Genomic DNA, 288358 nt, shown 5'->3' on the forward strand with positions numbered 1-288358 from the left:
ATTTAGTATTAGATGCGGTTAATTCTTTCGTAAAGAGAAAGCATTCAATTCTGAATAATTCATAAAGCACAGGGGCCTATTAAAGGCTACAAGTTACAACCTCGTGATCTCACATAAATGAAAACCAAGGAATTTATGGTCAGTCTTTTATGTTTTCAGCATCTGCTGCTCCTAGGGTAGGGTTCCCAGGACTCGCCCTCCTGCAAGTTCTTGAGTCTTCTAAAAGGTCTCCCACATTAATCTTCCTTTTAATGTATTTCATTGAGATAAGAAGTGAAAACCCCCGAGGAGGAGGGAAATGGGAGATGCAGCGATACAGAATTTTCCAGAGGGCTGGTGGCCAGACTAATGGAGCTCTAGGTTTGCTGTAGACCCCCGGTCAGCTCAGTGATAGAAATGAGCACAGCAAGATAACAACTTTTACTGCAGTTGTGGTTGTTTATGTGGTATGTAATGGGTGTTTCTTCAACTATGGCCACTTTGGCTTTTTGCCTTCTCGTAGACACACTTTCACACTCTCACAAGTTTAAAGCAATAGTTCCCCCTTACATGAAAATTTTGGAAATTTATTCTCCCTCAGGCCATACAAAATGAGAACTAGTCTATTTCTTCATCGGAACGGATTTGGAGAAATTTAGCATTTCATCGTTTGCTCACCAATGGGTCCTCTGCCGTGAATGGGTGCCGTCAGAATGAGAGTCATAACAGCTATTAAAATGTCCAATAATCAAAATGACAACACTCCATATGACTTTAAATCATCAAATTATGTTTTTTTGTCTTACGGCTACGTGTTTGTAAGAAACTTAAACCATTGCTTTTGGCCAACATAGGAGTCCACAATCCACAACAATGCTCCCTCCAGTGAAAAAAATCCATTCTGTGTTGTCCTCTCACATCCATATCCTCCAACTTTTTATTTGTTGAACTATTTTGAACTTGGAAGCAATGCTTGATTGGTGAATATCTCTCTCCTGATTTAAACAAGGTGACTCTCACTTTTTCATCAAGCTCTATTATGGATAAAGGACTCATATTTTAGCCTGAATCAATGGTTTGATGTAAAAAAACACAAAAAACAACAACAACATCTTAATAATGGGTTTGTTTCTTATGCAGCTTTTCGCTTCACAAGATGATAATTGATGGATTCGAATCATGATGATTACTTGTTTTAGCTGTTTGAACTCTGACGGCACCCATTGCATTGCAGAGGATCCACTGAGTGGTGTAATTTTCTTCAAATCTGAAGAAACAAACTCATCTGCACATAATTTAAATAACATCTTGGATGGCCTGAGGGTGATTACATTTTCAGCAAATTCTGATTTTTGGGTGAACTATTCTGTCCACTAACAATGTCTAACAGTGCATTGCATCAGCATAAATCTCTTATTATCATTATTATTTTATTATTTTCTAAAAGTCATTACCATTTCCAACAACTCAACTTGTGTAATATGTATAATAGCATTCTGTGATGGAAATGGCATTTTAAAAAACTGTAATAAAACGGCCAACTCTTAGTTTGCTTAAGGCTAATTTTATAACTATTATTCCATATCTCCTAAAAAAATTATTTTTGCATAAATCGGCTAAATTATAGCTTGATGCACAGTAAAAAAATCTCAATATACAAATGTAATTAACTTGATTTTTATTTTTTATGTCTCTTGACCTCAGGGTGCACTTTGTTTCTTTGGTAAACAAGTACACAGGGAATTTTTGAAAGAACAAAAACACAGAGCAGAACAGTTCCTTGTGGTAGAAAAATGGTGTAAAATCAACCCTTGGGATATAAAAGTGCTCTAAGTTGAAGAAACACCCACATACATTTATGTAAACACGTGTACTTTAGATACTGCTACACATGCATTTGTCACAGGTGCACCCACAAACATGATCTGTGCAAATGCTGCGAGAACAAATCTCACAGAAATCTAAACATCAAATTTATACAAAGACAAACACCCATGCACACACACACAAAAATAGAAGATGATATTTGCAGCATTAGTGCCAGCCGGTTTGTGCCAATGGACAGTGCTTTAGAAGATCACTGGTGCCCTCTGCTGCTGGTTGTGCATTCAGAGACAGTCAAATGGAGGGGACCCAGAGAGTAGAGAGGCATTTTAAACTGTGCCCAAACTCATGCAATACTGAAAGGTCATTCTTTCACACACACATAATAACTGGGGTAGAAATAACTAGGTCACTTTGATCTCTGACCAATCGAAGGCCAAATTTACTAAACCACTTTTGCTTGCATTATTTCAATGCAAAAATCGAATTCACTAACCACGCAACAATATTTAAATGCAAAATCCAATTCACTAGCCAACCTACATCCTAGTTTGAACAGGTGCTAAATGTTCTGAAATGAAATTAAATGTGATTCTTTTTAGAAAGCACAGATCTTGTGTTTACGTCATTAGCTGACTTTCATGTACCATATTTTCTAAAAAATGTCACATTTTATTATTAAATTCAGAAATAATGTAAACTACTGGCAAATCAGCAAGAATTTTGCAAACATAAATGAAACTAGAAAAATGTATTTTAGTTCCCCTCAGTTCACAACAAAACCTGTAAATTTAACAGTATGCAGAGCAGAAAATGAAAATGTAAGTATAAAGCAAACAAATAATCCATGAATTAATGTCTTGTGAAAAGAACCGTGCTTGTAAGAAACAAATTCCTCACTGGGACTTTTTAACTTAAACCACAGATTTAGTCCACAATAATACTTCCAGTGTTGTCCTCCAGTCTTTGGGAGTAGTTACATGTAACACAATTATGGAACTTTATTACAAAATAAATGTAACAGAATTTTTATTTTTTATTTTAATTAAATTAGTTACTTATGAAATTGTTAGATTTAGTTTGATTTAATTAATTAAATTGCATCGACTACTCCAAAATAAGAGACACCAATGTAGGAGTTTAGTACACAGAATAGGACATATACTTATTTGATAATTGTTTTATTTCCTGTTTGGGTTTGAAAATATGATTTTTTTTTTTTAACTAATTTTTTTTTTTTTTTTTTTTTCAAAGCATTGTTAGATGCCAGGGTTTCTTGTTTCATATGCAAAGATTGGATTCCAAAAACAGTATCATAACTATTAAACTACATCTTATTATTTATAAAAATGCATTTAACCTTAGAATGATCTAAAATTAAAAAGAGGTGCCAAAGTCTGATTTTGTGGTTTCTGTGCTTAGAGTAGAATACTATTGTAAGGTTAACTCTGCCTGCTTTAAATGTTTCAAAATAATTAACATTTGAAAACATCAAAATCCTCCAACATATTTGTTTAAAAGTTTGTTTTTTTTTTTTTTTTTTTGCTTGTAAACGGTTTTTGATCTAAACATATTTTTCTCCTGATTCAGATGAGATGACAGTTTGAAGTATGGATTTGCTTATTAGAAACACATCTTTTCACTTCACTGAGCTTGTGTGGATTATTTGTGGATTATTGAAATGATTTTATTAGCTATTTGAACTCTCCTTCTGACGGCACCCATTTAATGCAGAGGATCAGTTAGTGAGCTTGTGATGTAATGCTAAATCTCTTCTACAGAATTTTTTTTAGCATATTTTGTGTCTGTACAGTTCATGGTAATATTCAAATTCACATTATTACCCTGTTGATAGATGCAAGAATCGCACCTAAAGGCATTTTTCTCTGTTGACAGCTATCTACACCTCGCTCCCTTTTAAAAAAAGGCTCCTACTTTTGAAGCTAACCTCAGAAAAAGAGGAGCTGAAAGTCACTTGAGGTCTCCACATCAGAACAGTGTCCTCGCAGTGAGTTACATCTCCTATTCTACAACATTTGAGTAATGATCAAAGCGGCTCTGTGATTACCTGCACTTTATGTTATCTCAGCGTCTGACTCACTTATGTTTTCCACCCTCTTTTCTGCCTGGAGGCAGGGAAGTTTTGATACATGATCACACCTTTAACGGAAAGTCCTGAAGATATATCAGGAAAGAGTGTTGTTTAAGGATAGCATCCAATGTAGCAGCCAATCTTACTGAGATTGGCTGAGGTACAGAGAAACATTTGGACTATGCCACCTGCAACATATGCCTTTTTTGGCATCAACCAAGTGCACAGAAAATTGTTTGCTTAAATGGAGAAAATAAAGCAAGAAAGTAAATACTGTATATCATCAACAGGAAGATCATTTTGTGACCTGGGTAGCAGCACATCTTGAGAAATCTTGTTGTGATTGCTGTATTTATTTATTTTTCTTTTGAAACATAATGGTTGCTTTTCCGAAAAGAAAACAGTCGCCACCTACTGGTGTATTTATGTAACTTGGTAAAAGAGCTTGCTTCCATCCTTTAATTAGTGTAGGGAACAAGTTGAAATTGTTTTCTGTTGTAATCATGCTGTCATTTCAGCTTTGCTTGTATTAAATCTGGAAACATTTGTTCAGGAAAGGCTTTAAAGATGGTTTTACCATCAGAAACTTCAGTCTGAAGCACTACATGACAACTTCACAAGACTGATTCGTCTTTGTCACAGTCAAAACAGGCAGACAGAGAGCCAGCTTTTGATCTCTCATTTAACTGCACCTCATATCCTCACCCCTTGTCCCGCTACTCCACCTTGCCTCCTTTTGCCCTCATTTGACACTTCAACGTCTCCTCCTCTTCTTTGTTCTTCAGGCAGTCTCTGAATGTGACAGAGTCATGGACCGTCCTGCTACTGTTCAACTTTGTAGAGTGCTCTTTCTGTTTGCAAAGTTTCTCTCCAGGCATATGGACAAGAAAGTAAGTCATATAGATCTGGAACAACATGATGTGGAGTAAATTATTTTTATTTGGGGGTATGCTTATCCTGTAAAAAAAAAAAAAAAGAAAAAGAAAAGAAAGAAAGAAAACCTATATCAGCCTGTTTCACTTGATCTGAACTTTGTGTTTAACAGCAAGCACAGATCAGATAGGTTTGGAAGTGTGAAAATCGTTGTTGTTGTTTGAGATGTGCAAATACATTTTATTGCTTTGAACTAGTGGAATTTTCTACAAAACTGAGTAATAAAGGCCTGCAATTGGTTGTTAGAGCTGTGGCCTACATGTTGACATGTATTGTATTTGTGCAATCAATATGTTTTGCTTGAATTGTAAATAAAATAAATATATTTAAATAATAACATAATTAAAGTCTCTATAAAATGTGGGTTTGTCAAGATTGTTTAATGTTGTTGAAAGAATTCTCTTATGCTTACTGCTAGTTAGATAAAAAATAATTAGATAAAAAAAACAGTGATATTGTGAAATAGTATTAAAATTATAATAACTTTTCTGTTTTTAATATGTTATAAAATGCATTTATTCATGTGATTTTATGTGCTGAGGAAAAATGTCTTATTATCAGTTGAAAAAAGTTGTGGTGCTTTTTTTGGTAGTAGTATGTAGCTATACAATCTATAAATGTGTATATTTTAAATAAATATAATTATATTGAAATAAAGTCGCAAAAAGGCACAAACATAGTCCTTTACTTTGCCTTCTACTTGGTATTCCTCCCCTGTAGGTTTAGTGCTAATAGATTTAGTTTTAAGACAAATTATTGCCGGATGGACATCACATAGTGGCATTAAACCAAAAGGGAAATGTCATCAGGCCATATGAAGACATCAATGCAGAACTCATTATAAGATAATCACGGAAAATCTAAAAACCTATCCAAGTCTGATGGCAGTTAGCAAAATTAACGATAGCATTGTTCAAAATATAATATAGTCTAATTAAAGTGGCATCATAAATCCGCATTTAATTAAATCCAAGCTTATTGGATTGGAACTTATAAATTAGATTCAGTTTTGTGACTCTGCAACAGGCAAATTTTGCAGTTTCAGCTGCCAAATCTCTATTGTTGGTGTTATCACATTTGTCAAATGATTGTTTCCCGCTTCGTCCAGAGTTACATGAGTGGCCCATGTTGAGTTATTCAGGATCTCCAGGATTTCCATCCCATTTAAGATTAGCAGAGGCGTTCTGTTTGGGATTAGGTGCTCCTTCACTCACAGGCCTCCTGACGCCTGCAGATAAGTTCCCCGCTGGAAAGCATGTGTCACATAAATAAAACAAATTGGGAAATTGCTTTTTTTGTTGATGTTGTTGGTGGATTTTCAAGTTTGAAGTTCTCTTTGTACCTACCTCAACTGTTCAGAGGATAGCTTTGATGGAGTGAATGTAAGAAGATGAGGAGAGACGAGGATAGAGTTACGTGCACGTTGTTCTGTGGATGATACCAGAATACATGTTTGTGGTTAAATCCAGAGAAAAAAATATTTGTTGTGCTGGGTGAGAGAAATATATATACCAGTCAGTTATTTTCTATTCTTTTCAAATGTTGTTTATTAAAGGAATAGGTCATCCAAAAATGAAAGTTTGCTCATAATTTACTCTCTGCCCATTCAAGATGTAGATGAGTTTGTTTCTTCATCAGAACAGATTTTGATAAATAATTCACTTGCTCACCAATGGATACTCTGCAGTGAATGGGTGCCATCAGAATGAGAGTCCAAAGAACTGATTTAAAAAAATCACAATAATCCACAAGTGAAAAGTGAAAAGCTGTGTGTTTGTAAGAAACAAATCCATCCATCATTCTAAGTTCTTCTGGTGTAAATAGAGAAAAGAATCCATAAAAATGCAAAAAAATAAAATAAAATGCTTCCTCCAGTTAAACTGACATTTAGTTAGAACTGTTTTGGACTATTTTCATTTGTAAACAAGGCTTATCTGTGCATATTTCTCTCCTGATTCAGACGAGAGACTTTTTTTTTCCACTGGAGAAAGCAATATAATTGTATTTTACCCTGGAGCTGTGATTTAAAGTTAAAAATATATTTTATTTGTTTATTACAAACAGTTCCCTTTCAGTCGGTCACTCTCGACGCCACGTCGGATGACCGACGAATATGGGATATCGCTTCGATAGACCAATCTACTTCGAGTGTAAACTAAACGAGCCAATGCACATTGGCATGCAATTATTGCATCCAGCTGCCGCTGATCACTGCGTGAGTATAAGAGGGCAGCAGGTGCAATGCATACCAGCTTTTCGCTTCGGAGCCGAGCGTTAGTATCGCTCTGCTCAACTGTGTCTGCTGTGAACTACGGGTTCAGCACGCTCTCGGAAGCTTCGTGTGTTGGCGAGACGGCGCGCTTCAGCGGCGGTCGTTCCTGTGTCGAGTGGATTTGCACACTTCAGGTTGCACTACCCCTGTCGTGTTGCAAGCGGCCATCCCCCCTGTGCGCCTCAGCACTGAAAGAGCATTTCCTAAAAGAGCAAATTCTCTCTAAAAGAGCTTCACGGGTGCGTCTTTGTAAAGACGACGGATCGTCCTTATAAGGATGCCGTTTCACCCGTGCGTTTCTGGGTGCGGTCGTTACCTGGCACCGGGTGATGGTCACGATCGCTGCCTCACGTGTCTGGGCGTCGAGCACGCTGAGGTGGCTTTCGTGGATGAGTCATGTTCTCACTGCGGGAATATGACCATCTCGGAGCTGCAAACCAGGCTCCGCTACCTTCAGGGGGGCGGAGTCCCGTTGCCGCGGCCGCGATCTGGGGCTCGTTCTGGCGGCCGACAGACGAGAACCACTTCCGGCAGTAGCGCGAGTGGTTTGAGGATCACAGTGGTGGCAAACCCCGCAGGGAACCAACCCTCTGGGGACCATCACTCCTCTAGCACCTCCGATCCAGTGGAGCAACCCACGGAACGCGCTGGGCCCTCTTCAAGGAGCGTACCAGCGGTATCCAGTGGGACTCCCCCCGACCAGATGTCGATCTCAGCATCGGAGGGAGAGCTGTCGGATCACGGTTCGGTTGCGCTACCGTCCTCTGGGATGGTGACAAAGCCTGATTCGGATCCCGAAGTGGCAGCTATGCTTTCCCGGGCCGCCGAGAGGGTAGGGCTCGAGTGGAATCCCCCACCGCGTCCCGAGCCCTCACGGCTGGATGATTGGTTTCTCGGGGTGGTGCGCGCTGGTTCTCAGCGCCCCACCCCAGTGCCTTTCTTTCCGGAAGTGCATGACGAGCTCACCAAGTCGTGGATGGCACCTTTTACTGCCAGAAACCAGCCGGTGGGCTCCTCCTCCCTCACCACCCTCGAGGGCGGTGCAGCGAAGGGGTATTCAGGAATCCCGTCGGTGGAGCGGGCGGTAGCGATGCAATTGTGTCCTAAGTCCGCCGCCTCCTGGCGTGGAGACCCGGTGCTCCCTTCCCGGGCCTGTAGGCACTCGTCTGGTCTGACCGGCAGTGCCTATGTGGCTTGTGGGGAAGCTGCTTCCGCCTTACACGCTATGGCGTTACTGCAGGTGCACAAGGCTAAGGCACTGAAAGACCTGCACGAGGGTGGTCACGATCCAGCGCTTCTGGAAGAGCTCCGAACCGCCACTGACCTTGCGCTTCGAGCGACGAAGGTCACCGCGAGTTCGCTGGGTCGTGCGATGTCCACATTAGTGGTCCAGGAGCGCCATCTGTGGCTGGGTCTGGCAGACATGAGGGACACCGACAAGGTCCGGTTTCTCAATGCCCCTGTGTCCCAGACCGGCCTCTTCGGCGACGCAGTCGAGATTTTGGCCCAGCAATTCTCGGCTGCCCAGAAGCAGACTGAGGCGATCCGACACATCCTGCCCCGGCGGGCAGCTGCTGCTATCTCCACCCACCCGCCGGCTGCAGTGCCCCAGCCTGCTCGTCGCCGAGGGCAGCCCCCTGCATCCGCCCCTGCTCACGCGTCGCATCTGCAGCAGCCTCCAAGTGGTGCCGTTGAGCTGGGCACAGGCAGGCTGCCCCTCCCGTCCTGGCCCCCGTCAAACCTGACGGTAAGCAGAAGAGCAAGAGGCCCTGGGACGGGTGACCCAGAGAGAGGTAGCTGCTTTCTGGGGGATGGTGTAGGCACCTCTCCCTCCCCTGGAGGAGGGCCAGGCGGAGAATTTGGAAATCTCGACAGGAGAGTAGTTTCCTCCCTCTCTGGGTCCCAGGAGGGCACGGAGAGTTGCGGACGGCCAAGCACCGGACCTCACTCATCCTCCTCCTTCGCCAGATGGCAGCTGCGGGCGGTTCGAGAGCGTCAACAAAGGCCCTACTCACGCACCCTCTGCCAACCCGTGGAACCAGGTGAGCCCTGCACCCCACACTCGCACCACACTCCGGCCTGCTCACAAGCCGCCCGAGTTGGGCCCCTGTGTTCCACCTCGCTGCCCCACTGCGGGTACGGCTGTGGTTCTGCTGGTCCCGCTTGTACGGTTCTTAGGCGCCTGGTCAGCGCTACCCAGCCCGTCTCGCTGGCTTCTGCGAACCATCAGCCTCGGCTATGCGATTCAGATCGCCCGGCTTCCCCCCAAGCTCTGCGGTGTCCGCTTCACTACAGTGGAAGTGTCCGATGCCCCTGTCTTGCGGAAAGAGATCGCAGTCCTACTGGCGAAGGCCGCGATAGAGCCGGTCCCTCCAGCCGATATGAGGAAGGGGCTTTACAGCCCGTACCTCATTGTACCCAAGAAAAGCGGTGGGTTACGACCGGTCTTGGATCTGCGAGTTTTGAATCGGGCCCTCTATCGGCTACAGTTCAAAATGTTGACACAGAAACGCATTTCCAGGTGCGTCCGTCCCCAAGATTGGTTTGCAGCGATCGACCTGAAGGACGTGTACTTTCATGTGTCCATACTTCTGCGCCGCAGACCTTTTCTGCGGCTTGCGTTCGAAGGACTAGCATATCAGTACAAGGTCCTGCCCTTCCGGCTGTCCCAGTCTCCCTGTGTCTTCACGGAAGTCACGGAGGCAGCTCTCGTTCCTCTCAGAGAGCAGAGTGTTCGCATTCTCAATTGGCTGATACTAGCACAGTCTCGAGATCAGTTGTGCGAGCACAGGGATGTGGTGCTCCGGCACCTGAGCCTGTTGGGCCTTCAGGTCAGCTGGGAAAAGAGCAAACTCTCACCATTGCAGAGGATCTCTTTTCTCGGTATGGAGTTGGATTCGGTCGAACAGACAGCACGCCTCACAGAGGAACGTGCGCGGTCGGTGCTAGCCTGCTTGAATACGTCCAAGAGCAGGACGGCGGTCCCACTGAAACTCTTTCAGAGGCTCCTGGGGCATATGGTGGCCACAGCGGCACTTACACCGCTCGGCCTATCACATATGAGACCGCTCCGGCACTGGCTTTATGGCCGAGTCCCGAGGTGGGTGTGGAAGCGCGGCACTCACCGGGTCCAAGTTACACCGGCCTGTCGCCAAACCCTCACTCCGTGGTCAGATCTGGCATTCCTATGGGCAGGGGTTCCCCTAGAGCAGATCTCCAGGCATGCTGTGGTTTACACGCATGCCTCCACCACCGCCGGGGGGGCCACGTACAACGGGCATGCAGTCTCAGGGGTTTGGACGGGCCCGCAGCTGCAGTGGCACATCAATTGCCTAGAGTTGTTAGCAACGCACCTTGCCTTGAACCGTCTCAAAGGTCTCTTACGAGGCAAGCCTGTGCTGGTCCGATTGGACAACACTGCGACTGTTGCGTACATCAACCAACAAGGTGGTCTGCGCTCTCGTCGCATCTTGCAACTCGCCCGCCACCTCCTCCTTTGGAGTCAGAAGGTTCTGAGGTCACTTCGTGCTGTTCACATTCCAGGCCTGCTCAGTCGTACAGCCGACGAGGTGTCTTGAGCAATGCTCCCGGGAGAATGGCGACTCCATCCCCTGACGGTCCAGCTGATTTGGAGGCGGTTCAGAGCCGCTCAGGTAGACCTGTTTGCTGCTCCAGAGACCTCTCACTGCCAGGCTTTCTACTCCCTGACCGAGGGAACTCTCGGCACGGACGCACTGGCACACAGCTGGCCGCGGGACCTACGCAAGTATGCGTTTCCCCCAGTGAGCCTTCTCGCACAGACGTTGTCTTACTAGTAGCGCCATATTGGCCTACTCGGACCTGGTTCCCCGAACTAGTGCTCCTCTCGACAGCCCCTCCTTGGCTGGTTCCTCTGAGGAGGGATTTACTGACTCAGAGACGGGGCACCATTTGGCACCCGCGTCCAGACCTTTGGAAACTCCATGTTTGGTCCCTGGACGGGACGCGGAGGTTCTAGGTGACCTACCCCAAGAGGTAGTTAACACCATCACTTCGGCAAGAGCACCGTCTACGAGACACGCCTATGCCTTGAAGTGGAACCTGTTCGTTGAGTGGTGTTCTTCTCGCCGAGAAGACCCCCGAAGATGCCCGATTGCGGCCGTGCTATCCTTTTTGCAGCAAGGGTTGGAGCGAAGGCTGTCTCCCTCCACCCTCAAAGTCCAGGTTGCCGCTATTGCTGCGTACCATGACCCTGTGAATGGGAAGTCTTTGGGTAAGCATGACCTCATCATCAGGTTCCTTAGAGGGGCCAGGAGGTTAAATCCATCCCGGCCCCCCTGTATACCCTCTTGGGACCTGTCTCTAGTGCTTAAATCACTACAGCAGGGCCCATTCGAGCCTTTGCATTCAGTTGAGCTAAAGTTTCTTTCATTGAAAACTGTGCTCCTGCTTGCACTGGCCTCCATCAAGAGGGTAGGGGACCTGCATGCATTTTCGGTCAACGATTCGTGCCTAGAGTTCGGGCCGGCTGACTCCCAGGTAATCCTGAGGCCCCGGCCTGGCTACGTGCCCAAGGTTCCCACTACACCCTTCAAAGACCAAGTGGTGAACCTGCAAGCGCTGCCCCTGGAGGAGGCAGACCCAGCCCTGGCTTTGCTTTGTCCTGTTCGAGCATTAAGGTGCTACGTGGACCGGACGCAAAGCTTCAGGACCTCAGACCAGCTCTTTGTCTGTTACGGAGGCCGGCAGAAGGGGAATGCCGTCTCTAAGCAGAGGATGGCCCACTGGATTGTGGATGCCATAACCCTGGCTTATCAGGCTCAGGATGTGCCCTGCCCGTTCAGGCTTCGAGCTCACTCAACTAGAAGTGTTGCATCCTCCTGGGCGCTGGCTCGTGGCGCCTCGCTGACAGATATTTGTAGAGCTGCGGGCTGGGCGACCCCTAACACGTTCGCTAGGTTCTATAGCCTTCGTGTAGAGCCGGTATCCTCCTGTGTTCTCACCTCAAACGGGTAGTGGCACTGAGAGGCCCCGGTTAGTGTCGGCTTGCTAAAACTGCTCCAGAGTGTCCGAACTGTAGACCCTGTTGAGTTCCTCCATCACCCTAGGCAGCTGGACGCGGCGGAACGTCCGGCGCCAGGCCTTCATGATGAATCCGTGAGAACCATGGAAGGCTGGGCTCCATATTGAGACCTAAGCGGTACTCGTATGTGTATAGTCCCCGGTATAGCCTTAGAGCCCGTGTTTCCCCGGCAGACTTCTGCCTTCCCAAGAGGGTTTTAATCACCTCAAATTTCTCCGTATACTCCTAAACGGATGCTATATGTGTATTTGCCTCCGAGACCTCCTTCGGGAAGGATGGGGCTTCCGCAGCGTCCCGGCTCCAAGCGGACCGGGTACGTTTTCCCAGTGTTATCCAATCTCACCCAGTGAGGTAGTGCTTTGACAATGGTGAGTGGAGCTACTTGTTCTGAGCCCCGGCCTACACCTAATAGGGGCGCAGGCGGCTCGCACAGGGCACTGGAAGGGGCAGCACCCATGGCGCTTTGATAGGGATCCCATATTCGTCGGTCATCCGACGTGGCGTCGAGAGTGACCGACTGAAAGGGAACGTCTCGGTTACGTATGGTAACCCTCGTTCCCTGAAGGAGGGAACGGAGACGCCACGTCCCGTCGCCATGGTTGCTGTACCGCCGCTGAGCTGCCGGGTTCCCGGCTCGGCTCCTCAGCGAAAAACTGGTATGCATTGCACCTGCTGCCCTCTTATACTCACGCAGTGATCAGCGGCAGCTGGATGCAATAATTGCATGCCAATGTGCATTGGCTCGTTTAGTTTACACTCGAAGTAGATTGGTCTATCGAAGCGATATCCCATATTCGTCGGTCATCCGACGTGGCATCTCCGTTCCCTCCTTCAGGGAACGAGGGTTACCATACGTAACCGAGACGTTTTTTTCATGGTAACACTTTATTTTAAGTGAGTGAAAGTGACATTCAGCCAAGTATGGTGACCCATACTCAGAATTTGTGCTCTGTATTTAACCCATCCGAAATGCACACACACAGAGCAGTGAACACACACACACACACTGTGAGCACACACCCGTAGCAGTGGGCAGCCATTTATGCTGCGGCGCCCGGGGAGCAGTTGGGGGTTCGATGCCTTGCTCAAGGGCACCTAGGTCGTGGTATTGAAGGTGGAGAGAGAGCTGCTCATGCACTACCCCCACCCACAATTCCATCCGGTCCGAGACTAGAACTCACAACCCTTCAATTGGGAGTCCGACTCTCTAACCATTAGGCCACGACTTTTAAGGTGTCCTTGGTACATGTACTTACTATTAAATAGATTAAAAATATATATTTATTAGTAATTTATTTATTTATTTATTTATTTATTTATTTATTAAATCACTGCCCCACAGATCTTGAAAGAAGCCATACCTTTCTCACCCAGACTTCTCATAGCTGCCAGCAAAAGTCTGAACAAGAGGAATGGAGGATGGAGAAAAATCTGTGCATGAGCTCAAAGACTTATGAACCAACACTATGCCCAGAAAACAAGAAATCCACAGCTTAAAGGAACATTTTCTAATAGGATGCTGTTATAGAATTATCTTTCTTTTTGTCTTTTTTTTTTTAATCCCAATGAAAACTCAGTTCACACGTATATATACATGTTAGCATAGATCAAGTGCAGATTATGCAGTTGCTTCATTTTTTATTTATTAAAAAAAATAAAGAAATACATTTATTCAACAAGGACACATAAAATTGAGTGACAAAAATTACGTTTAAAAAGTTCTGTTGCAAATTAATGCTGTTCTTTTGAAATATCTGTTGACCAAAAAATTAAAAAATTTATCATAGTTTCAAGCTGCTTGTTTTCATCATTGATCATAATACAAGATATATTTTCTGTTTTCTGAAGGCTCACTTGACACTGAAGAATGGATCAATGACTACTGAATATTCAGCTTTGCTTTCAGAGGAATAAATGACATTTTAAAATATATCAAAATAAAAAGGATTTATTTTTATATTGTAGTAATATTTCAGACACTTTTTTCACATCTTTGGTGAACAAAACAGAGGGAGAGGTTTTTTTTATTTATTCTTATTATTTATTTATTTTACTTTTGCAATGGAGAACTGTTTGTGGGTTGATCTGTGGCTTGTGTTGAAAATCATAGGAATAAATTGTGTCACACAAAACTTTGAATGTGGATTAATGAGTGTGTAGTGGGCTAAATGTTTAAAGTGGGTTGTATATAAGAGACTCTGTGATAGAGTGTGAGGCTCTGTAGCTGTGGTCTAATTGGCACCATCCATATTAGGGATGACAGTCAGACACTGGTCTGGTCCTGAGCAGAATTCCAATGCGACATGTACGTGCCTCAAAAGCAGCTCCCCTGAGATATAAAGAAATAATGTTCAGCCCTCAGACAGACAATGGGCCAATTTAGCAAAGGACTCAGAATGACATATCATTTGCCTTTAAACAAACATTATAATAGAGGTTAAAACCTACTGAGAAAGTATTTCAACATTTATTAATGAATTATAATTAGCTTCATGTAATAAAAATTAAGTTTTTAAAGGGGTCATATGACGTTGCTAAAAATAAGATTATTTTGCGTATTTGGTGTATTTTGGTCTTTATTTTCCATATAATGTACTGTACATTATTGTTTCTCCCCTATGCCCCGACTTTCTGAATTTTTCACAAAGCTCATCGTTCTAAAAAAGCGAGGTGTGCTCTGATTGGCCAGTTATCCAGTGTGTTGTGTATGGCCGAATTCCTCAAGCGTGTGACAGAAATGTTACACCCTTTGACAAACTGTGATGCCGAGTCCCAGCAGTACGGGACTCAGTCCAGCTGCTCTGCTCGTGCACATCCCATCATCGGTTCCCTTTTAGCAGTACAGTCGATGTACTGTTAGGAGTAACTGAATAACTCTGGACATTGGTTTATTTCGCATCAGGGGGAGTGTCAGGCTCGTTTATATGAATAACTTCAGTAATTTGTGGATTAGTGCATACTCTGGAGAATAAAAGTTACATCTTCTTTGTTTTGGATTGCATTATGCAAATCTTCCCACATCGTGACGTAGACATGTGGGGGCGTGTTAGAATGAGCCGTTTTAGGGCTTTAGGGGTTGACTCTTAACTTTTATAAAGAATATTTCTTTGGATATGAGACAGATCTTCTTTATGCACCAAGAGCTTGTAACACTCCAAAGAGAGCGGGACACTTGAAATTGCATCATATGATCCCTTTAAGGAACAGTATGTGCACTGGCAAGGCAAAATGGAGACAAGCCACATCTAAATCCATCCCTCTGAAACCACAAAAGAAAATAGCTAAATTGCTTTGTTTTGAAGCTTTATAACCAAACATTTTTGATGCAAAATCATTTTTTCATATCATGATATCACTTTCCTCTCAATTATATTTCAAGCATGTTTTCTTTCTTCTAACAAATCACTGAAAAACTTTTGCCATTATCTGGCTCTGAAAGCAAATGGGCCTCGCTAGCAATTTCCATGTAATTGTGTCCTTTGACTTAAAAGAAATCACACAACACACACACACACACAGTCGAACACCTGTTTCATTATTATCAGAAGAACAAGGACATAATGGAGTCTTTTTTGGGGGAGGACTAGAGAAGACACTGTAATTACTGAATGCTTTGATTACCTTTCGCTCAGCCAATTTGGAATCCTAGTTCAATATCTATTACTCTGAACATTTTATAATGGCCCCTAGTTGCTATCACAGTAAAGGGAAGAGGTTAAAGAGGACAATAGCTGCAGATCTCACCAATCCATTCATACTTTTTTTTTTTTACTCTCACGCCTACCGATTTCAGTGGTGGTAAGCAGATTGACTACCTCGGGAAGCCACAAGTGCAGATGGGGAACAAGCAGTTCAACGTGAATGAAGGAGAATGAATGTTAACGATTATATTGGTGTAATGCAATATATTTATGCATTTTTTAAGGTAAAAAAAAAAACACATTATGGGAGTCGTGGTCTAGTGGTTAGAGAGTTTGACTCCTAACCCTAGGGTTGTTGGTTTGAATCTCGGGCCGGCAATACCATGACTTAGATGCCCTTGAGCAAAGCATCGAACCCCCAACTGCTCCCTGGGCGCTGCAGCATAAATGGCTGCCCACTGCTCCGGGTGTGTGTTCACAGTGTGTGTGTGTGTTCACTGCTGTGTGTGTGCACTTTGGATGGGTTAAATGCAGAGCACGAATTCTGAGTATGGGTCACCATACTTGGCTGAATGTCATGTCACTTTCATAAGCTCCCCTGTCTAAATATTAGCTTCACTTGCTGTTTTTACAGCTAAAGGCCCCAGAGGATTTGATTTGATTTTCTTCCCAAAAACGAAATAACAACAAACCGCATCAGAGTATAGCATGAAATTTTCCTGATCCCTGAGGTTGTTGTGCGAAGTGACAGGAGATTGAATTTGGGGTTGTTTAATCTAACGTTTAATGTATTTTATAACCCTGGAGATTTATATAGGTGAAAAGAATATATGAATCTATCACATTTTTTTTTTTTTTTTTGGAGTAAAAGGTCCCTTTGAAACTTCGTTAGGTGGTTATGAAATACTCAAAATCAATTTAATAAACATTTTTTTTTTTTTTAATTTAAGTAAGTCCCTAAATTGACTTGCTATATATATATATATATATATATATATATATATATATATATATATATATATATATATATATATATATATATATATATATATATATATATATATATATATATATATTCCATATTACAAATTGTAGTTAGTAATGGAATCCATTACATTACACATTTTAGGTAAAATAATCAGTCTACATTTTGATTATTTTTAGATCTAACTTGTCTATTTTGATTACTTTAGACCTAACTTGTCTATCACAGTGATTTACATAGGATAATCTTGTACAATATTACAGTTGTTGTTTTTTTTTAAATGCAAAATGCCTAACATCTCTTGCAAAATTAAGCTGCATAAATGAGGAATGAATTATTACTATTGATTATTGAATAATATGTAATCAATAAAAAATAACTGTAGTTTGATTCCAAGTATATTAAAATGTAATTTAGTCTAATAACAAGTATTTAACTTTTTGGAATGTGATTACTTAATCCAGATTACATGTTATCAGTTACTACCCAGCTGTGTGTGTGTGTGTGTGTGTGTGTGTGTGTGTATGTATGTATATATATATATATATATATATATATATATATATATATATATATATATATATATATATATATATATATATATATATATATATATATATATATATATATATATATATATATATATTAGTGTTGTCAAACGATTGATCACGATTAGTCATGTCCAAAATAAAAGTTTTTGTTTACATAATGTGTGTGTATTTATTATGCATATATAAATACACGTACATGCATGTTTTTAAGAAAAATATGTGTTGTGTATATATTTAATATGTTTATATATCATATAAATTATATGAATATAAACATATACATGTAAATATGTTAAAAAATATATATATTTTCAGTTTTTTCCAGATGTATTTGATTGCGTTCAATCCTAGGCTCTGGCTGGGCCACTCAAGGACATTCACAGTTGTCAATAAGCCACTCTTGCTGTGTGCTTAGGGTCATTGTCCAGTTAGAGGGTAAACCTTCTGCTCAGTATGAGGTCCTGAATGCTCTGTACTAGGTTTCCATTAAGGCTATCTCTGTATTTTGGTGCATTTAGCTTTTCTTCAACTCTGACAAGTCCCTCAGTCCATGCCACTGGAAAACAGTCCCAAAGCATGAGGCTGCTACTAACACACTTTACTTTTGGGATGGTACTCTGCAGGTGATGAGCAGTGCTTCTTTTCCTTCAAACATAATGCTTAGAATTGAGGTTCATCAGACCAGAGAATCTTGCTTCTCAGAGTCAGAGGGTCCTTTAGGTGCTTTTTTGCTAACGCCAAGTGTGTTTTAATTTGTCTTGCCACATTGCCATAAAGCCCAGATTGGTGGAGTGTTGTAGTAATGTTTGTCTTTCTATAGGTTTCTCCTATCTCCACATATAATCATGGAGCAAAACTAGAGTGACCATCAGGTTCCTGGTCACCACACTAAATAAAGCCCTTCTCCATCAGTTGCTCAGTTTTCCAGGAGGCCAGCTCTAGTAAAGAGTCCTGGTTGTTTCAGGCTTCTTCCATTAAGGGTAACGGAGACTACATGCTTCTGTGACCCTTCAATGAAGCAGATTTTGTTTTCTGAACTGCTCCCCAGGTGTTTAGCTTGACACAGACCTGTTTCCGAGCTCTACAGGTAGTTCTTTTGACCTCAAGACTTGGTTTTTGCTGTGATGTGCATTATCAGCTGTTAGACCTTTTATTAAGATGTGTAGTAAAATCTATAAGCAATATAAATGTTCCTGAGCAAAATTTCTACTTTCCCACATAAAATGAATACTTATGCAATGCCATCACTGAGGTTTTTTTTTTTTCACATTATGGTGTATGGAGTGCAGATTGATGTGGGGAAAACACTTTATATTTTAAGATTTCATATTTAAATTGACATATACATTTTGTGCAGCTACAACATTTTCTACTTTGTGCAACTTTTTTTACTTTTTTTTGACATTGCATCGCTTATATCCGTGCTTCTCAAAGTAGCTCTGCATGCACACCAAAAACACACACAAAAAGAGCGAAGGAACAAATGGTAAGCGGGAGAAAAAAAAACCCTCTTCGTTTAGACATCAGCTTTCCTCCTACTTCAGTGTGTTGGTCTTTGATAAAGACCTGTTACCGGGGCAACACAGACCTAATTCGCAGACTTGGAACTGTCATGCACTAACCTCTGGTGCAGATGGGGGTGCAAGAATGGTGGAGAAGAAAGGGGTGGGGGAGGGGGGCAGGAGAGACAGTTAATTACAGAATGCAAATTACGTTGTCAGAAGAGCCATTCAAAAAAGCGTCTGCTCCTGCCTTTCAGCTCCTCCCCTTTGGTGCAGGTTTAATAAGCGACTCTTTCAAACGTTCCTGCCTGTGGCTTTCAGAGACAACTGGAAATAATCTCAGAATGATGAACAGAATCGGATTGCCTCTTCCAGGCCTTGACAACCTAATTCATGCAAAATAGGGAGCACTGGTAAAGCCACGGGCATGGGACTATCTTCTTACAAGGTGTTGAACAACAACTACCCCTGGGCTCCTCGGAAATTTCTAACCCACTCTTTCTGTCTTTTTCTCGATAGCTCACTCTTTATAACTTTAACTTTTCTCCATTTCCCCCACATTGTTTCTTAGCCCTTGAAAATATTCTCTCTAGTAATCCTATAATTTTATTTGACTTGTCACGGGTGAAGGAAACTTGCAGTCTGCGGGATATTGAGTGGCAATCCGACTGCTTCATATATAGACAGGCATAAATCTGCTTCAACATCCTGAATAATAATAATGGTGGAAATGAAATATTGAATACTCAATACTGTAGCTATACCATAAATGTAAGGGCGGCTCTGAACAATGTCTCTAATATCGTCTCAATGACTTGCTCATTGCTTCAGTTAGCCTTTGAAAAATCAATAGCAAGAGGTTCACATACTTTTTCCACCCTACACTCTTAGTGTTTACATGTTTTCAATATAGATACAAAAATATCACAAAAATCAACCTTGATGTAATACCTGAACACAATAATCTTTAAATTCAGATGATATTACCATCAGATACCATCAATGTATTGTACCATATTTGCACTCCCTTGCGTCAGTTCTGAAATCTGCTGAACTATTAATGCATATTGTATGTGTTAACAGCCCCCCCCCCCCCCCCACACACACACACATAAACCAAAATAGTTAAGTATTTTATATATTTGAAAATATACTTTAATAAAATTTAAAATATATAGAATCTAAATTATAAAATAATAAAGGGGAACAAATAAGCACATTACAAGCAATAAAGAAAAAGGTATTTCAGTATCTGAGAGGGCTTTAAGTATATAAATGTTTTCCAAATAAAGGCAGTGAGGGATTTTTATCTTTTTTCTGTTATTGCTGTTCGATTATTACTGATAAGATTATAAACAGCAGCAGACTAATTCACACTAATGCACAGATCTGTTTTAACAGTTATTAGTTATTTTTTCTGCTCTTTTCAAATTCGTTTGAAAAGAGAATCAGACAATCACTTTTTTCCCACCCCTACTAAAATGGTTATCATTACTGAAACTGTTGTGGAAGTAAAAGTGCTGTTCCCTTTCGATGCTACACTCGTACTGCATCTTGCTGAGATGCTATGGGAAAAATCCTTTTTTCTCCTGAACTGAAGCCTTTTCTCAATCATGCAGTGAAATTGCATGGCCATTTTTTCATGTAGTGTATTAAAAACTTACCAATGGCTCAGCAGCAGAGCTGCACAAACATATGGCTATGAAGCCCCCCAAAGCCTGCCAAAGACCAACATAGTGGGCAGAGCATCTGGCTATACATACGGGCACTTTCGCTATAGGATTCTCAGATTTATTCTCCTTCAGCGACGACTCTACGTCTATATGCTGATCTGGAATCGTGACCTCTCAGCAGGGCTGACCCGCTTCTCCGCCGCTTCAGTGACAGTTCTGGTCCTTTTCCCCTGCCGCCATCCGGAGGTACTAAAAGAGCTTACTAAAAGAGCTTGGCCATCACTGCGGTTCGTGCGGGTCTCCCCTGCACACTGATGATGGCCACACGTAGTGTATTTTCTGCTTGGGAAGTAGTCGGAGGCAGAATTAATATCACACTGGACCCTCCTCCTCAGCCATCTGGAGTGCCTGGGACACTGGGTCAGTTTTGCCAGAGCACGCTATTCCCAAGCCAGCGAATATTGTGCTGTGTGAGGGCCATAAACCGACTTTCGGCCAGTGGTCGAAGGCAGAAAAAGGCTTCCACATCAACTGCCTAGAAATGTCAGTTCTCCCTACCAGTACTAAAAGGGCACCGTGTGCTAATCCAATTGTACAACTTGTCTGTGGTGTCCTACATAAATTGCAAGGGAGGCCTCTCCTTGAAGCATCTCTTCACTCTTGTAGAGTGCATCCTGGCACTGGCATCTAAAAAGTGAATAAGAAACCTGCAATTGCTCTGCGTTAGCTCTGCCTGCCTGGAATTCGGGCCTAACGACTCTAAAGTAGTCCTAAAACCAAGCCACGGTTACGTACCTATGGTGCTCTCATTCAAAGCACAGGTCATAACGCTCTCCGTGCTTCCTCCCTCTGAAGAGGACAGAGATCCTCTTCTCTTCTCTGCTCTGCCACATCAGAGCTCTGAGAATCTATACTGAGCATTCCACCCCTTATAGGCAGTCGGAACAACTCTTTGTCAACTTCAGTAACTGCACCAAAAGGCTTCCAGTCACGAAACAAAAACTCTCTAGTTGTATAATTAACTCCATCACACTAGCATACTCTTCCTTGGGCCTTCAATTTCCCATTGGAGTATGGGCACACTCAACTAAAGGCATCGCCTTGTATTGGGCATGGTCCAGTGGTGTGTCCATTGCGGATATTTGTTAAGTGGTACACTGGGCCTCGCCATCCACATTCGCAAGGTTTTTAACCTGGAAGTCCCGGCAATGCAGGCCAGGGTCTTTTCTACTTGAAGCAACATGCACTGTGTAAAAAGATCTGGCAGAGAGCCCTTGGTTGTATCACACTCAAGCTCTCTGGCATTAGTCCACCTGTTGGCTCTTGACCCCTGGGTGTCAAAGCTACAGGAGTACTCTGGAATGATTATCCAGGCTGTGTGTGACCTCAGGAAGCTCAGCCCATCTTAGCCTTGAGTTGTTGTTAACAAACCTCTAAATGGGCATTGGTTGCTTATGGAAGTTTGATACTTTTAGTCATTCCACTACATTAGCACGGCGTGCATCTTGCAAGACGCAGTACGAGTGTAGCATCAAAAGGTAACGTACCTGGTTACTAATGTAACCTTGGTTTGTTGAGATACAGGAACACGTACAGCGTTGCTAGCCATGCCATGTAGCTGCACAACTCCGTTATCACTTTAGTCAAAGTAAACTAATATCCTGTGGCGAACCCCCCTTATATAGCCAGATGCCCTGCCCATTCTGGGGGGATTTGGCAGGCTTTGGTGGTCTTCCTCACCATAGTTAGTTTTTAATGCACTACACGAACCAATGGCCATGCAGTTTCACTGCATGATTAAAATAAAAGGTTTCAGTTAAGGAGGAAAAAAGGCCTTTTCCCATAGCGTCTTAGCAAAACACAGTACTCATTCCCATTTCTCAGAGAACCGAGGTTACATTAGTAACTGAGTACGTTTTCCTGACGTTTTTTTTTCCTTTTTTGCTGCAGCATTGGAGGAAAAATGGCTCCTGAGAAGTCAGTTTTTCCTGACAAAGCACACTATATCGTATTCTTGAGAGCTCTATTGTGAACGGATGCATGTCAAGTGCAGCTCTGACACTCATTTGAATACAATCAACTTCACTGTGATTTCAGTCAGAGGCGATGGCTGTTTTAGAGCAATGTTAAATTGTGTATTTACGTTTCGCTCTTATTCAGGGCGAAGCACTGTTCAGCGGTTTAAGTGGATATGGATCCCTGTGTTTCACACACATTTCCTCTGAAGTGAAATCAATAGAATTACATGAGCACCAAGCTCCAAACACCATTCATTGTGGATCCTCGCGATAGCCACACAGACTTGAATATGCGGCATGAACCAGTCGCCGCTGGAGTCTTCAGAAAGCTTGGAAGACTTTAAAACAAAAAGAGATAACAGCTTAAAGAGGGAGGGAATTCCAATTACCCCCCTCTGCTGACGCCCATCACAAACCCCTGTTATCTTAATTGTACAAGACGGGCTGCTCTGAACTAAAAGCGAATCAAAGAGATCAACACATTTATTTTAAATTAGAAACCCATGCCGGCACACATGAATTTGTAATTACTTATGCTAATACTCTGGTGATAGAAGGAGGACATTGAGAAGCGACAGCCTGACAGAGGTGGTACAGAGGGATGGGTGGATGGAAAGAGTGTGAATGGTAGCCTATCACTCAAAAAATAAAACATTCTGACATTATTTAATCAACCTAAAGTCATTCCAAACCTGGATATAATGAAAGTGAACGAGGACCAAGTTTTTCCAGCTTCAAAAAACACCATAAAAGTCAATAAGTCTTCTTGAGCCTTGTGTGGCAAACAGACTGAAATTTAAATAACTGGCATGAGTTCTGAATAAATCATAAATCTTTTTTCATGTTTATTTAAATGCCAGTTTTTACAATACATATTATTTCAAAGTGCAACTTTACAGGAGGCGCATGTTTCTAGATTAGAATTAAGATTTAATCTTTTTATGAAAGGTAACTATGTCAAAGTAATGTCCATACGGCAATTAACTTGATTAAGGCAGTGATTATATATTGTGGTAATAATGATTGCAATGTAGCATAAATTTGTCAGTTTAGTATATTTATTCAGAGTGGACATCATCTAAAGTCTTCACAGGGGTTGGTGGCATCCCTTTAACAGGTAGCAAGTCAGTTGATCAATTTATTATTTTATTCTCACCAATCCAGCCTAAGTGGGACCCATTTGTGGCCTTGACCAGTTTTGTTGAAAATGATTAAATAAAGCTCTGTAAAATCGAACATTTCTACGCGCGTTATACGTGTGCCTCAATGAGTAATCAAAGTCCTACACAAACTTGTAGTCTTCACACCCACTTGAACACTAGGGCCATTATAGGAAATGTGTCATGGAAGTAGACAAGTGGTCAAGAGTTCACAAATTGGACTGATTGATTCTCCAGTTTTTTTAACAACACGAAACTATTGAACAGCTTCAGAAAACTTAGTAATATACTGTAGTGTAATAAATCATATAATGGTTTTGTAGTGATTGTATGACCTTTTAAGTGCTTGACAGCCCAACTCCTCATTCACTTTAATTTTACTAAAAGTTGCAGCAAGGATGCCCTGCAGAAATGAACATTTAATACATTCCACTGAAGAAAGAAAGGAGAGTAAATAATGGCAGAATTTACATTTTGGGGGAGCTAACCCTTTAAATGAACTTAACACGCAGGCCTGGAGTCTCTCTCTGCGTGGCCCCTCAGAGAACCAAAGTCATTGAGTGGTAATTACTGTTATCTGCCACTTGTTTTATTAACACGTGTCCTCAAACAATGGAGTTCAACTGCGACGCCATGTGGGCCGATGCCCAGTTTGATAGGTCTGCAGGAAGAAATAATTATTATGAGAAAAGCTCTTGTTATGCCATATAAAGAGGGCTTTACATGGAAACACCCACATGGACCCTCACAATGAGCGAGGCAGTTTGGCTAATGGAAGAATAGAAACTATTAAACAGCACGAGAAGATGGAGAGGATATGTTGGGGAGGCAAGGCAAAAGGGAAGAGTGAGAGAGAGATGACTTTGGGAAGAAGTTTTAAGTGCAGACAGAGAGTTTTAAAAAAGGATCCACAATAAAAAGAATGGCAGAGAGAGAAAAAAAAATGAGGACATACTGGGTCTTGTCTGTGCCAACAGCTAGTAATTACACGCCAATCATCCACCCTGAGGACAGCATGGGAATTAACTAAGCAGAGAAATTGTGAGAAAGATTCAATTAAAAATTGAATTAATAAATGTGCTTTGGTTTTCCGGACTGGTGTGGGTGGTTTTGAAGGTATTGGAGAGAATGAAATCCTTTACCTGTGAAACACAGTAAAAGTGCATTCAATTTGGTTCCGTTATGTGCATACATACAGCTAACAAACAGCAACAGTTTTTTTAAAACAATAAAAATCCAATCACACTATTTTGCTATTTTGCACGTTATACCTTTTAGTACAGCATTTGCAAAGACAATGAAACAAATGCACGTGAACTAAGATATGTGACAATGAGGATTCCTAATTTGCTTTTATAAATGTGCTGTTGCTATAACAACATTCTTAGATAATAGTATATTAGCCCATACTTAAATCTATAAAACACAAACAATTCATAAATAAAATATATTATATGCTATTATTCCAGGAGATCAAGGAGACACATTCAAATTAATATTTATACATTTTTAAATAAATATATATATATATATATATATGTAATAGGTTCCTCAGTTATCTGCTGCAAGTGAACAGTAAATAAACAAATAAATAAACAAATAAATAAAATATGTATTTGATGGCAGCAAGGGCCATCTTTCCACTGAAAAGCATTATTAACCACCTAATTGGCCGATAATTAAAGCATTGTTTGTTTGGCACTTTCGTAGAGTGCTAATACTGACCCAGTTTAATGATTAATGGCTCCATAATTTACATTCTACAAGTCTAATTATTTCCTCTCCACTTTCATTATTGCTCCGATGTTAATGGCATGCTCTCGCCCTGAGGGTGTTCCCTCAAAGAAAAGGGAGGTCCAGACTCATTTGGCATCCGGTGCTGCATCTGCATGTCCTTGACAAAGGCAACTTTCCTGTTTACCACATCATCTTAAATAAACATCTCCTAATCATCCACATTATTGTGGAATGTCCTCTAGCATATTCCAGAGGGTGATGGGGGTCAAACCGAAGGAAAAAAAAGGTCTTCAAATAAAGCGGCACACTCTTTCCAGTACCTTTAATTGTGAAAGTAGATTTGTAGATGTAATAACTGCTCTGTCATTCAGCTAATCCTGTGCCCCGAGTCTCTGTCGGCCCCCAGCAGTGGCTTGACAGAGAAATTAGTTGCTGCTGCACTGAAAAACTGTTGACTGTGACAGTTTAATCTCAGCATTTGATATATCTCCATTGCAAGAGACTGAAAATAATGATTTTGTGAATTTATGATTTTTACAATGAGTTGTTGTGACACAAAACAGTTTTACCCAATTGCTTGTGTTGGGTTGCATTGAAATACAGTGCAGTAACCAGACATTTATGCAAAAATGCTCACTTTAATAGTGGGTACATACTTAAATTTGAATTCTATAGAAAGCTTATGCAAATAAATGTTCTAATTAAATACAGCACACATATTCAACTCCTCTGTACTTTTATTACACAAAATTAGCATATTTACCTAATGTAGCACCTTTAAATCAAATACAGACAGAAAGACAGTCGTTCAATTTAGTATAAAAATGTAGGAATGATCTATATAAGAAAATCTGGTTCTGTAAGAATTTAATGATCTGTTTGTCCTGATACTGTATATCCAGTTCTTCAAAATAACCTTGGTGAAGCTGCCAAGTGAGAACATATTATTAGCATGTGCCTCAAAATAGGAATATCAATGTCTCTTCTTAATGTCAGGGTTTTTTTTTTTTTTTCTTTCTACATGTTCGTGTACTCAGGACCTCGACAAACACAGAGACCCCTCTAATGACATGACTGTCTACTTACAGCAAGTCTGCTTCAACCGTGTCAAAGTGCACTTCACAAATCCTGAGGTTTAACTACTCCAGTGATGACTAATTGTATTGTCAAACTCATGTAAGTCAGTACAAGTGTGTTAAAGCTCAGGACAGACAGGAACATTTAAAGGGTAGTTCAACACCAAATGATAATTAGTGGAAGATTAGAAAGAAAGAAAACGTGCATGTGTTTGTGTGTTTTAAGAGTTTGAGTCCTTTTCTTCATCTTGTTCTTCTTCTTCTTATTCTACATTTAAAGGAATAATTCAACCAAAAATAAAAATTTCTTAAACTTTAATTATCCTCATGCCATCCAACATGTTGATGAGTTTTGTACTTTGCTTCTGGTCAAAATCAATAAAATAGCTTCCTCCAGTGAAAAAGTCCATCCCCTTTTTTCTTCTCACCTCAAAATCAACCTACATATTTTTTTAGAATTGTTTTGGACAGTTTTCACTTCTGAATGATGGTAGATCTACATATTTCTCTCCTGATTGAGGCGAGACAACTTTATTAATGGAGAAAGCAATATTATGGATTTTTACATTTAAGCAATGGCTTGAAGATATAAACAGCTTGAAGGATTTAAATCTAAACAGTATTTATTTTTTTTATTTTTTTGGACTCTCATTCTGATGGCACCCATTCACTGCAGAGGGTGAGTAAGTGATGTTATGTTAAATTACATTAAATCTGCTCTGATTGTTCAAGCAAACAAACTCACCTACATCATGTATGGCCTGAGAGTGAGTACATTTTTAATTTTGGGATGAACTATTCCTTAAATTAAAAATACTGAAAATAAAAATGCAAGTAGACACTTCTTCACAGCAGCTCAGTTGATTTTAAAAACAGATGTCATGTATCCAGTGGATAATGGTTTTACCCTCTGATGATTATCTGCAGTTGATAACCAGGGGAAGTTCTTCAGGTGGGCCATTACTGGGACCATTCTTCACTGAAATCAGTTCCAGTGCTCCTGTGCTTTCATGACTGAGCAGGAGCTCTGAATGGTAACTTTAATTATGCGATTGCCCTGGGCTGTGCTAAAAGCATATTCTTTTTGTCTGTATTTCTTTAAACTTAGCATCTGAACAGATTGCTCATTTCTGATGGACTAGCTGATGTTCTCTTCATTCATCGAATCACTATGTTCTGTCTTTGCTCTGCTAAGAAAGCAGCAGCAATGCAATTTTGCATTGAATCCAATGATGTGCTGCAGGCATATCGACCTTGGCTCTGTTAATTTACCACTGGGGATGAGTTGAACAGAGAGTGAATTTACATCGTGAGCAAACTCCATGCAACAGACTGAAGAAGATTTCTGTCAACACTAGCTGTTCACACTCTGTAATAGAGTCATCAATGATTTTGATTTTGGATTAATTAAAGAAAAACCCAGGCTTCAGATGTAATTGGAGTGCACTGAACGAGTTTTCAAGAGCTACAGCTCTTCAAATGTCATCAATAATACTGCTTCATTCAACACGAGGAATAACCAACACACAATGTGCTCTATGTCAGATAAAATGTATTCCAGCATTTCGAGTAAACATGAATTCAGAGTGTTGGTTCTGCTGTGAAAATACAACATTTTTTGTGTTGTTTAATTCGCAAGCAAAGCTCAGCAACTCTTTTTATGTACAAGGCTTTTAATGTACAAATGCTGCTCAAATTGAGTTTCTTTTCCTGCCTGCAACCAGTGTTACGAACAGGATGTTCAATAGAGACAAAGGCACCAGAATAGGTCCTTCTTAAAGGACTAAAAACACTTCATTAACTTGGATTTGCATGACTAACTCCTTTCATGTGCCGTCTGATTGTCACAAGGCCAACAGACTGTAGGCAGTTCATTCCTCACAATTACTTTGCATAAAGCCCCAGAGACATCAGAGGAGGAGTCTCCTCAAGAAATGGCCTTTAAATTGACAAGGCTGCTTGAAATAAACATAAAAATCATTACATAAGAACTGGCCAATGCTTTGGAAGCATGTTTCTGCCACTGAATAAAATATAAAATAAAAGTAATTGCGATAAAACATTGTGTCGAGACAAACTTTGAAGTTGGCTTGAGAAAGGCAAACTAGAAAGTTTGAAAAGTTTTTTAAAAAAATTTACAAAAAGTTTGACGTTTTCAGTCTGTAATGGTTTGAATGGTTAAAGTCTGAATTTTCTGATGGATGGATGGATGGATGGATGGATGGATGGATGGATGGATGGATGGATAGATAGATAGATAGTTGCTAATTTACCCGGGATTGTTGCCAGGGTGATGCTATGTGGTTGCTAGGGTACCTGATATGGTTGCTAGGGTGTTGCTTTGTGGTTGCTAGGTTAACTGGGGCGGTTGCTAGGATTTTGCTATACGGTTGCTAGGGTCCCCATAGTGTTTGCTAAGGTGTTGCTATGCAGTGGCTAAGGTACCTGGGGCGTTTGCTAGGCTGTTGCTATGCAGTTGCTAAGATACCTGGTGAGGTTGCCAGGGTGTTGCTATGTGGTTGCTGGGATGGTTGCTGGGGTGTTGCTATGTGGTTGCTAGGGTACTCAGGGTGGTTGCTAGTTTGGTTTGGCTAATTGCAAAAGAAAAATCTTCATACTTAAAGCTTATAACACTACTTCAACCATTTTATTTAGGCTTTTTCAAGCCAACTTAAAGTTTGTCTACAAACTTTACTATCTAATTAATTATGTATTTTTTTTTACCTGACAATTCTGACTTCTTTCTCGCAATTGCAAATTTGCATATCATATTTCAGATTTTTTTTTCTCAGAATAGTGTGATAAATATGCTAGCAATTATGAGTTATAAAGTCAGAATTGTGAGATATGAACAGTCCAGTTTATGAGTTTATATCTTACAATTCTTGTTTCATAATTTTGAAAAAATAAAAAATAAAGTCAGAATTGAAAGTTTCTATCTCACAGTTCTGACATTATAATTTGCAATTGTGAAGTTTTATCTCACGATACTGAGAAAACAAGTCACAAATGCAATATATTTTTTCTTCAGAATTTATTGAATTGAAAAATATATCAGTATTTAAATAAATAGTATTTAAAGACTTTATATTATTATGGCAAATGAGAGTTATGAATACGGAAAAAAAACATGAACACTTCTGTCAAACAAGATTACGTGTTAATTATTATATAACAAAATTACTTTTGACATTATTTAGCTATTTTATTAGACTGAGGTAAAACATTGGAATAAACTTCATTTGAACTAATATGACCTCACAACAAATGTTTTCTTTACATGAGACCCCCTGTGGAAGTTCTGCAACTAGTCAGTTCTTGCGTTTTGTAAACACACCCACCTTTGGGACAGACCAATCAAGTGCCGCAGCTGGGGGCGGAGTTACCAGTTGAGGCATTTCTTCTGCCCTCAGAGTCCTGTTTTCTCTTCCTCCACCAGCACCCCCCATTCTGTTCATGTGTGAAATGAGCAAGGGTCTTATCTCTTAGAAACACACCACTGAGCCAGAGGAGACACAAGCGAGAGAGAGAGTTTGGGAGGGGTGAGGGCAGAGAGCGAGGCAGAGGGAGCGCTTAAGAGTGTAGTTGCCCACGTGGGCTGCACACTAATAGGCCGTGTTTGGTATGCCACAGGCCACACGTTTATTTCCAACAGCGGGCAGCGCTAATCCAGCCGACTATGAGCTCCATACTGCAGACACGAGCTGAACATACTGAGACATTCGAGTGAAATCCAGAGACACCTCTTTTTTATATTCACCCCAGTGCTGTTTTGTGATCATTTTCGTCCACGAGGTGGTAATTTTGATAGTTCAAGGGCTGGAACTAATCGAAGAGGGCATTCTTTTGTGCTTTCAGACCGAAATACATTCAATGGCAGAGTCCACTGAGTGAGACGCAGAGAACTAGAAGTGGGAAAAGCAATAAGGCATCTGTTTGAAAAAGAAAATCGAGTGAACTGTAAGGGTCTTTGAGTGGGACATGCTTTTATTACCAAAAATTTTTTCCGCTTCAGCCTCTGCTGTCCAGTGATGTCTGTCTACAATGTCTGGGGTTGAGAAAATTGCTTCCTTTTTCATGACAAACTTGATTGCGTCTCAGTAAAGGGCTATCAGAGGTGTTGCTACAGAAACAAAAAAATATAAAAACCTGGGATGACTTTTGGGACTACAAGCTTAAACGTTGAAAAAAAAAAAAAAAACATTGAAAGACAAACCATGTGCTGTAGTTACTATTAGCAGTATTAAAGTGGCAAAATACAAGGTCAGAATTTATTTTGTAAGTGACGTGGGGGTAGTTTTTTTATTTTATTTTTTTTTTTTTTTTTTTTTTTGTGCAAAAGCCAATGATATTGTGCTTCATGAATCACTTTTCTATGTAGCTAAATGTCAACCCTAGTCCAAGATGGAAAATGTGCCTGAAAATTACAAAAAAAAGAAAGATAAATATCTGTTTCGAATGCTAAAAATAATGCCCAGCTGTTATATGATGAACATATAGAAACATTGTAATGTGACATCTACGATTTCTTTTACAGACGTATTTCTGCCAACAGGGAGCCAAGGCTCAATTAATTCTATACAGTGTATTTATAGATATCTCATTTGAATTTTCTAGATAGCAATTATCTTTTTCTCTGCAGGTATTCTTAACGCAGGTGTTAGCGCTCAGCCAGCAGACGTCAGTGCTGACTTGTTCCTGCGTGGGAGATGCAAAGTTATACTATCGTCATTGTGCGTTAACATGGCATCAGTGTAGAACACCCAAACTGGTTAGGAAGTGAATATGGAAACAGAAAAAAAAACTATCTGAGAGCACATCATTATTACCATACCAACATATCTATTTCTAGAGAAACAAAGGAGGGTCTTTTGGCTCATTATTGACTCAGTATGCAGTCAGGTGTTGTAATGCCACGTCAAGCATCTCATTTTCTAAAAAAACTTTCAAAGGAAGTTACTTTATTGCCACATGTACATCTCAAGGTTATTAAACAAAAACAAACAAAAAACAGTGATTCATTCAGTTTGGCATAATGAAGTCGATATGCTGTTGAATCTAAAGTCATAAAGTGAGTCATTTTGTTAAACCAAAAGACTTCAATGAAAGTTATTTTGGACTAACAACGTAGGCAGTCTGATAGCCTTGAAAATGGAGTCCGTCTCCATCAATAAGCTACTGTAAAACAACGTGGAACGTGTTAGCTCACTAAATGAAGATGTGCTACCATCTGGTGGTCAACTCCAAGATTACACTTACAGTGTTGAATTGGATTCAGTTAGCATTTCAGCATATTATTTGCTTTATTTTACTTTATATTATTTTATATTGTTAACTATTTTATGTAGATTTGTTTCACTAGTTATTGTGTGTTTTCAAAGTATCAACAACTGAAGATCGAAAATTGACCACTAAATAAAAAAAAAATAAATAAAAAAAAAAAGGTATATTCATAGAATTTTATATAAGTACCTTGTTTGGGAAAATAACATATTTCCCATCCACCAGTTAATCATTTTCGCATGAAAGTTTTATTTGTCACGGTTGTGGCAACCATAGTTCGAAGCTACGTCATGTTACGTCATCTCGAAGCGCCAACAAACACACGAAGACCATCGCGAAGCAAGAAGCTTGCTTATGAGACCTGTAAATACAAAATGTGTGAAAGCTCTTTCTCGTTGGGTCTCCAGGAGCGCATGCAGCGTTTGCAGGAGCTCACAGATTTCACAGAGACTTGTCAAGCAGACCTAAAGGGTTTGTTTGAGGCGCTGGGATGGAGTCAGGAATTAGATTCACATGCAATTCCGGTAACGTTAGAAACAACAGCCAAACACATACAACTATAATGAGAATGGGTTATTTAGCTGTGAATTAATTAGTGTAGTACTGTAAATTCATAATGAACTAAGTTAATATGAAGTGTCATTTAAATAGTGGCAGAATCTTTGAGAGTTTTTGTTTTGTATTTTTCATGTTTTTTTTTTTTTTGTTTTTGTTTTTTTGTTGTTGTTTGTTTGTTTTTTAACCGTGGTTTATGATACCAATTTATTGTATTAATAATTGTAAACTGGTCAGGTCACTGATTAAAATAGAGCTAGAATGTACCAATCGATTTGGTTTTATTTTTTGTTTTATAAAAACGATCATATTCATTAAGAAGTAAAATCGCCTTTATTTACATTTAGTCAGTCATAAGCTTTTATCCAAAGCTATTTACAGATGAGGCAATGGAAGCAACAAAAGAGAAATTATATACAAGTGCTAAAGACAAGTCTAAGTTAGCTTAACGCAGTCCTTAAATCTTTATACTTTGTATAGATTAAAAGCTTTACTCTAAATCTCTAAGATATTTGGCACCTTCTATTTTGCTTTGAAAGTTGAAAGAAAAAAATCCCTGTATTCACTTCTGATTTGACAGATGGAAGTGTGTCCATATGATCCAAACCACACAGTCCCACGGGACAGGATGGAGAAACACAAAGCCTCCTGTCAGCTCAGTAAGATGGGATACTCAAAAGAGGAACAGGTAAGGCACCACACACCACATAAAAAATGCCAATGACACAAAAAGGTCTTGTGATTTATTTTTTTATTTTTTCTGTCATATGTTTCCAGGCTGAAATGTTTGATCATTCAGTGTACTATGAGAAAGCTAATATTCCTTCAATTAACATGGGTGAGTTTTTTTTTTTTTTTTTTTTTTTGACTTTGTGGAACACCCTTCCTACATTTCAGTCTCTTGTAATAAGGTTTCTGTGGCCCTAATTTTGAAACTGAGTGCAGTTGTGTGACAGTAACTTCTATCACTCACAGACAAAGATACATTTCATCAAGTGATTCTGCAGACCCGGGAAAATGCCCTTCATATGAAATCTACAGGACTTCACACACCAGGTAAGTTTTAAGATTCTTTCTCTAGCCAGTGATTGGGACATGTCAGCATTTATCAATATGGCACATTTAAAATGGTGTGTGCCAGAATGTGTGTATCAGTGATATACATGTCTCGATTAAAATTTTCCAAATGTCTTCAACATTTATATGTTCTTTGTTTTGTTTTTTTTCCGTAACAGGGGTGAGTATTAAAGGAAGTCTGGTCTAAACAAAATTTCCACATATACTTGCTGTATCCTTTGGCTCGATATCCTTTTAAAGACTTGGTCCTTAATATCGTTTGATAAAAGATTTGATCTCACACATTAGTTGCATACATTCAGAATAGTCCTAAAGTAAAATATTCAAAGAAAAATAACTCCAGGAACCTCAAGGTCAATTTGTCCCATGCAATGCATTTAGTTTTTGCTGACCGGTCAATCAATATTTTATTTGGAAACACATTTTTGAAATAAATACTTTGATAATGAATGTTTAATTCAAATATGTTTTTGTTTTTTTGTCTAGCTATTTTACTAATAATTGTGGTTTTGTGTAAAATTTGTTTTCATTTTTTAGGTGACACATCTCCCGATCTCCCTGACATACCTCAGAATCATAAGAGGGCATTATGTGACCTCACTGGGGCAGACCGATTGGCCATCTATGATCATGTGATACAACAATCCAGTCAGCAGAGTGCAAAGAGAGAATCCAATGAGGATCTTTATGTGGATCTTGTTGCAAAGCTTAAAAAAGGTACGTGAAATACACTCACAGACCACACGTTAGCCCTGATCATTGATAATGGATTAACTTAAGGGGAACTGAGCCCTGAGGCAGAGCTGCACCATGGAGCCCACTGAGCCCTGAGGCAGAGCTGCACCATGGAACCCACTGAGCCCTGAGGAAGAGCTGCATCATGGAGCCCAATGAGCCAAGAGGCAGAGCTTTGCCAAGGCCCCAATAGCAGCTAATTCACATAAGACATAAGTTGCTCTAAAATTGGAAAATATTATGAATGACTTCAATTTCAAGGGCTTCGGTATCAATTTGATCCATCTTCTGATTTTTTTGACCTCCCATATAAAGTCCAAATACTAAGTACAAATGAACTGATAGTACCTGATTGCTATAAGTAAAGAATGATGTTTTGTATAGAAGAAGAACAGAGTGGGCCGAAGTCTCATCTAGAGGTCTTGGCTGAGATGAGGGACTACAGGAGGCGTAGACAGTCTTACAGAGCGAAAAATGTTCACATCACCAAGAAGTCTTACACTGAGGTATGTGATTTGTGGTAATCTTATCTATTTACCAGCAAAGCACTATTTATGTCTCGGGACACTATGTCTGGTCTTCCTCTTGGTTACCTATGATATGGATTTATACTGTCTCTATACACTGTCGATGGTTTTAGAGCCATAGAGAATATTCTGTATAACTGTATGCATTTTCCTATCTCTTCCAGGTAATTCGGGAGGTGATTGACATCCACTCTGGAGAACTAGGCAGGATTTGGCAGGAAGTGAAGGATGTGGAGTTCAAAGCATCACAGCAGTCATCTCACAGGTCACAAGTCTGATTTCAGTGTAGTGAATCTCTTTCCTCACTGACAGGAGCAGCACGGAATGACTGATATTGATTTTGGGGTTTTTTTTGTTGCAGAGGGGCATCTGAGAGAGGTCGCTCTGCATCCGTCGAGTCTCGTGAGTCTCGTGTCAGCTCCCGAGAGGAACATGGACACAAACGGCACCGCAAGCACAGCCGTAGCCGCAGTCGTAGTCGCAAGCGTAGTCGGGAGAGGAAAAACAAAAGTAGCAGGTAATGCTATGAAACACTCATTATAAGTTAGTTTAGACTCATGTTTATTATTTGATGGTCACTAATCAATAATTAATGAAAAGGTATTTCATATCAATGCCTCTTCACACTAGCACTGACCTAAACAACCTGAAAGTAAAATTAAATATTTAAAAAATTCATCAGAAGCTAATGTAATGAGTCCTCCGTTGTTTAAAGTCATCTTGTGCGTGTCTTTTATACTGTTATTAACATGATCATGTCTTTTGTTAATTTCCACTCACATTTCTCACTACACTTACTTTACTGCCAAAATAATATCGGTACTTTGTGGTTATAACATTTCATGACCGTTTGTGATTTTGAGGTTTTATCATTTTATGACCATTTGTTATAGACTGACTATATATTGTTTTCTTCTTTTGTTTTGTCCTCAGAGATTCACACTCTTCAGACGTGGAGAGACATCATAAGAAAAAGAAGAAGAAAAATAAGTCTTGAAGCCTAATTTAACAAATCGGGAATTAATGTGTTTAGATTTCAGACATTCTGAGCTTTCTCGGGTTTGTGTTCTGTATTTTGGATGGTATGCTACATTAAGATTGCTTTAATAAAATGTAACAAATATTTGGTTTATGTGCTTTTATTGCATTACTTATGGAATAGCATTATTCCATGCCATCATATATGTTCATGTACTTTGCTTTTGAAAAGTTTATGACTGGAATAATGCTAGATAGACATGTCCATTATATTATTGGCAGCCTGTGTTTCATATTCTAGTTCAAGGTGAGTGATGTATCTATAGAATTAGGGAGAACTCTGCAGGTTTACAAAGTTTTTCCACAACGTTTTAACCTGATTGTTATTCAAAGTCTAGCTGTTCAGTGGGTATGTCAAGCCTTACCTTCTATTGCTAAGAGAGAGAAGAACCACCTAAAATGGATTTTGAGAAATCTGTTACATCAATGGCACATTTTTCCAAGGAGGTCAAAAGGTCATTAAATATCACAAAGCTTGCAATTCAGGTTTTCCTTAACTAATTGTATTAGGGAACCATGTACACTACAGAAAAAATAATATAATTAATTATAATTAAATATTTTGCTATACAAAATATTGTTTTGAGGAAAGAACAGTGTCTTATATTATTTTTGCAGTTCCTTTATTCTTCTTTACTCTCAGTCCAGTGGAGGAGTGTGTTTGTTTGCGGAAGGCTCAGGTATTTCTCACCCAGCTGAGGAGAGGTGAGAGATTCTGGTGAGGGTCTGTTCATCTGTCTCAGCACAGGGGAACCAGCATCGCATAGGAGGGAGAATGCTTTGAGGACCTCTGCAGCCCCTCACTGAAGCAGTGCTGCCTGTGTTCTCACAGACTCCCTGATTGTGCTGATTCAAGGGCTCAGAGTTGTGTGTTCGAGAAGGAGGCTGCTGGCCATGGGAGCCTCTGGGGTGAAGGTAAGATGCAGGATGGGTAACTAAAATTCAAGGGGAATTCAGAAGAGAATTATATTCATATATGCAAAGCAGGACGTTATGTTTGTGTAGATTCTCAGGAGGTTTGCATTGGTCATGTACAGTGTTGTCAGTTTTATATGGGTTAAGTTGTCTTAAAGCAAACAAACTGTGGGTCACTGAGGATAATTCAATTATGTTTTCAGCCAATGAACTGTTAATCTCAAACATTTTATGTTTGTCGTTAGGCATGATGTGCTTAATATTTTTATGTAAGACTGTCAAATGGTACCATTCATAGTAAAGTTATTACCAGTTACCAGTTTGACATGATGGGGGCCTTTATGAAATTTCTGTGTGCCATTAATGACCTGCTATTTTTGTTACTTGGCCTAAAAGACCATTAGAAATCATGTTACATATATAAACTTTTTTTTGATTGTGTTTATGTAATTATAAGGCACTTGGGGAAAAAAATGTGGGTACAACTAGCCAGATTTTAGTACAATAATAATTTACAAGAGCCTCTAAAGGCCAGTTCCAGATCTGAAGCTGATGGAGATATTGGAAATGTGTGCATTGCTCATGCTGCACCTCAGTGTCCCAGGGAACCTGTGGGTTGGTGAGGATCCAATGCTTTGTGTGTGTGTGTATGTGTATATATATATATATATATATATATATATATATATATATATATATATATATATATATATATATATATATATATACATACATATACATACATACATACATACATACACACATACACACACACACACTTAAAATAGCCCTGCAGTGTAGCAAATGCATTTTCGAAAGAACAAAATTTCAATCCAGTCCCTTTTCTAGTATATAAATTCAAGTCAAAAGTTGTTAAAGGAAGTCTCTTGTGTTCACCAGGGCTGCATTTATCTTATTAAAAAGTAGTGTAATATTTATTTTTTGTTTATTAAATTATTAAAATTTAATGTAACTGTTTGCTACTTAAATGTATTTTTGGTGATCAAAAAATATTTAATATTAATTTAATATAGAATATTAATATGACAGCTGAAACAGTTGTGCTAATCTCTCTCGCTCGCTCAATTCAATTCAAATGATATTTATTGACATAACTATGTAGGGGAGAGGGTGATTTGTGCCAGGGGGGGAAGTAGTTCCACCCCTTGTTTCTGGAAAACCATTGAAGAAATTGGTCATGTGACCACATAATTTTAAAACGCCATCCATTTTACTCATCCTCCAAAGAAGAGAGACACATGGCATGAGAGGTAATCACATTTTAGCTCAAAAAGCTGTTTTTTCCTTTAAAAGTAACATTTCTATTATCAAGGTTTTTTGATTGTAACGTCTGAACAATTCTAGAAAAGTTTGAAAAATTTCACACGTTTTAGTGCTTTACCAGGCTACACAATGAGTCTATACAGTTAGCATGATGTTAGCTCTTAACTGCTGGATCATGCTAGTTTTTCTAATTTTGGGGTATGGGGTGATTTGTGCCAAAGGGCCTGGGTTAAGTTGTGCCAGTGGCACTACTCACCTCCACTTATGATTATTTTCAACACATTATTAATTTGTAATTGTACATTGCACTTTTGCATTTTAGCCCTTAAACTATGTGGCATTCTTAATTTTAGACAAAAACCCATTATGCCATGCACTTATAAACGGAAGACCGACAAAAAAGTTGTATCTTACTTCTGATTGGTTGATTGGAATGACCTTGAAAAGTTATATCTCACTTCTGATTGGTTGATTGGAATGTTGTTCCTAGATCAACAAGGATGTTTATCCAGGAACATGTTTTACTTGGTGAAATCATGCTTGCCAAGAAAAAGACATATTCTCTCTCTCTCTCTCTCTATTTCTCTCTCTGTCTCTCTCTCTCTCTCTCTCTCTCTCTCTCTCTCTCTCTCTCTCTCTCTCTCACTCTCACACACACACACACACACACACATTTAAAGAAAATAGTGAAGGGGTTATCCCTGAAGGTGATGTGCTCAAGAAACTACCCACATCCCAGTTTATATTCCCCTGAAGCATTGACAAGTGGCATTGACAACAAAGTATGTCTTATTCCAACAGTTTAATAGGATGACAATATATGAATAAACCTTTTTTGTCTTGCATTCATATAGCATTACAGTTCATAACATTAAAATGTTCTGTTTTGCTTCAGAAATCACTGGCACTATTTACCCCAACGTATTCTCCCAAAAGGCACAACTTACCCCGCACCAGGGGCAAGTTGTGCCACAAGACCACTTTTTCCCCAAAAGCTATATTTCTGAAACAATTAATTTCAGATCCAAAGTTATTGTTCTCAGGGATGCACCACATCCTGAAATATATGTACATTCTAAAGTGAAAGCGATTACTGTCATGGCCTCACTTTAAAGTCATTTTGAGTAAAAACTGGCACAACTCACCCCACTTTCACCCAACATCACAATGTATATAAAGATCTGGGGGAAGCATATACATGTCCATATTATACATGCAAGTTCTCTCTCTCCAAGATTCTTTGATGAGAAGAGAGTTCAAAAGAACACCATTTAACAAAAATGAATTTGTAAATGTAGTATTTACTGGCACATTTGGTCTATCAAATGTGAATCGTACTAACCCCAAAATTTAAAAAGGTAGTGTATAATAATAATGCTTAACTTTTTTTTTTTTTGCCTGTAACTTAAGACATTAAACAAGTGACATAAAGTCAGCTGACTTTTTGGCAACGGATTTATGAGGCAATGACTTTGCAGGCAGCGTTTGCATGAAGGCACCTTATGAAAATGATTTCGGACAGGCTTCTAAGGCCTGGTTTATTTATCTACAACAAAATATGAGTTTTGGTGATAAATAAACAAATATTCAATTACTATAATACTGATTATCTGCTAGAAATAACATCAAAAGTGCAAATAGTTAGTCAAAAATATTAATTTACACAAACTGTCCACCAAAGGCAACTTTCAGGTGTCATCTTTATATTTTAGTTCAGCAGTCACAGAATGGAACTCACAGGATACAGGAAGAGAGACAGGAAGTAAAACAGAATTTGGATTTGGACCTGTCTTGATGCCTTCAAGCCTTGGAATGCTGCCTCCGAAGGAAGCATTTTAGAGCTTTTGGACAAATTTTGTATTTGTTTGAAAGGTTAAAGGTCACATGCTGTGTAAAGTGTACTGTGTGAACATGTCTCACAGAGAGAGGGAGATTTTACAAACTATTAAGGGTGAAAAGAAAACCAGCTTCCAGCAGTCTAGTCTAGAATGTGAGAGCACTGCAGCATGAGAACTGGAATGCAGTGCAGCATTCAGATGCCCTGACTGAAAGAACTCATTTACATGTATATTCTTGGATGGCTATTTTACCAAACAAATTAACTTTGATACAAAGTGATCAAAGACATAACCCCATAGACTGAGATGACGCGTTTAACAGTCAACAGCATCGTAAATGCTCGGAAGTTTTTCATATATTTTAAATGTATGTACATTTCATAACAGTTATTTTTATTATACAACCTTTTCATCAAATAAAAAATAAAAAATACAAAACAACGTCATTCTCTCTTTTAACTGCCGTTAACAGTCGCTTATTTTGTTTTTCCTTTTATTGAAAGTCATGAAAAAAACTATCGGTGAGATTTTATTTTGCTATTTGAGCAAATGGGAATGCAAAAAATATATATGTGTGGCACTCTCCCATTCACTGCTCTTCAAGTTAACCCAACTATGGCGACGTCCTCTGCTGAGACACAGTTGTACAGTATTCAACAGTGACAATACAGAAACCTTCAGTAAAACTGATACTCACAGATATAGAGTGTATCATGTCTGTAACGTGAGGTGATTTTCTAGGGCTGTTCGTACTGAACTCCTCAGCAATGTGCGGCTCTGTTTAATAATGACCACTAGAGGGAGATCTACATCTTTTACCATAATGTCGCCATTTCCTGACGGGAGGATACATTATATATATAAAAATAACATGTTCCATTGCCTCATTGGTGACATTTGAGATGATCACATGAGGAGATGTGAAACAGGAAGAGCGGGTTAATTTAAGCAGAGGCTTAAAAAAAAAGAACACTGCATATTTATTTGTTCCAACAAAATAACAACTGAACAAGGAACTGAAGTAATGTAATATATATATATATATATATATATATATATATATATATATTGTGACGAGTCAGCTGCCTCCTCCCTGATTGTCACCGGCACCCCGTCCTAAATCGCCGCCCTTCACCAGGCTCCCGACTGGAGTGGGTGTGTGAGAGGAGGGGCGCTGGACGAGTCAGGGCTGGCGGCGTGTGATGGGGCACACCTGATGTGAATGGAGCCTCATCCCCGCCGCTGTTTAAAAGCCCAACGCGCCTCTCCTCAGGAGACCGGTCTCTTCCCCGTGCATGCACACTGGTGTCCTCGTGGGTCCAGGAAGGGTGCGTTGAGGGACTCCCGCGCCACCAAGACGTGAGCTGCCGGACCCGCGATCCGGAAGGGAACCGCACCCGTATACACGGCCGACGGGCCAGGATGCCGGGCCGTCCATCCCCTACCAGCGCCGCGGCCGACGAGAGAGATGTGGCCGCTAGATGAAGCCGCCGCCCCTCGCGCCCCGGACCAAGGAGGGGAGCGCGTGCGGCCGCCGGACTCCGCCCCTTACCTGGACCCTTCCTCGATGAACACTGCCCGACCTACACAAATCCCGCAGCACGACGAGGACACCAGATTCCCTGTTATTTTGGACACTTTCCCCCTTTGGCCACTTTTATTCCCTTTGTTTTATGATTTCTGTTAATAAAAGCCTCTCCGAGGCCTGACGCCACGCCCACTGTGTCTGTCTTGTGCTCCTCCCGTGACACTGGTGGAGAATGCGGGCAGGCGGAGCCTAGACAGCGCAGTTGGGAAACGTCTGGTGACGTCACTCCCTCTCGCTTGCAAACGTTCGTGAGAACCCAGACTGGGACGGAGGAAAACTGGGGACAGCCTCCCAGCCACACAAGGGGTAAGTGACTTTTCCATTGTCATTTTACCCTTTGGTTGGTTGAGGCTGTCACTAAAACCCGGTTTCTCTGTCCCTGTTCTGGTGCGCTGCGAGAGGGAGGACCGCCCGGAGAGGAATCCCCGCCCACTCCGACCGTTTGGAGTCTGGTTGAGGATGGTAGCACTCCCGTGTGGGTGGCGCTCTGGGGACGGGGATGTCGCTTGGGAGGGGGAATGTGACGAGTCAGCTGCCTCCTCCCTGATTGTCACCGGCACCCCGTCCTAAATCGCCGCCCTTCACCAGGCTCCCGACTGGAGTGGGTGTGTGAGAGGAGGGGCGCTGGACGAGTCAGGGCTGGCGGCGTGTGATGGGGCACACCTGATGTGAATGGAGCCTCATCCCCGCCGCTGTTTAAAAGCCCAACGCGCCTCTCCTCGGGAGACCGGTCTCTTCCCCGTGCATGCACGCTGGTGTCCTCGTGGGTCCAGGAAGGGAGCGTTGAGGGACTCCCGCGCCACCAAGACGTGAGCTGCCGGACCCGCGATCCGGAGGAGAACCGCACCCGTTTACACGGCCGACGGGCCAGGATGCCGGGCCGTCCATCCCCTACCAGTGCCGCGGCCAATGAGAGAGACGCGGCCGCTAGGAGAAGCCGCCGCCCCTCGCGCCCCGGACCTAGGAGGGGAGCGCGTGCGGCCGCCGGACTCCGCCCCTTGCCTGGACCCTTCCTCGGTGAACACTGCCCGACCCACACAAACCCCGCAGCACAACGAGGACACCAGATTCCCTGTTATTTTGGACACTTTCCCCCTTTGGCCACTTTTATTCCCTTTGTTTTATGATTTCTGTTAATAAAAGCCTCTCCGAGGCCTGACGCCACGCCCACTGTGTCTGTCTTGTGCTCCTCCCGTGACAATATATATATATATATATATATATATATATATATATATATATATATATATATATATATATATATATATATATATATTAATTAACCTTATCTTTAAGAGAGAGAGAGAGACACTTGTAAATTAGGTGATAGTGATATCTATCAAAAACCCAGTGGGGAAAACCTAGTTTAAAAAAAGGAACTTTTTGAAAAGCCACATCATAAAGGGGAGACCCCTTGCACTGTCCAGTTGGTGAAATGACAGCTAAAAAGATTGTAAACAGATCATCAGTACCATTTAAATTGAAGTTTTTCGGAACTTTACCTGACAGATGTAGAGTTTCCACCATGACGTTACTGAAATAAGTTCCTGCGTTTGTGTTTGTGCTGATGTCAGGTGTGGGCTGTGTCCCTCAGCTCTGTGTTCCTGATGTGTGTCTTGCCCTCTCAAGCCCAGCACGATTATTCTGGCTTACAATCAGGTGAGACTATCACGTGCCCATCATGTTTGCCCAACATGAATACATTAGATATGTATAATTGGCATAAACATTATATAATTGGCAATAAAACATTTTTAATTAGCCTTTCCCTCCTCTCTTTTACAATCACAGGAGAAGAACACATCTATGAAGGCTCCTTAGTCGATCGATATGATGAACAATCTGGAAACACTCACAGCAGTAACTGAGATATCACTGCTACTACTACTACTACTACTTTAAAACAAATGTTCAACCTTCTACTTTTAGTGAAACATTAACTTCGGGTGTTGAAATAGTCCAAATTAAAATGAATATGTGCCATTTAACGTGTGTGTATCATTTATATATAAAGGATAATAGATGTTTTATAATTAGACAATTTGTGAATCTCAAACTTTTGCATCATTGTAGTATTTTTAGTACTATGTTTAATTTATGCTTAATGAATTAAATTATCATTATCAATTGTCTTTATACAATATAAATGTAATTAATTTAAAAGTACTATAGCCTTATATAAAAATGTAAACAGTAATATAAAAAGCTGTATATTTTTCTGATCTATTGATCATTTAGATGATTTTGGACTTCAATAAACTGAGATATTTTTCAAAGATTTACACACTTTTACATATACATTTCTCTTTAATTGTATCTACTCTTACAGCACCGAACACAGTTTTGTTTTCTGAAACATTATATTATGTTATATTACAATACATTACATAATTTCACAGATTTTTTTTTATATATATATATATTTCAGACTATTAGTCACCATGTCCTTTATATTAGTATCCAGTCATTATCAGTGGGCACCTTAGTATTTTTTTTTCATCTGCTTCCTTAGTTGAGTATCCTGCAGAGGCCAAACGAGGCAGTGAAGATGACCACTCAGCATCCGGCTTTGACCCCTATGCACCTGCGGCCACCGTAGTCACCATGATCACTGAGGAAACTTACCCATATAATACAGCCGTGGACTCTTTTGATTATGCCAAAAAGGATAAAACCTTGATAACACAGGTCCCTTATGGAGGGGACGCTGAGCTTGGGCAGGAGGGACCAACCGAATGCGACTGTGAAGCAGGAGAGCCAGGATTTGGAGGCTTTGCTGGACCCAAGGTTGATTATTGCCATGCCTTCAAACTATGTAAAGTTTGTTTTCTTTTAACCTGTTAAATGTCACCCCGTCCCGTATACGGGACACCTACGTTGACTATACTATATTACAATCAAATCTAATCTAATCTTGACAAACTATATATCGTTGGAAAGGTCTAAGACTCCCAAATATATATTATACCAATATTTTTTGTTAAAAATTATGTAGGAAAAGTAATAGATCAATTTATGACAAGAGTGCACCCTCAGAAATCTACATTACAAAAGGAGCTTTGACCTTTGTTTAAAAAAAAGAATTCCTTGTTGTCTTTTTCTCTATCACATTTTAGAAATCATCAGAAGTTATATATCACTTGAAAACATAAAATCTCAAAATTCATCCTTCAAAACCCATTTTAAAATCAGACATTGCATTACCATGTAAATGGTACATCAAAATCATGTTACAAAATGTTTTCAGTCATGAAATATAAAAATTTAGGTTTGTATCATGCACATTCAAGTCTATCTTCAAAAACGTGAGTGACAGTTATCAGGTTAAAGGAGCCATAGAATGCATTGATACAATATTTTTATTTGTCCTCGGTTGTCCCCAGAGTGTGTATGCAAAGGTTTATCTCAAAATACCCCACAGATCATTTTTTACAGCTTCTCGAAAATTGCCACTTTTAGGGTATGAGCCAAAATGCTCTCTTTTTGTGCATGTCACCTTTAGATTAAAATAAACTGGGACTGCCACCTCCACGGTTTTCCAGTGGAATTGGGCTACTTCAACACTGTTGCCACAGGTTGCTTATCATGTCTGCGGGAGGATTTTGTTGCGAAAATCTGGCAAAGAGTTTATATGCTCACGGGCATACCGCTGTTACGGTGACCGTGTTACTGACCTCACAAATTGCTTCCAAACTCAATTTTTAACTACCACATTCCCTTTCCCGATCATTCTGGTAGCACGCGATGGCAGCATTACTGAAAACAGGCAGAGGCAATGGTAGCTTTAGCAACATTAGCCTTACAGAGAGAGCCAAGAAATTATTTTGATAAATAAAATATGATGCATGATGTTAACTTTGTCTGGAGTCTGGACGTTTGTGCACGTATCGTTGGTATCGGTCCCTCTTTCTGAAACAATCCCTTCACAACTGTGGTGCTGATCTGACTAATGGCCCTTTCCCGCTGACATTGTACCTCCAGCAGCTACAGCAAGAAAACAGTAATGACGGACTGCTGCTTCTCACTCAGGGCTGTGTATATGCTAATATAAATAATAAAATGGTTGAGGCTTTCACCGATTATGTCATCATAGTCTAGAACTGCTTGTGTGGAGAGACAGTTTGTGATTTTTCTGAATTATAAAACAATGAGTGAATTTTTGCCATTAAAGCTTGGTTGTTTTCACACATTGCGGCCACACAACTGTGTCCAAACACCTTATATAAGTGAGTTTTGCGTTCTATGGCATGTTTAAAGTTTAATGCATTCTTCAGTTTGATTATTGCATTTTTATGTTTGCTCATAGGGTTCTAAGGGTCTTCAAGGCAAACAGGGGTTTCCTGGGGTTCAAGGAAGGGAGGTATAAGCAAAGCATCAGCTTTTAATGTTCATAGTGTTAAACGGTTCACAAGATCAAACTGACTGTTACTTTATTAGGGTTACAAAGGAACCAAAGGAGTGAGAGGAAGAATTGGATACACCGGACCTGAGGTAGTTGACAGGAAACAATTGTTAAACTTTTACATGCTGTTCAGACCACCAGGACTTTACTTGTTCACCTTACTAACATCACTTCTTCTGTTCAGGGCGATTCTGGGCCTGATGGAGAGGATGGTGCATCTGGTTTCTCTGGTGCAATTGTGAGCCAATAATTTTGGAAAACTTTATTATTACCTATATTGTTTTGTGTTTAATAGCGAATTCCGGAAAAGTCCCTAATGTGTATTTTTCTTGCTCTTCTTCATAGGGCCTTCCTGGGTTACCAGGGGACCCCGGTGAAACTGGCCAATCTGGATTAAAGGTAATGGTATTACCAAAAAAAGAGATCTTTGTTGTGGCAGATCTATATGGTGTTATTTTTAAATGTGTGTAAAGTTTATCCAGAATTATATTCAGCTTGCATTCATAATTCATTACCATTTATTTGTGTCATGCAGGGTGATGTCGGAATTGAAGGCCCTCGTGGAGGAGTGGGTGTCACTGGAAAGACTGTGAGCAAAACAGCATCTTGAGTAACACATATCACCACCAGCATTTCCTCGTCTTTGAATGTTTTTTCATTCCAATTCAATCATCAATTCAGTCAATAAAATAGGTCACATACAGTAGCTCCATCTGATATTTCAAAGCAGCATCTGTACAGTCATGCTGACTTCTCTAGTTATAATAAATTCATGGCAAAATTTCTGATTTGACTATGAAATTCATCTAAGGTGCTATTTTTCTGACTGGCTACAGGGTCCTGTTGGTGCAAAAGGTAAACCTGGAAAACCAGGCATTAAAGGTATTAAGGTAAGTTGCTTTACTCTACAAATGTTTACAATTGTTGTGTGGTGTACTTGCTGAAATGTAATGGACAAAAGGTTGCTGGTTTACGGCTGGTCAACAGGTTTACTTAATTACTTTAATTATTTAGCTAGTTAGCTAGCCAATTTGAGCTACCAATAAAAGTCTACAGATCTCAACATTGTGGCCTTGAGAAAAACCCTTAATCTAGTGTATGCCTCTAAGGGGACTGTCCCTTCAATAAAGTTCTGTTGAACAGCTATATTTACATATAGACATTAGCACACATTCGCAAGAAAATAAAAATAGATGACAATTATCTGCATAAATATCTGTCTTTTAATGTCAAATGTTTCCCCGTTTTGATTAAATGTCAGTGTCATGAGTTTCATTTCCTATTGGCATGTGAGAGGGAGTTTTTCTGTTCCTTTTTTTTTTTTGTCTGATTGAATCTCTTCTATTTCTTTTAATTGGTAATATAATCTGTGATACAACCTTTAAAGTGGAGACAGCAGTGACCAGTCACTGTGCTTTTATGAACTTCATTGCTTTGAGAGATTATATGCCATGCATGTCAAAGACTGAAATTATAGTGAAATTATATAATCAAACTTTGATGCTTGTTATCTCATAATTTTGAGACATTTTACAGAGAGGATAATGTGCTATCATACATTTTTCAAGGTTAGTTCACCCAAAAATGAAATTCTGCCATATTACTAATTAATACTTAAGTAATACTAAATTACTTAAGTTGTTCATATAATAAAAACCTGTATCAGTTCCTTCTGCTGAGCACAAAATAAGTTATATAACTGTTCGTTAATGGGTTGCCTTTGACTTACATAGTATGGAAAAAATTACTAGGGGAGATGGTTTGGTTTGGTAGAAGAAATAAATTCATATAGGTGTTGAAACAACTTGAGGATGCATAAAGAATTTATATTTTTGGATGAACTATCCCTTTAACTGATTTGCAAACAAGCTGAAAGTGATTAAAATGCTGAAGAAAATAGCTCCATAGCTTACCAGTTACCACTTACCACGTACACAGACTTTCAGCTTCTCATTTAGCTGATAAATTTCCAGTTGAGTCATAATTTGTCCAGACTTGTCTAAAACTTTGAACTAAAAAATAAAAATTCTGAGAAATATCCCCGTCTTTCAACAGGGTTCCATAGGCAAAACAGGAAAACAAGGTCCTGAGGGTCGACAGGGACAGAAGGTTGGCACCAAGACTTACAGACATAACTAATTATTAGTTTTTTTCCTTTTTGTACATCTGCTGCTGACTAAACCTTTATTTTCTGCATAATTAGGGTCAGACAGGAGCACCTGGATTCACAGGAGACCGTGGAGAGCAGGGTTACTTGGTGATTAAATCACTCAGAAACCTTCTCTTTCCATTTCTCTTACTCATATTGTACCACCAGAAAAATCCAGGTAGTGATCTCACTACTATCTTTTTCACCTGTCGTGTTATAAGGGTTATCCAGGAGTTCCAGGAGACCGTGGAGTGACGGGACCAAAGGTCTGTTCTCATAAAATCACTTATGGTTATCAGCAACTAAAATTGAGAGATTTGCACAGTGGATCCCCCTTTACTCATAATGTTCTACAAACACATAATATTTTACATAATTCCTATTAAAAGCCTTGCCTTGAATCAACACTTGGTGACTAACTTATGACAAAGAAAAATTCTCTTTCTTTTTGCTTTCATCTTCAGGGTTCTAAAGGTACAGATGGCTTTCCAGGAAGTGACGGGGAGCCGGGGGAGGATGTGAGTAACAAATTGTTTCTGTTGAGATATTTATTCAAAAAAAAAAAAAAAAAAAAAAAAAAAAACTTTTTGTTCTTAATGAAAATATTCATATCTCCAGGGTCCCCTGGGTGTTCCAGGAGTTGTGGGGGTGCCTGGGCCTTTTGGACCTAAGGTAAGAGAATATGTATGTATGTATGTATGTTAGGGCTGGTGAGCGATTAAAATTTGTAATTTAATTAATTAAATGATGTGGTGATTAATCTAATTAATCGCACATCAAATTTGGAGAAAGTACTTTGAAAAGATCATTTAAAGTCGTTATGCAAAGCATCAAACAGAGATAAAATAACATTAAAAAAACTCTTACATTAAGATAAAAAAGTAGTTTCAGCAAGAAATATTTTGTAAATAAATATTCATTTCAAAGGATTTTTTTCTTTAAAATAAGCAGAAAGTTAATAAATGTCCCTCTTCCTCTTTTCTGTAGGGTGTCAAAGGTGATCGTGGTGAGAGGGGGCGACATGGAAGAGTAGGAACTGTGGTAAGCTGTGAATATTACACTTCCCTAATATTTCAGAAGTGCGTGACACACTTGTGATAGCATATGAAGCCAAACAAGGTTGATCTGTTGACTGACATATGACACCTTTTGAGATCAAAACAAAAGCAATAGTATTAGTCTTTGGGGAGTCATTGTTATGTTTGTTAGTGTGGAAGTCCCCAAAAATATATATAGCAGATATTTTGGCTATATTATTCCAGACGGGAAACTACCCAAATGTTGGGGGAATTACCAGACTGTAGCCAGACCCAAAAGTGAAAGTGAAACTGCAACTTCTATTTATACTTAAGGCAGTTTCACTACATTTAAGCCATTTCCTGAAACAGCAGTTAGGATCAGTTTACTTACTAAATTATTTGGATTTTCCCTTAGTTTTCCCCCTAAAGGAAATGAATACTGTACTATACCATGTACTGTATATCATAGTATGACCATAGCATAAACAAGTAGTTTAGTTTATAAAAGGCAATATTTATTTATTTAAATTGGACCAACTTAAATACTTGAAGGGTACCTATTATGTAAAATTCATTTCATTCAAATTGTTTGAACATAAATCTGTGTTGGCAGTTTGTGAACACTATCATACTATAATGCAAAAACTTCACCCGCTCCTGTTAATCCCCTAAAATAATAAGCAGTGTCTCAGAACAAGGCGTTCACAGAATCTGTAAAATGCCCACAACAGTTGACAGACTCTGCCATATTAGTGACCCCACCCTGAGTGAGCCACACACAACCCTCCATGTTTATCTTCAAGCTAGACTGAATTCCGAGAGCTCACTGACAGCAGGGATCCTAACACAATCAAGGTCCGGAAACATAGTAAGGAGGACATGTTTAAAATAATACATGAGACATCAGTGGTTCAACACAAAAAAAAACTTTTTTTTTTTTTTTTGTGAGTAATTAATGAAAGTATTTTCATTTTTGGGTGAACTATCCCTTTGTGTGCAATAAGACATGAAAGAGAACTTAGTTTACTCACGTGCCATGTGACAGCCTCTTTCACTGCACTTGCTTCAAATGTGTGCTCTCAGAAAACTGTATATCAGATGTTTAAACTGATGTGGCTTTAAAACTCATTAGGTCAGTGAGATAGACATAACAGATGTGTTTTTTGAGTGTCTGAGGCACAGCCCTAATCTGGCAAAGGGAGCTGGGAGCAGCAGCTCATTTGCATTTAAAGAGACATGCATGAAAGCAGCGTGTTTCTGCTTCTACTCTAAGTAGGGATTTTCAAAATGATATAATAAATGATCTTTGGGTTATTTTGAGCTGAAACTTCACAGACATATTATGGAGACTCAAGAGACTTATATTATATATTGCAAAAATGAGCCTAATAGGTGCCCTTTAAAGCAGAACTGTAAACATTGTTTAATACTGTTTGTTTTGCAATATCAAGAGCATACACTTGGACATTTATTTCATAGGGTCCACAAGGAGACAGTGGGGATGCAGGAGTTCCGGGAAAACCTGGACCAAAAGGCTTACCTGGCCCAACAGTATGCAACTGATTTTAGTCTCACTTTTTGTTGATTAAATTGATTTATAAACAAATATTGATTGTCTAATTGATGACAAAATTGAAACGATACTGGAATAGAATTTTTTTTATTTTTTTTATTTTTTATCTAAAATGATGATACAATGTTCTGATCTATAGGGTGCCAAAGGAGAAACAGGATCAGATGGTGAAAAGGTGACATCAAAAGCACATAATACCATTATAATATTAGCCACAAACATTTGTATAGTATTACATAAAACAATTCTATGACCTATGAACTATTGTTATTTATTTTTTTTTTACTCTCTCAGGGGGCAGTAGGGCGAAAAGGAGGAAAGGGTGTTAAAGGAGATAAAGTACGTCTGCTAGAATCTGAACTAGCCATCACAATTTATCTTCCTCTTTCCATTACACTAGACATGGTTTTTAGTTTAACCACAGTTTCGTCATCTTTTCACTTCACAGGGAGACGGCGGATCTCGTGGTGACAAAGGGCAGGTTAGTCTCACTGATGGGTTTGAACAATATTTTCCGTCACAAGTGTGGCACAGCGGTAGTCCACAAGCTCATGACATAGAACGACACAGATGTGAATCTGGACTACACTGTTTCCTCATTTTACCCTCAATCACTCTATTAATTCAGTGTCACGTGATCCTTTAGAAATCATTGTAACATGATCAAGTGATCTGTTTTATGTAGTAAAAGTATGTTTAAAAACTAGTATGTTTTATTTCTGTAACTGCTGTTCATCACTTTAAGTAACTGAGATTTTTTTCTTATGTGATGTAGTGTGGGGTGAAAGGTCGTTTCGGTCGTGATGGGCTTCCTGGTCCCATTGGACCTCCAGGTCTTCCAGGTCCCAGAGGGGACAAAGGCCCAGTAGGAGACCAGGGAGTGAAAGGACAGAGTGGGCCAAAAGGAGTACCAGGTGAACCTGTGCGTATCATCATGTTTACTATGAGCGAGAAATTAATTCTGAGTATTTGAATGTGTTTTAGGCTTGAAAGCAAATATTGATTTCAGTTGTCAAATATATTCGTTCATCTCTCTCTGGGCAGGGTCCAGGACTGACGGATGAGCAGGTATTGCAGCTTTGTCAAGGTGTGGTCACCGCTCACATATCCCAGTATGCTTCATCTATACGTGCCAAATGCGTACAGGGCTGTCCGATCAACAACCGTACGCTCATCGGACCCCCAGGAGCCACAGGACCCCCTGGAAGTCCAGGCAAACCTGTGAGACAATATACGAGACACCACAACATTGGCATATAAAAGCACTATTACTTTAAAAAATAAATATATAATATCACACTGAATTTCATTCAGGGTAAAGCAGGAAAGGTAGGTGCTAAAGGAGAAAGAGGTCCTCAGGGAATGAAAGGTGTAGAGGGCCAGAAAGGAGCTACAGGGGACAGAGGTATTACTCTGACTTTACTTTTAAAAATAAAATTTTAGTCCACCCAAAATTTTTTATTCCGTCTTCATTTACTCTACTCTACCAAGTATGACTTGGATTCTTCTGTGAACACACGAAAAAAAAAAAAGAACGATGTTCAAAACCAAGAGTTCATTCATACAATGGATTGCTCTTTGTTTTTCTAAAGGTGCTAAAGGTTTGAAAGGCCAGAGGGGTGATCCTGGAAAAGGTCTTCCAGGGCATGATGGTCACCAAGGCCTCAGAGGTAGGATTTTTATCTATCCGCTATTGCAATAACTGTGGATTAGATGTAGTTAAATCTGGTTTTTTATCTCCAAACAGGACTGCCAGGCCATCCAGGAGAACCAAAAGACGGAATTGATGGGCCGCGAGGACCCCGTGGTTTTCCCGGGCCTGTGGGTCAGCCTGGCATGGTCGGCGATGCAGGAATACCTGGCGTGTGCGAGGCACGAGACTGCAGCATTCATGCGCCTGTAGTACGCAAAGAGATGGGATTGGTCAAAGGTCCTCTAAGCCAGGCCTGAAAACAGGGACTAATGTGAGCGACCTACGACAGGAATTAATCTCCAGCAGAGAAAATAGTGCTGTCAAATAGAAGACATCACACAGAAAGACTGGAGCCAAGAAATGTTTACCGAAAATGAAACTAGACAAATGAAAACTACCAGCACTTTTGGTTTCATTCACCAACTTTGTTTCATTATAAAAACAGTACAGATATGTAAATAACTTGTAAAGCATCTTAAATAAATCCACCGTGTACTGAAATATCAAGTTTTTTGTCCTCATCAAGCTGTATTAAATATACATTTTTTTTAAAAATTAAGCTGTTTAATTTTGTTGCATGAATATAGAGTAACCACACAATTTTATGATCATTGTTCAGACCATTATCATACATTTTTGAATAACTGTAAAATCAGTTTAGAAAAGAAGTTTTTTTCTGAATAAATTATGAAAGACAAAACGTGTTTATGACAGAAATATTTATTCATGTAAAGGAAACGTAATCATTTATAGTTTAAAAGAAAAGGAAGAGTTCAAAAAACAAATTAAAGTATTAAAATTAAAATTTTGGCAGTGTGATTTTAGAGTTGACTCTTAAGGCCTTTTTTATACAGTGACTTTATTAAATACAGAGTATTTGAACACATTTAGCCTGATGTTATTTTAAGTATATATTAGTATATAGCAAAAACAATTAGAATTTGTTTTAAATAAATACTGCACAAGCACAATTTCAAAACATTGTCAAAGTGAGAAAAAAAAGATACAAAAAAATCCAAACATTTTTTTTGCATAATTTTGCACAAATAATACTTTCATTTGAATAGATTGTTGATATGCTTTAGATATCAGTCCATTGAACCGATAGTCAAAGAACTCACAATATTACTAAACATTCATTCATCAGAGGTAGATAGAAAATTAAAAAATATTTAAAAAAAATAGCCTTTCATTACCATTTGACCTCATCCTAAAATAATAATAATACATTATTTCCTCCCGACTAGCTTGTACTAACTTGAATAATGCCTGAAACTTGTATTACGAGGGCTTCCTTTGTTTATTTGCTTCTTTGTGATGAATCGCTTGTTGTATCCCTCAATTATAAGTCTCTTTCGTTTCAATAAAAGGGTCTGCTAAATTACATCTTTTAATTTGTCTCAATGTACACTTACTATTTCTATGCCATCCTATTCTATTTCTAACCGTATAGCATAAAATATGTACTATTCCTATGCTCTAAACTAATAAAATGGAGCCCTGCCGTAATAAAACTATTGCTAGAGAATTAAAAAGAATCTGTTGAACACTCGCTTTATCTCATATCACTGTAAGTGGTTTGAACATCGCTTCAGTTGTTTCTGTATGCATATGCAACACACAGCAGATACACCACAATGGATATGACCACCAAGGCGATGGGCAGGAAAATACCTAAAAATAAAGTAGGAAAATCCTCAGAAATGAAACCAAAAATATTCTGTTCTGAAGAGTACTTCACACACACATAGTGTTTGTTTTATATTACCAGTGTGACCTCTGCTCACAGGCTTGATAAGTGGTTGTTGAGGGACTCTTTCGCCTAAAACAAAACAAAAGAAAATGTTTGAAAATGAACTGGCTACCCAACAATAAACAATATATCACTGGTGGAAAATGAACTTACCATAAAAATGTACACGGTATTCAGTCAAAGAAACCTTTAGAAATAGATATAAATGCTGGTTAACGGTCAATTCAAATGCTCATAAAGACATACAGGACCTGTGGTGCAGAGAAAATGACTCACTCTTGAGCATATTACAGCCAGGGTGATATTGACACAGTCAGTCAGAACGATTCTCCCAGCGAACACCGCTTTGCATGGACTATGACACTCTGGGGTGGACTGCAGAAATGTTGCAATAGACTGAAGGATGAAAAAGCATGAAAGTCAGTACGCTGCAGCATAGACCGAATCTATCACTGAAATTCTTCAATCTACTCACATGATCCTGTGCAGACCAATACTGATCACAGTCTGGGCTCTTCATTGCATATTCAGATTGTACATGGAGCAGTTCTTCCGCACAGGTGTAGTTTTGTGTCGTCTCTGTGACTGTAGTGAACACTGAGGGAAGAGAAGTATAAGCTGTCTGTCATTCAGAATTGTCATTACTATATATTTACAAAGGGAATCATATATAAAAAAAAAAAGTCATAAGCTTTTGTTATTAACTTTATATATGTCAGAGTATCCAGGTCTGTGTTTGTGTGCGTGTATTTTGTCTATGCTTGTGAGGACCAAACGTCATAAATTACCATTGTGAAAAACAAGATGCAGGGAGCGTGGGTGGATCCAGATCCAACTCCTCCCACCTTATGTATACCTAAGCCCAAACGTCTCCACCCCGATTATAAACCTAACAACTCCACCCCCTAGATGTGGCTCGAACCACGCCCCCTTGATCTTGTGTTCTGCAGCGAGGGGCTACTGTAAATACTGTAACATGCTCAGCAACAATTACGTAATGGGGAATCCCAAGATAACAAATGGAGTTTTGTCAAGTGGTGTTTAGTTTCTCCACCAAACATCTCTTCAAATGAACTGCATGCATACATTTTTAACAACCTTAAGATGCGATGTTAATATGAAAAAAAAAAAAAACAGCTCGAGAACTGCGTAATGGTAAACACAACAGAGACAGAATTAAAACCTAGAAAAAGCTAAACTTACAGAAATTAACAATTAACAAAAACACACAGATAATAAAACGAGCATAATCACAAGCTCTCGTGCTTGTTAGACCGCTCTGACGTAAATAGCCGCTGCAGCTTCAAAGAATCAAGCATCAAGCATCATAGCTACAGTATGCAATATGTAAAGTGAGTGAATCGGAGGAATGTAAGCATGAAATATCTTACCAGGTGCAACAAAGACTAATAGCGATATGAAACTAACAAAAACTTCTCGTATCCAGCACATAGCGAGTGCTAGTCTGACGAAGTGTCTTGTGTATAAAAGTTTCAATCCTCATTGCAGTTCCGGGTTTCACAACACGAATGCGTCACCGTTGAATGCACGTGTTACAGAACTCCCCACATCCTCCTCACGATATAAACCCACTGTCTGTAGTAGGCTATATAAAAGGCAAAGAGTCGACAGCATACTACAGTCAGAACCATGCATCACTTCTCAGAATTAGTCGCTTTTCTTGTAATATTAGGTAAGACTCCACCTTTATTCCTGGGAACAATATCACGCAGACTCTGTTGATGCAGGTTGACATGAGGTGTTTTATTTACAGCTGTGGCGGAGGGAGCGCGGCGCGAGGTTCGATTCTTCAGTGGTGAGGACGCAGTCTTAAGTTGTGCGGCGAAATCAAAGCCCGACGTCCAGTACCGTTCCGTCATATGGTACAAGGTAAAGTTAAACATATATATATATATTATTTTTTTTTTCTCTCTCTAGAACCTTGCGTTTTCCCCTTCATGCACATGTTTTGTTCTGTATCTTGAAATCTACCCCTATATGTTTTTGAGAAATGTATTGTTTCAAATGAATATTTCATTCAACTTTAAGCTAAACTTCTGTTCTGCAGGTTTCTGGAGAGCCTTCCCAGCTGTTATCTGGACTTGTAAGGAAGAAACTAATTGAAAACAATGGCACAGTGGAAAAATATAGAAGTGTCGAACGAGAGGTCGAGCTGCTTGAGAGCTCAATGAGCCTTCTTCTGACTAATGTAACTGCAGAGGACAGTGGGATATACAAATGCTTTCTGTCTGCTCCCCTTGGCCATCAGAACCAAGAAGGTGAAATCGTTCTGAAAGTCGATGGTGAGTATGGGGATTTATAAATGCCACGAAAAGTATTTGAACATATTGGAGTCACACTTAAAATATAGAAATGTTTCAGACATTTTTGGAGCTTTTAGAATCAGGATCAAGTTTACTGGGGTGATCTAGGGTACATTAAACTGTGGTGTAGTAGTTATACTACACAATAATATCCTTACAGTTTTAAGTGTGGCTTCCAAATACTTTTAAGGCCACTGTATAGTTCAGCTATGAGCAATAGCTCACAAACTAACAATCTGATCTTCATGTGTGCTTTTTTCTCTTCTTTATCATTTTTAGAGGATGGTACAGTTGAGAAAATTCTAGTATTTAATATAAGTGATACAATTTATGGAGTTCTGGCTGTCCTAGTACTCATTATTGCATTCCTGATGTTCTGCATAAGCTATGTAAGTAGCCAACTCAAATACTTAAAGCCAAGATAGTATTTAAATACTTTGAGTCAAGATGTTATGCATGTATTTTAAAGTTACTGACCAGAGTTATGTTTACCTGCAGGTTTGTTTAAGGAATGTTTTTCTAAGCAACAAGAAGCTTTTAAAAGACTCTTTGCTGAAAATACAACATCAAGAGAAGAACTTGATTGTACCCGAACATTTGATTTGCAAGACTATGCCTGAAGTGTATGTGTGATGGTAACTCGAGTACATGGATTATGGCTCAGTAGAAGTTAAATGAAGCATTGTGCACAGGACATGGAGAGTCCACAGAGCTTGTGCTGAAGAGCACCATCGGCTGAATCACAGGATGTAGCAGCCTACTGCATAAGAGAGTCAAGGTGCAAAGAGTGACAGAAGCATGCACAAAGGATTCAACATCATTTTGCATTATCTTTTGAAAACTGAATTTTTACACAATGAAACAGTAAGACCAAGATCATTTATTTGTTTCGGTGTTAAAATTGTGCATGCTTCATTAATGTTGGTGAACACAGTGGAAGTGGAGGAGGACAGTGTTTGGATGGAGTTATGCTCAGAGATCAACGTTTGTCAGGCACGCCTTCAGGTTTTCCACCAAAGAAAGGAGATGATAGTTCTCAGATTATAGCTAGGCGAATAACACTTTCAAATTCTTTTTTGAAATTCTTTTTTTCAATGTTATCATTCTAATAGAAAAACAAACAATAAAAAACTACCTCATAAAATATTTTCCTGTTGATAAAACTGTCTGAACAAAAACAGAAAAGGATACAAGATTTAAGGGCGCTCTCTGGTGGCTGGAAAATCACAAACACTACTCACTAAGTTGAGCAGTTAATTGTGTCCACATATGTCACCTGTGCACTGCTGTAGGAAAACTTCACTCCATTATTTGTATATCATCATAGTAAAAGATCTCTATCGGGGGTCCTTAGAAAAACAGGTAATTTCAAGTATAGGTCTCTGCAGGAAAGTAATGGGAGTTACCAGATCGAGGCATTTTAAGACCAGGTTACCTGATTGGCTGTTGTCATAGTGATGATAGGTTTAGGGGTGGGGTTAGGTAAGTGGGGTACTTTTGATTGCATGATTTAGAAACCCCCTGTAGTTTGAAAACACCACAAATTCAGAAATCTTGTTTATATACCTACTAAGTGTTCAAATCAGTGGGCGGGGCTTAGTCACACTATTACATCATAAAGTGGCACATTCCACAACCTGTCGTTTTGCCAGTCTGGCTTCAGTATAAGCTGTTTTTAGACTAACGAGAAAGTTTTGAATTCTGAAACGTGCATAATGTTCAAGAGAATTTTGATTTCTTAGTTCATGACCCCTTGATACACCTCTTTTTTTTATTAGTTGGAAGGTTCATTATTTATTTTCCTAATGTCCCTTGATTTTCCTTTTCTTGATGCAAGGTGGTGAGGAACCAAAACCAAACCACTGTCATGTGTCAGACAAACTCCTCAGGTTTTAACTCCAATGGCTGTAAATTCAATCATTTGAAACTGTCTTCAGCACTTGAGCATAACCAGTCCTGTCTGGCCATTTATCAAGCTCACAAATGAACTCACAAACCTGTGTGACATATCCTTATTATAAATTATGCACACACAGAACTGGATGTTATTTATGGTGGCGATGATGGGGTTCTTCGACCATCTGACTGCAATAGTAAGCATGCTTGAACATGAAAAAAGAAGACAAACTACTTTGCCACAACCACTGACCCACAACATAAGAAATGACTTTCACCTCAAACACTCAGTTAGCATTCTAGATCTTATTTTTTTTCAAGCTTAAATGGAGTGTTTCATTTTTAAACTCATGTTGGGTCTGACATACTTTTATGAAACCGTAACACAAACCAAACCACATTTTACATAATGTTCCAATGGAAACCTGGCACTATGGCGAGCGCTAAATGAAGTCCTCATGATTTACATAAACCTTGACTTATAATCGTCAATGAGTCACTTACTGGATTTGATAATATGACTGGCGCTCTGTCTATTTATTCACCACACCAGTCAGTTATGATATCAAATGGTCTGGCTGATATTATTAAGTATGTGTTATGTAAAAAATTCTTGTCCAGTCAAGCACAGATGTGAAGGAGCGGGTAAACACAAGTTGATAAATTATTGTTTTCTCCTTCATTATTCCTTTATCTGACTTCTTTTCTAAACATGCCTGTAGTTCTGAAATTACAGAAAATAGCCTTTTAAAAATGGTTGTTCAGACTTCAATGAGTGCATCATTTTCTTAATTAGCTTAACTAATTAAGAAAGTAAAACTATGTTGGTTACAGTATCAATCAATACAGTCACCCAAACAATCTTTTTGCTAATCAATAAATAATTAACTATTAATATTGCTTACTGTTTTGAAAAAATATTTCTGCCTGTTTGATTTTTTATGGCTAATTAACTAAATATTTTATTATTATTATTATTTATTTTTTAATCAGCTAATGTGTTATGAAAGAATATTTCAGCATACGGTATTTTAAATTAATTAATTCTGTAGCTCACCCTTACAGCTAACCAATAATAGCCTAAATATTTTTATAAAATATTTGAATGTGTTTAAAGAAACACATTAGCTACCAATCTAATACTAATATGGTAGCAAGTCGCAGTTCAGAACGATTCTGACTGAATCTGATTTCAATTTAAACCGCCAACTTTCCTGAATCTTTTTAAATGACTCGTTCAAACGAACCGACGATTCAGAGTCATTTGTTGTCCAATTTGAAACGTGCTCGCTGTTCAAGATTGTGTGTAGGAAACTGGCGCGCACTTTAATGAGACATATTTGTGTAATAAATCGCAACTAAAAGACAACAAAATAGGTCAAAATATTACTTTACATTCCGTAACAGTGTCTTAAAGTAAACAAAAGAGCTTCTGTGATATTTCCACATCCATCTCCGGATTAGACATCATCTGCTTCATTAAACTAGAAGAAGCCCGCCATTGTGTGAGCAGCAGTCAGGGTGTAATTCCTGGATACTGCTGCTGTCTGTCCTTTAGTTTGGCCATGACAGAGAGTGCAGTGTTTGACTGACCGGAGAAAGACAGCAGTGTGGTTTTCTGCTTACTGAGAATGCATAATAACGTGGAGACATTATTGTGAGTCTGCTACTGTAGGCCTAATGTGCTGGAGACACTGTGGCTTTGGTTGAAGAGGTTTCATCAGACAGAGGCTTTGCCATGCTCCCACAGGACTCCTCTAATTAACTACCATGAGTTTTGAGCAGGACCACAGTCCAACAACAATGCTCCAATTCCAATGACTGAGGGAATAAAGGTGTCCATCTGCTGAACATCTACGACTTTGACTCACAGATATACCTGTGATTGTGGATATCTATTAATATTTTTAAACCCTTGCCTTGACATGAAATATTACTAGATTTATCACATCTACGATATCTCTTAGAAAGACTAAGGTTCTTTGTAGATGTTATGTCAGGATGTTATGGTGTTGTTGCCAGGGTTTTGTATGTGGTTGCTACTGTATTCTGGGTGATTCTAGAGTGTTGGCAGGTGGCTGATAACTGGCAAAAAAGACAGCACCAAAGTTTGTATGATATTCTGGCAACTAGATGTAGATAGATGGATTTATTTCTTTATTGGAACAAAAAATATTTGGAGAAATTTTGCATTACATCACTTGCTCACTGATTGATCCTCTGCACTGAATGGGTGCCATCAGAATAGAGTTCAAAACAGCTGATTAAAAAAAAAAAATCACAGTAATCCTTTTGACCTCAGTCAATAAATCATGTTGTCTTGTGAAGTGAAGCAATTTCTTGATGGATTTGTTTCTTACAAGTACACAGCTTTTCACTTCACATGACATTAACTTATGGGCTGGAGTCATGTGGATTACTTGTGTATTATTATGATGTTTTTATCAGCTGTTTGAACTCTCATTCAGGGGGCATCCATTCACTGAGGATCCACTGGTGGGCAAGTGGTATTATACAGCTATATCTTTCAAAATCTGTTCTCTGCATCTTGGATGGCCTGAAAGTGAGAATTTGTATTTTTGGGTGAACTATTCCTTAAAAAATGCATTTAAAGCTTAATTTAAAAACTCACATAACTTAATATCAACTGTAAAGGCCTTAAATTGTGTCAGAGCCAGGAAGACAAATTTCCAGACCGTTTCTCCAGGTTGAGCTTACTTTCACCACACGATGGTGCTGTCTGTTTAGTTTGACTAGATAGACGACCACTAGCCTTATAGTCAGGGAAATACTTAACTAAACGAGGCCATTTGCTATCAGCGTTGATAACAGTCAAGACAAAGTAAAACACACCAGCTTTGATTCTCTGTCATGAGGCAGCAATTCATGGACGATTATCTTAGAACAAGACCAAGAAAGCGTCTGAAAGTAGCTCTATCCAAAAAGAAAATATGAGGAGTTCAGTTAAAGCCGTCACAGTATTTCAGTAGTTAAAATGTCAGCATAACTTTTTCACACTCCATACTAAAATACTTCTGTTGACGTCATTGCAAAAGTACACAGCCGCTTATCTTACTCTTTTTTTTTTTTTTTTTGGCAATCTTCTACCAATTTTTTCTCGTTAATATTATATAGCCTATTAACTTGAAATTTCACCTTTTAATTAGTAAATCTTTATTATTATTATTAATTTTAAGTAATTTCAAATACCCATTAAAGCTGATTTCACATAATTATAATAATTTTACAATATATTCAGTGCACACAACTACAGTAGCATGATAAGTGCTTCCACTGGTGCATTGACTAGAACTTTGTTCACATGGAAAACTGAGGTTCAGTAACAGAGCTGAGGAAGACATACAGTAGCGCTATGACTCTCAGCGTAAATCTGCACCATAATTCTTCAGATCAACGTTTTTCTTGGGTTTCCATATCCTCCGTTACATCTCCTCTCTGCACACTTCTTTGGCTTTTTTTTTTCCTTTGTGGACGGTGCCATGGCTGTCATCCTGCAAAGCTGCTTTATTGCAGGTCGGGGGTCCGGGTTCTTCCTCAAGCCTTCAATTCCTCATTTCCACAAGCTGAAAGCAGGAAATATAGAGCCTCTGGAAGGAACCACCACTGGAAGCTCATAACCATAAATATACCCACAATATTTATGTTGTAACTTTGCTCATCAATTTAAGTGTTTATTTCCTTTTTATTTTTTTTAAATCAAGAGACAGTTGGGGTAACAGTGTTATGTCAGGGAAAGCAGCCTACAGAATTTGGAACAATCTTTACCACCCACATTTTTAATCAATGCTAATACAATGACGGTATTAAACTATGTCAAACACACAGTCCTAATTAAAGAACAAATAAATATTATAATAGTTGAAACTGAATACTATAACAAATCTATCATGATGATACTGATGACCTTCTGACCATGGCCCATGAAAACACTGATTTCTTTTGCAAGCCAGGTATCGAAAGTCATCCAAGATACACGTCAAAACATTCTGATGCTGTCAAGTTTCTGAAGACTTGCTTTATCATCATTGGAAGTTTATAGAAACATTGCAATCAACACAATGCTCCTTTCAGTATATAGCAGCAGGTCATGTAGCTTTAAACCTCTGTTTTTGGGTCCGGGCTGCAACCAGAGCCTCGAACATGATTCACTGGGACTTGTCCATGCAGCCCAGCATAAGGAATGTTAATTTACAGTAATCCTTTGAAGCAAAGGACTGATGGAAGCCTGCTCATTCGACATGCCGTGTGACACGTTTGACTCTGGGAATGAAACAAGGAATGCAGGTTGCCAGGTATGCACCAAAGAGAAGGACATGCAAGGAAACATGGTCCAGCGTTAGGCAAGACTTCAATAAAATACCTTCGGCACATTTTTGAAAGCATTAGTCCGAGGCAAATTAAAAAGCACAGGTCAATTAAAAGAAATCACTGTGTAAATGTTAGCATGTGGAAGTTTTCCTTTTGCTCAATTTTTTTTTTTTTTTTAATGTAAGGAAAATCCCTGAGGCAGAGTTATGCAGCTGCCTATTATTACTACATACATCTGGTTTTGATAAGACCCTATTACAATCAAAATCATAAAAAAAGGTAATGTGGTCCTCTTGAACATTTAAATGTAAAAAAAAACACTATACATGCAAAGTTCATCTGTTCATGCCCCCTCTCAGTTCCATGATTGAAAAAAAGGAAGGGATCACTTTAAGGTCTATAACTTGGAGTAATTTGCTCTTGGTGGAGCTTGACCATGTTACGACCTACTCTCTAAATGAACAAGAACTGTGAATATGATTATGTGTCTGCATATGTGTTCAAGTTTTATCATTAAGAGCCTTATGATGGTTAGTTATATAATTTGATTGACGCTAACTGTCTAATTTCTGTCAGCTTGTGTTTAATGGGTTTAATATCACGTAGTAGATTGCTCTTGTGCGAGCCATTAGACAAAGACTTTTCAACCTTTTTGGCATGCAACCCATTTTCCAGAGTTTCAAAATCCATACGACCCACCCATTTCGTCTTGCAAATAACTGTTACTATTAAAGTTTTTGGTCAATTGCAGTATAATTGATCCACTTTTTCAAGCATAAGTGGCACTATAATCCCATATGCATAATTTGTTAACCCAACCAGAGTTTCCGGAATATACTAATTGGTACAGTAAGCCTAAACTACAAATATAATAATAATAATGATAATAATAATAATTCAAAGCCTATTTGTTTAGTTTAAGTTTTTGTGACTTTGTTAAGTAGCAGGACAGCAGCTTGGCTCTTATCAAAATATTATACAGTAGGTGTTTTTTTTTGTTTTCCCATAAGCAAGCAACGTTTTCTAGACATCAGCTGTGTAGCAAAGAAGAGATCATTATTTATTTGCCATTTGACTGATGCAAAATTATGGATCATATGAATTATGGAGGGTGCATCTCATCTCTGCCATTATATTTAATATTGATCAGTATGTAGATAATGTAACTAAGAGTGCTGAGTCTTACTAAGACAAATAAGTGCAAACAGTAGCATTTGTAGGATGCCCAGTCAGTGACAGTTCTGCATATTCACCTGTTTGCAGTCACCCTTGCATTTTAGCAACTTCACATAATAGCTTAAGCATTAGAGAAAATATGTTTTAATACATACAGTAGGTCTAGGATCAGTGCTAAAAAAAAAAAAAAGGGTGACTGCATATTTATACTCAGCCATTGTGGGGGTGTCTGGAGCTAAACTAAAGAGCATTTAGTTGAAATGAGGAATAGCATCATCAATATACCGGTGTCAAACATTCACATTATTTTAAGACAAAATTCATGGAGAGCAGTTTGCTCGGCACATTTACAGTTGAAAGGTCCCTTCACCTATAAATGTGTTTGGATAGCAGGTCTCATCTGTAGAAACTGGCAAACAGTTTCATCTATGGCAATTGCTGACAGGTTGATTTGACAGCTGTAGCTTCGTTTTGGAGGGACCACGGGCTGTCGAGTTTCCAAGGAGAGATGAAATTGTCTGTCCAGACCTACTTTCCCCAGCATTAAAAATGAATATTTCTCTACTGTGAGAGGGTAAAGTCTGGGTTTTGTGAATGTTTCATTGGCAGGACATGCAATTTCCTCTATAGATTCTTTATTCAGAGACCTCCTCCTGTGCGGTGGATGTGGATTCTCTGCAACTCAACACTTCGAACAAAGCTCATAATGCTATTGCAGTATTCCAGCTGAGCAAATATGCTAGATGCTCAATGTGTAAAAGGTGCCCTGTTAAATTATGAAAGCTGGTTGTCAAGCCGGATGGAAGAAAACATGCAGAATTTTAGGTATGTCTATTCAAGCTACTTGCTAGAAGAGCTACAGTCTTGAAGAAAGATGTAGATAAAACAATGTATTTGTGATCTAAAACTACTCAAGTTAATTCAATTTCAAATGCCAATGTAAATACATGTTAAAGAAATAATTCACATAAAAATGAAAATTCTGGCATCATATTTTCAGCCTCATGTAATTTAAAACAAGAATGTAAAAGAAGATATTTTCAAAGAAAGATGTTCATGTCTTTTTTTCTTTAGTCGAAAAGAAATGAAGGCTTATTCTTCATATAGTGGACTTCAATGGGAGCCAAGAGTATATTTATACAAAAAGTATACCCAAGTTTTTTTTTTTTTAATCTGCAACCTGTTGGCTACTACTGAAATCCACTACATGGAGAAAAACCCTAGAATTCTTATATATATATATATATATATATATATATATATATATATATATATATATATATATATATATTTTATCGTTAGGGTGAGTAAATTTTAGCATTTATAATTGTTTTCTGGAAGTGAACTAATTGTTTAATTTTATGTAAAAAAAATGATGTAGAAAAAAAGTCTAAAAGTTTGAAATTACATGAGGATGGATCAACTGTTCATTATAATTAAATTGTTTATCAGGGAAATCAATGATCAGCTGATCTGTTATACAGACTATTTAATTACACTGGTTATGAATTCAAAATTTATTATAATTTTTCACATTTTCCATGATAAAAGTCTCACGCTTAAAATAAATATTTGTTACTTTCCAAAAATATGCATTAGTGATGTTTGGCTTTGCGATCTTGACTAATGAGAAATCCTGGAAAATAACAGGCAAAGATGGTTTTACCACAACATCAGTTACACATTTGGCTGTCCATTTTATTTTTAGTGTATCACACAAGTCTTTAATAAGTGTAAATTGTCACAATTGTCTCTTATTATGGCTAAGTGAAGAGTCCTTTTGGGGTGATATGAAACACCTCAAGGGCATTTTCACTTGAAAAACGGACATTTTTACAGCTCTGGCAGCCAGTAACCCAGCAGGCCAAGGTTCACGGTTCCCTCCAAAGCAACCACCTCAGAGTGGCATGCCAGACAGCTAAATATAACCATCCCAATCAAAATAACCAGGCAGTTGTTTCTGGTTTGGTCTTCAGGATTAATTAACCATCCCAGGACACAGTCTGTGCAAATTACAGAGCAATGTTAGTTACTGTAGGAGGTTGGATATACAGTACGCACATGGAGGCCACAATGCACTACAAATGCAAACATCAGGTTACCTGTCTGGCTCTCCAATTTAATCTTATTTGCTCTCGCCGGGGCTCTACCTACCTGTAAACATCATTCATGTGGCAATGATTTGGTCTGCCAGCAACCACTGGTGTATGAATTCCTGACCTACTCCATGCCACTATTTATTCCCCCAACACTCTTTGAATAACCACATCTTTAATAATCAAAGCTTGGGGGAATGCGATATGGCGGCCCCAGGGCCATTAAAGAGGGCCAATCGGGGTCCTATTCTGCGGCCAAATCGAATAATGAGCCAGACTTTTCAGCACCACATCAAACCAAATACACACACCACCTTCTCAACCAGTTTATTCGGCAACAGCAGCAGGCGCGTTTTAACTAACGTTGCGCAAAATGTTTCACACATTATCATAACGTTGTCAAACTGATATACTTTACCAGTGACATTCGCTCAGAGCCTCATATATATCTTTAATCAGGATTTATATGCTCACAAAATGGGTTTGAGTTAAACAAAATCCTCATACAAATTTTCTAACATCCGTTGATTATAGAGCAAGAAAAGCAGTTCCACATTTCCTTCTTCCATAGAAGCAAAACTTTTTTTTGTTGTTTTTTTGAGCTTGAGCTCCCGTTAAATTGTTTCATTGCTACGCTAAAGACGCCCTTTGACTCTGAGTAGAAGACATCATTTGCGTACAAGGTCTCGCAATGAAAGCCATGCACGCTGCAATAAGCCCTGCTTTGTTTCCAATACATCCATGGTAAAACATTTATTAGTCTAATTACAGCAGGCTCCTGTTGAATTTTCTTCCTGTGTTACAGATGCGTTGGCGGAGTTCCCATGTCCTGTCACAATGTCGTTTTATTCAGCACCGTGCCACTGGGAAGGAATTTTGGCGGGTTTGGTGTAACTAACAAACGTCTCAAATAGCCTTCCGCACCTCTTAGCGTTATAATTGTGAGTGCGTCACTTGTTGGCACGGGACGTTTTGTGTTGTGTTTTTTGGATCTTTGGGGAGCTAGTTAATGAGGAATAGGATTAATATTGGACAAGGTTTATATAATGGCTTTGCAGTTTCCGTGGGATAGTATACGATTAAACTGGTTTGCTGTAGCTGCAGTGTGTGGTGTGAGAGAAAGCTGCCCTCACCATGTCATCTGCTTCAGCGCTACTGTCTTTGTGTGTGGGCACAACTCTCGTTTAAACTATGGTCTATATAATCCTGTTTTGATTGGAGCTTAAGTCTCCCCCGCAGAGACTGGTGCCTCGTAGCCGCTCTCTCAGACAGGGAGGCCCCCGAGTGGTGGGCCATCCCCAGAAAACAGTCTCTTTAAGCAGCATGCTAGATCTCGGATTCATGCCATGCCTTGCGCCTAGACTCATGCACATTTTACACTACAGCTCAAACCACAAACAGATAGCAGGGGAGGAGACCATGAACTTCACTTTATCTCTCACAGACACAGTGCATCCAACAAGCAATGAATCATTCTTTCTTTCTTTTTGCTAGAAAAATATTATATATAAAAATATTATTTATATTGATTTTTAAAATAAATTTTTGAGCTTTAACTAACTTATAAAATAATAATTTAGGATGGTAGGACTAAAAACAATAAATAAATAAATATTATATATATATATATATATATATATATATATATATATATATATATATATATATATATATATATATATATTTTTTTTTTTTTTTTTTTTTTTTTTTTTATGCTCCAAACCAGGGTAGTTATGATTGAACATTAATGATTAATAATAAGGTAACAAATGCCAGTTTGCAATATCAAGCAGCATAAATACTGTTAATATGTTAAAAATGGCCATGTCCACTGTTACTAAAAGTAGTTGGATAGTATAACTTTAGAATATTTATCATGAGGAAACAGTTATTTTCTAGAGCTAAAGTGTTACAAATAACAACTTAAAACCCATTTATTAACCTTTGCAGCAAACAACCACCTATAACACCCTAACAACCAGTATCTATGCCTTAGCAACCATCCATAACATCCTACCCATGTCTTAGCAAAAACTCATAACACCCGTTGTGGCGAGTTTTTTCAGAAGATGTACAATCTTGTTCAGTTCACAAGATGGAAAAACAAGAAAACTAAACACTACTCATACTAGCTCAAGCTGGTAGACAGACGTACACACACAGGCAAACACGGACAGAAGATACATGGGAGGTTGCGCAAAGCTTACAAACATTCTGTGAAAAGGTTAAAGGCTAAACACATACTGTAGTAAAATGCTTTGAATTAAAGGCTTGCAAAGAGCACTAGCCATTAATTTAGAGGCCGGTGATAGCATGTATTCAGTCGGTATTCCACTCCAACAAACTGCCTGTCATTGCTTCAGACATGCTGATGAGAGGAGAGCGTAATGAATGTGTAATATGGGGATAAAGAGCAGACTGATGAAGAAAACAGATCACGTCTCAGAATAAACTCACCTGGACTCTGATTTTCTATTTCAGTCAGACACATACAGTAGATGCCACACGCCCGAATAATATTTATGACACCTCTCAGGATCTAAAAATGATAAACTGTACTCCATACATTACTAAGGAGATAAACAGCTTCAATCGAGCAAATCTTATTCGTAGAATCTCTGGGAATTTGAAACAGAACCATAAGAACATTTTGTCTTCTTGTAACTTAAATGGTTTCTGTTAGTGCTTTCTACTTGCAATTTGCACATTTGTCCTCCATTTGTGAGCACAGGACTTTTTTTTCACATTTAATCTAATATTGTTTTTTGCCTTGTAAACAAATGTAAAAAAAAATTATAAAAAAAAACATGCAATATTAAAAGATAGCATTTTAAATCAGCTTTTATTGTCATATTTTGCAGAATGTAGAATTACTGTACATTATTTTTTCTCATCTATGCCCCAACTTACTGAAACATGTCAATTTTTACAAAGCTCATCATTCGGAAAATTGAGGTTTGCTCTGATTGGCCGAATGCCTCAAGCATGTGATGGAAACGTTGCACCCCTAAGCATAATGTGATGCTCTGTCCTGGCCGGAGCGATTAGACAAAAACATTAAAACCCATTATAAATGAGGCATTTACAAGCGTTACTCTACACAGCTCAAAACTCACGTTTGAGTCATGAGTGGCAAATTCTTTAAATATGAAAACATACTTACAGACTGTGAGTCAGAACAGCTAGCATTGTAGTCTACTTTCCCAAGATCAGGAAACAGTCCTCTATAAAATGTACTGCACACATCTGAATATTTGGGTTGAATTGTTCAAGAAAAGTGTAGAAAATACAACTTAACCACTGATTTCTAGTCGTGTCCCCTTAGAAGGACAAACAAAGTATTTTCGGTGTGTACCAGTCTTAACTTTTATAAAGAATATCTCTTTGGGTTTAAAACTTAGTCTTTGCAACTTTAAGGATCTTATCTATTCAAGAACAGCTTGTAACACTCTGAAGAAAAAGGAAAACTTGAAATCGCATTATATAACCTCTTTAATAATTGTTGGCCACAATATTTTCATCTATTTTCATCAGCTAATGACTTGTGTGTGAGTTTGAATGAGGTCCTGAATAAAATGGCAAAAAATGCTAATTAAAAAAAATAAAATCTGGTTTGACGCATATGCCAACCAAGTACTTTTAAGTGGATTAAAAAAATTAATTTGTTACACAAAATTGAGAATTATGTAAATAATGACAGAATGAACATTTTTCTGTGAACTACAGTATTAACAAAGTCACATTATTTTATTATTTTATTTTGAAAAGTCACATTATTATCCTAATTTGTGGTATTCAAATGGACAGAACACTGAGAAATTATTCCTCACACCATTTAGAAACAAGCACAGGATGACCTGGCAGAGGCCGAGTTGGGTGTTAGACTGAAACGCTGAGTATCATGGCACCAGAAAAGTGTGAAAACAGCAGAGACCATAGAGTGGCCACCTCTTTCTGCACAAAAAACTTGTCAATAATACAGCTAATAAACCAAGCATTCTTTTAAACTCTACATGTGCAGTACTTTATGTTTCCTTTTGTAATCTGTGGTTAAGGGTGATTTTTATCAGAGACCACCTGTAAGTGTGAATGCATGAGGGAGGTGTGATTTTGCTAACTACTCAAAAGAACTGCTATGTGGAAAAAAAATATTCAGGTTTTACACTTCCAGCCACTTCCTGTACACTGTTTCACCTCAATAAAATCCCTAGGCTGGAACAGTCCGTAACAGTATTCTGGCACCTTAGAATTATTATTGGCAAATGATTTCTAAATCTGATCCATTTTCTGTACACTCCAATACAGTTTTCATTTAATCCACTACAAAAGTTCATTATATTAAGCATTATGTAAAATTAATTTAGTAATACAAATTTGTACCAACTTTTGGCAGTTCCTCACTGGCCTCTGGTTATGTCGCTTATGTCCAAAGCAAAACAGTAGCCCTCATTCCTCACAGTTATTTGTGTCGGCTATGGGATTGATATTGCCCTTCTGGGTGCTTGGAAGTAATTCTATAAGCAGCAGTCTTTCTATTATGGTTTAAAAAGGGCAGTTTTGTTTTAATTCTCCCTTGAAACTGTTAGCTAATGTAGCTACTAGAACCCTATTAAATTCAATAGAGAGCTGTTGCCAAACAAAAAGGAGAACGCAGAATCACAATGGAGGTTTTAATTTGGTCCACAGCAACAGGCACGGAAGCTTGGCTAAAAGTGACTTTTGTCTCCACATACCGCTGTCTGGCCATAAAGGGAGCTCAGAGCTCTAGCTAATGTCTTTTAAATATATGTAACTGTACTCAGCGGCGCTGATAAAGAACATATGTTAAAGATCCTTCTGGTAAGACCTGGAGTCCAGAGGAAGGTGGTGACGGTGTGGTCGACTCACGGCTTTGACCTCTCATGTGATTATGAGACCTCAAGGCTTCAGCGGAAGACGCAAGGTCTTGTGCGGTTGTCTGGCTGAAATAAAACAGCTGACTTAGAGTGGCGGTGTACTGGTCACTTGCAAGGAAACTAGCCACAGCGAGAGAAAAGACGGTAAAAAAATAATATTGTATGCCCCATAATAATATCATATCCCATGCCAGACCTGCCAAGAAATTCTCCTTCCAGCGGGAATCATATCGAGCCCATTTCCACCGCTGCACCTGCCATAATGAAACCAAGATGACCAGGCTCAAAAATTAGGCCATAAATATTATTTTACTCCCTCATGACTCAAAGGCTGAAAGTGAACATTAAGCTGGCTAGACCCATCCAGTGGCAGAAGCATAAAAGAGGATTTCTCAAATTCTGATAAAACCCTATAATGAATCAAAACACCAAAATGACATAATTCCCATGCTCAATATGCAGATAAAGTTACATTAAAACCACTGGATAGAGCTATATGTTTCCCTGTGTCAGACAGACACGGTCTTTCAAAACCATTACTGAATGAACACAATGGTGCCTGTTAAAACTTCAGGCCTCTAAAAAAAGGCATCATTACCTTATATTACATCACCCACCCAAAGGACTTTTAAAATCTTGAGGTCCCCATTGTTATGAGATTTTGCCCTTAGAAAAAAAAACGATTTTCTCTGCAACAAATAATAGATCGAGACGCCCTGAATCTCACATCTCTTTAAACAAATGTTTTAATAAATGTTATCCCAATTAACAAATGCAATATTTGAAGTCTAAACAACTAGGTTTCATTCCGTGAAACAAAAACTGATTATTAAAATATTTAAAATATATTATTGATAAAATTGTAGTGGATTTGAGCATTTGCCACGACACTCACTGTAAGAAATACTGCAAGCAGAGATACAAACAGTGAAACATTTGTAGCTCTCTTATCGCTAGAATATGGCTCTCCTGGAAAACTCTGATCAGCCAATCAGATTCGAGGACCTGAAAGAACTGTTGTATAAGATCTCACTTTCTTAGTTTTGGGCATTGACATATGGTAAAGTTGTACTCTACAACGGCATACAATGTTGGCCTGTAATATTGTAGCATACATTTCCACAGGATGTCTCGATAGAAAATGTCATTTTCATTGAGAGGGCTAATGATCCCAGATTCCCTTTGCCTCGATGGGCAACCAATGCACCATTACACAGTTAATTGAAAACAGCTAATTATTTCAAGGTTTATTGCCCCAGACAAAGTTATTAATCTGGCGATGCGATGTCATAACTTCCATCTCCAGCATCTGCTTTGGAACAAATGTGTCATTCAGGCGGAGAAGGCTCTGAACATGACGGAGTGATGAGAGCGAAATCGTGCTGCACGAGAGGACCACTAGCGCTCAGGCCTCACAAACAGCATTTCCTGTTTGTGGTTCCACTTGTTCGGTCTTTGAAGTGTGCCATAATAATAGAACCAAATGGAGCTAATGAAAACGCACTCTGTCAGATTAAAAGGTAGCAACCGACTCAACTAAACCAGAACCTCTTACCACAGACACACACCAGGAAAATACAGACATCCACAGTATGATACGATGCCTATAAGGCGCTGCCGCATAGTTTACAGAAGTGGTTTTGTGATGAAAAGAGAATCGCAAATTGGCAAGAGGAAAGGGCAAAACAAACGTCTGATGTGTGGACAGACATTAGAAACTATAACATTAGCATGTGCTTTGTGTTCTGGTCCAGGATATAAAAGTCTATCCCACTAAAAAAAAATGTAATCATTTACTCACCCTTACGTCACATCAAACCGGATTTTCTTCTGTGGAATACAACAGGAAACTTTTCCCCCCATTACGGTTGAGAGCTTCTCTGTCCAATCAGCAAGTGAATCATTCAGAATGCTTTTGTTGGCCAAATGACTATTGGACTGACTCGTATTGAAAAGATTCGATTCAAAAGAACTCACAAATCGGATATTTGGAAAGATGGTGAGTGATAAACTGTAGTTGGCATTAAATATTCAGAGAAACTTATGTTGCCAAATGTTGTATTGCTGGTGGCCTGCTCTTTAATGAATCACTTAAGTGTTCAACTTTCTTGACTATGATTTTACAGTTTGGTTTGGTGATTGTGGCCCCTGAGGTGATATCTGTGTGCAGTTCATTAGCTTGTAACCCACAGCAGATGGGTGTTCAAATAGTTAGTTTTACATTTACATTCACTACATGGTTTATAAACCTACTTCAAAGCTTTTTTTTTTTTTTTGTCTCATAATTCATTTAACATTTCTTCCCCACTTTTTTTCCCCTTTCAAAACAATTAATAGGATAAAGCATAAAATCCTAAAGTAACTGCAAAATGATCTTTCATATTTCTCTCTTGCAAATGTAACAAGGTTGGATAAAATGCCCCAATTTCCCCCCCACTTACATCCTGTAAAATTAGCAAATATTTTATGATCGTTCTGTATATAAATGTTCAGACAGTCAATTTATTTATGTATTCATTTATTTATGCAGTTCAACCACTCTAAAATTAACAACGTATTGATACATTTATTCATTAGCAATGCTTATTCTCTTGTGGAAATGTTCTTTTTTTAGGTTTCCAGGTGCATCTTGTTTACTGTCTGACATTTTATACATGATAAATGGAAAGATAAATGTAAAATATTTGCTTTCCGCTCTCGCTCTCTCTAGAGGCAATGATTATACAGAAAATAGCACTAGTTTAACTGTCCGTGACTCAAATGAAACCATTTTGGCAGCACCTACCTGAAGAAAATGGTTATTCATTTTCATTCTAAGAGGTTTTGTGAAGTGATTTCAGTGCCTGTAGCGATAGACAGATTGATGCCATTTGCACCTGTCAGAAAGACTTACAGCTGCTCAGAATGATGTCACATTCCAATAAGAGCCCCATTCTCTGCTGCCAATTGGCCATATCTGTTGGTGTGCCGTGAAATGACAAACGTTACGTAATAGAGCGTTGGGACTTGACGGGAGGTTGGCGAAGTTCTGAAAATATACAACGGCACCATGAAGTACAACATGAACTGCGTTTTATTAGCACACAATATACACATTATCAATCAGTCGACGATATACTTCAGCTGCTGCAGGATGTGTGATCAACAAAGTACAAGATGCTAAACCAGGTTTACACAATGAATTCTGAAGGACATTATTGGCAATTCAGACACAGTCACGTCCCACTGTTGGAGATATTTCGTATCGTTATAAGTGGTTGAAAAAATACTTCAGCACTGAGGAGTATCAGGTACAGAGACATCATTTTCACCGAACATAAAAATAATAATAATAAAAAAAGATCAATAAATAAATCAATCATATATACCATATAAATGTAATAGCTATGTGGAGGCTATGCTTTTTATTTAGCTTTTTGTTCTTTTTAAATTCATTTAACTGTAGCTGGTATTATAACCCTTTACACATTTAAACTCTGAAGGTGTCAATACTGAAAATACAGTATTTTTTTAATATATATATATATATTTATCATCAATGTTACCGTTATTAGATAAACTCGCCAACTATGTACACATGAGTTTGTGGCCATGCTAGCTGAACAACTAAGATTCTTACCCACAATATACAGTCAAAGCATAAAGCGGTCTGGATGTAAACATCTTGTGCTGAGAATAATAATTTTGCAACTATGCATGGTTTGCAACATTGCTATGAAAAACAAAGTACCTATTGGACAAGAAAGGCAATACATGACACACTCTGCCTTGATTTCGTAGGGAAGGGGATGGTGGGAATTGTACATAAATACAGATAAGTCTCTCTCTTGTTTCTCAGGGCATCATTATCAGTCAATCGCGTTTTCGAATCCCTTCTGCTCCTTTCGCCACTCTGTGCTCGTTCTACTCCTCCAGGTCTCCAGGCCCAAGCTTTCCGTGCTTCCAGCTCAGTCTCTCTCTTCTTCCTCCTCAGATAGGATGAGATATGAGCTTTATGAACAGCTGCTATAGTGTTCCATGATATCAAAGTGGGGTCACGGGTCGGGGGGACGTGTCACCGGTGAGGGAAGCAGCAGGAGGCACAGAGACACGGTGTGACCACATGAGTATGAATAATCCCGTTTGGATGCGTGAGTGTGTTTTCATCAGGGTAGGTGTGTGTGGAGCATGGGTTAGCAGCTTTGTGGTCTTTGTTCCATCGAAAAGTCTCTTGCTCCTTTTTTTTCTTTCTTTTTTACTGGCTGGCTCGAAGGGAGGCGAGGTGGTCACTGTGTTGGTTCTGAGCCCGGAAGCGCAGCCTCTGCTTGTTGGACTTCTTCTTTTGTTCTTTGGTCCGGGGGCCCTTCCCCGAACCGCCTATAACAAAACAAACAGAAAAAGCTAATTATTCCCTGGAACTGTTTGTCTCGACTGATCAAGACACAATCAAGAAACGCTGTAAGTAATGAGCACTGAGACCATTATGACGACACATCCATTTCTATAAGCCATTTTGAAATAATAATCAAGAAATCAAATGTTTTCAGTTGCAGAATATTCACGATTAGGAACATAATTAAGCCAGGTTAATCAAATTCCCATCCTGTGTATCATTAAGCAAACACCATCTTTTAAACTTAAAACTAAATTATACTTTAACTTACGTTAAAAACTAAATTATGCATATTAACAACAAGTTTGGGGTCAGTAAGGTTTTTAAATGTTTTTGAAAGAAGTCTCTTTATGGTCACCAAGAATGCATTTATTTGATCAAAAATACAGTAAAATACAATAATATTGTGAAAAATTATTACAATTTAAAGGAACTGTTTTCTATTTGAATATACTTTAAAATGTCCTTTATACCTCTGATGGCAATTTTTAGTGTCACAAGATCCTTCAGAAATCATTCTGATATGCTGATTTGGTGCTCAAGAAAAATTTCTTATGATGGACAGAACTTTTTTTAAAATGAACATTAGGCCTATAAATGTCTTTACAGTAACCTTTGATCAATTTAATGCATCCTTGCTGAATAACAGGATTAGCTTCTTTAAAAAGAAATTCAAAAATATTACTGACCCCAGACTTTTGAGGTTGACCCTGCGTCTCAGTGTGCATACTATCCAACCTATCTCCCCTAAATAGTATTGAAAATTACTACTATCACATAGAATTTAGTATATGCACATTGGGACATGGGCTGAGGTCATTTTTGAGGTACAAAACAAGTAAAATAATGTTTTACTTTACTCAATAAAAAAATATAGTCTTCCCCTTAACCATTTCTTGGAGTTTCTTAGAGGGTTAAAACAGCAAGAGAGACCTTCAGTTGCCTGTTAATGATGTTTTTATGATTTAAAGACAGCAGCTCTCCGAGCAGAACCCCAAACCAAATGAACCTTTCCTCACCCCTACTCCCCTCCTCACACTCCAGCTCAAAAAACAGTGGAGCAAAGTGCATAACACTCATTCCCTTCTCAGCCAGGCATCTCAGACCAGAATTAATGCAAGCCAGGTGTCGCAGGCAAAGCATTCTGGGAAAAGCTGTTGTGGCATATCGCACACAACGAACGAAGGGTGGCTCGCTAAATCCAACAGTGGCAAATAAGATAACGAGGTGCGTATGATTGAGTGTGTGTGCGAGTGTGTGAACGTTCAAAGGAGAAAGTGTGACTGAGAGGCACAGAAAATTTGTCAGCAGGGGGAAAAACGAGTCAGACTTGGATGCCGGGTGGTATCTGGATCCCGATCTGGCACACATTCTCCACTAGCTGTGCTACGGTTCACATACAGGCTGCAGAAAAGAATCTTTCTATAGTTGTATTTCAAGGCCTGGCTCACAGTCTTATTATTGCACTTGTTCAGGCCATTTAGCACCACAAAATGAGGCAAGGCAGCATAATGTGTGGTGACTTTATCTCAAGTGGGCCTCTCTCTCAAACACGGTCCCAGTGCTTGGCTCGCTCGCAGCTGCCCGATTGCCATTCCCAGCCCCACGACGTGAATTCTGAGAAAATGATTTTCTTAAGTGGAAACAACCCTGAGAAAATGCTCTCTTTTGGTGGCATGAGAGAGAGAGAGAGAGGAAAAAAATGTAACTATTTCGCTTAATCTTCCACCAGCAATTTCCTGCAATTAATACAATCGTTCTATTTTAGGACTGATTTCTTGTGGTCTTGCGATTTGGCACAATGCGAAAATGTTGTCTTTACACAACGGCTCGTTATGCCTTCAGAAACGCCTCGAAAAGCCCTTCGGGTCCATTTTACTCAGTTTTCACTGAACCGAATCTCCATGTGCCGCACATAAAAACAACAGCAACAGCGAAGCCGTTGAACCTCTTCGATAAATGTCGCTTCCAATTGCTTCAAGTGAGCTATAACGGATTTACTCAGGCACGACATGCGAGTCCATAATGACCACAGGCAATTTCTTTTCGTTTTCCGTTTTAAGAGGGCCATTTTGATTCAAGACCGTGTGCTTTATAAACATAGTCTGCAATATGATCAATTTAGGGGCTCGGTTTGATGGCAGTAAAGAGCAGAGGTCTACATTAAAAAGACCTGTGTTGCAGGCCAGAGCACATGTGTGTTTTCCTCCCAACCATTAGAACAATATCCTGTCTCATTAAGTTCTGTTTATAGAAGTGGAGGGCAGTGTGATTAAGTAGGAGAGAACTAAACTTCAGGCTATTGCTGATCAAATCGTTCCAAAGACATCAGTCAAAAAGACATTAAAGGACAGGTTTTTCTAAAAGCCTATTGTAGGAAATGTTTGTCAAGTTACAAGTTACCAGATGATACCTGGGAACCAGTTTTTGGTGGCTTTTTCTGGCTGGAAGTGTCTTCAGGAATGTCCTGGCTTTTAATGTGTACTTAAAAATGGAAGTCGTTATCAATTTAGCAACATTGTTATTCAACTAGCATTGAGTTAAATAAGTTATCATTAATCTCATTAAAGTTCATAAATTTAATTTATAGTAGTCTGACAATGTAATCTGATATATCGTAATAGTACTATAGTATGGTTGTCCAAAATTCATCCATGATAACATATCAGAATTGACGGTTGAACCCAGAAATGTCCCTAATTTTATTTCAGAAATCCATCTAATGAAACAGGGTCGAGTAAAAGTTCCTATAAGTAACAGCTTTCATTTACACGTCCCATCAGATGCACAAATCATCACTCATTTGTGAGTTCTGAGAAAACGCTGATGGAAATTTTGTTGCATTTCATAACTGACAGCTAGAGGGCAACCAAAACTAACCGAAAGCCTTGTGTCTGTGCAGGTCAAAACAATGCCTGAAATGGAAAATCATATCAAGATGTCTGCAACTATGTCATGTGTCTCAACCTGAATTGATGTCAAGCATAAGATTGTTTTTATTAGGTCCGTGTTTGTAGTTGTGATCTAATATCTACAATTAATTGCCAAGTCCAATTAGCAAGGTTCAGAGAGGTCAAAACTACGCTGTGTTGCGCTACAACACTAGTTTGAATTACAGCGGAGAAACGTGAGGGGGGAAAAATGATGTGTTTTTAGCATCTCTGATTGGGAAAGCTGAACGCAACCATATGCAATGGTTTTTATCTATAAACATTGGTTTATTTTTCTTTCTTTCTTTCTTTTTTTTTGTGGAATTAAAAAAAACAAAACAAATCTTTCCGAAACTGATTGCTTTCCTTTTGTAGATAAAACAAGCATCTGCCAAAAGACACTCAGTTTTACATGACTTTCAGCTTCAAACAAATAAACAAGTTAGTGCTAATCAGAAACAGTGCGCTTGTGCGCGCTCTAATGTTCCGATATCTGCACGGAAAATTAATTACCTCTCCTTGGCAACAAAAGAGAGAGTTTTCCCCTGAGTGAATGAGTGTCAAGAAAGAAAAGCAAAGAAAAAGAGAACACAGGTGTAAGTTGAAACACATTCTGTTACTGTACGTCTGCGTGATTTCCTCATAACTTTCTTTCTTCTCCTGGTTTCTGCCACACGCATGGATATGATCTGCTGAAACACCTGGCAATGTGAAATGAAGCCCACGGTATACCGCTTGGGTGGAAGTTCCACTCCCAACCACAAATTCCTTCACCACATGATTTGACATATTATTCTCTCCTTTCAGTCTTCTACTTGGCTCTAACTGCACTGCATGCCATCAATATAACATATCAGTGTTATTATATAAATGTACAATATCATATAAATGTTAGTTTTTGATGCAAATCTCAAATTTTGTGCTTATGGAGCTAGCACCATAGGTTTAATTCCCAGGAAATGAAAAAAAAAAAAAAAAAAGGTATATACCTTGAATGCAGTTTAAGTCACTTTGGATAAATTTTTCTTGTGCAAATAAGTAAAGTAAATATTAATATTTTAAAAGATAAATACAATTTTATATATATAATGTAACATATATATATAATGTAACATTATAACATAATAATGTCACATTATTTATTATTCTATACCAAAATATCAATCAATCAGTCAATAAATAATCATATTTAAATAGGCAAATATTCATTAAAATGGATAAACTAAAATATTTACACTAAATGCACTTAAATAAATAATTATAATAAAACAAATAAATAAATATTGTGTAATATTCAGTTATATTCAAGTTTATTTGTATAGCGCTTTTCACAATACAAATCGTTGCAAAGCAGCTTTATAGAAAATTTGAGTTTCTATTTTAAAGTTTCTACATTATATTTAGAAGAAGCTTATCAAAAACATTCTTCTTATGCTTCAAGTTATTGTAAAAGGCTTCTATAATAAAAATTAAAAAAAGCGCTTTCCAACCAAAACAGTGACAAAGTCCATAAAAAGTCCACCTATTCTATCTAGTCCTGGCAGTCACCTGCGTGACCAAATGAAAAGATGTCCATCCAGCCTTAAAATCCATCCCAAAGTGACTTCATCTGCATGACTCAAGTAGTTCAGGAATCGAAAGGCCTAATCTTATCAGCACAGCATGTGGTTTAAGGAAATCGATGCCTGACCTCGGGAAAGCATTACAAGCGAGCGGTAAATGGGCCTCTCTGCTAAGGCTCTTCTTCTGTTCAGAACCTTCTCATCTTTCAAGGGATCAACAATTAATAATTGCCTTCTTTGCTGCTCCTTAATCTCATCCACTCCTCCCACCGCCTGCTCTAAACGGCAAGAGATAAAGAGAGAATGAGGAGGAAAGACGCAAAAAGGAAAACAGGGTATGAGGACTCATGGATGTAAGAGATGAAATAAAGCTGCAGTTTTGGTGGTCCATCATTTTCACAAAGATACCAAAGGCAAAGTCATTATTTGTGAGTAAAGGAGAGGACCACTGGCGCCAGCAAGATTTGATTTCAGTGGCAGAAATTGGATTAGCAGCCATTAAGGGCCTCCTAACACACACATTTATAATGCTGTGAAGAGATGCGTAGCTGCAGCCAGCTTCCCTTGACTTACAGCGTGGACAATGTGTCTGGAAGGAGATCCAGAGAACCTGGCAGAACACAGAAGGGGAATTCACTAAAGCGTTGAGTCAGTTTTACACACAGCATTTCAGCGCTAAACCCTGTTTTTCATCAACGCTGTAATCCACTTTTACTGGCCTAATAACTGCTAGTTTCTATATAAATGAAGGTAATTATAGATTGGCGAGAACTAATTTCCTGGCGTAATGTTGTAATTTTCAGAAGTTTTATAGTGATCAAAACGGCAGTTATTCATCAGATATTAGGAGATATAAAAACAAATAAAAAAAAACTAATTACAGAAAGATTCCCTGCACTTTTTTATTGCGAAATATTATTTCCTCTTTGCACTATATTGTAGTATCTTAAATAAAAATTGCCATTTTCTTTCTTTCTTTTTTTTTTTACTTTATATTGTCGTTTATTATTTTCCAACAGGCACGTACTTAAATCACACATACATTCATAAATGAATAAATTCATGAAAATCAATAAATGATAAATGCATATACATATAACAAATAATAATTTGAATAACCATTTTAATATAAAATAGTTAACATGAAGAATACTTTAAGTAAAATACAGTTACATTATTTTAATTATAATTTATGCTATACTTAAAAATACTGCCATCTAGAATGATTTATTCAGTAAGTGACTTTTTATTAGCAGCACATTGTGTAGCTAAACACTTAAGTGTAGTTGAACTACTTTAAATTATGATAAGCATGCAGCTTAAGTTACAGAATTAAAGCAGTTTCCACAACACTGCCCTGAGAAGATGATACTTTATAGGTAGAAGTCCATCTTGCTAACCAGCTGACAAGAAGCTGCTCTGCACAGTGTCACTTAGCCTAACAAGGTTACTCTGGATCATACCTCTCTCCCCTCCTCTCTCTCTCCCTCTGAAGCTCTGCTTACTATCAGGAGGAATGATTTAAAACACATGCATTCCAAACTCAAAGCTAAAGTTGAGATTAGGTGGGTCATTACTGTCTTAATTCTGAGCAACGGTAGAATTGTAAGGAGATTCAGGAGCAGGTGAGAGCCTCGTTTCGGTTCTTTGAAGATGTCCGTAAAGATCATGATTTTTATCACGAAAACAAACACACATGACTGGTGCAGTGATTAATCTGGTGGCTAATATTGGACTGTCTTAAGGGCATAGGCCAGAGCTGAACTGGAAAAGACTGGACACATTATTTATTAATATAATGCAAATAATGCATTCAGAGTTGTCAATCTCAGTCTGAGTTAAGACTGATGAATTTTAAAATGTATTTTCTGTTTACATTATTTAGTTATTTATGTTAAGGCTTCTAATCTTGCCTGCATTTAATCAATAAATGAGGACGATTTCAGTAATGTAAATCCTATTAACAATGGCATTTTATTAAAAGTAGTATTGTATAAAATAAAATATAACTATTAGATGAAAAAATTAAACAAAAAATAGACATTGGAATACTAAAAGTGCTAAAACTAACAGTAATATTTTTATTAACAATAATAAAAATGACAAAAACACATACAACTAAAATTACAATTATTAAAATGATACACCGAGTAAAAAAAAAAAAAAAAAAAGTGTGATCAATTACTCTATTTTACGATTTAAGTAACACTATCAAAGAATCCCAAAAATAGAAAAATGGAATTGCAGAAGAAAATTTTTCAGAGAACATATGCTGAATATATGTTGAAGTGAATTTTCTAAAACCAATGCCCAATGTGTTACGTATAAATAAATGTATAGAATAAAGTAAAAAAACAAACAAAAAAAAAAAAAATATATATATATATATATATATATATATATATATATATATATATATATATATATATATATGCTTTAAGCAAGACAAAACTATTTACCAATGGTTTAGTACTAATTCTTAAACATCTATTAAATATTAAAGCAAAAAAAAATAAAACATAATACATGGAGCTATGAATGTCCACTATGGTGGTGTCCACTATGAGTTATCACAGTGATGCCAGGTGCCGTCTATGCCACACACAGAAGCTGATATTCCTTCCACCACAAACCCATAGAGAAGGCTGCAGAAAAGCTTCTGTGGTCTCCTATCTGCCTGACTGACTCACCCCTACATCTGGGCCTAAGTACATAGAGCTGTAGTCTTGTGTCCCTCAGTAAATGAGGCATAATTAGCTTTAGTTTCATTTAATTACTGCCTAAATGTTATGTTACATTTCTGACGAGCGACATAAAAAGCTTCCACAACTTTATCAAAGTGAACCTCTGCGCTATTTTAGTGAGCATCCAACTCTATTACCAACCAGCACTGAGTAAATGGCAATAGGATGTTAAAAAACATCAAGGGGATACCACAAATTCATAATTTGTGTCGTATGTTACAATTTCTCAAATGCATAGTTTCTGATAAGGCAAATGATGGCTACAGCTGGGGTAAAAGTATTCAGTTTTTCTGGAGTCACTTAAGTGTATTTAAACCTCAACACGGCACTTTGATCTGTCAGATTTACGTAAACATCTGTTTCGTGCTGATAGAACGGAGGAATGAGGTGGTTCTTATCAATTCAGCTATCGTCAGAGGAAAATAACTGATGTGTTGCATTACACGCTCAGGCATTTTATGATGAACATCATCGGAATGTTTGGAGTGTATTAAGAACATCTTTTGTTTATAGTACCAAAAAGGTGGTTGCTAGAATTAGCTTATGATTAAGGCTTCTGTCTTCACTGCCTTACAAACCAACAGGAAAATATCTCGTCCCTGGAATCCGTCACTTTGAGCTTGATTAACTGTACAATTAATGTATGTTTAAAAGCACATTTTCATGTTTGCCTTGAAAATTGAGAGGGGAAAAAAAACATTTCAACAGCTTTGCCAAGGATGTGACCTCGTCACACTACAATTACACAAACCATTTGATGGAACATTTGTTTTCCATTTTACTCCTGAAGCTGCATTTCCTGCGAGGGCTCTGGGTGATGGGAAGTACGGCCTGTAAGTGTGCGTCATGGCAAATGAGAACATTGTAGCCTCCCTATATAGGGGCCAAGCCTCAGATTTTGTCATGTACTGTACATATGGATGCAGAGGTAACACTATTTTACACCATGATGTGCAGTTGAGTTGGCAGGAGAGTGAATTTATGTGAATGAGTGAATTTTGCGAATTTATGGGAGACATTTGGGGCCGCCACCACTGGGACTTAAGTCCATGTTAAACTCATTCAATACAATGTGTTCCATATATAAATACACTCCGAGGTGCATCCATACTATAAAGCAAACCTGTAGACTTCATCTTGAACTGAGAACGTATCTGTCGTAGCCCCGTCTGGGCCATATGCGTTTCTGAGCTGTTCGCCCGGCACATTCAGATCTGTTTACTCTTTTGTTCCCCAAGGGCACTTCTGGAGGATGTAAGAGGAAATTGTGCAGCATGATGTGTTCAGAAACAAGGCCTTCAATCTCCATCTCCAATGGGGAACGGAGAGGAAATCTGCCTCATGTCTCAAGAAACAGGCTTATACCCTAAAAGACAGGCTTATACCCTAAAACTGGATAGGAGAGGAGAGACCCTCTGTGAAATACAGTACTCGATGTCAAGGGGATCACACCTGTTTGCCTGTCCTCAATTCATAAAATTACCTTCAAAGAGCTTTCATCTGTCAAAACGGGGTGCTTGAATCCTTTCGAGACAACTTAACTATAAAAAGTCATACAAGAGTTCTGTACTTGCGCCTGTGGGGCTGTGAAGTGTGTTTTGAAGATCTAGGTGCGAAGGTACCTGTCAAACCAAAACAACTCACCTTAGTGAAACTGACAGCTTTTATCATCTACCTACGGAGCCCTCCTCAACTCAAATGCCCCGGTGCCAGTAATTCCCCTCAGTTCTGTTAAAGTACTTCTGCTGAGCTCTTTCAAGGCCCAACAAGGTCAGGGGTTTCACACCACAGCAATGGTAAGGAAAACAGGAACATGTCAGGGAAAAGATCCAAAAGTAACTAGAAGGTAGCAAGGATTTGTTCTACATCCAGGTATTAAGTATAAACACTGGGATACGGAGTCTTGGGAACTGGATAAACATTGAGAGAGCAAACAAACCAGCTAAAAATGGGGGGGAAACATTGAGGATTTATTTGATTGCCGTATAAGCAACTATACTGAAATGACAGTACTGAGTAAAATCTGCATAAATTTAGCAAAAAGAAAACTAGAGTTTCTACCAAGAGCAACTGCACCATTTAGACTATAATACATTTGGGGTAGATTTTTAATTTAAAGCCAGGATTGGGCGAAATTCAAAGTTGTTACTTTAATTCAAATTCTGGAACTGAATCGGAATATCAATTCAGTTCTGAATAGTGCACAACCCATGTGTTTATTTTGGTGCATTTACACAATTGTAAATCGACACAGTCTCTTTTGGTTATACCCTGCTGTGTGTATGCAAGCTTGGATGTCCAAACACCTAAAAACACAGGAATCTAGCAGCAAACGACACTTTGTTTTGTCTGGGTGTCTGTTTCGTTGGTCCAAGCCTCTGAATGCGAGCGGGTCAGAAGCCACAGCTTCCCTCAGTATCGCCAGGCTCTGATTACAAGCTGTGATGTCTCAATAAAAATGCCCGAGAGAGAGAGAGAGGACAGAAGATTTTAGCGGTTGAGTTGGTGCAACTGTGCACCAGATGTTGAAAGTCATACCCTGCTCCCAGCTAGCCCCGAAGAGGGGGTGGTCTAGGCCTTGCTAGTGTCCCACTGATATTGCGGGCACATGAAACGGAACCTCAGCATACACACTATCAAAAGTGGAGCTTATACATTAGTGCTTATGTGTGGGAATGTATGAATACATGTTTATTGAAGGCTGTGTGGAGGAAGTGTGTGGCCTGTCATGTGTGATGTGTGTACGCCTGTTGTGTGTGTCTGTGAAGATGAAAGCGTATGTGGGGCCTTGCGGAAGGGCATGTAGTGGGCTATGCAGAGGCCTGGAGGACAGAAGGGCCACGTTCAAATTGCAAACACTGAATGATTGCAGCCTAATTAGAGTGATGATAAACGTATGATACTATCATGAGAAAGAATAACCGCTGAAAGTCATGGTAACTAGAATGTATATCGCAAAATAAACATGGACCGACTTAGGTTTTCAAAGGAGAAAGAAAGGAAGAAAGAAATGCCCATTTATAATGTGTGATTTTTCGGTTATCGTGTATTTGAAAAAGAAAGAAAGTATGTAATGTAAAAAGGATGAAATAACCAAAATTAATAATATGTTTTCTGATCAGTTTTTAATATCTTCAAATACAAGCTAGACAGACAGACAGACAGCAAGAAAGAAAGAAAGAAAGAAGGAAGGATGTATGTATGGATGGATGGGTAGATCCCCCTCACACCAATCCTTCTTCTATAGGACTCCACTTTCAATGTTCATGTCTGTGGTATGACGACAGATTCTACATATAAAAGTCGGCGGATCCTTGGGTGTTTCAAATATTGCTTTCTGAAGACAGTTGCTGACAGAATGACGGGCCATATTTATTTTGGTCGGAGTAGGGCACTTTGGGGCATTCTCATACAAGGAATGTAACTCTGAAGAAATAAAAAAAGTGAAAAAGATGGCCAGGGACTAGTAATGAGTTTCGCTCCCTGTGGAAGATTTACCACTGGCAGAACTCCTCAGAGACCACAGGAATTTAGGCAGAGTGTGCGACACACACTGTAAAGCAGGTGAGAAGTTGCTTCAACTGATGCACTCCCTGACTGACAGCTATTACTTTTAAATGGTTTTTAGTCTTCATTGACCTGGTCTCTCCAGTAGGGAACAAAAAGTTGTCATTCTAAAGGTTGCAATTTTCAGCTATCAGGGGGGCAATCAATATAACTTTGAAGTAAGAGGGTACCTCTCAATGTAAACACAGTGCTAAACATCCAGCAGATTTTAGAGTGAGATTGACACTCAAGCTAAACATGCTTATCAAGTTAGCTAGGCAGATTGCTTTGATTATTTCTTATTCTCCAAAGTCATAATACCGTGTAGATGTCATAATTATAATAATATAATAATATTATAGAAGTCAAGACACTGTTATTTTTTGGCTTTCATGCAAAAGTTATATGTTATCACTTAATCAATATGAAATCATAGCTCAAGCCACTTTGGGGCAGGTAAAATAGAAAGAAGGTTGATTTTAAATTATAAAAGTGCCAAAAATTCTTTCTTGCAATCAAGCACCATAAGAAAAGCCAACACAAAATTGCAATCAGTAGACCGGAATATCAATATCTCAACAACCTGTTAGAAATAATTCAATACAAATCATTAAGGATCAATAACTATTGATAAATAGCATTCACTGTTGGCCTCCCACCAGATGCCCATTCTCAAACACTTCATCTTCGGTCGGACGTTTACTTTAGGCAGACACTACAATCCAAAGTGACCTACAAATGACAAACGGTCTGAAAGAAGTGAGCGATTAATTATACAGAGCCAATAACATTAGCATTGGCACAACGCAGGGTTTAAAAAGACGACCAAAAGGGTACAAATGGACATAGAGGGAGGATATATGGAGCTGCTGTGTGAATGCAGAAAAGCATGTTGGCTGCGAAACAGTGGCCTCCTGCTCCCGTGTCAGTCCTGCGGAGTCAGCTAATTAAAGAAAGATTAATCCATTGGCACACCAGTCACAACAGACCTGGGCGCAAGGCACGGATAATCACCCAACAGCCAGCCAATTAGTGAGCTCCACTTGCCCTGGGAAAGCAGCGCACACTGCGCTCCTGCTCTATCCAATGATAGCCCGCAATACTACCCAGATGTAAATCACCATTTATCATTCCTGAATTTCAACACCGAGTCAGGATCTCATCGGGAGTCATCATCTGTGGATCACTTTCTCCTGCGAGAGGCCCAAGTTTTAGTGGGAAGCGCGAGCAGCCTGACAGTTATTAAATAAATAAGTGCAAACACACACTCTCGCGCTCAGCAGCGGTGGTGAGAGGCGTCCGCTGTTTGTTTTGGAGGGGCACTCGGCACAGGACGAGCGTAAGAGACTCGCATAAGAAGTGAATTAGTTGTCTATGGAAGCTCGCATCTGTAGCAGGAATGTTTGACAGTCAAAAGACGTTCAAGTATGGATTCGGATTTTGGGTTTCCAAACTAAACACAGGCCCCGAGTCAGATCATGGCGCGTAATTAAAATGCTCGGAGGACAAGGTTATCCTGCCAAGCCCCCAAATTCAGTCCGCTAACTAACCATAAACACACCAGTGCCGCACAAAGCCACGCACACATTAAAACAATACTCCACCAGTGTTTTCTCTGTGGCACAGAGGGGCATGCCTTGCTGCGGGTCTCCTCCTGCTTCCCTCAATAACAGATTAAAGGCAATTACTCCTCTGTGGGCATCACTTTACCATAGTCTCCATCTGGCTCCCAGACTGGCCTGGACTGACAAGCAGAGGATTTTGGGGGGGTGTGGGTGGAGTTCTTTCACAGTGCTACTGGTGGCTGGATGTCCGTCAATCCTCATCCGAAAGGCAAACAGCGCCTCTGCAGTCACTGATCTCTCCACAACATTTAAAGGGAGTATACGATTCATGATAAAGGAGGGCTAGCCAGGAGGGGGTGAAATATTGTTCCTTTAAAGCCCTGTGATGCAAGTGCAAATACCAAAACAACATACACAATAGATTAAAAGTATAGTTGATCCAAAACCTATGCGTTCCAAACCTATTAGACTTTTTGTCCATACATTGAAAGTTAATGAGGTCCAAAATAGAGGTCTGCAGGCCCGCTCCAGAAAGATTCTATACTGCTCCCGCTAAAAATATATTTGATTTCTTTTCATTCCCACTCACAAACTTTTTGTTTTGTCCTGCTCCAACCCACAAAATCCTGCTGGTAGAGACTGACACAGATTTTTCAGTTTCGTTTCAGTATGAAAACGAAATCAAACCACTGTCCATAGGCTATTTTTAGCCACACACATCAACATCTGAGTTCATCTTGATGCATTTGTCGCAGCTGGAAAAAGTAAGGTGCTTTTCAGAATATCCAACCCTGCACTTGTAAACTATCTATATTTTTGCTATGGAGTTGATGAGTAATTTTCAACCTTAAAACTTAAAATGGTCTGACTTTATATTTGGTGACCTTAACTACTATATACTTACATCAAACATAAGTATAATGTACTTTTTGTGTTCATATTGTATTGCAAAACACTTTTGCTGCTATTGAGGTGGGATATGGGTAATGTTAGGGACAGGTTTTGGTGGTATGGCTAGGATTAAGGGTGGGTTAAAGTGTAAGGGATGGTAATTACACAACAGTGTAATTATAAATGTAATTGCAGAAATTAATGACAAATGTAATTAGATGTACAGTGTACAGTGCAGTGTACAGTACAGTGTAAAAACATGTATGCACACAAGAAGTGCATTGTATCAAATTATTAATTTAAATACAAGTACAAAGTAGTTAAGGTCATCTATTATAAAGAGGGACCCATAAAATACATTTGGGTAACTTTATATTTATCAGGAGTCCCAAAAGTAACTTATTTTCCCACTTCCTGCTCACACATCAGTATCTTCCCCCCACACTCAGCAATTCAGTTGCCTCGGGACTCCTGCGGGAATGCAGACCTCTAGTCCAAAACAATACTGGACCCCAGTGACCCCACTGTGAGAACAAAAACAGACATTTTTCAAGATACCTGGAAAAGAAAGTCATAAAAGTTTGGATCACACAGGCTTACAGTACATCTAATTTTAAGTTCAAATTGCAAAACGGTTCGCCACCTGTTTGCTACCTCAATTAAAAAAATTTAAAGGCATCCTCAATTAAATTCACCTTTTGCAAGAAGCCAAAATGGCAGGTGTTACATTTCAAAATGACACAGGATCATCAGTTACCTAAGAACATGGAACTGTCACAGATATCAGGGCATATAGGAAAAACTATATGTTTCTCTTGTTTCAGAAATGGGAAATCAATTACACCATGCAAGGCTCTCTGGCCCTGAGCTATAGAATCTAGAAACCACAGAAAATCGTTACGAGAAGTCAAGCATGCATATCACTGTGCTAAGCAGTCTCATTCCTGAAGTAAAATTTTTTTTCCTGATAGAGCCTCTTGAAAGTGGCACAGACGTGGTTATGAATGCCACAATATGCCATTCAATACACCATTTCTAGCTGTCTGAGGATCTAAAAGCTATTTTGCCATGGACAGCAAAATTATCCAAAGTCTCAATGTTGTGTTTGTGTCTGAACCTCAGTCACACTAAATCCAATGTTAGGAAATTACTACTAGGATAAAGGAGATGATTGGAGGAAATAATAGTCTGAGTTGTTTACACAACATTTAATACAATTGACTCTAAGGAACCTGCTGCTAGTTGGTTGCAGAAAGGAAGAGGGCTTTGTGGAAAACCTTTGCACAAGGAAGGAAGAGAAATCTATCCTCAGAACAGCGATACTACTGACAGACGCTCCCTGCTGGAATATCACTCTACAGAGCACTTTCATGACAGAATAGCATTGTTCTCTCTCTAGTATGGCTGGTCAGTCAGTCGATTTGATGACAGGGGCAGGGTTAGGTACAAGCTGGAGCTCAGCAGGCATTTCATTTCACAAACAGCCGGGCGACTATTAATAAATTGTGTTTATGGCCCACTCTATACACCACCCTGAGGAGTCCCATCATGCTGCCAGAAAGAGGCTGTCTAACTTGCTGGGAAAGGCATGTCTTGATTTTGCTGAGTTAGATGTGTTCCTAGGTCAACATATTTTATTGACCCTGGATCAACATTTTAATCAAACATTTTAGTCTTGACCATATCCCTTCAGCTAAACCTAATCTTAACCGTAAGCAATCCCTAAAAGTAAAAAAGTAATCACATAAACTATAAAATGGTTCTTCAAATCTTATAGGTTAATCACAATGTTGCTCCATGATCAACAAAGATGTGCTTTGAAGGAAGCGTGGCTTTAAAGAGTGATTAGCGGCGAGGGTGAGATCTTATGCTTTCAAAGCTAGCCTCTACAAAATCTTTCCCTACCTTTAAATTTCACTATCATCAGTTCAACAAAACATGTCTTGAGTTGACAAGACATTCACTCGAACCTCATTTAAAGGAACCGGTTCATAAGAGTCATTTGTTTGTGTTACAAACACACTGTATCACTGTATGTGTAATGTTGTGTCCTGATGATACTATTTATTGATCATATTTATTAATAATTGTTTTTAAATCAATATTATGATTTTGGTAATAGTACAAGTTCATTAATACATTTTAATACATTATGTATTATGAATTAACAATGATAATTATTATTATTATTTATCATATATTATTTAAAGCGTCTGCTAAATGTAAATATACAATTATTTATCTGAAATGATATCCTTCATAAAATTCAAACATATATATGATCTTCATTTTAAAGTAACCTTTTCTTTAAGATTTTCATTTTTGACTTTATTGTGGTAGAACAGATTAGAGGGAGAGAGATGGGGGCTGGGATCGGGATAGGTCTTAAAGTCGGGATTCGAACTTGGGATGCCTGTAGTGCAACGGCGCTGCATGTCAGTGCACTGCCCACAAGGATTTCAGCCCCGAGTTAAAGTAACTTTTACCAACCTGAAATGTTAAAAAATTAGTATATGTAAAATTAACATTAAATAATATGAATAAATGTTGTAAAATATTTTTTCATTCCATGCTAGCTATTGCATTATCTAATGTTAACATGAATATTAACAGAGTTATTAATTAAAGAATCACAATGATTCAAATTCTCACAACCCTAGTAATACTCGAGGCTCTCAAGAAGTACAAACCCTCAATCTAAAGGAACTGTAAATATCTACAGAAAAAAAGGGCGTACTAGTTATTGTTGCACTGGTGCATGTGAGTAATTTAAACGACTGGTGTCCAGATGTTTTCATCTTTTCTTAAGTCGCATCTGCATCAAGTTCAAGCTAGGGCTAAATGTCTGAAAATGATGTCCTGTGACATTTAAGCTCAAAGAAATGGAAGCTGGATGATCAGATAAACAATGCCAGAAATACATTCACATGTAGAATTCCTCTGATTTTATTTACCTTCTCGTATTTCCTGCCTATGTCTAATCCATAGCAATCTGCAAGGTCTGCTGTTACGTAATCTTATACCTATTTCCACAGGCTGGTGTCTAGTATCTGATGTTATGTGCATTATGGTAATAGGGTAATATTCTAGCACACTCCCCCACAGTCACCTTTTGCTTCATTTTTCTTCTTATGTAGAGCAATTTGTACGGCAGCAGGGCATACATAAACTTACACATGCGTACATGTTTATAGTCAAGCTGTACTCCTATTTATGCCTCACGGAAGTAATTTGTTATACTGCAGAGCAAAGCTGTCGTATTAGGTAGCATTCAGGGACTTATTCACAAAGTCTTTGGAATCCAGTGTAATGTCGGGGGCTATGTTATCCTGGCCTTTCGTTTAATGAAGACTTTAGACCATGTACCCTTATTCTTATCTAGAGGCTTTGGCTAATTCCTGGTCAATCATGCACATTAATTTCTCTGACAAAGTACTTACACTGAGATGTAAGACAATGACAGCAACAACATTATTTCTACAGAATATCATATAATATCCAAAGAAATTAGCAGTATTTCTCTAGTAAGTTCACTAGTAGTCCCTAAACACAAGTTCTAGTGCACTGCCTTAAACACAAACTACAACACGATCAGTGTAGTCAGATAAACAGTCAGATTGTTTCATGAACCAAAAACATGTTTCATAAAAGATGTGAAGAAAAACGGGGATTAAAGTCCAAAACCTGACTTGAAATAACCTAACAAATCAATTGGTACTAAAGTGGTTCCATAAACGACAATCTCACTAATTCGATCCAGATTCAATGAGTCAGGATAATTTGATGTGCACGCTTATTCTTAAGCAGCCCTCAATGTCGAGTATAGGGCCATGGCAAACAGCAAATATTTGTGCCGTTTAATACATTAAAAACATTGTGTTACCTCTTATCAGGTACAATGTAGTGAGATTAAAACTAGTAAACTAGTTTTATGAAACAGCTCCCAGTGTAGCATGATTCATTAACAAATTACTTTTATGATTCTGTTTAAGTGAATCATAAACATTCTGCACAACCAGTGTAGTTTGATTAATGCACAAACAGCTCTTTTGAACAGCTTCTTTTCATGAATCAAAAACATATAGTGTGACCAGAGTAGCCTGATTCACTAACACGGAACTCTTATGAATCAGTTCTTTTTAGTGAACAAAAAATATTATGCACGATCAGGGTAGTCCAATTCACAAATATATGATCCTCATTAGCTTGTTTTTTTTTAATGAATCAAAGAGGGAGTTATTTTAATCGATAGTTAAACAATATAAGCTACCACTTTGAATCAGTCTGACAAATGACTCGCATTCTGAACTTCAAGTTACCATTATATTCAGTGATATCTGTATCGGAAGTATTATGTCAGTACCGTTACTGACTGATTGAACCATGTGATGACTTGCCGTTAAACATTTCTTGGTAAGTTTAAATGTACTGTAAGCATTTCCTCAAAGAGGTAAACTCTGTTAGTGACTCATACTGACCATATTACCAAGAAGAACTTCCATAAGCTTACTTGCAAAGTGATTTCTAAAGATAACAAAGGAACAGCTTCACTCAGTGTTCAGTTAAGACTTTAACAATGGCTCACTGACCTCAGATGAGATAACTGAGACCAGTAACCATGAATCACAATGCCAGTTTTTAATTAAAAATGACTATAAAATACTCTTGGAAAAGGTCAGTGGGAGCTAAATTAGGGAGGGAAAAATTCCTGTGGAAAGAGCCAACGTAGGGTACAAAAGGAAGACTTGTCAGAAAATGACTCTTTCCAACCTTCTTTCTCCACCTACAACCACTGGATGGGGAAAAGGGCCATGTGACATATTCACTCCATCAGCACCTCTCCAAAGCAATTGTCAGGGTGTCTATGTACAAATGTAGGCCATTTTTTTAAGTCTTACAAATGATTTGAGTGAAGATGAATGGATTCTGCTTTATCGATGCACTTTTCAAAACTGGTAATAGCTCATAGAGCAAAATTCAGTTTCTGTAACCTGATACTGAAGTGGACTTAATGGAAATGTAGATATAGTACAAGACTGAGGTACCTAAATAAACAGTGGAAACTGAGTAAGTTCAACTTTGTATTGCCTCAGGTCTCTGGGTTGAAAATTAACCTTTCCATAATCAGTCAAAAAACGTTCTCAATGTGAATTTGCTGTCCTTTACTGACCTCCGAAATTGAATTTACATGTGTACTCGGTGTGACAGTATCATAAGTCAGTGACCGCAAAAGATTTAAGTTTATTCAGGTGAGCAGAACGAAAGAAGCTGCAAGCAAACGTCTCGATTAATTATCATGGTGAGTTTTCCCTGATAAGCCCTCCTGAATACGGTAATTATTTCCACGAGTAAACTTGGCCCATCTCTTCTCAAACTAAACCCCTTATAAAATATGTTTCCTTGGCTCTATTTACTCAAAAAATATTTTCCCTCCGATTTGACTTCTCGTTTTAGTGGTAAAATACATGCACCACCTACCGCAAATAACTCTCTTATAGAGAAAGGAAACAGAGTACCATTGAGGAAACCTGCACTTCATACTTTAAGGAATTCCACTGGGAGGAGAGGAGAATAAGTGAGAGAACACATACGCTCTCAAGAAAATATAGAAAAAAAAAACTAAGGCGAGCTGGCTAAAGTGAGCATGGAAAAATACTAATAAATCATGAATGAAAATGCCAGTCGACACTGAAAACCCAAATCGAGGGGTTGAGGTTAGGCAGCCGCCTTTTCAGTCAAAAAAAAAACAGAGCTCAATATTAAACAGGTGAGATGCAGACGAAAAGGCCGCAGTGCTATTTCCTTCTTTGAGCGAAGAAGGTTTGGAAATCTCATGAAATTGACGATTTGCAGATGGAATGGATGATTTGTCTCTTAAACAAGGGCTTGTATTGAAGGCTTGAGCACATATGCTGGTTCAATTACACACACTCACCTTTTCTGCAATGTCGCATAGCCATTTTGCATCTCCTGGACTCGGCGATGGTCGGACATGGTATTGTGTCCTTTGGTGGCTTCTTCACAATATGCCGTGTTCGGGTTTCCAGACCCCACTTGAAACCACAGGTTTTGTTTCTTCTGGTGCAGCTCCCCCAGTCACTCCACTGGCCCACCTCACAACCCTCTATTGGATGAAACACAACTAGAATTTAGAGAACTAGATCATGATGAAAAAGTTTGGATATGATAAGATACAATACGGTAATAGTACACCCAATGAACGATATCTTTAATCAGATAAGTTTAAAGTTACAAAATGGAGATTTTAAATATCTTCTGTGGACTGAAGAACTGAAAATTAGATGTCTAAAATCGATCTTAAACTAATAGCTGTGTTTGGGAACTTAGTAACTGGTTCTAGCTGGTCAGAAAAAGTGTTTAACTCTTTCAAGCCATTTGCTGATTGATCACCCACTATATGTCCCAAATGCCAGCTTTACCTTTTTAATTGGTTTGACGAGTTGGTCACTGGTATTGAAGTTGATCCATCTAATGATAATGACCAGTTTGGAACAACTAATGACCATCTCCATCTGGATTCTCTAGTAGGCTTGTATAAAAAGGTTTACTTACCTCCACACTCCATATTGTCCTCCAGAGGAGCAAAGCCCTCTGGACACTTTTCGAAGCAATGGCCCTTGTGCAAGTAAAAACCAGGCTTGCACTTTGTGCAGAATTCTTTGCTGAAACAGGCCTCGCAGTTATCTATCCTGCACCCTGTGAAGAAACAAGAGAGACAGACGTCAGTCGGGAGAGCAGACAAAGCCTTCTGAAAGGTGGGGGAGGGGATCGTTTGGTTTATGGTTAAGGAAAAAGGCATTTTGATGCATTTTGAAAATTTTCTCTTTAAGGGAGTGAGATATATTCCAGTGCAACTTCCTCTGACATGCATGTTAAGCTAGGGAGTGTGGGGTGTGAGAGTTTTTAGGGCTGCATAGAACTCCAAAGACGTGATGACATCCGGAATGAGAAATTACCTCATCATGACCCCTTCACAGAAAGAAAGCATTCAAGAATACAGAGTTAGAAGTAAAGTTCTGTTCTCATTCGCTCTCTTGACTGAGCAAGTGGTAGCATACTTTATTGGCATAAAACCATAACTAATAAATCTTTTCTCTTTTTTTCAAGAAGGTAACATGAAATTGCTCAGCAAAAAAAAAACAAAAAAAAAAAAAACTTAAAATCATTAATTATTTGCATGATATATGAGCAAATTTTCAGGAAAGCCTCTGCATAAAATCACGATTGGCATTGAAATCTAGAAAAGGCCACAGTCTAGGCCTAAGTGAACAGATTTATTCTGATGGAGTTCTTCTGTGTTAACATCAGAGTTGGGTGGAAGGAAAAGAGGGGTCAGGACACTGTGAAGGAGGCAATACCGCCGCACCGATCCTCCCATGCCCCGCCTTGCCACAGCATATCAAGGGCAGCATGCCAGCATTTCATCAAGTTGTGACTCTGCAAATAGCACGTCAGGCAGAGCAAAATTACATGAGATACACCAACAGGGCGATGCGCTGGCCTGCATAATTAAAAGGAGCCACTGAGAGCTGTCTAATTTATGGCGCATCTTTAAAGCTTCTTCAGAGGCCAGATTGCCTGATAGGCACTCAGATTACAGCTATCTACAACCATGTGAAGCAGGTTGCAGGTTCCACTCAGGTACATCAAGGCACCGTTCATGGATGTTTAGCGGAAAGATGGTAACTTTTACCAGTCAACAGGTAAGCATACATTTAAAAGAAAAAATCTGGCACATTACAAAGAGATAACGCATGTGCTTTAATCTCTGAACCTCTCTGGGTTTCGTGAAGGTTCTCACCATCAAACCCCCCTAATTAGACCATCTCCAGCAATCCAGCCTGTCTCCACAACTACATTCCTTCCCAACAAACGAGTCCTTCCCCTTCTTACTTTGAACCCCTGAAGCCTCCGCCCACTTTTTCTGGTCTCTCACGCTTTCTTTAACCAGTCCAAACAATCTCATGAAGAGAAAATAACACACACATATCGCAGTCCAACAACCACAATCACCGTCATTTATCACTCCCATGCCAATGACTGTGATACGGTATTTTTTTAACTTTCACAAATTTCAAAACCAATATTTCTAGTGCTGCATGTCAAGCATCTCTCCTTAAGCTTAATTATAATAGGTCCAACCTTAAAATTTCATTACTTAATTATTAGCATTAATTATCAATAATTAAGCAGATCAGTTGTTTTGGGAGTGATATGCAGTGTTTTAATTGAACAAATGATAAGATTAGATACTTAAGAATTTGTTAGATTTACAATCAAAAGAGATCTTGAATGAAGCAGAATGACGAACCTTATCGCAGTATAGGGATTGAACTTTGTGTTGCCAGTGTTGCCAAGTCCGTGGTTGTTTTTCATGTCCGCTGGTCGAAGAAAACCCAATCCCAATAACTTGATATTTAGCGCCTAAAATGTGAACTTTACCAAGGCAACCCTTCCAATAAACGTATATTTTAACCCCGGGAAGCAATTTTTTATCGGGGAACCTCCTGGAAACGCGTTTGGTCTAGTTTTGGACCAGTTTTGAGAAGCAACTGGTCAGGATATGTTGTGAAAACCTTCCAACCCTGATCTGAATGCACGTGCTGGGGATATACTTCTAATTACAGGAGCATCTTTACTGATGAGATGAGCATGAAAATCGCATTTGATTTTTTGCACAGCAATACTGGAATTTCATTCAACCGTGGCAGGCAAAGAAGACATTTCAGCCAATAAGAATCTCCCTTGACTTCAGTGAATTCAAACATATCCTTGAGATATGGCCATGGGTCATCCCTGTCGGGAATCTCGGGATCATTGCGGGCAGCAAGAGCTGCACTATCACCTATTTTAGCGGTCATCTTCCACCTTGAACTAACTGCTGCGTGAGCGTATGTTGGCAAAGAACTCGTGAAGTCGCGTGTTCTTTTTTTCAAAAGAAAACCAAATTTCTTCATTGGTTTGTAAAATCAGTGTAATAGATTCTTGAAGCGGGCATGGGGAAATGTATCGGAGTAAAAAGTAAACTTTGTCTTTAATAAAGTAGTGGAGTAAGATTGAAAGTAGATGCAAATAAAACATACTCAAGTAAAGATCTCATGTACAGATCCCCGAAAAAAATACTTAAGTAAAGTAGCAAAGAATTTTTACTTCGTTACTTACCACCAGTGATTCTTACTGCTAAGCCATGGCTGCAACAAATACTGAACTGATGAGACACAAATTAAAGAAACGAGCCAGGTTGTCTCGTAGTTTTGCTGCAGGGCAAGAATGTAAAACATGCCATTGAAACCAAAAATAAAAAGTACATCTTCATCATGCCATTGTCTTTAACACCCTTGTCTTTACATCAGCCAAGACACTGAGACAGAACTGCATCTTTTGTTTGATAAACACGTGCTCTGGCCGGTCAAGTTACACTGTGCTGTAGAGATCTTGGCGTGGAGTCTGAGGAGAAGAAGAAGGCCACACAGATGGATCCACTCGCTTTTGTTCCCAAAGTAATCAGAGCTCTAAGAGTCTCTATGTCCCTACATGTCCAATCTATGACAGGGAGCAACAGTTAATAAATGAGCTTTGTAATAGAAAAGCCGCCTCTGTCCTCCGCCTGATATATTGCAGTCAAAGGAAGGCTGTCATCACCTTTTGGATCGCTTATTTCAACAGGGAATTGAGGAGAAAAAAGTGAAAGAGCAACTATTGGCACACTACTCAGACAGTGACTGGACTGACTTGTCATGAAATGTCATTTGTCATCCATGATCATGTGCAGATGCTGCAATATCAACAATCGCTCTAAATTAGTAATGCTATACGTGTCTAAATAGGAGTTTGGGTTCAAGAGCCTCATTTGTATCATTGAGAATGTATAGATCAGGGGTTTCAAATCATAAGATACACAATTTGAAATTATTTAAAATAATTCATTCATTTATATCTGTTTGAGACCCCTGTGCTATAAAACATGTTTTTTGCAATGAAGGTGGTCTTCTATTCCAATAGAATTAACCTTGGTGCCACTTTTGAAGGCCTAGATGATAACAGGAGTCTAATATGACATAATTAGATCACTTCTCGTACAGACATGGGAAAAAGGACAAGCGGTGGGAATCTGATGAAACCCAATGCAAGAGGGGCAAAAATAAGCCTAAACAGGACATTAGAGGAAGCTGAAATTGCCTACTCTGCTGCAAACTGTTGCTTGTGATTTATGTTTGTCCTTTTTTTCCACTTGGCTTTCAGTGTGGTTTTCAAGTCAAGTGCATGTTGAGTTGAATCATCAAGCTTTAGGGGTGATCTAATCCTGAAAGACTTGTGGCAGGAATGCCTCTCTGCTGTGGTCTGGATGAAACAAAAAAAACAATAAAGCAAATTATACTGTGGACATTCGAGCCTGTGTCATATTCAAGCGGCTGTGAACCACGTTGGCCAGGGCTGTTGAAAGTTTACTCCATTTTTAAGCAATTAAACATGTAACGGTAACTTCTTTTTCTACTAAAAATCGACTTTTAATCCTGTATGGCAGTTCCTTGTAAACAAGGGGTAAATTTGTTAGCCGGTCCTGAGGTCACAGTAACCAGTGCATAGTATTTGGCAGCCATCTGCGGTGCAAAAGGGATGCCCATGCTTGTGGAGTGCTAAATCCGGCTACATTTTTCCATTTCTCATACTGAAAGTGCCTCGCTGAAAGAGACTGTCCCATCTGACCTGCTTTGTTTATGGTGAGCACATCATGTGGTTGACTTTCTCACACCCAAAAATGTCATTTTGCTGTGCCAGTGGGTACAACAAGCCCTCTGGGTTTTTTCTTAAGGAGCTTGGAGCATCTATTTTCAGCTTCATTCAAGAGAGGAAGCTAAATACAAATTTATTTAGATACTTAACTGTAAGTTTACCAGTTTTCACCAGCTGTGTGACTTCTTTGGAAGTCTCAGAAGCTAAAATGTCTGTGCAATCATTTCATTCTGTCCGGTGTTTAGCCGCTGAAAAATTCTGATTCTATTGCCGAAGTGCAAGTCAAAATTCAAAGACTTGCCAAAATACAGAGTGACAGACAACAGGGTTAAACAAGGCTAAACAAACGGCAGAGTTTTTACAAGATGGAGAAATGAGATGGAATGTTTGGGATTCCGTTGATCCAACTGAACTTGCAAAGATTCTTCTCGACAGGTAAACAATACTTCAAGTAAAAGTATTCGTAATGTTTTTGGAAACAGCGTAATTTCACCTGTTCACGCAAAATGGGTGTTTTTGCAAAGGTTGTCTGAAAACAAACTTTATTTGTGTAGTTCCGCTAAGTTACACTGATAACTAAAAAATGGCATATTCCACCTTTTTGTATAAATGTTACTGCATTAGCATTTCATTTGATCAAACTAAGTGGCTAAATAAATAACAGTAATTTACATAAAAAACATATTGTGGTTGACAAACATTAGTAGTTAAATGTTCAATTGGTTGGAAAGTCATTCTAAAAGTCTAACATCAATTGCTTACAGATGTCACTTGGTTTGATGTTTTGTTTTTAAATGCTATGCCGTTCATTCATTTTAAGTGTGGCGAAAAACTGTTGTTTTTTTGTAGACCACTATAATCATAACAAAAATGACAACTATTAAAGTCTCTATAAATGTTCAGTGTATTAAATTCAACTTTACAAGAGCCGTCTAAATTCTTGATGACCAAACTGACCTATAAAACTCTCTGGGTTAAAGGATAGGTGCACCACTTACGCTGTCTGGCAAATCGAATTCTCTGGTTTGAGAGAAAGGCCAACGGCAACTGTTCTTTTGCAGGTCCCAAATGACATCGCTTTAACTGCAGCCCATTCTTTCCCAGACGGCACAGGACTCGTTACCTCATTGGAAGGACATATTGTGGAATTGCGTTGATTCTTTAACTACATTTGGGTACCAATTTAGGCAGCTAGAGTCCTTTCGTGTGGCTGAGGTCCACCTCAGTCCCATTGGATTATCAAAACTACCCGTAAAACTCAGAAGCTTAGGAAGGTTTCGAGCAGACTTACTGAAATGCCCATTTAAAATAGTGACAAAGTGGGAATACTTACAACAACAGAACAATAGGAACAGATTTTACAACACCAGGGACGATAAAACATAGTATTAAATTGGATGAAACAATTATCCTTGACATGGGGGCTCTCATGTGGCACATATACTAGTCCTGGATGAACTGTGATACTTGAACTACACGTCTAGGATATTGGCAATCAGAAAGCTCTACAAAGGGTTTCCATATGAGTAAAGAGAGAACAGGGAACTTCACATGCGGACAAACAGGAGGTCATCTGGGGCCAATATCTTTTATTCAGTGGAAGGCTGCTTACTAACATAGGCTATCAATCACATGAACGATATTTTTTCAAGTCAGCATTAAAACTCCCAGCTCTGCCTCCATGAGGAGAAGTATCAGTAAGCTGGTAAGTACCTTGATGGCTGCTGTAAAGGTTATGGTTAAAACTAGTCTCTGCTTGCAAGTTTTATCCTAATTCTCAGTCTGGAACCGTTTCATATATCTGCTTATGCATCTGTGAGCAAGAGAGCGTGGGGGTTTACTTGTGGTGACACTGAAAGTCTTAAAATCTGAAAGGAGAAAAGGAGGGTTCAAGATAGATGAGGAAGGGGGCTTTCACTTGACAACCTGGAAAAAATTTCTCTCTACATTCAGAGTCTCTTTTCTATCATTTATTCCTCCTTCATCCTTCCCACTCTCTCTTTTTATCTGGTTAGCTTCAGTGGTAGGCTGCAGCAGTGTTTAGGAGCAACTTACCAACAGCAGAGAAGCTACTAATTTATGTCATATTTAATTTTGCAAACAGTCAAACAATCAGGTAATGATTAAACATGCTCTCCAAGTAAGTTTCTCTCAAATAACACCATGAAGCAAGTCGCTTCATTTGGATGGTTCATTCTTACAAAATAAAACTCCCTGCTGTTTTAAATGTTTTTTTTTTTTTTCAATGTAGCAATAAAACTATAATCCAGATTTTTGTTACAGTTTTTAATGAGATATATAATTGTGTTCCGCTTGTTTATTAGTTGGTTTTATTTAATTGCATTTACTGTAAATTAAGGTGTATTAATATACTCCGTATTGATGTTGTTTAACTACTTGATATCCAAATGTTAAAAAAATTCTGCTCTTAAATGGATAGTTCACCCAAAACTTAATTTCTTAATTTCCTCACCCTCATGTTGTTATAAACCTGTTAATTTGAAGTTTTAGTCATTCAGTTATGCGCTTTTGTCATTTTTACTACTTTTTTATTATTATTTGTTCTATTTATTATTTCAGTTTTAGAAAAACTAAGCACTAAAACTTATTTCAGTTAGTTGCCAGGGCAAAATTTATAGTTTTTAAAGTTTATTATGTAATATTTATATTTTATTTTATTTGAATTTTATTTAAATTATACAAATGATATGACAATTACTGTGATGAATGACCCCATTGACTTTCATTGGGTCCATTCTATAATAAGTGGCCTTAACTACTACTTATTTGATGCAATGCACTTATTTTGTGCATACACATTATTTACATTGTACTTTAAATATTTTATATTTAAAAAAAATACCTGCATCTAATTACATCTGTAATTAATTTCTGTAATTACATTTATAATTACACTGTTGATCCATCCCTTACACTTTAACCCACCCCTAATCCTACCCATACCATCAAAACCTGTCCCTAACCTTACCTGTATCCCACCTCAATAGCAGCAAAAGTATTTTGCAATACAATCTGAACACAGTTAGTACATTGTACTATATTTTTGATGTACAGTAAGTACTTAGTAGTTAAGGCCACTAAATATATAGTGGGGCCGCAGTAAATCATTGACATAAGCTCAGTGTTCCTGTGGCTCAGTGGTAGCACATTGCGTTAGCAACACAAAAGATTGTGGGTTCGATTTCCAGGAGAACACGTTAGGTAAAAAAAAAAAAAAAAAAAAAAAAATGTTGAATGTTGAAAAGTCGTTTTGGATATAAGTGTCTGCTAAATGCATAAATGTAAATGTAATGTAAGCATGAGTAAAAATTTACAGTTTTCAGTGAACTATCCCTTTAAGTCAACTATACAGACTTATAAATATATATTTAAATATATAGAATTTATAATTTAATTTACAAGCAAGTATGCTTGGTAACAAAGTAAGCTTGATCTCCATGTAGGTTCAGAACATCATCTAAAAGAAGAGAAAAACAAGTCCAGCCTTCCTTCTACTCATTCGAGATGCTTGGGTCACGCACATGATGCTTGCCAGAGGTAGGTCAGAGCATTCAATCTGGTTAGAGGATTTCAAAAGCATGCGACCCCACCCCACGGCTCCAGCGGAAGAGTCTGCACTGATGTAGTGCAAACCTGTCTCCTCTTTGCTTTTGTTTTCACTCAGGCCCAACGATTCTGCAAAGCATTCTTAAACATGATAGGATCACACACACACACTTAAAGTCTAATGATAAGCAGCTGCTGCTTAAGTGATTTCAGAGCCAGTTTTTTTTTTAAAAAACATGGTCAACTCCAATGTGATCCACCGTTCCAGGCTCTTGGAAGAGCGTAGTTGCGCTGAAAACCTGGACAAGAAAGAAAATGGAGTGACTTTTAATGGCTGTCGTGTGTTCGAAATTGTTCCCAGTGACCCGACGATTAGTTCTTGCACTAACCCTGATAGAACATTCCATTATGACTGACAGACATGAAGAGATTAGCAAAGACGACAGAAAAAGCATAATTTAAGGAGGAGGGTCAAATGCGAAGCTGGATTACAAAGTCATGACTGAAACAGCGATCACATCAAAGTAGGCTTTGCGCTGAGATTTGATGCTACGTGACAATGTGAGGTTTTGTTCTGGAAGAAGTTCTCCATGAAAGGAATCCAGATTAACTGGCCACATATCAGTATAATTTAAAATCAAAATTCACCCAGGACAGAGAATGGTTCGAGGACACAGTCTCAGAGAACAATATGTCTTTTTCCTTTCTCCACCGCTGAAGAACTAACAAAATGTAGGTTGATGAATCTGATTAGCGGTCGAGAACGGGAAAACTCCATAATGCGAAGTAGCCTCGGCTGGTACACCCAGTTTATGGTAAATGAGCCGTTTAAATGTTTCCCCTCCTCTTTTTATAAAACTGGCAGATAAATCTGTATCAAGTTTGTTGAGTGAGAAAGAACTCATTTTTTATACAAGGGTTTCTGTACAGCATCTGGGTTTATTAGTATTGTAGGTCCTGACACACTCCTCTGAGGTTTTTAGTCTGTCTGTCAGGAGTTTGGCTTAACAATCCAAAGAGTTAGAGTTTTGTTTTCACATGAAACACAAAGCCAACACCTCAGGCTTTTCACTTAACCTCAGAGGTCCAGAGTGTCTCAGGCCTGGCGCAAATGTTAAAATAAGGTTATAAAATACAAGGCATGGAAGGAAAGCGATACATAATTCCAATAGGACTATTATGTTGCCCTTTGCAGACAAATATAAGAATTTTGTTTTCCTGTTTTGCTATTGTTTCTAAGCATGGGTGACTCCAACAACTAACTAGACAATTGATGAAATCTGATAAACGTCCTCCTGTGTTAATTAGGGAAATCACATACAAATAGACTACACATCAACACAATGTTACAACGTAGATGATACAACTAGAACTGCTTTCACAATGCAATGTAAGTTTGCGAAGAGTGCTGTTTTAAGGGACTCGCATGCTCTAAGTATGTCAGAAAGCCTTTAAACCACTAATGGCGCATGGAAAATGCTTGGGGAAAAGGTCAATATGCAAAGTCATAACTTTCCAAATTAACAGATTTGTCAGTTCACTCAAAACAAATTTACAAGCTACAAGCGTTTTGCACATCAAATACATGGCAGTATTCCTTCACTTAAAGTATTCACAGTATGTGACCACATGAATAGGGCTAAACTCTCACTCAAATCCATGCTAAACCAGCATGTCTGTGCATTAGCATCTACAAAACAGGCAGTGTGTGTATGTGAGAGGGAAAGTGTAGGATCTTACTGGAGCACATGTTGATCTCTGTCCCGCGCACACCATAGTAGCCCGATGGACAGGCATGGAGACACTCGCCATACTGCCTCATCCTCTCCCTCCTCAGGAACAGGAAGAGCTTGGGTTGGCAGTTCATACACCCGTTGTCCTTGGAACACACCGAGCAGCCTTTACAGATGGGATAAGCTCCATAGCTAGCTGCAATGAAGCAAGACACAAAATAGATACTTTTACCAGCTAATAACACCAAGTAACATCTTGACTTGCCAACACTCTACATTTCTTTACCACTTGTCACTTGCTATTCCAGTAAAACATTGGTGATAATTCATCACAAATTAAAAATAAAAGTGTATTCAGCAGTATTTGTGTTATCGTAAAATAAATTAAGTGCTAAAATGCATTTAAGATACAAGTTTACTGACATCATCGCATTTGTTGTAAAAATATATGCATTTTAATAACTTACGATAGAAAGTGTCCGATTGTGTGTATTTGCCTTTGCATTTTTATTCTAATATGCAATAGTTAAACACTGACACCTGTATGCAAATGTGTATTGAATAGTAAACCAAACCAATACAAATGGAAAAAAAATTCTGAAGCTTTTCTAAGAGTTTGGTGGAAGATGCTGAAATACATGAAGACTGCATCCCATATGAATTTAATATTTAATGCAAGTTTGTTTGCTTAAATACAGGAATATTGTCAACTCTAATCCTGACCTACTGTAGTAAGGATACAACTTACTGTACATTTACACTTAATGAGGATAAGTGCCTTGCTCAAGGGAACATGGTATTAGCTCATGACTTGCGTCTTGCAACCGAACCAGCAACGTTAAGCCGTAAACCACTACACCACAGAGCAAGCTAACTGCAAAGTGCTTTGTTGAACGGTTAAACTTGTGCCGCTAAAGAACTGTCACAGACATTTTCATTGACACATAAAACTTTCACTGACTAAAGAAACTGTCATTACTGTGACACTAGAGAGGCCTGACGTTTTTGCAGAGGAAACCATTTTCGATGTGAGCAGCAGTGATTTGATTCAATGCTCAACTCCTGTATGTAGAGTTCAGACAGCCGATGAAAGCCCAAAACCGCATCGACTCTGAGCGGGATCATGTTGCTGGTAGAAGACAAAAGAGCCAGTAACGACCATACCGTTTCACAATAAAGGTCTCTTAATGTAAGTTCCTTAGCGTCCTCTTTACAGGAAAATGTCCTTGGGCGCACACAATAGCTGCAAACCAAAGACATTGCTATTGATTGAAGCCAAGTTTTAAATATCACAAACCAAGATAGAGTAACAGTCCGAACTGGACGACCCACCACAATGCTTTATGAAATATCATGCACTTCACTGACCTTTTTCCCCATTCCCTTTTTTCCCATCATTTTTTCTAAAGTCTGAATAAATAATTTAGAATGCAATTTCAGCATGGCTTCTAAAAGATTTTTCATGTAATCAGTGTCATTTATAAACACTCTCAGTAAAATTATTCTTAACATTCTCATTTGTATCATTTTGTCTCAATCTGGTTCTTAACTGAGGAATTTCTAGTCAATGTCCTAAAGGGTTATTGTCCTAAAAAGTTTGATCCCTGGAAATTCCCAGAAAGCACCTTAAAATCAGTAAGCACTGGCAGCTCCCTGTTCACTTAATTCAAATGTTGTCGTGCTTATGTCAATGTTCAGGTGAATGAGGTCCTTCCTAGTGCTCAAAGATTTATTAAAGATATACTTGGGGGCGTAATGAGACACAACCTCATGCCTAAATGCTAATGTTCTATTTCAAATTGGCCTGAAAATGTTTTGACTGCTTAAGATCAGAGCCCTAAATATGTGATGACAGACATGCAGTAAACCTGAATCTGTTTTATAGAATTATTATTATTAAATTTTTTTACCGGTTGTACTGGAGGTAGTTCTTTCGTTTGTAATCGTTTGTAATCACCAGACAACATTTGTTATCTATATGTCACACAGGCAGTACTGTGCTACACACACAGTCAAATATATATTGTAACAATGCAATGTTGCCAATCATCTGGTCTGTACAAAAAGCCCAAGAACTGATTAGGATGTATACATCAAGAGGAAATATACATACACACATAGTATGTAGTATCATGCTGTTTTCATGGTAACAAAAAATAGACCATTTTAATGTGTAGCTTATTTCATGCCACGTGACCTCAGAGTTTTTGTGATGAGGAAATGATCTGGACACATTTTTTCCCAAACCACACGTAAAGACATATGGTATACAGTTTGAACATGTTTATAGAAACATGACATTCACCGTAAATTGGTAAAAATCTCCCAGACTCAGCCCACACACTTCAGACCTGATTGCGATTGTAGTGCAGAGATCGGGCGGAAACTGGGACTGGCGTGAGGTTGGAACTTCAAAAAGCCGAGAACGATCGCAGTGTTTCCCTTATTGAATTTCCCTAATTGAGGGTGGTATGGCAATATCACAAACCGTTTCCCCTGTTCCTTAATCATAGGGGTGTTATTTATTTTATCCCACTGTCGGAGTTGTTTCAGCAAAGCCTTGCGGCACTTAAATGATTTCTTTAACTACTGCTGTCAACATGACCTTGAATGATCAAATCAGCGCATCGATCGCCCGGCATGGTCATGCCATTTCCCTCATTGCCTAGTGTTTGGTTGTTATCAACTATATTGCATGACATTCAGACATGTATTGATGGGATTGCGCTCTCACTGGTCTAGCAATTATCAATGGAAAGAATAAGAGACGCAAGACGTTTTTTGCCTCATTTGAGATTTTTGGATCAGCAGCATGTCTGAGGACGGCTTTCCCAGCTCTGACCACAGGCATGTCAAAAAGGAGGCTGGGATCTGGTGTGTCTAGGGCAAGGGTGTCCAAGAGCCACCCTCGAGGGCCCAGTGCTTCCACATTTTACGGAAATCTTTTTACCGCCAGCTGATTTATACCTGAAGCAATGACTGGAGTCTTCCATTCCGCATCGTATTTTCATCAATTCATAGAGGGGATCAAATTCAAGCTCTAAGCCAGAAAATATGATGGCTTTCCAATATCACTATCAAATCGGGTTTTAAAGAGACACTGGGACCCAAGAGGGGAAACAAAAAAGAGACAGTGCCTCAGTGGGACCCTATTCATATTCAGCATTCAACTCTATTTATACCTAAACTTGAGTTGAATAGAAATGAATGTTATGTCAAAATTATTATGTGTCATCTATGCTCTCGTTGTTTAAATTAAAAAAAGTCATCCAAGAAAAACGGAATGATCCCAGTGGCTTTCATACATGTAAACAACATCTCTGGCTATGTTTTTAAGACACTTTAGAACGCTAATTATCTAAGTGTGTCGGTTTGGCAGAATTTTGAGTTCTACGTAAATTACAGTGGATAAGCCAAATTTGGCTGCTAAGAGTGCTTTTTGTTCCAAGAATTATACCAGTATGAGCTTTAAACTTTACCATAGGTCTGTCATGTTAACCTGCGAAGGGGTAACTTATGCTGGCACGCATGTATGTAACAAAAGAATAATTATTTCTTGTTGATTTTTTTTTTTTTAAGAAAGAAGAACACTTTATTGTTTTAGCATTTCACAAAATCCACCCCTAAATTAAAATAATACATCAGGCCCATAGTCTCTATTTCTCATCCAAATTTCAATTTGTGTATAATTATTAATAATCTAATAAAAGGAAAGGATAGTATACCTTAAGCAAACTAATACAAACAGACGTTAAAGGAATACTTCTCTCAAATATGACATTTCTGTAAATCTTTCTTTCACAACATTGGACCTCACTGACTTTTAATGTACGCACAAAAAAAATGCAGAGACATTTAAAATAAAATATCTTGTGTTCCACTGAGGAACAAAAGTCATACAAGTTTCAAACAATAAGGTTATAAAAATTTTTTAGGTGAACTATTCATTTAAGTAGACTGTTGATATGTGTATTAGATGTGCACATCAATGGCAGACAATTTACTGAACTTAATATAAACAACTGATCATTAAAATGTGTAAATTAACAAATAATCATCATAAGTCAAGGCTAATAAAAGCATATTTTCAATACACGTAAAAAATAAGAATCAAAATCACCACTGGGGAGCAAAATGACAACAGTTAACATACTTTGCTGAAACTGATGCATGCAATTATTATTAATAATAATGCTGAAATACAAACTCTGCAGCAAGAACTTTCCTCATTTAAATGGAGCATTTGTCAACCTCTGTTGCAAATGCGTGTAGGTACAGTAATATGAGATGGCCTTTGTAACATATTGTATATTATAATGGACTATTACATTTCATAATCGAATGAAATTTTGTAGCTTTACACCCATATTCAGTTATAAAATGATTGCAAATGCAATATGACCGGACAACCTGTGCACTCTTTGAACTGCCCTTTCCCATAACAAATCGAAAGAGTTTACACTGAGAGCGCAGGACAAATGTTTCATGAAACCAAAATATGCAAGTGCCTTCTTTCATCATGCATTAAACGATCCATTTACAACCTAAACAACTGTTTTCACAAAGGTTTAGTCCTCTTTGAACATCTGTGCTAAAGACACCAAAACAACTCCAATTTACTGCAGTCTGATCAGAAGACAACACAATTTCTGCAAACTGTCTAGCGTGTGACACGGTTTTGTGTAAATGAGCCAACAAAAAGTTTGGTAATACTGTCTCCACCATTTCTGTCAGCCAAGCATGAGGTTATATGAGTGAACACAAAAGCAGCAGTACAAATGGATTCGAGGTGAATGTCTTGATTTGTTGGGGGAGCAAAAAGAAGTGTCTACCTCTTTTGAAGATGTTATTTTGTTCTTAGCTGTGTTTTCATTTCTTTCCCTCATTCTCTTAATCGCTAGCCACACTTTTCTGGGCACTTACTTTTCTCTCTCATTTATAATCGGCACATCACTGCTGACATCATCTCTCAAGAAAATCAAATGACAGGTAAGGCATCCATCTGCTGACAAATATTCATCTGCGGACAATAGTGCAATGAAATGTAACTTGAAAGGAGTGAAATATCTGGCCAACAATAATCTGTGCTAGTTTCACTGTGCCCAGTTTCTGTGGGGAGACTGTGGCTCATTCAGGTAAACGCAAAATTCTTGGTCTTCCATTCATGCGAATCACAAGCTCATAACACAACATATGATGGCATTGTTGGAGTCTGTTGCCTTCATTCAGCTTTGGCTGGCTTTGTTTTGAATCCTGATCAACAGTAATTGCAATGTGAGTGAGATCCAATTGAAAAAAAAACTGTCTAAGGTATGTTTAAAGACTCTCAAACAACCGTGACGTTCATCGCCTTGGGCCGGGAAGAAATGGCAAACCCCCACTTCAAACAAACACTGCCAACAACTTCCAGTGATCTCTCTTTCTCACACTATAACAAAAGCCTTTGACATCATCTCATGACGACATCCCTGTCTCTAAAATCTTGATGATATCATGCGTCATATGATATTGTCAAGATTCAATAGCTGTAAAAAGTTAAAAAACACTGAAAGGGGAAGAGGAAACCATGAAGAATCATTGTACAGTATCTGCAACATTGTGGCTAATTTGATGTTCTTCCAACTATTGAGAATTGTTTGACAAATATATGAAGATTATTCTCTTTACCTCTTCGCACATGGCATAACACTCCTACTAAGTTAAATATTAGTGGGATCATTTACAGTCTGATTCTTCTTAATATTATACAAAGTTTTACAGATGATTTATATGACATTGTTATAATGGTGTTATATATATATATATATATATATATATATAATTTATTTTTTTTACCCGTGTGGTTTCCCCAGGAAACGAACCCATGTATATATATATATATATATATATATATATATATATATATATATATATATATATATATATATATATATATATATATATATATATATATATATATATATATATATATATATATATTTATTTATTTATTTATTTATTTAGTACTTCAACTCAACTTCAATTTTGCTTCAGGTAGTTGCCAAGACTAAATTTCTACAATTGTTTTTCAGTTTATGGTTCTTCTAATATCTAAATTTTTATTTAATTCAGCTTTATTTCAATTAGCAAAAATTATTATTAAATATTTCAACAATCCATCACCAATCAAAACCATCAATCAAAATCCACCACACTAATCTATCAGAGCACAAAGTGATAAAATATGATAAATATACTAAGACCATTCAACGTTCAAAGTTGTTATTGAGCAATAAGCTTCACATTACTGGGAATGAAGTCAGTCTTCATCGCCTGGCTCATTTTGAAATTCTGTCATTATTTACTCATTGTGTCATTCCAAACTTGTATGAACCTTCTTTAGTGGAACACAAAAGGAGATGTTAGACTGAATGACAGTCTCAGTCACAATTCACTATTCAACTGTAATCTCCACTTGTGGAAGGAAGAAAACCATATGGCTTTGGAACAACATAAGGGTAAGTATTTTTGGGTGAACCATGCATTTAGAATCAGAAACGCTCGTCTCTTATAATGGAAAAGAAACTGGGAGTATGCAATAAAACTTTCAGATCATCCACTAAAAGTGTGCCAGTCCCCACATTGTTCCACATGGTTGAAGACAGTACATGGAAAACTGCATCAATCCACCCGCATTTGTTGCATGTGACTTTATTTGTCATGGTCATGGGTATGGAAATCACACTTAGCTGAAGATTAATACACCAGAGCCAGAATGGTGGTATATGGCAAGAGTACGTTTTGCTCTACAGGCACATTTCTCTTCCAATTTAGCAGAAAATATGCTGGACTTCACCTCCGACTACTTTGCAGCTGGAAATAGTCAGGATTTAGGCATCCATGCCCCCCCACACACCCACACCCACCTCCAGTTTACTTTAACAGATTGTACTGTATGCATATGTTTACAATTTAGGGCAATCCCATTACTTATAATGATTCTGCACCATGTGTCTGAGCAAACACATTTGTTTCACTGTACTGGCTTATTAGCTTAGTGAGAGTGTTCCAATGATACAGGCCTGGGAGACATGGCAAGCACCGATTGGTTTGTTGATTGGATCACTGCGATTGATTTGGTAGATTTGATATCCAAACATACCTTTTAAGCTCGGGCAGCTGGTACTGGAGTTAGTGTTTGCTTGCAGTTGGTGCAGGACAAAAATGGATTCAGGGAACCTAAGGGCAAACCTACTGACTTGTATACTAATACCCTGGCATGGCTTTTTAGTTCACAGATAGATTGTAGAGCACACACACAGGGACTGATTATTGTTGACTTGTCTTAATCATTCAAGTAGTAACAAATATGGTTAAGGTAGCCAATAATTTCAACTCTTACTCTTAAACTGAGCTATAAAATTTCCTCATCGATAAAACATTTATACATTTACTTGATTAAAAGTCTTGACATTTTTGTGTTCATAACCTGCGAGAGATGATACATGAGAAAAAGAGTTTAAAGAAACAGATGTAAAAAAGGAATCAATTAATTACATTGCATTACTACTTATATTAATGGGTTGTGAAAAGTGATTCACATTAAATTAAAGTAGGCTGCAATTAAGTATGAAAGAGTTGCCATATTGTAAATTCCATTTGAAAATTCCCGTTAAAATGAATACAATGTAAAAATACAATGAATGGTTGTTCATGTGCTGACACCTTTTGAAACTGCCTTCAGTTCACAAAGGAACAATGGGTGTTTTGAATGAGAGATGAAATAGCACTTTGCCTGTTATGCATCTCGTACACATAAAAAAAAAGACTGCTTTATGTGTAGACCAAAGATATGCAGGTGCTGTAAGTTGCAAAAGGCAATCTGTCATGACGAGCTGTGTGTGAGAAAATGTGTTGTATGTTTCTGCACAGCTCACTATTTTTTTGGAATGGAATTTGGAAGTCAGCAACTTTTTCCACTCCATAAATTCTTCTCAGAGTTAGATGTTCTGTTATGTTCTCAGGCCTATAGAGAAGAGGTGAGGTGTGGGTCTGAGAAAAGGACGATAAAAAAGATATACCAAAAAAAAATAAAAATAAAAAGGAGAGAGAATTCATCTTGAATATAAACTTAATTTTATTACGTTCTTCTTCCACTGGCATCATTACTAGATAATGATTATATTTACATTTATTAAATTGAATTAATCTATATTGAACTCTTTAATTTATGCTTCAAAAGATAGCAGTATAAAGAAAGTGGTACAGAAGCAAAGACAGGAGGGTGGTGGTGGAGAGGGTGGGAAGTGGAACAGTTAAAATTAACACACCTGTTGGTAATTTATCACACATAAACCTCACACCTAATTTTCACACCTGTGGCACAATGGGTTCTGAATCCCGCAATTCAGTCACACATGCTGTTCTACACACATGCTAAGGAGCTGGCTGTGAGTTCCCTGCATGGAGAAAGAGCAACGTCACGGCCAAAGATCAGAGAAACAGCGTGCTTGGGATTTTTTCACACCATTGAGCATTAGTGGACCTAACAAGACCCTCCTTTTCCACATCTGCCAGTGGTCCAATCTCATGCCACTTTATAATAATACCACTGCAATCCATCAATCCAATACAAAGTTATGCAAGAGTGATGATTTACCCAAAAATAAATGTTCTGTCTTTTACTGACTCTCATGTCATTCCAAATCTGTATGACTTAAGCCCCTTTCACACTACACGTTAGTCCCTGGAAAATGCCGGATCACCTTCTGTGTGAATGCAAACATGTCCTGGGATTGATTCCGGGATCGTTTCCAGGTTGAGGACCTAAGCCCCTTTCACACTGCATGTCGGAACCGGCATATTGCCGGAACATTGCCGGGTCGCCTTCTGTGTGAAAGCAACCACGTCCCGGGATTGATTCCAGCATTGAACCCGGGTCGGGGACCTAGTAACATTGCCGGGTTCAACCCGGGATGAGCGCTGTGTGAATAAAAGCCAGATCTAATGCCGTGTCGAAGTGATGACGCACGTTATTGCTCATTATATAACTCTAATGAAGTGGAGATCAGTTAGTTCCTCGCTTTCCGCGCTGACGCCGAGATCGTTCGCTTGCTTCAGTGAAAGTATAACGTGCCTAACGTTTTCGACTCGTACATTACACGTCACACCCTGATGTCACGTGTCGTTACGGGATCTTTACGGGTTGTGTGTGAAAGCACACACATATCCCGGGTAATCTGACAGTGTGAAAGTGCAAAATCTAGCGACCCATTAACAATTGCAGGAACACTTTATCCCGTATATTTGCCGGAATGGCAGTGTGAAAGGGGCTCTAGTAACATTGCCAGGTTCAGTCCCAGAACGACCTCTGTGTGAACACAAGCCAGAAATAATGCCGTAAAAGGTTTGTCGTAGTAATGACGCATGTTATGGTGCGACTCTTTTACCAGGTGTTTTGAAGGCAGATCAACGTTCGTTATGAAAATATATGTGCAAACTGTAATGAAGCAGAGGTCAGTTAGTCACTATCCGCGCTGAAGCTGAGATTGTTCGCCAGCTTAAGTGAAAGTTAACATGCCTTGCGTTTTCGACTCATACATTACATATCACATCCTGATGTCACGTGTCATGACGGGACCTTTACGTGTCTGTGTGTGAACGCTCGCACAGATTCCAGGAAATCATTGGCAGTGTAAAAGGGGCAAAATCTAGCGACCTGGGAACAATTGCTGGGAATAACTTTGGGGTCCAAACAACATTGACTTTCATGGGGGAAAATCTAAATTCACAGACATTAAAAAAAATATTTCCTTTGGCACTTGAAAAAAATAAATAAATGTTAAGTCATACATGTTTAGAAGAACTATCAAGTGATTTCCAGACTTGGATAAGTAAAGTAATAAAACTCTTAATACACCATAGAATATATGTTCTTCTAAAAATGCCAAACTCTAAAACTCCTTCAAATATTGTTGGTCTTGGAGTCAAAAAGGTTGAGAACTAATGCACATGAGTGGTATTGGTGGGTTTTGGTGTTTTGCTGTGCGGTTGCTACCCACCGATCTAAATTATATTCTGGTCAGATATAATTCAGTTCTGGGGTTTCCTTTCATTTTGTCATCTGTCAGCAAAAATATTGTCAAATTGCTTGGAAAATTAACAGCACACCTCCTCTCAAGCTACATAGTTTGAGGAATCATTCACATTCTTAGCATAGATTAATTACACGATAAATGTAATACTAACCATCAAGGTATTGTTTGAATCTCTGTTCGAGTATTAGTAACTGTAAACACTTCTAAACTAAGTTTAAACCTATGACTGCACATAAAACTCATCCACACACTATCCAGCAGACCTCCCTCTAAAACTTTATTGTTTGCCTTCACGCCTTAATCTGCGCTATGCTAGGAACATGAAAGGTATTACCTCATTAACCCTTTAACGAGACCTCTTCTCCACCTCCCTGGGTAAACCCTTCCCTACCAGGCCAGATCAGAAGTGATCCATAGGGTCAAAAGTGGAGAGCACCACGGGGGTGGCAGGCAGAAACATGCCGAGGAACCTCATATGGTCCCAACCACTGAGAGGGGACTTCAAAGCCTGATGCCCAAGACTGAGTCTTCTACTCCATAAATAGCTGCAGCAGACCCTCCAAAAACTTCTACTGAGCTAATTAAGCAAAAATTCAACAGGATACCACGCAACACCCATTCCATCGACTTCAAAAACGGCATGCATACGATCAGCGTAAGCCTGAAAATAACAAAAACAGGTTCTACAGTTGCGGTTTCCTGCACACATGGGTGGCACAATGTATAAAATCTGCGTGTATTGTTACAAATTTGTCAAATCCCTGTGAAAACCTGGCAAGCGAGGACATGCCAGAACACTTCCAGATACAAATGAACACCAGGGCAGGGTTTTATGTAATGGCCGCTCGTCTCATCTGCTCCCCAGGGCAGAGCTTACACTAAAGAGCTCCATGATAATCACTCAACTTCAACCTCTTCTTGCTCTTACCAAAACAGACCTGTCTGGCAGCCAGATACATCTCAGATAGGGCCCCTGTACGGCCCCGTACTCCCATAAACACTTGGCCACATCATGCAACTTTCTTCTTTTGCCTCTGAGACATGAAAGCGGTGTTGATCTCGACAAAGTTTTATGCTAAAAATGTTTATTGACAAAATGATAAGACAACATTGCAGTCATTGTAAAGATAAATTAAATACATACACAACATTAACATAATATTACAACTTACACTAGTTTTTTTTTTTTTTTTTTTTTTTAAAGAAGTCGGTACTTTTATTCTATTAAGATACAGAATTGATAAAAAAATCTGTCACTGTCACTTATAAAAGACTTTTATAATGTTACAAAATGTCTTATTTCAAATACATTATGTTCTTTTAAACTTTCTATTTATCAAAAAAAAAAAGAAAAAAAAAAAATCCCAGGAAAAAAATGGATCACGGTGTTCACAGAAATAATAAGCAGCATAATGGTTTTAATAATAAGCATTTAAAACAATTTCTGATTAATCATGTGATGCTGAAGACTGGAGTAATGGCCGCTGAAAATTCAGCTTTGGCATCACAGAATACATTACATTTTGAAATATGTTAAAATAGAAAGCAGTTGTTTTAAAATGTAATAATATTTCAAAATATTACTGTTTTCACTATATTTCTGCTCAAGTAACTTCAGCCCTTGTAAGCAGATAAGAGACTTCTAGCAAAAATATCGAAAGAACCTACCAACCCAAAACTTTTTAATGGCCATTCAGAAAATTCAACAAATACACAAAAGAACTGAACTAGACATGCCATTTAGAATGTGTAACTCATTTACGTAAAATACTTTGTTCTTAAAATATCCTAAACAGTCACTAAAAGAAAATATTTTTATGCTTATAAACATTAAAGTTAAAGTTAACAAAATGTGCCTATATATATTAAGATTAAAATTGACTTGAATGAATTTGCGGACTAAATAAATGTAAATACGTGCAAAAACAGGCTCTTGTTAATTACAATGACAATGTTTATTACAATGACAAACTAGTAGTGTCTATTACTGGAGTGTCACCACCACATCCATTATTAGCACATGAACATGAAAAATACATGTGACCCCTGCCTGCGGATACCTCCAACGTACCGTCCTCTCCGTGACAGCTGTTTACACAAGAGAAGACGGTGAGCTTCTGAGGTCTGGCTCTGGTTCAGATAAAATAATACACAGCTGTAGTCAGCCAAGATGTAATACAAGTGGATAACTGAGAGGATGAAAAAAGGAGGAATTTGTGAAATGTACAAGGATATTTTCTCTTTCCCTTCCTCCCTAACCTTTTCTTTACCATTCTCTCCTGCCTCTGGTCTGACCCCCTCTAAATATCTACTACTCGGTCGGTAGTTAAAGACAAATGGAAAATAAAGGGACAAAAATAGAGATATACTGAAGTCGCACAATGCATAAACTCACCACAATTGAAGTCCTCTGTGTTCTGAAACTGAAGAGGCTGAGGAATGCGTTTCAAGGCCACATGCAAATTAAAATCATAACTCAAGCTTGCGAATTTCCCCAAATTATGTGCAACAGATTACAAAGCACAAAACAGGGCTTTTCTCCCTCAGTTGTTTCCTATTTAGGTGGCACAATGCCAGACTGCATAACATGCGTGCACACGAACCAACATCACCAAAGACAACAGTCTACAATAACTGCTGCTAGACTGAATCTTCCTGTTATCACACAGCTCGTTGAAAAACTGGATTCTGATGTGTCATTCGGAAATCTTATATATATATATATATGTATATATATATATATATATATATATATATATATATATATAACTCAAGTCAATATTGAACTCCTTACATATTTAACTGCAAGTATGTACATTTTATTTTAAAAAAAAGTAATGATGTAAGACCCCTCCATTTGGGGTTGGTAAGGATTTGTTTATATATATATATATATATATATATATATATATATATATATATATATGCTGATTTGATGCTCAAGAATAGCTGTGCTACTTAATATTTTTGTGGAACTGTTATACATTTTCCAGGATTAAAACTTAATTTCATTAGTGTAAAAAAAAAAAAAAACGGTATAACGCAAGTTTAGTAAATATTTTTTTTGACATGCATCAATGTGTACCTTCTCTCTCTCTCTCTCCCTCTCTCTCTCTAAATATATAAATATATATATATATATATATAAAGTAAAAGGTTACTTTTTCTCTTCAGGGAACAAATACCTCAGTCTGTGAGAGAGAACTTATAAACCATGTAAGTGACAGCATGATAGTAATGAAGTTAATTGAGCATTTTATACTCCTAGCCATAACAAATTCATAAGATTGACACAGAATCGCCCATTCATTTCCTATTTCCCATTGCAAAAATTGCACACAGCTTATTATATAATAGAGAACAGAATGTTTTGAAGACCTTTTTGTTTAGTTCTGTTGCATTAAGCGAGGTTGCATATGACTCATGACTCAATACGCAAACAAATACGCTGATTACAGATACATGTTGGCTACTGCTCTCAAACCGCTGACACTCACTTTCTCATCAACGGCTAGTGACCCTTGAGGACCTCTTCACATCTGAGATGCATGCTGAATCCTCATAGAAAGAGAGGAAGTGTGGGAGAGAGACAAAGAAAGACAATGAGCTTAGCGCCAGGGCATTATAATGACTACCATGCCTGGCCTTGATTAAAACCACACCAGGGCTTCTGGGTTCCACAGGCAGGCAGGCAGGCAGGCAGCAGGCAGGGTGTCTACCTCCCTTCCAAGTTCTTAGAAAGTACAGACGTCCTCGACCCAGACCCACAATGAAGACGGGCACAATGACAGGGCAAAGGGGACGAGACCCAAGCTCAATTCACGGACAAATTACAAGCGAGCAATGTAGCTTTATTGCCCCTGACCGGCTCACTTCCGCACCATACTGAAAGCAAGGCGTGTGGATGGCTGTTTTGATGTGGTGTGGATGCGTAATTAGAGGTCCTATCAAGCGCAGGGGAATGGAGGAGGCCTGTCCATCTGTCGGGTGTTAGTGGGACGGGGAGGGGGAAACGGCAGCCCAGTGCTCCCCCTTGTTGCTGTTCCAACGATTTGTGTAGGCGTGGATGTAAATATCCATCAGAATAGGAGACAGACCTCACACGCCTGCATATGTATGTGTGTTTCTGTCTGAGGAAGCCTCTAGAGCTCATGTTACAACAAGGCCTCGGCTATCGATTCGGACTAGGTACAACAGAAGGCCTGCACACACACGGACCGATGTTCTCGCAAAGGACGAACATAAATGCGGTACAGAATAGAACCTGGCAAGGCCTGGGAACACAAAGAGCCTACTCAAGGCAGTTCGATTTCTCCAACCCTTCCAAAGCACTTTGAACCACCAATTAAATTCTTCAAAATGTCCGGCACACTCAACTGACACTCCATTACCCTGTCTGTGCTCTCCTGTCCTTTCTCATATAGCTGGATCAGGATGGGAGGGGTGGGTGATTCATATGGAAGTGTACAGTGCAAAAGACCAGCAAGGTTTCTTTACGTTCAAGCTCTGCTCCAAAATGTAGTGTACTTCTTCACTGCCTACTTATCTACATAGGCAGCTACATTCTAGAACAGCATTCTAACTAAAACATAACCTCCACATGATCAGTGATTTGGAAGGCTCAACAGAAGGCAGGAATTGGTTAAAAACATCTACATTTCACTCTGTTTTAATGCAACACAATGGATTAATGTGCATACAAGTATATTTATCAATTTTCTTTTTGAAACCCATTTTAAAATTGGCTTCTACATGATGGACAAACATGTAAAACAGGGAAAAAAAATTGTCAGATCAGAAGGAAGCATAATCAAGATCCAAATTTTTCAGAAAAGACAAGTTGGAAATGTACTTTTGATGTCTTAAAATGCTGGCTATTGAGGAAGTTCACTAGTTTTTGGAACAGAGTGAATATCTGTCACAGAACAGGCAAAACTAGGCTATGTCTGTGACATGCAAAATGTTTGTCTCACTTCATCAAGTGTCCAGATGATACCAAGTAAAACCAGTACTTGATGTAAAAAGCAATGCTTTTCAAAAACACGCATGGTACAGATGTGCAAATGTACATTATGCGTTTTTGCATTCAAAACCAAAAAGAAAGGGTGAAACAGAACAGAATGCAGCGGGCTACTTTTAACTGGATATGCCATCCTAAAATGGTGACAAATTGATACAATGGAATACCATCAATACCATTTAGTTTCATTGTAATCATTGTATTACTCAATTTACTATTTTAAACTATTTGTTTAATGTTAAAACAACTTGTGTTATATGCTCACATCTTGGAAACAAGTCCAGTATTCAACAGTTTTACTGCTCAATAACCTCAAGATAATCAAACTCAACAGGCTTTACCATATTTAGCAGCCTTATAAGAAATGCATTAAAGTAAAATTACTTCAGGGAGCTGGCTGTTGAGGAAATAACAGAGGTGAACATATAAAAAATATCTCCCTGGAATTTAAAAGGCACACTGGACCTTTTGTCTCTGGCACCACAGTTTTCAATCACTATCGAGAAATATGGAGCTTATTATAATAAGATTTATATAAGAAGTCGATTTTATTTCACATTTCCGAAAATGAACCTTTACAGCGTGGTGAATTGTAGCCCGAGAGGAAACCATCTGTTTGGCATTTAGCTTTGCCAACATACGGGATCTTCTGATGACAACGATTGGGGCCAATGGTGAGGATCCCCAAGTGTATGTTAAGTGTATGCATAATGGGTATTTCTCTGTTGCGATATGATGAATGAAGGCGTGGAAAGTGTTACAAAACCCTTCTCAGCTGCATGCATTCAGTGCTCATCAGTTCTCTGCTTGAAACATGAGGCAGCACCCTAGTGACTAGGAAAGCATTTGGATGCCCGATCTTGTGCAAATGTCCTATTAGTTAATTGAGTTAATAGTGAATAGTTAATCGTAAAGATGATATGGGGATATGTCTTTAATTACTTTTCTATGCAATCAGACTTACAAATTCCAGTGAAAAAAAGTGGCCCCACTTGTATCTATATAAACAAGCACCAAATTGTGCAGATACACTCTTAAAATATTCCAAAACGAGTTTTCACAGTGATGCCATTAAAGAACCATCTAGGTTCCCCAAAGAACCTATCAGTGAATAGTTCTTAAAGAACCATTTTATCTTAATTCATTATAATTATTAGTCTATTTCCACTAAAACAACCTTGCAATAAAAAGGTTCAATGGATGTTAAAAGCTCTTCATCGAACCATCAATGGCAACAAATAACTTTTATTTTGAAAAGGGTACAGGATACCTGAAAGGGGAAAGTGAGAAACAAAAACGAGAGAAGGAAGTCTCATCATATAGAACACCAAAAGATTTAATCTGTCTCAGGTGATTGTGCTCCAACCATCTCTAACTGATCTCCTCAAATATGCCATCCATCCCTCCCTCAGTATAAACTCTTCTTCTAATGATGTTTTCTCTCACACACACTCAGAGATTCACCAAAGTGATCTTGCCACAGATGGACGGCAGGCTGCGTTGCGACAGGAGAGGGACACAGAGAGCACCACCAACTCCGTCTAACCTGCTGGAATAAAAAAAGTCACTCCTGCTTATGAGAATGATTGGCTGGCTGAGAGAGCTGGATGTACTTGATGAAACTAAATGAACATCAATTCCATAGAACATCACTTAAATTATAGATTAGAATGAAACGACATGTCACATTTTCCAAAAAAAAAAAAAAGAGGCAGATTTTTTTTTTTTTTAATAAAGAGACTCTGGAGTCATCCATCCTGTCACACACTTCATCAGAACATTAAGTGGCATGAACATAGCAAGAGCCAACATTAACACTTACACCCATAAACCTGGGACCTTGGGTAAACTTGTACAAAGCATAGCTAAACAGTTCTTTTTGTCATTACTCTTTTTTTTTTTTTTGTCTTCCCGAACAAATTTTATTGACCTAATCACTGTAAAACAAAGAGGTCTTTTACATCCTAAACTCTGCTCTTGCGGTTTTAAACTCAGGCCAGTTTTTTGGCATGCAGCAAAGACATAGTTTACCCAAAAATGACAATTCTGTCATCTATTGAAGGCCGTTTTAATAACATAAAAAAGGTAATTGTGACATTTGACATATGTCCCACATATTCTAAGCTTATATCTCGCAATTCTGAAGAAAAGGTCAGAACTGAGATGCTAACTCAGAATCTCAGATTTCTGACTTTACTCCTTGCAATTATTATTATTTTTTTGATCTAAATTCTGAGTTTACATCTCACAGTTCTATATTCGAGTTTCTATATCATAATTATTACTTTTCCCTCCAAATTATTTTTTTTTCAGAAATGAAAGAAAGGAACATGTTTGGGTTTACTCAGTTGTGAACCATATAAACTGATCATCTTGCATTTCATACTTCTTTATTAAATATTTATATGCAATCTTATGAGGCATAATGGGACAAATCACGGTGTGCTGCCAGCAGATTAAGATATAACTGTTCGATAGTGTTAAAATTCAGGTGCTTTCCCCCAATCTCTTGAGGGTGAAGCTGAGGAGCTCAGTGATGGAGTGAATTTACCATGGATTACCATGACTGTGTTTCTCTGGAAATAGACATTACCATGAGCTTAATCGGACCATTCATCAGCGCTAGCAGTTTCTTAACCTTCTGTAATGCAGAATATCACTTAAAGTGCAAGTAAATGGCTTGTGCACTAAGAAAGGACCACATTCTATGTTCCTATACATACTAAAACAGCTGTTTTGATGTTTCAGAGCAGTAGCTCTGAGGCTAAAGCATTAACACCCCTTCCGGCTTGTCAAACCAGCAAGTCATGTGTTTGAATTTGTTCTCTGGTCCGCGCTGGTATATGTGTGCCAACAGTTTTTATGTAGTCAGCAGGTGGCATCATTAGCCAGAAAATAAAAATGAAAAGTATTACCCCCAGGCCAAGTAATGATATCATGGTAAACTCACTACCATCCGTAAAGCACTGAATGGGGGGTAGAGGTGCAAATTTAATACTTTTCTTGCTTTTGGCTTTGTTATATTCATCTGAGGTAGCCTGTGTGAATGCAAACGGCTGAAATGTAAGCAGCAATGAATAAAAACAAAAGAAAAAGTCATGCGTTCCTGCTCAGCTTTAATGCAGTATCTGATGAGAATAAATACAGTTGTGAGGCGGTTAAGACAAAGTCTTGTAAAACAGTTCAAGAGGATTGACCGTGTCGCTGGGGTGATGTGGGATTGTAGATTGAACACGAGCATGCCAGAAAAGACTCAAGTATACTCGGGGCAAGAAAACCATTTCAGCATTTTAGACTGAATTGAACACTGATGCAGCCCTCAGTAAGTATGATAAATATAGAAATGAAGCAAATCTAAAGCTTGGCGGCATTTCAAAACGTCACTCTCTGCAACAACAGCCCACACAAAACACACACACACACACTTCTGTCCACAGGTTCAAACTGAAAGTTCGAGTTCACTGCACCACCAAAGCATGTTTTACAAATGCATCACCATTTACACATACTCTACACAGGACCCCGCTCACCTCCAGATGCACTTTTGTCATCATTTTCCCCATTAAACTCCCCCAAACCCCCTGAAAATGCTTAACTAGTCTGCCTCTGCCAGCAAGTTTGATCCTATTAAGAAAATTATATTACATAGCATTTGAAATCGCAAATCTTGTAGAAAAACAGTGGGGCTGAAAACTTGTGTGCCGGTTCACTACAGTTTCTGGCTGATTATTTGCAGATGGGAGCAGAGGTTTCCCCTGGCATGCCATGCATGCGATTAAATCTATGAATGCCTCCCAATTCACATCTCTGCGGATTTAAGAGTGCATATCAGCCATGGTGTCAGCAAGTGTCTTTATTTGGGCTCAAGTTCAATTGGGAGGCGGTTGTTCTGTCACATGCAATGAATGACTAATGTTCAAGGGTTTGAGGCTTTGGGGAGGGATGGAGAACTTTGAAATGTTTGACTTTCAGCCCCCTTGTGTCCACATGCATTGGCCAAGCAAGACAACTCTCATATTTACTGATGGGTTAAATCCCTGCTGCTCTTTAGAGTGGATTGTTATACTTGCACCAGTTGTTCAAAGCTTAATCAATTTCTGTCTGAGAGATCAATTAAAAGCAGCTTAGGGCAAAAGGAGGGTCAGTGCGTTTGAAAAGGGAAAAGGAAAGCTCTTTTCAGCAAATGGCCACCAGACAGCGCCCCACTGTGAGGATCACCTGATCAACAGTTAGTAGCTACTTGAGAATTAATTTTCCAGAATCTTTAAGATTATTCACACAGTACACTGATGTTCTCGAAAACAAGACATGTGAACTCACCAACCGATTCATAATGAGATCTGGCATTATAAAATCAGGGTTTTCGATTGTCGACTTTTTAAAAGAATGTCAGTAATTTTCCAGGATTCGCGCAAGGTCTTTATAGCATATTTTTCAAATGTGACCCTGGACCACAAAACCAGTTTTAAGTCGTTGGGGTAGATTTTATCAACAGACTGGGCTTTGTCTGGGTCAAAATTATAGATTTTAATTTTATGCCAAAACTCATAAGGATATTAAGTAAAGATATTAAGTTAATATATTTAGTACATTTCCTACCATAAATATATAGAAACCTAATTTTTGATTAGTGATAAGCCTATGAATTGGTAAGAACTTCATTTGGACAACTTTAAAGGTGATTTTGTCAGTATTTAGATTTTATTTTTTTTATTTTTTTTGTACCCTCGGATTCCAGATATTCAAATAGTTGTCTCTCGGCCAAAAACTGTCATAGCCTTCATCACAGGAAAGCTTATTTTTTCAGCTTTTAGATCATGTATAAATAAAATTTTCGACAAATTGACCCTTTATGACTTGTTTTGTGGTCCAGGGTCACAAATGTCTAATATCTTAAGAACTTTGAAAGATAAAAAATATATATATTAAAAAGTGATAAAGTTGTAAATCTATGATAAAATGATACGCAGACGCTTAGTAGAGTAGCTACTCAAGTGAAAGCACTAGTGCGGCGTAATGTTGCTATGGTTACATCTGCAGACCAACGGGAATTCTGTATTTAGCTAAATTTGAATGTAGAAATAATTAGCCTACTGTGTGAAACTATGTGACTGGAAAGTGACAAACTTTTTAGAAAACAGCTGTCCACATTTTTATGTCATGTAGGCTTCATTCTTAATATAAATAGTGTTTTTAAAGCCTTTTATACCGATCTCAGTTGGAGAATAGTTCAAGACGCCGTTATTTATAACAAATTAAAGGCGTAATCTAGTTAAACACTATGCCAGTGAAGGAAATATACTTTTAAAATAAAAATCTTCACGGATGAGGGTACCACACCGCGCATTCTCTGACGGGAACTGATGCTGAAACAATTCGAATGCAAAAGTATCTTCTTGAAGGTTACAACAAACCCTGATATTTTCAATTTAGGTAAACTTCCTAAAAATATTCTGGTGTAGGGGAAAAGCGCACTCTCGGATTCACTAATGCATGACAAAAATTAATAAAACAACGCGTGTATTCTTAAAAACACATCATGTCAATACCATTAAATGATCTATTTTTTAACATTTTGGCAACATACACGTGGAAGTCTAAAACTTCGAGAAGTTGCGGTGCCACGAGGAACATCACTGAACCCTTGAGCAAGACAGCGAACCTCATCCTACAAAAATACTATGGTAAAGACCATTTTCGCCTGAGTATTAGAGCTATAACTAGCAATTCATACTGCTGTAAAACAGTGGAAGCTTGCCATTGCGTCTATCAAAAATAAATAAATAAACAGTCAAATCACAGAAAGGTTCTGAAAGCGAACTACAGTTACCATGGTAATTTTTGGTAGCGTAACACCAGGTGGGACAGTCCTTGTCAAACGCGGACTGTAAGTCTCTCCGTGAGGAAGCGTCAGCTAAATGACTGATTAATTACACCATTGATAAAGCATATTTCAAAGTCACATGCAGGGTTCCCTCACCTCTTTTGTTTCTTCTCCAGCGGTGAGATTGCTGCGTCTGACAGTGGCTGTAGTCCACACAGTTCAACACGATCAGCGCGAATGAGAACAGACGAAACTGCATCTGGGCGGCTGTGTGATTGTCCCGACTCACGGTAGAAAGCGTCAAAGGTACTCGCCGCGAGCCTGCAAGGTCCGTATATGAGGTTTCAATGTGTATATTTTTCCACAGAGGAGCAGTGAGTTGAGAAGTGTAGACTCAGTTGTGTCACATATTAGAGGGGTAGAGAAAACATCATCTTTCACCACCGGTTAATGTCATTTTAGAGAGCGAAACGCGCTTTTTAAACTCTAAAAAGTGTCTCGTGAATGTCTATGGAGAGAGAGAAAAAGCTTATAACTTGAGGTTCTTTGAGTTACAAATACACCTTGATGGATCAACGTGGTTTGCGAGCGAACTAATTCATAAAAAAAAAGAAAAAAAAATGAAAATGAAAATAAATACTTGAATTGGCGAATCTACAAAAGCGAACGGGACGCGGTGGATGCCCTCAAAAGTAGATGCGAGCAACGAAAGAAAATACCTGCGCGAGTCTAGTCCAAAAAAGAGAAACTTTGCCTATACATCAAGTTCCTTCCGACTGCCAAAGCGGACTTGGAACATCCAGCATCCCTCTCGCAGGAAAAGTTTAGTCCCTTCGTCCCCTAGACAGAGTGAGAAAACACATGGATGCAATAGTCTGAAAAACTCTAGAATAAAGCCTTGAGGTGCATGAGGATGTGTGTGTAACTGTGGCATATGCTGAAGTGCTCGGCTGGTGATGGAGTATCACTCTACTGGTGCTGATGCTATATAGGCGCTGCTGTCACGTGGAGACTCCAAGATCTTGTGGGGCTTTCGGTGCACTTTCAGAAGCCCCTCGGTAAGAGAGGACTGTTTGCCCCCCTCCCTCCTTGTTTAAGTTTTAGAAGATGACAAATGGAATTTTTCCCGCTGTCTCTATACACTACTCATGAGCCCCAGGGTCCTAGTGCATTGGCTTAAACTTAATAGTATTATGGACTGATCTTAAATTTACCCCCCCCCCCCCCCCCCCACCACCATCATATTATAGCGTCACATTAAAAACAACTTAAAGTACTGTATATAAAGGACCTGAACTACAATCTGCATTTCACTGGTTTCATACTGTTGGGGAAAATGTACTAAAACTTAAACATGGTTTTGCTGGTTTTAGTAGGAACTAGAAGCCAAGCTTTGTGACTCAATAAACCAGCTGGACACCAGCTTTCCCGGGCAGGATACCAGTTTAAATCTGCTAAGATCAGCAAACCTACTTAGAGTGGTTTAATTTTTTAATCAGCTGTGATAAAATCAGATAACTAAATTCAGAAAACTCGTTAATACATACGTGAGAGGCAAAAAAAAATGGGGTTCTCTTATGATAACTGGGGCTATAATAAACGTTTCAGTAAAAAAAAAAAAAAAAAGACTGCAATTTATTTTTATATATAAACATTAATACAACTTAATGTCGCTTTTCAGATCCAACATAACAGTTTGCTTTTAAGACATTAATATTATTTTAAGTTTTAAAACCATTTAAAATGCAAAAAGAATGATTGCTGAGGCAGTTTCCTTTAGAAGCTTCTATGCCAAAGTAGATGTAAATTGCTTGAAATCCAAGAAATGTTTTACCCATCTTGACCACTAGGTGTGGCACTTAATCTTTTATTTATATATAATTTTTTTTGTCTCCATCTTAAATGTATTATTCCACCCGTTATTTTTGGCTCAGATTATCCAGAAGCCTCCCAGGTGAGGTCAAAGTGTGCAGCACCTGATTCAGGTACTGATACACTGATTTATAACAAACAGGTGTTACAAAACACAGCACTTCATATACACCACAGAAAAGTGCTCATGTCCTTAAAAACACGTTTGATACAGTCTACACGGACTGTCCGTTACCCTCCTCAGAGAGAGAGAGAAGAAAAAAAAACATTTGTCATTTCTTAAGTGATGACACTCTCTCCTCCAGAGCTCTTTGATGTTCAGATCAAAGTGAAATTCTTCCAAAGTCAATGTTAATTTATATGACGGCTATTTGTCTCGATCAGTGAAACACAATAGAGTTTAATTTCTCATTAAAATAAATCTTATTAAAGATGTGTTTAATCTCCTGCCTTCCTTATTCTTGAGCTGTATCAGGTTGCTTGACGGTCTAAGCTTAGTTATAGCCATTTATTGCAGATACGTTTATGTGCATACTATAACCAAATATAAAATTAAAGCACCTGAAGTGATTCCCTGCCAATTTGAAGCTTCTGCATTGGAAAAGACACTGTAATGATTTCATACTACTGAAAAGCTGATCTAAATTTAGGCCTGCTCGTTAAAAAATAAATACATTTGCAATTTGGAAAACAGGACTCGAGGAATAATCCAGAGAAAAATTTATTATGGAATATACGTTGTATGTTTTAATTATGCGTCCTGTTTTTGAACAAATGTCTTAACCTTTTCATGTAAGGGAAAGGGAATGAACAATGCGAAAACGGGAAAGATTATGTAGCCCTTTTAACCAAAACCTACGGTGACCTTTTCGTTTGGGTGTTTGTTTATTTACTTTAAGTGAAGTGACAGGCGTTGTGGTGGACAACCTTTTCAGCCACACGTCTGCTGTTGGTTTGGATGCCTTTCTAAAACAACATCTGAGACAGCACTCCTAAGGTGAATGTGATAATTAAGGGCTAGGAGGCTTTTATTTTCGTAATGTGTCATGGCACAGGACCGGTTAACCAATCACTTTAGCCCGCGCCCCTCCTTCCTCCCCACCCGGCCGCTCGCTCGCTCGCTCACTGGGAAAGTAAAGGTGACGTCAGTTGTTTTAGATGTCTGGCTGGGAGCCCGAGCGCTGTGGCAGCTATAAGCCCCCTCTTCACTCGTCCAGAGAGACAGGGCCCATAAACATGTCAGCTGATAGAGAGGCCAAAGCAGACATTAAGACATGCTTCGTATCCCAGCCTGCAGCATCTGTGAGCAAGGGATGGAAATAGAAAACTAGAGAGCGTCAGACTGTAGATGTCACATGCAGAAGATGGGATGAGATGGGGAAGGTGGGGAGGCATTATGTTGATTGTCTAGCTAGCACATCTGACATGCCCAACAAAAAGGACGAGCAACATCGAAAATGACAATGAGAGTCAGGACGATCACCTTTTTGTGCCCTCTACACCGCAGCGGAGTGGGCCGCTACATAACAGAGCCGTAAACGCAGCAGACTAAACACTCATTCATCATTACGGCGCATACATGTGCAGCAGCACAAAACCCCCCAATCCCACTCAGTGACTCAGAGCACATTAAAACTTCATCTATTACACAAAAGATCACCACCACTTAACCCTCAACCACCATTCGTAATGTCCAGGAATAAAATGCAAGCATGAGGTGAAGATGGTTTTGTAAGGTTTTTTTCTTTATTTAATACCAGACGCATTAAACCCAAGTGTAAAAATAAGGCCTCTGTCTCGCTCCTTTGAGGGACGCGAGAGGGAAAACAGGATGTTCGGCCACAGTATGGGAATGCTGGAAGGTTAGATTGAAGTGTACGCTCCGCAAAGATCCACTCAATAAAAGCCAGAATCCTGAGGTGCCCAGTTTGGAGTCTAAATAGAGAGGAAAGAGAGAGCCAAAATATGTTATTACCCATCACAAATGCATGCGAGGTCATTACAGATGAATACTATAGAGTGCTGCAGTGATGGATGTATTATTGTAGGCCAACCAGGAAATTTGCATCACTACTGAAGCCCATTTCCACCATGCAATAAAAAAAAAGTAAATAGCAACTTTTCTTCTCTCACAATTCTGTCTGTCTTTGTTTTGTTTATGCTTCTTACAGAATAATAAAAAAATGAAATGAAATTTTTCCATCTCACATTTCTTACTCTTTTCCTCGCAATTGCAAGTTTATATCACGCAGTTGGGACTTTTATTCTCAGAGCTATGGGTTATAAACTCGTAATTGTGACATTTAACATTTAGAATTCTGACTCTTTCTCAGTTTCTTCAAAGTTTACATCTTGCAATTCTCCATTAAGATCTCGCTCTTTATTTACGTTTCTGAGTTTCTAAATTTAAAAAAATCATTGCAAGACAAAAAAAAAATTTGTGAGATAAATAGAGGTAGAAATTATCACTGTGGCTCCCTCAACAAAAAACCCAATAGGATTTTTCATTGGCCTGTTACCATCACGAAGCTTCTTCTGAAAACTCTTTTGGTCTTTAAAAAAAAAAAAAAAAAAAAAAAAAAAAAAAAAAAAAAAAACCGAGTTCGACTCGTTTACAAGAGCATGATTAGAAACACAACAAAGCTGTAAAAGCAGACTAGTTAGTAGATGGCTTTTAGTGTTCAGCATGATTACACTTATTTTCCCTGACAATCTCCGTAGTCCCATTTAGCTACATTTCTGTTTATTTATTTATTTTAAAACAATGACTTTGGAATAATGCAACTGCAAGCGCTTGTTGCCTGGTTTTGGCCCACAATCTCTTGAAACTATCTACTACAAAACTGCAGTCATTTTGCAAGTACAAGAAGTTCGATTTCACATTCGCACCTTTCCTTTGGGTTTTTCCTGAGAAAATGTTCAATTAAATTGTGTCTGGCCAAACACATCCAAATACAGGACTGTGTGTAATGGCCTTTGCCATTGTGGTTTTTGTGTGAGTGAGTCAGTTAAATTACGTGTTTTGAGGGACCAAGACATTTAAAGGCCGTTATTTTTAAACGCTCCATTTCAAACAAAGCGAGGTCACGTTTGTCGTTGGCCAATCACTACGCAAGGCCAAGATCAAACGAAGACCGACTGGACCCCAAGCAAAACATCTGTGGTGACTCCTAAACGTAGGGAACTCCACAGAACGTGTGCACGATTGTGTGCAAGCGTTATTTACTCTGCAGCGCTGAGTCATGGGACTCAGACCCTCTTCTTTATGGCTGTGCTCTGCTACCTTGTCATTAGGCCTTTGAAGAAAAACGGCATGATGAAAGCGCCTGCTCTGTTAAACTTGCTCTTACTGGTTTACGCCGTGTAAAGACAGTTCTGGGCTGACTGCCGCTCGACATTCTTCTGAATAGATCATTTGTGTGTGTAAACTACAGGGCTCAAGACAAACAGAGATGAGATCAGATAAAAGGAGGAGAGATGCTCTGCTGCTTTGACCTCATTCCTGTTGGCGTGGGTCTGCTTCTTCTCGATGTTCATGGCCAGCATTTGGCTGCGGAACGAAAGGCTCTTGGTTTTCTCGATCACCTGCTGATATGGTGATATGGCGTTGTTGCCCATCACCACGTGACCCTGCCAAAGAAAAGAGGAGAGGAAGAGAGATTCAGAGCTAAACTTAGAGAACACCAATTCTTTTCTGTTGCCACAGACACATTTTCACAACCTCCTCAAAAAACACAAAGGAGCTAATTCTGTCACTCCAGTAGAATGTCCTGTGATTTCTGAGACCAGAAGTCATGTTACTTTGTTAGGATGTTATGACCAAGGTGCTGGGTCAGTTGCAAAAAAATTGTTTTCTTTGAAATGGATATTAAATGACACTACTGTTCAAAAGTCTTTTTTTTTTCTAGCATCGAGATAAAAAATTACAAAAAATAAATGTATAAAATTACAAAAGAAATACAAAATTATTCTTTTGAACTTTCTATACTTCAAAGAATATATATTAATCAAGCAGAAAGAAAGAAAACCATTATAGAATGGTTTCTATAGGTCTTGAATATTAATCTATGTCATGAATAAAAAACAAAGTACATATGTCACCATACTGAGAATGACCCTCCTTCAGGACAGTCCTCTTACCCTCGATGAAGGATATGGTGAGTAAGCGAGCACTGAGCAGAATAACTGACATAATTGATTGCCTCTCCTTTATGTTTTAAAGCAGAACACAATCTCTGCACAAAAGAAGCGGAATTTGATTTTCAGACTAATTAAAGGACACTAACGCAGCACCTATCAATTGTTTCGCTATCTGAGGAGGGAGGCAGAGAAACAATGAGTGAAATAAAATATGAGAGACTCTCACCAGTTTGGAGTCGATTTTGGCATCCAGCCTGGCATTACGAATGAGGTTGACAATCCATCTTTCTGCCTCCTCAGGAGTCATATTCAGCTTATCGGCCAGCATACTGCAAGGCAACACAGTCCATTAGGACAAAACTTGGGTAAGGGGAGAACATTATATACACTGATGGCATTACGTGAAAATTGTGAGGTGTATAACAAGCTTGTAGAGTGAGTGTGTGTGTGCACGCAGGTTTAAAGTGCTGATCGAAAGTGCTGGATGATAATGGGTTTACTGTCATAGCTCAGCATTTAGACGTCTGTTCAAGAGTGACAAATGCCTTGCATTATGTAATCAAGTCTGTGATTCTAATCTCACTAAGAAACCCATAAAAACAGAGTACAATTACATCATTGCGCTTTTGCGAGTATGAGGTCAAGGTAGCGATGAAACTTTGCAGACAAGAACAAAAGGACATTGCATGGACTTGCATGACTTCTACTGACAATCCACCTGACATTTTAGAGAAACTGTCCAGAAATGAAGCCAGGTGTCTCCTTCACAGACGTGTCTTTTAGAGAGGAAGGTGGCAGCTAGGCCTCTGTTCTTTGATCCACAATCCTACTACCGCAACTGGCTTTCTTTTCGGCTAAGCTCATTTCATGCAAGTGAGAAAGTGCAGGCTTGTCCCGTTCTGTTCTACACACCAGGTTTCCAAACAATGAATATGCTTTCACAGTGAAAGGTTAACTCAATCATCCACCGTGGCAACAGCATGGGTCTAGAGACCGGCAGAGATGACAGCTTATATCATTTTGCTCCCAATGAAACCCTCAGAAAATGATGCGTGACAGGCTAGATTGGTCATAAAGCTCATTATTTAAGAGCTAACCGCCAACGAATGTGCTAGTTGTCACATCACGAGCTCCAAGCTGGTGATGGTTAACACATGTCCAACATCAAGCGGTGACACTCGCTACGGGAAAAAGGAATGCCTGTCGAATCCAGGGGTTAAAGCAAGGACATGAAATCCAAGCTCTTCGGCAGCCCCAAAGAACTCCGCAAAGCATGCGGCACGCTGATGAACAATTACAGCCGAAAAGGAACAGGAAACCAATTAAGACACTGGGAAGTTTAGATAGCTGTACAACCATTACAGGCACACAGACCTAGAGGTCTAGACCATGTCTGAAACGAAGCAGACTTGTGAGCTTTCACAGAAAAATCTATGGAAATGCCAAAGACTTGATTATCAATCCAAATGACTGGTTTAAGGAGAGAATTGCATGATAAATAAACAGCTTGAACAAACATGGCGCCGGTTTACTCTAGTGACGCAAGCGGCAACGAATATCATTTCACTGGTTTAATTAAATCATGACACATGTCAGTCAAGCCAAAGTCAAAGATCGACTCAAAACAAATAAGATCGAGTTTCCTCTTTAGGGAGCTGACCCTCCGGACAAGCTAAACCAGAGACCAAGGTCAACCACAGCCTCGGTGCAATGAAATGGCCCACACACATGCTAATCTAATTCTATCCAGCTTTAAAATGAGAAAGGGGGGAAAGGTAGTACGTACATGAGCGTGCCACTAATATGAACGAAAGTCTGAACTGAAACCAAAAATATACAAACGCTGAAAGAAGTAATTATGGAAAAGATTGAGGTTGGGTGAACGAGCCACTCAAGCATAAGTGCCTGACAGGGTGGTTTAAGCCAAGCAGCTTGACTCCTCTCGCAGCAGTCTCAATTTACACAGACTTAAACCTGGTCCTCTGGGGTTGGGGGGATGGAGGGTAAGGATCGTTTACACTTCGACCCCTTGCATGTACCAGCTCCTTGCAGGTGATTTATCCAATTCTGATTCCAGGCCGGTGGGACTTGGCCAAGCGGTCTCACTCCAGGAGACGTAGACTGTTAAAAGGTCAGCTGCGAATTGATACAGGGCTGACCTGCACTACAGAAGTTTTAAACACAGTAGACTCAAAACAAATGCACTGTTAAACATTTCCATATGAAGACACAAAGAGATTCACATCACTGGAAGTGACCCCTGCTTCATAGCTTGGGGTAAAACGGATTCCCCTTATCCCATTAAAACATCCTCTTCTCTTCATTTAGAAGAAAATATTGGTAGTTTCAATGACACATGCTTGTTTTTCTTAGAGAAATGCAGAGTTCTCAGTTGAGATGTAAACTGAATTAACATTTTTATTATTTATACTAGTTATAAAATGTTAATAAAATTACGAAAAATAAAAATATATAAATAAATTACACTACATAGATTTGATTGTTCATATTAAATAGAGTAAAAAAACAGTAAAACATTTCTACACTTTTTAAAGCAGCAGACGATGAAACAGCCTAAATGCTTGTTATAAACAATGTTAACATCTTTTGATAATAAAGTTAACCTTTATAGTTAGCATTCTTCGTGTGAAAGGGCCTTAAAGGAAGGAAAACAGACAAAAACAAACATGCAGATGAAATACAACAATGCCTCCTATATCAGTGGCTCTGCAAATCAACTGCAAAATTAATTACTGTGGACTGTAAGAGACCACAATGATTTACAGATGACAAGATTGGAAACGCCATTCAACTAAAATTCTCATTAAGCGCTCACAGACTACTCAAATCAGGGCCAATGAATGCACAATTGGGAATTTAAGTCTTTGAGGACAAGACACAAAAATGCAAAGGCCATCAAAAGTGAAAGTCATAAAACTGGATTTCAAATAGAGCCTTTTCCGGACATTTTTATATATAAAGCCATTTGTAGTTGTGGTCTTTTTTGGTGTATGCTGAGGGCAAGAACAGAAATAAAAATCCTGCCTCCTCATTCAAGGCCAACAACTGTAAACTTAACAAAAGTGCTACAAAATTGGCATTCATTTCATTTGAGTCCACAATTAGCTGCAGAGGACTTCTGCGTACTGTACCAGTGACATGCACTAATAAACTAAAAAGGAATGTTTTCCAATCCCCTAAACAGACAAAATGCAGCCTTTCAGGCGACTCCTTTGAGCTACTATCTTGAACAGATAAACAGCAATCACAATTGAGTTTCCTAGTTCAGCATTACCTTTGTCGCCTTTGACAAGAAAATGGATTCAATTGCAACGAGGCTGCCAAAAAAGAGCCAGGACTCCAAATCAATTCCAGACTATCTGCAACTGGAGATTTGGACAGAGCCTGATCACATTCCATGTTTCAACCTTGACTCCAGCCCTTCTCGGTTTTATACAGCTCAGAAAATGCAAGCAAGCAATTAGGGTGTACAATGAAGCATGGAAATAGTGTGAGAACCTGGGGATGGCTGGTTTTTGATCGCCGGGGTGTGCGGTTAGAAGAGAAACAACAAATTCCGAATGGCTACATCTATGCATGTGCACTACTGTAGAAAATGGAAAAAAAAAGAAAAAAAAATGCATTAATTAAAAAGCCATTACAGGGCTTTCATCAAATGTGGTATATGATATTGTGTCGGGTGAGCGTGTGCAATCGCGAACATGGTCCCCTTCGGCATTTACAGGATGTCATAAGTCCCCCAAGGTAGATGCAACCTGTTAGCATATCTCTGGTTTGCCGTCAAGTGCTTTCTGCTTGGCGCGCAAAGGCGATGGCGGGAAAAAGAATGTAGGACAGATGCTCAAAGACTACTAGTTATGAAAGCTCATTAAACAGGCAGGAGGGCAACGCGGCCTCTCTGCTCTGCACTCCGTCACTGGAAGGCTAATAGGAACCAGGCAGAGGGAAACCAGTGACACCCGCCCAAACCACCCTTTCCATACAGATCACTTCTTTTCCACCAATGGAAAATCTTTGGGACTGAAACCATTGCGTGTCTTCCCTGGAAGCCTACAATGCCATATAAATACCGTAAAAGGGGCAATAAAAAAAAGAGCAACCAGAGTAAAGTGGTAATAAAACACCTGCCGCATTCAGCCGGACGCAGACCTGAGAGTCTATGAGGAGTTCAGAAGATGCATTGTGTCAGTGATAATTGAACCATATGGATCAATGGTCAACTTGAATCACTGTTAATATACCTTAACTAGTCTCTATAATTTGTTTAACTGCAGGAATATTCCTCTTCGGTTGCGTTATAAGTGAATTAGCGTGCATGAAAATCTCAAAGCGCCATTATGTTACAGTCCTAACAAGGATGTGACAATGCAACACAATAATAGAGTAAGTGGTGCTTGGAAAACAAAAATCCGCTGTATTATACACAGATGGGGTGCAACCATTAAGATGGGCCAATATGTAGACCCTTTAGACATGCTTCAAAACAGATGGGTGGATGTGCCTGGGATGTCTGGTTCTGAATGCGTGTCTCCATGTGTGAGATTGAGGTGCTGGCAGCTGGTCTCTGGACATGCTTCCTCCAGCACACTGGGTAATAAAAACTTATCAGAGAGTGGAGTGGGAATGGAAGAGAGGAAACAGGAAGCGTTCCCACATTGTGGACACATTTTCAGACCTGCTACCTTTTTTTCTTTCTTTTGATCATTCCTGACAACGATTTATCATCAATTTGTAAAAGTTATTTTGTACTGCACCAAAATCCGAGTGCTAACCTTATACTGATGCACTGGTGAATTCGGCAGAAGGTCTCGAAGATGAACAAGCGGGCATTTTCAATGAAGTCCTCAAGGCAGGCCACAAGGAAAAAATCATTCACCAGCACCTTTAAAAGATATAAACATTCACATTAGACACAGTGCATGAAAATGCATTCAAGCCTATGTTGATTAGGCATGTAAGTTTGAAAAATTTGCGTTTCAAATGTTTTCACTTTTTATGACCCCCAAATATGAGCCCCTAAAAAAATAAAGGCTTTTTGCTAAATAAAATTAATTTCAAAAGTTGTTGTGCCTGTATGATTTTGTAATATTTTTAAATGAGTTGCTTCTTATGATCAGCAAGACTGCATTTATTTGATTAAAAATAAAGTTTAATAGTAATATTGTAAGATATTACCAATTTAAAATAATTGTTGACGATTTTTTACATAAATACATTTGAAAATATTTAAAATGGTTAATTTCCTGTGATCAGAAATCTGTATTTTCTGCAGCCATTACTCTGTGATCAACTTTTTCAGGATTCGGTGATGAACAAAGTTCAGAAGAATAGCATTTACGGTACTTGAATTTTTTGTAACAACGTAAATGTCTTTACGGTTACTTTTGATCAATTAAATGCATCCTTGCTGAATAAAAGAATATTTAAAAAAGTAGTGAATGTTTTATATTGTGACAAACTTAAATAGCATAAATAAATCTTATTTGTAAAATATAAAATAAAATGTCTGACTATTCTGATTTTTATGTAAATGTTTGTGTGTCCAATTCTTCATAAACATATGTAAATGCACCCATTGTCACATGTTTTACAAGCAGCATTTGTTCCCAACCTTTGCTGGAACACAAACTCTGGCAAAATGTGACAATGAGCAGTACAGGAAGTTTATATAAACTCAGAACGGAAATAAAAGTTCCACTTAATCCTGAGGTCGCGGTAATAGCACCTGGTTGGGGAATAACAGTATGTTAAAAAGCCAAAAGCAAGGCAAATTAAAATAGAAATATGATAAATTATGGAAATGAATGCAGGCGAGGCCTTATAGCTAACACATATACAACGGTGTTTAATGATTTCCTCACAGTAAAAAAAAAAACAGTATCTGGAAGCACAAAAAAAAAAAAACTGGGGTCATTCTCGGCACTCTAAACTAACCGCAGATCTTAGAAAACCACAGCCCCCACATGAAACATGGCAGGAACAGTGCCAGCCACCAAATTCACCACATTGGCTGTGACTTATCACCATTTGTCTTGCCCGTTGCCGCAGGGTCCGCCAGGCTGTGCGGTGGAACCAATTTACAGTGCCACTGCTTTCAAATGTCTCAACTAACATCTACTATCAATCTCAGACGCTCAGCAGCTGAGTTCTGATCACCGCATACTAACCTCCACATCCTGCAGAGACCTGGTGTGCTTTACCTTGCAGTCAAAACGCAAACAGTCAGTGCATTCCACATGGCTGAAGACATGTGTGAGCCCCCGCTGTCCCTGCACGGTTCACATGCAGTCCCCCGTCCCGCAACTTTGTGTGCGCATCTGTGCTCACAGCCCCCACTTTGTTTGCTTAGGCTTTGAAAGCTACCATCTCTGTGGTTCTGCTTGAAGAAATCCCAGCTACATGGCTATGGCCCTATCAGCCAACACACATTTCATTATTGCCAACATCTTATCTTAAGCTGATAACCATTTGCTTAAGTGCTATTATTACTGACAAGGTTTTTTCTGTAAAAGAGGAAGAGAACAAGTCTATGACAATTTCAAAGTAGCACAAAAAAACAAAACAAAAAAAAACACTTTCAGCTAACTGGAATCTTAAAGGAGTAGCCTTTTTTTTTCAGTCTTCAAAACAAAACAAAAAAATTAACACAGGACTATATAAGGTTGTGTCTGTTTTATGCATAGCATAGACTTTACGAGCCCAAACCATTGTTCAAATGGCTGAGATGGATCATGTGAAGAAGGAAAAATTACAAAATCTGACTGGATAAGCATTATAAGGTAATCACGATGCAAAGTAAGCAATGTGATGATCCACAGCTTGAAGAAAATCCCAGAACACTTATGCGGTCAGTCTCTACAGATCCAGGACCGTGTCCAGTAAGATTAAATCACCGGCCTGCAAAACTTCTGGAGCCATGGGTGCTGATGATATGCTAAAGAACTGCGTGTAAACAACGGTGCTGCATTTGGGTAATTTTAGGTTGTTTCAGACATCTAGTTTGGGGTCAGTATGAATTTTCAAAAAATACTTTGTCAATATTAAATCGATTAAAATTGACAGTTAAGACTTTTATAACGTTACAAAATATTTCCATTTCAAATAAACGCTATTATTCTGAACTTTCTATTCAACAAAGAATATATGCATCATATTTTCCACAAAAACAAATAGTTAAGAGAGTATTAACTGCTCAATAAGAAATGTTTCTTAAGCGTCAAACTTCTGATGGCTCAGGTGACATCAAAAGACCTGGAGCAGTGGACACTGAAAAATCAGGTTCATACACACACACACACATTTATATATGTACACGTATACATATATATACACACACATAAACACACCCTATATATATATATATATAGGGTGTGTTTATGTGTGTGTATATATATATGTATACGTGAAAAGTATATATATATATATATATATATATATATATATATATATATATATATATATATATATATATATATATATATATATATATATATATATATATATATATATGAGAAAAGTGGCTCATCTCCTGTTTCCAAAATGCATCACAAAGTGCTTGAGAAAGCTGTAAACTAATTCCACATTGCACAAGGTGCAAACAACCTTACGCGTGTTTAACACGTACTCCGTCTGAGGTACGTATGCTCATGTTAACGGATTCCAGTGTTCACGCGGTTGCTGTCCGTCAGTGTGTTCCCGGAAGCAAACCCGGCGGCATCTTAGCATGTCCCGTTTGATGTGGTAATTTCACAGTAGGCATACACACAGGTTTAAAGACTCGTTCTCGCCCCCTACAGATTCGGTTAGGCATACATCTGCGCTAAAATAGTGAGGTGAAAGTCATCATAGCTCGCCTAGTATAGACCCAGCTCTCAACCCAACTTTGAGAATAGATTAACGGCGATATTTTTTTTTCTCGTCCGATAAGAGTCTCACATTAACACAGCACGTTAACGCCGATAACAGCCCACCATTTTATATATGTATAACTGAAAAAAAAACATGAATGAATTAAAGACTAATAAATGTGTTAAATGAGAGAGAAAAGCTTTCTAGGGGTCTTGAATTATAATTTATTTCAGACTCTTTCTGGATCTATTTAAATCTCGTAAGTGGTATTTTTATTTAAAATGGTGACAAATTGTCAATAGACAAATATATTAAGAAAAATAAAGTGTATAAATATTTTGCTTGAACTCCTGAGGGGAAGAGAACATTTTTGGAGGTCATGCACCTCTTTTCAATAATATTTTCTTTATTCCAAATTTACACTCATTTGTCTTTTTTCCCCCATTTGTTTGACAGTAAGAGGAAGTTTGTTTTTGTACAAGTAAAGGCGGTCGAGCGCAGACACTGATGACTTGCAAGGCTTCAACAGTCTAACAGGAAAAGCCTCGGGCTGTTGTAGACGGGCAACTCTGATTTTCTAAGTCACCACTCAATCAGACTGTGAATTTGCGAGCATTTAGAGCTGACATACATCTGAGCCTAGCCAGTTATGCTCACATGCCACAGTGTTTAACTTTTTTTTGCAGCTTGTGATCTCGATAATGCCTCAGGCTTTCATAATCAGGGTCAGGACTAATTAGTGACCATTTACGCAGTGTCTGGGCTGAGCTCTTGTAGAATATGCCTGGTTCTGGAGGTCCAGTAGCTGGAGGGCTCTCACGAGATCTCACAGATGCAGGTGTGCTAATTACTGCTAGCCTTACAAAGCCTGGCCTCCAAGCATGCAAAGTGTAATAGAGAGCTCCCAAATGACTCGATCAGTTAGACCTGCATAGACCTCCACTAAAAAACACGACTCCTGGTGATTTGGGACTCGTTTCCTCTCTGCTTCTTGATGATAAACGCGTAGAATGAAAAACAGCTGGCCTGATCAAATGGGCACTCTCACAGAAGTAAATGTTTATAAATCATGTCAGCGTTTTAGGAAGGTTCCCATTTCAATGTTAAGTTGGGTTATTTCATTCTCCTATAAAAAGCCTGCTATTTAACATACAAGGTGCGTGTTGCTAAACAAAACTGAATTGTTTTATTTAAGGCAATGGCAGAAGATGGGCAGTGCAACTGGTTTTTGAATTCATAATCATTTAGAGAACAGGAATGAGCTTCGACATAAGTGCACACTAGGCTAAAGGCACTCAAGCTAATTACGCTTGGGATGAATCTTTGTAATGTAATGTGTTTACTGCAACCAAGAATGCGCCTGAAGGCCATTTCTGGCTTTTATCACACTGAGACGTTCTCATTCAAAGTAAAATATTTTTTTGCTGTTTAAAATTTGGCACGTTTGTGGTACAGCTTACCAAATGCATTTAGGTCAACATGCAATGTTTTCCAGGGTCAGAATGGCGAAAAAAATTTGGGTGCTGTGCCAACGACGTTTGTAATCGCATGGTAGCAAAAGTCTTTGCATTATTCTTACTATGATAATGATGAAACCAATGTATTGTAAAGAAAAAAGAACATCGACCCTTATTAAAGCTCTTTTAAATTAAAAGTGTTTAATATATACAGCATATTCAGAATTTGGTGTTTTGTACTAGCATCTCTAAAATCCTCTCTCTCTCTCTAGCCTGATTGCGCTGTTGTTTCGGATAAAAGCGTCTGCTGAATGCATAAATGTAAATATAATGTAAATTTGGAATATGGCTCATGAGTGCTAGTGCCTTGGACATTTTGAAACTCAAAAGCTTCAGTTTCATTTCAATTAATACTTCATTGAACAAAGCCTTCATTCACTATAAGTCTTCAGAATTTCTCTCTCTCTCTCAAAAAATAAAAAATATAAAAGTACAATGACAAGTGAAATTTTTTGAGGTGAGCTATTCCTTTGAAACAGATCTTGTTACTCCATTTTATTGTTGTTTTTTTGTCGCTGCCATGTTGGCAATAAAAGTCAGTAGTTTAACTGTGAAAACAGAAAGAATGACACAGCAGGGCAAGGGTGAAAACTGATGAAGTGACCATTATGGAAGGCCATTTATAAACGGGAATAAAAATACAGATCATTGGCTTGTCTGTACCACAGAAAGCTCTTTCCAGTGCTTGTCCGCCTCTGCTCACCAAAAGCACTTCTTGTTAACCATTCCAGTGATCTGACAATTACCCGCTCTCATAAAAACATGACAAATGGTGAGTCAGAGGCTCTTTCAGGGGCCCACTTCCATAGCTGGCCATGACACCGCGGCGTGCAGAGACTGCTGTGCTTTAAGACCCCTTTCAGGGCCCGAAACAGAAGGGTAGGCTGTTTGTGGCTGCAGTAAAATGACACAGCATCGCTTAAGACTATCACCAGGTTTTAGGAAATTTCAGAGGATGCCTCTGACCAATCAGAGGTCAGAGACTCGTTGTGATGACATCACATCTCATCATTAGGGAAATCGAGACATCATCTGCATAAATTACGAAGCTAAAGGCTTTTTGTGGCCAGACAAGTAGTGAAGGATGAGCTCAACGTCTTAGAAGAAGGATAGTCTCTTCAAACGCTTTCGCTAATGGAACCTGTTATGAAACGTTATGAATCTTACACTTTTGGGAAAACAGGAACATGACAGAAGATACAATCAATCTGCAAAGTTCCTATAAAGAGGAGGGTGTGCCATGCTTTTAAGGACAAGCTGAGTAACAAGCTAATAAAAAGGTAACAGGAAAAGACAGCTGGAACTTACCGCCTCACACTCTCTCAGCTTCTTCTGAGCACTATCAAAGTCAAAGTTCACATATAGACACTCCACAAACTCCGTGATGGGATCTTTGTAGGTGTACGACTCCTAAAAAGATGATAAAAGAAAAGAAAAAAAACAATGCAATTTAAGGGAAAACTCACATACAATTAAATGTTCTTTTCACCTATACTATTGGTTCTTAAATTGGGGTTCCTGTTTCTCATTGTAAATTTACTTGACATGCATGAAAGTGTTTTATTAACAAATAAAATGTAACATTACACGCAGAGCTGATATTAGCTGTTCAAGCACAAAATTACTGCTGCTTTCATCTTGTGGTTGCAAATGTGGCTGTCGCCAAACTGTTGCATCTACTTTATTAATTGGCACAAACAGAAAGTTAATTTGCCTACAGTATGTAACATATGGCTGATTTAATTAGACTTATTTTTAACCGTAAAACTTCCTGAAGACGACTTGAAAAACAGTGCTCAAGTCAGATTGGACAACTTTATGGCATATTTTCTGTAACTGACAGCAGCCTGGCATTTCATCCACATTTTATTGTAGATTTTGCCATTTCAAATAAAAATGCTGGATGGAAACAACAAATGTGAATGAAAAATAAAATACAGAAAGAATGCATTACTAGATGTGCATCAAAAAAAGTAATATGAATTTCTAAATTTACGTATCTGAATAATTTTGGTCTGAAAGGAACGCATTACATGAATAAAAGAGTCTTAGTGGCTTCCTCAATGGATACCACTTTATTGACATTTTATTTCTACTTTGCTCCAATATAATTAAAATGTCAAAAACTGTCAAATAAATTAAATTTACTGCTTTGACTGAAACACAGCTAGTCTTAAAGGAACACTCCACTTTTTTTTTTTTTTGAAAATAGGGTCATTTTCCAACTCCCCTTAGAGTTTAAGATTTGAGTTTCACTGTTTTCGAATCCATTCATCTGATCTCCAGGTCTGGAGGTAGCACTTTTAGCTTAGCTTAGCATAGATCATTGAATCAGATTAGACCATTAGTATCTTGCTCAAAAATGACCAAAGACTTTCTATGGTTTTCCCAGTGGCGGTTTCTCCATTAGGGCGATTGGGTGACGCACCACCAAAGGAAAGGGAGGGATTTTTTTTCTCTTTTACATTCAACCACAGTGTTACACTAGCTTTCACAATTCTTGACTGTTTGTGCTGCCTCTAAATAGTCCAATCAGCGTTGAGTCGCCTCAAATTCTCTCAAAGACTTTAATATCTTCTTTATCAAATGTGAAAAAAAAAAAAAACGAGATGGGGAAAGCTATAACTTTGTCAGCTGAACGTTCCCTCGGCACAGATTAATTCTATTGTGTCACTGAAATAAAAACCATTCATTTGTTGTAGCAATAAGGATAAATTCGTAATTAAATTAGGATAACCAAAACGAAAAATTTAAACATCAAGTATCTACAAAGGGCGGGAAGTCGTATAAACAAAGATTTTCGAGGGCATGACTTGACTTTTTAGTTACATCGTATACTAAGACCGACGGAAAATGAAAAGTTGTTAGTTACTTGATTATTACACCGGAATAAGAGTCTAGTTCTTACACGTATCAGCCTGGAGAATCACTACTTTTCTTTTTCCGTCGGTCTTAGTATACAATGTAACTACAGAAAAGTCAAGTTTTAAATAGGAAAAATATAGAAATTCTTCTGGTCATTTTTGTGCGAGATGCTCACGGCCTAATCAAATTCAATTATCTAAGCTAAGCTAAAAGTGCTATCGCCAGACCTGGAGATTGGCTGAATGGACTCGGAAACGTTCAAACTCAACTTTTACTTTAGGGGAGTTGAAAAATGAGCCTATTTTCAAAAAAAGTGTAGTGTTAAGAAACAATATAAAATAAGCAGATCAGAAACCTTGAATTTTTGGTTCAAATATCCTTTTAACAACCTGGCCGTATAGAATAATGAGCTAAAACCTCAGCATAATGCGCCATGTCTGTAAACAGCCAAAAGCAGAAAGATTGAGTATAGTCCCTTTAGCAGAGGACCTGATGGGATGAGTCTGATTTGGATATGCAATAGTCTCTGGGTCTTCCCTGCATCCAAATACCACAGATGCTTAAGTAACCATGAGAGAGGAAACTTGTGCAGGGAATATGGTGAGCACCTCAGAACACATGTTTAAGTGATTACACAAAGGCTGTGGGGACACACTTATTTGGATTTCAGTGTCATTGATCTCTGAAGAAGCTACTGTTGTTGGACACGGAGAAATCGGAACACTACAATCAGACTGTCCAGCACCATTCATCAAATCTAGTGGGTTCAAGACTCACACGGCCTGAGAAGGCACACACAGAAACAGAGCTTTTATTTTCAGGCCAATATACACAGCTTCTTTATTCATTCATTTCCACAGATGCAGTGAGGTATAAGATTCCCTGCAGTGGCTGGATGCATTAAATTCAAATCAAAATATGCTCTTTTTTAACAAGCAAGAGAAAGTGTTGTTTGGTCTGGTGTGGGTAACCTCCCATTGAAAACATCTTTCATTAGATGCAAGGCCAGTGTGGATGACTGCGGGAAGACCAACAGAAAACTAAACAGTTATGAAATAGGACACCACCTAAACAATAGTTTTGCTCTTACTGAAATATAAGGATAAAGGCTTGAAGGGATAGTTCAACCCGAAAATGGAAAAATCTTTCATGAATTACTCACCTTCATTGTTCCATAGCCGCGTGACATCACAGGTTTAACTTTAATTTTACGAAGCTACGAGAACTTTTTTTTTTTTTGCTCAAAATAAACAATTTATTCAGCAATTCCTCTCACCATGTTACAGTCTTCCACCATTTAGAAAAGAGAGAATGCACAGAATGTAATCAAGCCTCATAAAATTATGGTTGAACCTTTGATGTCACAGACTATTTTACTGATGTTCTTGCTACGTTTCTGTGCGTTGATCATGGTAATATCCTTGCTATCTATGGAGGGTCAGAGAGCTCTCAGACTCTATCAAAGATATCTTAATTTGTGTTCCAAAGATGGAAGTAGGGCTTACAGGTTTGGAATGACGTGGGTGAGTGAGTAATTAATGACAGAATTTTCATTCCTGGGTGAACTATCCATTTAGAATTTTACACCTTGTAGAATGAATAGAAACACTTTTTAAATTGTTTTTCAATTTGGCATACAAGTATAAGAACTCTCCATTTACTGTGTTTGTAAAATAAAATAAAAAAAATACTAATAAATTGTAAAATACTAATAAAAAAACTAATAAATATAAATAAAATAATAAATGCATAATTAGAGCTGGGTTTTGAGAATTTTCTAAATTGGATTTTGATTATCTTTGTATCAAAATCCAATTTTGAAAATTGTCTCAAAACCCAGCTCTAATTATATATTACATTATTCTTTTATTTATATTTATTAGTCTTTAAATTAATGAATGAATTCAATTAATTCATTCAAAAGAAAACAAATTAACTGAAGGACAAAGGAGTACATAAAGAACCAAAGTCCTGTCTGATACCTGCTGGATGACTTTCACCAGATCCTTTAGCACCTGCCTACGCTTGCGGACGTCCTTGTTAGTGATGACGGCTGTAGTCAGGTAGCGCAGTATGTGTGGGCACATGGTCTGAATAGCATTGAGGTACCTGTAAACAGAAAAATATACAACAACAATAGTCACACGCCTGAAGGACAGCTACAATCTCTACATGGAAAAAAAAGTCACATCATGCAATTTGTCGAGGTGGGACATGGTTTTCACAGCAACTTCCAGTAAGTTCTCATATAATGAATTTGCAGATGCTCAATAAACAGAAGAACAAGAGTCAGAGCATGTTGAAAGCTCCTCTGTTCATTGGTCCCACTGTGGAGGGAAGGGAAAAGGAAAAGCCCCTTTCTAGACATGGATCACCAGCTACAGGCCTGCAGAGAAGTGAAACACTATCCACCAGGGACTTGTTTTTCAGCCACAGGTCAACTAGCTGAGGGCTTCTGCAAGAATGAAAGCTACATAGCACTACTATTACAACCCAAGACAAAGTTCCCTCTCTACAAACGTGCAAGAGCTTTCTTATATGGACGGACAAAAAAGAAAAAGAAAAAAGAAAACATACAACAGATGCCTTGTCATAGGGCTGAGAGCTCCTGTTAAAGTGCACTTAACATTGAGTCAATTTGGAGGACGGCCTCCGCGCCTGTGGTATCTGTACAAACATCTTTGACCCCCCTCTTCATCCCCCATACGAGGACCAAATTAAATTTCGAGGAGGAAGTGGCACTGCTCTGCCTTGGCCAGGCTGTTAAGCTCCCTTACAGTTCAGCACAGAGAAACACATGTCATTTGGAGGAAAAGGAGGAGGGCTGCCGGATGGTTTAATTAGCCGAAACAATTAAAGGGACAAGGGGGCCTGTGGCACTTGTGAAGTCGGAGCTAAAAACGGCAGTGGGCTTTGGCGAGTATGATCCCAGTTGGCGCAGCCTTCGGTCTCTCCTCCCTTTGTAGTTGTCTGACTTCATGGCAAACCACAACACTTCATGCTGTGTTCCTGATTACTCGCACTCCCGGGGAGGCTGCAATGGCCAGACCACTCACATGAGTCATGATGCCATATCTGGGCTTTGAACAGAAAAAAAAAAAAAAGGCATTATCTAACCTAGCCCGACAGCTACGACCAAAGCCATGCTACGGCTTAATCGGTTGCTAAATGACTTCGCGAGGAAGAGGGCAAACAGGAAGTAGTAGCTTAATTTGAGTGCGTCACATTCCCCTTACGGAGCTGAGGGTTTGGGATAAGGCTGCAACTAAAAAATGACTTTGATAATGGATTAAGGTGTTGAATGTGCAGTTGACCCAAGTTCGAGTCCAGCCTGCGTCATGTCTCGCTCTCTCACTCTCAGCGTACTTTTCTGTTGGAGCACTTTAAATAAGGAACGTCACAAAGTAACTGTCAGCTAATAAGTAGCAAGTAGAAGGTTCTCCTTCTAAAAAATGCATGATTGCAATTCTAGCTGAATTATTTTAACTAAATGAACAATAACTGAAAAACATTGTTCTATTTCAAGTAAAAAGAGATGGTTAATTTATCACACAATAGTTCAATATAATTCATTAAACGGTGTAGTTAAATTTTTAAGTAAAAAAAAAATAGAAAATAAAGCCAAACACATTTTTTAATCAATTCTCACCATCTTAAAGTATTGTCACTAATGGAGGCTCTTCAATAAACTTATAATCAATTTGTTGTTGCAGCCCTAATTCGGGGGCTCTGAGAGAGCAGGGAGAGAAAAAGTTAGGAACAAAGCAAAGGAAGGAACGGTGGTGCAGTTCCAGTTTCATGATGCATCTGGAGGGAGGAGGGGAATTAGAGGTAAATCAAGTGAAACTCTGAATCCACTCTGTGCTGGCCGGGATAGTGTTTCGGCGGCATTAGCTTTCCTGTTTGCACCTACATCATAGGTCATCTTGTGACAATATTCTCTCCTGAACTGCCCTTGGACTTGGTTGGAGCGTATTATATGTTAGCCTATCTTTGGTATCACTTTTCCTGCACTGAAAAAAAGTTTGGTTTCTGTTTTTGTTTTGGCCGTCTGCTCGACGACTACATCGTGAACGATCTTCAGGCCGAGAGCACTTGATCATACCATGTTCCAAACGATGGCCAAACTACTATGAAATGAACCTGAACGCCATTGGTACAGGCTGATATTGACATCAGCCTAATTGCCAACAAAACTTCAAGAATAACAAAAAGGAGAAGAACAGAAAACAAAAGGTCTTTTCACAGGGTCAAAATCAGACCGTGATGCCGTTTTCCAACTTAAACAAGACAATTAATGCATCACCCTCCAAGAACGCAATACTGTTGTGGTGCAGAAAACACAGTGTATCTAATGCAGTAAATTACACTCAGATTCAGATTTATAGGGTCTGATTGCTCTTCATGGCCACAGCTCTGCAAATAAAAGCAGAAGGGGTGAGAGAACAACACAAAAACGAAGCGAAACGAAGGCTTGCCAGCATCGAAAGACCTCTGATCTGACGAGCCCAACCGCAAATTATAAGTACCTTTTTGGAGCTGTTTTAATGAAGCATAACAAATGTTTTTGTATAATGAGCACCTACGTCCAAAGGGCTGCTGTTAAGCCAGCCAATTGTCTCAAAGGCAGGTCAAACATTCACACTAGGTTCACGGCCACAGGTCATTGGCCCTTAAAACAGCACAGTGGTCATGAAAAGAAGGAAAAAGCCAAACCAAAATATGGTTTTCCAGCTAGCGACAGCACAATAAGCCACCTCAATCTGTCTTTTCACCCACTATGGTCAGGTACTAATGAGTAATTATTGGTCTGGTCACCCTTAATCATCTGTGCTGGTGGAAACTGGTGGAAAACAACATCTTCGAGGCAGATTCCATTTTGTCTTTAAATAGTGTATAGGCAATAGGATCCACAGAGCATTAGGGGAAAAGTGTGGCCTTTAAAATAGGTGGAATGTAGAATTTTTTTAATAGATCAAGTTTCCCACCTTACGCACCTGGTGTAAACCCACTTAAAAAAAAAAAAATGAATAAAAAAAAAAAAAAAAACCTTGAAAGGTTCTCTGCACTCAAGTGCTCACTACAGGACTGAACCTTGTTGCCCTTTAATGATGTGTTAAAGTCCTTGAGGGGTCAGCAATAAAATTAGCTGTTATTTTTAACATTTTTAAACAAGTAGTTTTATTTTCTTTCTCTATTCTTTTCTTTTAATGTATAGAAGTTATCATATTTTTCATAAATTTTATCATCATATTAAAAACATTTCACTTTATTTTTCTCTTATTTGCGTTATTTATATTTTTATATATTTTTTTCTAATTTTAATTTACATGTACCTATTATTAATAAATTATATAAACATGACAAAAAATTTGTTACTATATAATCACTTATTTTATGTTTAAAACTTTTTACACACACACACACACACACACACACACACACACAGAAATATTAATAAATAAAATAAAAATAAAACCAATCGTTTAAGATGCTATAAGTGAATTTATAGGGTTATGATGCAGAATGTGATTAATAGATATTCATTTTTGATACTAATTATTTTGATTAATTACTAAATTGACTAGTTATTTGCAAAGGTAATCGAAAATGTAAAAACAGATGAAATGAGAAAAAAAAAAAAAGTTATCCAATGTTCTATGCAAACACGTGCAAAAATCCCACAAGTCCTTCTGCCATGCTGTTTGATAACATTTTAATTTTTCTGTGACCACCAAATTTAAATTTGTAACTAAAAACTATATTCACGCTATTGGCGTTGCATAAGGAAACTGCTTCTTCCTCATGGAACATTTAGACATGATTATGTATAAAGGTCAACTTATTTTTTTCCCGTTTGGAAAAATGTATTTTGAAAATGACTGAATAAAAATCGACAGACTTGTCCTGACTCGACACCATCGTTTAAAACACTGAACCCGTCAGTTAAACAGCCAATTTTGCCATTGTCAGCATTCGTCCGAGCTGCCAGGCTCGTTTTCGCACTGACCGCTGGGGTCGTGGGTCTGTGAGCGGCTGGCTGGTGAGCCCAGCATCAGCAATTTTGTTTGCGGACTGCGGTGGGCTTTCCAACCTGGACCCATGCTCTCTTCCTACCTCATCCGTTTTTATTAGAGTCAAACCAAAGCAAAACCAAATCCCAGATGGAAAACGAGCAGCTGCAGTAGGTGCTTACTGCGGCTGGTAGAGGAAAAGCTCGATGATGTTGTCTCTCCCTTTAGGGTGGTTGAAGAACACGAAGAGAGACCAGTGGATCAGCCAAGTCCTTTGCTGGAGAGACTGGAGAGGAGAACTTACAGTCTGCAGAGAAAAAAAAAAAGATGGTGGTGTTAAACATAGTATTAAAAGGCTAGTTCAACCCCAAATTAAGATTGTCATCATTTATTAAGCCTCATGTCTTTCCAAACCTATACGAGTTACTTTTTATGGAAAATGAGGAGATTTTGAACTGAATGTGCTTAACGAAATTGCAAATAATTGGGAATTGAGATTTCGAGTTTCTAAAGGCACCATTAAAATACCATAAAACAGTCCAAATGGCTCATGTGCTGTTTTGAATTTGAACGATAGCTGTAGGCAAAAAATTTAAAATCAATTCAATTAAAGTCTCTTTTGCTCACCAAGACTCCATTTATCTTATCAAAAATGTAGTAAAAAAGTATTAATGTGAACTATTGTTGTAATTTAAAATAACTTGTTTTCTATTTTAATATAGTCAAATGTAATTTATTCCTTTAATAGCAAAGCAGCCATTAATCCAGTAGTGCTGCTTTATATTTTGCGTAAACAGTGATTTTACTTTTCCTTTAATGAATGGAACAGCATTTATCAGCAATAGAAATCTTTTCTAACATTATGCAATGCAACTTTTAATAGTAACCTTGTGGAATAAAAGTATTAATTTCATTAATATCATAATAACAAGTAAATACTAATAAAATATTGTATGTTCGTGTGAACTATCCCTTTAAAACGTGACTTCTCTTGATCGTGACTTGATCATAACAAGATGAACTTCTGACTCCAAAAAACCAACACTTGGCTTCCGCTGCCTTCCAGACTCTGTACAAATCAAAGTTCAGAATAAAAATTTACAATGTCCAAAGACTTTAATGTTATACTTCTCCCCAGGCCAAACCCTTCTTTCCCAGCTCAGTTCCTCCAATTAAAAATCAAGCTGCACCGACATAACACAGCAATTAAGGTTTTGCTTGACTTGTGAGTTGCGGTGAGAAGGAATCGAGGAGATGGAGGAGAGGAGGGGAGGAACAGCAACAGCGGCGGAGCTGTGCTGAAACGCAAGGCGGTCAATATTATGGCCTATGTAAGGGAATCGGAGTGTGGTATTGAATTCTGAGCGGCGGGGCATTACATTGTTATCGATAGTCTCCCTCAGGCGGGTGAGGTCCTCCATGGCAGCTTCCCAGTTCTGCATCAGGATCTCAGAGGCCAGCTTGCCCCACAAAGAGTTCAGCGCGTTTCTGTCCGTGGCAGGGACCTGCACAAACACAAACAGAGAAAAACACATCGACACACTGTAAACAAAAGGTAGACTATGAATCAACATGCACACTATAACAATAATACACTGATTACCTTCTGAATACTGTATTTATGACATCTACCATTTCCCACAGCTAAAAGTTAAGCTTTTCTTGGCTGGAGTAGCATTTTTTATTTACAGCGGATAAACAAATGACATTTTGTCATCTTTGGGAATTGGTCTTGCGAGGGAAAGAGAAACGGAACCTTAGAGTATTTCGCTTTTCAATGAAACTTCATTTTTGAGATCGTAGTCTTTCTGCATTTCACTTTAGTAGGCACATATAAATCACCTCAATAAATAAATTAATCTAATTCATTTTCTATTTTGTAATTTCAAGAATTACGTAAAACTACCATAAATTTGACTAATGATTCAGAATGATTCATGTCAAATTTCTAGTCTGTACGTTTTATAACACATACACAAACAAAATATATAAAAAAATATATAAAAAATGTTTTTAGGGTTGTTAGGTCAAAGAGGTCCTCAGACAAGAGCCAGAGGTTAAAGGTCAACTTGTCTGTGATATTGCTGGGAAATAATTACGCAAGTTAAACAAGTGCTGTTTAACTAGCCTGGGGTTAATTGCTATCTCGAGGGTAAGAAGGGTCACGTCAAGAGGCTTCAAATTACTGAAACATGAACATGTCTTTTCGAAATACAGAAGCAGACATGAATTCAAGTTTAACAATTTGTTTTATATATATATATATATATATATATATATATATATATATATGCATATATATATATATATATGCATATATATATGGAGTCAGTCTTTCGGATATCTGGAATGGAGCTTCAACATGAAAAAATGAGGAAGAGAAGCTCTCCAAAGTTAACGTGAACTTGCGTTGACCTTAGTGCATTGCCTTTGGTGAGGGTCTTTAATGATGTGTGCTGCTGCTACCGCTGCTGCCTCTGTTACTGGCCCTAACACATGTCTGCAAGCTTTGATCAGCCCCGAGATGTGGACAGGACCGGAGTGGCGGGACGCTAATCAAAATGTCTGCTCGTGGAGGAGTGAGAGAATGAGGTCCAGACATTAGGTAAAGAAACTCAACCAATCAAAGAACAAACTAAACACAAAAACTGGGTGAGGATGGATTGTTCCATGTTTACGAAGTAAATGAGGAACATTTGAGAAGGACAAATAATTAAATGCATTTAATTTTTCACAAAACTACACAGTTTCTACAGTCCAATGTCACTTCTACCTTGACGAAAACCCTTTGACAGCAGAAGCCAATAACTTAAGTCTTGCTAAGCAGAAACAGGCCCTTGAAAATAATGTTTAGATAACTTGATTAACTAGTAATTGTGATAATCTGCTGAACATTTAGCGCAAAAGAAAAACATCCTGTGGAATCGCGTTATGAACCCCTTGAAAGATACTCGCTCAGCTTCTTGTATGGAAATATGAACAAGATTTGGTTCATCTCTGCAGAGACAATCAGCTTCAAAGAAATGTAAGCTGTTTTAAATTATGACTAAAAAGACAAAAACAAACAAAGTGAGGAGATAATGTGTTGCAGATTAGAGAGCTACTGAAGTATCTAAGCGGGCTCATGAATACAAGGGGGATGAGCTGTAGCCAGAGGCTTATGGGAAGTGGAGTGATTATGAACTACGACAGACATAGCGGAACAAAGACAACCAGGAAGTCAGCCATGCATACACTAAAATCTGAGTGAACGAACTTAGCACTCATCGTGTACATTAATCATTAAATATGGATGAGGAGAAAGATTGTATATATTTGACAAGTCTCGCAAGTTCCACAAAGAAAACCATAAATAAGATGCTATCTGCAAAGCATCAAGGAAACCTGAACAATACAAGAGAATACAACAAAAAGTTAAATTTATGTAAAACAATATTTTGTATTTGCAGTGCAGCAAAAAGCTATCACATTACAATTAAACTATTAACCACTATTTGTCATCATTATGTTATAGAATGCTATTGTCATCATTAAATAAATGACTAAACCTTAAAAATAGGCTATTCAATAAAGTATCAAAAAAACATACGATACTATTAGTATTTGTAATGCAGTATATGTTCGTTTAGATTAGTATATAATATTAGCAGTAGTTATACAATAAAAAAAAAATATATATATATATATATATATATATATATATATATATATATATATATATATATATATATATATATATATATATATACATACATACACACCTTATAAAAAGGTTTTTTCACTAATTCCATTCAAACAGTTACACTTGTATATTATATTCACTCATTAGAAACAGACTGATATATTTCAAATGTTTATTTCTTTTAATTTGGATGATTATAACTGACAACTAAGGAAAATCCCAAATTCAGTATCTCAGAAAATTAGAATATTGTGAAAAGGTTCAATATTGAAGACATCCGGTGCCACACTCTAATCAGCTAATTAACTCAAAAAACCTGCAAAGGCCTTTAAATGGTCTCTCAGTCTAGTGGGAAAATGGTCATGGAGAAGACTGCTGGCTTGACATTTGTCCAAAAGACAACCATTGACACCTTGTACAAGGAGGGCAAGACACAAAAGGTCATTGCAAAAGAGGCTAGCTGTTCACTGAGCTGTGTTCAAGCACATTAATAGAGAGGTGAAGGGAAGGAAAAGATGTGGTAGAAAAAAAAAAGAAAAGAAAAAAAGTGTACAAGCAATATGGATAACCGCACCCTGGACAGGATTGTGAAACAAAACCCATTCAAAAATGTGGGTGAGATTCACAAAGAGTGGACTGCAGCTGGAGTCAGTGCTTCAAGAACCACTATGCATAGACGTATGCAAGACATGGGTTTCAGCTGTCGCATTCCTTGTGTCAAGCCACTCTTGAACAACAGACAGCATCAGAAGCGTCTCGCCTGGGCTAAAGACATAAAGGACTGGACTGCTGCTGAGTGGTCCAAAGAAGAGCTGAAGGCCACTATCAGAGCATCCTGAACTCTCATAACACCTTAGAACTGCCACATACTGATCGACTCCATGCCACACCGCACTGCTGCAGTTATTCAGGCAAAAGGAGCCTCAACTAAGTATTGAGTGCTGTACATGCTCATACTTTTCATGTTCGTACTTTTCAGTTGGCCAGTTCAGTTTTGGATTTATAAAAATCCTTTCTTTGTATTGGTCTTAAGTAATATTCTAATTTTATGAGACACTGAATTTGGGATTTTCCTTCGTTGTCAGTTATAATCATCAAAATTTTAAGAAATAAGCATTTGAAATATATAATTCTGTGTGTAATAAATGAATATAATATACAAGTTTCACTTTTTGAATGGAATTAGTGAAAAACATTTTGATTATATTCTAATGACCAGCACCTGTATATATTATATATCGGTATATCAACAAATAAATAAATGGCAAATGGCTCAGTAAACTTATGGCAGGGTTAAAAATACCCTTGTGATATTTGCATAGTGACACACAGTAGTATGGAGTACTTAAAAAATAATGCATACAGTACAGATGGAACCACATCTCCACTTGCAACACTGGAGCACTTTGATCAAGTTGGATGCGTCTAAATAACAGTCAAAGCCCAAAATCTCTCAGAGATCAGCTCGGAGGGACAACCGGGGAAAAAGCCATCCTCTCTGCCAATATAAAGGTCAACGTTTCATTTCTAAAAGTGTTTGTTTTTTTCCTTTTTTTTTTTTCCTGGAAGTCCCAACATTTGGCGAAGCTCCATGTCATTATGGCAGCTTTCTGCACACTGACTGGCTTTCAGCAGTGGCCATGCAAGAATAGTTTCAATACCTGGGTTTTTCCACAAGTTACCTTGAGTTTCCACTGCCTCCCGAAATGGGCACATTTTCACTGACTGACCAGCAACAATAAATTTACTGTGCTGGGGATCCGACGGGACACTCAATCTTTATTCTCAACATCCAATCCCTGCATTAACAGATGATATGAATAAGTTGCTCTTTTCGCACCGGGCCCTCATTGTAACAGGACCTCGAGTCTGGATTTTGCAAGCCTGGCTTCCTTCGTTAAATGGCTGTGTGTTTCCCACGCTAGAGGAGTTCTAGAGCCTAACATCTCCCATGCTAGGAGCTAGGAAATGGGAGGTCCGGCTTGAGCGGGGTGGACAAAAAGTAAAAAGAAAAGAATGGGGCAGGTATTTGGTGAGAAAACTCAACTAAATCCACTTTAACATAATGGCTATTCCAAACTCCTTTCCAATGTTGATGAAAATTTAAGGTATTGAGTTTCAATATCTGGAAATTTAAATGAGAAGATAACGGTTTGCATCAAAACATAGAGAGAATTTCTGGAAGCTATTTTGGTTTATTTAGATTAAGCAGTGACGGCGTAAACAAGGTTGGTTCCCGTGAACGCTCTAATCTACTCAAAATGTTCGCAACAATGATGTGGTTTTTCTATGATGAGTAGACTATTGTTTTTTTTTTATCATTTCCTGAAACAAAGCCATCAGCAAGGATGCATTAAATGGATCAAATCTGACGGTAAAGACATTTATAATATTACAAAAGTTTTCTGTTTAAACTACTGTTCTTTAGCATTTTCTATTATTCATCAGGTAATCCTGAAAAAATTATCACCACTTCCACTGTTTCTTACACCAAATCAGCATATTAGAATGATTTCTGAAGGATCATGTCACTGACACTGAAGAAAAATATTAGGTGCATATTCAAATAGAAAATCTATTTTAAATAGTAATAACTTCTCAATATTATGGTTTTTGCTGTATTTTTGATCAAATAAATGAAGCCTTGTTAAGCAGAGACTCCTTTCAAAAAGAAAATGTTCTCCAATCCAAAATATTTGAACTGTAGTGTGAAAATTGCTACAGTGTCGTTGAGAAAGTCAAGTGCCACACAATGAAAGTCAATGAGGTCTAGTCTTGTTTTAAGCCCCACTGACTTCCATTGTACAGACACTCTTCAAAATATTGTCTGCGTTCTGCAGAAAAAAAAGGAAGTCATACGGGTTTGGAACCACATGAGGGTGACTAAATGAAGACTGAATACTCAAGTATCCCTTTTAGCATCTATACTAATGAATATGCAAAAAAGTGTGACAAAAACTGAAGGGTGTAATTCAAGGCTTGTCGGCCGTTCCTTCCCTCGGCTCCCACGAAAACCACAGGGACACAAACAAACAAACAGCGTGACTGACGCTGCAAATCATTCGCAAATGGGAAACATGTTGCAAATCTAAACAACACAGACTTCCTCACACCTCTGAAATGCTAAAACCAAGATTATTCCAAATTATATAAAGGGTTTCTTTTCGGTCACTTTTCGCCACAGCGCCTCACTGTCGCTTGGCAAATGTTTAGCCTTTTTTTGAACAACAATGTAGGCCGAGTGAATCATACGTGAGAGCAGGTCTGAAGAAACGGGAGTGCATTCCATGTGAGAAGGCAGGCTATGTGGTTACGTGAGAAACAGTCAAGGGAGTCTGATAACTTAGCCAGGCATAGAGCCTCTAGCAACACTCTTGGCCCAGGGCAGCTTTGACAATGGGCACCTCTCTTTAAGACACTGGACTACCTCCACACACTCCGGCCAGAGAGAAAGGAGCGGGTCAATTTGTTCATTCCCAGCCATCATTTGCCCCCCGCCCCACTAGCTAGACAGCACTGCGCTGGGCCCTGAGCGTCCGGCCGCTTTTCCCCACAAGTTCATCTTTCACTCATTTCTACAGGCAGTGGGAGAGAAGCCACAAACACCAGAGCCCCAGCAATGAGCCCTTTGTTTATAGAGGAAATAAGAAGTACGCACGTGTAACATGGATACTGCCAGTACTCTCAGTGAACTGCAATTATCTTCCCCCACAAACCTACTTTGGTATTATCTGATTCCAAAAGTATTCCACTGGTGAAAATTATTTAATCCAAGTCCTCTGTGCATCTTGATCCAAACAACAACACTGAAAAAAGGTAAAGGGGTCGTCATCCTGATACAGGGAACTTAGAGGAAGATGAAGGTGTTTGTGAGCGCTAGCTAGTTTCACACCTCAAGACAAAACAAACAACTCTTGTACGCTCAAATCAGATAATTTTGGATTTTTTTTTGTTTTTGGTAAGGTTGTTCACTTAGCCTTTTAAATGTTGTCCAAACAAGGAGATCGTCAGGCAACAACTAACCAGCATGTGGAAAACCCTATCTTGGGATGTTAAACACTAAAATATTAAACCCAAAATTCTAATTTACTTTTTCTCATCCATGTTAAATGTCAACAATTCATAAGTCTTGAACAATAAATAAACAAAAATTAGGAACAAATAACTAAGAAAAGGTGTTTTAAGTGGCATATATATATATATATATATATATATATATATATATATATATATATAAATAAATGAAAAATTATTTTTGCTGTAGCTGTAATATAAAAATGCATGTAGGTATATTTGCATATACTGTAAATATTTCTATATAACTTTTGTCATCCAATAATTGTGACATACACCTCATAAATTTAAACAAATTTTTGCTAGTACATTAAAGTACATTTATAACAAATTTCATGAGCAATTAATAATAAAATAAAAAAGAAACCTCAATACCTGATACCTCTCTCTCTTTCTCTCTCTCTCTCTCTCTCTCTCAAGAAACTAAATTTCAAATTTTCATCCATGTTAAATGTCAACAATTAATGAAACAAAAATATAAAAAATTTAAAAAGAAAAATATATATATAATTTTAACATTTAAAGCGCTCATCTGAAAAGCATATTTCCCAAAAAATCTTTCCAATTTACAAACAGAAATATGTAATATTTATGTAATATGTAATATGTAAACACATGAGATGGATATGTATGGATATATTATATCCATTTATTATTCAAAATACAAATTAATTTGTTTTAATAATAATAATAGTTTTAATAATAGTAAACACTTTTCTGTCATTTGATAATTTTAACAACCTCTGCGTCACTGGCTGCGCCGTTTTTAGACAATTATAACAAATGTCAAGTGAGATTAATGAAAAAAAAATACATGCCTGATTTATTCACAGATAAGAACTAAATTATTAAATATTTTACATTTTCAAATTATAATTTAAAGACTAGAAAATGGAAAGAAGAAAAATAACTGTTTTGGGCTGCTTTCAACTGCATTGTGTATGTGGCCTTAATATCCTGTTATCCAATAAGATTTTGGCTCAATAAAATACTCAGAATGGTTTGACTGTTGGAAGAACACAAATTCTAGTCATCTTTTGTTGAAAAGTCTGCTTTTGGTGCACAGGGATTATATAGAGCAAGCTGTGTAACCTTTAACCCTTGCAAAAACTGGGGAATCCTGTCAAACCAAGAGTGATTAGGCCACAAAATGCCCACCAATCATACATGGGGAGCAGCACTGCCCATAAACCCATAAGCTTATGAAGGCCGCCACTAAACACAGCCCTGAAACAACTCTTAACCAAGTCCTTGAAGAGGTTCTTTTCAGCATTCAAAACTTGCAAGGAATTTAACAAGCCATGGGATGGCACTTTTGAGAAGTAATTACAGATCAGGAGCTTTTAGTTCTTCGGATTGCCTCGTGCAAAAAAAAAAAGCTGCCCGTTTTGCCATAACAGATGGATAACATGGATAAATGACACAATATTTCATAATAAAAGGATTTGGATTTTAATTTGAGAAAATCTACCTTTGAGCGAGTCATGTCCACTTTTCATCTGCATCATTTTGAAAAACAATGTTAAGTGCATACGTAATGCTCGTAACTCATGGGATTTGGCAGAGTCTCAAACTAAAAAAAGCTGCAGGACCATATTAAGCAGAGACAATAATTCAAACTCTCAATAGGGCGACCGTTTGGCTTAATTAACACTCACAGGGGAACTCTCAATCAAAATAAAACTGTTTGTCCATTAGACAAGAACTTATTAACCAAGAATGCCTTTAATGGCATCAATTTACGAAAGAGAAAATGAAAGGGTGTCATGATGAAAAGAAGCTCTTGAAAATTGCCCCGCTGGGAACGTCCCAGAGGAGAATGCTAGGAAACACAACTCTGTCATCTGTTAAAAACAGGGGTGTGGTAAGACACATACCAGGACTCTAAAGAAATAGAGGTACTCCGCTGCACCTGAGTAGTTCCCACACTCGTACTGGAACTTGGCGTATCGGTACAGGGTGTCCAAATACTCCTGGCGGAACTGCAAGGAAAGCCAGAAGTTAAAATGCAAACATTAACAGTTTACACTACGTGTGATAAATAAAATACATATTTATGTGCCATTGAAGCATAATAAGGAAATTTCTAATATATGAACTAAAACTTATATGAAGCATTATACTTGCTTACACAAGTTAGCAATTAGTTAAAGGATTAAAAACTTTTTAAAATAATAAATATAAATCGGAGTAATCCTAGAAATGGTATTATAAATATAATCTTAATTTATAGAAATTAGGCCTGTCAGTCTATTAATTTTTTAATCTAATTATTTAACTGATGTTTTGATTAATTAATCGTAAAATAAAAGTTACTGTGAAAGTACCCACAAAAAATTTAAGATATATTTGTGTTACAAATTGTAGCTTTCGAAAAAACGTTTTAAATTATTTGATTCAACAAAATGTATTACACATTTAACACAAACTATGGAACACAAAAGATACTTTGAGAAACATCTCCATATTTTTTTGTTCATACAATGAAAGTCATTAACCAAAACAGCTTTGTCACCAACAGTCTTCATAATACCCTCATGTTCCACAAAATAAAGGTTTAAAACGAAACAAGGGTGAGTAAATGCCAGAATTTATTGTTAATGAAATGATTCTCTAAATAAGAAACTAAATCTGCCAGCAGGTGGCGGTAAATGTCTTTAGGAGTCATTCTTCCAAGGCTGATTCATTCAGGAATGATGTAAACAACTCTTTATGAATCATTGGTTCACTTGATTTGCTCAAAATGTGGATTCATTCAGAAACTAAACACTGCTGTGTTGCTCAGAAACATGGTAATTCTGCTATGACTTTGACCACATAAAAACCACAATACTATGTTTTAAAAATATAACGCAATATCAACTTAAAAACGCAATATGAACGGTTAAAAAAAAAAAAAAAAAAAGATATTCGAACAAACAGCGCTCATCTAATATTGCTCTCGCTGCTCGTGTAATATCACATAAAGGGGCATTTTTTTTTGCACCAATATCTTGAATTTTAGGGCATAATTCCATTTATGGAATTGTTGCCTTGCATCATACTTGTCAACAGTCAACCGTATAAATTGCAAGATGACATCTGGGTGCGAGGCCAGTTAAAATATTTCAAGGGTATTTTTTCACAACTAATCTAATTGTCGCTGGCTTCAATTCATTCATAGTGAATCCGTCCCTTTGAATAAATCTTTAAATTATTATTCGCTGAAAATCTTCCCCTCAAATATAGCTCTCAAATCCAGTATGTCAAAGTGCATCTTATTGTGCACAACATGTCTATTCCTTTAAAAATCAAATAAAGCTATTATTTTAAACATTAAAAATGTTTTGATTGACTGTGATTTTGGTGCTTGGTGTATTATTTTACCTAAAAGTGATCAGTATACTATCACTGAACATTGTCAGGAAAACTGTGACCACACATGACCTCATGTGACCTCAAGATTATGGCCTCACCATTTTAAATAAACTGCAATCCCCAAGTTCAGCTAACAGCACTGACCAGAGAGTACCAGCAGTTTGACGGACAGTTCAGTAGATCACGCTTGGGAAACTTGCTGGCAGAGTTTCTCAGAACAGAGAGCTCATTGTGTGTGTATGTGTGTGTAGTAAATGTCTGTGTTTGTGTGGTCACAGTAAACTGTGGTGGTGCGGATGTCATTAAGGCTACAGGGGCCTTCCTGGGGGCGGGCGACAAGAGGGCTGTTAAGGCGAGGATCGTGTCGTAAAGACGGCTCAACCCATGCAGTGAAGGTGCACTGAGGACAGGCCTCAGGTCACTTTCAGAATGCTGGGGTGGGAGTGTCGTGAAATCAAATATAGAATCCCCAGCATTCTTGAGGCCATACCCACGGGTCCCGAGATGTTCCGTTTATTATGAACAATTCGCCACAGAATGTAAATGTCCGCAGAAATTTCTGCAAGCCATAAAATCCCCAAAAATGACTTAAGGTTTTGGGAAGTCATTTAATGTGTTGCTGCTCAGGGCCGCCCCTCCTGTTGGCCCCCCAAAACAACACCGGGTTCATAGAAGAGTCATGAGAACTCCTCAGAGGGGTGGAAGAGTCAGCAGAAGTACTTACTCCATGCTTGTCAGCCAGATAGTCGAACAGCATACGCCCGTCCCTGGAAGACAAACATTTTGGGGTTAGCAAGGGTTTCTTAAGGTTGCAATAGTGAAAGAAAAACACTTATTTAAAAAAATAAAAAAAATAAAAAAAAAATTCGGAACACCTTATTTAAATTGAAATCATATTCAATAACACCTTTTTTATTAAAAATATACACACATTTGAGTCAAAGACAAAAAGTGGGTTTCAAAAATAATTGAAATATGTTAAACAGCTTTCTTTTTGTTTTCTCCATAAATTTGAATGTGTACGGTTTTAATTATATTTTTGGATTTGTGCAGAATTAAAACAAGAATCATTACATGATATTGAAATTGTAAAAGGATGACAAAAAAAAAAAAAAATTAATTTCACATTTTAAATTTAAACCATCTTTTCCACTATAGTTTTAACAACTAGGTTTTACCCATTTATCAGCAAGAAGTTATTAATCATTTAAAATATAATAAAGTATAGTATGATCACTTATTCCTAATCTTTTATATTTTTTAAATAAGCACAGGAATCTTTTTTTTTTTTTTTTACATATATACACATCTGTTATTGAATGATAAAAGAACATTTTACATATTTTTTTTATACAAGCGTTATTTGAAATATTAAAGTAGACACTTATATATATTATGCTTTCTATGTGCATTGATGTGATGTGTAACTTGATGCAGACAGTAAAATATTCTGTGTGTGTGTGTGTGTATACATGTGCTGGTCATACAATTAGAATATCATCAAAAAGTTGATTTCACCAATTTCATTCAAAAAGTGAAACTTGTATATTATATTTACTCATTAGAAACAGACTGATACATTTGAAACGTTTATTTCTTTTAATTTTGACGTTTATGACTGACAACTAAGGAAAATCCCAAAACCCAAATCCCAGTATTTCAAGAATTAGAATATTGTGAAAAGGTTCAATATTGAAGACACCTGGTGCCACACTAATCAGCTAATTAACTCAAAACACCTGCAAAGACCTTTAAATGGTCTCTCAGTCTAGTTATGTAGGCTACACAATCATGAGGAAGACTGCTGACTTGACAGTTGTCCAAAAGATGACCATTGACACCTTCCACAAGGAGGGCAAGACACAAAAGGTCATTGAAAAAGAGGCTAGCTGTTCACAGGGCTCTGTGTCCAAGTACATTAATAAAGAGGCAAAGGAAAGGAAAAGATGTGGTAGAAAAAAGAAAAAAAAAAGCGTACAAGCAATATGGATAACCGCACCCTGGACAGAATTGTGAAACAAAAACCAATTCAAAAATGTGGGGGAGATTCACAAAGAGTGGACTGCAGCTGGAGTCAGTGCTTCAAGAACCACTATGCATAGACGTATGCAAGACATGGGTTTCAGCTGTTGCATTTCAAGTTGTGTCAAGCCACTCTTGAAAAACAGACGGCATCAGAAGCGTCTCACTTCAAAAAGGACTGGACTACTGCTGAGTGGTCCAAAGTTATGTTCTCAGATGAAAGTAAATTTTGCATTTCCTTTGGAAATCTAGGTCCCAGAGTCTGGAGGAAGAGAGGAAATGCACACAATACACGTAGCATGAGGTCCAGTGTAAAGTCAAAGTCAGGGATGGGATTTTCCTTAGTTGTCAGTTATCATCAAAATTAAAAGGAATAAACATTAGAAATATATCAGTTTGTGTGTAATGAATGAATATAATATACAAGTTTCACTTTTTGAATGGAATTAGTGAAATCAACTTTTTGATGATATTCTAATTATATGATCAGCACCTGTATATAAAGAAAGACTGAAGCTGTGGCTTAGTGATAATGTGCACTACTCTAACACATTGAGCTATGGTGCTCACATGGGCGACAAGTTAAAAACTGCCACAAAACATTTCTTTATCCCGCTGTCCCTCTCTCTTCCAATTACTCCCTGAGACACATCTCAACTCACCTCTATTTATGCCAGAAATCAATGAAAATGGATATGCCTAATGGTCTTCTTCAATAAAACTATGAGTTGTTATTTTGTTCGGATTACTTGTAATAGCACACAATTTTCAACCAGCTTCGTGATTCAAGGTATCATTCATATCTGGAGCACAAACTTTGCGGGATAAGTTATACACCAACATTTAATACTGGGCTTTAGAAAAACCAATAAGCCTAAATATGAGCCTTAGTAAGTATTCATTAGGAATCACCACTAATTAAAAAAAGAGAGAAAGGTAATGAAGAAACGAAACAAACATTCTGTCTCCTTCACCAGGTGAGATGGAGAATCTACTTCTACTTGTCAGTATCACTGAGTTTTGGTAAAATGCTCGGCATGGGGGGGCTGGTAAGCACGCTCACCACACGACCACCTCCGCCAAATGTGGCCGGCCTCTGAAGAATTCGGCAAACGAAGCCATGCGTCACTGTGTGCTCCAGACAGAAAGAGGAGGTTGCACGTTTATTTTATTTGTGGGGAGGTTCAAAGGCTGTTTATAAAGGCGTTCTCTTGCAGAAACGCTTCTGTTCCATTATACTATCATCTGACAGATGCTGGGACTCTGGGTGGAGTCAAGCCACCTCCTTAAACAGTGTCCTAACAGCGATAAGCAATACAACAATCTATCTTCTCCATGTAAATCCGATTTTACTGACCTAACTAGCCACAAGCAGCAGCAATACATTTCTGCAATTGTCTGACTTATATTTCTACAGCGGCATGCTGGTGTTAGAGAGAAGAATATGTTCATCCCCCTCCCTACTAAGCTTTGAATACTCGGTCTGGATAACTACCAAAGATTCGAAGTTCAAAAAATGGCATTCGGACCAGCCCTATTGATTAGAACACTGATTGTTTTAAATCGCTTGTCTTGTCATTAAAAACTGTTGCATCAAACCTGATTTGGACCCTGTATACTGTCCTTACAGAGAATTTCTGCATTCAACCAACATCCTCAGCCCTTACCTAGTATCTCCAAAAACTAATAGTCAATCCATGTTTATCTGTCTGCTGAAGAGGACATTACACCTTTACTCTGTCAGCTCTCACCACCTCCTGTCTGGGTTGAAATGAGGAACAGACTGGACAGGTTTTCCTATGGAGGTCAATGTATTGGTGCTGAGGGAACTGCGAGATAACTCGGCCCTCAGCCATTCAGCGCAGCTCATCCATCCTTCACACTCAGTCTGTTAGAAAAAAAAAAAAAAAAAAAAAAATCCATCGCCACTCCATATGTCCTAACACTCCTGGACAATGGTCCTGACAGATTTCCAAACATGAGATCACCTGCTTATAGCATCCGCTCCGTGAGCGACATTGTCAGAGAGCTGATCCAGTAAACATCCGACGACGAGGTTTAAAAAAAAAGAAACAAGTCACACACGAGCAGCTATTAACAAATAAAAGAACAAATAAAGACTAGTCCTGATCTGCACTTCCTCGTGGTCGTCTCGGCCTGTGAAACTCCAGACACCGAAAAATGCCCACCGAAACCCGAAATATTCAGATCGAACAAGTAAACTTCAAAGTCGCTCGTTAATGAAGAGCAGACATCCATTTGAGTGTGTTAATTAAGACTGTGCCTGGATCTAACGCCACAAACTTAATCCTGAACTGTGATAAAAGCATGTTTTGGAGAAACGAAATGCAAACTGGTCTTTAAAAATGTCTAGGGAAGGCAATACCACCTACTGAGATTTCTCACTGTAGAGACACCACAAACACACAGCGGTAGCCTGATAAAACACATAGAAACTCGGTGCTAGTATTAGCGCTACTTAAAGCAGCAATTAAACAATAACTAAGTACAGATCTTCACACACTGAACAGACACAAAACAGAGATACAAAACAGCTACAAGTAATAAGCGACAACTGGTACTAGTGGTCGACCGATATATCGCCAAGGCTGATATCTGGCATTTTTCAAATATCGGCATTGGCAGATAAGCTTATCTGCTTGACCAATTTGTTTGAGATGGGATTTTTATTTGAAAACTTTGAACTTGTGATTTCAAATTATGCTTTGCTTTATGCATTTGCCCACTGTCATATTCATGCCATTTTCTTTGTGTGCTGTATGTAAAATTAATGTTACCCTGGATATATTTGAAAAATATGATTCCCAATGCACACAATCTTCCCAGAATATTGAGTGCCCTATTAGTTATTTTCATAGTGTTTCCTTCCTTTTAAATTACATTTTTATAAAATATTTATTTTATTTGTGAAAAATACTGCCATCTAAAGTATGTCTATAGCACTATTCGGACGGGACTAGTTTTCTAAACTACGTTTGAGTTTCGATTCTTACCACCTGACGTCTGTGATTTTCATGTACCAATTCGGACGGGACTAGTATCTCCGTGTTTATTACAGAGGTGGGAGGGTCTGATTTGTGCATCCGGGCGTCACAGAGATCACGCGCTCTGTATGCGTGCATTGCATTCGTTCAGAATGATTGCCTTAGTATTATTACACAATAAATACTAAATGGCTAGTATAGCAAAACCATGTTAATGTATGGTTTCTTTAGTTTAACTTGTTTTCCTTTTTTTTCTTTTTTTTTATTAAACGTAATTAAAACATTATGTAACCGAGTACATAAATGAACGTGAGTAATATTACCTGATGCTGATATTACAATAGCCGGTATTAACCGTTTACGCGATCTTGCTCTTGATTTTATTATTTGTATTATTTTTTGCCGCTAAGCAAATATATCAAACATCCGCGCGGTAAGAGCAACTACGGTAATTCACGTTGGCCAAAACACAAAAGGGAATGCGTTGTGAAATAAAATATCACCGGCAATCACAGACATTCGCATTCGGACGGGATTAGTTTTCTCAGAGGATCACTGAGTTTGCTGAAAAACGGTAGGTAATTTGCTCTGGAATTATCACAGAGGTTGTGTGAGAAAAACACAGACGTGGCAGATTCAGACGGGATTAAAATCACCAAGAACGTCTGTGAAACGCAGATTTCTCTAACGACCCCCTGTAAAACTAGTCCCGTCCGAATAGGGCTTATTTTACATATTTATTTTTGAATCCATTATCAAATTATTTACAATTTCTTAATTTTTTTTTTTTTTATATATATATCAGCTATTGGCCCCCTGCTTTTCAAGATATCGGCAGTCAAAAAAAAAAAAAAAAAAAAAAAAAAGAAAAACGGTCGACCACTTATTGGTCCGGCAAACAAATTTTAAACGAATTTCAACAAACACCCAACCTCAAGTATTAAACTTTCGAGTATACTAGGGCTGCACGATGTGTCGTTAAAGCATTGATATCGCGATGTACGAATCCACGATAGTCACATCGCAGGATGTGCGATGTAGGCTGTCGTAGTTGATCCATTATTCATTAACTGTACGGGCCAGCTGCTCCCCGGCCCTTGACGAATGTGATTCGCGGATTAATTGCACAGCTTAACCATCATAGAGTGAAAGTTTATCATTGACATTGGCATATTAATCAATTGACACGATGGTGTCGATGTTTAAATCATTTAAAATGAGAATGTAAGTGTGCTCACCCCATTTTTGTTTGTAAGAAAAAATATCGCAATATATATCGCAGAAAAAGAAAATATCGCAATGTCATTTTTTCCCAATATCGTGCAGCCCTTGAGTATACATTGTATATGGTTTGTGCCAAGGATATGAATGATGCCTCAATTTGCTTTTTGAGGAGAGATATAAACAATTACTTAAGATTTTGAGTATAGAATAGCAGTAAGAACAACAAAGAACACGCTAACAACTGCAATACAACACTCTGGCATCATATCAGTGTATTTTGCAGAAGGAAACACCACTTATTTTCTTTAGGATATGTAAAAAAAATCTAGCTTACAAAAATCTAGTTTCTACACCAAATCTGCAACACTAAATTTAATAGCCACACTAAAAATGAGCACTATGTCAAAGGCACTGGTATAAAAATTACCCAAATTAACAACACTAATCTTTAGAGTAACAAATGGTAAAATAAAGCAAATGTAAAATCTATATATATGACTCGTTAAATTATTGAAATATTAACTTAAATATCAGTACAGTATATCTACTTAAAGTAGATATTTTAGGCCAAAGAAGTTCAGCTAACAAAAAAAAGCTTGGAAATCCCTGGCATAGAACATCGGCGGAGTTTCAAATATTTGAACTCTTTTGATTAAGTCTATAGCAGTCTCAAGATCAAGCCTAAATCACATCAAATACAGAGGATAAACCGGCCACTAAGTCAATGCTGTGCTGTCTCTTCTGTCTAGGTTTGATGGCGACTGATTGAGAGCAGAACAATGTCTTTTCAATCCAACATAATCAACAAGAATCCACTGTTACTAATCCAGCAAATCCCTCCAACTGCTAATGGAGACGACTATTTGAGAATATCTCTACTGCCTACAGTGATCAGTGTAACAACATTCTTTTAATTAAATAAAAACATCTCTAATCCCTAATACACCAGATATTAAAACCTAAAACATCTAGATTGGCCGGGGGCTAGAAATGAGGAACATCCATCAAAGAAAAGCAAGCACTGGATGAAGACTGAGTTTAACCAAAATATTTGAATCACTGCAAAGTCAGCATCAGAAAAAAAAAAAAAACTAAAAGTAGCCTCCATGAAACTCACCGCAGGATGCTCTTGCATTTTGCTCTTCTGAAATTTGCAGAATGAAACCATATACTCATCCACATGGCAATTTCAATCAAATACAAACCGATTGTGATTACAAATGCCCGCTGATGTTCTGCCATCCACTTAATTAAATGGCACTTAAGCCCGACCTTCCAGAAAAAGAGCCACAAATGTTCTGTTTGGAGTATCGTCTAGCATCGAGCAGAGCTCCATCCCACATCCCTGAGGACTGTCTTGTCTAAACTGTGCAATTGAACACTGTTCAATTTACATTAGATGAACAAGAAAACAAGTACCATCTTAGCTGTTGCTTGGAATAGAAAATGACTAAACTACTTTCATAACATTTAAAAGATTCTCCACAGCCTTCCAGTAAAAACCGCAGACAAGTAAAGGTCTACATAATCTACTATAAAGTACAGAAAGGTCGATCTTAATTTCAAGACAACTACGATACACCCTAAAGCGTGTACTAAATACCTTTTATTGGTTTGGTCAAACATGTCTGGATACAGAAATGAGCCACAAAAGAGCATTGTTTAACTCAATTGCATTGCTTGTAAAAAGGGTTTATTAATTACATTTTGTTTTATTAGCACAGTAACATTTTACCAAAAATTAAATAAATTGTTTATCAGAACTATTTACCTTGTTGACTGCATCTGCCTCGTGGTCTCTGGGTCCTCAAACACTTTCACAATGGGCTCAGTCTCAGATTGCAGTTGTTTCAGCTGAGCCACAACTTCAGTCCTCTTTCCTCTGAGAGCTGTAAAAGATTTAAATTGGTATAAATCTCATGAAATCCAAACTCCATGCATCTCATTAGGCATCTTTAATTGCAGAAGAGCGTTAGAAGTTAATGCACTCACAGCTGGGTACTTCTTTGTCAGGAAATAAATTCCTGTACACATCCATGGCAAAGTCCACCATGTTGGTGTCACTGAGGAGATCCAGCTTTCCATGGAGGAGCTCGTGCTCATTGTAGATCTAGAAAACAGTGATGGAAACATCATCAGTACATGCAGTTCTTTGTTGCAACAAACTGTAACTGCTATACTGTAACTTCAATGTAAATTCATGAACACACTTTTGCTGAAAAATACACACTCGTGTAACAAATATTGTTTTTTTTTTTTTTTTATCAATTATTACTGGTTCTTTTAAGACTGTCCCAAGTTATTTATAGGCTTCAACAAAACCTCGTCTGTCTTTGCCAGAAATAATCCATTAACGTTATATATCTTTCTGAAACTTAAAACAATGAAGACAACACCACAAAGCCGACCGCTCTACATCCATTAAAAACGATATGAATGGTATGAGATAAATATAAACGACACAATAATAAGCCAAACAAATTGAAAGATCGACCAGTTGTCTCTAACGTTAGCTAACTTAGTTTTAATGCTGTCTAGTTAGGCAGCTTACCGGGTTTTGAGAAAGCATATGTCTAGCAAATAACTAATATAAAGGTTATTTATACTATGAACAAACTGTATATTATTCATGCTAAAAGTTCGTTGGCTCTGTAATTATTTTATTACAGACTGAAATCTTGAGTTATTTGATTTTTACACACTACCGGAAACACTATTGTGGCTAGCATTACAGTAACGCGGCGCACGTGGTAGTAGCATTGCCGCCTTCTAGATTCAATCATTGTTATAGTACGCTTTCAAATACCAATGTAAGATACACTTATACCTCTTTTACTGAGAGGAATTCCAGCAGTGGGAAAACGAGATGCCTGTCCAAAAACTGGGCGATTTTGGTAGTCAGATCGTATTCCGCCATGTTGACAACGGAAGAGGACGCGCTTCAAAACCGGAAAAACTTTATTTAATATAGTGCGTTCACACAGTTCAACTAGCCATGGGCTGCATCTGCAGGTGCACGTGAAAGTGTCACACAGTATCTGAGGAAACATACTGCTTTAAATAAAAATATTTTTTTTCTAGAAAGATGTTTACTCAAATAGAATGTAACCGAATGTAACAGAATAAAGTTAGCAAAACAGAATACCATAGTTTAACATTACTATGGTAACATAAAAAAACATTTACTCAACTGTGCTCAACACTTCTAGAAAAAAAATAGTTAAAATAAGTAGTAATAATAGAATAAAATAAAGTTAGAAAATGTAAACAATTATGTTTTATAATATAAAACATACTCTATTGAAAAACAGAACAGAATAAATTTAAATAAAATTCAATTTTATTTGTAAAACCTGACTATTTGCTAATAGAATATGTTAGATAACAAAAGATAACTTATAACTGCAATAATTTTAATAGAATGTAATAAATCAGAATTGAATGGAATGAATAAAATTTACTTCATTAATTTATTATTACTCCGTGTTAATAGAATAGCATAGAGATAAATAAAACACAATAAAATAGAATTTGAAAAGAATTAGGTGTAATAAATACCCAATTTAAAAAAAGAGCAGAATAGAAAATAACAGAATAAATTGAAAGAATAAAATATAATTTTATTAATAAAATTGATTTCACTAATTAATTTTCTGCCTCTAGAATATAATAAAGATAACAAATAAAGTTTTTTTTTTTTTTACTTTTAAAACAGAATACAATATTTACATAATGTACTCAATCTGCACATATAAGAATAAAGATAAATCAGACTAATAAATATAAAGTTGAACACATTTGAATATAATTACTCTATTGTAAAATAGAACAGAGCAAAATGCAAAGAATAAAATATATTTAAAACATTTACTTGACTACTCTGCACTAGTATATTTGAACATTTGAATGCATTAAAAATATTAAAAGTTTAATTCTTGTACACAAATGATAAAATAGGAATTTCACTAAACTGTATTCTATGTATAGAATAGAATAGAATAGAATAGAACAGAATATAATAGAACTTAGTCTCTCCTAAGTGTGCAATACTCTAATATTTATTTGTAAAGTTAAATAGGAGCTATGCTTATAAACCTTTCAAGACTCTATAATCTGACAGCAGAATTGATACAATAAAACATTTTATTTATAAAGAGGTCATGCTTTGCCAAATAAACTTGCTGAATTTTGAAAATCCTGCTGAAATATTGGGCCTCTTTCAGAACCCACTGAAATTCCTCCAGCAGACAAGTATCAGCGAGAGTTCAGCGGGCCCGGGGAAAGTGACCTCTCTCTGGAACACAGAGCTACCTTCACTCCAAGATCAAAACAAGAGACAAGTCCAACAGGGAAAAAGTCACTCAGTGACATTACTGTCAAAATAATCATGCAATATGGGACTACCTCAGCTGAAAAATTGAAGACAGGAGCAGAAGAGCTTCCAGCGGGTTTTACTCCTCACTTCAACAGCTGTCTCATAAAGATGCCCATGTGTTGGCCATACACTGCAAAGAAGAGCCAATATCAGCTCCTAAATGGTCCATCTATAATAGGTTCCACCAGCACCATGTTTACTTGACAACCACACGACACTGTCCTGGATCCCAAAACAATTCCCCTCTTGTAGCATAGAACCTTTCGTTTCTTCTGACTGTGGAATGAGTCACAAATGTAAAGCTGTCACTTTGGCCAACTCTGTTTAACTGTTCACCCCAGGCGTACTTAGAGTCTGGAAGGAAAATAACAGAAGTATAGTTAAAGACATCTTTGTTCAAGCCTATAGATGTTTGAGAACTTTATAGTTAAACGTTTAAAACGTCTTCACCGATTTTGAATTGCTTTCTGTGACATGGCATTGTGTTGGTTTTGAGGTTAAAAGGTTTAAATGGTTTCTAATGTCTCCCTTTGAAACATGTCACACTTGCTTTAGCTAGGAGCCAATTCTTACAGTCTTTATGTGTGCACATAGTTTTCTCTGCAAACTAATCATCTGATTATTTATTTATTTATTATTATTTTTGGTATTGAGTAGTTTTTGCAGTCACACCCACCATACATTCCCAGAGTTCACGAGAAACTCCTTTTGTCTAAAGAATTCAACATCCATCTTGCATGCACACATATGTGCTGTGACAACTTTGGATTTTCTTTTCCCAAAAGAAAAGCAAGGATCTCATTTATTTAATGCTCTTATTTTACTTATTTGTTTCAAATTTTTCAATGAGAAAATTTATTTTCCCTGTTTCAACAATTTGGCTCATCAAGCCTATAGCTGGCACTCGGGTTTGGGAAGGCATCCATGAAAATTCTTGTGAAATTATCATCCATGGCTTAACATAAGGAAATTACCAGCTATTACTAAGTGGTTTGGTTTAACTGTGCAAATAGGCACCATGTCGGGGATTGTAAATGCTTCTGCACTTAAGGTAGAATTATTTTTCCTCACTGTCCCCATTTAAAAAGTACACGTGATCCAATGTCTCTTTCAGGGATCAAGGTGTAATTATTTATATGAAAGTGACATAAACATAAGATGCTAGCTCATAAAGTCTTTCTAAATTGGAGACATTTTTGGTGTTTTAAATTTTTATTATATTTTTAAAAATGATGATCGCAGCAAAGTATTTTATTAGACATTTTAGAGTTAACGCAACCAGTATGCTGAAATCAGCAAACAAAATCAACTTTTTTTTTTATTTTATTTTGCTTGTAAACTTGATAAGGCAATGACTTCCAGAAAGAGTCCAAAGCTGGCAAAGACTGCTGGAAAAGGCAGGAGCAATAGGTTAAACACCGCAATAGAATACTAATTGACATTAAGACTACTTTTGAAAAATTAATTCTGAGGCCAAATTGCTCTGGTTTCTCCTGTTTCAACCAGCCAATCATTTTAATGAAGGAGAACCTGGAGCACAGCATTGGAAAATCCACGTTTACCCGCTCCACCAAACAAGACTGAGGCTAGAAGACTCAGAGACAGCGAACGAGGTGAAAATTCACTTTTTAGTTCTCCTGCACGTCCGGTTAAACTTGAATCAAGCTAAATTCATACAAAACCTTTCTATTATAGTATGAGTTCTTACTGCTTTGAAGCAACCTATTTGTGACACATGAGGAAATGGAGAAATAATATTTCCTGAAGATTGACACGTTAGCTAATACGCCAGAACATGTGAAACCGTTGCTTATTAATATTTGTGGTTAAAAACCTTGACAAAAAAAACCACCAGTGACTAACACATGCCACCAAAACACCTTTGAAGTGCAGGCTGCAGATTTCAAGTCAAGGTGACGCTGGTGACCCATAATTTACGCAATGCAAACGCAAGCGGACACTAAAAAAAGTTTTTTGGCATTGATACCTCCTTAACAGGTCATTTCAACACAAATAGAGCCATTTATAAAGAGGAACTGTGCTTTACAGTGAATCATACCAAATTGTGGCTTTGTTAATGCACGGGAAACTGTGAGCGCTAAGGTGATTAAATGGCTGATGTTCCTTTGAGGGAAACGTACCCATTGCTCCGGAAAAAGAGAGACCTTTCTGCATTTGCAATTGGATGAAGTTAGTGAACCCAACTCCGTCTGGATCTTTAAAGTCAGTTTCTTAAAAGAAGGCCTAAATCTAACGTAAATTTTTATAACCTTATTTGACTGACGAAGTGTTGAATGAGCTCATGGATGAAGGTCTACATTTCCATGCAAAATGCTGCAAATCAATTTGATGTAAAAAAAATAAAAATTAATATATTTGTAAAAGTATCTCCCTTGATGTTTTTGGACATAAAGTATTTATGTAAATGGAAATGGATGGTTTAAATGTCTGTGGTAGACAGTAAAATGTTTGCAGGAAAAGTTCTGATTGCCCCAGATGCTGTTGCTTCTTTTTTTACAACTCTTCTGTCTGGAAAGTACACTATGCGGATGCTCCACGACACGTCAGAGAAAAGTGGTGGGTATGATCACAAAAATAATAACTTGCAAAATTAAGTATTCCACTCCAAGTGCACACGCACAAATGTACATCTTTCTTCCTTTAACTATCATGAACCTCAAGCCTCAAAATAAAAAAACAGCACCTTACTTCTGCATGACTTCTGCATTTTGTTTTAAATTAATCAGACTTTACCATTACACATAGAGGTTTTTACGTGGCCATGTATAATAGCTCTGGTACTGTGTTCAACAAAGTGAACACAACTTCACAAGAAAGAAAGAAAGGAAGTTAAAAATTCCATTATACTTTTTTTTATAATAGATAGATAGATAGATAGATGTTCATGAAAGAAATAGGTGATACAGTACATAAAGGAAGGGATATAAATAAACTACACAACAGCCTGGGGTTTAATACACTTCATGTGTATTATGGGACACTGTAGGCATCTCATAAACTGCAGGGAACTATTATTAAGTGCAGTGTCAAGGAGACCCCCTGTTGTTACTTATCTGACTCCATAAGGGGTGCAAGATTGGAGGGTGGTCCACAGAGCAGCCACGTCTGGACGGTTACTCTGTTCCTTTGTGTGGGCTGCTGCTGCCAGGCGCTCTACAGTCTACATAAACCTGGGAGAGACGAAGGTAGTCTTAATGAGGAGCCATGGCCCACACTGTGAATAAGAAGAAAAATATGCCAGGAACACAGTGCAGTTTGATTGGATGCTTGTAAAAAAAAAAAATCCACTGTAAACATGCCATTTTAGTTTCTCTTAATTGTCTAGTGATGACTAACAAATATCTCATTGGACTACATTTAAAGTGATAGTTCACCTAAAAATTAAAACGATGTCATTAATTACTCAGCCTCATGACGTTCCAAACCCATTAGACCTTTGTTCATCTTTGGAACACAAATTATTATAACCTGAAGTATACAAAACGGTTCTAAGTTCGCTTCAAATCAGAGATAACAGAAAATGATCGAATTTGTGAGCCTTTTTGGATGACTCAAAAGAACCAGTTCATATGATGTATTTTTTCATGATTCAGGGATTGCAATGTATTCGTTTTTTCATTTCTTTGTGTAGTTTTGTTTCTTTGTTTGTTACCTGATTTACAAGTTTTATTTGCAATTGTGACTATTTTAGTCAGGAGTTAAGCTGCGGCCTTAGAAAGTTAAGCAATTTCATAAAAGAAGCAAGGTATTGATTAAAAACATGGAGTTGAATGTTGAATAGCCCAACTTTAGTCATTCTTTTCAATCAAGTTTGAATTGCTCCTTCAATTGCACTAAATTAGCATGTTAGGAAATATTGACAGCCCTCTTTTTCAACGATTATTTAAAAAATGTGTCTCACTGCAGTTCATGATGTTCATAGAAGAAAAAAAAACTGATCTAATGAAATAAGATGATATAGCAAAACAGAGCCAAACTTTCCATGAAAAACCATTCCCCACTGATAGCTGCCTTATTAAGTAGTAGACAGTGCCAGACAAGTCATCCAGCTGCTTTCCTTTGCAATATCAAATGAATCCAAATCAACTGCCTCTAAAGATGAATACCTCCATGCATGATACCTCAAAGTCAAACCTTTGCCGAGGGCCTCAGTACCAGTGATATGAATTCAAATGATCTCCCCCCCAGTTTTTTAGATATGCATCACCTCGCTCGTTGGACGTGTTTAGTGATAAATTACCATTCCAGGCCCCTTATCCCATGCCCGATGCTGACTTCAGCACTGTCATATTTGATGCCATTGAACTTGGGTTATCTGAGGAGCCAAAGGGGTGAGCAAACAATGCAAACTCACACAGAATTTCCCATTGCACCGAGCGCAGTGAGACAACATCTGCATCGCACATGTAAGCCAGAGCACAATTGCTTGCTCTGAGAATTCAAGTCAAGACTACATTTTAAACTTTTTAATGATTTAATGGAAAAGTGGAGTGTCCAATAATGTTTTTCTGGACGTGCAAATGCATTTGAGTGTTTGTGTGAAACTGTGATTGAAAGAAACCTCCACTAATCTATACTGTATATATATATATATATATATATATATATATATATATATATATATATATATATATATATATATATATATATCAGCGCTGTCAAAAGATTAATCGCGATTAATCGCACAAATATTTTATGTTTTTGTTTGCATAATATATGAGTGTTCTTTGTATATTTATTATGTATATATAAATGCACACACATACTTTATAATATATAAACATAACCTATTTTTCTGATATATCTACATGCATTATTAATCGTGATTATTAGTTATTATTAGTTAGGTATTAATAGCTGAAAATACAGCTTTGCCATCAAAGGAATACATAGTATTTTAAAATATATTAAAGTAGAAAGCAGTAACAGTATTTCACATGGTTACTGAAATAAATGGAGCCTTGGTGAGCATAAGAGATTTCTTTCAAAACCAGTTTAAAAAGTCTAATCCACTCCAAACCAAAAATGCTATTCGTTTATTTATATATTAAACTTTCAATGAGCAAAAATTGATAGCTATATTGATTAATCTATATTAAACACGTGTAGCAAAATTTTGTGTGAGAAACCTGCAATAAAAAGACAAGCAAGGTTTAAGGAAGAAAAGGAGGATGAATTTGGTTACACATTTTCCTGCCTGGGTAAATAGCAAGGATGAGGCAAATATGAAGTAGCTAAAAATGAAAATGAAATGGTGCTAAGTTTGCATTTTTCTAGTGCACAAAAACCTCAAATGATTGCTGACCCCCTGAGGACATAGATGTCTTCAATTGCAACAATAGCAGAGAAGGGCCAGACCACCGCTACTTTGGATACTGAAGCTTTGGGAAGACCTATTTCTGTGGAGAATCAAGCAGTGGTCTTGTGAAATCATTGTGCTTCGGCTGCTCTTCACCGCCAGAGTAAAGTTGAGGAAATTACAGACGCGCTATAAAAACAAGCTGTATTTCCAGCGGTTTCTCGTAATTGTGCTTACTGTTTACAGATCTGGTGACAACAGTCATTCCTTTGTATTGGCGTTGCTACAGTAGGTGTCCTGTATCGTTTCTGATGTGGCTGTAATTTGCTAAGCCGAGCAGATGCATGGTAAGACTCTAAACATCTTTATAGATGTTACGAACCGAGGCCAAGGAGTGCCAGTGCATGGGTGAGTTGTGGGTCATGCTCTATTGCCCCTCACATATTGAGGACAACTGAGGCATGACCCATTCGGTCGCAGGAAGTGTTTTGCTAAACGAAACAAGTTCCAATTGAGGACGGCGAATAATGTGCAGTGTCGTGAGCATGAAAAGTATTTCACAACAGGAAAAAGGTTTCCAGGCTGTCAGCTTAAATGAGGTGCTCTTTGGTTGTGGTTTTACAGCTTTAGAGCACATGTTGGAGTGTAGAGAGACAATGCAATAGCTTTTCAACAGGCCTTTGTTTTTTTCCAATCACATCGCCAGTAAATGTGTCGCTAAGTTCTGGGGAGATATTACGAACCAAGATTACAAGCATATTCATGTTAACATACTTCTAGCTTGTCACACGCAATGTTTAATATCTAAAAACCTATAAATATTAAATTGAAAGTATAAGTATTAATTTAATTTAAATAAATTTTAAGTATTCATTTCAGAAAATACATGCAAAGTAATGTGTTATTATTTAAAATTTCTAACAACATTTCTAACAACTTCGGACTTTTCAGAAATCAAATAAGCAGTTATTATAATTATCATTATCAGCCCAAACTGTATATAAAAGTAATTTATATAAATAATATAACCACTCAATTATTGATTGTTTAATTGATTCTTTGTTTGATTGATTGATTGATTGATTGATTCATTCATTCATTCATTCATTGATTCATTGAGTTGATTGTACTATTGTCATAATAATGATTGTACTGAAAAATCAGACGATTGTCACCCTTGTCATGTTTTATGTCCCAAGACTGTGTTTGCTGTCTTGTAAAATGTAATGTGATGTTATTTATGTTTCAGAACTGCACTTTGCTTGCCATGTAAAATGATCACCAAAACATGAGATGAAGCATGTATTATTAAACTGATTGAAAAATGTAAATTAAGGCATTCAATTTGTGTAGAACGTTTATGAAATTGATAACTTAAAGCAATTTGGTAAAAGTGTGTTACTTAAGTAACAGTGTGTCATTTGACTTCTACAAATGCCTCATTTTTTATACATTGTAAAAGAAAAAAAATCTATTTATTAAATTAACTATATTAAAGTCAAATATGTTTAAAATAAATGATTCAACCATAATCAACCAAACGGTTACATCAATGAATGTCATTTTAGGAGCCACATCGGGAAGAAATAACTCTACAAGGTAACAACTACCCATTGCTAATTGAGACACAGATTGAATTGAATTTAATGAGAAAGAATGACATCCATAAACTCAATCCAGCAGCATGTAATCCTGTGCATGTGTTGACAGACATTCTACCATTAGCAATTACACTTTTAGACCAGGTTTTATGTCACAGGATCATTAGAGTTGACTATTTTTCTTGGCACTGGAAAAAGAGGTGTGTGACACACTTGTAAGTGTCTCTGTATGAATGTATGTACGTGCGTGCTGGAGCCAATAAAGAAAGTGAGAGAGAAAATGTGTTACTTAATAATTGCAATTTGCCACAACGATCAAGTCTAGAGGTCAAAGGTGCCGTGGAAGAAGCTCCATTACAACAAAGCAGGCACACAGCTGAAGTCATGTGTATGATTTGTCTAAGATTGAAAGCGATCCTGCCAGGCTGGGGTTGAGATTTTCTTTCAAAGCAAATACTGTTGTAAATGGCATCTGCCTTCATTTTCTGTAATTGGGAGATATTGCTTGAAAAAAAGATTGGAAAAGCGCAGCGGTTGTTTAAAGCCACAGAACACCTCACCCATTGCTCCAAATTGTGTCTTTATAACTGCTTGTGTCAGAGATCAGTAGCCTTGACTACTTTTGTCAGAAATCAAAATAAAATGCCTGAACAGAGTGTTTCAGTGAATGCCCTCTTTCTGTGGAAGCAGGCATATAAGGGGAAACACAGGTCTACCTCATGTCACATGTGGTGCTGCAAAAGCACGGAAAACTACGTACACAGTAGTTAAGCAGCACAATTTCGGTTTTCAAATGGCTGCTATTGATCTCTCCTTATGGTGACACTTCTGGCAAAAGCGGAGCTCCAAAGTAAACACAAAGCATGTGCTACCTTTTTCCTCACTTCCCGTAGACCCAATTGTAAATGAATCTGATGCCTTTAAAGAGCTTGTCGGCTCTGTGAACATGAAGTATCTTCTACGTGAACTGGTCTTACATGCAGGTCAACAGTGGGCCCTAAAGGGGACAATGGATGCCCATTACTCTTTAGGGTCTTCATGAAAAGTCTATAACATACTTTGGTTAAAATTTTTCAATGGTGTCAGCGCCAATAGTCTTGTGGGCAGCGTGCTGACATAGAACGCTGTTGTGCTACGGGCGCCGCGGACCTTTCCTGATCCCATCCCCTGTCTCTCTCCCACTTCACTTCCTGTCAGCTCTGATTTGTCCTATCATAATAAAGGCAAAAAAAGGCTAAAATAAATCTTTAAAAAAATTCTCAATGGTAGTGTAAACCAACACCCTTTTAACTTGTCAAAAAAAGCACTGTTCACAGTGCATGTTTCAGTACCTTTAAAGGTACTGTATGTAAGATTTTGACTCTACTAAAGCATTATGTTTGCAGATATTTCAGAAACATGATAAGTTAACATACTTGTTTATCTGAAAAACAATGCTGCAGTAAGCTTTTCTCCTTTGAAACTGTGCATTCCACACCGGAATGTTTTGGTTTGTGAAATCCGCCCACTGATGTACAATTGTTACAAATTTGTAATGCACAATTGTATTTTGGCACCCCAGGTTGCCAGCTGATGGAAAAGACAGCATATATCATTTCATTCATTATCAAGTGCACTCGTTTCTGTTAGTTTCGTCAATCTGGCAACCTGCGTGTTCTTCTATTGCATCATATAAAAGCACCCTTTTGGAGTGAACAATGGATTGAACCAAGAAACCTATTTTTTTTTTTTTTTTTTTTTTTTTTTATGATAATCTGTTTCACTTGATTGTATGCCTTAATTTGGAAGAAAGATCTGTTGGTATTTGCATTACAACGTGACTTTAACACATGGCCCTGTCAGACAAAGGTGTTTTTGCTCATTCAAAAACAACGAGAGGTTCTGAATGAATTAACAACCTCAATTAGGATGACAGTGTCAAACCTGAAAACCTGGTAAATATATACTAAATATGACAAAAACACAACATTAAATATATGGATTTGAAATGGTAAATCGTTTTTGTGAATTGAAAATGAATTGTCTGAATAAATGAATACTAAAAGTATTAACTAACTTACCCCCTTTGAACAGTATAGTGTATTGCCTTTTAGTTATTTCCCAGCACTGCCGGACAGCTAGCACTGGCTTGTTTTTATGCGGTTGTTGTAGCTTTCCAGCAAAAAGCCTTATCCACATATCAAGTGACTGCCAGGAGACCTGGAAATTACGAATCCACAAGTCACCAGAGTCAGAGCACAATGAACCGCACTAGTTTAGTACAGAGGATGGCATTTTCTAGGTGCTCTTTTTACACCACTACGCCAGCAGTGTCCTTTAGAAAACAAACCTTGGTTAAACAGTGTACAAGCAGCCACAAATGACATAAAGTTTAGGTTGTGCTACTATAAACAAGCATGTGCTGAGTCCACTTGGTGAGTGCACTGTGTGGTAGACACAGCAGAGTAAATCACACGCTGAGCCAGATCCACAATTCCTTAGAGACCAATTGAGCACATAGAGAGAAAATAGACACAGCATATAAAACCACAATAACCTTTAGAAATGCTACAGTATGAACACTTTCAATGATAACTAAACAGACTAAACCTTATGAATTCAGTATAAAGTGTCTTTTATTAGGCTACTGAATCCACATTATTTATTTGCTAAAACCAAAACATTATGAATTGTTATTGTTTTTTACCCTTTCTTATTATTAATAATTAAATAGGATAATGATATTATGAAATTATTTAATTGCTACTGATGTTTGACTTACATCACTGATTCCCCCATATTTTGAGTTGTATTTATTTAATTGTTTATTAGTGTATGTATGTACATAGATATTGAAGTGATCCATCATCTTAAAACGTTTCAATTACTCTTTAGTTACTTTGTGATCTTGGCTAAATGTTATATATTTGAATGCAGATCTTAAAAAAAAAAAAAAAAATCCTTTTTTTGGATATTGTTTAAAAAAAAAAAAAAAAAAAAGGTTAGATTTTGCCTTTTCCCTTCATTGACCCTTCTGACAGCGTTATTTGACGACATCACTGTCATCCACCAATCAGCTCACAAGGGGCGGAACTAGGAAAACATGTCGTCTGTTTCGGAGCTCTACGATGTCAGCTGGGAAGGTAAATTACTTTGTTTTCGTTAACAGCGGTTATCAAGATACCAAGTATCTTTCTATAACAATACTATTGATACCCGAGTTATTCATTTTGTACAGATTTTCGAACTATGTGTCCTATTCTTTTGTACTTTTCTTTGAAAACAAAATGCTATCTTTGGTAGCCAGTTAGCTTAAGAAGGCACAGCTTAGTAGCAAAACCTGTATTCTAGAAAATATAATTTTATGTTCATATAAGATGTAAAGGTTCAGTGTGTATTTAATTACTTAGTGATTTATCTAAATTGTAACGTTGAAACGTAAGCGAATTATTAATGTAAATCTTATCATTATGACTCTCTGGTCTGTTTATGGTGGATTTGAGGATTTGCAAAGATCATTTCAGATGTGATATTGATGCACCTGGATATCATGTTGTTCACCTATCAATCAGACAATAAAGAATGATTCAGTTCACTTGAGATGATCATCATTTCCCGTTGTTTTTATGATGAAACTGTTTTGTTGCCATAAATCTGACATCTTAATTCAGTGTAATGGGGTTTTATAATAACCGTCAATGATTAATTTAGACGAACTCATCAATGATATATTATATAATGATGCATGACTTACTCTTTAGTCACAACTTCGTTTCTCAAATTGTGCTGGAGTGCTAGCAAAATGTTTTTTTTTTATATATAAATACTATGACATTGTGACATTACTTTTTACTTATTGCTTTTCTTACTTTCTATCTTATGTGTAATGAGGGAAAAGTTAACTAAGCATAAAATCATTTGTAAACTCACTGGATGTGATTTTTTTTTTTTTTGTAAATATATATAAAAAAAGTTTTTTTTTTTATCTTTTATCAGTTTGTAGTATTTTTGTTTTAAATATTTTTAGAAAATACTGTCATCATCAGGATGTTGTATTTTCTCTAGACTGTTTTGATTAATTTAAGTATAGTCAGAAAACATGTCCATCTAATGGATCACTAAAGATACTAAAACCAATGAGGGAGATGAATATAGAAAGTACGTTATATACACAATTAATAATTGATGATGAAAATAAATTGGTGATATAGTTTCAGCCAAAGACTAATGTGTTTCTTTATTGCATTTCAGAGATGCGTGACAAACTCCGTAAGTGGAGAGAAGAGAATTACAGGAACAGTGAGCAGATTGTGGATGTCGGTGAAGAGCTGATTAATGAGCATGCATCTAAACTGGGAGATGACAGTAAGTACATTTACAGTAAACAAAACCAAAGTTATAAGAAGTCTTAAAACACAAATAACCTTTAGCCTCAGTTTATTAAAAAACTTAATGGCTTTTATAATTCGGTCCGGTTTAGGGTGATGGCTGCCAGGCAATGATCAGATGCATTTCTAATGCACATATAAGCGCATTCCTTCAGTAGAAGAACTGACAGATATTTAACAAATAAATAGGCTGAATAACTATAACATTTCATTGTGTGGAACAATTATAGTCCTTGCAAAACATTGAGGTTATATTCTAAGAATTATCTCAGAGAGCTCCTATTTTTCTAACTAGGATCCTTAGCTTAAAAGTGATTCAGGACCAATCTGAAAGCAACTCTGAGTGCTTTTAGGAGTAAACTATCAAGCCTTCACTTACAGGTGTAATTTTTCCTGTTGTACAGTAATCTCTCTCTCTCTCCCTCTCTCTCTCACACACACACACAAACACACACACACACATTATATATGTATATTATTATTTTTTTATTTACCATGCTGTCATACTTAACATATTTTATAGGAAATCAACAGTGACAAAATAAGGTTCTGAAAGTGCTGTAATTGTTTGTGTGATCACTTTACTTATAGAAGGTTGTGACAGACCCAATTTATCACTGCTGCGTAGTTGCCAAATATGTTAATGTAGTGATTTACTTCGTTTTCTGGTGCTATGGCATTTTTGCGTGGTATCGGAGATGTTAGTATGTTTCTAATAAGATCACAGACATGATCCCTGCACAAATTAATGTGTAGCGTCTTGTTAACTCACTGTCATGCATTGTGTGCAACACTTTTCTTCTCCCTCTTCATGATTCATCCATTTTCTCCACTGCTAAAGAAACTCTTAAGCTTCTTATAAGTCCTCGTCCACACTCCTAACAATGTTGGACCTTAAGACCTCTTTTAAGGGTTAAGATGCTTTCTGAATTTCTTTTTCTTTATTAGGATCTTTTCTTTAGTTTTAAGAGGAAACACCCACATTTCTATGATTTTTCTTAGAATTTTGTTACTAAGAGCAACTCTCAACAAGATTTTACTTGAATACGGGCCCTGAAGTCTGACAGTAATTGTCTTGAAATTTATTAAAGGCGTTGAGTTTGTTACAAAAGCAGTGGTTTGATGGCTGTGATTTAAAGAACTTCTCGGAAAGGGTTTACTTTTAAAATGTGAGATAAAACACTCTCTGAACAGTTGTTTCTAAATTCACTCTTTAAAGTACTACTACTAAAAAGTAAAAAAATTTGGTTAAACAGAAATATATACAGATAAACTTCAATACGAGAATAGTATAGGTTTTGCACTCTGTGGAACAGTCTGGGCAATACAGTTTCAGTGGTGGAAGCTATTAACCTTTTATTTCTTCTTCTTTTCTTCAGGCAAGACTTTTCAAAATAATCATTTATTCAAAATTTCAACATTAAACTTTTTTTTTTTTTGGCTGAAAAATTTGGATCCATTAATGGAATAATGGCTTATTTTTCTCTCTAACAAAAGTATTGTTTGTCGAGTGTCTGACCGCTTGAATATGACTATTGCAGAAGGTGGAAAAGAGCACCAATTCTTTTTTTTCTTTCCCTAGTCTTAAAAGATCCGATAACAAAAAGACTTTTCAGCTTTTCTCTTGACACTGAAATGAGGTTATAGTGGAAACAGCAGAAACATTTCAGATGGCTTAATATTTATTTGCTTTGGTCAGTTATGGGTTTGTGAGCCAGACAAGCAGATGAAGTCTCTGCAATCGTGTTGTCAAACATAGCCACTAAAGCCAAAACTCTCTTCAGCTAAAATCATTATCTCAGAGGTGATCCAATCCTTCAAACTGGCTCTAAAACTCACTCCTGTAGTTGACAATTTTGGTTTACCAATTGGAGAAATTGGGATCTTTTTCTACACAAATCGAATTTAGGCCTTTTTTCCCCTTCGTTTATATTGTTATTTTAAAACCACATGTAATCTCAAATAACTATTATTAAATAGCTTTGGCTGTTTCGTAAGAGAACAACACTACTGTTTGAGGAATCTTAGCAAACAACAATGAAAGATCCAAGCTGTAAGTTGCCAAACAGCTCTCAATAAGGAATTTACTGCAAGACGCGCTCATACTAGCAAACAAAAGAAATTATGACTGTTTTCATGGCTATAGAAATATTTTTCGAATTTCTAGATCTGTTATCTGATTATGGAAAAAATGAAGCAAAGATCAGGGGAATTCCTCTTCTTCTACTTTTCACACAAATTGCACCTTTACACAGACACAGAGCAGTTGCTGTGTGATGGGTTGTATTTTACTGATGCATAGTAAAGTGTATATATAGTCCATAAATCCATACTGGTGTAGTCCTTTACAGAAACTTAATATTTTTTATTTTATATTGTTGTGATTATGATTCATACCGTCCTTTAAAGAGCAGGGTAAATACTTTACACAGCTTGTTTTTTATTGAAACCAGCTCTGAAATTGGCTGTGAAACAAGATGGTAATTATCAAAGCAAGACTTGGAATCATAAAAACAGCTCAAAAAAACTCCAGGCGTTTGTTTGTTTTGGCATATCAGTTTTTTTCTTGTTCAGTGGGATTTTATTGTTCTTTCTCAATTAGCACGTTTGAAATCGTTCAGCCGATAGACTCGGGCATGCTTGTCCAAACACACTTGTCTGTCATGGAGCATTAATTTCATTAATTGGATCCATTAGCCAAGCCCCCTAATCAGTTTTCTTTATTGAAAATAGAGCAGCTAAAGCCACTCACTTTGTTACGGTTGCCTGTTGAACATTAAACGTTGCCATCTTGGAAATTACTTAAGCATTTAATAGTAGGAATTTAAAATTCCTGTAATCTGTCAAAGTAACGACGCATTTCTAGGGCCGAGACGACGATAGCTGCGCAACTTCAGCACATAACGCATGTCATGACGAATAGAGGGTGAAATTCTCTCACCCTTTGCGGTGTTTGACTGAACCGATACTTAAAACTGATGAATCCGCTGAGGTTTTCTTGTCAAAATTCGGCGTCTTAGTTTTGTTTGGCGGTGTGGCGTGAATTTCCTGAGCGTTTCCATGAAACCTGCCAGCTCGCCCACACCCGGAGATTACGAAGACAAACTATATCGCTGATAGATGTTAAAGATTGTCTTTTCTAATGATACAGAGAAGAAATGTCACAGTTTGCTCGAAAGGAGTTCACATGGCCTCAATGTTCATTTGTCATCTTTGCTACCATGATGACAAATGGACTTCCTAATATGGTGTCATTTTATGTTTGTCTCCTGTGTTCAGTTTGGATAATTTACGAGCAGGTGATGATTGCGGCACTGGACTGCAGTCGTGACGATCTGGCCTGGGTGAGTTTTCTTTAAGTAACTTTCTCGCTCTCTCTCGTCTATAGACTTTCAGGTTAGATGCCATGTTGAATGTGGATAAAAAAAAAAAAATCTAAAAATAAAAAAAATCTGTGAGAGATAGAATTACAGACTTTACAATGGTAAGCTCTGTATAAATGTCCTAGATCGTTTAATTTTCAAAACTGTTTTATGGTGCTTTTGTGTACTGAAAGTTATTTTTTAATAAGACATTTCGCCAGCTGAACAAAAAAAAACAAAAAAAAAACAAATGGATTAAGATTAAAATCAGGGATGTTCCGGATCCTCCTTGTTGACTTGAGACACTTACAGTAGTCCGTTTCAGAGGTTTTTACCAGTGGCTAGGAAAACAGCGGGAAAAACCGTCAGTGAGCATGATTGGTCAGCCGGGCTAAGCCACAGAGCAAACTTTCCATCTTAACCAGGGAAACATTGGATTTGACAGTAACCATTCCTTACCAAGTCATGAGTGTGTGAAAAAACAGGGGCCTGTTCATCTCAGTGGGAAAGAACTGGTAAAAGTAGCATCCTGCTTTTGCTTTTTATAGTATCCAGTGTGGAATTGTGGGATCCCGCTGTGCAGTGCTCTGAATTCTCACCCACGTCACTTGCAATTTTTCACGTCTTCCCTCACAGCTGTATGGCCGACCTGTTTATCATGGCACCCGTGGGCAGGAAAGTTCCTGTTTCATTTTATGGTCAGCAGAAACCTTAGCTGTAACATTGTCTTGTCAAACTAGTCACATCACACTTTTTAGAGTAGATCTATAAAGTTTTTAAATGCTGTGGATGAAAAAAAAAAAATTGTAAGAAGCCACATTTCATCACCCTTGAGAGTTGTAGTATAATTTTCAAGTGCTCTGTAATCCAGCAGGCTTTGCATAGTCACTCAAACTGTGGTGCAAAGAATACATGAATTATTTCTTTGGGCAAACAATTATGACATATGTTTAATGTTTCAGTATTTTTTATGTTAGCCCTATAAAGTGCGTAGATTTTTTACAAAATGTAATTCTTTGTTTAACCTTTTAAAATTAAAAATGTACATATTTTTTCAGTTATTTTTGCATCCTTTTAATTTAAATCATAATGTTTTTTTTTCCCTGAATCACTAATCTTTAAATTATTTGTTCATAAAATAAACTATTAATTTCTCTCTGTTCTAGTCTAAAACGAAGAATGAAACCAGATTCTATATAAATAATTAACACTACTGTTAAAAATGCTGTTAATTGGAACATTCTATTTATCAAAGAAGTTTTAAGAAAAACAGTTTCCTCAAAAATGTTAGGCAACACAACTGTTTTTAAAAGGGCCATATGATGCGATTTGTAGTTTCTCCTTACTCTTTAGAGTGCTACAAGCTCTTGGTGCATGAAGAAGATCTGTAAAGTTGCGTAGACTAAAGTCTCAAATCCAAAGAGATATTCTTCATAAAATTTAAGACTCTGCCACACCCTCCTAAAACGGCTCATTCAAACACGCCCCCGCATGTCTATGTCACTATGTGGAAATATTTGCGTAATGCTGCCCAAATGTTCATGCAAAGAAAGAAGGCGTGGTTTCAGTAACCACAGTTAGTGTTGAAGCAGCCATGTCAGGGAGATGCATATCTATCTATATGAAAGCAAAAGCACTTTATTTGGCCTTCCGAAAGAAGATGAATTAAGGAATCTTTAAGATTACTTACATTTGTTCCCCTTTTGGGCTTGAACTGATGGTAGAACTAAGGACATTATTAAGTGTCTACATTTATTTTGAAAGATGAAGCTTGTGATTATGGAAAGGGGTCGTTACATTTCCGATGAGTGCTTGCAGTGTTCAGCTAGTCACAATGCACTGGGTCAGCTGGCCAATCAGAGCAGACTGCGCTTGTCGGAATGAGGGACTTTGTTGAAAACTGTGAGTTTGAGAGAGGCTGGGCATAGAGGACCTACAATATTGTACAGTATTAGAAAAATAATTTGTTTTTTGAACATTAAAGCATGTCAGCATATTCTGTTAATCCAAATACAGAAAATTAAGGTCTTTAAAAAAAGCATCATATGACCCCATAAACACTGATATTATAAGGAATGTTTCTACAGCACCAAATCAGCATATTAGAATGAATTCTGATCATGAGACTATTGCATTTTAAAATCTATTATATATATATATATATATATATATATATATATATATATATATATATATATATATATATATATATATATATATACATATACACATATATGTATATGTATATGTGTATTTGTAATATTTCACAGTAAACTGTAAAGTATCTTTTTAAATGAAATAAATTCTTCCTTGTTGAGCATAAGAAATTTATTTAAAAAACGTTTAACAGCATAACTTTTAAACAGTAGTGTAAATTTCTAAATATATTATTAACACCAGCTTAACCAATATCAAGAATTTACAACAGGACTTTAACAGACCAGTGGAAGAAGACTGGAAAAGTTGCATGTTCGCTTGGTCAACCCCAGTACTGTTGTTGTTGTGTTTTGCGTAGAGTTGCCTACAGGAGCTGAAGAGGCAGTTTCCAGACAGCCACAGAGTGAAGCGATTAGCAGGGATGCGGCTGGAGGCTCTGGAGAGGTAAGACACACCGCAGCTCCGTCTTAACACCACGGCCTTGGATTAGCTACAAGAGAGGGTGATGGGAGGTTCTGGGACGTAAGTGGCAGGATGCGTGGGAAGGGAGGCTGTTTATTTTGCAAGCCACCGTTCCTTCTGCTAAGTGGAAAAGCGAGAGAGAGCGCTTTAGCCCTTGGTAGTCCTGCGGCTCTTTTGCCTGAGCCAGGAATTCTGAAAACGGAAGTGGTCTTTCCCGCTATTATTCTAGGAGTCCCTCTATGCTTCCCCCCGATTTTCTGTTTTTGTCTCCCTGGTTGGGAAAACAAAGCCGGCCTGACCTGTAAACATAGTACCTATGCTCTGCGTTTTCTCTCAAAGAGAAATTAGCCCTGTCTCTATGTTTGCGCAAACAATTAAAAAGCTCGTAAATTAATGTTAACGTATAGAGTTTCAGCAGGATTTCAGTTGTTTCGGTCTGCGCACCGTATCTTTATCGCCGTGTTTATCTGTTGTGCCAGAGGCTGTTCTGTAATTGTGAGTGATTGCGCCTGCACGGTCAGATTAAATAAACTGCAAATTTGGGTCTAATTGCCATCAGACGCTCAGCTTAAATGAAACTCTCCCCTCCACACCCACATGGTTGAATCCTACATAAATAGAGTAAGTCAAAGCGGCTGGTGCCATGTGAGATGTGCCAGAGAATGATTGAGCTCTAATGTGGATGTGAAAAGAGAAGTGGCGTTGGAGCTCAATGATAATAAAAACCAGAGCTGCTTCTGTTGTTGGTTGTGGGCTGAAACAGGTTTTGATCATAAGACCGACTGCCTTGGCTGCACCAGCATTAGCTTTGCAGGTTGTCCCTTGTAAAAAAAAAAAAAAAAAATGTAAAAAAACAAGCTCGATTTCATCTTTCATCCGACATGACAAGTGAAGTTCTTGTGGCATTGTCCTCCTATTCTTCAGAAAACACTGTGTGAGATCAGAATCGTAATTCATAACATCTTTTCAAACACTCTGTGCTCTCCAACCCTCAGTTCAGGTTGAAGGGCCCGTCGGGTGTATTTATTTATTTTTTTGCATCTGTAACTCATAGATGTCTCTCCTCGGAATGCTTTTTAAGTGAAATGCGCTTCGAAACGATGCCTGATTTGTGGTGGAAGTGCAGGCTGATTTGTTTAGAGGTAAATCAAAGTGCAGGCAATCACGTTTGTGCATTACTGTACACTCTTTGTAGAGCTAGTAAACCTTGCACAACAGTGGCTATTTGAGGAGGTACAATAATGGCTGTTTATTTCTGCCACTTGGATAAGTAAGCTTGGTCACCATAGAAATAAGCCACTCTGTATACAAAAAGTTGTTTACTGTGAACTTTATGTGATAGCCCTACCACTTAATTTCACATGACCGGTGTTCTTGTTGATTGTCCTTAAACATGATCTCTGTTGAAGGTATGAGGATGCCAATAAGCTGTATGACTCAATACTACAAGATGACCCGACTAATACGGTAAGCAAAAAAAAGGTTTTTTTTTTTTTTTTTTTCTCAATTCAGCCATATGTGTTAAATGCTTTCTCCCCTCAGTGACCTTAGCTGCTAAAAACACACAAACACAAACACAGTACACACAAGTGTGTGGGGTAACAAAGACCATTGATTTATGGACTTCAGTTGTATTAAACACGGCCGGGGCAACCTCAGCAAAAATAAATGCCTTGCCTTTTGAAGATGAGGATTTATTGTTTTCCGAAGACTCAGGGGTCCCAGGGGTGCTGATTTTTTTCCTTGTTTTTTTTTTTTTTTATATACCTGTAACCTTTGGATAACCTAAAGGAATAGTTCATCCAGAAATGAAAATCCGGTCTTCATTTAATCACCCATATGTCATTCTAAAAGCGTAAGGTTTCGTTTCTTCACAAATCAAATAGTTTTTGAAGTTTAAGTGAATTGAGTTGGTCTAGTTCACGAAACCGTTCTTGTTTCATCCACAAATTGGCTCATTCGGTTCTTGAGTTCAATTCAATCACTCAGTGATCCACTAGAAGTGAGGATCAGTGAATAACAAATTACATTTTGGTCTGTTTTTCACACAAAGTTACACTACGATTCAAAACATACCAATGCTCAAAAATTTGATAAAAACAATATAGAATAAATAGTAATATTGTGAAATAGTTGAAATATTAATATCAGTATTTCACAATGTAGTTTATTCCTGGCAAAGGAATGACAAAGCTGAATTTTCAGCAGCCAACGCTAGTCTTCAGTATCACATGATCCTTAAGAAATCATTCTAATATTCGGATTTTGTGCTCAAGGAAACAAACTTCTAAATATTGAAAACATGTTTGCTGCTTAATATTTTTGTGAAAAGTATAATACTTTTTTTCCCCCAGATTTCTGTCAATAGAACGTTCAAAAGAACAGCAGTTAGGTGAATTTCAGGTTGAACTGGGACAGATTTTGTCAGTGAGATGACAGGAAAAATTTTGTGAATTAACCCCTATTTGAAATAGAAATCTGCTGCAACATTACAAATGTATTTACTGTCACTTTTGAACCATTGAATGCTTCTTTTGTGAATAAATATATAGCTTAAAAAAAAACAATCTTACTGACTCCAGACTTTTGAACGGTAGTGTATTTTATTTTTGGGCGAACTCTCCCTTTAAAGTATGTGGTTCAGTCATTATTTATTATTTAAAGATGACTTAGGTATTAAAAGCCCAAATGTACCATTAGCTATTGATTTGTCTTGTCTTGGCGTAACGCATGAAGCCTGTTTTTTTATTCACTTAATATTTATTGAGATTCAGTGGAGTGGTTTACAGTATCCAAGTATGCTCCATGTTTTTCTAATATTTTTCCACCATCACCTCAAAACATATTGTACCTGCCCTTCATTCTTACATAAGGGCTGTGCAGCGATGCAGGAAAATAAATGTTTTAAAGTGTTTTCATAACCTTATTTGTTTTGGCCCATCCCTGTAGACACAAAACACATTTTTTTTGCGCTGTCTTTACACATGGACTTGCTTGGATGTTTTAAACATTTTCTCTCAGCTGGCAAAGTGAACGATGAAGCAGATACTTTTGTTCTTGGGACATCGTGCACGGATTCCACACCTCATCGTCCATTTGTTTTGAACACATGGGGGCTTTGCTGGCAAAGTCAATAAACCCTCATGTGCACTCTGGAGGGACCCCTTTCCCACTGATATTCTCTTTCTGCATGTTTTCGGCCTTAAAGGGAAAGTTCACCCATAATAAAGAGTCTGAAATAATTTGCTCTCTCTCATATTGTGCCAAACCATAATTAATTTTATTCTTCTATGATACGTTTTTAGTAATGTCACTCTTTTGCAAGCAGTTATTGTGAATGGGGAGTTGTTAAGTTTCAGAAAGTATGTACAAACAGGATAAAATATAATAAAAATCCATTTGATTATTACACTTTCTTTTTGAATCATATATTTAAATGAGTCATATGACAGCTTTAAAGTGTAATTCGCTGATAATCATCTCCTACATTGGACTGGTAACCATTTTGACTGAATCATTGAATAAGGGAGTTGAATTCAAGAACCAGATCAGTCAGATTCGTAAACTTATTCAGACTGGTATTCTAAACTAAATCAATGATTTATTGATCAGATCTGACTAGAAAAATAATTAATTTCACACAGCAGATATTGCTGCTACTTTCATAAAAAAAACCTGCCAAGGTTTAGCAAGAACTACTTTTATGACCTTTTTATTTTTTTTACTTTAGTGTCACTTTTTGATGGTTTTTATCATTTGGGAACTTGACAGCCTCAGTATTCACTCTGTTCTGTTAAATGTGGCCAGGATATAAAAAAAAAAAAAAAAAAAAAAAGTCAAGTGGGTTTGGAGCAAGTTAATAAATAATGACAAAATTTTCATTTTGGGGTTTTCATTTTAAGCCATTGCTTCAAGCGATCACTGTCTTCATCTTGTGGGTGCAAAAAAAACCTCCTGTCCCCCGTCCTCTCGTCCCTGCATTTGTTATATTGTTACCATTGATATTTATTTAACTATCTGTTACTGTTGGACCAAACTGCTCCCATCCATCTTTCTCCCTCTGAAAACGAGAGGCCTGCACTGTTTGTTTTTTGTGTATTTCAACCGAGGCACTCTCCCTATTCCCATGATCAAGGTTAAATTGCAAGCACATTTAACGGCGTGTAAATGGGAAGTTGAGAAGATCAGTGCAAAATGGATATCATCAAACCAGTGCGGTTACATTATTCTTCACAATCTTGTAATCATATCGCTTTGCCCCTCTGTTAACATTCAAAAGATATGAAACAAATTTCCCCTCAGGGAAATATGTTTCCCAGTGTCCTAGTGTTATCCAAGCCAAACACGCTTTGGAAAAGAATGTGGCAATTATGTGATTTTTGCAAATGTCCCCATCAAAGTCTTGCGTTTTACATGAACTTTGTATTCCGTAGTAATAAAAACCATGAGGTGAAATATGATATCCCATTACCTGCAGGTGAAATCTACTGGGTAAACTTAACTCAAAATTGTTAAACTGGGTTTTTATTTATGAACTGTCATTTTAACCCAAATTTGAATTGTCATCATCAATATAATGAAATGGTCCTTTTACACACAGTTCAGCAGAAAAAATCGCTGGAAAATACTGTCCAACCACGTCTCATTACCTCATCAGTCTCTCACAGAAACCGGCTGCAACCATCATCTCCTAAAAGGAAATGTGCATTTGTGAATGATCCCTCAGACAGCCATCATTTTTTTGAACCAGGAAGTCTGGGAGATGAAGTGAAATGGGCTGACAGATTCTTAAAGATTTGCTCGATCGCTCTGTGAAATGTCATGCTGCAGGATTTTACTCTTTCAGGACTTATCATTAAGTTGCTCTCTATGTCAAAAGACCAGAACAGGCCATCGGTGTAGCCACGTTTCTGAGTGAAAAACAGAAAAATCCCATGTCTTATCTTCATGCAGAATGCACATTGACAGGACATGGAAGGCTTGGTAGGATTCACCCACTTGTGGAAATGGTGTAGGCGAGAACCATGTGAACCACCCTGACACAATTAGGTTCAGCCCAGGTTTTACTGATGGCCCTGAAAGAGATTTGCCTGTTTCCTGATGTCCAAACGCAAGTCGCCATCCAATGCATTTTGAGGAAGAGAATGGAAGAAAACCATGGAAGAGTTGTTGTGCAGTGGCAGCTAGACTATATTTTCCCACAATCCAATCCCAGGCGGGGTGACAAGAGGTTGTGGTATGGGAGGGATGACATCATCTAGGTCACCTGTCTGTAAATGCGAGGCTTATCTAAATGCTGTGTTTTTTAACATGTTCAGTGGAATGGGATGAGGGCACGATCCAAGAAAATGGCGGAAAATTGGCGACTACTGTGAGGACTTGTGAGGCATCCTAGCATGCAGAGCTGAGATTGGAAACTGAACTGTTGTAATTATAGGCTGTGGAATAGATGTGGTACCCATTAACCAAAATTGTTGAATCAACAAAAATTGTTCAAGGTTTCTCTGCCATGGCGGTGTCCAAAGAATGTTCGAACTCCTAGCCCTTCCATCGCTCATTATGGTCCAATACCTACAGCAATGATTTGGAGAAGTTCTTCCTGGCTTCTGTCAGTCTGTCTATCTATCTCTCTCTCTATCTATCTCTCTCTCTCTCTCCCTGTCAGCCTACCTACCCATTCATCCGTCTGTTTTTGTCTATTTGTCATTCTTTCCATCTATACATCTGTTGTGTCTTCCATCTATCACTCATTCTATCAGTCTACTGTTCATTCTTTCCATCATATATCTTTGAAGTGGTCTACCTTTACTCACTTAAAACATTGCCCATTGCTAAACACTTAAATGTAATGTTAACAAGCTATTTATTTTAACACTGATTGACATTTCAGGCTTACTGCATTCACTGAATTTCAGCACTTTCACTCTGCCTGTAATTCAGCAGGATAAACATGGCTGTGCTTGTGAAAGCAATTGAGGTCAATGAGAATCCTCCTGAGGTTGACCCCTAGAATTACGGGCAATTACAGTGCAGAACAAGATGGAGTTTGTAAAGGTCAAACAGATTCTTCTGAACTGACACTACATTTTGGTCCAACTATATATTTTTTTTCAAACAGTTCTTAGAAAACTGTTTGATTTTTCTGTGCAACACAAAAAGAAGAATTTTTTTCTTAATAGTGAAACACAGTGGGGTCTTTTGTTGCTTTACCTTCTTTATGAGTTGCATTTGTGAAGACAAGTACCTTTGGAACATTCTTTAAAATATGTGGCATGAGTGTGAGTAAATGATGACAAAATTATTGTCTTTCCTTTTAGCATTACATCAGAAGATTTGTATGTTCTCATTCAATTTGGACATTTTTACATTTAGTTTTTATTATGAAAACACAACCACCTTTTTTGAGTTATTCTAATCCTTTTAAACACTGTTAGAAAGAACTTATCGGCTTCGACTGGTAATTTTTTCTGAAACCACTAGCAGGTAATTCTCTTATTTGAGGATGATTTTGAAGTCAGGTCGTGTCGGTACACCGCAGCGCTGAGAGTCAACTCCTCTTCACCCTGTGGGAATGACGTTTGCATTTGAAATCCCTGGAGGTGGGCTCTCAACAGCAGTCTGAAAGCAGAGCCAGGGGTTGATAGAAGCAGCCAGGTCCTTCACGGTGAGAGCCACTCAGAAATGCTTAAGAAGAAAGAATCGCAAAGAGAATGAAAATGAGATGCTGGCCTTTCCCAGATCATGTCGAAAGAGAAGTGAGAGGGGTGGGAAGGAATAAAGAGACTGAAATGGTTTGGAATAGCTCATTGTTTAATAAAGTTTCGTAAGACTCTCTGGTCTACCAGCCTCCGTATGTTTCCGTCGGTGCCAAGTGCGCTAAGAGGAAACGAAAGACAGATATGAGGGCCGAGTAAATAACCTGCGGTCGCAAACAGCCTTCCGTCTTGTTCAGTACTGAATACAAAGAAATCGTTCATTGGTAGAAACTGAACATTAACAATCAAATTTGGTAGCTTAAACTATTTGGAATTGCCATTTGATTCCATTCCAGAGTTTCTTTGAATACTTTTGGTGGGTAAAGTTATATAGCAATACAGAATGCGTACAATAATCCAAACAGCTTGAGGTTGTAGCTCTAGCCTTATTTCACCTGTCATCTGCAGCCCAGTAATGTGAAACCATGTCTTCCGCTGATCCAGTAAGTACTATCAGACTTGCGTACAGTAGGGGTTTGGCAGTTCATCAGCTCCTTAGCTCGAGCAGCCAGTGAAGCAGGTTCGTCTGGCTGCGTGGTTGATGGATAAGTGGATTTGGAGTGGCGGTGGTATCATAGCAGTTCCAGATTTATGGCCTTTCAGACGTGACTCATGCCCGGCTTGATGGAGTTTGGTCCGTGCTGTGGTAGTAGGGAAGACCCACTCTATCAAGTGCCAGTTCATAAATAATATCTGGGGCACTTCGAATGGTAAAGCTTCTGCTCTTTGCTCTCCTTTTACCAGCGAAAGGAAAAAAGAGCCGCTCCTGGAAAAGTCGTAGAACCTGGCGTAATACTTTCTGATTCAGATTGATGAGATACTAATCCGCCTGAAGGTCACTTCTGCGTTGGCATAGGGCGGACGTTATTTGTGGCTGATGCAAACTGGGCTTTGTAAGTTTATGTGAATGCGTATGGCCCGCGGCTCTTTGGCAATGTGTTATTTTCACCACTTGAAATGGGTACTTGCTCTTTCTTATGTGAGCAGCATCCTCGCTGATGCTTGTGTGCCAGAATCCAGAGGCTTTCTAATCTGATAAAGACATTACTTCTTGGTATCTGCTGTTATATTACTTATGACTTGAATGCAATAATAATATGCTTTCAAGGAAATGTCATATTGGACAATTTGATGGTGCAAGGCTGTTTATTGTAAAACTTCCTCAGGGGAAGAAAAAAAAAAAGGACTTCACAGGCCCTTCTGTCCAGTGAATGACAGCATTTATTTCTACATAATACCCTGTTTCAAAGAAGGATTGATGCTTATACAATATACACTGTAACATTTACAACCCCTGTCATGGTTGGAAGGTTAAGAGGTTTTTTTTTGAAGAAGAAGAAGAATAACACTAAATTTGCATTTTTTTTAACTTTACCTTTTAGATTTAACATGTATCAAAATATAATTTAGTACCATACTTTATAGTTTTCAATTTGAGTTTTCTAAATATGTATTTTACATGTATAATTACAAACTTTTTTGGCATATTTGTATTTTTTTTTTTTTTTTTTTAAATGTGGGGGGGGGGGGGGGTTGTTGTTATTTTATTTTTTGATCACACAAATGTTCTTGGTAAATATCAAATGTCTAAATAAAAAATAAAGAAAAGGAAATACAATTTAGAACTAAAATAGGCAACTACAACAACAAAAAAATCTGTTTCGTAACATATCACATCTATAATTATCAACAAGATGTTTAATACATTTGTTGGTTTATTTTTGCTGAGGACAATTTGCCATAATTCAGAAGTCTCGATATCCAAGTGATTGGTGATACATTTCTGAAACTAAAATAGGATTTTTTTTTTGTATAATGTTCTATCTGTAGCGTTCTTTTGTGACAATCTGACAGTGTTTGACTTCACTATAATATTCCTAAATAGATTTTAGCATTTAAAATTCAAAATCAGTATTTGTCTGATCGACACTCATGAGATGGATGTGAAATCCAACTATGTTAGACTTTGATGCCGTCCCTGTTGTCTTCAGAGCCTGATCAAAAAAATCAGAGGGGATTGTGGAGATTTCTTCAGCTCTCACAATACTGTGATCATTTTACACATCCCTCTTTCTTTCACTCTTTGCTCTTTTCTGTTGCTAACAAACACTTGAAACTCTAAAGCGCTAATCCTCTGTGGATGTCAACTCAACAGGCAGCAAGGAAGCGCAAGATCTCCATCCTGCGAGCACAGGGCAAAAGCAGTGAGGCCATCCGTGAGCTCAACGAATATCTGGAGCAGTGAGTGTTTTACAAGAGGATTTAGAACCCCCCTTACCCTTCCCCCCTCCTCTTTTTAATTAAAAAAGGTTTTGCATTTGATTTAGTTTGCCCCCAAGCCTTTCCCTAACCCCCCTTTTGTCCACAGTGGCCTTTCTGATGAGCTAACTACCACTACTCTGTCTTGCAGGTTTGTGGGAGACCAGGAAGCATGGCATGAGCTGTCTGAACTCTACATCAATGAGCATGAGTAATGATATCTTACCTAATTTACATTTTGAAGTCTTTTTGCTTTAGTCTTGCAAGAAGTTGACAGAACATGAAGGTTAATCATATTGTCTGTGGTCCACCTTACCCCATATGGAAACAACATAACCAGAACATATTCACTTATATATCTGCAATTATATCTGCATACTGGGTTTCAATTAGCTCAATTAGAATTAGAAAATACAAGATTCATTTTAATCCATGCTTCATTGTTTAAAACAAACTGTAGCCTATTCCATCAAATCAGTGTTGATTATTTTATTTTTGCAGAATTTCAGTTATCTGACATTCGTTTTTTTTTCCTCAAGAGAAATATATTTCATTTATTTAATATAAAAAAATTATAGTCTACATTATATTGTTTGATGCCATACATTCAATTAAAAAAAATAATTTGATATTTTGTGCTTCTTTTAATGTATTCAGACAAAACAGAATATCATTATAATTATTAATTATTATGTCCATAATGTAAAAAATAACTATCAATAGCTAGAATTGTTTTTTGGAACTTTTTTAAAAATCCGAGCATTGTAAATGTCAGCAGATTTGCTTCAGTGTATTGTTTAATGTAAAAACTGACTTTAGTGCATTGTTACACAGTGTAGAAATGTAGAGTTTTTCCCTCCTAAACTACAATTTTAAGATATGATCTCAACTCATCAAAAACATTTAATCAGCAATTAAAGCGATTAATCAGTCACCAGTGTGTCAGTAAATTGTCCAGAAGTTGTCCGCATGGAATGTGATGTTTACGAGGGTTACGAGGTCACATTCACCAGCATATTGCAGGTCATTCTCAGGACCTTCAGTTGACGTGCGATGGTTGCTGCAGCGCTGTGGGACCCTCTGGAGTAAAAGACAGTGAAATGCCAGTCTCAGTCAGGGGCCCTGCTTAAATCTCCATGTCTGTTTGTCCTATGGAGTAGGGCCATAATAGGATTTGTTCCTTGAGCCCCCTCTCCAACTCCTGGGATAAGACTGTGCTCCCCTGCTGATATCTCTTTTGCCAGGGGTTACTTTCTGCCAGGCATCAGGATTGCAGGAAACTTACTTTATGTCTCCTCTCCTCCATCCTTTTTTAATTGTTTTGATCTTATTGTCCACGAGGGGGGCTACGGAGTGTTGTATGTGTGAGAGAAAAAAAGTTGGTTGTCCCGGTCGGAGAGCGCTGGCTGTAGGAATGCAGTCACTCAGTGAGAGCACTGCTTATTAGATACCTCACGGTTTTGTGTAAAGGGCTTTATTGCTGTAGCAGACAGAGGAAATCCAGGGGTGAGAGGATTATCTACCCACTTAGCCCAACTTTTCTAATATCACACCATTCTCTGACACCGTCCTATCTATAGGCGTGTCGGTGTCAATCTTTTTTCTTTCTTCCCTTTCTCTTTCTGTTATTTATTTCAGGTCACAGACTCACTTTTTCCCTTTCCCTCCTCTTCCGGCAAAGTCTGCATTATCACATCCCTCTTCCATGCTATGAAAGAACAGGAGAAAAGGGAAAAAGAGAAATTCCCAAGAGAACGAGGTGGTACCCGTTCTCCCAACCAGTCAAAACAAGACGAAGACAAATAAATGCCACCCTACCAGCTGATTACATAGCTATGTCGGGTGGCTATCTACACTAAGTAGTACAAGTAGGCCACTAGTGAATCACACTTTTTAATAAGAGTTAAACTAAATTCCACTTTGGTAAAGAAATGTGTCAAAGTGTTGAATTATTTGCTAGATTTAGGTTGCAGAGTGCAAAACTAGCTGGTCTTAAGTGAGCCCGGTGTTGTTACACTGGTTGACCATGTAAACCAAACAGATTAGACTACACAAAACCTTTCATCAAAGTTGTCTGAAAACTTAAAACCAAAATCTTTGATCAACGTTTTGGATCCACTTCAAATGTTGACTACTGTAGATTCTGTCAAAATCAGTTAGATGGAGTATACTAGAAAGGGAAGTCTTGATAAACTCAGTTTACATCACTTATTGACCAGTTGGTTGTTGGACAACAAGTCGGTCATTCTAACCAATCGCTAGGTTAGTAGGTTTATAGGTCCTTCAGGAAATGAATGTGGAAACACATTTACGAATGCTCAGGTAGTGGGTGTTGAGTTCAGTTGTGATGTGGATTGATGTGTGCCTTGCTTTCTTTGTGTTTCTCCATATGTCTGTCTCTCTCTCACTCTTTACATTGCTCTGCCGTATTTTGCACCATGGCAGGAGCACATCTGAAAGTCTTTATGAAGAGGAAATGGTAATTGCAAGCAGCCTTTAACCTTCTGAGTGGCCTGATCTCACTGGCTCACTCCTTCAACCTCTTTGACTGTATATCTTTGAATTTGAAGTCTCTTGAACATTTCCTAAATGGACTCATCATCATCTTATAAGAGTCAGCAATTGCAACAGTATTTTTCCACCAAAAAAAAGTCCAGTTTGCGTCAACACGTTATTTCTGCCAGTCGTAAGATTACCATCCTTAACTCGATTGGACGCACTCCAGCTCTGTTATACGATTTGATGTGTTGTGATAAATAGATATGTGTGCGCAAGCACGTACTATGTGGGACTTCATGTGTGGACCTTGCACAGAGCGAGACAGAAAGTTTGCTAACGGTAGCTAAAAATGCTTTGCGGTTTTCAGGACTTTAGGCGGTAACGAGCCTTTCAACCCCGTCCACAGCTTTTGGACACATTTGGCTCATTTTTGTGTCTTGTGGGTTTGTCGTAATAGTCCTGAAGTTCTTTTTGAAATTGTTTGGTTTTTTGGTGGGAGCAATGGGGAAATGTGCAGGCCCATGTTGTATACTTATAATGGAGAGAGTGTCTGAGACATGAAACTGTAAATTAGTGTGAGGTCAGCGGCTCAGCTGTTATATCATGTGGAAATGGCTCTTGAAAATGACCTTAAGATCTTGAGATGTCTCGAGATGTCAGTGATGATGCCAGGGACACATTGGTAGACCAGATTCATCTTGGCCTTCTATAAAAAGGTGATAATGAATCTGTTGAAAAGCTTCGTTCATCATTTGACCATATGGGTGTTCATACACATATTTCCATTAACCCTCATAAAAGCTGATGAAAGGGAAACCTCAGACTGTCATGTCTCTCGACTGTCAACGAGATTGAGTTTCGCTTTGCGTGATCTGCCACAAAGCTACTGGGAGATGTTTTCTATGATCTTCATTTTTTTTTCTTTCTCTTGTTTCTTTCCCACAGTTACGCAAAAGCAGCTTTTTGTCTTGAAGAGCTGATGATGACAAATCCACATAATCACCTGTACTGCGAACAGTATGCAGAGGTATAGTAGCTTTCTTTCTTCCTGCCTGAAACAAATGATCCTTTTCAATATTTTTGCCAAATGTTTTATTGTTAAAATATATGAAAAGTCCCAGAATTTTGTTAGATTAGTTCTTTTTCTGTTGATGAGTCTATATACAGACATAAAAGTTTGCATCACTTATTCAAATCTTAGTCATATCCTTTTATATCTTCTATGTTAATCGGAGTTGCTTTTTTTTTTCAACCAACCTTAACATGACCACGTTATTAAACATTAAATATATATTAATATTCTGATTTTTGTTGTTTGAAACATTGCATTTGTAACATGGACAGAAAACACACCTTTTAGTGCATTTGCACTCTATGGCTACGTGCATCTGTCATGTTGCATTCTTTTGTAGGATTTTCCTGTTTATTTAGATCATGTTCTGTTTATTTAGATCTCATGCCAGCTTTAAGTGTGTCTATAACACAACATCACCTTTCTGTTTCCTCTACAATCTCCCCCAGGTAAAGTACACCCAGGGAGGTCTGGAAAACCTCGAGCTGGCCAGGAAGTATTTTGCGCAGGCACTGAAGCTTAACAACAGAAACATGAGGGCCTTGTTCGGCCTTTACATGGTGAGCTGTTCAGAAAACAGACACCTTCTCTATTTCTGTTTTTTTTCTGCATGTGAATGGATCAAGAGGTTGTGATTGGTCCGCACGGGTGCAATTGCAATTGATGTTTCCAGCCCCTGTGTTGGGAAAAACTCTGACTCGCAATTTATTTTTTGCTGTAACGTAACCCACCGGACATTTGTAGGGCATTTCTCGGTTTATTCTAGAGATAAACAAATCTTTGACAATAAAAGAATGGTAGAGAAATGGCAACCGCTCCGTCACACGTGGCTCTACTGGAAAGGTTCAAGCAATATGTGCGCTGAATAAGCCTTTCATCTGTATTTATTTAAACAGGAAGTTGTCCATTAACACCAATGCATCATTTGTAAGTGACTCCTGACATATGAACACAAACAGCCAGCCAGGGGCAGAAGGCCGACAGAGAGTGCGCAGGGAGCCACACACAGGCCCTCTGTTCAAACATACACACACATACACACACACACGCAAGCTTCAGTAGTTCAAACACAGAACCATGACAGTCATCAGCTCTCTTTGATGTGCGATTTGCACGTGAAACAAGGCTGGCAATAGTGGGATGTCGGTCAGTACTACAAAGCCAAGAGCCGGTTATCCAGTCATATGTAGCGAAAAACGACACCATCCTGCAAAAACACAAGAGATTGTGACCGAATTTGGCAATTGACAAAAAATGTTTGTTAATAAGTGTTTGTTTTTTTTCAAAGATAATGAAGGTGAGCTAAAAAAATAAATAAAAAACGCATGCATTACGAGGAAAAGTCAGTTATTTTGCAACTACTATCACAAAATTCTGGAAATGCACAAGTTGACTCGCAACAAGAACACTTTTGACATAATGTTTTTGATACTAGTGTTCTTAACGATGCCAGTGTAAACCTATTTAAATCAATCATTAATTTTTTATTAAAATAAAGCTCAAATACATTTAAAAAATAACCAAAAATTATTCAGACACCAGAAATTGTTTTATTTTTACACTAGTTATGCAGGATACTATAGTTAATTAATTTAAGGGAGGATAGCAAAATAAAGTAGCCTAAACCGTGACGTATTATACAGAAATATTCTTCATGAAGTGGACCACCTGTAAATTGATTAAAAAGACACCTTGACTTTGGTGTTTTGCTTAAGTGTTTTTCTTTAATTGCTAATATGACCTTTGTACACTACAGACTGAACCAAATTAAGCATTGCTTGGTAATTGGTTGACCTAAATTGGTATTATCTAATTGTGTACTTAAATTGAACAGCTGACAGCTATTCAAATTCATTGCACACCTTTCTATCAAAGCTTGTTCTGACACAGTTTAACTCTTTTTACCATTTTCTAAACTATAGCGAAATCAATTCTGATAATGTGAGAAATGTTGAAGGTGTCTGAATAAATTTAGTTTGACTGTATATAAATATTAGATGAAATATACAAAAAACTTAAATGAAAATGAGAAATGTGACTTGGAAACTACTTGAATTAAAATAAGGTTAACTACTAAAATTTGTAGAACTAAAAAAAAATAAAGCTAAATAGAAATATTAAAGAAACAAAACCAAATAAAATTGACTAATCACATAAAAATTATTTGAAGTATTAATAAACACTATAATAGCATATAAATATAAAATTTAATATAAAATTTTGAATATTTGCTTTAATTTTTCAGTTCGGGTAAAATGTTGTTTTCATTAACAGTAAATTTGATACATAAATGACAAAATATTGACTAAATTTACAGGACATTTTCGCCAAACCTAAAACAAAAAAGCAGTATAAAAATGATTACAGATTGGGACTCGGGTACCCAAACATTTTCCTTAACAGTGCCTATTTGCAGGGCCTACCGATCTTACACACCCCAAAATCCAGAAGCCGAGGGATTTGCTGCCAGAAACAGAGATGAGGTTGATTGTGTGCAGTTAAATTTCAGCACATCCATGGGGAAGGGCTTTCATGCTAGCCAACAGAGCACTGCGAGCTCCGCTGAGCGGGTCTAATAGCAATAACGAGGGAAAGATGGAGGATTTGTGGTTGTGGAAAGGAGATCGTGTAGCGGCTGGAGAGCATGATTCACGTTGCGCTATGCCGTTCACACGCCGCCTCCCTGACACTCCCAGGCCTGTCAGCACCGCCTATCCTATCTCTGATGCGAGAGACATCAAGCTGCGTTAATACAGCGCCCTGGCTTTTTTTCACCAGGCTCAAAACCATCACATTTTCCACCCTTTAAAAAATACCCCTATGTTGCCATCAGAGTTTAGCCACCCTTCCATTATGTGGACTTTAAGTGGGAGTCTATGGGCATTTATCTCATGACTCTTTATTGACTCTGTAGGAATGGTGATACTCTAATCTTTATGTGTTTCCTCCAACACTGTGGTCCATCTCACCCTTATTTGTTGTCTCTTCTCCTGCAGTCGGCCAGTCACATCGCCGCCAGCCCTAAAGTTAGCGCAAAGGTGAAAAAGGACAACGTGAAGTATGCCGCGTGGGCCACTTCTCAGATTAGCAGAGCCTATCAGGTGAGAGGAGTTCATGAGTAGGGATGTTGATTTAGTTTATCTGAATTCATAGATAGATGGATAGACAGATTTAAAAAATTTTATTAAATAAAAAATATATTTAACAAATGTAGCGATTAATATTGTGTGTGTATATATATATATATATATATATATATATATATATATATATATATATATATATATATATATATATATATATATATATATATATATATATATATATATATATATATATTTGTACATGTGTCTCTTCGAACATTCTATTAACTGCAGAATCTTAAAAAAAAAAAAACAACAACCTTTTTTACCATGGCTTCCACAAAAGAAATTACAATAAAATAAAATATGCATGGTGTGTCGAGATGCTAATTACAGTATTTTGTTTGATGTTGAATCCTTTAAATCAATGCCATAGATATACCGTTTTTACCTACTCAGATTGCCCAGCTTTAGTTACTGGCAGTGCCGTTTGGCTGCCTGTGTTCTTTCTTTTCTGTCTTGCAGGCACAGTCTGATATACAGACAGTGGTGTACATCCCCAGACAGTGAGCGTATGCCATGCCTTCATGCTGGGTCTGTGCTGAACACGCGTGCCCGAGCAGAGCGCAGCTAATGTGTTGACTTAAGCCCACAGGGCCTGGCATTGTGTTACGCAGCTGTTTTCTATGTCTGCATGTTAAAGTGCCACTATCCCTATGAAGCATACCAGCTGGTGCCAAACACAGGCCTCGGGAGTTAGCAAGGGGAAAATATGCAGCGCGCACACCACGGCTGCAAGGGGAGGCAATAATGATAGCAGAAGAAAGGAAAAAGTGAAGTGCACCACGCATGGTATCACTAAAGCGGTTTATACTGTTGCCATGGTACACAATGTAAATATTATACATTTATAAGAAATCTTAACTGCCATCAGGGTTATGATATACATCGATTTTTTAAGGATTGACAGTTAAAAGTGTAATAAAGAGGCCCTTAGTCAGCAAATATGGCCATCAGGGGCCACACACACACACACACACATAAGTGTACCCTTGGAGTGTTTCCTGTGTGGTTGGAGGACTCTTGTCACACACTGTTGATGGAGCCCCCTTTACTTTGACATGTTGGTGGGCATCTGAGTTCCAAAGATGGGTTCTTCAGAGGTTCACCACAAGACAAGAGTCTGATCAGAATGAACTAGATCTTGCCGTTAAAGACATCCAAAAAGGAAAAATGGCATCTTACTCACCATCATGTTGTTCCAATTCTGTAACAGACAAACATGCACAAACATATATATATATATATATATATATATATATATATATATATATATATATATATATATTTAAAAGAATGTTTCAACTGTTTTCGTTCATACAATGAAAGACAATGAGGTCCAAAACAACTTAGGATCCCATTGACTTTTATAAAATATAAATATTTGGGCCTATGAAATATGCATTGTTACTTTTTTAAAATTCTTTTATAGAAGTAAACATTCAAGGACTGTTTTCCACTTTCAAAAGTAACATATCGACCTTGTGGTCTCCTAGCCTCAGGGTGGTTTAAAACTTGGCCGGGTTTCTGTTGGAATTTCCAGACCACCCAATAATGGATATTAATGTTCCTTTCGTTCCTTCTGTCTTGCTTCACACAATCATCTTCTGTATCTTTCTAGATTCCTGCATTTATTGAGCTGTATGCCTCATGAGAGATTTTACTCACAAGAACGTCACTGCTTATAGATTTAAGGATTTATTTAAGTGTTTTTTTTTTTTTTTGGTCCACACATTGCTGTTGGGCACAGTGTTGTTTTGGACCTCATTTACTTACATTTACTTACTTTCGTCTGCTGAACCAAATATGTAAGTCAAAACAGATTTGGAACAGCATGACCATTAGTGTTTAAGGGATAGTTCACCCAAAATTAAAAACTCTGTCATTAATTACTCACCGTCATGTCTTTCCAAATCAGTCAATTCATCTTCGGAACACAAATGAACCCTTAAATGCATACCTTGGGTCTTTACCTACCCAGGTCATCATTCTCTACCTTGTCCCTCCTTCATTTTTTTTTTTTTAAGTTAGACATCAACTTTTTTAGAATCGAAATCTATTAATTATAAACAATATAACAAAAAAGTTATGCAGACATAAAACAAACGAATATCATCAGCAAAAATGGAACTGGTTTGAATGGCTTTACTGCAGAGCAATTACTTTACGCTATGAAATATAAATGTTATTGTAATTTGATGCTGGATGTGGTGATTAAGCTGCCAGTGATCAAAACATTGAAAATGAACTCATTAAAATGCTAGTTTTGACAATATGGCTGAGATTGTGAATGTGAAGCAGAAGCTGAATGTACTGTGGATGCTCTGATGATGACAGCAATGGTAAAATCATCTGCTCAAATCGAACCCTTTTAAATTTCAAAAGGTAACAAAATATGTATATATGTATATATTTTTTGCTATTGCAGCAGTTCAAGATCCATCCGTGCTGGATATATAGGTTTGGGTCACTAAAGACCTGAATATGTAATAATGATTGGCAAAACATTCATGCATTTAAGGGTTCAGATACTTTTGATGATTTCCGAGAGCTCTCTTTATGCGGAGGAGATGAATTGTTGAATAAAGTTGTTATTTTTGTTTTCTTTGCAGGCAAAAAGTATTCTCATAGCTTTGTAAAATTACGGTTGAATCACATGGATTATTTTAAAGATGTCCCTGTTATGTTTCTGGACCTTGATTGTGGTAGTATCCTTGCTGTCTATGGGAGGGTCCGAGAGCTCTCTGAAATCATCAAAAATATCTTAATTTGTGTTCTGAAGATGAACGAAGTTCTTTCGGGTTTGGAATGACATGAGGGTAAGTAATTAATCACAGAATTTTCATTTTTGGGTGAACTACCCCTTGAAAGGTCAGTTTACTGGTTAGGGTTAGACAGAACAATGACAGAATTTCCATTTTTGGTAAACAATGTGCATAACATCAACGGATATCTGCTGACGGTGTTGGTGCTTTGGAGGTATTGCATATGATGCATAGATTTTTTTTGACACAATGTATCAGGGGCTTTGATGTTGCTTATAAGAGAAGGGTTTAAGCTTGAAATACTGTGCTAGAATCATGCATGTCCTCTTGTGACACAGATATTGTGAAACGGCATTGAATATTCAAGAAGGAATTAACCTAAGGCTGTTCAGAATAAGCCATTTATCCTGAACCTTGTTCACTGTACCTGGAAAAAAAAAAAAAACTTGGTTGTATTGAGAGGTCAGCATAACCTGTTGTATTCCTTGCTTTGAAGAACTTCTGAGGTCTTTCAAAGAGAAGTTGAGTCACCCTTTAGCAGAGTAGCTTTGATTGATGAGGTCTTCTGGAGGTTAACGGTGCCTTCCAACCTCAGTTGGTTTGCATACCATTCAAGTCACTTTCTGGCCATAGTTGATGTCCTCGGACAATTGTTCGAATTGAATTTGATGGCACATTCTCTGCTCAACTCACTTCTTTTTTCCTCTTAGTGCTCTCTGTGTTTGACTTTGAGCATAAATACATTAACTTCATCCTTCTCTCTCAATATAGAGCTAATAATTCACTGCTGATATCACTCCGGCTGTCAAGGCCTGAGTCAGTCCACGTTTCATAATAGTCATACAGACTGATGACTCACTTCGCTGATGGATTAGGGTGCAACAGAGTGCTTCTGATTCATAATGCCATAGCCCTCACTCAAAGCAGATTGAGTGATACGACAGGGTCGGACCATCATAGTACACTCAAGAAACAAAAGGCACACGCATATTCCTTAATTTGAGTGAGTAATTGCAATTACCCAGTCGCTTGTTTGCAACAATCAATGCAAACATTAAAACATTGACATTGAGTCAGCATGTTTTGAAATCCATGATATGCTTGGACTGCTGAACATCGAGTAGTCCTCTGTGCCATTTGTAGATGCCCTTGACTTTTGCACTGGTCTAAAACGTGATGGAATCCATCATTCAGAACAAACCACACAGCTTACTTGCACAACAATGTGGGGATTTTGTGAGAATGCTGGGAACGGCAGCCTGGCACAGACCACATATCAACTCCATTAATCTAGCAATGTTTCCCAGTAAGAAAATAACATTTGTCTCTCTGTATGTGTACATGTCCAGCGGGAGCCATGAATTACTTGCAAAGACACAGATATGCACTGCCAAGCTCAGAAACGGCACTGCCATGCTTTCTCCGCCAAGCTTTGCATGCTTTTTGTCTGTTTACTCAATGAGTTCACTGGGATGGCTGGCTCTCTCGTTTTACAAGCACACCCACAGCCCATTATGATGCAGATGCAGAAGGTCTAGAATACCTGGAGAAAGCTGTCTATTAGCTTTCCCATTCATCCGAATGGCATTTTTTAGGCTGGCACAACTGACCCTTCACATGGAGTTTGATTTACAGGTGATTTGACTTGTCATAAAGCCAAATCCGCCATTTTTATCTGACAAACAAAACAGTCAGAAGAGTAGATTAACATTGGTGGAATTGAACTTGAAAAATGCTGTGTATTGACATCTTACCGCGATTGAAACGGATACTTCTGATGTTCATTCATGTTTATTTTGTGCTGCAACTAGTAAAGAGGAAGGGATGATCGCTTTACATGCTGCTTGAACTGAGGCACTACAGCGATCTATCACAACACATTAAACAGCCACAAAACTGTATTTATTCTTTGAATTTCTTAAAAAAAAATACAAAATTTGAAAGCTGAGACTTGTATGTCAGCACTTTGTTAGGTTTCTCTTTGCCCGACGATGTATTTTTCACTGGTTGAAAACATGATGTGTGACGTGAGAGCATGGCTTGTTGGATATAGCAACAATAACAAAAGGTGGCGGGTCTTTGCAAAGAGTCAATTTGAAATCTGACATCTTTACATGGGGCATATATGCAAATCTGATTTCTGAAGAATCAAGTGATGCTGAAGACTGGAGTAATGGCTTCAAAAAAGTCAGCTTTGCCACAGCAGCTTGAGTTCAATCCCCAACATTACTGACAACACTGGATTATTTGAAGCAAGACATTTGTTTATATTTCTCATCTTGGTTAACTTTATTTTTTAAAATTAAAATAGTTTAATTGTCATCATGATGCTCATTTTTGGTGTAGTTGCAGCATCTACCAGCAGGGGTTATGTTAACCAGCCTTGACCTCTTAATTTCCTCCAAAACACCTTACACAACTGCTGCTTCAGCTGGAGTTGCTGTGGTGATTGGGATACGTTGCAGACGTCAGACGTGACTAATGAGGAGAAACGGAGAGCACAGCCTTTAATGGATAGTGGATTGGTTTATTATGTCAATTGCTGGAGGGGAGGATAGAGGAGTGAGCTTTGGACGATATGCTCAATTTGTCCAGTTTGAGTGAGGCAGAGGGACTCAGATGAGTCACAGGCGGATGTGGCAAGAGCATGTAAGTATACTTGGCCATGGGGGCTGTCGGCTAATGGGTTTTTGTGAGTGAGCTTGTAAGTTGGTGACTCATTAGGCCGTAGTATCCCTCCAATCCTTTTACTCTCATAGGGCAAACAAGGAGAGACGAAGAGAGAACTGTGGTGGCATCTCAATTACTCTACTACTGCAGGCAAATGCGTCATCACCATTTCAGCTATTTTTGATCAAGTTTTCAATAAAACTAAAATTGAAAATGAAGTTACAGTATTTAAAATACTTATATAAAGTACTTATAATAGGCTTTAGTTATAGCCGTGAACCATGATTTGCTAAAGTACTTGCTATTTCGCAGTGCATTACAAGTCATCTGTTTATGCTTCGTTTTCCTCGAAGAAACTGATAGAACATGTTAAAATGCAACTGAATGCAGAGATTATGAGTGCCAGCAGATTAATACAAACCTTGGTTGCTTCAAGGGTATACTGGGGAGTCTCCAGGAAATCAAATTTTAAAATAACCCATGTACTATTTGCATTCTCTAATTTAGGCACCCTGGGATAGGGCCTTAATTTGCAAAGATTTGTAACCATGGTCATTACATTCATTCTCCCTCTTATAACAAGTTTGAAGTGCTTTATGAATGCAGCTCCTGCAAGGAGACACAGGAATCGTACACAAATACTTGTCTTTTAACATTAGTATGTCATGGACTATGATAAAACGTAACACAAAAACATTGTAAATGGAATGATGTCCTTTCATCAACCCCTCTCTCTCTCTTTCTGTTTCTCCTAGATGGCGGGCCGTGGGAAGAAGGAGAACAAATGCTCGGTGAAGGCGGTAGAAGAAATGTTGGAGTCCATGCAGATCACCATGTCTTAAACCTCAGCTCTGCCCCCCCCCCCCCGCCCCCACAACCTCTGTCACCACAACACCATGGCAGCTCTCCCTGCTCACTAGAGTACACCACCACCACCACCACCACCACCCTCAGACCAGACCACCCAACCCAACCACCTCTGTATCGGTTCATCCATCTTTGTATTGTTTTGAGGTCTCCGGGTAGGCTTCAGACACCCCAAACCATTCCACAAGTTTCTTGATTCAACCTTCAGCACTCCTTTATTTATTATTAAGAGCTTATCATTGGGTCGTCTGGTGGAATCAAATGTGTCTGCGATGGAAGTGAGCGTGAAAAGGAAAATCGACGTAATGTTTTTAGTTCGGTCAGTTCTTGTAGTTTATAAAAAAGAGAAGACTGTGAGAAGATGGAAATGTACTTAGTGTATGTGCAAGAAACTGATGTCATGACTGATCTGTTTCTTAGTAAAATAAATGAACCAGCTGGAAGATCAGCTTCTTTCTTAGCAAATAAAGGACTGCATTTTTGACTAACCATACCCGTGTTTTGGTGGGTCTCTTCATTGATCAATTATCTGTTTCATCTATTAATATCCAAGGAGCATTTCTTCTCTCAGTCTGTTTTTTTGGAGTATTTTGATTAGTTTTAAATCTCACAACTGAAAGATCATCTAATAATCTCTTGCTTTTCATCATTTAGCAGATGCTTTTAAAAACTTAGTGCATTCAGGCTAACAATTTTTACCTAACATGTGTTCCCTGGGAATCGAACCCACAACCCTGTGCTGCTAACGCAATGCTCTACCACTTGAGCAACAGGAACACTGTTTAGGTGAATCTATATGTCTAAATGCATAGATTTCAAAGCATCATTTTTCTCCCTCACTCAGTTTTCTAGGAATGTTTTAACTTGTCGTTTTCAAAGATCAGCTCTTCTCTGAGCCGCTATAAGCTATTGAGCGGTTAGAAGCCTGTTCGGACCACCCTTGGACCACTGAATGATAATAGCAATAAAGAGGATAATAATCGCCATTACTATGGTCATATAATGTGCCCTCAGAAGACTTCAAGAAGCGATAGAGCCTCAGCTTCACGCTACCCCATTGGGCAGCTGCTGGGATCTGTTGAAATACTTAAGAGCAACAGAAATTCCCATTAAAAGAAGGCTGAGCAGCAGGCACTCTCTCGCTCCCAACGATCCGACTGGAACTCGTGCCCCTCAATTACAGCAAGACCGGCAGGAAAGCTTGGCCGGTAATTAAAACAAAAGCACTTTGAATGCATAAATTTGGGTTTTTCTCAAGTGGCAGAAAAGGAAAGATTGAGAGAGGCTGTGAAAAGGAGGTCTGGTTTCCTACGGTGTCCATTTGTGATGGTCACTTCGCTTTTGGGACTAAATGAGCGTTATTTCTTACCCGTGCCGGGTCAGCTGCTACTTCCATCTCTTTTGTTTATTAAGTCGTGGCAATTGTCTCATAATTTCACATGCAGTCCGGTGGAAAAGTTGAGCGTTGACTTTATTGCCTCTCTTTTTTTCCCCCCTCGTGGACCGACTGACTTGTTAAGGGGCTTGAAAGCCTGAAGTGGGAGCGGTGAAAGTCATTTACTCATCAGTTTTAATACTTTGGTCAGTGGATGTGTCTGCGTTTGATTTCACATTCCAAGCTCGCAGAACCAACGAAAGCCTGGGGACCGCGGAGGGAGACTGACAGAGCGGTTATTTTTACAGGAACCGCTGCATTGAAGTGTAGCTTTTTGAGGAACCATCAAGGATGGTTCATTTGAGAGAGAATATCATTTACATGTGGATTCTTGTATCCCAGGCAACTAAGAATGGAAGAAGCCAATGCCCTCTCTTGTAAAGGTCATTAAAGGCTTGTAAGTGGTCTGTAAAAGAACATGTCAATCACTTTGATGTGTGAGTGATATGCAAGACCAACAAAACCGCCCTTTAACTTAATGCAATAGTGCCATCTGTAGTCAGGAGGGTGTTTTTCTTTTCCTCCTCTTTGCTCTATTCCAAGTTTAGGGATCTTTTCATGAACATTAAGAAGTTTTTAAAAGAGGAAGTTGAAGAGTCATCCATCTCACATTTGAAAATAATTTGCCAAGATGCTCTGGTGTAACATGAGACATGCTATATACAGGTAGAAACTAATGCAATTCATGGTAACATGCTTATACGGTGTTGTTCATCATCAACACAGAAACTGCTGCATCTGATTTAGTGTTCCAGTAATCACAGCTCTAATTTCTGTGGGGGCTTCTCAGGAAGATGGAAAATCAGCTGAACCAGACTCCATTCCAAAAAGATCCAACAGCTGGGGCATTTAAATGCTATGTCATTGAAGTCAAAGATAAAGCACTGTGGATTAGTTGTCCATGATATTTCTAATTCCTTTAGTCTATGTCACAGCTCAACCCCGAGTCTACCCCTGAACAGCAAGCTTGGGGAATTGGTCCATTGATCTGACTTTATTTCTCTCAATTATATTGTTTCTTGCACTTGCAACATTTGATTGTAAAGTGCAACTTTAAATATCACAACTGTACTTGCTTTATGACTTTAAACCTTGCAATATGATAATATCTCATACACCTCAAATTCTCATAATAGTGATCATATTTTGATCATATATTTTCATATATATTTTCTCACATACGATTTTCTCATATTTGCTACTTAATACTGTATTGAGCCATGTTTACATTCTCAACTTCTCATAATAGATATTACATTTTACAATGTGATTTTTCACAATATGACTCACATTTGCAACTTTGTTTCCCTTTAATTGGGACTGTATCTTGCAATTATCTTTCAATGTATCTTTTTCTCATAATCAGAACTTTAAATCTCACAATGAGACTTAATATTTTGCTTGTATGTCTTTGTTGTAATTTTAGACTTTGTTTTTCCAAATTATTAGTCAATGCAGGTAATACTGAATTATACTGTATACTGAATACTGACGAGATAGATTTTCAGCCCCTAGTATCAAGTCGCAATTGCTGAGTAAATGCCTTTATTCCAACTCTAAGCAGTTTTATACATTTTATGTAAAGACATCTAATTGCCACTACAGAAGTGATTCTTCCTTTAAATTTGGCATACATCTTGCAATTTCGACTTTGTAGGATGCAAATTCAGTTATGAGAAGCCCTGGTCGCTTTATAACTCAAAATGCTTTCGACTACGCAAAACATCTTTTAAACTATTTATTTCTTCGGAGGCAGAAACAGGCTATCATAGTACTGCATGGGAAATAGTGGGTCGAGGCGGAGAGGAGACACTCGGATGTCTGCTGTGCATTACACACTTAAGCCCCTGTGGATACTCCCCAGGTGATGAGCCAGTGAAGGTATTAATCATCTGTAATCCATACACTCCGCACCGCAGACGGTGAATGGAGATAAATCTCCATGTGTAGAAAGTGACTCCTCTCTGTGCTATTTTTCGAAGAGAAACGCAATGATCAGAGGGAGTCTATGAAGGTGAGGAAAGAGGGAGTCTCCCCATGGTTCCCCTATAGAATTCCCAGGGTGGCGGGAATTGGCAAGAGAATTGAATTGGGGCATGGGGTTTCCCCCGCAGCACATCTGTCTCTCTCTGGTTTAGGGATGAGGCTGGGAGGACTGAAGATGAATGAGACGCATTAACCCTGTCTAGTCAAGTCACAATGCACCATGCAGTGAGGAAACAATGTTTGCTTCAGAGTGAGCCGTGTATTCTTTAATTACATTTCTGAAGTCGAATTAAAGGGATAGTTCACCCCAAATTCTGTCATTAATTCCCCTAATATTAAGAAGCTACAAGAATACGTTTTGTGCGCAAATCAAACAAAAATAACTTTCTTCTGATTCATTTTCCTTGATGATTCTTTTAGTTATTTATTTACTTGTGGAAGAAATATTTGGGAATAGGAAAGACAAATTTGGGGAATTTTCAAAGACAAATCTTTTACCACTGATAGGTCACTGAAAATTCTGTAACAATTTTCTCATCATCATGTTCCAGACCCATATGAATTGTTATCTTCTGTGAAACATTTTGGAATGACATGAGGGTGAATAAATCATAACAGAATTAAAATTGTGGGGCGAACTGTCCTTTAAAGTGCAAATAACATATTAATTTAATTCTTAGTCTTATTATATAAATAAATTATATACTGCGGTTCAGAAAGTCAAATTAGTTCAGTAATTCTATCACTTCAGAATGTAATGTTGAATCGTATAATCTTTTTATTGCTTGGAAAAAAACGTTAATTTGTTACTTTCAGTGCCTGGCTATCTCTTTATATGTTTTAATTGCTGCTATCCAATTTTTTAAAATATTGTTTAGCATGTTGTTAACTGATCAGGCTCATGTCACTGACTAATAGTTTAACTACCATGACTGGTTACAAAATGACTGGAAATGTTTTTGTTTTCTTAAATATCACCATAGGTTTCTGAGCACAGCATTCTGTGTGGATAGCATTCTTTGGGGTGAAACAAATTGTTGCACAACAACAATTCATTCAATATTCGGACTGCACCGGTTTATGCAATAAACATTTGACCTCCACACATTCAATCTTTCAATCATTGTTTATAGAACCAAATGTTATAAATTAATGCAAAAAAAAAAAAAGAAGGTAGGCCTGTCGTATGTACAGGTCCATGCAAACCTAACAAAGATAACTTTTATGTGAATTAGAAGAGGATGAAAAGAATAAAATAATTTTCAACAACAAAACCAGAAATAAATGTTGGATCTGTTAAATGTTGGCAATAAAATCTGTCCACTATATCACATGGGTGGATTCAGGGTGGACCGCAAAAGTTTGCAAAAATGATCCGTCTGTGGTTTTCGCTTTTTAATTTAATTTCTGTCTTTCTTTTCAGCACCTGGACAAAGTGTTTATTTCTTTCTCTCTCTCTCTTTCTCTCTCTTAAGATATGTGAATATATTTCCACTACAAAAATAAATAAATAAATAAGCAAGTAAATAAATATAGACAAGATAATGTTCTCAAACCACAGCAGTTCCTGTGGGCCGCCGTCCTTCTTTCTTTCTCTCTGGCTGGAGTGAGTCCACTAGGTTCTTTGATATCCAACATGGAAACTCTCCACATAGACAGCAAGACGTCAGCATCCATCAAAAGACTTTCATGAGCTTTATAAAGCTGCGGATCAAAAGCATGTTTCCATCTGAAAACGTATTGATGACAAAAATCGGTGCCAGTAAGGTCTATACGTGTGATTACTTACAGGCAAATATTATTGCGCCTCACGGCATTACGTTCCATATGCTTATAAAACAGTATGCTTTGCTATGTGGCCAATTTCTTAATGCATAGGAACCTACAGTATGTGGACTCACTCAGCATCTCTGATATCTGTCTTTTGGACGCTTGTGTTGTTTAAAGTGAATTGCGTGATTTCCAGGAACAATGTGTTTTTGTATTTAATGGTCCTTCAAGTACAGGCTTGCCATGAAAAACAGGCCCAATTTTTATTTTTTTTTTTTCTTTCAGCAGAAGGTTGTTCTATGAATTTACCCTTCATTTACTGAACTGTCCATGCATTTATGCAATACCAGAGCACACTGACTACTGGGTAAAATAGTTATTTTCAGCATTATTGGTTTAGAATGGCTATCACAAGAGGTAGTTTTCCGCTCTGGTGAAATCAGACACATGCATGTTGCTTTTAAAATGCCAGAGTAATATAAACATACCATCTAATTTGTCAAAATGCAAGTCTCTTGAATCCATTTCCCTTAAAGGTGATTTGCTTTCGTCGTTTTAGTCTGCTTAGAAGACATGATGCATTGCTAAATCAAGTTTCAATGATACATTTTTCATTTAGTATCGGCTGTTCATATTGAAGTATTTCAATGTAAGAAGTCATTTGGAACCGGGAACTGCATTTTGATAAAAAATGTCCCGTTTAGCAGAGCCAATGCTAATCTTATTGTTTATATTCATGAAACATGTATTAGCCCAAAGTGGAATGCTCTCTCAGACAACTGGCAGCGGTTTTGCCTCAAAAAGGAATAATATAGTTATAATGTGATGGAAATAAAAAGTCTACGATGTGTTCTACCACAGATGTATGCGGCGAAATCAAAGTGCTATGCAATATTTACATTCGATATGTAACATGAGGTTTAATCCTTCACCTTGGGTACGAAGTCCAGCATATATTCTGCCAGATCTGTCAGTTTTAACGACACAGTTTTACCTCAGAACTTGTAAATTATACATGATCTCTTTTTTCACTGTAGTTCAGATGCAAGTTTCTTGCTTTCAGCCGGTGGAGAGGATTGCCTGTTCTTTTCCTGCCTGTGCTGTCATGGCAGGTCCAGCAGTATGTCACAGCACATGGCATGTGTCAAATTATGAGAGGGGAACAGAAATTTAGAAGTTTTTCCATCAGGCCTGGTCCTCTGAGACATCAGCCCTTAGTAAATTATCTTCTGGGCTCAGATGCAAGTGTCTCATCCCATGCGAGGCCTTGAGGCCAAAAAAAGAGCTACTGATGTACTACTGAAGAGTGTGAATTAATATGGGATTTTGGGTGACTGATGCCCCAATTATATGGATCTTGAGGGTCTTAATAGGGATCCTAAAACTAGGCAGCATTTTTCAAGTTTTAATTATACTTATTACATGACTCATATGGACATGAAATATACCTACTTGATTCTGATCGGTCCATTAAGGCATTCAGCTGTCAGATATTAATATTAACATGATCCATAGCACATTTGCCAGTTATTGATTGTAGTGAAAGCATGTGAGAGGTCAGTATTCTTGCAGTGTTTATCTATAGGACTATTTTTTCCATAGCAGAAGCTATTTGATATACAGGTATAAAGTGATATACAGGTAAAATTGTAATTCTGATCTACACACATTTATATATTTATTAGTGATAGACCCCTCTGCATATTTTTTTGATAAAAGGGTTGTTTCACATTGCGCTTAATGGTTAAAATCATTCTTAACCCACCTGAAGGTTGGTTAGCACCGCTTTTTAGCTACTTCGAAGTTTTGCAGTATGGAGATTTGTTGCATAATTCCAAATAAATCAATTATGATCCATTAAAAAAGTACCAAAAATTTAACTTATTGACAAATAAATAGAATTAGAACCACATATGTTTTAGAGTTTCACAAACATAAATTAAATTTACAAATATATAAAATTAGATTTGAAAAAAAAATATTTTGAAACATGAAAGGTTTTTGAAAAAACCAAAATGTTTTGAAACATTTCTAGGGGTGACGCATGCGGATTAATCCACAAAAATTTTGACTCCACCCACTGTCAACTTAAGCCAATCAGATAACAGCCACACTATAGCCAATCACTCTTTGCTTTACAGTCAGGGTGGTCTTGCTCTGAAAATAAATAAAAATAAATAAAACATAATTGATCTGCGTTAGCTCAAATTGGAAATATAAATTGGTAAAAATGTTTAAAATTGGATTTCGTTAGACCATTAGACTGTGTATCATGCCAAGCCACAGCATTATACTTTATATGCCTTTGATATTGCCAGAGAAACAGTACTTTAAATCACGACTATGGGAACAACGCTTAAAACAAATGTGTTATGGAAGCGTCATGTTATTCAAGATGGAAAGAAAAGCATCAATAAGTAACTGACTAATAAATAACTGGATTCAACCACATGATAAACATACAAGTATGTGTAATAGAATTGAGAAATGAAATTATCGTCACACGATAGCCAACAGTTTTTCGCAAATAAGCCCAATATTTCTATCTTGCTAAGTTCCAAATCAGGTTAAATCAGCGCTTGCGAGTTCGCTTTGTCATTTCTCTCCATGTCTCACGTTCACCCGAATCAATACTAATAAGCATTACAATCTTGCAACACCGGAAGCATTTAATTTTAAGGCAACCCATTGTCCACCACCAAAGTATTGCATTATTCAAATCTGTATCCTCTGTGTGAACACTGTGCATCTCCATCCGGATCTAAAGTACCACTGGGCCAGGCCCGTTCCAGAATCATTGCATTAAATCTGTTCACACTTCCCCACACTAATGCCACTTCAAAGATGCCTCGTGTGGACTTCCACTTGCAATCAATTTAATATAACGGTCAATCACATTTCAGGGTCCTCTCCCATTTCTCTTTCCAGGAATTTAGACTGCTGTCTTCAGAGGTGGATCCAACCCAAGCTCCAATACCTCTTTTTTCAGAACTGATCTTCCCAATAAATCACTTGATAAAATCCCTTCTATACACCTCTATTAACTCTATCCTCCAAGCCGTTTCACCTAGTACCCTCCAAACATACTATGCAGTATGGAAGTGTACCCTTTTCGATGCCATGAGCCGATCAGTAAGTCCATTTGAGATCCTAGATGCCTTGCCTTGAATACAGATAAGACTAGGAAGATGCAGTCATCCTCTAACTGTATTTGTGGCAGGCAGTAAGTGCGTACCTGTAGGTAAAACATTTAACAGCATTTTCAATCATTTTGGCAACCACAAATCTGAGATTACAAGTTAGATCAAATCACTTGGCCACGCAGGTTTTGTTGGTCAAGATGGCAATTTTGTCTAACTGGAACTGGTTGGCAAATTTTGGTTTGAAAGTGACTTTTGTGTGAGTAGTGCTTTACACAGATACTGTAGTACAGACTTTTGTTACTAATGTGATCACATATTTAATCATACATACATTTTAACACACCATCTTGAAAAAGCAGAGCAACAGTCAGAATCTGATGATGCACTGTTTAAATGGGTAGAAAGTCTTGAAAATTGCCTATACATGTACATTTTTTAAAAGTCGACCCCCAAGAAGTGAATGAATAAATCTCACAGTGTGAATGTAATCAACAAACAGGAACTAGATATCCGCATTTGCAAGAAAATCTCCTTTTTTTTCACCGAGACCCTCTTAGTTTTGTGAATAGTGTTCAGGTTGAGGCACGTCGAGTTGATATGAGAAGATGTTAGTGTTGAGTTTCAGAAAACACCCGCTCTGTTCTCGCACTAACTTCTTCACAAGCATTTCACTCTGCTCCTCATTTCTTCTTTCAAAACAATGATGCCTTTCAGCTCAAGGACAAAGGAGTCTTAGACATGTGCCAGGTAGAATTCATAATGGCAGCTATTGGAGGTGAAAGGAATTTCACTACATTTCCCTCCTTTGATGCTGACACTTCCTCTTCTTGGTTTGGATATCTTGTGAACAAAGCAAGTACGGCACATGTGCACACACATTTAGCTGTGACTCAGCAATATGATTTCGCTCCTGAAAGAATTGGATCTCAACCCATTTGAAGGAATGGTGACAACTTGCATAGCTTGCATTTTGGCTGTATGTTTTTTGCATGTCCGGCTGAATGTGCACATTCAGTGTATATAATAGTGCTGCTTATGAAACAAGACCCACCAATTAATTATCACAATAAGATTAAGCTACCTTAAAAACTGGACATCCAATGTCAGCTTCCAGGAAAACAAAATTGGGTTTAAAAGGTACTAGGTTGATACTATATGAGCGATTCTGAACAAGTTTTGATGTTGTGAAACTTTAAACTCGGCATGAATTGGAGATCATGTTTTCCCAGTGAAATGGCTTTTCAAACAAGAAAAAAATGAAAAAGTGAAAAATGAAAAAATGTAAAAATTGTGATGTGCACAGATAAATCATTTACAATAAACATTGCAATGTTTCATAAAGGTATAAAATAATAAAGTAACAAATAAATAAAAGGTTAAAAAGAACAGCATTTGTTCAAAATATAAATCAGTTTTCAGTATACGCCATTTCAAAAGTGTGGAGTCAGTACCTTTTTTTTTAAAGAAATGAATACTTAAACTTATTCCTGTTTTGATGTATTTTTATTAAATAAATAAGCATAAGAAACTTCATTAAAATCATAAAAAAATCTAACTTAATTGACTGTGTATACACACACACACACACACACACTGCATAATTCTCAATATTTGTCCTGATGCACATTCTTGTAGTTATATAATGCAGAATGACTCAGTTGATAAAAAGAGCAATCATAATAAAGCTAAATTATTTGGAACAAACGTTCTTGCCCTTTGTGGTGAAGACAGTAGTTTGGATAGAGGTTTAAAGATTGTAACATCCTGGTTGAAAATAACCTCATACACTTTCTTAAAGTGGTGGTTACCTCTCCTACAAAACGAAGAGGCCACTGGTATAATATTATTATGTTTCAGCATTTTCCTTTTCTGCTTCTTTTTTTTCTTCTTCTTCTTCTCTCTCTGTGTGTCTTCTCTGCACTCAACCCAGAACCAGTATTATTTATGACATCCACATGTGCCGAAATGATTTGTGGACACGCATGGTTTGATTTACCAGTAGGCTGTTTACGTTTCCTCTTGGAAGGCGTTCAGATTCTCCACAAAACTAGAGGTAATTGGCCACTGCTAATTTAAATAATAATAATTGGGAAACATGGAAGGCTTCAAAAACCCCAGAGATATGATCTGAACGGCTTCAGCATCCTCTTATGTCTCATGTTTGATTCTGCACAGTGAGATAAATTCTCGTGCACATCTGTAAGGCATACAGGGATCAGGAAGACAGTTGACCCATAATGGCTTTTACACAAACAATTCACATTCGGATCGGGTTAACAAACACGTTCTTTTAGCATGAGGCGCCAGGTCAGAGATTGAACTGTTTTTGATGTGGGCTGTTGTGATATTGTGGATATCACACAATCTCGTCCCTGTATCATGTAATCCCATCTAAGCAGCTGTTCTCTGCCAGCTATAGGCTTATGTTTGAAATGCATCCCTGTGGATTTTTCTCCATTTTTTTCCAAGTACATGTCTGGAATGTGCTATTCTTGTAGTAAATCTCTCTCCCTTTCACTATCCCTTTTTCATAGCACTGATTAAAAAGAGGAAAGAAACCTACATGCATATGGATCAGTTGTTCTGCTTCATTGCCTCCACTTCCTCTGGACACAACCCTCCCTCATTCCACACTATAGTAAAAATAGTGCTAGAATAATTTATTTTATTGTGAACTGAGTCAGTTGTTACAAGAATCCTAGTTTTAAATTATTTTACATTTACTCTAATTATTTCCTGTATTTTTAGGTTTCAAGTTTATATATATATATATATATATATATATATATATATATATATATATATATATATATATATATATATATATATATATATATATATATAAATAATTTTTAAATAAATGCTGTTCTTTAGAGCTAGCTACTCATAAAAGAACCCTTAAAAATAGTTTCAGCCAAAAAAAGCCACAGTTCAATAATTTTTTTCATGTTGGGAAACCAGAATGAACAAGTTGAGAAGTGCCAAGCATAATATAATTTTACATTTACTCTAATTATTTCCTGTATTTTTAGGTTTTAAGTTTATAAAAAAAAAAAAATATATATATATATATATATATATATATATATATATATATATATATATATATATATATATATATATATATATATATATATATATATAATTTTAAATAAATGCTGTTCTTTAGAGCTATCTACTCATAAAAGAACCCTTAAGAATAGTTTCCACAAAATATTAATAAGCAGCACAACTGTTTTCAGTGTTGATAGTAATAAGAGCATTAGCATATTAGAATAATTTCTGAAAGATCATGTGACACTGAAGACTGGAATAAATTACATTTTAAAATCTTAATTTGTAACAGTATTTCACAGTATATCTGTTTTGCTGTTTTGTTGATCACACAAATGTAGCCTTGGTAAGCAAAAGAGACCTCTTTCAAAAGCATTTAAAAATTCCTAGAAGCCCAATTTTGTAATAAAAAGACAGACAGACCGACCATGATATGAATATCATTCAGTATGACCATACCATCTGACACCGCAGTAAGGGCAATCCACAATGATGCCGAAGATGCTGTGGTGTCTGTACAAGAGATTGATGCTAAAATATTGGTGCAGGGAGCATATTGCGGCTCCTCCTCTTACTAAATAGTTGGCAGACGGGAGAGATTACCATCTGTTTGTGGGAAAGCAAGATGCCAAAGGGACCACCGCAAACAGCCAAGGTAATAGTGAAGGGTTCCACTCAGTCTCTGTCTTTGTCCACAGTCATCAGCAGCACGTGGCCAACTGCAGGATTCACTGTCACAATTACCCAGCACAATTATTAGAGCTAAATACTCTCTCCAATGCTCCATCTCTCTTGCTTTTTCCTTCCTGTTGAACTGTAGTAATTGATACACTGTGCTCTTTGTTGTATATTTTACAAAGCAATAATTGTTTTCGCAAGAGTCTGCCAGCCAAAAAAAGCCACAGTTCAATAATTTTTTCATGTTGGGAAACCAGAATAAACAAGTTGAGAAGTGCCAAGCATAATAAAATCTAACTGCTTGCTGCTGTTGTTATAGGGAATATGTAGAAGAAGCAGGCGAAGTTACAGTATGCGTCATTTTGAATTAAGGGTTAATACTAAATTATCAATAAAACGTGTATCTTTTGGATGTTTTCCTTTCTAAGCACAGACTTTATCAAGTGCACATATGAAATCTTTGGTTTTCTGGATTCATCACCCTCAGAGTCCCTTTTTTCACGTGTTCTATTGACCATGACTAATTTCTCACGACTGAAGTGATTGTTTTTGATGGAAGGATAATACAAGACGCAATTAGAGATACTCAAGGTCTGCACAAACGCAGACTTCCAACAACATTTACCGCATTTAGAATGAAAATGGAGAAGAATAAAGAGAGTTGGACAACAAACCAAACCGTTTAAGTGGTTGGCTGGTTACATAAATGATGGTTGAATAAAAACAATGGTAATGAAAGGCTGCTGGAAGATGACTCTGTCTAAATAGACCACCTTCTACAGTATGTTTGCTTATTCCAACTTCTGCCATTATGTAATACAAATTTTTTAATATGAATTTCAATCAATGACACACTGAGAAACTGACTGGAATATGCGTATTGGGTAAGAAAAAATGGAAACCACAATAAATCATGTAAAACAGCAGAAGAAAAGCTTGTATAAAGAGTGGAATGGATAAGGTACATATTCCATTTGATTTTACAAATTAAAAATGACTTCACAGTTTGTTTTAATACAAGAACTACTTTGAATGTCTTTTGAGGCTGTGTGTGTTCGGAACATTGCGTGGAACACTTATTAAGACACATTTACTTTATTGGAAATTGACATTTTTTGTTTATGATATCAAGTATCGGCCTCTAAATATCCAGAATGAATATACGTGAGGTCTTAGTCACATGTCAGTTGATATGTTAACAACATTAACTCCAAAAACAACAATAAAGCAATTTCATTGAATGACATCTGACCCCCAACCAAGTGTTATTACTAAATCTAGTGATTTTATACCAAAGTAAACCTTCACACACAAAGCACACACTAACTTTCATGGACAAAACCACAACCAGTGGTAGGATGAGGGTGCCTCCTCAAAACCCAAATTGGACTCATTTTTCAAGGAGGACGGATTAAAAACCAAAGTTATTATGTCATTTTAAAAACATTAATGCTTTCGAGTACTGCTGGTCTTATTAAACTAGGTTGGATCGCAAAGCATAAACCCAACTACAGAAGGTTAGTATTGACTGTTTGTCAAATACACAAATCTAAAAATATCATATAATAATTATTTAAAATGCTAAATGGACTTTAATAGTGTAATAATGTGAACAGTTTAGTTTTTGAGATGTATTATGTGTCAACTGTGGAATAATAATCATAATCAAATTAAATCAGATGTACATTACATGTACCATTTGCAAATGACAGAGTATTTATGCAACTTTTAAAACGACTAAAACCTAAAATAAAAAAAGAAAATAATTTATAATATAATATTTTTGTTATTATATTATTATAATATAATATTAACCTGTTATATATATATAAAATGTATATTTATAATATAAAATAAAAGAGAATAAAAAGCACATTTTCACTTAGACTTGTAATGTTATGTTAAGTTTCTGATAGAATGTATTTTCTATCAATACAGGCAGAAGGAATTATGCATATACAGTATTATTTGAAAAGGCAAATAGGTATGTATGCATTTTTAAAAGTAAAAATAAATACAACATAACTTATTTATTTATTTTTGAGGCATTCTAGCATATATGATCTATAAGAACAGCTCTCTTCCGCTCACATTGTAATTCAAGGCCCAGAGGAGATTGCAGGAACTTGGACTGTGAATTTCGCTCCATATGGACTCTTTGATTTGATCTGATGAAAAATCCAATTGCCAGAGTATTTTTGGGGGGCTGGGGGAGTGGGATGTTTTGGGGTCGGCTGGTATGGGAATGTAGAGGAGGGATAAGGGCTTGCTGCTACAGTGAAGCCCAGTCCTGCTGCATGTGTGCTGGGGTAAGATCACACACTGACCCTGGCTCAGTGCACGGAGCAGTCAGACGAGATTAATGAGCCTGGCTCCATAACCCACAACGTCCTGTAGACAGCCCTGCCATTCTTCACCTCTGACAGATCAAGTGCTGGCATATTTCACTCTGCTTGTCTTAACACTTGATGCTGCCTGGCAACATACACCACCCTACTATGGCTAAGACGTGGTTTCTGCAGCAATTTCAGACTTGAGTTGATGTCACCAGCCAAGCATCTGCGGTGCACAGTGACTTTTTCACTCTGTCATTGTGACGGGATGCGGAGCTGACGCAAGAGGGGAGGAAAAGTTAACAAGTCCAGCTTTACTGGCATTTGTGCATCGAAATCAATCTAACAAATGTATTGTGTCTTCATAGCAATGGGCGGGTAGTTATATATTATTATTATTATTATTATTATTATTATTATTATTATTATTATTATTATTATTATTATTATTATTATTATTATTATTATATTTAAAAGAAATTATGCTTGCCAAGGCTGCATTTAATTTAAACAAAGTAATATTGTGAGATGTTATTAAAATTAAAATCTAAAACCTGATGTAAATTAAATTGTGATGGCAAAGCTACTTTTTGATCCTTCAAATATCATTTACTGAAAAAAAAAAAAAAATCTCTAATAATCTTTGCTTTATTTATGACTTTGAAAAATAATTTTTATAGTGTGATGTTTGGGGATCAAGACACATTTCTTAGTTATGCTGCTTAATATTATTGAGGAAAATATGAATATGTGCTGTATGTATTCAGGCCGGTCTAATGTCAGGTTTTGCTATTGTTGTGGGGACATTTGGTCCCCACAATGTAGCATAAACATGTACACACACACACACACACACACACACACAGTGCAGCAGCAACAAAAATAAAACGGAACATTTCATTTTAAGGGTTACAGAAAGGGTAGAAAATGTGTGGAAAATTGAGCTAATAAAAAACTTAATTAATATTGTTTTTGGCACACTCACAAAAAAAAACTTAAATTATGAGTGGACCTCGAAGAGAGAAAATTTATAATAAAAAATATGACAGAAGCCATTTAATAGTTCAGTAGCTTAATGGTGCCAAGAGCCCAATGCACCTTCCTGCAAAATCATACGATGTTCTGGAAGTAATGCAAGGAAATGCCAGCTCTCTGTGTCCACTTAAACTGCTCTCTTATTTCCAACTTAATAAAGAGATGGGAACAGCTTTCCTGGCTTGTGGGAAATCCAAGACCATCCAGGAATGTTATTCACATCACTTTTTTTTTTTTGACATTTTGTTTCATGCTGTCAGTGTGGTTGGAGTTTTCATTAATAATCAATTACAGATGCAAATCCTGTTAAGCTAAAATTAAAGTTCACATAATCACCAAATCCTTTGTCATCAGTGTCCAGAATTACAATTACAATTATGAAATTATTATTATTATATATATATTTTTTGCTCATCATTGTGCAATGATGCCAAATAACTACATAACTACAATCTGGCCTTATTTCACAGGTACCCTTAAAGGCAGTTCACTGAAAATAAAATGAATTAAATAAAATAATAATAATAATAATAATAATAATAATAATTCTGTTATCATTTCTGTGACCTGTGTTAATTACGTTCTTCCTTTGAACACAAACAAATATAACATAATTATTTTAGGGATTCTTCAAGCTTCAAAACATAATGCTTAAACAACATAAAATTTAATTATATTTATTTAAAAATACTTTTTTGGTAGCTGTGGCACTAACAAATATGCCAAGGTAAGAAGACATGTTTAATTTTGTGAATGACAGACATTTGTTAAATTGTTAAATTTGTTAAAATTCTTTAGCGCTTTCTGTGGACTTTCTGATTCTGTGTGGGCCTGCTCATCATGAACATTAGGTGTGTGCATTAGGAGCTGTAGCTGAAGGATGTGTGTGAAGCAGGTCTCCTTGAGAGATGTTTGCACAGCAGAAGTCATGCACAGTTACTAAAGAGGTTCATTACAGGTGAAGGCACTCTCTGGATGGAGGTGAGAGAGTGTGAAGTTTAGGACAGATGGAATTTGAATATTATTTCATATTCGATATTCTCTAATATCCATCTTTCTTCTTTCTTTTTTTTTTTTTTTTTTTGCTTTCTTGTATTATAAAAATATATTTATTTTAACAATTTAAAAAATTTTCAGCATCAAAAAATCAGTTTCTTAATGCATGTCTCAAATACAACTATAAGAAAAGACAGAGTTGATGGACTGTCAAAAACACACCTGTTCTCATTTATTTGACCTGGCTTGTATTCCACTATTTATGGGCCTTCATGCACAGGCAGCACATATCTGCACCTCACTTTTAATAGTGCAGAGGAATCTTGAGGTTGGTCTGCAATATCTCTTCCAAAAGAAGTGGATTCCATATTTTTTCATTATTTAACCAAAAGGCTTTTTTTTTTTTTTATCCATGGAATATCACTTCAAACAAATACCTCATGCTTCTGAATTCCAAGAGTATAATGTAAACCCCCTTTTCCCCCAGAATGGTGCTGGTTTTCACGCTGGAGCTGGTACTTCTTGGCTGAGGGATCAAAACCGGCCTACTGTTTCCAGTGACATGAGAACTGAAAGATGATGTAAGTTAACTGATGTCGTTACATAAACTAAGGGCATTGCAGTCCTTGCTTGCCCGATTTAAAACCATTATATCAAGTAATTAAATAATATATCACAAATAAAATTCATAGCATTCAATTCATAGGCTTTTTTTACATTTTATTTTAGACCGACAGGAATGATAGGACTATGTTACTGCATATTTCAGCACTCATGTCATGTGTCAGGTATATGTTTCTGGACCTGGGAACATTGCAGATTTGTTGCTGTCTATGGAGGGTCTGAGAGCTTGTCGATCTCATCAAAAATATCTTAATTTGTGTTCTGAAGATGAATGAAGGTCTTACAGGCTTGGGACGACATGAGGGTGAGTAATTAATGACAGAATTAAAATTGTTGGGTGAACTAACACTTTAAAATGGCAAAATTGTATGAATCATTTTATGATTCACACATTTTACGGTCTGAATTCAGATCTCTTTCACTCGCTGAATCATTTACAGCCTATGAAAAACAGAAGTAATTTACGTATTATTAACCAGTCTCTGTTGTTCTGTTTCCACCGTAACTGCATGGTCGCGCTGGTTCTCGTGCTCGAACTGGTGTCGTGTTCGGCGGGGAACTGCTCACCCTCCCTGCGTTTCACTCATAGCCGAAATATACTTAAATTGCCTTTATAACCTGCCCCAAAAACAAACAGTAAACTGCTCTGAGGGAATATTTGTATTCTTTATCTTTATGAATAAAATCGTTTATTTTATGCAAAGCACTCGTTAAAGGTTATTCATACTGCACGCCCCTATGTTGCTCTGCATAAAATTGAACTATATTCAGCACAGTAATGATTTTATAGACAAAATAAAATGTATACAAACCTGTATTTTACCAACGTAAGTGTCAATTCGATGGCGCTACGAACTGCATTGTCCAGAAGAGAAGCAAATCCCGCGATAAAAAAACTCAGGATCTGAGAAATACAAAAACTACCCAAACATCGGGCTGTTACATTTGACCCTGGAGCTTCAAAACAACCCAAACACTGGGTTGTTACATTTGACCCAGGAGCTGGGTAACACAAAAACTAACCAAACACAGAAAAAATTACCCAAAAAATTACCCAAAAGGCTCAACCCAGCATTTGGGTTAAAAAAATAACCCCGGATTTGTTAGAGTGTACATTCACTCCCCACACCTACAATCCCTCCTGGTACAACCACAAACTTTGGGTTACAAGTCAGACTGTCTAACCTATAGGCCACAACTTCATCAGGCCATGAACAGTATGTGACTTTGTTCTTTCGGACGAATCCATATAAAAAAAACACTGTCTTTGATCTTTCAAAGACAAAGACAGTGCAGTGCATCAGTCCAAAAGAAGTTAAACTAAAAATTCACATCCTTAATAAAAAAATGCATTTTTAAATCACAATAATCAGTTTAATCTAACTTGCTCTCACTGTTGTACAAGGAAGCAGCTTTGGGTGGATGATGTGTGAGAACAGCTTTGCACATGTACCATTCCCAAGTGACGAACACGGAAGTTCAGCGGAGAGATCAAAACCCGCGGTCACTAATTAGAAGTAAAAAATGAGGGTTTGTAAAGAAGAGTGTCAGAGGATTTCAATATAAGCCAATAGGACACTGGTTTTTCTATTCTTAAAGTAAGGAAACTTTGGTTCATCATTAAAGTGATTATTACGTTTTTCTTACAAAAAAAGCACAATTTGCTACAGGAGGGCTTTATTCACCCCCGGAGCCGTGTGAGAAACTTTTTTTTTATTTTTATGGATGGGCGCTTTTTATTTAACTTCTTTTGGACTGATGCACTACAAAACCCGCTGAGTGCCATTAAACAGCTTGAAAGATCAAAAACAATTTTTAATATAACTCTGATTGGATACATCTGAAAGAAGAAAGTCATATACACCTACTGTAGGATGAATTGAGAGTGAGTAATTTATGGGCTAATTTTATTTTGGATGAACTGACCCTTTATCTCTGTAAAAAGTAACACTAACGCACTTTATAATGGAGAGAATGCTAGATTAAATTAATATTCACCTTCAGCCGAAACCAACATATAACTGTATTCCATTGTTCTGAATCGATGAAGTGGGTCTTGAAAAGTTTTAACAACTCCATGTGCAGCACATGAAACATATTTCCTGAATATCAAAACACTACAGTATACGAAAACACCAAAAATAGGCCTATGTTTATCCTGGAGCACAATGCAGGTGTATTTTCTGCTGTGTTAACAAGCAGAACAATTCCAGATTGGACACCTGCTTCGGCATTTAGTCAGTGGAAATGGCACATAAAAGTTTTTATTCTTGATATTTTATTGCAGCATATTGATGGCTACTGAAATATGCCAGAAGCGGCTTTGTGAAAGTAGATATGTGTGTTAAGTTGTGGATACAATGAAGACAGATTGTTAAGTAAGGATTTAATGACTACATTTTGACTGATAATACGATGGTCTGCCAAAGACATCGTTGCAGATCAATGTATAGATCTGCCCTCCCATGCAGCAGGACTTCTTCATGTGATCATTTTATGCTAAGCAATGAAAAGTGTGACATTTAAACTGGCCATGCCATCCAATGATGTGATGATATATTTATAAACGTGCATGTTTACATCTAATGTATAGTAATGAAAACCAAGGCTTACCATTGAGTATTATATTGTGCATGCTACAGCAATGTGATAAAAGATGTGAATATTTATAGAGTTACATTTATTAATTAAACTAATCAGAATAATTATTTTGCTATTATAGACTTTTGAATGATTCGTCTTTGTGTGTTTATGATTCCACTTCTGAATTTTGAAGTGGAGCCATTGGTCAAAAATTAAACACTTGTGCATTATGGACAATTTAATTTGGATTTGACAAAAATGTATATTGCTATAGTTCCAAAATACACCGGAAATTATTACAGTCATGGCAACTTATGGTTTTACATTGTCTTAACTTATTAAACCTTTTTTGTAATTTAATTTGAAATGACAAGCGGATTATATGTAAAAATGTAAGGAAGCAAAGATTAAAAAGTTGACATTTTTACAGTGCATGTAAAAAAAATAAAAAAATAATAACAATTCATCTTTATTCCCATTAAAAAAAATATTTGTGGAATTTTCCCACTTCATTTAGCAGCAAAAGCTTTATTTTGGACTCTGGATGGAACTCTTCATCTTACATTTCATTCCAAACCATTGCATGATTCATTCTCATTCTTCTGTGATCATAACATCTGCGGATGATCAGATGCACATATGTGTGTGTCTTGCAGTGGACCTCAATAAGAAGACAGCATATCCGGCAGGCTGGAGGAGGATGACTCACGCTGGTTTATAAATGGGTCTCAATGGGGTCTCAAACTCTGGGCTATAAGGGATGTGTTTTGGTGCCCCCACCGAGAAAGCATCGTACTGTAGGTATAAAAAGACAAGAAGCACACCACACACACACACACACACACACACACTGCACAGCTAACCAGTTACAGAGCATAGTCTGTGCATGAAGGACTGGGATCGAGGAAGCAGGTGTTATGTGTTACATGGGCCCATGATGAGAGGAAGTGCAATGAGAATCTGTATTGTAGCAGTGTGACACACTGTACAAGAACAAGTTGAAAACCACATGAGGCTTTTAGATGAATGAAAGTAATAAGAAGAGGGAAGGAGGATGTTTTGATGTCATCTGTGTAATTGCTTAAGAAAGAGTCAGGAAAAATTATTTAAGGGTCTATTACTATCCTATTAGCAAGTCAAACCCAATATCCTCATAGGGTTGGCTGACTTTATGACCCCAGTCAGTGATTTACAATCATGGCTATGTGATATTAAATACTTCCAAACTGTCAGAGAAATGAAACGTTTTTGCTGTAATACATTTCTCACACCTGTAAATACTAAAAAAGTACCTGCAAAATGTCCTTTCGGTAGCTAGATCCAATTCGTTAAGCGATTCGCTCCATCTACCAGGCTTGAATTATGTGTGAATGCAAAAGTCATGTTCATTTTTGATTAATATCAAGAATAAGTGTATTATTTCAGGCAGGATCCATCTGGCCTCATGCGCCTCATTGGAGTTTTGCCCTTTCATACGTTTCCCTTTCCCACTGCATCAACTTTACAGCCGTGCCTTAAACACCTTCAGATTTATGGAGGAGAGCGGTTCTTACATGCACAAGAGGTTTATGAACTCAGTAAAATGTTATTGTACACAGCTTTCCAAACGGTCAGGCCAGAGACAAGCCATGGCAGCGAGAGGCCATGCAGAATTTCAGTCCTTCCAAATGGCCTTCAATCAAATACTCTGAAGAAAGCAGTTCAAACCAAACCCTAACCCTGACCAGGCCAGAGCCAGCAAAAAGCACTCTTATTCTCCCAAAGAACTACTCTTGGTTTCTTTTTCCTCCTTTTCAGGATGCCTGGTTGAAGGCCTGCTGTGAGAACAGCATCAAAACGTCAGTCTAGAGATGTTTTCACATAGCCCAAAATGAACTGTGGAATGCATTTATTCTATCATTTTGGAGCCAAAGTCAGCGTGAATAAAATGAAAAGGTGAAACCTTTGGTAAACGCCGGCATGGAAAAATGTTCACCGAATGCACTCTCTCAATGCTGCTAGCTAAAAACAGTGGCTGGCTGTGAAGATTCTCATCTGCCAGTGGTTAATTATTTTGGCATTGATTACTTATATTATTTATGGATTCTTTAAATCCAAAATTAACACAGTGATATAGTAAGATTTCTTGAAAAAAGTTTGCAAAAATACAAGTTAAAGTACTCAAGTGTCATATGCCATCATTTGTAGTGAAATTTGATCATCCAGGCATTGTATTTAGTTTCTCAGAATTTTTTTCTTATAATAAATAATCTCCTTAAAGGACAAGCACCACAAAAAAATGACTCATGCACTACATTGTAGTCATATTTTAATATTATTTATATTTTATTGTAGTGTTTATACTATTTTGAATCTTATTTTTTGTTATCCTTCTATATTTTTATAGCTATTTTATTATCTATTGATCTTCAATTTATTTTTTATTTAATTTTAGTAATTTCTGAGTTATAAAAACACTGCTACAGTATATTTCAAATCTAAAGCCATACAATATTGTTGATGAACAGACCAAATTGTTGGTCATTATTCACTTTAAAATCAAACTAGCAACCTCTTAAGTTGAATGACGTTAAATGTCATTGATGCTCATGATATGCAATCTGATTTCCCAACATAGGAAAGTGCTCAGTAGATCAAATATAAATCAATGAGCAACCAGGTCATCCTTACACATTGTTACTGAACATACTCTATCTCTATTAACCCACGTTCCTTATATGCACTTCCTGTTCGACTAAATACAGGGTTTCCTCTCAACCCATCCTCTTCCTTCATGATGGTCCAGCCTTGGCAGAAAAAGGTTCTGGGTTTTAGGCCTGCTCCTGGCCACTTATTATCCATTGACGTCCAAGAGAGTCCAAATAAAGTGCCGCCATCAGTGTGTTTCTGTTCATTCAACCCCGATAAAATGCCCTCTACCCATGCAAAAGACCTTTAGCGTGGGTAAAGTCAAAAATAGACAATGTACGATTCTTTCACGTCAACTGGCATGACATAATCAATGAGATCCTTTGATGTGCAAGTAAAAATAGTGTGTGCTTTTTGTAGCCGTTCAGGCATGAGCTGCTGACAAATTTACATTCAGGCAACAGAAAAAGGCTGAATGTTTTGACCGCGATTATATTTAGTGTGTCCTCATCAGCCTCTGGCACAACCTCTAAGTAATGTACCACAATCCTTCACAGTACAATCAATACAGGGTTTTTTATGCGAGAAATAAAAGCGCTACCGAGGTGGTCTTAATTGATTATCTATGTAAATCGGCTGTTGAAGGATGTGTAATAGCATTAAAAGTGAGCTGAGCTCATTGTGTTTTTTTTTTGGTCTGTTTAAATGGCTTTGAATCTTAGGGAGCACATAGGGATACTGAAGCTAATGCCGAGGCATATGAAGGTCAGACCAGAGATCTGCAAAGTTAATGACATGTTCTGTATATCACAAGAAAATATGTAATATATACAAAAACTTTTGCATACAGAGGACACAATCATATCATATTATATAGATAATATCAATATTTTATTTTATTTCATATTAATCAACATTTCCATATTAATTCGAGGCTATTTTGACCATCTTCTTTCTTTTCAGGTTATAGAAAAATTTAATAATTCAATTTCAACTTTATACAATGAAATGTCATGTTTTTTAAAATGTATTTCATCAGAATCACTTTGATTAGCTAAATTCCTTCTAGTGTACACTATTGTTCAAAAATTTAGGGACAATAAGTTTCTACATTGCTACACAAAAATGAATGCTGTTCTGTTGAACCTTCTATTTATCAGTGATACCTGAAAAAAATGTCAGTTTGCACAAAAATAATAGGATATTAGACTGATTTCAGAAGATTCATGTGACATTGAAGACTTGGGTAATGGCTGCCAAAAAACAACAACAACAACAAAAAAAAAAAACAACAACAACATATTAGAAAAGAAAACAAATATTAAATATGTATGTATTTAGATATTTATCAGTATGACTACTTGTTTTATTTATTATTATTATTTTTATTATTTTAATCAAATAAATTCAGCCTTGGTGAGCATAAGAGAATTTCAAACACATTTTAAAAAAATCTTACTTTCCACAAACTTGTGCAGGCCTATGTATAAAATGCATACACAATAACAACAAAAATATATCATTGTTGTTGTTGGTCCCTTATTTATTTATTTTTATTCATTTACTTAGTAGTATTCTACAGCTCTCAGTTTCTGTAATATTGCATTTCATGATTCTATGATGTTTCCACATTGACCCTTCTCCGTTCCTTTAACTAGCATTAGCACTAACAGAGTTTGACAGCAGGCAGTGATGCTGGCCATGTTTTTATCTCTGTGTGGCCTGATTGAAAGCAAGTCAAAGAAACCAAGTATCAGATATGTGGCTAAAAGCTGTAGACCTCCAGATGGCCGTTAGCACTCACACCAACGTCCAACTTTCAAGCGTTTCTAAGCTCTGAAATAACAGAAGGAAACAATGGAGGCGCCAGCAGCCACAGCCCAAGAAGTAAACACACCTCCAGTTTTTTCTTCCCACTCAATGTACACTATCAACACAGTAATCCGAGTGTATGCCAGCTCCAGGCATCGGGTATGTAGTGTTGTGGAGTTGTGTGTGTGCATGTTTTTGTGACCTTGCTGAAGACCTTCAAGTGACCAATCGCCTTCTCTCGGTGTGAAGCCATTCTTCTCATTCTGTAGGAGTTTATGCCTACACTGCCATCTACCTGTGGGAGGTTTGGAGCGAGGGCAGGGGCCAGATTATTAGCTGCCATAGTTGTGCCCCCATATTAAGTTTCAGAAGGATAATATTTGGATTATGCGGGTAACTCGGAGTCTGTCCAGATAGATCGGAGAGTCCTGGACTTCTGGAGTGCTGTGTGAAAGTGGAAACACAGTGGGATCCTGATGCTATGGTCAGGAAGAGAATTTGCCCCATAGCATGTCCCGACCGCCCACTCGCTTCTCTTTTTTTATTAACCACCACAATTTGCTTTACCCTTTCTTTATTTTTAAACAAATTCAAAGGGAAATGTAACGTGATTTTTTTTCATAATAATAATTTACTTAATTTTACTTTATTGTTTTTGAAAGAAGTTTCACCAAGACTGCAATTATTTGATCAAAAATACATCAGTTACATTTTGAAATATTATTACAATAATAAAAAAAAAAACATTATATATGAGTAAATGTATGAGTCAAATGTTTTGGATCAAAACAACTTTTAATGTTTTTTACAGGAGTTTCTTATGCTCATCAAAGCTGCATTTATTTGATTAAAAATACAGGGGAAAAGTATATTGTGAAATATTATTATGATAATAATATTTACATTATATGATATAATATACATTATAATAATAATGTTTCCCTATTTTAATATACACTGAAATCGAATTTATTCCTGTGATACAAAGCTGAATTTTCAGCATCATTACTCCAGTCTTCAGTGTCACGTGATCCTTCATAAATAATTCTTATACGCTGATTTCCTATCAGGAAACTGTTGTGCTGCTTAATTTTTTTTTGGAGCCTGTGATACTTTTTTTCAGGATTCTTTGATAAATAAAACAATTTAAAAGAAAAAAAATTTATTTAAAACAGTATATTTTTTTCACACAGTTCAAAAGTTTGGTTACAGAATTAAAACTTTTATTCAGCAAGGATGTGTTACAGTAAATTGTTAAGCGATCGCAAATATTTGAGAAAATCTGAACGGCGTGGAGACAACAGCGATGGAAGAATAAATGAAAACGAATGAGTGAACCGAGACGAGAAAGGTTCCCACTATACCCAACGCTTCAACGTCTTCAACATACCCAACAGCCAAATAAAAGCTAAACACAATCAGTACTCTTATACACCAATCAGCTTGAGAAAGTGCTTTGGAAAGAGGGAGATGTTGAAACAGATGTTTTTCATATTGCTCTCGCTGTGTTAAACTGAGAAGTGTTGTGTTACATTAGCACAGCGAGGTTCGCTGCTGTCAGTATCGCCTTCACTTTCATTTCCCCGTAATTACACACAACTCCACTCTAGCGTCCATTAAAGCATGTTTGAGCGGCCCTGCTCTACTGTACTACCGCTCCAAAAATATGTATCCTTTTCAGATGTAATATTAGTACATTCCATGGCTCTCGCAGCGGCCATTAAAAAGTTCTCAGTATAACATCATTCAGTCAATTTGCATTTGAGCGTTCAAACAAGGCCGTTTGTGTTTTTCGGGTGTAAATCTTCCCCATGAGAAACAGAAACGTAATCCAAACACTAAAACTCTGGAGTAAATAGTCCGAACTTTATTGACCTCTCACTGAGGTGGGAATATTATCGTGTTCCCAGTCTGCATGTTGTGAAATGCCAGCATTGGCTTCATCATACAAGCATTTAATAATTATCTAGATCTACTTATTTACTGCCTGGAACTGAACATGATGTATTACCAGCTGTATTTAACATTATTTTTGTAAAACTGTGAAATGTCTGTATCCATTTATTTTCTTTTGATTTGTTTTTTTCTCTAATTATTTGTTCTTCATGCTGCAGTTTTGTTTCAGTGTTTGGGATAATTCCCAAACACTCAAGTGAGTTACTTAAATTTACACCTTAAAATCACTTTTTAAAATGTTTTCTCTGTTTAACATTTAAAAGTTTTTGAAAGAAAGTCTGAGTAAGGCTGCATTTATTTGAATAAAAATATGATATACAAGGAATATTATTATAAAAAGTATTGTTTTTAAATATATTTAAAAATTTCTTTTATATGCTACGCTACATTTTCAGCATCATTTCTGCAGACCAATGATCAAATGATCCTTTAAAAATCATATTCTGATTTGGTGCTAAAAAAAAAAAACTATAAAACGTTTCTTGTTTTAGTCAGTGTTGAGTTCTACTGCTTATAGTTTTTATTTTTTTATTTGCCTTTTTTCAGGATTCTTTGAAGAATAGGAAGAACAACATTTTAAAAAAAAAAAAAGGTATTTATAATACCATTATAAATGTTACACAATAAATAATTTTGATCAATTTTATGCATCCCTACTAAATAAAATAATTTTCTTAAAGCTAATGCCATGTTGGTGTCAGGGTTGGCAAGGAGGAACTCAAGTGCAGACAGGGAATCACCAAACAAGGGGTTTATTTACAAAAGGGAAAACAAAAACCCACGAGGGGGAAAACAAGGGCTAGGGTAAACACTAAATAATTCTACAAAACACAATAAACAAGGTAAACAAAGACTGAACACTAACTACTAACAAACACTCACTGCAGGACAAAAGACTTCGAGGAGTTTCAAGGACAAGGTACAATCACGATTGAACACATATGAGGTACACAAATCACATCAGAGGTACAATGAACCGACCAAAGACAACGCACACTAGGAGATCTAAATAGGGGAACTAATCAAGACACGACAGGTGTTACAGATAGGACAATCACGACACGACTAGGATAACAAGGGGGGCGGGGCAAGGGAACGAGACAACACAAGCACATGGCCCAAAGGCAAGGCCATGTGCTTGTACACAAAACATGGGTCTGTCATGATCCTGCCTCAAGACTAGGAAAAATCAAGGACACGAGGGCAGAATCATGACAGAACCCCTCCCTTAAGGAGCGGCTTCCAGACGCTCCTCAAGGGAACATCAAACATGGGACATGACTGACATGACAGACTGGGACACAGACACAAACCAGCAAGACATGACAAATAACAACAAAGGCAAACATGAGTACACAACGGCAGGGTTAGGGTGACAAATAAAAAAAACAGGGAAGGGGAGGGGGCGGGACCACAAAGTTCATGGGGGACAGATCAGGGCGGGTGGGAGGGGTAGGAATCTTAGGAGGACAGGACGAAGGCTGACGACGGGGGGTACGGGCAGGTCTGGGTGGTGAGGGGCGGGGAGGGGTCTCGGGACAACTGACAGGGGACATGACAGGAGCAGACAAGGGACGCGGGGCAACACTTACGGGACGCGGGGCAAGACTTACGGGACGCGGGGAGACGACAGCTGGACACGGGGGGACAACATCTACTGGACACGGGACGACAACATCTACTGGACACGGGACGACAACATCTACTGGACACGGGACATCTACGGGACACGGGGCAACATCTACTGGACACGGGGGGACAACAGGACATCTACGGGACACGGGGCCACATCAACAGGATACATGACTTCATCAGCAGGACACGGGGCAACACTCACGGGACACGGGGAGACGACATCTACGGGACACGGGGAGACGACATCAGGACACTCGGGATTTCTGGGGACAGGGTCTGAGGACAAGACAGGACTGACGGGGACTTCTAGGATACGGACAAGACTAGACAAATAATCAGAAAAGGCTTTAGCCGCTAAGACAATTGGCATCTCCTTACGAGATGAGATACACTGAACTAAAGTCTTTGCTGCAGAGTCGGCCGCGGCACTCTCCTGCGCTCTCACGACTGCCGACTTGCATACTGCCCTCTTCTTTGCCGGCTCGGGCACGCCAGCGCTCACCGCTGCTGGCTCGGGCACGCCAGCGCTCACCGCTGCTGGCACGGGCACGCCAGCGCTCACCGCTGCTGGCACGGGCACGCCAGCGCTCACCGCTGCTGGCACGGGCACGCCAGCGCTCACCGCTGCTGGCACGGGCACGCCAGCGCTCACCGCTGCTGGCACGGGCACGCCAGCGCTCACCGCTGCTGGCACGGGCACGCCAGCGCTCACCGCTGCTGGCACGGGCACGCCAGCGCTCACCGCTGCTGGCACGGGCACGCCAGCGCTCACCGCTGCTGGCACGGGCACGCCAGCGCTCTCCGCTGCTGGCACGGGCACGCCAGCGCTCTCCGCTGCTGGCACGGGAACGCCAGCGCTCACCGCTGCTGGCACGGGCATGCCAGCGCTCACCGCTGCTGGCACGGGAGGAGACAGGGTCACAGGACCGGCAGGCCCCTTCTTCCTCCTCTTCCTCCTCGGGTGCGGTGCAGAGGCTACAGCTGGGTCAGAGGCGGGTTGGGGGAGTTTGGTCTCGGGCAGGGCAGCCTCGGGCGCCGAAGACTCTGAAGCTGACTCCCATGAAAACCGTCTCCCTCGCTTGTTGGGGAGACTTAAGGTAGTGGGAGGTGCCTCAGGATCTTGGGAGGGACCTAACTGATCCCCCAGGGTTGCCACGGCCAGGACACGACCCTCCGGGATCGCCGGCAGCTGGGTAGGTGGGGGGGACCTCTGTGGCTCCTCCTGGGAGATGCTCTCCCACAGCCGGGCATAATTCCGAAGGATCCACTCCCCCTCGGGCGAGTATGGGAGGGTGACCCCCTTCCTGTCGGTGGGGGATGACCTCCAACATTGTCGACGGAACTCCAACAAGTGTTGGAGCTCGGGGGACCTCCTGCCTGCTGAGTTCCTTTTTGGTCGGTTCATTCTGTCACGATCTTGGCAAGGAAGGAACTCAAGTGCAGACAGGGAATCACCAAACAAGGGGTTTATTTACAAAAGGGAAAACAAAAACCCACGAGGGGGAAAACAAGGGCTAGGGTAAACACTAAATAATTCTACAAAACACAATAAACAAGGTAAACAAAGACTGAACACTAACTACTAACAAACACTCACTGCAGGACAAAAGACTTCGAGGAGTTTCAAGGACAAGGTACAATCACGAATGATGAACACATATGAGGTACACAAATCACATCAGAGGTACAATGAACCGACCAAAGACAACGCACACTAGGAGATCTAAATAGGGGAACTAATCAAGACACGACAGGTGTTACAGATAGGACAATCACGACACGACTAGGATAACAAGGGGGGCGGGGCAAGGGAACGAGACAACACAAGCACATGGCCCAAAGGCAAGGCCATGTGCTTGTACACAAAACATGGGTCTGTCATGATCCTGCCTCAAGACTAGGAAAAATCAAGGACACGAGGGCAGAATCATGACAGTTGGAAGATACCAAAGGAAGATAATGCAAGTATCTTAAGGATAAATATAAATATATTACTGGACTTTTATGTTTTTAAATGCATTTAAGTTTTTTTAATTTTAATTTAGGTATTAATCTAAAATATATCATTATAAGAATATATGTAAATAAATATATACTATTTTTTGTTTTCATTAATTCAATTCATAATGCATGAGTAATATGAAGATAAGCCTGATTTGTTGATGTGTCTTCTTTATATTTATCATATTGCACATATTATATGCATTTATACTGCATTTCGTTGCCTTGTACCTTACATGTGCAATGACAATAAAGTTGATTCTAATCCGATCTAATATTTTTTTAATGTCTATATTATCATTATTATTCTTATTTATATTAATTATTGTGATTATTTTGCTAATGTTCATTATTATAATCAGATGATTCAAGCAGGTTCACAATTAGTGATTTTTAAAAAAATGATTTTTATTTTTTTATGATTTTGTTTCTTTTCAGCAACAGGAGCCCATTATGAAAATACAGAACTTCAAATCTATTTTACTTATGCATATTCTCCCGCTCATACATACCATTAAGAAAAACAAGAAATGTCCCTTCCATGTGTCAGAGACTTAGAGTCTCGCTTGCCTCTGTCGATTACCATTGTATTGTATCATGAGGTTGTATAATGATATATTAAATCGATGTCTTAAATCATTTTAATGTCAAAACAAACCACGACTCAGTATTGCATGAGTCTGTGGTATTTGCTGTTTTTGATATACGTGGATGTGGGACTCTTATGTGATGTGGCAGCCATCAGCCTTCATTCTCAGTCGAAGCTCCTCTTTCCATCACTCCATTCCACCTCTCGGCCAACGTCACTCTTAGGCCACAAATGCTCCTTATTTTCATTTGGTCTGCTCTCTCGGGCTTTAGACAGAAGGGAAGAGAAGGGTTCCGTAGACCTGCCAAGACAACACTGGCGGTTGAGAAACAATGGCACACCCTGCACATTTTTCGACACTCCGAGAACCCCAGACTTCCCCTCAGCACAATAATCCGCCTCTCCTTTTGTTTGTCGGATCTCAGCAGCCCTGCAAATCGACATTGGCAGCACTGGCTGGCGAGCCTCAAGATGACTTGACCAACATGGTCACCTCTCCTGCCAAAAGGAGCAGGGAAAAAGAAATGCTTTAATTGCTACAGGAATCTAGACAGTTTCAGATGAGATTTGTTTGAGAAATGTGTGGGTAATCGTATGAGGTGAGGGGAGCCAGGCCCATTCAACAGCCTAATGGCAACTTCTGTGGCTTTCCAGACCAAAATCTGCAGAACCCTTTCCAGATAGCGAAGAAGGAGCATTTTGGGGCAATTATACGTGCTTGTGTTTGTGTAGATCACATGAAGAAACAGACTGCTAAAGGTCGTGCCATAGGATAATTGATGCTGAAGCTTAAAAAAAAAGTCTTCCAGGATGTTAGGAAAAACAATTGAGTTGCTGAATGAGAAACATTCTCATAACCTTTAAAGGGAAAGTTCACCCAAAAATAAAAGTGTACTCACCCTCGTGTCAGTCCAAACCCGTTTGACTTACTTTCTTCAGTGCAACACTAAAGGAGACATTTTGAACTTCATACTGTTTGTTCTTCTCAGTTTAACTGCAGTCAATGAGAACGGGACCTTTCAAGCTACAATAAAGACAAACTCATCGTAAAATATCAGCCCATACTGTCCGTACATACTTGTGCACTGTCTTCTGAAGCTGTACCGTACACATCAGGGCACTGTACCGTAGATTTGTGTGACAAACAGACTGAAGTCATAATTCTTTAACAATATTTACCCTGAATGAGCTGTTGGGTTGAACTTGAAAACTGTATCAGTCTGATTCATCAGTAAATTGGATCAAACACAAGAACATTAATTCACAACCAGGCATTGCTACTCTGATGAACATGCTAAGAAGCTACAACAGATAATATTATGTTGATTCAATATTTTCAGTGAACAATACTTGAAATATTTTTCTGTTCATAAGCTGTCGTATAAGGGTTGTAATTTAGCACATAAGTTATATGAACCACTTTTATTCTGCTTTTTTTTTTTATTTTGGAGCTTGCCAGTCCCATTTCTCCTCCTAAATATTTTCTTCAAAATTATTCTTTTTGTACCACTGAGAGAGGACAAAAAGCAGGTTTTAAAGGGATAGTTCACCCCAAAATTAAAATCTGCTTACCACCAGGGCATCCAACTTTGTTTCTTCAGTAGAACACAAATGAAGATTTTTAACTCAAACGGTTGCAGTCTGTCAGTCATATAATGTAAGTGGATGGGAATCACGACTTTAGAAGTGTCTCGATTAGGAGTGTCAATGGTCCAGTTGAGAGATAGGTGGCGGTAATGCACTTATAATTGATAAAATTATATTAATACTGTTTTGTTTCTTGCACAGACCGATCGTTTTGTGTCTTTACACATCAACATATCTTAATGAGCCGCAGGGTTAAATTTGGTTTTGTTTGTGTGTGTTTTTTTTTGACTCTCACATTCACTTCCCATCTCCCATCCACTTCCCATACACTTACATTATATGACTGATGGACTGCAATGGTTTGTGTTAAAAATGTTTGTTTGATTTAAAAAATTAAATAAATAAATGAAATTTGTTTTAAAGTTTGTGTTCTACTGAAGAAACAAAGTCACCTACATCTTGGATGCCCTGGTGGTAAGCAGATGAACATCAAATATTCATTTTTGGGTGAACTATCCCTTTAACTGCATGAACATGAGTGAATGATTGGAAATTAAATTACAGCACATTGTGACTGATGCTTGTCTATATTTCTCTTTTAAATATTAAATTACTTTTCTCTCCCCTTGAAACTCTAGGCCAGTTTGATCTGTTTTTAGGATGAATTATGCATAACACTTTGTGTTGACAAAGAACAGGATAGGAGATGATGTACTAAGCAGTACTGGTGAACTCAATACTGCTAAAGCCATTGCAGTCATGGTTTTCAAGTGGTCTCCAAACGTCAAACCAATTCATTGTATTTAACCCTATAAAAAGTGACATTCAAAAAAGCATGAGTAATCTGGCGCAATAACTGCCAGTGAACAATCTGTGCAAAGTAAAGTAAAGAGAGGTTTACGTCTAGTCTGCTGACTTTACTGCGAGCGATGGGTTCAGTAAAGGGAAAAAAAAGATTATTTTGGCAAATCACTTTCAAATAAAATGTATTTAAAAATCCACGTCTGGCTGGTTGTGAATATCACACTTTGCACTCGACCAATGCCAAAGCATCAGTTGGTTCCAAAACCCTGCAGGTGACTCTTTAACAGCCTAATATCAAATGAAAGTATGGAGTTTTACACACAGAGGACTGTTGACATGGCCTGCTCATTTCCGAAATGGTCTGCTGCATACCTGCATGATTTACACCCAACCGAAATAATACGGTTTCACATCATTAATGTGTTGTGTTCACTCTGTCGTCTCTCTGTCTCACTCAAAATATGGGAAATCTCTAAGACAAATAGAGAGAGAAGCTGCATGCTGTGACATCTTGTGATTGATGCTTATTGACTTAAACGTTTTTTGAAGTGTTACTGAATGACATTCAAATTAAGGGGATACAGAATAGAAGTCCATTTCTTCCTAAGATTAAAAAAACATAATATTGTGATTTAAAATCTAATAGTCTGACTTTGTTTCTCTGTATTGTGACTTTATATCTAAATTGAAAATTTGTCTTGCAGTTTTGACTTTTTTAACAATTTTATTTTTATACTGCACAGCATCACAGTTTTACTTTATTTCTCATTATAGTGACATAACAATAGCAATATTAGACACAATTGTGTCTATCTTTACATAATTCTAACTCCATTTCTCATCATTTTGACTGTCTATAGCAATTTATATCTTACAAATATTGTTGCATAATTACGACTATTTCTCTTTATTGTGACTTTATATCTAACAATAGTAACATATATCACCATTTTTAATGTTTTGTATAACTGCCTTTATTTTTCATAATTGTGACTATATATATATATAATAATTTCTCAAATTGAAAAACATAAATCTCACAAATTTGACTATTTTTTTAATTATTGTGACTTTTTTTCTCATAACTGACTTTGTCTAATTGCAACTTATGTCATAGTTTTACTATATTTTTGCATAATTGCAAGTACTAGTTATCTTTATCTCACAATTTAACTATTTATAATAATTGTGACTCACAATTTTATATTGCACACTTTTGATTATTTGCATTACTGTGATTGTATTTCCTGCATTTGTTAATTTAGTTTTTACCATTGTGATCTCATTTTCAAATCTGACTTAATTTCTTAATTTTTGATTTTTATATCTTACAAATGTGACTTCATTTCACAGCTGTAACTCCTTATTGTTTCTTACTTACAAGTACCTTTTTTAATTTCTCTTATTCAAAGGCAAAATCAGGCTTCCATAATTCAGCGATTACTCTAAAATGACATATAACTACATCTTACATGCAGGATGTAGTTTGGCACATTTTTTTTTTTTTTTTTTTTATTTCTTGTAATCCCTAGACAATCAGCTTCTTGGCTGTGGATAGTTAAAACCTGCTGTCATTTTAGTGCCCCAAACACCCTCAACCTGCCTTAAATCTGCATGAGCTCTCACTTTTACGATTATGTAATCTCATTATGGCTTGCAATGACCTCATAGTTGTTGACAAGTGCCCTTTCGTTAGTAACGCTGTTTCAGTAAGCATTAGCCAAGTCAAGTTTTATTATGCTCCTGATAGCTTCTACCTCACAGCTAGTATAAATATTATTTATTATCCACTTTTCACTGCATTTTCATAATTTATGAGCTTTGCAAGAGAGCACCGGCTTGAATATAGATCGCAAAGCCCTCTGTTATTTAGCACAACAGATAATCGATTTCATTAAGCAGTGTCAGGGTAAATCGGCTTGAAATCTGTTAATTGCATGTAAGTGAAACTTGTATAATTTTTACAATGCTGTGAATATTGATTTCTCATCTGCTCTCCTCAAAGGCCTATTAGTGGCTTTCTCCAAAAGGAGAAAGTAGCATTTATCAAACCTCATTTATTGCAATCTGGCAACATGCAAGGGTTGATATTTGGACAAAATGCCCCTGGAGGCATCGAATTTCAATGTGGGCCTATGGGCGAATAGACACTGCATGTAAATTTGCTAATGTCTTTTTCTTAATGCAAACTCAGCATTATTCTCTGTAGATGGTTGCTCTTGAATTCATTTTTAAAAAACAGTGAATGAATCCTTTGCAAACTACTACTGTACTACCCGCTGGGTGAGGGGGTTCAGGTGGAGGGCAGCCCAGTATTAGCAGTGCCCCGCGGTCAAGGAGACGGCCTGATGGATGGGACACATTAAAGGTGTCTGGCCCCAGCAGCCCTGGAACAGAGGAACCGCAGCACAACTGGTGCAGACCTCAAGCTTTAAAAATATGACTGAGATGTCAGCAGACTATGACCTCTGCTGTCCTGGGCCACAATTCTGGCTGTGCTCTTGAATAAAGACATCAATTTCTCCAAGTGGGGTCGGGGTGGTTGCTGCTCAGTTATAAGTTAGGAAGCAGGTGGGCTGAGTGTGGATCCAAAAAGACCCTCTAGTCAGGTAGCCAAAGGCCAATCCCTAGGAGGAGGGATATCAGTGTGGCATGGTTGGCTGACAGTTTGGGGGGGCCCTTATTGAAAAATCAATGTCCATTTGTGAGTCCAGCTCACCTGGCTGACTGCCAGCTTGCCTGAAGTCACCTAATGAAGCCTGATCCGTTACCTGATTCCTCATTCGCTGTGTCAAAGTGACTTTGTGGCTGAAGTCATCCCTTTAGTTTCTTCTCCTCCTCCGCCAGTTCATTCCGCTGTGTGAGAGTATGCGGTGAATCTGTCCGTGGGACAGCAAAAACATTCGATCAACATAGTACTGATATGCCACGCTGAGAACATAAGTCAAAACACACCACAAGCTGTAAAAGAGCACTGCTTGTACTGTCATGCTATTTATCATCCTAATTCCTTAATCTGTGGAAGAGCTGCAGATATTTTTAAGGAGCACTATGTAGCATTGCTGCCAATAATGTTCTACAGTTTCTAAAAACTAATATGTTTGCGTTTCTCAGATCAGAAATGAAATTCTCAAATCTAATTGTTCAACTTCCACATCATCTAGTCACTTGTGCGCATCATAAAAGGAGTTTCTCATTCTTTTGAACAAGTTGCGATTGCTTTGGTACAATTCATGCAATTGATTATGTACATTATCTGCAGTTTCCAGCATTGTCAGATACTAATGTCATGTTGCTCAAAATGTATTATATAGTTCTCTGTGCAACAGTCTTACCCCCCAAAACATCTAAGAATTAGTTCATCGTATAAGTCATTAAATGCAAATGCAAATCAGTTTATCAAAATGGTTGTCATAAACCCTCAAGAACATTTTCTACACATTTCTATTAGAGTTTTTTTTTTTATTTACCATGAATTGTGCAGGTGAATCTTGACTTGTAGATCAGCTAATGATAAACCAGTTCTCTGAAATTGCTCAAAGGTGCATCTCATGAACACAAGAGTTATCTGACAATTGACATTTCCTTCCGGTTGGCCTGGCAAATCATCAGTGACCAGCTCTGTGACCATGACATTTCGACCACACCTTCTGCTTTTGGTCAGGTTGAAGCCAGCCTCATTCACATACAGTATATAAGATATTCGTTGTGATGTAGATGAGAATCTGTGGGCCGACAGACTTGCACGTCAGGAGGTGTAGACAGACTGCATTGCGTTTCCTCTTACAGTGCTGCATGCAGAAGCTAAGATCTATCTAAGGCGTGTTTCCTGTGTTTGCCTTTATAATTTTGTATTTTCTTATTTCTTTTCTATGTCACAATGTTGTTGTAATGTTTGTTTGTTTGTTTTTTTGTCAGACCACTTGCAAAGTGTAACTGTGAATCCTATCCGGTCTCTTTAGATCAATAACCCACACAGTAATGTGTAAATTTGTACTTTTGAAATGGATAGATGGCATGCACAAGAAGTGCAGCCTTCTGCTTTTCAGTAACTTTCATCCAAACCTTCGCCATAGTTTACATCAGGTAATACTAACAGAGTGCACTATAATATCGACAGCATGACTAAGCATTTTGACCATACGGTTTGTGAACAGTGACTCAAGGACTTTTCATTCTGATTGTTATGTTGACTGACATAAATACTTACTTTTGAGAGATGAACAAAAAATTTTGAGTAAGTTAATAGGCTTATGCAGGTAATCCATTGTGTTGTGCTGTTTGTCCGAATTGTTTTGAGGAATGCACATACTTCTTTGCAAATATTAAGGATGATTCGAGAACTGTACCAAAGCAACTGAGGAAAACTGTAATCAAATCAGGACTGAGTGAATGACATTAACATTTATATTCACATTCATGATAAGCCAGTTATGATTTCCTAAATATTTTTGAGAAGGAAATAGCCTGTGCTATGAAAAACATCCTTTACCATAATTTAGATTTTGATAAATATATAATTTGATACATTTCAAAAATGTTTGCAAAAGACTTTTTAATGTTTTTTGTTGCAATGTAATAAAATAAAAGGTTTATATATATATATATATATATATATATATATATATATATATATATATATATATATATATATATGTGTGTGTATATACTGTATGTATACGACACTACACACTACAATTGCTTTGCAATATTTCTCCTAACCTGCCGAGAACAGCGTGGAGTTGTATAATATTAAGTTTACTCTCTTATGGTATATTATAATTATATTTTATATATATGTTATAATATTAAGTTATTACTCTTTCAAACATTGTAAACGTTTTGCAAACTGTACATGAGACACCAAAACGCAGTAAATTTTGTGAGGTTTTATTTAGGCCTACTCTAAAAGCCCGGACTAATAAAAGTCATTTGTTTGAGAATCAAAATACACTGATTCGCACCGTGTTTTAAATAACTAAAAAGAACCGAGTCGTTTCATAAATTGGACTACACTTGTTGCATTGTAGGCTATGTTTTTAATTCATTATAAAGACCACTTGACCATATCTAAGACTACACTTATATTCATATTCATATGCCAGCAGCAGTGAATTAAGTCTATTTTAACACGTAAGTCCTTCAGAGTTTATGGTGCCCTTGAAGACTCAAGAAGAGAGGACCGAGCTGGTTTAAACACTCATTTGACCTACACTTATATTTGCATGACTCCCACCTGCGTCCATCGGTCATCATATCCGCCCCGCCGTTCAAAGTGAGAGGATCGAAGTGTCCTGTCTGCCCCCTGCTGTTTCCTCCTCTCCTCCGCCAGGCCACCGTTGAGGGGGACAGCACGCCGTTGGTGTATAATGCAATTTGGTTGATTAAAAGAAAACATTAAAGCACTACCTTATTGAGTTTGACGGCACGTACAGAACCGGATCTTTGCTGGCCACTCTCTTTTATTGGCTGGGATAAAGGGGATCACGTCATCCTCATCCTGCACCACGCACACACAAATCTCAATCCTCAGACAAACCTTAGCTTAAGAGGACGTCGGTCAGGACAGAGATTTGTTTAGCTCGCCCCTTCCGCCGCCCATCCCTTCCGTCGTAAACTGATCTTCTGCCAACCTTGAGCCAGGACAAGAAGACAGAAGAACCCTCTAGTTTGGCACAGTCAGACAAATTAGGGAGTCCTTTTATTTGTCTCTAAACAAGGCCGGTGACTCATAGTCTCTTTCCTCTTTGCTTTCTCACCTCAGTGACTCATTCATTGTTCTAAGAGAGTCTGGAACAAGTGGGACAAGAAAAGAGATGGGCTAAACACCAAACACCTGTCAGGGCACTCCATAGTGCACCAAGTACACGCTCTCCCTCTTTCATTCGTCTGATTTATCATCCACACTGTCTCGCGAGCAATCACCATCAAACACTCTCAAAACTCTGTGTTAGTGCTGGGACTCTTCTGGGAGTGATGCGGCACATCAGACCAGCTGTACTAACCAATAACAATGGAGATTTAGTAGGGATTTGCATTAAACTCATGCTGTCAATCAAAGCAGACTTTTTTTCCTCCTCAGTGGAGCTCTGGTAGACATGTGAATTATCATTCCTAATGTCATTTTTCATCAGTTTTGCTATCACAGAGATGACATTCATTGCTAACTGACTGCACGACAAAGTCTGCCTTGTATTACTTTTGGTTAAGACTTGGATTGCATCCATCCATCAATTTTCCAAACCCATTGTTCTATGTAGGAGCCTAGAATTGGATGTCAGTTATTATTCAATATTGCATTTTATTATATAATGGAGAAAGTGATGGCCCATTGTCTTGAAGCTTGGTGGATCATTTACCCTGTAGTTTAAGGATTCTAATAGCTAATGGCAAATTTAAGTAAATGGTTGCTTGATTCATTAATTGGTAGTCATATCACAGACAGGTCATGTTCATGCAATACCAACTGTTCTCAGGGAATTTCACATCAATGATCAAATGAATCAAATGAATAATTCAGTTGTGTTAATGGAATACAATGGTTTCTGGATACATAAAACAGGGATACATGACCCAAGGTTTTGGTTCTGTAACAATTGACTCAAAAACAGCTCTAAAAAGAAAACAGTGTCTTATTCGGCTCAATCTAGTGTTGATTTAGATTCAGTAACAGTGGATGTTGTGTAAAGCAAGCTCAGTTCCGCTCTACAGAAGATAATACAGTGTCATTATTCAACCCAAATCATTTAGTCTTGATTCAGTTCACTTTAATATCAGTGTCGATGTTGTAGACTGTGTGAAAGTGTGTGTGTGTTTGGTTGATATGTACACATACGTTTGGCACATGCATGTGACAAATGTGTTGGATGTCCGGGATGATGACAATGACAAACCTTGTAAAAATCAAGTTTAGTTAATGTTGGTTTCATATATTTCGAAAAATAGAAAATGTATTTTAATTGTATTACATTTAAAAATATATAAATAAAAAGGCCTACATACAAAAATGATGTATTATAATGATAAATGATTATATAAATGTATTATTATTTATAAATATTTTTCAAGGTTTTTATTTATTTATTGTCACATGACAGCAAAAGAGGTTTCTGTGTTGGTTATACACTTTTGTAAAAATAAATAAATACAAAAAAATAAAACAATCTTTTTTTATTATTCTTATTACTTTTATGCATTTTTTAAAACATTTTTATTTGTAAGTTTAACATCCGCATAAAAGAATATGACTTATTTTACCAACTGAAAGCATGTTCCTCATAATACAGGTATAGGCCGTTCAATACACTCAGTGTATGTTTTTTTAGTAACTCAACTGAAAAGATATAGACAAAAATGACAATTGACTCAGTAGATTGACTGTTTTGTCTGCGTGTATTTTGAAGTCATTCACTACACAATACACAATCTGACAGTTGTTCTCTGGATGTGTTTACAGCCAGAAAGCAAAGTCCGGCTCCAAGGTTAGGAGTGATGACAGTGCACAGCATCAGTTCTCGGTCCAGCTGAGAAATTCGAGAACGGTCCAGATATGATCGTTCACCAGTGATTCCCGCAAACAGTCCTCTCCACTCCATAGATAACCGAGGGGGAGGAGGGGAGGCAGGGCCCAAGCGAGATCGCATCAGGGCATCACATACCTTGCCAACATCACCGCTTCACCAAACATGATGCAGCAGTAATCCTTGACATGGTGCATGAGCCCAAAATGCAACCGAAAGACACCTTGATCTTTGCGATACGTGAGAGGAAACCCTCGGTCCACATGCCCGCTAGTCTGTTACCCTTTAACAGCTATTGAATAAATAATTCAACTCTTTGTTTGTAGCTCCATTGAGGGTTCTAGTGGTGGAGAGAAAAACTTGATGCAACACAAGCGATCCTAAATAAAGCTGGCGAGATGCAAGGTCAGGTCACCTCCCTTGCATGCATGTGTTTGTGTTTTACAACAAGATCAACAAGAAGAAAAGGTTGTTGTGCAGTTACATGGGCTACGTGTAATGAGGCCGTTTTGCAGATGAATAAACGGGAAGCGTTTAAAGCTGTTTGTTTGCATTGGCTATGTCTGATATGATTAATAGGCCACAATGTGGTTACCTTGCATGCAAAAATGTCCTTGCGAAACGAAATTATTTCCAAAAATGTGCTAATCTAAAATCTGCTATCGCAGAGTTCACCACATGGGAGCGAAATAAAATGTCTGTAAACTGATAACAGAGAGGATCTGATACCACCATGCAATTTATAAAATCAAATAAGCTGTGAATCTAGGCTAAGTTATAGATCCAGCACTCTTCTTATGTAGATCTAAAGGTGCCACCTGCTGGCCGTCAGTGGGAGCTACATTCAAACGATTAGGCGAGTTTTATTTAAAAATATAAGAATGTGCTTCTGGTTATATGTAGTTTTAATTGCGTAAAACTATAAAATAATAACCTTTATTTAGAATAGAAATGACATTGGCATATGTTTAAGAACATTCTATTGCAAGTGTTGAATATTCTATGTCTATATGTGCTGCTTATTTTTGTTCATTTTGACTAGAGAAACCAATTCCAGGTTATTTTGATCCTTGAAGGTCTTCTGAAGAAAATCATACCCATTATAACAAGGCAAAATAAAAAAAAAGAAGAAAAGATTTCTTCACATTCCATGTGAGAAAGTATAGAGAAAATTAACAGCATTTTAATTCTGTTTGCCCTCTGTTTGCATTTGTTTCTCCTTATTTACTCCAGAGCAGATACCAAACACTCAGTGCAAATGAAATGTGACAAAGGCAAGCATTTCCGGATGCACTCCGAGTTCTCATCAGTGTTGAGACGGCAGGGCATTATTTTCACCCGCGTTTGTCTGATCTAAACAGACCATTAGTTTCTTCACAGCCTTCTTTCGCCCGGACAGACCACAACGAGCCATTCTGGAAAACTCTGCTGCCAACCTGTATTCTCTATTCTCTAATATGAATAACAATCCATCTTGAAAAGCAAGCATGCTGCTTATCTGTGTGTAAGCTTCACCAATAAAAGTCAGTTTAGATGAGAATAAATTGATCTGACGCCAGCTAAAGCACACCTGTCTGTAACTTTTATTGAATTCTAAAACCTTGATTATCTTCTTCAGGTGTTTTAAAAGCATCAGATATTTCAGAAAGGTACATTTCTAGGAAAATGAATGCTGTTCGCTAAGCTGAAAGCTAAATATGACTAAATATTCATCTTATGTGGCATACATAGATGATGACAGATTCCTAATGATACTATTTGGAGACTTTTAATGCAAGTGGGACAATATGATTGTCTTTGCTGACTCAGCATTGAAAGCAAAGTAGCATTTGCAAGCAAATGTGCATGGAGCCTTGAAATTTGACTTTTTTTCCATTTCGCAATTGAATCTACATGGTTTATCCAGACAGGTAGAAACCTCCCCGAGCCAAAGAGGCCCCTCAGAGATTTCCCATGGGCTTTTAGAAGCATCTTTATTCCACCTCATAATGACAATGCTTCAGGCTAATAGAGCTGATCGGAGAAACTAATCTAGGTGCTAACGCAGAGTGCAGGGAAAAATAGTTCCATTTCAGCTAAAGAGCTTAAAGGATTTAATTTACATTACAAAAGAGATATCAAGTCTAATGTTAATAAACCTTTGTAAGCCATACAAATGCCTACATTGTGCTGCTGCTAAAAATAATGCTGGGGAAACGCAGCCAAGAGTCGGGGTCAGATCACTGAGGCTGTCTCAGTAGAGTGCTCTTCTCAGAAATCAATACCACTGGAAATTTTCCACAGGGTTTCCAAGGGTACAAGTACACACACTTCAACTTTCCATCAAATACTGGAGCATTTCTGTAGGAACAAGTGGCATCCCTGTGCTAGTGAATGAATGAATAGGACTAGATGACTAAAAGCTTCCAGTGAGGTTAATGTCTTCCATCTTGAGAAGTTGAAGTGTACAACAAACAACTACACAAAAACGTTTTTTTTGCGAGTGCTTACGTTAAATTAATTCAAATCTTCCGTAAAGTTTGCAGTGCTAAGCACATTTCCAGAAAAAGACAAATTATCTTTAATCATGTATGATCATGGAGAAAGAAGGAGAACTGTACATTTGTTCATGAAAAATAATGGCAAGTATGCTTTGTATACGTAAAGGGTTAATTCACCCAAAAATGAAAATTAGCTTGTGTTTTACTCACCCTCAAGGCACCCTAGGTGTAAATGACTTTCTTCTTTCCAGTCGGAGTTATATAAAAAATTGTCCTGGCTATGCCAAGCTCTGTCATTGCAGTCAGCAGGTGTTGCAGTTGATCAGTTCACAAGTCGTCAAATAAACAACGCACATTTAATAAAGGCATTCTGTAGTAAATGCATGTGTTTTTGTAAAAAAAAAAAAAATCCATTTTTTAAACTTAACAAACACCTTTCTCTCACTTGCATCATCTGTCATAGGCATAAGCAGTTCCGGTGGATGTCGTAGTACGTATGCCCAGCACGTGCCTCTAAGATATGCTAGTCTCACTAGTTTGCTTATAGGAGAAAAGGAAGCAAAGTCTCCTCTTGGTTTATATCGAAATCCTCCATCATTTTTCTTTCCCAATCTTCAGTTTGTACTTTGAATTCATGAACGACGTTTGTTTAGTTCTCTCTCTGCATTCGTCACTTATCACGCAACTCCAACGTACTATGACATCCGATGCAACGGCTTCCACCTACAGATAACGGAAGTGAGAGAAAGGTGTTTATTAAGTTTAAAATATGAATATTTTTCTTACAAAAACACATGCATTTACTACAGAAGGCCTTTATTCACCCACCGGAAGCCATCTGCGGATCGCTAATGTGGGCAATTACCAATGACTCAGCTCTTATAGACCTAAAATTTAGATCTCGCTCATTTTCAGGAAGATGTTATTGGAGCCATGAGTAATTTTCCTGTAAAATTGCAACATCTTTATTACAATCAGTCAGAAACATGTACATTACTTTTTTGTTACTGCTAAATTCGAAGCATCTGCACTGCTTTACTGCTTGATAAGGCATTGCTAATGTACAGTAAAAACACCAGAAAGTTTAGTTAATGAGTTTAAAAGCTTAAATATTTTCATTAGAAAGACATTTGATTCAATCTTTTGATTTTTGATCCCATGGACATAACCAGTTAAGTTAGACAGATGACTCATGATCATGTCATATTCAGGTATTTAAGTGGTCACACTTATCACAGTCAAACACAGGCTACTGATTTATCACAAACAATAAAACACAAAATCAAGAATAATGTAATTTTATTTTCATTTCAGAAAGTGAGTCCTAAGTTATAAGTTTTATGAACAGTCATTAATCATCAGAGTATGAACTGATACAGATGATATGATATTGTAAGTCTTATGATAACTCGTGAGCACAGACATTTTTTTTGCATTTGTGTCAATATCTTGTTACATACGGAGAGCCTATAGGTTCAACTGTGTGTATACAGTGTCAGTGAAGATACAGTATGCTTTGCTCTCTCAGAGAAATGGATTTAAATTTCCAAAAGATAGCAAATCATTGTGTGGCAGCTTCCTCCATTAAATATTTATAAAATATTTTAGCACGTTGGTTGGGTGGGGGGTTGGCGGGCAGAGTATTAGATTTCTGCATGGCCCATTCCGCACATGAACTAACAAGGACAATATGAGAAAATAATGGCAAAAACATCCCAATTATACACTGGCATTTTCTCAGTGTAACACAGAACAATGCTTTCTGAGGATCTGAATACACCAGAGTGCTCTAAATCAGAAACTGTATTCCTCAATCACTCTACATACCATGACGAAATGGCTGCTGAAGTGGAAACATTTTAGTATTCTGAAAGAGTAAGAAAGAGGCAGTAGGATTGTCAATATTAGCAGCAGGGTGCTGTACAACAGGACTCATTTCTTTTAGAATCTCTTATTTTCAGCTTGGAAATTAAGGGCTTGAATACTATCAGAAACCTCATTAAACATCCTGCCACACAACCTGAAGTTCGAACCTCTGTTTATTCAAAAATGTACTTGCTTCATGATTAATACAAATGATATCATGCTGTGTCTTTCTGAAGCCTGAGAAATCTGTTATGTGATATTATGTTTTTCTGCATCAGCAAGCAATTGTCACTGACACAAGGTTGAAAAACAAGCTCTTTCGGCCATGCTGGAAAGGTCAACATTACACTGGCAGTCCAAAAAAGAAAATGAAGAAAACAGTCAACTAATAGCATCGCCATTCTCTTCCTCGACCAAACTGTGTGGTGGTGATGAGCGATTGGGACTCGACCTTGTTCTTAAATTAATTGAACCATAGAGCTTTGTGGAGTGCTTCGAATAAGCGAAGGCTTTCCTTCTGTACATCTCACCTTTCCACATCGAAATCATTAGCAGAGTGGACAGCACCACTCCACCCAGGGTGAGAAGGCAAAGGCCGGCAATAACGCACCTGTCAAGGTGCGCACCTATCCTGGCGCTCTCATTCTCCAGTCTTTCCATTTCACGTGCAGAGACGTTGTCGGGATTCACTCTGACGTCACGAGGGACCGTGTACGATATGATCACCAGCGAGATCCCGGTGATCAGGAATGTGACTGCGCTGATGAATCCGTAATCCACGGATTTCCCTGAACTCTCTGAGCTGAGGTCAATGTCGGACATCAGCGACAACTCCTGGAGGCCCTCGGGATGGATTTCGCTCGAGGAGTCTTGGAGTGAAGCTACATGACGAGAGCTTTTCTCACTTGTGTCCGGGGTGGCCAACCGGAGATTGACGTTTTCATCAATGTAAGTGAACGAGGTCTCCAGCTCCTTGTCACAACACACCCTGACCTTCTCTGTAGGCTGATGCCGGTGCTGACCACGTTGTCCTTTGACGGGAACCGTCCTTGGTGCTGAATTACACTGTGCCTCACAGGCAGGCGCCTTCAGAGTGGAAGAAGCTTCTTCCACCGAACTGTTTAGCCTGCAAACATGAAGAGGGCTAGAAGACCAATCCAGTATGCCGGGAGGATCAGTTCTTCCCCCTCTATTATCTATGTAGAGTAACTCCACCGAGGCCATCAGATCCACTCCCACAGATTACTTTGGTTTCTTTCCGCATCAAACCATCCACATTATACCTATAAACACATAATTTATATTACTTTAGATGAGAAATCAACTCATTGAGCATTTATATATATATATACATATATATATATATATATATATATATATATATATATATATATATAGATAGTAGCTAGTGATTGACAGACAGTTTTTTTATATTTGCACATTTAAATGTCTGATAGAACAGAATCTTTGTTTAATTCCTGCTTTTCACACAATGATATCTAATCAGCACACACAAACACAACTGTCATTTATCTTGGTTGCATGCTATTGAAATTACATTTCTTATTTGTTCTTGACAAACTATGTAAATCTTTTCAGTACTATGTGAACAAGCATTTCTGTACACATCTCACAGGAATTTGTTCTGAAATTTCTCAAATTCTGGACATAGTTGTCACATGACAGATCGCAAAAGATCTGATTTGCTCCCAACAAAATGTTGAGCAAATTTAAACTTATACACAGTGTTAGTGGATTCTCTTTTGTAGGTCAGTGTAGTGTACTGCAGCACGTGTCCCAAGCACAACTGTGACTCATGCGTACTATGTACTGCTCTTATGCTCACTACAGTGGTCTAGAAACAGTTAATGACTGTATTTGAACGAAATCCTTTGCCTCTTTAATGAAAGACGATTAAAGTTACTGATTAGCTCTACTTCTTCGATATCCAATTAGCAAAGCAATCCGTATAAACCCCAAGATAAGCTATAAGTCCCTTTAAAACGCATGGCTCATGGTCGATGGGGATATAGACAATACACTTCACAATAGAGATCCATATCATGATATATTTTTTTAAGAACGATATCAGTACAGTATCAGTACTTTTACAAGCAAGTGGTCAAATAACCATTATTCATATTATTTTAATTTATGTTATTATATTTATACACATTTGTTTTGAAATTTATGTAAATTAATTTGAATCTTAGAATCGATCTTAAAGAAACCAATAAACTGGAAAAGTGTGAATATCAGTATACAAACGTGTCAAATCGATTATTGGTCAATATATACCACTCGGGGGGAAAAAATGACAATAAGTCTTGCTACAAATCATCAGATCTTCAATAGCTAAAACTACACAATAGCTAAACCGGAATACGATATACACATATATACAGTAGTTTTGGCACGTGTCCATCAGGATGCATCGTTACACTCATCAATAGGTCATATAATATCCCGCAAAGACAGCGGCACAAACAAGACACATTCCGCATCCTGCATCTCATTAAATTTAGACGCAAATCACAGAATCTGTGTTTGGTATAAACAATGTACTTAGATAATACCTTCTCGTTTGCTGAACATTTTGGCCTCCCGGCTGCTGCTCTCTGCCGTTCTCCCTCCCACGCTCCGTTTTAGAGATGAACTGAGCTCTTGCTCTTGATGGCCAAATTACAAATTCTACTATGGCAAAGGCTTGTTTATGAATATTCATTAGCTAGGGGTGACGTTTCTCAGCAATCTTCCTATGTGGAAGTGTTTGAGTATGAATATTAAGAAGATTGCGCTGACGTCCCTTAGTTGATGTCCTATAGCAAATGGCTGCTCATTGAATTTTAATTAGGTGTTTGTGACGTTCCTTGCGAAAGTTCCAATGGCGAAGCAGCGGCTTATGAATATTAAGTTAAGTCTTCGCCGTAGTAAGATTTAGAAATTCTTCTCAGGTATCTACGCCTCGCTGACTTACATCACTCTTGCGTTTTCAAGTAAATCATAAGAGGTTTAAAACTGTATCGGAACCATGGGAAATGAAGCTCTAGGAAGCGACAAGTAATTATTTTCTGGACAAATCACCAGCGTATGACTGGAAACTACAGCCTGGAGATATTTCCTACTACGACCAGTAAGAAGCAGCGACTGTGCTAAACCACACCCATTCTTCACCATCTGCTCTGCCTCTGTGGTCCTTTGAAAGCTTGAAAGATTACTGGTCAGTTTGAGGTCTGTATAGTCTATTTTTATTTTACACAACCAGCCTGTACCAGATCATATTCCTTAGAATGACCTTGTTAACACACCTTTACATTATTTATTACTAGGCCTACTATATCATCCATAACATAATATATTCTGTTTTTAAAAAATATACTGTTCTGTGGTTATTAAAAGCTGAAGACTTGAATCAGTAAAAAAAAAAAAAAAATTAAGAATATCTAATCAACATGATTTTGTTTTATTTCAAACGTTTTTTTCAAAGTACATTCAGAAAATATCCCTAACTAGCATTTCAACAAACAATCAATTTCCACATATACATGCTATTGTGTTGACCAATACAAAGGATGACTTCGGCTCAAAGCCAGGCAAGTTCCCATTTAAAGGATGAGTCTGCAGAGAAGCGGGGCTTACTCAGCCAGAGATTAATGTCCCAGACTGGTGGAGGCTCAGCTCAGGGAGTATGAGGTGCACAGTCATGAATTCCCATCTGTCACTGCAGACTTTATGAAAATAGGTGGAGCAGCTGCATGCTGCAGTCAATTTGGACTATTTTCAACAGGACAGAAATCTCAGAAGAGTGCACAGCTTATTTTCTGCTGCATGCCCCTCTGATATCTCCATACTATCATCTGCCAGCTGAGCCAATCCGGCATGCATTGCCAAGGACGAAATTGAGTTTTAAAGCCTTGAGTATCAATCAAGTCACCTTGGAATGTACAGAAGCATGCTGTGGCTTGCCAATCTATCCTCATGTTGTTCGATCCAAGTGGTTACACAGAGTGATATGTAGACACTAAATAACATAATTTAACAGCAACAAACCTGCAGTCACATACCTTTGCTCTCGCATATGTAAGAACAAATGAAGGCAAATAAAAGGGCTAACGGTCCCTAATTATAATTTTTTTACAGGATCATTTCTAAACTGAAAAAACCACATACTGAGATGTTACAGTATATTAAAACAAACAAGTATAACATTTCTTTGTTCTAGGACCTGGAAGACCTAGGTGTGAAACCAGGTGGTGACACTTGTCTGCCAGTCTGTGCCAATAAGGTTAGTATTTTCACCAGCTGCCTCCCAGAGGTTAACGTGCATACACTTCAGCCTAAAGGAGCCAAGAGAAAATGAACTTGGAATATAATCTGACATGACACTCACCTGTATACCTGCTGACCTATATAGTCCAGGTGTGCATGCTGTGAAAACAAAACTTTGCATTGATTTTGAACATTTCAGATTACTATGAATAGAGGACTGTTACACTACCGTTTAAAAGTTTGGGGTCATACTATTTTTAATTTCTTTCTTTATCTGATCAGAAATTACAGTAAAAAATAATATTGTGAAAAATTAGACAATTTAAAATAACTGTTTTCTATTTTTATATATTTTAAAATGTAAATTATTCATGTGATGGAAAAAGCTACAGATTCTGCAGCAATTAATCCAGTCTTCAGTGTAACATGATCCTTCAGAAATCAGTTTAATATTCAGATTTTGTGCTCAAGAAAAAAATATTATTAGTGTTGAAACTGGTTGTGCTGTTTAATATTTTTGTGGAAACGAATGCTTTTTTCCCCCCAAGAGTTTTTGATAAGTAAAAAATAAAACAAAAAAACAGCATTTTTTTATCTTTAACTTTTGATTAAATTAATGCTAAATATTTTTTTTAAACAAACAAATAAATAATCAATAAATCTTACTGACCCAAAATTTTGAATGCAAGTGTATTAGATATAGGACATACAAAAAGCACTAAAAAAAAAAAAAAAAAAAAAAAAAAAAGAGTTTGCCGAGGTGTTGGATATTGTTGGGGATTGTATTTAACTGATTAGATGCTGAGAATATTTAATTCGTTATTAGAACCTCAATGACAGTGTCTTTGTGAATAATAGAGACAAGGTAAAAGAATGCAAGAAGGTAGAGAAGGGAGGAGCTGTCCTTGGTGCTGAGCACAGTGACTCAATTACATCTGAGCTCAGGCTGAAATCACTTCTGCCCACAAAGCTAAAGATGTCACATGATGAGATCCAAGGTCACATGTTATGTGATCCAGAAGTTCTGCATTTTAAGCTATGTTCAGAATGGAATACTAGCTTAGTACTTAATGAATACTGTGCAGTATATACTTAATACTGATTAAAATAGTAAATGAAACAGTAGGCATTATTTCATGTCAAAAAGTATATACAAAATTAAGCTACATTGTCAAATTGAAATATATAAATATTAAAAACTAATAAAAACGGTAAAAGTACATTGCAAAATGACTTAAACTTGAACTAAAATTAAAAAAATAAAAGCTAATTCAAAATATTATTTATTAATAAAAATATTAAAGTTTATAAATAGAACTAAAATAACGCCAATGACCTCATGAACTCAAATTGTATTTTAATAGCAAGTGGCTTCCAAATATCATCTTGATATTATGCAATTTTGCATAAAAATGTCATCAAGGTTTTGCAGTCAGATGAATCATTTATTTTCAATTATTAAAAATGAAAGAGAAACAGAATCACAACTGATATTTCAGTTCAACAATCATGCTGGAAACTGGGCATATAAAAAATATGTATAGTGAGCACATTATATACTGCAGCATTAAAGAATAGTATGGTAGTGTGCTATTCTGAATAAAGTCTCAGATTAACGAGGTATATGTCTGAAATAAAGCTCTTAAATAAAGAAAAAAAGAGGAATAATACTCTGAAAAAGACCACTCTAAACTCTTAAGCCTCTTAAATACACACAGTATAAGACAGAAAGTTTAGGGCATGTGGAGGAGAAATGTTTTTAAGGACATGACTGAAAGAGACAGAATGATGGACAGCTCTTTTAATTACTAAACATCTTTGAAAGTCATGGAAAATAGTGACTCAAAGGGGAAAATAATGTTTTGCTTGTATCTTAATATGAGCTCATCCTTATACATTTTACATTATAACAACACAACATCCACTATCCCACAGTTTTAATTGACAAAAAGGTTTCTATAGAATAAGAGCTGAGAATCAAATATTGTAATAAATTTAATTTGTGGTAATGGGTCAGTGTCGTCAGCACCAACTACCTGCACTCATCTAATTTTTTTTCTGATATGAATGTACTCTTTTTGCAGCCAATAACGACTGGTTTCACCTCATTGTGTGCACAGCCTTTTGGATGGGAGATCTTGTCATTACGGACTCTTGTCATTAGGAAAATTAGAGATTCCTGAGTCGCAGCCAGAAATTTTATTTATTCCTTTGAGATGCTGGCTGCCAAGCTTTGAGTGGTCTGCTGGCATCGTGTCGGATTAAGAGCAGAACAACATCATAGTGTTTTCAATTCTGAAGTTTGCTGAAATCAAATTCAATTAGAGAATGAATGATTTATACAGTCCTGCAGACGATGAATTATTCATTACATTTCCATAACAAATGATGAAATCACAGCCGTCTTTATGAATGCTTGTCATGCTCCCATATTCATAAACTCGTGAGTCTCAGCTTTGATAATCTCTCAGATCTCTCAAAGGCTATGCTTGTTGTTTTCAGAGTAGAAGTTGGGTGATGAACCATTACAGGAAGTTAACTTTGATCAGTGCAATATGGGCTCCTTTGTATCTTTCTCAAGGAGATTTGATGAAGAATAGCTTCCAGATTTTATTCATCTCATAATTTGTGCCAAACCATAGATGAGCAGAGTTTAGATAAAGTAGGAACTGGTATTGGATTGTTATGGGATGCAAATCAAATATACACTGCAATAGGACTCATCCTAGTACGTAAAAATGTCCATCTTGGTCATTGTAATGTAATGTAAAATGTCCCAACAGTATTTTTAAGAGTGATAAAAAATCTTTTATGAATCTGTTTTTTTTTTTTTTTTTTTTTCAAGATTTTAGGGACTATTTGTGTGGTAATTCAACAAGTCCACAAGATGGCAGTCAAAGACTAATCGTGCAAAGAAGTGTGTGAAAAGTCAAACATTTACTTTACATAAGGTAATGGGCGATTATCTATATGAAGATAATCTATGGTTGCAAATATATTGTACAAACAATTAATTATCTATCTAGAACTTTTAAACAAATAATAAATGAGAAAAGCTGTCAGACCTTGCTTCCATATTTCTACGCTCGTGTACACTTGCAAAGGTCTAGAAAGAGCTGAAAAAACACTTTACTGCATGAAGCTCCTACTGAAATGTTGTTGATATTTTTAAAGATGGCCATAATGGATTATGTCTTTATGACCGTCAGATACAGCCATAAACTCTACAAATAGATCTGACCTTTCGCATAATGGAAAAGTGGAAGGACTTGTACATTCTGTCTGTAATATCCTTTATGGTGTAAAATGAAAATGTTTTTAACACACACACACGTTTGTTTTTGTGAAAAGTGGGGACATCCCATAGGTGTAATGGTTTTTATACTTTACAAACTGTATTTTCTATCGCCCTTCACCAACCCTACACCTAACCCTAACCCTCACTGGAAACCTTGTGCATTTATACTTTCTAAAAAAAAAAAAAAAAAAAAAAAAACACTCATTCTGTATGATTTATAGGCGTTTTGAAAAATGTGGACATGGGTTATGTCCCGATAAGTCACCCTCTCCTTGTAATACCTGTGTCATACCCATGTCATTATACAGAGTTGTGTCCTGATATGTCACAAAAACGAGCACACACACACAGACACACGCACGCACACACGCACGTACACACGCACCCGCGCGTTTGTTTTTGTGAAAAGTGGGGACATCCCATAGGCGTAATGGTTGTTATACTCTAGAAACTATATTTTATCGCCCTTCCCCAACCCTACACCTAACCCTAACCCTCACAGGAAACTTTGTGCATTTATACTTTTTCAAAAAAAAAAAAAAAAAAAAACTCATTCTGTATGATTTATAAGTGTTTTGAAAAATGGGGACATGGGTTATGTCCTCATAAGACACCCTCTCCTTGTAATACCTGTGTCATACCCGTGTCATACCCATGTCATTATAAAGAGTTGTGTCCTGATGTCACAAAAACAAATGCACACAAACACACACATAAACATTTAGCAACACATTTATAATGAGCAAAAATGAACCAACCTAAAAAATCTCACGCCAATCAAACATAAACTAAATCGATGGAATGACTTTCAGCTGCGGTCGTTGAATTCTTTCTTCGGTTTGCATTTACACAGCATGAAGGTACAGTTCTACAAATGTATGAATGAACCGCTTGTTATAAAATGTTCGGCCTACTGACATTTGTTATTAAATCCGCCTCGAACATCACAATGCTCATGATAACTTTCGATAACCCTTTGAAATGTAATTCCAATTCGCCATCTAATTACTCTTCAACAGATACCGCAAAAACGGAAGTTCAAAGGCAGAATTCTAAATCTGTTTCTCTGGCGCATCGATGATTAGTATATCGTTTGGTATGGTTATCTTGGTTTGAACCACTGTATAAAAACAATGTGTGAAAGGACATTTAATGCTCCAAAGTTAAAGCCTTTTTATACATAAAACTAGCTTTTTGTCCACTTTCTTAAAAATTTAATTTCAACTGACCTGTTTACAAATACATTGTCAAATGCTAGTATACATTATAGCGCAATGCACAAAACTCAAAATATGAATCAAATTGATTTTTCTGCCACATAAATAGGCCTATACTTAAGATTGTTAAGACCTGTGCGTCCTCAGTAGACTCAGTTAGGTGTCAATACTAGCTCTCCTTAGGGTGTAACCTCTTGCATTCTGCAGGTGAAATCAAATTTAGCCAGTCTTCCTGGGCTTGGATCAATCTGTTACCTTATCACAATCCTTGAAACAAACCCCCTAAAACAATCACTATCAGTTCTGATATACCCAGAGCAAACTGGCTTTTAAACAAACACCATATTGCAGAGGAACACTGTAATTAGAATGTGAAATGGGCCTGTAATTGTTTTTTTGGCAGTTTAGCCAAGAAACCTATAATCGAGCAGACCGTGTTTTGGAGACACTTCCTCTCTTGCTTGCTGCTGCGGCATTACGCACCGCACAACCTGCCCTTACTGACGCTCTCGGTCTCGTATGGGTTACAGGGGTTTTGAGAGACCATATCATCCTGTGCAGACCTGGGCGGTGCAACACCTCTGTCAGCTCTCTGCCGTTATGCACGCCAGAGACAGGATTTTTATATATCACACAAATTACCACGGACACATTCTTGGCTGTGCACCAAACGCAAACGCTTTAATTTGCATCTCTGAGATCTAAAGTCTGTGAGCGGTGTTTTATTCCAGAAGGACATTTTAAACTGCACAGATTTTAACTTGAAAAATTTTTATTTCGCTGGAATGTTGAAACATGACCTTTTTGAGAGCTAAGAAGTGATTTTTATTTATTTATTTTTATTGCGCAAAGGAGAAATCCAAACCAAGTGGAGCATGGAGAACAGCACTTTATTAAAACTGAACAACGGGACTCATGCTACGATATGGACTGATTATAGTATCGAATACAAGGTCGCTAGCATCTTATTAGTGATTCTTATTTGTGGAGTTGGAATTATTGGCAATGTTATGGTCATTCTTGTGGTCTTAACGACCAAGCACATGCGTACCCCAACCAACTGCTATTTGGTGAGTCTGGCAGTTGCCGACCTCATGGTCCTGACTGCAGCCGGGCTGCCCAACATCACCGAGAGTCTGTTCGGTGGCCACTGGGTGTACGGATATGTTGGGTGCCTCTCCATCACTTATTTTCAGTACCTGGGCATCAACGCGTCCTCCTGCTCCATTACAGCCTTCACCATCGAACGCTACATCGCCATTTGCCACCCAATAAAAGCGCAGTTTATGTGCACCCTCTCCCGAGCCAAAAAGATCATTGTTCTCGTTTGGGTTTTAACGTCCCTCTATTGCGTTATGTGGTTTTATCTTTCCGACACGAAAGAGGACGTTTATGAGAACGCTGTCCTCGTGACATGCGCCTACAAAGTATCTCGAAACCTGTATTTGCCAATATATTTCACAGATTATGCCGTGTTTTACGTTATTCCGCTTTTGCTGGCCACTGTTTTATACGGAATGATCGCAAGGATTCTTTTTCTCAACCCACTCCCGTCGGATCCCAAGGAAAGTCGAAGAAACTGGAAAAAGGAGTCGTCCGTGCATGGGAACTCCAGGAGTTCATCCAGCAACACAACTGCTGCTTCTCGGAGACAGGTAAGGTGCTGATTTTATCTCCTTAGTTTGTGCAGAAATAAGTTTTCTTCTGTGCGTAATGTTGCGCTTGTTCTAGCATTCACTGGTTTGGATCGGATATCGTTATTTCTCGTTTTTGATTGGTGGAATTTTTCATTTGTGATACATTCATCAATATTAGAATGAATGAATACATCCATAATATTCATTTTGTTCCTTCGGACAGGACAGTCTGTTGCAAATCTAAACAATCAAAAATAAATTCCACAATTCTTGCAAAAATGTTCCTTTTTTTAATTATTTTTAAAAAAGTTTTAGAGGGGATACACATGGAGTTAAAACATTTCTTCCTAACTATAAATTGAATAGAAATATCAATACAAAAAAGTGAGACATTTAATTAATTCAATTTATACGCTCATTACAACAAGATTAATATTATATCTAACAAGACTAATAGCCCAATCTATCATTTCGCGAGGTCAGGAAACAAACTACACTTGTTTCAAGTCTGACGATCTCGCGATTCCTTTAAAAAGAGTTTGTTTGATTTCCTGAAAATCTCATTTGATTGGGAAACTGCAGTGGTTGTACTGGGCGCTGTATGTTTTTAAAGAGCCGAATCATCCGAGTCACTTGTTCGAGATTCTAATACTTGATTCACATTAAAGGGCCGGCTCATTCGACCTACGCTGGTCTCGCTGTATAGATTCGGTAGCTGCGTTGAGGTGAACAGAAGTGCGGGAAACATTTGTGATCCAGAACACAGGCGTTTGCTGATTATTTGAGAAATGTTAAGTGTTGTGATGCTCACATAGCCTCGAGCAGGTAAAGGTCCAGATGCATAGTGAAGCCAGACAGCTTCTGATAAACTTGGAGCGACTGCACTTGTGGTGGTGTTGTTGCCCTAGGGCTCTTTGACTTGTCCAAACATGGTGAAAAAACACACCTCTCATGACCTTTATAAAATTATTTTTAAACCCATGAAGCAAATCTCTACAATAAATGAACCATGACATGTTATGGTGCTGGAATAATCTGGCAAACAATACAACAGCTGTACCGTGACAATCATGTTTATACTGTTGCAAATGCTCAAGATGGAGTGAGAAATTAAAATGAGCATGCTGGTACCTCCCTAATAAGAAAACAGGTGTCCTGCTAGTCCATAGTCACTCATATTCAAATACATTAACCTTACACAATAATCAGTATTAAATCAGCAATATAAATATGTAAAACTGAGTATTAATGTTATACAATAAATTACCAATTTTTAACTTAAACAGTTGAGGCTTGTAATAATATATAATAAAATAAATACAGTATTTTATCATTTTTTTAATAGATTTATTAAAATGAGATTAAAGAGGATTTTTGTTTAAAAATATATATAATTATTAGGGATCAGAGAGTTACATACATAACTGAAAACTTCTGTCATCCTCTTTGCTGTAGGTGACAAAGATGCTGGCAGTGGTGGTGATCCTCTTCGCTGTGCTGTGGATGCCCTATCGGACGCTGGTGGTGGTCAACTCCTTCCTCAAGAAGGCCTATCTGGACACCTGGTTCCTTCTGTTCTGCCGTCTCTGCATCTACTTGAACAGCGCCATCAACCCTATCATCTACAATGCCATGTCTCAGAAGTTCCGCGCTGCCTTCCACAAGCTCTGCCATTGTGGTCCCCAGCGCTCCGAGAAGCCCCCCACGTATAGCGTGGCCCTCACATACAGCGTCATCAAGGAGACCTCCAATGGAGAAAGCCCAGACCACTATACCACAGAGCTAGACGACATACGTGGAGCCGCCGAAGAGCTTCTGCCTGAGAGAAAGAGGCTGTCATTTAAAGAGTCCTCACTAGCTTGTAAAGACACATTGGCTAATGCTTAGATCCTTGGTTGGTGTGTTTGACTAAGGTGCTTAATTAGCATTTTCACAGTGTCTCAGTGGCCTATTGGATTGGCTGCCACATGGAAACAGCATTTTGACAATCATTGACTCATTCGAAACAAAGCAGATTTATTCATAACTTATCCATAACCTAAACTTATATATTAGTTCAAAACCAAAATAGGTCTTATCCAGTCTGTGCAGGTGACGTAATGCTCCTGAGGCAATCATTGGTGAGGACTGACAGACAATTGGATGGATGATTGAACATTATTCAGAGACAGTATTGATTTGGAGATGATTGAGTGTGTGAGCTAGACTGCACGGTTAATTGAAATAAAGTCTGCAATTGTGATTTGGCTGCGATTTGATTCAGTTAATACAAGAGTTGCATGTTTCAAGAGCCATGCCTACAAAAGAAGCAAAATTGATTGCAAAAGTACCACTTGTCACATTTTGCCAGTTTCCGTGTATCTCCATTGAAAAGTAAGACACTTGCGAGTGGCATGTCCCGAATGGCCTGTGTCAAGTTAAACACTGTGTTGTTAAACGTGAGCAGCTTGTGGCAGTGTTTTCAGTATCTCAAAGTGGCTTGCTTTGCAGTAAAACTTCTCTACACAAACGCGTTTTTGCATATGCTTAGTTTGGGTGGCTGCATGCATTCGAGAACAAACCATGCACCAAGCATTTTCCCAAACTGTAACAAGAAGCACTTATAAGCTGGCTATTAAAGAGTAAACAGAAAACAGAATGCTCCATTTGGCTCCTTCGCACTGCCAAAATAAAATCACAATTACATTTTCCTCTAAAATCGTGTAGGCCTAGTGTGAGCTGAGGGGTGAATTCTTTGGCACTACAAGTCAGAATATTTGTATCTGTGGACTCAAAGAGATGGCCAGTGGTCTCTGTGGCCACAGCTACCTGTATCATGGCCAATAATCACTCTGGAAAACCTGTTCCAGGAACAGTTGTCACATTGTCAGTCACTGCGATCAGAAAAAATGGATGGTTGATTACTTCTTGGCTCTCATTTGTTTCAATTGTAAGCTCAATATTACATTGTAGAGAAATATCCTGCCCAGAGATACTTTCTTTTGCAAAGGGGTATAAAATGACACCATTATAAGACTTAAAATACCATAGTACATCTAGAGCCGAGACCTTAATTTTATGGGTGTTACATATTCAAGCCCTTAATTTTAGCATTTCAGTCACAATTCACCCCCACTTTCCAAATGTATCAGTCTAAAACTAGAGTAAACAACTGTCTGTTGTTTTTGTCATTCTGTTGTTTTTGTCATTATATATATATATGACAAAACAACAGACAGTTTTTTACTCTAGTTTGTATATTGTGTTCATCATCAGCTGAAGCTGATGTTTTCTCACAGATCTTTCTGATGCTCACGCTGGCACTGAGATTTCCTAGCTGAGCTCAATTTTGCATATGATAAACTGCAAAATTAAGAAGGCGATGAAGATAATCTGTGATTTTGGATGTCTGTACCTTTCGCATCATCGTGATGTAATGGATAGGAAGGTAATTTAAGAATTATTTTCTGCTGTAAATATGTTTTGATATCTCTCTCCCTGAAAAAGCAACATGTTTCAACTCTATCTGTTGTTTTCAGTACTTGAAATATACATGGACATAGATTGTGATGTGAGATTTTAAACCTAACACAACTTGAACTGCACACTTATGTTTTTTTTCAGTGAACACTTTAGTGAATGAAATGTACAGCTATTGTGATGTAAACAAAAACAGTGTGCGGTGGTAATATTTGCTCATTATTAATGTTTAAATAGCCTTTCTTGATGTTTTAAAACATGTTTTGTATTTGTATTTTGTACAGTTGTTGTTTCAAATAAACTGATAGTAAATGTTTGGGAAATTCCTCTTTGCCTGATTTGATTTCATCTAAATGTTAGTCAGATATCATGCTAATGGGAAGCTGTAATGTATGAGTATTTCATAACAATAATCTGGCAACATAAATCCAATCAAATGGATTCCAGCTCATTTCCTCTAAATCATCCCTTGGACACTGTATTTTGTCGCAAATTAGCCAGTGACAAAAATTCACATTTGTTTATGAGATTATGAGTGTCCCGGTCAAACTCCTGCCTGTCAGGCCCATTCCATTGCAAAAGCAGTCCTGACCCTCACTAAACTATCCAGCCATTGGAGCCCCGATGCAAGGTGGATGATCAGATAGAAGACAGATGTAAAACTCTAGAGGAAGAGCTTGAACAGCCATTTATTACCATTCCCTCCTGCCCTCCAATAACAATAAATCAACACTCCATGTAGAGAAGTGGGTTATCAACGAAGTAATTTATAAGGGGCAATAAATTAAAGAGCGCTAACAAACATTCACAAGTTCTTGTGCCCATATAATCTTAGCATTAGTGGTAAACGGATTTGGCTTAATGTCTGCAATGGAGGGCTCAGAGAGATTATATAAGTGGTAAGAGGCTGTTTTTATACTTGGATATTAATTGGAAGATTAGATCGTCATACTCCTCCCGAAATTACGTCAATAACTTCACTTGTTAGAGTGGTTGCAATCGCAAGTGAAATATAATTGGCTTATTTGAGCATGACGTTGCAAAAGTTTTTTGTTTTATGGAAATTCTGTCATTAATTGTTCACTCGTGTTATTCTTAACTCAAACAATTTTCGATTCTATTCTAGCTTTATAAACCTTGTTTAAATATTCTTAAATCAAGATACAAAATGACATGAGATATTTAGTCTTATTTATGATTAAACCAAGGATATCTACTAATGGGAGTAAGAAAATTATACTTGTCTGTAAACCTTTACATTTATTATTCATACCGCAGTGGCATTTATTGATTTTCTTGTTCTAAGCATACAACTAATACAACAAATTTTTGATACCTCAATGTTTAATATATTTTTCAGAAAACAATTAAAAATGTCATTTAGCATCTCAAGTAAATCTGTCTTATTGTAACAATGTGCTGGTTAATAAAACCACAATACTGAGTGAGAAAATTACTTTTGATGTGATATAAAGCTAAAAAAACGTAAAGCAGGAATTGATCTGTGTAAAGCATCAAACATGGTGTAGAAACAATTTTCACTCAGAAATCGTAGGTACATTTCACAAATATCATAAAGAAATGGCAACTCTTTGAATGCAATGCTACATTTTGAATTAGAAATACTGAAAAGCGTGTTCTTATAAAACACTTTAATATTCTTTGTTTTGTTTACAGCCTATAAAATATAAAACATATACATTCTTTGATTATATTTCTTAATTTTTCCACATTTTATTTTACACTTTCTATTTGGCTCCATGTACCAGCTGGGTTTCTGCACCAAGACACATTGGCTTGTGTGCCTGGGGCCAAAAAGACACAAACAAATGCATCCAGCATTAGTCCCGAGTCAGATGTGGTGAGAATGAGCGAATGTTAATCTGAACCAGTGGTCTCTTGACATAAGAGTCAGCAAAAGAGCTCGGCTGGACAGGGCTGATTAGTGTAAACAGCTCTAGCCCAGTTCAGCCTCATGCTCTTATGTCAACACTTGACCCACTGGAGATAACGTACACTCCACTTCTATTTTAGGATGCTGCATTGTATAACATCATAGCCTCTGAATAAAGAGTCTGTGCTACAATTGAATTGCTGTTCATACTAAGTGCTTATTCAAAACATAGTGATCTATCAAACACAAGGACAACCAGTGAGCATCAGGTGTTTGGCATGCTGCAAATAAACCTTTCCAGATTTTACAAGGATACACATTAACAGTTTGGTTTCTTATATGTTTAACAAATATTGACTTAAGAAAAAAAAAAACTGTTTGCTACTGCAAATGAGACAACTTATGAAAATCAATGTTTTAAACTCCCACAGGCCGCATGGTGGAACACAGAACAATAGACAGAGAGACCCGTTGGCATGGCATGTACATTTTTGCAGTCCAAACAAAACATAACAAAAAAACGGCAGTGACACAAATGCCCACATAAAAATGTCAACTCTCCATGACTAAATTGCCAAACTTAACATTCAATTACAGTATATGTAACTGGAACTGCAATTTCTGTTCAAATCTAATTATTGTTAGCCTTGTATTTTTTTATTATTTTTTTTATTGGCCTTGTATTTGTCAGATTTACAACACGTGTAAATAAAATCATGCAGATTTTAAAATGAAAGCTGTTAAATATTAAAAATGATCCACAGATGTAGCTGAAACCTGGGATCTTAGATATTTCAAGCAATGCCTTAAACTTGTCACATTCTATTTATGTCTCATGGATTTTACAACAAACACAACAGACCAAAAATATATTTTAAAATATCAAATTGACCTAGAAAAAAAAAAGTTAACTTTAAATACATCAAATGTCTGTATGCCCCTTAAAATAGTTGAGCTGAAATGTATTCACCCTCAGGGGATCCAATATGTAGATGAAATTGTTTCTTCACCTGAACAGATTTGGAGAAATTAGATGATTTTCTCTCACCAATGGATTCTCTGCAGTGAATGAGTCCAAACAGCTGATTGAAAGATCATGATAATACACAAGTAATCCACACAACTCTGTTGCTCCAGGTTCTATACTGATATTGCTTTCTTCAGAGAAAAGAAAGTTGTACTGTCCAAATAAGATTAAGCATTTACTACCAAAAAATGTTAATGTGAGAGGCTGTCCATGTGAATTGACTTTTTTTGCTTGTTTTTTTCATGTATTTGTTTCTTACTAACTAATGGTTAGAGAGTTGCACTTGTAACCAGAAGGCTGCAGGATCAAGTCTGTGTCACAGTCTGTGCTGTCAGGAGTTGTAGGTGGGAGGGAGTGAATGAACAGCGCTCTCTTCCACCCTCAATGCCCATGGCTGAAGTGCCCTTGAGCAAGGCATTGAACCCCCAGATGCTCCCCGGGTGCTGGTTCTATAGCTGCCCACTGCTCCGGTGTGTGTTCACTACACACTGCTGTGTGTGCGCACTTAGATGGGTTAAATACAGATCATCAATACTTAGTATAGGTTACCATGTCTTAGCAAATGTCATGACTTTCACTTTCACATGAGGGTTGCTTGTGAATTATTGTGATGTTTTTATCAACTGTTTGGATGCTCATTCTTGCGGCACCCATTCACTGCAGAGGATCCGTTGGTGAGAAAGTAAATTAATGCTACATTTCTTCAGATCTGATCTGATGATAAAACAAACTAATCTACGTCTTGGATGGCCTGAGGGTAGGTACATTTTTAACAAATTGTATTTTTGGGTGATTTATTCCTTTTGCGTCTGCCTCACTTCAGCTCATCTTGGGCTGGTCAACACAAAGCCTCACTCACAAACTCACTGAAGCATTAGTGTTATCTCTGCCCATTTCTTATTATAATGCAGCTCATTAAATTCAGTTACACAAAACACAAGAATACATATTGTAACCTCTTTCTCAGAGTGCTTTCTCAAAGGAACAGTTGGCCCAAAAATGAACATTGTCATCATTTACTGATTCTCATGTTGTTTCACACTTGAATGATTTTCTTACTTTTTAGTTATACTAATAAAGTCAGTGGGGTTAAAAACATTGTTTTTCAAAATGAGAGGGGAAAAAAAGAGAGTCTGGGGTTTGGAATCATATGAGGATGAATTATGACTTTTTGGTCAACTATCCCTTTAATACAAAAATGGATTTCCTCACTCATATTGTGCTGTGATAACGTACTGTGATAACATATTTCTTAACTTATCTCGCTGTCATAAGAAAAAATAAACAATACTAATTTACATTTTGGTACTTCAGGGCTATTTAAGGTTCAAGTATCAATATTCCTTAAATATATCACATTAACAATATTTTTAAAGGAAATTCTAAGAATATCTAAAGAACAGTTTATAGCAATGGCCTCATACAATGTTATGCGCTTATGCAAAAAACCTTAAATGGCTCTACAATCACTGCCCTGATATCAGTTGAGTCCAGACCGTATAATAATGGGTTGTTGAAGTTGCATTGCTAGTGTCCTCTGATTGGCTTTTGCTAGCTAAGTAAGAACATAAGTGCAATTCAGACCGAAGGTATCCACTTAATGTAGTATGAACAAATACTATACATACTTGCTGAACACTAAGGCCTCTCTTCAAAGTAGGATACCTCTGATTCTAAGGTGTTGCTGTGAAAAGAGACACATATGTGACTATTGACCTGTGAGGCTGTTTTAACCGTAACCTGTAAAAAATATATACGCAAACCTGACATCAATGGAAATGCTGTCCTTTGTACTTCAAGGAAATTGTGTGACATTTTATAGTAGCTGTACTGTTTTCAGGCATACTAATTCAGTAATAAACAATGTCATAGCTAGTCAGTAATCATGTGGTCACAAAATAGGCCCTGGGAACAGTCCAGGTGTTTACAGCCCAGAAGTGCTCAAACCATACACATATTGGTTTAAAACCCAAGCTCTACTTGTTGAATCAATGAAAAATTAGCTTGATCATATAAAATGCCTCAATAATTGTTTTTAAATCAAACTGCTCTCATTATGGATAGGAAATCAAGCAGCGAAAGTTCTCTGTGGATTATCTCAGAATTCGTCACAGCTTGTCAGGCAACACTTCACCTAGTGTGTTTATGATATATTGTAGGATGAGAGATTGAGCAGATGTTTCTGCCTCAACTGTGCATAAAATTAATGGTTAACCTCTATCATTCCCATGTTGCAATGAATGAACAGTAAGGCCTCATTGGCATTCACAAATCTTAAACCGGTGTTGCTAGGCAACAATTATTTCTGTCTGTCAAAGCTGGGATTTGATGGGTGTCTTGTGGACAGCTGTGGAAATAACTCAGCGGAGGGAAAGGAATCAGTCGACAGGGCACTGATAGGTCCATTCAGGTGCTAAAAGCTGAACCATGGATGGACAAATCCGATAAAATGTGATTATCTTTGACTAATCTGCAAAAAAAAACATATATTTGAGATTAATCAAATCACATTTTGCCTAAATCATAGCATCGCTCTAAATTGTATTTTGGAATAACCCTGACATTAATCACCTCTGGCTATATCAAACTAAATGGGATTAGCCATTATAAAAATAAATCATAGTGACAATGCCTTGTTTCCCCAGGATTATTTCAGACTGAAAGACTAAAGATGCATAATTTAACAAAGATCTATTTAGAAGCAATTCAACATTTTAAATGTTTTCCACAACACATTATTTCATACATATTTGCAAATAATAATAATAAAAAATAAAACAACATATGCCTTGACCAAAAAAAGGTTTTGCAAAAAAAAAAAAAAAAAAAGGTTTAAATTTGAATATGGACCTACTCAGAAATAATTTTACACCTTAAACATTTGTCACAACCCATTCTTTCATGCATGCTGTATGTACACAAAATAATAAATAGATGTTCTTTGACAAAAAAGCCACAGGTGCCTTATGAAAAAGGTTTTGCAGAGCAAAAGAATACTAAAGAGGGGGCGCAGGTGACAAACACTCACAGACAAGTGAGTTTTCATTCCTATCTTTTGTGAAAAGAACAACAACAAAAAAACAGGATTTGGGCTACTGTGATACATACATGATTCTTGGCAATGCAAATACAAAACAGACAAAAACAATGAAAACACATTTTCAAACCGGTCTCAAACACTCCTCAGTCTGCTTTTGGTCTGTCAAGGAGATTTCAACTTTAAGCACCCATGGACAAGTTAACCCATGAATCATAAACAATCAATAAATAATAAAATGCTGGTTTTATATATGGTTTAAGATGGTCTCCCAAACTCAACCAGCTTTTCATTAAGTATCTGACCTGAAGTCAAAGCAAATGCCTACAATGTCAATATTGCTTAAAGGGGGGGGGGGGGGGGGGGGGGTTAATATCCTGTTAATCTTGAGTACCTATAGAGTAGTACTGCATCCTTCATAACTCCAAAAAGTCTTTAGTTTTATTATATTCATAAGAGAAAGATAGTCTGTACCGATTTGTCCCGGAAAAACACGACCGGCTGGAGGCGTGACGTGTGGGCTGAGCTAAAGAATCACGAGCGCGAGTAAGCTTTTGCGTTGAGAGCGTTTGGAAGCTGTGACTTTACCGTGAGGAAAAAAAAAAACATCCAAAACAAACCATGGCTAACAGTCAGATTCAGCCGTTTATTTATGATCCAGAATCGGACTGAACGAGAACGAGAACTGAATGAGAGCAGCAGCAGCAACGACTCGCTGTGAACGGGGCTCGAACCCGGGTCTCTAGCATGGGAGGGGACGCACTAACAAGGAGGCAGAGATATTTTAAGCAGTTTTACTCACCGCATGCGGTTCCAACACACGATCGTGACCCTTTTTCGTTGGGATTGCATCATCCTTAAGAAATAAATGATACGCAAATCCGGCGTCAAACTGGGCCTTGTTTGTAAAACAAGCATCTTCGAAATGCAGGGAGCAAACACAAACACTTGCACAACTCCGTTGATGCTCTGTAAAAATAAACTCCATCCACTGGTCCCTTAATGCTGTTTTTTTTTTTTTTTTTTTGGTAATCTGTGCAGGGTTGTCTTGCCCTGGCCACCAAAAACACACTTCTTTTGTGACTTTTCGCGACGCTCTCGCTCTGATCAGTGAATGAATGTCTGTGCTCAGCCTCTCATTGCTCTGCTATACGGGAGCGCGCGCTCTTCCGGCAGACGTGCCCTTAGGACCCATATAAGGAAATTCCGCTCCATCTAACGTCACACAGAGCCATACTCGAAAAAAACTTTCCGAAACTTGTGACAAACCGGAAGGAGTATTTTGGGAACAAAAATACTCCTTCAAATGTACAACTTAATTTTTGAAACTTTGTCCATGTTCAGCATGGGAATCCAACTCTTTAACAGTGTAAAAAACTCAGTATGCATGAAATAGCATTTCACCCCCCCCCCCCTTAAGTGTTCCTTGTACTATTTATCCTTCAGTAACTATGAATTCTCAACAATGAATACTGATACATGGATAAACAAAACTGTCATTTATTAAACCCAAAACACAGGTAAAGCCACACTTGGAAGAGATGGGAGACACATCCGTACACAACTGGCAGACCCAACAAAGGAGGAGTGCACAGACTGTAACTAAATACATAACTTAACGAGGCAATTAGGAGGAACACAGGTGAACAGAATGACTAATTAAGAGACAATGAGGATGGGAACAGGAACGACCAAATAAGGGCACATGACGGAGAAACACAAACAAACACAGCACAATCCTGGCATTGATAAGAGTGTGCACGGTACTAACTTTTAATCACAATTTCCATAGGACATTTTAACTATGTTACTGAAATGTTTACTGTTAACTATATTGTTAAATAATTTCCTTAAAACTTAAGCATTTTGGTGGTAATGGGGTCTAGTGACAGAAATAATCATTAAGAATTAAAAGCAACCAAAAATAACAAACGATTTCATCTGATTTTAACTGCAGTGCTAGTGGAAAACTACACTGTTACACCCCTCCAAATGCTCTTGATGCAGACAGAGATGAATAAGCCTTGTCTGCTTTGAAGCATTAATTTATACCACATATATGATCACATTATGTTTCTAATACGAAGCATTTAATCACATTACTTCTCCATATAAAGCTATTCCACATAACTGAAAAATATTTCATATTTCATCAGTGTGTACTATTTCAGAAGTAATTATCTAATCCATTAGTGTGAATTATTTTCCCTTACACATGACTGGACCCCCACTGGAATCTCATTTTCCATTTTTGGTCTAGTGTTTTTTTTTCTTGTATCAATTTTCTTTGGCATGCTGAATGCTAGATCTCCCACTGTCTCTTGTTCTTGCTTACCAGGTTTTGGTGCGTCATAGCCTTACTGATCTTAGTTTGCACAACCTTAGTGTCTCTTATTTCACAGACTACTTTAAAAGCTCCCTGTACAGAAGTAGTCTAGATGTGTTGAATTTTGACCTCTTTAGATGCTTTTAGGAGAGGTGAGTGACTTTATGTTGACCCCCATCACCTCAAGCTTTGATTCAGTTGCTTGGAGGTCATTCATCTGCATACTGATGAGATAATTTATCAAAAGGTCAGCTAATAACTACTTGACAGTTCACGTCAAACAGTGAAATTCTTCTGTCTGGCCTTTACAAAAGAAGCACTAACTGTGGAGGTCTACAATTCACCTTTGAAGTTAGTTAAAAATGAAAATAAATAGCTGTGATGCATATGTTTGCTAATGTCAGAGGTTTGTTGCATGCTGAGTTCAAAATGAACACTCATGAACAATCAGGCAAGTGTCAAATGTAAGAAAAACTGGCTTTCGAATTGGAGTTATTTGCCATTGGATGGTTTAACCTACTTGATTCAAATACAAATGAAAGAATAGAATACAATTACACACATTAAGATTGCAAAATGAAAATCTAAGGAAAACCCTTTCTCTCTCTCTGCACAATATAGTAATAGAGGATTTATGAATGGCAGTGAAGCAATGCAACTAACACGGGTAGTTCACATGACAATGACAACATGACAAATGTCTGGATTTAAATTTACATGCATACTATATAGAACATACAACTTCTGTTCTTTTATTTATCGTTCAGCAATTTGAGCAATTGCTTTAAAATATAACATTTTCAATAGCCCAATTCCCTGAGCACGCCCATATCTGCAATCACTGATCATATCCCGAATTAGGAAATTACTATAATATAGTCAAAGACTGATTATTAGAAATAGAAAGTTGTATTCATGTCTTTTCATTCATTTATCAGATGGAATACATACTGTATAGCCTTTGTACACATCTGCAATCATCCAGTGTTCCAGAGTATATATAATCCTATTAATTTTCCCTCATATAGTGTTTTTCTTGCATGTGGTAAGAAGGCAATTACTACTGGTAATTAAGGAACTGGCAATTGCTCAGGGAAAGGTGTGTTTTCAAATGACAGACACTTCAAATGTTAAGTAGTTGTCCTTCTCCATTAACCTCCTGTCACATTATAGCCATGAAGCTCAAATCTCTCACCAACAACTGTGGATGTGACTCACATATGAATGGATCATGTGGAATTATGGTTCAGATGCTGTTGTGCATGTGATACCATGTGGTCTAAAATGCCACATTGTGCCAGGGGAAGAAATAAAGCTTGTTATTAATCAAAAATGGTTTAATCAAAGTGCTTGCGATAAATGAACCACTGAAAATAAACTGAAAGCCGTCTATGGGAGAATTTCATAATTCACTCACCTGACGCATGTAATTCTTTAAACAAGAAAAAACTATTTGGTAATATGTTAGTAAGGATTTTAGATATTACAATAAACTGATTAAGAATACTTATTAAGGCAGTTTATTTTTGGCGGTGTACCCAACAAAACACTTTTTAGCAGTTTCACAGCTCCACATGTCAGGATAGGTCTGTGCCTACACAACACTTTCCCTGGCATCAAATTGTGTCTGTTTGCTTCATGGCAGACTGACAGATTTTCCTTTTATTGCACACTATATTCCAACAACAAGACTCCTCCTGCTCCATATCTGTCTGTTTATCCACAGCCATCAGAAAATCCTTAAGTCTTAAGCTGCTCTCAGGTTCAGTGAGTTTATATATGCTCCACACCATGTGTATCAAGCCCAGTTGTTGTCGAAACATCTGTAATATATCCACATGTATACATTACTGAGGGTGACTTGTAATATACTGCTGGTTAAGAAAAGATTAAATTGTGATATGCAAATGACAATATTTCTGGAAAATGTACTGTTAATGTTTTTGAACATGATCAACAGTCTTGGTTTCCAACACTAATGTCAAGAAGAGATTGGAAAACACACAAGATGTTCTTCCTCATATATTGATATTTGTTCTTCTGGACAGAGGACTTTTAGATAATGTAGTTTCCAAGAAATTATTTTTCAAGGCCTGTGAGTTCCTATGGGTTGCCCAGGGTGAGAACTTGAAGGTGATATGAGACCAACAACCATGGTTTCCTGTTCCTTCCTGTTCTAATAAAGATATTGCATTGCCAAGGAAACACTAATATGCCACTGTGACTCATGCACCTCTTTCTGAGGAGATGAAAAGACGCGAATCATCTTTGACTCACGCCAGACTGGACAGATATGAGCATTGTTTCCATTTCAACCCCAATACAAACAGGTTCTTCAGAGAATCTAAATTGGCTTCTTGAGGCAAAAACTTCTTGAAAGATCACATTTGAACTTCGATTAGAAAATGCTTAGTTTTGGGATAGGTGGTTAAGGTTATATTTTGCACTTAAAGCATATTTTGATGTTGGGATCAGATCAGGTTTTTACAAAAATGTTGGACAGACATTATAATACATCTAAAATGTTTGTATGTTTGTGTGTGACTACCTGACTGACTTTGCCTTGGACTTACTGGCATAAATCAGCACAATTGAAGGCGATTAAATAATTAGATAAATTTTAGTGAATGTCCCAACTGGCTGGACTGCTCATTTCCAAATGCAAATGAACTCGACTTAGCTTAAGTAAATAACAGGCCTGATGATGATAATTATGACATCTCCACGGATGCGAAAACATGCTTACTCACTTCGCGCTGAAGTCTCATTAGACATTTAATAACGATGCAGCAGTAGTCACTGCTTTTGGCTTTGCCTGATCCTGCTCACTAGATCAATGTCAGACTTCAGATCAGATGGCATTTCACATACCGCATGTTGCTATAATAGATCCAAAAATTGCTCACTTTGTTAGCAGAGCCTCAAACAGCTCTTCCTGTCCATCTGCATTATCATTGCTGAGCCGGATAATTGCATGATATGTGATAGTCAATCAGAGCAGTTAATTTACAGTGACACTACACAGACAGACCGGATTCAGCAGTGCTGAGAGATTTACAGTTCATCGAGATTTATCAAGAAGGAGTTATGGGATGTCAGCAATTTCAATATATGAGATGAAGTGCAGAAACCATATTAAGGCCCTTTGAGGGAGATACTGATTCTTCTTTGTATTTCAATTAATTGTAACATGAATCACAATATTATTTTGCTTTATACTTTAACAGACTTGCACAATATTATTAGCTTTAGGATTCCCTGGGTCTATAAAATATTAAATGATGGTAACAATGGTGCTCTGTCACATTGACATGGAAATTCTTTACATGAAACGTTTCGAATGTGCTTCCTTTCACTTGCATCGTTTATAAAGAGGAAGGAAAGGAGGATCGTCACTATCAAAAAAGATCTCTCTCTCTTAATTGGAGCAAATGGTATCAAGATAAATATTTGCTACCCATACAGGGATGTTTAGAAGGCCAAAATCCATTTGAAGTTGACTGCAAGGAAGCAGTTGCCTTTTTTACAGCAGGGTGTATCCGTGTGTAAACGGCTGCCAGGCAGGTTGTCTGTCCTGCTTTATCTTTATGCTCTGTGAAGGACCGGGGACCACAAACACATTCTCTGCTGCTTCAAGATGCTTGCCTGCTATCTGTTTTCACAGCTGAATGTATCCTCAGAACCAAACCCCCCAACCACTACACATCCCTTCTTCATTGGAACAGATTTAAAGAAATTTAGAATCACATCACCAATAAATCCTTTGCTGTGAATGGGTGCCATCAGAATGAGAGTCCAAACATAACAATAATGCACAAGCAATACACACATCTCCAGTCCATCAGTTAATGCTGATCCATCAAATCTGTCATTCTAACTTTAAACGATCACTTCTTGCCACAATATGAGTTTCAATAATCCATAATAACCCTTCCTCCAGTGAAAAAGCCTAATGTCAACCAACATATTTGTTTAGAACTATTTTGTACCATTTCAACTTCAACTTCATCTCAATTATGTATGTGTTTCTGACAAACATGCAGCTTGTGGATTACTTATGGATTACTGTGATGTTTTTATCAGCTGTTTGGACTCTAAATCTGACGGCACCCATTCACTGCAGAGGATCCACTGGCGAACAAGTGATGCAATTCTAAATTTCTCCAAATGAAGAAACAAACTCATCTTGGTTGGCCTGAAAGCGAGTACATTTTCAAAATCTAAAATTTCTGGCTGAACAAGTCCTTTAACTTTGGAAATTATTAAGTTAGTAGAATTCATCAAGAATAACAGCGCTATCAATTTGCACAAGTTTTCTGCATGTTTGTGGTAATACATAAAGTATTTTAATCTTTTAATAAGCAGCCAACTTAAACACAAACATGTTAAACATAAAGTAAAATAAATGAATTCAAGCTAAATAAAAAGAAAACAATTCAAATAAATTACAATAAATAAATGCCAAAATGCACTTGTCTGTGAATGATTTGATTAATCATTTTTATGATGAGAATGTACACAAGCATTTAAATGTACAAAACCCACTTGCTTTCCCTGTGTGGTAATAGCATGAAGTTAATTGTAGTAGTCAAACACTGCTGACTTTTGTGAATTATCTATAATAAGCCTAATTTACATAGAAATGAGTCTTGTTTGTGCTGGGAGGAATGACAGTTACTTCATTTAAATAATCACTGTACAGTTCTGTCATGAAACTATGCTATTTTCAGAGCATTTAGCTCTTGCTTAAACTGGATGGTGGGTAATTAGTGAACAAGATGCAGATTTTACGATAAAATATCATATAATTGGCAATCAGACTGTCACGAACCAGGAACTTTATTTCCACACACAGACAAACACACACTCAAATGTTTATCAATATACACACTTCTCTTGATTTTCAGTTCTCCTTAAGTCCCAAAAGAATTCCTCTCTAGCATCTGAACTGTCAGAAGGTCCACACTCTAATGTTCCTGTGGGATCTGAAAGCACTCATAAATCCCAGAGGTGTCTAAAGTCTGCCTTCAGATATAATAAGCAAATTCTAATGCTTAAACTTTTTTAAAGCATGTATTAGGAACATATCTGAGGTAAAAAGGTAAACTGGAGTTGTGACTTAATTATACAGCTGCATTCAAAGAGAAAATCCAGACTGCAGATATTTCAAATATTGTGTTACAGTTTATAAATATTTGTAATTAATCTAATTAATATGATACCCAAAATATAATTGGGAATGACCCAATTAGCTGCTGTGATGACCTGAACGTTGCATTAGTTTAAGTTCTCTTCTTGTCCATCATCTTGTCCAGCTTTGTTTTATATAACTTAACATTTAAGACAGTTTTAGGGACATTTATTTATCCAACATTTTGGTTTTTGATTTTGAATCTAACACTGATTCTGGTGTTGTCACCCCCCCCCCCCCCCCAAAAAAAAAAAAAAAACCCAAAAGACTTCACCACCCACCAACTTTTCAAAAGGCAAGAAAAACTGATACTGAGGAGGCAATGTAATGCTTATATTCAAATCAATATGCAATGATATTATTTAATGTATGCAATTTCAATGATATGAGGGTAAGTTGATGGCCGAATTTGCATTTTTGTGTGATCTCTTTAAATCCCTGCCCGGAATGCCATTCTGATTATTCTGGCTTAAATTATCTATGAGGTTTTGACATAAGTGATAGGAACATTAAAAAAAAAAAGCAGACCCTTCATGTCAGTCCTCATTTCCTGTGTAGAACATACGTCTGACTATAAGTGCATACACAAAAGTGTACAAAACATTACAGTTTTCTACAACTTCCATCATTTTCCCTCAATGCAGGTTAGACAAATGCAAATGTTCTCCCTTGAGGGTGGTGCATCTTTACAACATTGGCAATAATAGCCCAGCAGGTTCCTTTCATCCTCCCATGATGTTCAGGATTTTCAGAATCTCTTATTGTGATTAAGAATGGTTAATGGATGCTCGAGTCACACCGCTGGGAGGAAAGCATACATTCTCCTCACATAGCCTGCCTAACACACAGAGAGCACACAAAAGGACTCATCAAAGCTGTACTGATAAACTAAGAGAGAGAAAAAAGGAAAAGAAAGAAGCGTACACCCACAATGCAAGAAGAGTTTGTGTGTGTGTGTGTATTTGTTTGTTTTATTTATTTATTTTTTATTCATCAAAAACATTGTCAGTTTCCAGAGAATCTTATAAGCACACTGTCTGACTGACAGTAGAGCAAAATAACCTAAAACATTGTATATATTCCCGGAAATAGTTTGCTCATACTGATGAGACTGCCTAGTTTGTGATGATCCACAATGGTCACATAAAAGGTCACATAAAAGTGGTAAAGTGCTTTTCAGAGCATATTTGTCATGTTTATCAAGTATTCAGTGGGCATTACGTAGATACTGCTGTCAGCCAATAGTCCAATGACGCCTCTCCTACGTGGTAAAATGACATGAAAATCTCAAAGTGCAGTTCATCTACCAGAATTCATAAATCATATTGCTGGGAATGATCAGTTCTCCAAACAAACACTGGCACATTTATGACACCACAGCACCCACAGTGTCGCCAGGACAAATACAGTCTCCATCAATTTACAGCCGAAGTGTATAATTTCTGTTTAACTAGTATCGCCCTAAAGAACAGCAAAAATAATAACTGTTTTCAAACTGGTTTCTCCCCCATTCACTACTGGCCAGACAGATGACTGGAAACCTATCTAGAATTAGCTGACATATTGCTTTGTGTATTCAGTGATTGGGAGTAACTAGGTACATCTATTGGAATTATGTAATTGAATTACAAAATAAATACTGTACAGTTACTGAAAAAAAAAGTGTACTTAAATTACAGTGACTTTTGAAAATGTTAACGATTGCAAAGGGGAGTTACATCGGAATATATCTGACTATATTCGCACACATACAGATATGATTTACTTATTTCCCAAATTGCATTGACTGCTTTAAAATATGAAGCACCAATGTTTCAGTATAAGTATTTCTTTTTAGGCAGTACTTAAAGGGAGCGGTGTCACATACATAGAGGGCAGATCCTCACATTTTTTAAAGGGGAAATTCATGCATTAATAAGTAGCAAAGGATTAAGTAGCTGCATTGATTACTTTCATGCCACTGATCAGGCTTTTATATGTAGTTTGGGTTAACAAAAGGTTTTATAGGTTTGACTGAAATAACAATAACTGACACTTTAAATCAATGTTTCAAGAAACAACAACAAAACAAATGAAAAAAAAACAAAAACAGATAAAGACAAAGAAAGTAGCCACTGATAATATCTAAACATATCCAAATCCAAATGTAATAAAATTAATTTATGTGTGATTTATGTGTAAATTATGTGCAATTTCTTAGTTACTAGGGATTGTTACAGAGGCATCTAGTGGCAACACACAATGTTTATATCAAAGTCACCATGAAATGGAAGTTGCGATTGTCTTCTCTTCTCTGCTGTGACGTATATCAGAATGAAATGGCATCTGAAATGAGAGGGCGGAACTTGATTTCATCCTTCGGGAATTGATCGGATCATTGGAAGCTGGGTCTGTAAGCCAGTTTACAGTTAGTTGTGGGGGATTTCTCTCTATTGGATTCACAGCCGACACCCAAACGTGAATAAATGTTTTATTTGTTAAGGATGAAGACGATGATCAATGGCACAAAACATGCCTAAACAGCACAGGAAAGAGAGAGAAACCTGGCATTAATTATTTATAATAGACACAACAGTATTCCATTAAAAAAATAAGAATTTTCAATTTTAATTTTAATGTTAACTCTAACAGTCAATTTACAAATAATGCATTCAGATCTGTGGAATGCAATTCCGGTCCTCGTATTGTTAATTCATTTCCAGCTGTGTTTGATTAATTAAGTCATTTGCTTCCAGGTGTGTCCTATTGTTGTATGTGTATTTATAGTGTGTTCTGCCTCTTGTTTCCCATCCATTATTATCAGCCATATATGAGTTCTTGAGTTTTTATCCCTTGGTTCGTTGAATTAAATTCCAGTTACAGTATTCTCCAGTGTCTCTTCGTTTCTCCCTCATGAACCATAACCGTAATCAGTAACATAAATTGAATGTATGGTTACATTTTATTTGAAGGTGTCTGTTACAGTGTTATTAAGAACTGAGTAATAATTAACTACATGTACTTACTATGTTGTGGGTTAGGTTAGGTAGGTTAGGCTTGGGTTACTTGCATGTAATCATGCATAATAGTTATTATAATAATAAGTACATGTACCGTGTAACAAGGACACCTTACAATAAAGTGTTACCAAATGTATTTAGGAATTCAAAAAGTTACACTATTTATTGCATTTTCAATAGGGTAATTTAGGATAATCTCTAACCTATTCATTTCCGAAGTATCTTTTCCTGCAAATTAAGGTACATAAAATAATTTACTCACCCATGTTGTTCCAAACATATCTGATTGTATTTTGAATATCATACTGGTCATTCTTGTCCATGCAATTATAATGAATGGGCACTGGTGCTTTGAAATTAAAAAAAAAGCACCAAAGCATCAAAAGCTATCATAAAATGAGTGGATTTGACTTGTGCTCTGTATTCCATGCCTTATGAAGCCATACAAGTATAATAGCTTTGCGTGATCAATAGACTGAAATTTAAGTCATTATTCACTAAAATTCCCCTGCAGTGAGTTTCCATTTAGAGACTGAATTAACCATTCAGAGTAATTTTTATGAATCAGATCAAATCATTTATTGAAAAGATCTGCTTCATCCACACATAATACATTTTCTAATTCTCTTAAAATCAAAGTGAAAAGAGCTACAGCAAAGGTGAGAACAGTAACTTCAATTTAGGCACTATTTATTCTGTTCCTCGCACAAGTTGTGAGGCACCCGATGTAGTCTTTTTGATATAGTAAAAGAGTCATGCTGACCATTTGTACAATCTTTTGATGGTGCCTTTTGGGGCTTGACCCAAGTACTGATTCATTTGACCCTAGTACTTATTCAAGCCATGAAATTCTTCAAAAATGCGTCTTTTGTGTTCCACAGAAGAAAGAATTTCATGCCGGTTTGCTACAACAGATTTTTTATTTTTCAGGGAACCATTTCTTTTAAAATGTAATAAAACAACATAGCCACTTATAAAGGATAATAAACGCCACAATGCTCTGTTGTGGGGGAGGCTGAATCACAAAAGACTTTTGGCAAGATTTACATTCTCTGTAACATTCACTCCTGCTCTAAACTGAACTGTTTTGACCTTGCCTAAAAACACAGAAGAGAACCAGCACAATGCCAAATCGACCTCTGCAGCCTTCTGCTAAGCACATGATTCTTGCTACTGTCGCTCTGCCACAGTGTGGGCTAAAATGTCAGGCCTATGAATCAATGTTAGTTGGCAGTGTGCCACCATGGACGCTGTTACCACCACCACAGAAATCAGTCTAGCAGAGATTTGAGCGAGGACCCATCGCCATCATAATAACCACAGCAACTGAAAAGATTCTGGCCTCACCTCACTGATGAAAGAAGATAAAGAGAGAGCATAAAAAAGTGAAAAGAAAAATACATATAATATGATGACCATGTTGCTATGGGTCCGGCACTGTAATTATCTAATCACATCATTTTATTGAGAAAAAAGAAAAGAAAATGAGTGATCCATGTGTTACTTGGACGGTTGCATAAAGATCATGAGAACTCATTAAACTTAATCCATTTTAATTTCACGTCCAAACCCATTCTCCCTCTCCATCTCTAAATAGTGCATTCATACGATCAAATAAAAGAGTATCAGTGAGTGTGGTGGGTGAGTGGCCTTCATCAACTCGGTATGGGGGAGATGTGTTTATCAGAGGACGGGGATGACAGCATTAAATGTTAATGGAATGGAAAAGGAGCAGAGGTGGACTGCTGATCAGCCTCTCAGTGAAGTGCATGCATCAGGACACAGCTGCAAGAGATGACAGCACTGGACCAGCAGGCCTGCTCTTATACTGCCACTTAACTCAGAATTAAATGAATTTACAAGTGGCCGTGAAATTGCAATATTTGTAACAAGTATGTATCTGAGTGAGCAGATGGAGGGTTAATGTTTGATTAAATAATTAAAGAAATATTTAACGAGGTAAACTAAAAAATTAAAAATGGAACAAGTGCACATTTACTTTAGCCTCATATAAACAAGAAAACATAATTATGGCAGTTAAGGAAAAACAGATTCAAAACTCAAAACACTGACAAAAACAGGAAAAAAGTCAGAGAAAAAAGAGGGCAAAAACAACAACAAAATAGTTTAGGGGTGTTGCTTCATTTTATGTAATTTTATAATTAATTATTATAATTAATTAATAATAATACATATTATTTTATAATAATAAAAATATTATTATAATAATAAAAATATTATTTTAATAATAAAAAACATATTATTTTAATAATAAAAAATATATTATTTTAATAATAAAACTATTATAATTATTAATAATATGTAATAATTATTTTATTATTAAAAGTGAATAATTAGACAAAAATGCAACAAATTTATAGAACAAGTGAAGTATCAAGTCTCACATGAGTGTAAAAAACAAAGCATTACAAGAGAAAGAGAACAACAAAGGCTGCTGTTTAATTTTAGGTACAGTATTTTCATTAAGAAATGTAAAACAAATTATGACATTAAATACATTTTAAAAAGGAACACATGTGCATAATACAACAAATGAGCAAAAAAAAATGAAGGGCAGTTTTTTTTTTTTTTTTTACAATTTATTTTTGCCGTTTGTGCCTTTTATTTAATAGGACAGACAGGAAGCGAAGTTGGAAAGAGGGGGGTGGGGGTTGGGGACCAGGAAGGTCTGTGAGCCATCATGTTAACGCTCACGAGCAGTGTTGGGGAGTAACAATAACGGCATTATGTAATTTAATTACTAAGTAAATGTAACTGTAATCAGTTACAAAAAAAAAGTGTAATTAAATTACAGTTACTTATGAAAACGTTAACGATTACAAAGGGGATTACATTTGAATATTTACACACATCCACATACAGATTTAATTGATTTCTTTCCCAAATTGCACTAACTACTCTGAGACATACGGCCCTAT

The 288358-nt window shown here is 37.7% G+C and overlaps 8 protein-coding genes across 9 annotated transcripts; 5 read left to right on the forward strand and 3 right to left on the reverse strand.

Moving 5' to 3' along the window:
- Positions 1-32082: 32082 nt before the first annotated feature.
- Positions 32083-35805, forward strand: snrnp48 (small nuclear ribonucleoprotein 48 (U11/U12)). 2 transcript variants are annotated; one of them, XM_052578535.1, is made up of 9 exons: positions 32083-32312; positions 32924-33031; positions 33121-33181; positions 33319-33399; positions 33958-34137; positions 34543-34661; positions 34847-34947; positions 35044-35199; positions 35616-35805. In XM_052578535.1, exons 1-9 carry the CDS (start codon positions 32163-32165, stop codon positions 35677-35679), a joined length of 1020 nt encoding a protein of 339 aa, XP_052434495.1. In that variant the 5' UTR covers positions 32083-32162; the 3' UTR covers positions 35680-35805. The 2 variants fall into 2 exon arrangements, with proteins under 2 accessions (XP_052434495.1, XP_052434494.1); XM_052578534.1 differs by having other exon boundaries at positions 32084-32312; positions 34540-34661.
- A 684-nt stretch (positions 35806-36489) lies between these two features.
- LOC127974935 (collagen alpha-1(I) chain) lies at positions 36490-52833 on the forward strand. The gene is made up of 25 exons (XM_052578533.1): positions 36490-36635; positions 42920-43004; positions 43137-43205; positions 43858-44132; positions 45652-45705; positions 45783-45836; positions 45932-45985; positions 46093-46146; positions 46283-46336; positions 46584-46637; positions 47803-47856; positions 47951-48004; positions 48118-48162; positions 48361-48414; positions 48515-48568; positions 48884-48937; positions 50395-50466; positions 50628-50663; positions 50783-50827; positions 50937-50969; positions 51264-51410; positions 51533-51709; positions 51803-51893; positions 52081-52158; positions 52236-52833. Exons 1-25 carry the CDS (start codon positions 36615-36617, stop codon positions 52436-52438), a joined length of 1971 nt encoding a protein of 656 aa, XP_052434493.1. The 5' UTR covers positions 36490-36614; the 3' UTR covers positions 52439-52833.
- Positions 52834-55436: 2603 nt separating this feature from the next.
- LOC127974937 (uncharacterized) lies at positions 55437-57404 on the forward strand. Its single transcript, XM_052578537.1, has 5 exons — positions 55437-55627; positions 55709-55824; positions 56003-56237; positions 56538-56647; positions 56757-57404. The coding sequence occupies exons 1-5, from the start codon at positions 55585-55587 to the stop codon at positions 56889-56891; spliced, it is 639 nt and encodes a 212-aa protein (XP_052434497.1). The 5' UTR covers positions 55437-55584; the 3' UTR covers positions 56892-57404.
- Positions 57405-73705: 16301 nt separating this feature from the next.
- Positions 73706-126444, reverse strand: LOC127974401 (R-spondin-2-like). Its single transcript, XM_052577635.1, has 6 exons — positions 125955-126444; positions 125392-125556; positions 104323-104511; positions 94834-94977; positions 94196-94384; positions 73706-75006 (listed from the first exon to the last, which is right to left on the reverse strand). Exons 2-6 carry the CDS (start codon positions 125492-125494, stop codon positions 74885-74887), a joined length of 747 nt encoding a protein of 248 aa, XP_052433595.1. The 5' UTR covers positions 125495-125556; positions 125955-126444; the 3' UTR covers positions 73706-74884.
- Positions 126445-128831: 2387 nt separating this feature from the next.
- On the reverse strand, positions 128832-169865 carry LOC127974992 (eukaryotic translation initiation factor 3 subunit E-A). Its single transcript, XM_052578669.1, has 13 exons — positions 169704-169865; positions 168869-168986; positions 168648-168765; positions 161350-161392; positions 159146-159250; positions 150892-151017; positions 149695-149819; positions 145481-145607; positions 141942-142043; positions 136041-136150; positions 131474-131576; positions 130603-130737; positions 128832-129042 (listed from the first exon to the last, which is right to left on the reverse strand). The coding sequence occupies exons 1-13, from the start codon at positions 169791-169793 to the stop codon at positions 129004-129006; spliced, it is 1341 nt and encodes a 446-aa protein (XP_052434629.1). The 5' UTR covers positions 169794-169865; the 3' UTR covers positions 128832-129003.
- An 11316-nt stretch (positions 169866-181181) lies between these two features.
- Positions 181182-211043, forward strand: LOC127975009 (ER membrane protein complex subunit 2-like). Its single transcript, XM_052578717.1, has 11 exons — positions 181182-181294; positions 182403-182516; positions 185819-185883; positions 188417-188502; positions 189930-189987; positions 197431-197516; positions 197686-197745; positions 200979-201060; positions 201555-201665; positions 204102-204206; positions 210439-211043. Exons 1-11 carry the CDS (start codon positions 181255-181257, stop codon positions 210523-210525), a joined length of 894 nt encoding a protein of 297 aa, XP_052434677.1. The 5' UTR covers positions 181182-181254; the 3' UTR covers positions 210526-211043.
- Positions 211044-254481: 43438 nt separating this feature from the next.
- Positions 254482-257779, reverse strand: LOC127975220 (transmembrane protein 74). The gene is made up of 2 exons (XM_052579096.1): positions 257642-257779; positions 254482-256348 (listed from the first exon to the last, which is right to left on the reverse strand). Exon 2 carries the CDS (start codon positions 256287-256289, stop codon positions 255447-255449), a length of 843 nt encoding a protein of 280 aa, XP_052435056.1. The 5' UTR covers positions 256290-256348; positions 257642-257779; the 3' UTR covers positions 254482-255446.
- A 5960-nt stretch (positions 257780-263739) lies between these two features.
- On the forward strand, positions 263740-269262 carry trhra (thyrotropin-releasing hormone receptor a). Its single transcript, XM_052577678.1, has 2 exons — positions 263740-265504; positions 266942-269262. Exons 1-2 carry the CDS (start codon positions 264725-264727, stop codon positions 267371-267373), a joined length of 1212 nt encoding a protein of 403 aa, XP_052433638.1. The 5' UTR covers positions 263740-264724; the 3' UTR covers positions 267374-269262.
- The last annotated feature ends 19096 nt before the right edge of the window (positions 269263-288358 follow it).

This window comes from Carassius gibelio, chromosome B16 (assembly GCF_023724105.1).
Source record: "Carassius gibelio isolate Cgi1373 ecotype wild population from Czech Republic chromosome B16, carGib1.2-hapl.c, whole genome shotgun sequence".
NCBI classification, from domain to species: Eukaryota; Metazoa; Chordata; class Actinopteri; order Cypriniformes; family Cyprinidae; genus Carassius; species Carassius gibelio.

Excerpts from the sequence above, each read along its gene's own strand:
- trhra (XM_052577678.1), top strand. The coding sequence starts at position 264,725 with ATGGAGAACAGCACTTTATTAAAACTGAACAACGGGACTCATGCTACG. Across the intron at positions 265,505-266,941 it reads CTGCTGCTTCTCGGAGACAG|GTGACAAAGATGCTGGCAGT; the intron begins GTAAGGTGCTGA and ends TCTTTGCTGTAG.
- LOC127975009 (XM_052578717.1), top strand. The coding sequence starts at position 181,255 with ATGTCGTCTGTTTCGGAGCTCTACGATGTCAGCTGGGAAG. Across the intron at positions 188,503-189,929 it reads CGGCTGGAGGCTCTGGAGAG|GTATGAGGATGCCAATAAGC; the intron begins GTAAGACACACC and ends TCTCTGTTGAAG. Across the intron at positions 204,207-210,438 it reads AGATTAGCAGAGCCTATCAG|ATGGCGGGCCGTGGGAAGAA; the intron begins GTGAGAGGAGTT and ends TGTTTCTCCTAG.
- LOC127974937 (XM_052578537.1), top strand. The coding sequence starts at position 55,585 with ATGCATCACTTCTCAGAATTAGTCGCTTTTCTTGTAATATTAG. Across the intron at positions 55,628-55,708 it reads CGCTTTTCTTGTAATATTAG|CTGTGGCGGAGGGAGCGCGG; the intron begins GTAAGACTCCAC and ends TTTTATTTACAG. Across the intron at positions 55,825-56,002 it reads GTTCCGTCATATGGTACAAG|GTTTCTGGAGAGCCTTCCCA; the intron begins GTAAAGTTAAAC and ends TCTGTTCTGCAG.
- LOC127975220 (XM_052579096.1), bottom strand. The coding sequence starts at position 256,289 with ATGGCCTCGGTGGAGTTACTCTACATAGATAATAGAGGGGGAAGAACT.
- LOC127974935 (XM_052578533.1), top strand. The coding sequence starts at position 36,615 with ATGGGAGCCTCTGGGGTGAAG. Across the intron at positions 43,206-43,857 it reads ATCTGGAAACACTCACAGCA|TTGAGTATCCTGCAGAGGCC; the intron begins GTAACTGAGATA and ends CTGCTTCCTTAG. Across the intron at positions 48,005-48,117 it reads GTGGAGAGCAGGGTTACTTG|GGTTATCCAGGAGTTCCAGG; the intron begins GTGATTAAATCA and ends TCGTGTTATAAG.
- snrnp48 (XM_052578534.1), top strand. The coding sequence starts at position 32,163 with ATGTGTGAAAGCTCTTTCTCGTTGGGTCTCCAGGAGCGCATGCAGCGT. Across the intron at positions 32,313-32,923 it reads TAGATTCACATGCAATTCCG|ATGGAAGTGTGTCCATATGA; the intron begins GTAACGTTAGAA and ends CTGATTTGACAG. Across the intron at positions 33,400-33,957 it reads TACAGGACTTCACACACCAG|GTGACACATCTCCCGATCTC; the intron begins GTAAGTTTTAAG and ends TTCATTTTTTAG.
- LOC127974992 (XM_052578669.1), bottom strand. The coding sequence starts at position 169,793 with ATGGCGGAATACGATCTGACTACCAAAATCGCCCAGTTTTTGGACAGG. Across the intron at positions 131,577-136,040 it reads CACCAGTGCATCAGTATAAG|TATGCTGGCCGATAAGCTGA; the intron begins GTTAGCACTCGG and ends GTTGCCTTGCAG. Across the intron at positions 129,043-130,602 it reads CCCACGCCAACAGGAATGAG|ACTCCAAACTGGGCACCTCA; the intron begins GTCAAAGCAGCA and ends CTCTCTATTTAG.
- LOC127974401 (XM_052577635.1), bottom strand. The coding sequence starts at position 125,494 with ATGCAGTTTCGTCTGTTCTCATTCGCGCTGATCGTGTTGAACTGTGTG. Across the intron at positions 104,512-125,391 it reads CTGGAGAAGAAACAAAAGAG|CTAGCTATGGAGCTTATCCC; the intron begins GTGAGGGAACCC and ends GCTTCATTGCAG. Across the intron at positions 94,978-104,322 it reads AGAGATCAACATGTGCTCCA|GGTGCAGGATAGATAACTGC; the intron begins GTAAGATCCTAC and ends GTTTCTTCACAG.